The sequence below is a fragment of the Rhineura floridana genome, chromosome 5 (genome assembly GCF_030035675.1).
Source record: "Rhineura floridana isolate rRhiFlo1 chromosome 5, rRhiFlo1.hap2, whole genome shotgun sequence".
In the NCBI taxonomy this organism is placed as follows: Eukaryota; Metazoa; Chordata; class Lepidosauria; order Squamata; family Rhineuridae; genus Rhineura; species Rhineura floridana.
Window position 1 is genome coordinate 173,045,470 of NC_084484.1, and position 275,671 is coordinate 173,321,140.

General features: G+C 43.7%; 2 protein-coding genes and 1 pseudogene across 6 annotated transcripts; 2 read left to right on the plus strand and 1 right to left on the minus strand.

Moving 5' to 3' along the window:
• Positions 1-598: 598 nt before the first annotated feature.
• Positions 599-48,576, plus strand: CTSC (cathepsin C). The gene is made up of 7 exons (XM_061628882.1): positions 599-949; positions 11,383-11,528; positions 24,645-24,811; positions 26,300-26,455; positions 32,524-32,639; positions 39,968-40,099; positions 46,690-48,576. The coding sequence occupies exons 1-7, from the start codon at positions 769-771 to the stop codon at positions 47,190-47,192; spliced, it is 1,401 nt and encodes a 466-aa protein (XP_061484866.1). The 5' UTR covers positions 599-768; the 3' UTR covers positions 47,193-48,576.
• Positions 48,577-73,099: 24,523 nt separating this feature from the next.
• RAB38 (RAB38, member RAS oncogene family) lies at positions 73,100-196,130 on the plus strand. 5 transcript variants are annotated; one of them, XM_061628885.1, is made up of 4 exons: positions 73,100-73,692; positions 109,339-109,619; positions 111,393-111,493; positions 124,816-124,879. In XM_061628885.1, exons 1-3 carry the CDS (start codon positions 73,476-73,478, stop codon positions 111,468-111,470), a joined length of 576 nt encoding a protein of 191 aa, XP_061484869.1. In that variant the 5' UTR covers positions 73,100-73,475; the 3' UTR covers positions 111,471-111,493; positions 124,816-124,879. The 5 variants fall into 5 exon arrangements, with proteins under 5 accessions (XP_061484869.1, XP_061484868.1, XP_061484870.1 ...); XM_061628884.1 differs by lacking the exons at positions 111,393-111,493; positions 124,816-124,879 and adding an exon at positions 129,678-132,951 and having other exon boundaries at positions 73,101-73,692; XM_061628886.1 differs by lacking the exons at positions 111,393-111,493; positions 124,816-124,879 and adding an exon at positions 196,088-196,130 and having other exon boundaries at positions 73,102-73,692.
• A 61,889-nt stretch (positions 196,131-258,019) lies between these two features.
• Positions 258,020-258,138, minus strand: LOC133386296 (5S ribosomal RNA; annotated as a pseudogene).
• Between the last annotated feature and the right edge of the window lie 17,533 nt (positions 258,139-275,671).

Genomic DNA, 275,671 nt, shown 5'->3' on the forward strand with positions numbered 1-275,671 from the left:
TTTAGTGTTGGCAGCCACAGGACTTTGTCAAGATATGAATACTGGCACCTCGTTTTTTACACCACCCCCCAAAAAAAGCACTGACTAGTAATATAAGGTTAGGAAGATTTGCAGAACCAAAATGTATCTTCATTTTCTATTTTTTTTTTAAAAAAAACTTTTCTCAGCTATTTCTTTTTTGGAAACTACCTATCTGCTTATGAAATCCCATATGCTCAACTGCAGAAAAGCGTGTTTCACACTGCGCAATTGTTTTTGACACTGCACAGAACGTGCCTCGCTGCACGTTAGAACTAACCTTGCCCCCACCTAGCAGATTTCACCCACCTAGAAATAAACTTTGCCCCTTCTGTGCTCCGCACCAAAACTTTTTTTTTTCCTGGTGCCCTTTGCTGGCCATAACTCAGCGGAAAAAACAACTACTTTGCCCGCAGAAGGCCTCAGGTTCAACCCCTGGAGTCTCCAGGTCGGGCTGGAGAGCCGCTGCCAGTCAGTGCGGACAATACTAGACAGGTTACCATCAGCCAGGTTCACAGGTTCAGCGGCTCCGAGCGGGAGAGGAAGACGCCTCTGGCCTCTTTCGCACGTGACACGCGGGGGGCGGGGTCTACGAGGGCCCCGCTGTTCCGGGTACAGATTTAAGCCCGGCGGGGAAGAAGATCGCTGCTCTTTTCTCGCCCCCCCCGCCTCCTCCTCCTCCTCCTCCTCCTCCTCCTCCTCCTCCTCCGTGCCAGCGATTTCGGGGCGCTCGTTCTGCGCGCACCGCCCATGGAGCGTTTGGCCTGCCGCCTGCCCCCAGTCCTGCTGTTCCTCCTCTTCCTCCAACTCCGGCCGAGCTTGGCTGACACTCCAGCCAACTGCACCTTTGAAGATCTGGAGGGCACCTGGGTCTTCCAGGTGGGCAGGGGCCAAGGGACCCCGAACCGGCACATTAACTGCTCGCAAGTGGGTAAGTCCTCGGCAACTTTTCTCTTTCTCGGCTAGCCACCGGTAGCGACTCGTCTTTCTCTTCCCCTGACTTTCCTTTCCCACCCTCCCTTCCGCCCTGCCGTTTCTTCTCGCCTTCTAACGGAAAACGAAACCCCAGCAAATAAAACTGTCCAGTTTGAAAAGCGAGGGCAAAAGCAGCCCGGACCTCTACAGCGCGATCTTAGGTTGGGCTTGTTGGCTTCGGAAGTAAATCTTGCTGTATTCAGGAGGAGGAGGAGGGTTGACTTCCCTAGTGTGTTGAGGGTTAGGGTCGTCCGCAGCTCGTTGGAAAGCCCCTGCCCTTCCAAAACCCCTTGGGGCGAAAGGGCACTTTGCCTTCCCTTTAGTCTGCATTGCGCGATGGAAGGAAGGGGCCTTGATTGCACCGCGAGGAACAGGGCAGTCAGTAAAATGGACACAACCCAGCAAAGGACACCAAGCTTCAAAAGCCTCCATGAGGGGACACGTGATTAACTCCCCACCACCACCAAATCATTGGGACTTTACAAGTTTCTAACTTGGTGGCTGGATCCAGCCTTTTCCTCGCCCACTTAAAGTCAGAAAGGTTGATTGTCTTTACAGGGCGAAGTCCATCTCAAGCACACATTTTTCCCCCAACTCTGTGCTTCTGGGAAGCTTATAAAAATGGAAATGGACCGCCTTCAAGTCGACTCCAACTTACTGGGACCCTATGAATAGTTTTCATGGCAAACGGTATTCAGAGGTGGTTTTACCATTGCTTTCCTCTGAGGCTGAGAGGCAGTGACTGGCCCAAGGTCACCCAGTGAGCTTCACGGCTGTGTGGGGATTCGAACCCTGGTCTCCCAGATCATAGTCCAGCACCTTAACCACTACACCACAAGTGGGGTATAAACCTGATGGCTCTCTCTGTATCTGGGATTCAGGGATACACTGCTTCTCTGTGTGAAGGGGCTATCTTGGCCTCATGGCCAACAAGCCAGGATTTCTCCCTCTTTTTATTGCAGCGTAATCAGAGGAAGGGTGGGATATACAGTTCTAGAAAGTTTTTTTTGATGTTCAGCTGAAATCTAAGAAATAAAAAATAAATAAGTTGTGACTGAAGAATCTGCAGCTGGTTGTCTTTGCATATTCTAGCTGTAGGAGGGGCCTAACTTTGGGTACCCACCACACATTTAAAGCACATTTTTCCTTCCAAAGACTGCTGGGAACTGTAGTTTGCCCCTCTAGTTTGCTACAGTTCCCAGCACCCTTAACAAGCTACAGTACCCACGAGAAATGTGCTTTACGTGCATGGTGTGTACGTTACCTAGCTTCACTGCAGGGTCCTAGTCCTTTGCACGCTCTGCACATGACTTGAGGGGAATGCTAAGCCATTGCTTGTGGACATGTGTCTGTGCTGTGATGGCCCACTTTGGAATCCTGTGCGCATGAAAAACTGCCCAGGCTGTCAGTGAGTCACATCTTCTAACACAGAAACAAAACAGGCTTTGCATATTTGTAGGCCCTCTTGGGCGAGAGGTTGTAGATGGGCCCACTTAGCCCTGTTTTTGCTCCAGATGTGGGGAGAGACAAGGCAAAGCTCTTTGGGAAATTAAAAAGTGTTTTCCTTACTGCTGGGCAACCCCAGCCAGCTTCGGAAAGTTCACCATTAGGGGGAGGGGCTTCCAGGGTGCAGTCTGTTACTTCCAGATAATGCTTCTTGTTGGATATCTTTCAGAAATGTTTTTGAGAACTGCGCCAAAATGTCCCGCAGATGTGTGTACAAAGAGGTCACAGCCTATGTGCAGCTACTGGCAGGTTGTGCCTCCACAGGCTGCTGGACTAGATGGGCCATTGGCCTGATCCAGCAGGTTGTTATGTTCTTATGGTAGATGAGGTTTGAGCCCTTCAACTGTTTCGGGATTCAGATACCCATGCCCTCTCACTCCTTAGCATTGGCTGCAAGTGGAAGCCCTGCTCCTAGTGCTGGGAAAAATAACACTTTTCATATGCTCAGAGGAAGTGACACGTATTGGATGCTCAGAGGTTCTGGTACAGTTCATGTATTCAGCGCTGATTAAACTCTGAAAATGTAAGAAGTGGTGCGAGGAATAAAGATGGCAACACGCATGGGGACTCTACTGCCTGTCCTGAGGATGCAAGTCTCCCAGTCTGACTATATCTGGACTAGTGTTGGAGTAAAGCAGTCCAATGCTAGAGTTAATCACTCTTCTCAGGACCTCTGTCTGTGGCCGGCAGAGAATAAGAACATAAGAAGAGCCTGCTGGATCAGACCAGTGGCCCATCTAGTCCAGCATCCTGTTCTCACAGTGGCCAACCAGGTGCCTGGGGGAAGCCCACAAGCAGGAACCGAGGGCAAGAATACTCTTCCCTCCTGAGGCTTCCGGCAACTGGTTTTCAGAAGCATGCTGCCTCTGACTAGGGTGGCAGAGCACAGCCATCACGGCTAGTAGCCATTGATAGCCCTGTCCTCCATGAATTTGTCTAATCTTCTTTTAAAGCCATCCAAGCTGGTGGCCATTACTGCATCTTGTGGGAGCAAATTCCATAGTTTTAACTATGCGCTGAGTAAAGAAGTACTTCCTTTTGCCTGTCCTGAATCTTCCAACATTCAGCTTCTTTGAATGTCCATGAGTTCTAGTATTATGAGAGAGGGAGAACTTTTCTCTATCCACTTTCTCAATGCCATGCATAATTTTATACACTTCTATCATGTCTCCTCTGACCTGCCTTTTCTCTAAACTAAAAAGCCCCAAATGCTGCAACCTTTCCTCGTGAGGGAGTCGCTCCATCCCCTTGATCATTCTGGTTGCCCTCTTCTGAACCTTTTCCAACTCTATAATATCCTTTTTGAGATGAGGCGACCAGAACTGTACACAGTATTCCAAATGTGGCCGCACCATAGATTTATACAACGGCATTATGATATCGGCTGTTTTATTTTCAATACCTTTCCTAATTATTGCTAGCATGGAATTTGCCTTTTTCACAGCTGCCGCACACTGGGTTGACATTTTCATCGTGCTGTCCACTACAACCCCGAGGTCTCTCTCCTGGTGGGTCACCACCAGTTCAGACCCCATGAGCGTATATGTGAAATTCAGATTTTTTGCTCCAATATGCACAATTTTACACTTGTTTATATTGAATTGCATTTCCATTTTTCCGCCCATTCACTCAGTTTGGAGAGGTCTTTTTGGAGCTCTTCGCAATCCCTTTTTGTTTTAACAACTCTGAACAATTTAGTGTCGTCAGCAAACTTGACCACTTCACTGCTCACTCCTAATTCTAGGTCATTAATGAACAAGTCATTAATGAACAAGTTGCCATGCCAGGATAAAAATTTCCCAACAAACTTTCTGTCTGTTCATGGGCAGGTCTTTAAGGCACAGGAGCTCTGCTGTTAAAAAAAGTTGGCAACCCCGGTCAGCTTAGGTGCAGGCTGATTAAATCAGGCCCTATAAGAAATTGGGAGGACGGTAGGCTTGTAATGTGGCTTAGCAAGCTAAACAAAACCTTGGAGGTTGTTGGTTACCACCATCCCTGCCTCAAATATATGTGCTCTTGTTTGCATAGGGTGGCTTTCTGTTTGAGCTGGATTGCTGTGACCTACTCTTCCAATTTGGAGCAAATTTGGTTCAGTTGGGAGCATTTGTCTTAATAACATCAGCACTAATTAAAGAACATTGTTCACCCCCTTAGGATGTTGTTGGCTGCTTAAGTCTGAAACAAGGAGGAGGAAGTAGGTACAAAACGCATGCTGAATTGCCAAAAGGGGAATGGTGGTTTGGATAGGGGAACTTCCTTTTAAACATCAGCTGTTCCCTGCATTACTCACGGTCGGTCATAAGACCAGGAGATTTATATCAGAAAGAGACGATGATATTTCCCCTCCTGTGACCCACACGTGATGGTAGTCAACCAGCAATACTTTTTTTAAAAAATTGTCATTTTGTGTCTGGTAACTTTAAGTAGCAGAAATTGAAATATTTCTTGTGCATGAATTGTACATTTTAACTTAGTTATCTATTAAAATACTTGTCTAGCGAGACATGTAGAAGTGACAAGTATTTTAATCTGTTTTCAGTTCATTTTAATTAATTCTGGAATTTTTTGAAATACCTGTTTTTAACTTTTATTGATAATTTTAATGCTTTATTTTGTGTGTGGGGGTTGTAAACCATTTTAAGGTTTTATTACAGTCAAGTGGTATATGTTATGTGCCTTCAAGTTGATTTCGACTTATGGCGACCATATGAATCAGCAACCTCCAACTACCCTGTTCAGATCTTGCAAGTTCAGGTCTGTTGCTTCCTTTATGGAATCAATCCATCTCTTGTTTGGCCTTCCTCTTTTTCTACTCCCTTCTGTTTTTCCCAGCATTATTGTCTTTTCTAGTGAGTCATGTCTTCTCATTATGTGTCCCAATATGATAACCTCAGTTTCATCATTTTAGCTTCTAGTTCTGGTTTAATTTGTTCCAACACCCCCCTTTTTTTTTTTCGGTCCATGGTTGATTTTTCTCTTATCCGCGTTTTTCACTGTCCAACTTTCACATCCATACACAGAGATCGGGAATACCATGATCCTGACTTTGGTGTTCAGTGATACATCTTTGCATTTGAGGACCTTTCCTAGTTCTCTCATAGCTGCCCTCCCCAGTCCTAGCCTTCTTCTAATTTCTTAACTCTGTCTCCATTTTGGTTAATGACTGTGCCAACGTATTGATAATCCTTGACAAGTTCAATGTCTTCATTGTCAACTTTAAAGTTACATAAATCTTCTGTTGTCATTACTTTAGTCTTCTTGACGTTCAGCTATTTCCTCTTTAACTGTCATCAGCATTTGTTTCAAATCATTACTGGTTTCTGCTAGTAGTATGGTATCATCTGCATATCTTAAATTATTCATATTTCTCCCTCTAGTTTTCATACCTCCTTCATTCTGGTCCAATCCCCCTTTCCGTATGATATGTTCTGCATATAGATTAGCAAATAGGGTGATAAAATACGTCCCTGTCTTGCACCCTTTCTGATGGGGGAACCAGTTGGTTTCTCCATATTCTGTCCTTACAGTAGCCTCTTATGCAGAGTATAGTTGCACATCAGGACAGTCAGATGCTGTGGCACCCCCATTTCTTTTAAAGCATTCCATAGTTTTTTGTGATCTACACAATCAAAGACTTTGCTGTAATCTGTAAAGTACAGGGTGATTTCCTTCTGAAATCCGTTGGTCCATTCCATTATCCAACGTATGTTTGCGATATGATCTCTGGTACCTCTTCTCTTTCTAAATCCAGCTTGGACATCTGGCATTTCTCGCTCCATATATGGTAAGAGTGGTATATATGGTATATAAATACCAAGTGGTATATAAATTTTGTTAATTAAATAAACCACAGCTTAATTTTTTAAAAAAATATCAAAGCAGTTTACAACCATACACACAATGACACATAAAGATTAAAATCATAAATTTGCCAGCTAACAATTACAGAAAATATTTTCTTAATTGTCTGTTTCACCAAGTTGATACAGAGAACACCTGTTGAGTCTCCATTTGACGAGCATGAAACTGGTTAATTTGGTGAAGAGAATGTGCCCTGAGAATCCCTTTTAAAAATTATAATAGTTGGGTCCCCCCCTCCATTTTTATGTAATAGAATAAATATCTTATATTTATTTATACCCCATGTTTCTTCCACCCTGGAACCCAACACAGCATACGTGTGGTTCCCCAGTGGACTCGCATCAAGGCAATGCCCAGGCCCAGGCCTAGGCCTCCTTACCTTCTGCAAAGTAACTGCATACTTTCAGGTCATACCCTGGAGTCCTATGCATGCATTCAGTGTCATAAAGGTGAGCATTTCAGACAAGAACCAGGGACACTCGGATACTCAGTCCAGACACAAATTTTCAGCCTAACTCACATACCTGGTAGAGTGGTTGCGAAGATGAAATGACGGTGGAGAGAGATCTGTATATGCTGTTCTGAACTATTTGGAGGAAGAGCCGGCTAAAAATAAAATAGAAATAAAGGTTCTTGTATTTCAGGTCTAGCTGTCTTCATGATAGTGGCGAGGACCATAGCTCAGTGTTAGAGCACCTGTTTTACATGCAGACGGTCCCAGGTTCTGTTGGCCAGTAGTGCAATCTATGTGACTCACAGACAGAGGTTTTTTCGGAAGAGAATGAAACCTGCAATAAACGGGTTAAACAGAGCAAGAGGGGTTGCCAGGTTCCTCAAGGCCAGCAGATGGTTGGCAAGGGCAACGGCTCTGATAAGAGCAGCTCTCGCAAAAGCTCTAGTGTGGGGGAAAGTTGGTATGGAAGGAGGACTGCGTTTGTTAACTTTAGTGTCAGTAAAAGACTCTTACAAAGTATTTTGCCTGGCCTGTATTATTCCGGTTCAGACCTGCTCCAGTGCCTCTGCACTGTGCGGTATCAACACGCGCTGCAACACGGGTTATGGGCCCAGCATACCGAACAAAGCAAGCGGTTCTGGTGCTGTTCTGATCCGGTGCTGAAGAGAGAGAAAGCAGGAAAATAGAGGCAAGTAAAAGAGTGAACAACATGGCAATAAACCTGACGACCAGGATGGCGATGGAAGGATTGAGTGCCGTTAATTATGCCAGTTGGAAGTGGAGAATGAAAGCAGTTCTGGTCAAAGAAGATTTGTATGACGTGATAGAAAACCCCCCTCCGGCCGCTCCATCAGCAGCATGGACGAAGAAAGACGAGAAAGAGAAAGCATTTATTATTCTAGGGCTGTCTGATACTCAGCTGCTACACGTAAGGAATGAGCCGACAGCATACCAGATGTGGGAGACGCTAAAGGCTGCCCATGTGCAACAAACAGCAGGGAGCCGGCTGTGTTTAGTGAGGAAACTTTATCAGATGCGTTTTACAGATGAAGTGACTATGAGTGAGCGTCTTGCTGAATTTCGTAGATTGTTTGCTGAGCTTCAAGATAGAGGAGTGAATCACAGTGACATTCAAATGATTTATATCATTTTATCTTCATTGGATCAAAAATGGGACAATTTGGTAACAAGTATGGAAACGTTACCTGATGGGACTTTAACTTTGGACTTTGTGGAACAAAAGCTGCAACAAGAATGGAACAGAAGACAAGAGAGTAAAAGGACTGAGTCTAAAGAGGCTGAAGCTGCACAACAGAATTATTCAAGGAACAGGCAAGAGACTAAAACTTGTTATTTTTATGGGTCCCGGGGACATATACAGAGACATTGTTTAAGTAAGAAGAGGAGAAACAGAGACTATGGATGGCAGAAACCAAGCGTAAACTTTATTGCTGAGAAGGACACTAAAACACTTAGCACTAAATGGCTTTTGGACAGCGGGGCATCTAATTGCCTGATTACTGATGCAAGTTTGTTTTACACTTCAAAGCCTGTGCAAGAGAAGATTTATCTGGCTGACGGATCAACTCGGGACGCAATTGCAAGAGGCACGATAAGGTTAAGTAATTTGAGAACGATATTGACAGATGTATTATTAGTTACTGATTTAAAATGTAACATTCTTTCAGTGAGAAAATTAACTCAGATTGGTTGTAAAATAACTTTTGAAGGGAATAGATGCATTGTGCAGAAAGGCAAAGTAACTTGTATGCAGGGGAAATTACAAGACTCAATGTTCATAGTTCAGAGTGAGCATGCTGAACCTACATGTGCCTGGTTAGGAGTGAATAAAAACATACACGAAAATTGCATCCATGAGTGGCACAGAAGATTAGGGCACGCAAACTTTGAGAAGATTAAAAACACCCCAAAGCATAGTAAAGACTTAAAGCTAACAAATTGTGAGCATGTGGATGAGTGTGATGCATGCTATAAAACGAAAATGACAGTGGCACCAATTAATCAGAGCGTTGAAAGTACTACCACGGAACCTTATAAGCTTATACATGTTGATTTGGCAGGACCTTCCCAGAGTTCAAAAGGAGGGGCAAGATTCTACTTAGTGATTGTTGATGATTTTTCTAGATTTACACATGTATATTTATTGAAAAAGAAAAGTGAAGCGGAGGACAAATTACGTGCGTTTATACAAAGAACAGAGACACAATATGGGGTTGTTATTAAAAATATAAAATCAGACCAGGGGGGCGAATTTACAAGTAATACATTGAAAGCATATCTTGAAAAGAAGGGAATAATCCAAAGTCTCACTGCTCCCTTCAGCCCATTTTCCAACGGAACTGCAGAGAGGAGGAACAGGTCTCTGCAGGATTCAATGAGAGCTATGCTAGAGGATGCAGACTTGAATAAAACATATTGGGGTGAATGTATTTTGTATACTGTATACATACAAAACCGTCTTGTACACAGAATGATTGGAATGTCTCCCTATGAAAAGTTGACAGGGAGAAAACCCGGGCTAAAACACATTGAGCGTTTCGGAGCAAAATGCTGGGTGCATGTTTCTAAGCAGAAAAGACATGGAAAAATGGCCCCAAGAGCTCAGGCAGGTCATGTTTTGGGATTTCAAAATGCGTTTTATAGAATTTGGTTACCTGAGAAACAACAAGTAGTATTAAGCAGAAGCATTAAAGTAGTAGACCAGCCTTGGAAAGACAGTCAAACAATTGTGCTTGATGACGCAAGCAGACAAAGTGCAGTAGATATTCCTTTTGGTCATCAAATACCCTTAAGAACTGCGTTAACTGATATGATGAAGGGTGGCAAACGTAATGTTAAAAGACTCAGAAGCGAGGACATAGCGATGCAGGATACAGAAGTGCCAGGGACTAGTGCAGGCTCAAGTGCAGGTACAGGAACAATTAAAGATGAGAGTGATGAAGCAATGGAAATTGATAATGTCAGACGTTCTGAAAGATCAACGAAAGGAAAACCACCACATAGATTCACATTTAATGTAACACAACACAAGGAAGATGAGACAGATGAATATCCTTTAGAGTGGGAAAAAGAAGGGCCAATAGACAAAGAAACTATGGATCTAATGTGGAAATACTGTATTGAAGAATGAAATATAAATGAGTGTTATCAAATAAAAGTGAACAAAATGCTGTATAACTTGTATGAATAAAGAAACAAAACTGAAATGGAAATAGAGACTGTAATGAGAAACAAAATGATGTGTATATATATGTGTGTATTGAAATTGTAATGTATAACTGAAAATAAGATAAATGTAGTTTTGTGATCTGTGAGTCCCAGGTGGGGGCTGTTGGCCAGTAGTGCAATCTATGTGACTCACAGACAGAGGTTTTTTCGGAGGAGAATGAAACCTGCAATAAACGGGTTAAACAGAGCAAGAGGGGTTGCCAGGTTCCTCAAGGCCAGCGGATGGTTGGCAAGGGCAACGGCTCTGATAAGAGCAGCTCTCGCAAAAACTCTAGTGTGGGGGAAAGTTGGTATGGAAGGAGGACTGCGTTTGTTAACTTTAGTGTCAGTAAAAGACTCTTACAAAGTATTTTGCCTGGCCTGTATTATTCCGGTTCGGACCTGCTCCAGTGCCTCTGCACCGTGCGGTATCAACACGCACTGCAACAGGTTCAACCTCTGGCATCTCCATGTACAGATAGGAGCGAATCCTGTCTGAAACCCTGGAGAGCTGCTGCCAGTCATTGTAGACAATACTGAGCTAGATGTACCAGTGGTTTGACTCTGTACAGTAATACCTCAGTTGAGGAATCCTCCAGGAACCAAGCTCATTTTAAAGAAGGCTTTTTAAAAAGTGAAACTGACCAGCTTTGCTTTGCTATGGATAAACTTTCAAGCCTGTCCTTTTGCTCTAAGGTGAAACTGAGCAGCCTACCTCTTTGCTTTGCTATCAATAAACTGAGAAGCCTATGGCTTTGCTTTAAGGTGAAATTGACCAACATGTGTCTGCTTTGCTATCAATAAACTGATAAGCTTGTGCCTTTGCTTTGCTAGGATGAAACTGACAAGCCTGTGTGTTTGCTTTGCGTTAAAGAGGTCTCTTGCTTTTCTCCAGGGCTGCGGAGGGAAGGATCCAATACAGAGGAGGAGGAGGGGAGTGGGTAGGTGCTGGGTAGGCACCCTTTAAGTCCCCTGTTGAAGCTGCTCCCATCATGTTTGAGCAGGTGTAGGAACCTATCCCTATACTTTCCATGTTATTCCTATCTGTGGTAACAAAGTTTCTGTGAAAAAAGTAATATCTAGGAACACATCTACTTTGTTAACTGTGATTTTGCTGTATAAGGCAGGTTCCTATATTGACTTCTGTGCTGGGCACAGAGAAAAGGCATCACTACTCCATCCCTCTGCTTGCTAGCCTGTATGCAGTTCCCAGCCACCTATGGCTACCAGGCCAGTGCTGCAATGCAAGGCTGTGTTATTCCTGCAGTTGTGCATTGGCCAGTTTGCCCCAGCAGCCTGACTTTCATCTGGAGAAAATCCTCTCTGTTGCTTCTCTTCAGGTGCTGTGGAGAAAGAAATCATTGTTCACCTTCAGAAGCTCGATATTGCTCAGGACGATCAAGGGAACTATGGCTTCTTCACGATAATTTACAACCAAGGCTTTGAGGTTGTGCTGAACAACTACAAGTGGTTTGCTTTTTTTAAGGTAATGCAGCACCTCTCTCTCTGTGTCCCCCTCCCCAATCCTTTGCACCATTTTCCTCCAGAGTATGTTGGAATTAAAATGGAGCTTCCAAACTTGGAAATTCTTGCTGAACACCTCTGGCAAACTAATTTGTGCTTGTGCCCACCCTGAATGAGTGTAATAAATGATGTATAGCTGTATGGTGTATTTGAAGAATCATCAGAGGAACAATTAATGTTTTGTCATTTTAAATATTTATTGATTGATATTAAAAGATTTAAAGCAGACTTAATTTTATGTGCAATACATCAATAATTGATGATTCATCTTCCAATGGGCTGGAAATTGAGTCCCTATGTGGTGGTTCCCTAAGTGAATGGATTTCCTAGAATTGTATGTTAATGGACTGTGTTCCTGGGAGATATAACAATAGCCAAGCTGAAGGTAGCAGATGACACAGGCAGATGCCTCAAGCGGTAGCAGTCGTTTGGCAAAATGCACAGTAGATGTGCCTCTCTCAGGAGAGGTGTTGCACTTTCTCAAATGGAGAATGTGGCTGGGGATAGGTTTCTCTCCTTGTTTCATAATACTAGAACTTTGGAGTATCCGGTGAATGTTGGTAGCTTCCGGACAGACAGAAGAAAGTACTACTTCATAAAATCTGCAGATTTTGCTCTCGCGGGGGGCAGTGGTGACCACCCACTTGGATGGCTTTAAAAGAGGATTAGAAAAATGCATGGAGGAGAAGGCTGTCAATGGCTACTAGCCAAGATGGCTATGCCTTGCCTCCGCTGTCAGAGGCAGTATGCTGCTGAAGACCAATTGATGGAAATTATTATTTATTTATTTATTACATTTATACCCCACCTTTCTTTTCATGTTAGAAACCCAAGGCGGCTTACATATGGTTCCCAGGCAGTCTCCCATCCAGGCACCGACCAGACCTGACCCTGCTTACCTTCAGCAGGGTGCTGGCCTCATGTGCCTTCAGACCATTGCAGAGTGGGAGAGTGCTGTTGTACTCAGATCCTGCTTGCATCTGATTGGTCACTGCGAGAACAGGATGCTGCACCAGATGGGCCTTTGGCTTAACCCAGCAGGGCTCTTACGTTCTTAGATGCCAGTTGCCTGCCACCTGTCAACCTGTAGCTACTGACAAGTCAATTTTCAGAAATGTTCAGCTTTGGCTACTTATGTGTTAATCAGTTTGCCATGGTGGTGACAAGATCAAGTAAGCTTGGGTGTGCGTGCACAGAGTGGGAGATTTATTTGCTCTGTAGCAAGGCCAAGATGAAAACACCCGTAGAGAGAGCCTCCATGTATAAGCTTGACAAGGCACTTCAATATGGGGCCCTTCACTGTGGTTAGGATTTTAAAATCATTGCATCATTATCAGTTGCTAAATCCATCTGAAGCTGCATATAATCTAATCTGATACTTCCCATGGTATATAAAGTAGGAGCTGGATGGTGGTGTAGTGGTAAATTCTGAAGTGCAGAAATCCTTGAAGACAACCTGCATAGCCCCAATCTTGGTAGCCAGACTGCTTTTAAGGCTATACATCAAAAATGAAAGTAGACCCAATACAGACATTAGGGCTTTAATACGAAGCCAGCTATTTCTTGTCTCTCTCCCTTGTTTAACATTCAGTCTGATGAAGAGTTTTTGTGGACGTTTTGGTTGATTGTAATAAATGAATTTTGGAATAAAGAAAAAAGGGGCAGTTCAACCTTTGCGTAGCCTACCTCTTCCTTACCTTGTATGAATGAATGGAACTTTATTTTTTAAAGCCGTAAACCTTCATGATATAAATACACAGAGCAATATTTTTTACATATTCAACAGACAAATACATAAAAGAAAAGAGATTCCCAATGTAAATCACACATTACACTTTATAATCAGACATAAATATGTGAAAATACAACAGAACAGAAAAAAGTTCAACCCACCCTTCCAGGTTTTCTGGAATCTGGCATGTATTTTCTAAGCTGCCAGAGCAACTTTTGCTACTTGGAAAGCAATGAATACATCTCTGCCTGCAAGCAAAGTCCTGTCACATCTAAAATAGGTCTGTTTGACAGAGACTGGAGGATACAAGTGAGAACCTTGTGTCATGTTGCCCTTATTAGGAGCACCCTCAACTGGTAATGGGAGACATCATCAACCTTGTCAGACTCTCAAATACAGAGTCTTTGGTGAGTTAGAATGTTGTTAAAACTCTCATGCAAAAAACACTGGAGACATAAAACTGCAAATGCTTTTCTTAGCTTATTTGGTGGGTTTCTCTTTGAGGAACCCCCCCCCACTTATTTATTACATCTGGAGAAGATTGGCAAATAGATCTCTGGAAGATGACATTGTTGTTTCTACGTGGCAATGTTTCTTCCCTGCCCCGCTACGTCACTGGATCAGGATAGAGCTCAGATGTTGAACACATACTTGGATTCTGAAACCAGCATCTCTTTCGCCAAGGTTTATATTAGGGCTTCCAATGCTGCTGAACTGCAGCTCCCATCATTCTGGCCACTGGCCATGCTTGCTGGGGCTGATGGAGTCCAACAACATCTGGAGGGCCAATGGTTCTTTACACCAGCTGGCTGCAGCCCTGCAACTATGTTTACTTGTAAAGCCCTTTAAACCTCTGCTTGTTCCTTGCCGTGCCCAGGAGAAGCTTAAAATAGCTCTCTCAGTGAGCGATCCTTGGAGCAAAGGCCTTGTGCCTGCTGCAGAAGCATTTGGATGGGTCTGGAAATGGACTTTGTCAAGAGCCCTTGATAAGTGGTTGCACAAGTGAAGGTCAAACTGGTTGAAAACATAGCCTTGACTCTTCTGGCCAAAGGTTGCAATTGCCTCGTGATGTCGCAGGACAATGGGCATTATTTATTAACTCCTGTTTATTAACTCCTGTTCGATTACCTCAGCAGAATGGACAGACATACTCAGTAGATAAGTCCCCTGATTTTCTGGTCCTGCTTTTTAATGCCAGGTCGGTAAATGATAAGACTGCGATCATCCAGGATCTTATCCTGGATGAACATGCCGACCTGGCATGTATCACTGAGACCTGGCTGGACGAACTTGGTGGAGTTAATCTCACCAGTCTTTGTCCACCCGGGTTCTCTGTCCAACAACAGGCTAGACATGGCAGTCGGGGAGGTGGAGTTGCAATAATATACCGTGAAACTATCTCCCTAACTAGGCTCCCTCTCCAGCAAAACGCTGGGTTCGAATGTCTTTGTCTAAAGCTTGGTAGTCGTGATAACATAATGATTTTATTAGTATACCGTTCTCCTTATTGTCCATCGATTTCCCTACCTGAGCTCTCCAGTCTAATTTTGGGGTTGATGTTGGAGTCTCCCAGACTGTTAGTACTGGGTGACTTCAACATCCATGCCGAATCTTCTCTTTACGGAGCAGCTCAGGATTTTATGACCACTATGACAACCTTGGGGTTGCTTCAACTAATCTCCGACCCTACACATATTGCGGGACATACTCTGGACCTTGTCTTTTATGCTGGATTAGATGAAAATGATTTGGGAGTGGAGGGCTTATCAATTGTCCCGTTGTCTTGAACGGATCACCATTTGATTAAATTTAAACTATCAGCAATACATGCCTCTTCTGGAGAAAAAAGACCCATCAAAATGATTTGCCCTAAGAGAGTAATGGACCCTATCACTTTCTTGTCAGCACTCGAAGAATTTCCTGATCCCCGAGTAAATGACCCAGTCGAAGTCCTAGTCTATTTGTGGAACAATGCAATGACTAAAGCAGTGGACTCTATTGCCCCCCTATGCCCTCTTGTGCGTCTTCGGGCTAGATCAGCCCCATGGTTCTCTAGTGAGCTGTTAACTATGAAGCGCACATATAGGGGTTTAGAGCGCCGCTGGCGGAAGACTCGGAGCTTATCTGACCAACTCTGTGTTAAAAGATTTTCAAAGACTTATGCGGCATCTAGGCGTGTGGCACAAAGAACTTTTTTTTTTGGTTGCCATCTCTTTAGCTGACAACCAACCAAAAGAACTGTATCGGGTGGTCAAAGGCTTGCTCAGTCCTGACCATTATGAGGCCAACGCTGACCACTCACTCACTCACTGCCAGGAATTTGCTTCTTACTTTGATAACAAGGTTGCTCAAATTCGCTCCGACTTGGATGCCAACATTGTTGCAATTTCTAAGGATGTACCCTCGGACTCTGTTTGTCTTATTGAACTGGATTCTTTTCGGCTTGTTCAGCCTGATGACATTGATAAGCTTCTCGGTGGGATGAGACCTACTACCTGTTCTCTCGACCCTTGTCCCTCCTGGATCATAAAACAGTCCAGAAGAGGACTGGCAAATTGGGCCTGCGGGGTGATTAACACCTCTCTCCAACAAGGCCATCTTCCCGGATGTTTAAAAGAGGCCATTGTAAGATCTCTATTGAAAAAACCCTCCTTGAACCTTTCCTGTTTAGATAGCTTTCGCCCAGTTTCCAATTTGCCATTTTTAAGTAAAATCATTGAACGAGTAGTTGCCACTCAACTCCAGCGTTTTCTGGAGGAAAGAGACTATTATGATCCTTTCCAGTCTGGTTTCAGGCCTGGTCATGGGACTGAAACGGCTTTGGTTGCTTTAGTGGATGACCTTCGTAGAGAATTAGACAGGGGGAGTGTGTCCCTCTTGGTCCTTCTGGATCTCTCAGCGGCCTTTGACACCATTGATCATAGTATTCTCTTGAACCGCCTCTCCGGGATGGGATTCCGAGGTACTGTTTTGTAGTGGCTCCGCTCCTTCCTGGAAGGTAGAACACAGAGAGTTTCACTCGGCGACTTCTGTTCGGACCTTTGGCTGCTATTGTGCGGAGTCCCACAGGGTTCGGTGCTATCTCCGATGTTATTTAACATCTATATGAAGCCGCTGGGAGAGGTCATCCAGAGGTTTGGAGTCTGTTACCATCAATATGCTGATGATACTCAGCTTTATTTCTCCTTTCCTCCAGATGCTAAAGAAGCTGCCCAGCCCCTAAACCAGTGCCTGACTGCAGTGATGAACTGGATGAGGCTGAATAAGCTGAAACTAAATCCAGACAAAACAGAAGTGCTTCTAGTTAGTCGAAAGACTGATCTGGAAATAGGGAACTTACCAGTGTTGGATGGGGTTACACTCCCCCTGAAGACCCAGGTTCGCAGTTTGGGTGTACTTCTGGATTCGGCCTTGACCCTGGAAGCCCAGGTTTTGGCGGTATCCAGAAGTGCTTTTGCCCACCTAAAACTGGTCCGCCAACTGCGCCCGTTTCTGGAGATTTCTGACCTAACGAAAGTGACGCATGCCTTGGTTACATCCCGGTTAGATTATTGCAACGCGCTTTATACAGGACTTTATACAGGACAGCCCGGCAGCTTAAATTGGTTCAAAGAGCAGCTGCCAGAATGCTAACAGGAGCTGGCTTACGAGCCCATACAACCCCACTCTTACAACAGCTACACTGGCTACCAATTTGCTGTCGAGCTCACTTCAAGGTACTAGTTTTAACGTTTAAAGCCTTACACGGCTTGGGTCCTCTCTATCTGTCGAAGCGTATTTCCTTTTATGAACCCTCTCGGTTCCTGAGATCCTCTATGGACCCTGGTCTTAGGATCCCTCCATTCTCTCAAATCCACCAGATGGGTACTAGAAACAGCTTTTTCGGTGGTTGCCCCTACACTTTGGAATGCCCTACCGATGGAGGCACATTTCTCCCCCTCTCTTGCAGTTTTTCACCGTCGGGTTAAAATGTTTTTATTTCGTCAAGCTTTTAATTGTAATGTATAGATTGTTTTAGAAATTTTAGTATGTTGTCGCACTAATTATATAACTATGTTTTTATTATGTTATTTTAATGTGTATATATAACTGTAGTTTTTGTTCACCGCTCTGAATTCTTTTGAAATAGAGTGGGATATAAATATATTAAATAAATAAATAAATAAATTTATACAGATTTGAGGCTGGTTAGGACTTGCTTTGTGAGGTCCTTTTAGATACACCCAGTGGATCATGTTATTAATCCCCCGTTGTTGAGTGGACCACATTAGGTGGGGGTTTGCATACTTGAAGGTTTCTTTGTACCAAAAGAAAGAAATCCTGTGCTTAGTGAGCTGTCATGTTGGGGAGTTGTTAGCACAGCCTTCCTTCAACCTGGTGCCTTCCAGATGTTGGAATGTGACTCCTATCAGCCCCAGCCAGTCTGGCCAATGGACAGGGACGACGGGGCTTGGTGCCTTCCAGATGCTGCTGGTCTACAGCTTGGAGAAGGCCGTCTTGGAACATGCATCCAAAACTGCCTTTATGCTGCCCCATGCTGCTGGTTCATTCAGTTCAGACTTCCCTGCTTTGACTGGCAGCAGCTCTTCAGGGTTTCAGACAGGGGGCTGGGATTGTACCTGGACCCTTTTGATTGCAAAGCAGGTGCTCCTTGCCTGAGGGACACCCTGGCATCTCTAAATGGTTTTTGGGAGGAGAAGAGCTCTAGTCCAACCTTCTTCCTGTGTGCAGGAAACCTTTTTTTTTTTTTGTACAGAGAAGCAGTCACTTGCGTGACCCTCACCTGAAGTCTGAAACGGTACAGTTCAGCAGTAGGTTTTTCCCAGGTAACTTGTGAGCAATAGGTCCTAGTCTCCGAGGAGTATGGCCCAGCCGGATCGCAGGCCTCCCGCATGTTTGCAAAATGCTGGGCTTGCGCTCATGCCTCCTAGCCTTTCAGCAATTCAGGCAGAAGCTTATTCAGCTTCTGCTCTGGCAATTGCACTGGCAGCCGTTGAGCTTCCCGATACAGCTCAAGGTGGCCAAGCCCGCCCCCTCCCCATAAACCCCTATTCTGTTTGGGGCCTTTCAAATTTGAAAGCGTGCCTTTCCCTTTTAACCCTGCCCCATTTCCTCCCCACCACTGCCTGTTGGGATCCACTAAAAGAGACAAAAAGCATAGAATCGACCCCGGGATCATTCAACCAAGGGTGGGGAAATCTCAGGCTTGGGGGCCCCAAAGCAGCCCTACAGCCCTTGTTGTCTGACCCTCCAGAGCTCTCTCTAGGCCATGTCCTCAGTGGCACCCTCCCCTGGCTGGAACATGTCCTTGAGCTGTGATCATGCTTGCCTGAATAGAGAGAGGGGTGTGTAGAAACCTCGAATTTTACGTTTCTGGAATGTAACCTGCTGTATAAAAATAACATCTGTTGCTCTGCCCCCTTTTGCCTCCAGTCCCATCTAACAATGGTATGCTGACCCTGCAAGGTTGCTCACAGGGCAATGCAGCCCTCAAACTGAAAAAAAAAAATCCCCCAGCCCTGTGTTAAAACAATATATCTAAGATGTCAGTTTCCCTCCTGTGTATATCGCACCCAGCAGTGTTGTAGGATTCTATAAAGCATTTTAATTTACCACAAGCGCTTAGGCTATCGGTTTTGATGCTTTCTGTTTCACCTCTGCTCCTCCTCCTCCTCTAAAAAAATAAAATATATGCGGCACATAAGAGATTAAGATGACCAGTATTCTGAAGCATGATAGATTAGAATCTTCTTGTGGGGGGCTATTTCTAAGTTTGTGTGGAATGCAAGCAAACATCTGTGAAAAGCTAAAGCTCAATCGCCGAGCAAACTGGGAACTGTCTTGTATGGCCAATTGGAAACTCCATCTCTATCTTGCTTTGGGTGCTGACAGTTGTTTGCAGAGACCTACTGCTAAAACGAGTTGGCTGGAAGATATGACTAAGCAGTTAGCCCTTATTTTCCTTCCAGTGAGATAAGATTTTGCAATATCTAGGCCTACTCATGTAGACGCTTTCACATTTTGCTCTAAAGGGGCCATGGAGGTAAGTCCTGATTCATGTGTTAACATGAGAAAAGCCTACGGGGTCAGGCCAATGGCCCATCTGGCCCAGCATCCTGTTCTCACAGAGGCCAGCCAGATGCCTGTGGGAAGCCTGCAAGCAACACCACCCTTCCTGCTTGAGATTTCTAGCAGCTGGTCCTTAGAGACATACTCCCTCCAACAATGGAGGTAGAACATAGCCATTGTAGCTAGTAGCCTTATTCTCCATGAATTTGTCTAATCTTCTTTTAAAGCCATCCAAGTTGGTGGCCATCACTGCCTCTTGTGGGAGTAAGTTCCACAGTTTTACTACGTGCTGTGTGAAGAAGTGTTTTCTTTTGTCTGTCCTGAATCTTCCAGCATTCAGCTTCTTTGAATGTTCACAAGTTCTAGTGTTAAAGACAGGGCGGGGGAAAAATGGTAGTGGCCTTGGCACAGCTCCATCCAGGGTGAAAAGAAGTAGGCGGGTGCCCTTCCTTTCTATCCAAAGGAATGATGGGGTGTGGTTACTGCACTAGGCAGCCTGGACATACAATGCCCTAACTCAGGCAGGAGGAACTTCTAGGCCATGGGCCTAATTAGACCCACCAGGGATTGTAAGTTGGCTGGCCAGGCAGATTTCCCCAAGTCATGCCCACCTGTTCCGCACCTGCCATCATATGTGACATCCTGTGGCGGGGTGGAGGGAGAATAAAGACATGGCTGCAAAGGAACAACTGGGGACCTTAAAGTACACTCTTGATTGTTTCTTGGCTAGTAAGGCTAGATTAGCATTTGGTGCCAAATGCAACCCCCCCCCCCTTGAGATTCGTTCCACTTGGGACCATCTGTGTGATGCTGATCCCTGGCAAAAGTGAAATGTGACGTCAGCGTTGATTTGGCGCAAACTCCTGGTGGGATTGGCAGCACACGAAAGTTCCCCGCGTGCAGCCGATACCAGAGATATTTGAAAGTGGAGCTGACTGCCTCTTTCAGTAGGGATCTTCCTTTGCAACCGGCCTTGGGTTCAAGCTGGGCTGCAAAAGAAGAAATTAAAGAATCAGGAGCACACCAAGATCCTGCTCCTGATTCTTTCCTTGGAAGGTGGGGCACTTGACATCATGGTGATGCTGGATGCTTGACAGGTGGGTGGCCTCGCTCACCTGTCAAAGAGGCCCGAGGAGATGGCCTGCGGTTCTCTATCCCTGCCCTGACTTCCTTAGGTGTGTCCTCAAAAACATTAGAATACTAGAATGACTCTTCCAGGTCTGGTCCATCTTGCTCACCTTCTGTCACCTACTTACCCTGAAAAAGAAAGTTCATGAGAAGGACCCCTTAATACCGATCATTCCCATCAGCTTTCGTGGGCCCTCACTCTCCTCTCTCACCAGTCAGCTGCTAGACCTCAGCCTCAAGAGCTTTGTTATGATTGCTTGTCTGGGGGCCGGGCGAGCTAGGCCTGGAGAAAATGGCCACCAGATGAATGTGGGTATGCCCTCATCTCTCCTCTGTGGGGAGAAAGGGCAGAGTTTCAACCCATCACCTTAACCATAGTTTAAGCAATGTATGAAAACCATAGTTTAGGTAACTTCAGATGAGCAGCAATGAGCATTGGCATCCTATGATGTCCCTCATAGGAACATAGGAAGCTATCTTATACTGATTTGGCCATTATTCCATCTGGCTCTTCCATCTGGAGTGGCAGAAGCACTCCAGAATTTCAGATTGGTAGTGTTTCCCAGTCCTATTTAGAGATTAAACTGGGAGCCTCTAGCATTCAAAGAATGTATTCTACCACTGAGCTATGGTCTTTCCTTTTCCCTCCTTCTTTCACCAGAGGAACAGAGTAGAAAAGTCTGTGTTCGCTTGACAGCATGCAGCAGTTTTGCATTTACATCAAAACATTGGGGGATCTTCCTATCCAAATGGTTAGTTTAAACCATCCAGAATCAAACTGTGATGTCAGATCTTAACTTTGGTTAGAACAAACCACAGTTCCTTGAGTTCAGATGTAACACAACTGTGGATTGTTCTAAATCAAATCAATAAACTTCTTTGTTGTTGTGTTGTCTGTGTCCTTTTTATGCTATCTCAGGGATGTATAATCTGTGGACCTCCAGATGTTGTTGGACTCCAGTTCCCACCATCCCCAGCCAGCATGGTCAACGGTTAGGCACAATGGAGGCTGCAGTCCAGCAACATCTGGAAAGTCACAGGTAACCCAACTCTGTGCTATTCAAAAAGGGCACTGGAGACTAAACAACAAATGTACTGTGGTTTCACAATGTCTATAAAATGTAGCCACATGCAATTAACATGCGCTCAGGTGGCTTCTGTTTTGCTGTTCAGAGAAAATTCATCTGCCCAGATTTATATTTTTCTGTCTCCCCCCACCCCAATAATTCCTACATTTTTATTTTTGCCGGCAGCCTTAGCGCTTTGCCTAGTTGACATGAGGGTCATGTTCCTTTTATGCTTTGTTAAAAAGGGTGAAATTTAGTTCCTAGACATGGTGCCAGCGGTGACTGCAGCTCTGAACTGTGACGATTCCAAGCTCCTTTGCCCTGAAGCTCAGCTGAGCTTCCTGCAGTTGATCTTGATGAGCTTGGAATGGCATCCCGAACTTCATACTGCTAAAGCAATAACATAAAACACAACAGCTTCTCTCTCCTTTTGCTGTAGGCCCTTTTACTTGCCTGCTGGTCCCAGGTGTGATGAAATGATGAGCTTGGCGTTTTAAGCTTCCTTGTCTTTCTGATAACCTAGAGCATGAAAACTTCATTCAGTGGCTACTTCTTAAAAATAGCCAGGAAGAGCACCTGGGGTGTGTGTGTGTGCTTAGCTGTGACTGTTGGAAAGGGTGTAGGAGAATAGGCGACTTGCTTCTCAGTCTTGTGGATCTAGGCCAGCCTTTCCCAACTAGTGGGCCACCAGGTGTTGTTGGACCACAACTCCCATCAGCCTCAGCCAGCATTGCCAATGGTCAGGAAAGATGGGAATTGTGGTCCAACAACATCTGGTGGCCCACTGATCTAGGCCTTCCATATGTAATCCCCTAGTCAGATGGTTGACGTTCGACCTGTCCTAGATGGGGTTACACTCCCCCTAAAGGAACAGGTACGTAGTTTGGGGGTCTTATTAGATCCGCTCCTGTCACTTGAGGCTCAGGTAGCCTCGGTGGCACGGAATGCATTCTACCAGCTCCGGCTGGTAGCCCAACTACGACCCTATCTGAGCAGGGAGCATCTTGCCTCAGTTATCCATGCTATGGTAACCTCTAGATTGGACTACTGTAATGCACTCTACGTGGGGCTACCTATGAAGACGGTTCGGAAACTTCAGCTAGTGCAAAATGCTGCAGCCAGAGTTCTCACTGGGACAAAGAAATTTGACCATATAACACCTGTCCTGGCGCAGCTGCACTGGCTACCGATATGTTTCTGGGCCAGATTCAAAGTGTTGGTTCTTACCTATAAAGCCCTAAACGGCATCGGACCGCAATACCTGATGGAGCGCCTCTCTCGCTATGTACCTACCCGTTCACTACGCTCGACGTCGAAGGCTTCTCCGGGTCCCAACCCATAAAGAGGCCCGGAGATCAACAACTAGATCTAGGGCCTTCTCGGTGGTGGCCCCCGAACTATGGAATGCCCTCCCAGACGAGATACGCCTGGCGCCTTCTCTGTTATCTTTTCGGCGCCAGGAAAAAACTTACCTTTTCGCCCAGGCTTTTTAAATTTTGTAAATTTTTAAATATTTTAATTTAACATTCTAAACTTAATATGATCTTAATTTAAATCTCAATGGCAATTTTATTAATGTTTTATAATTGTACTATATATATATATTTTTTTCCACACTTGCTCATATTTTAATTGTGATTTTATTTGTTGTACACCGCCCTGAGAGCTTTCTGCTATAGGGCGGTCTAGAAATGTAATTAAATAAATAAATAAAATAAAAAATAAATAAATAGTCCAGGGGCTGGCAACCTTTTTGGGCCAGTGGGCATATTTGTAAATGAGAGAAACTGTCGTGGGCAACACATACATCCCCCAACCTGTTTATCATCTACAGTAGAACACTTCTTCCAAACCTAATTTCAGCAGAAGGTTGGACTAAGGCAAGGATTTATTTTATTTTTACACTTGCATCTTACCTTTCCTCCAAGGAGCTCCAGGTGGTGTATGTGATTCTTCGCCTCTCTGATTTATCCTCACAACAGCCCTGCTGGGTAGGTTCGGCTGAGAGGCAGAAACTGCCCCAAGGTCACCTAGTGAGCTTCATGGCTGAGAGATTTGAACCCGGGTCTCCCAGATCTTAGTCCAACAGTCATGGGAACATAGGAAGCTGCCTGATGCCAAGTCAGACCCTTGGTCCGACTAGCTCAGTCTTGCATACACTGACTGGCAGCAGCTTCCCAGGGTTTCAGGAAGGAAGCATTCCCAGCCCTATGTGGAGGTCCCGGAGATTGAATCCGGGGCCTTCTGCATGCTCTACCGTTGAGCTATGGCCCTTCCCTAATTCTAAGCACTACATCACACTGGGTTTTTAAAGTTATGCAAAAGTTGCTTATCTGAAGGGTTTTTTTCACTAGCCTGTTGGGGGCAGAGAAGGGATATTTCCACGCTGTGAGTGCTTTTGCCTGGTTCAGAATTTGGCACCATCTGGAGCCCAGGTTTCCCCATTCCTGCTTTATATGAGTGGGGCCTGAGATAAATGCAGCCAGTAATATGCACTGCTGCTTCAGTAGTGTAGTATTAAATAGATGCCTGGGCATCTTTCTGCATACGTAGCAAGCTTCCTTACCCAGAGTCGGACCATTGTTCCATCTGGCTTAGTGCTGTCTGTGCCAGGCGAAGCCAATTTGGTGCCTTCCAGATGTTGCTGAACTACAACTCCCATTAGCTCCAGTCCACACAGCCCGAAGGTCAGGGATGATGGGAGCTGTAGTCCAGTGAAATGGGAAGGGTGTCATGTTGGCTACCTCTGGTATTTGCAGAGTGGCAGCAACTCTCCAGGGTTTTGGATAAGGGTCTTTCCCAGCCTTTCCTAAAAATTGATCCTAGGACCTTTTGCATGGGCTCAACCACCCGTGTTCTTTGCAGTGTGGGGTTTTTATTTGGTAAAAAAAATGAGGTGCTGTTAATCATACCTTGGTAAAAGTGCTGGGAGTGACAGCACAAAATGGTTGCCATGTGCAGCAAAAAACAGAAAGAAAGGTGCCAGTCCTCTGAGTCCCATCGGGAAAAATAAAAAAGCATGGGTTCTATGTAAAACCTGACTAAAGTTCCTGTTGTTGTTTTTTTAAAAAATCCCTTTCAGTATAAAAAAGATGGCCGCAATGTGACCAGTTACTGCCACGAGACCTTACCAGGATGGGTCCATGATGTACTGGGGAAGAACTGGGCATGTTTCACTGGACGCAAGGTCTCCCCTTCCACCTCCAGAGTTCGTGTAAATCAGCTTCCTCTTTTGAAAACCTCTGGAAGGTGAGTAAACACAAATGCCATTTTGTGTGGTGGTGATTTTCATTTATTACCTGACCTTCACCCTAAAAGTCCCAGGGTGGGTCACAACAATTTAAAATACAACATTAAAAACAGTTTAAAACGAATTACTGTTCTGCTTATGGAGAGTACCTCAGTGGTCTGAGCAATGTGTGTGTATTTACCTAAGTAGCAGGCTTTTACCCTGCATTTAGATCACTGAGACCTAAGACTTAGTAAAATAAGAAAAGCTATTTTATTTGTAGAAATACATAGTAGATAGGAAAAGCATACCTAATTCTAACTAACTAAGTTGGAGGCGCAACGCCCAGACTTTGGTATTGCCCTCATGGCTCAGGAGAGAGAGCAAAGGCAAAGATGTCTCCTCTCTCCTCTGATGATTGAAGAAGAAGACAAAGGAAAGAGGGGCAGGTCAGCTTCCCTGAGCATATCAGTTTACAACGGAAGGAAGCTAGGTAGAGAAGAGCACAGGTAAAAGTAGGCAAGCCTAGCCAGCTGGAGGACCCAAACTCTATCTTCCTTCTGGAATGCAAGCAAACGAACCCAAACAGGAGTTGCTCTTGCCCCACTTTCAACAATTACAATCACAAGAATAGGGTGAGTCCTAAAATATGCATCTCAAGTGTCAAAGGCCCGGGTCAAGAGGTGCATCTTGAGCATACGACAGACACTATTCAATGAAGGTGTCAGATGCACCTCCATGGGGAGGGAGTTCCATGACTTAGGGGCCGCCATAGAGAATGTCTTCTCCCAAGTTCCCCCCCCCAAGCTTCTGAGGGTGGTGGAACTACCAGGAGCACCCCCTTCGCTGATCTTAACACCCGAAAGCCTCTTTCAGATATTTGGGGCCTAAGTCATTTAGGGTTTTAAACGCTAGTATGAGCACCTTAAATTAAGCCTGGAAAATGAACTGGCAGCCAACTCAGCTGTTTTAAAACAGGAGTTACATGAGTCCAAAATGGACTTAGAGCTCTTTGATTAAGCGGTTTATAAATCTTCTAAATAAATTAAATAAATGTACAGAGCAGTATTCAACGAACTTGTCCCTTGAGCGCAAGGATTACCTCTATGGGACTCTCCCCTCTCCTTTCCCTGTGCATTCCCCATGCCTTCCTCAAATCTGCTCCAGAGGGTTGGGGGAACCCCTAGAACAGATTTAGGGGGGAAGAGGGGACAACCAAGTCCTGTTGTGCTGGCAGTAATCCTTGCACTTACAGGACTTAGCGCTACATTGGATGCCATTGCTGTTCTCCCTGCCTCTATCAACATGTAGACTGGAAACTCTGTGGGGCAGGGATTTCAGCTCTAAATGTCAGTCTCTAAAGCACTACCTACGATTGTTGATGGCCAAGTTGTGGTGGTGGTGTCAGGGCAAGTTGGATTGTTGTCATAATAAATGACTTAGGCAAAGCAACTTGTAGCCTTTGCAAGGCTTTCCTACTGCATGTGCCCTTTGTATCTCAACTGCAGATTCCTGCAGAAGCCTTACGTGACCAACTTCGACTTTGTAAAAGCAATCAACGCCGTTCAGAAATCGTGGATTGCAACAACCTACAAGGAATATGAAGAGCTCACCCTAGAAGATCTAGCTCGGAGAGCAGGCGGCTTAAATCCCAGGATTCCAAGGTAAATTGCTGTTGACACGTTGGCCTAGTCTTCACCAAGGGAACTACAGTATAAACCTGTGGCTGTCTTGTGCTGCTTCAAACTTCTCGTCATGTTGAACATCCTCTGTTCAAAGGTGTGTTGATGGCCACAGGCTTAGGTCCCGTCTCCTCTATACATTCAGAGCACTGTTCTACCACTTTAAGCAGTCATCACTTCCCCTCAAAACTGTAGTTTAAGGGAGAAGGAGTTAGGAGATTCCCTATTCCCCTCACAGAGCTACAATTTCCAGAATTCCCTGGGAAGAGGAGTTGATTGTGTAGATATGAAATGAAAATGGACTGCCTTCAAGTTGATCCCGAATTATGGTGACCCTATGAATAGGGATTTCATGGCAAGCGGTATTCAGAGGGGGTTTACCATTGCCTCCCTCTGAGGCTAGTCCTCTCCAGCTGGCTAGGGCCTGCTCAGCTTGCCACAGCTGCACAAGCCAGCCCCTTCCTTGTCCGCATCTGCCAGCTGGGGGCAACTGGGCTCCTTGGGACTATGCAGCTTGCCCACGGCTGCACAGGTGGTAGGGCACGTAACCCCTGAGCCACTCGCTGTGGGGGTGATCTTTAGCTGGCCCATGACACCCAGGAGACACAAGTGGGGATCTGAACTCACAGACTTTGGACTCCCAGCCAGGCTCGGTTCCCATAACTGTGGTCTGTGGACCACCAGTGCTCCAGGAGCATGTTAGTTTTTAATTGTCTTTTTAGTGTTTCTTTTGTTTCTCATATTCTATTTTACTGTATTACAATTTGCATTCCGCAGAGTTCAAATAGCAACACAATAATTTAAAAGAAGCAGTTAAGGATCGCACAGCGGGGTGAATTACAATTGCTACAACAGGCAGAAAAATCAGTAAGTGGCCCGCCGTCAGCAATTTTGAAGTGGTCCACGGGGGAAATGAAATGTTGGGGACCACTGCCACAGCTCCCTCTGGTTTTGCACCTCTCTCTTGGTTTCCTGGTGCTGCTGCCTCTATATCGTAACCTGTGTCAGGGCTAGCCACCTTGGACGCTCCACTCCCACTAGCCAGCACATGCAAGGGTCAGGGATGATGGGAATTGAAGTCCAGCAACATCTGGAGGTGGCACATGGTCTGTCCCTCATCTCTGCCACAGCTTTAGCACTGGGGTGCTTATGTCAGCAAGTAAATTGCACGTTGCATCATAGACTTGGAGCACTGATTGAAGAACTGCAACTTCCTTGGGGAAACAGCAGTGCACAGCAAGGCTTGTCAACCACAAAATGTATCTGCTGTTGGATGGTGTATTTTAGCCTGAGGTGTGGAGGGATGGGGTAGCAGTAAGCAGGCAAACCTCAGTCAGCACTAACTCATTAAACGTTGTTATGGGGGGGTGTTTGTTATCCTCCCTGTAGCAGCCGCTTCATGGTGTGTTGGGGTTCTTCAGCCACCGCAACTGGTTCATTAAATATAATTTGGGTCCTTCGCTGTCCGCAGTTGAATTGCATCCACCGCCAAAGGGAATTTTAGGGTGAAGTGTAGAGAGGTCCAGAATCGACATGCTATTAAGCGCTCGAACATAATGCAAAAAAGCAGCATGTGGGCCCGGCATCATGATAACTACAGGGTGTTTTCCCTGGTTCTGCTCTCTGGCCTTGGAGATGGATGTGTTTGAGAGAACTGTTGCACGCAAGTAGCAATATCCCTCTGTGTGAGTTTGCTGTGACTTTTATTTTTTTGCATGCCATGATAAGATATTTCTATGCCCAGGATCTGAATGCCTGCTGCAGAAGGTTTTCTCCTGGCTTTCCAACAGCATTCAGTGACTGATTCAATATGACTGTGTTGAAAGCAGGTGTCACGGAGCCAGTGCTGCTCTGCCTAGCCTGCTGCCCTCGCCAAGACCTCCTCCGGGTGCCTACTCCGAGGGAAGCTCGGAGGATGGCAACAACGGAGAGGGCCTTCTCAGTGGTAGCCCCCAAATTATGAAATGATTATTTTCACGAGGTGCGCCTGGTGCCAACGCTGTTACCTTTCGGCGCCAGGTCAAGATTTTCCTCTTTTCCCAGGCATTTTTTAACAACATTTGAATAGCGTGTGTGTTAACTTGCCTACCTGGACAGGGATAACCTGGTTTCAGTTGTCCATGCTCTGGTAACCTCCAAGTTAGATTACTCCAATGCAGTCTACGTGGGGCTGCCTTTGAAGATGGTTCGGAAACTGCAGCTTGTGCAAAATGCAGCGGCCAGATGGGTAACACGGACCAGACGGTTCGAACATATAAAACTGATTCTGGCCCGCTTGCATTGGCTGCCTGTATGTTTCCGAGCTCAATTCAAGGTGCTGGTTTTAACCTATAAAGCCTTACATGGCTTGGGACCACAATACCTGATGGAACGCCTCTCCCGACACAAACCCACCCGTACACTACACTCAACATTCAAGGCCCTCCTCCGGGTGCCTCCTCCGCGGGAAGCTGCTCTGCCTAGCCTGCTGCCCTCGCCAAGACCTCCTCCGGGTGCCTACGAGGGAAGCTTGGAGGATGGCAACAAGGGAGAGGGCCTTCTCAGTGGTGGCCCCCAAATTATGGAATGTTTTTATTGACGAGGTGTGCCTGGCGCCATCACGGTTATCTTGTCGGCGCTAGGTCAAGACTTTCCTCTTCTCCCAGGCATTTTTAACAGCATTTGAATAGCATGTGTTTTAACTTGCCTATTGGTTTTTATGGGTTTTAATTTGGTATGGTTTAAATTTGTATACTTGTTTTTAATCGTGGTAAAGCGCCTAGAGAGCTTTGGCTATGAAACGGTATATAAATGCAATAAATAAATAAATAAATAAATAGACTCTGAGCAAGCTGATGATCAGATTTGTTATCTGCCAACTTTGCAAAAACATCTTTATTCCATACTGAAGAGAAAATGCTGCATAATTAATTAACTCTGGAACAGCTTACCTGAGGAGATACGCCTGGCGCCTGCGGTACTTTCTGTTAGGCGCCAGGTTAAGACCTGGCTATACTCCCAGGCATTTTAATGTTTTTACGTTTAATTTTGTTAGTTAACTTGCTGCTATGTGTTATTGATTTTATTATATTATTGTATTTTAATCCAGTTTTGTACACCGCCCAGAGAGCTACTAGCTATGGGTGGTCTAGAGATGAAACAAAATAAATAAATAAATAAATAAATAAATAAATGCTTTCATACCATTCTAGATAGTTTTCACACCATGAGAACCCCCCTGGCTGGATCAGACCATAAGGCTACCTAGCCCCAAATCCTGTTTTCCATAGTGACCAACCGGATGACTCTGAGAAGTCACTAAGGCCACATTCACACTGTACATTTGTTCCACTATTATTCCACTTTAAACAGTCATGGTTTCCCCCAAAGAATCCTGGGAAGTGTAGTTTTTGAAGGGTGCTGAGAGTTGCTAGGAGACCCCTATTCCCCTCACACAGCTACAATTCCCCAAGTAGTTTAACAGTCAGTCCTTATTCCCAGAGAACTCTGGGAATTGCCGGCCTGTAAGGGGACTATGGCTTTCCTAACAACTCTCAGTATTCTTCACAAACTACACTTCCCACCATTTTTTGAGGGAAACCATGACTGTTTAAAATGGAATAATAATGGAATAAATGTACAGTGTGAATGTGGCCTCTGCAGGGCATGAAGGCATCAGCCCTTTTCTGCTGCTGTTTCCTGATGGCTGGGAATTGGTGTGCTGCCTTTGAATCGGAATATTTCTTCACACAGCACATAGGATCATAAGCTGCCTTGTGCTGAGTCAGAGCACTGGTCCATCTAGCTCACTATTGTCTGCACTGACTGGCAGCAATGGCTCTTCAGGTTTTCAGACAGGATTATTGCCCGGCCTTACTTAGAGATGCCGTCGAGGATTGAACCTGGGACCTTCTCTGTGCAAAGCAGAGGCTCTGCCACTGAGCTGTGGCCCCTCCCCATAGTTAAACTATGGCATTTGCTCTCGCAAGATGTAGTGATGGCCACCAACTTGGATGAAACTATCACCAGCTACTAACCTTCACCAGCTGCCGCCCTGGGCTCCTGCGGAGAGGAAGGGCAGGATATAAATAGTGTTCCGGCTCAGGACTTCATGGCCTCAATGATCATCATGCAGCTGTCTCAAGTTGTCACTGGCCCGACGCATAGGGCAGGGCACACCCTCGACTTGGTTTTTGCTCCAGATGGAAGAAGGGGTGGTCTGGAGATGGAGGGGGTGGATGTTACCCCATTGTCATGGTCAGACCACTTCCTGGTGAAGTTTAGACTTACAGCTCCGAACCTCCCCTGCAGGGGTGGTGGAGAGATTAAGATGGTCCGCCCCTGGAGACTAATGGAATCCACAGGATTCCTGAATGCCCTGGGGGAGTTCCCAGTAGATGGAGCAGGTGACCCTGTTGAAGCCCTTGTCACGCTGTGGAACAGCGAGGCGCATAGGCTCTTGACATGGTTGCCCCTGAGTACCCTCTCTGGCATTGTGGAGCCCAGTTTGCACCTTGGTACACCAGTGAGCTAAGGGCAATGAAACCGGCTGGATGACGTCTAGAGAGCAAGTTGCGAAAGACGTGCTGTGAAGCTGATTGGGCATGAGTAAAACATCATAACCATGCCTACTGTGTGGCGGTGAGGGTGGCGAAGAAAGCCCACTTCTCTGCCTCCATTTCATCCTCAAGTAGCCAGTGGAGCTTTTCCACGTTGTCAGGGGTCTGTTGACATCAACTCCAGGAAATGGAGTTTTAGACCCTTCAGAGGCCCACTGAGAATTGTTTGCAAGGCACTTGGAGAGTAAGGTTGCCCACCTCCGCAGCAATCTTGATGCCCCATCCACATCTACTGTAGTCCCCGATGAGGTGTCCAGTGCAATGTTGGGAACGGTTTCAGGTGATGCGGCCTCATGACGTAGACAAGGTGATTGCGTTGATGCAGCCAGCAACGTGTCCTCTTGACCCTTGCCCTTCTTGGCTTATTAAAGCTTGCCAAGGGGGTTTGACCGAGTGGATCCAGGGTGTGGTCAATGCATCATTGTGGGAGGGAGTGGTTCCAGGCGCCGTGAAGGAGGCAGTGACCCGACCAATCCTGAAAAAGCCCACCCTGGACCCATTGGTCTGCAACAATTACCGACTGGTCGCAAATACCCCTTTTTTAGGGAAGGTGATTAAGAGGGTTGTGGCACAGCAATTGCAAGTACTCTTGGATGAACCAGATTATCTTGACCCATTCCAGCCTAAGTTCAGGCCTGGTTATGGGACTGAATTGGCCTTGGTCGCCCTGATGGATGACTTTTATCGGGAGAAGGACAGGGGGAGTGCAACCCTGATATTCTTACTTGATTTCTCAGCGGCTTTTGATACCATTGACCATGGTATCCTTCTGGGCTGACTTGATGAGATGGGTATTGGAGGCACTGTTTTATAGTGGTTCTGATCCTATCTCCAAGGTCATTTTCAGAGAATAGCATTGTTCTTTGGATCATATGCTTAATAACAGCTTATTCTCATTATTCTTTTTATTATTAGGAGAGCCCTGTTGCCCTCGCTGAACTACAATTCGCAAGGTTCCCTGAAAAGAGGGATTGATAAACCACTTTGGGGATTGTAGCTCTGTGAAGGGAATGTGGTCTCCTCGCAACTCCTAGCACCCTTCTCAAAATACACGTCCCAGGATTCTTTGGGGGAAGCCATGACTGTTTAAAGTGGTATGATACTGGTTTAAATGTAAGGCGCAGATGTGACTATGATCAGAGTTCAGGGATGCATTTGAGCTGTGAATCAAATCCAGTGGCTGTGGCCTGGGGAGACTTTGAGGGCCGTACAAAGAGGCCTGGGGGATCTGTATTCAGCCGCTGGGCCTCAGGTTCTCTACCCCTGCCAGAAAGGTAGTCTGTGCTCCTTGTTATGTTTAAAATTGGTGAAAATATACATAAGGAAGACATGGAGGAAGGCTGTATGAAGATTGCAGCTTTCAGTTTGTGTTCGAACTGTATCTTTTGTCTGATGGCGGAAATTCCAGTGTCAAGCCACGTGGGTCGTTTTTGTTTTGTCTTGTCCTTGTAGGCCAAACCCTGCCCCTCTGACTGCAGAAGTAATCAAAGAAGTTTCCAGTCTGCCTAAATCTTGGGACTGGAGGAACGTGAATGGAGTTAATTATGTCAGCTCAGTTCGAAACCAAGGTAGGATATGCTCTTCCCACACCCATGTTGTTGAAATGATCTACACAGCATAGCAACTCTATAAAAAAAGTACACAGTTTTGGGGTCCTCTTTTTGGGATGCGCATGTATATATTAAACGTGGATCTGGGCTCTTTCTGGGAAGAAGGGTGGGATATAAATTTAATAAATGATAAATAAAATAAATCTGCAGCTCTCTGGCTTGGATGAGCATTTGCTTTGCACACAGAAGGTCCCAGGTTCAATCCCTGATATAGCTAAGTAGGGCTGGGGCTGTACCTTGTCTGATAACCCTAGGGAGCTGCTGCCAGTGTAGACAATATTGAGCCCACTAGATGAATAGGCTGAGTCTGTATCAGGCTGCTTCCTATGTTCCTATATATGTGAAAGCACCTTAGACAGATCCTGTAAAGTTCGGACTAAAACCTGGAGTGGATTCACTGCCCCTTTGACACTGGAGTGACCAGTCTCCACTGATCAGGGTGGGGCTTAAAAGTACAGCCCCACTGCCAACTAAACACCACAGCTGTGCCCTACACATCAGTAATGCATGAACAAGGTTCTGGTCCATGGGTTGATCTGGAAAATGCGTAAGAGGAGGGATGGAAGCGTTCAGTCTCCCTCCATTTTCTAGCAGGCCAGTCAGACATAATGAGGTAAAGGAACTTGGAGGTTTTCAACAGATGGCACCACTTCCCCCCCCCTAATCTACTAAATTTATTATAGTTTGGTCTGTGACCTTGAAATCAATGGAGAACTTCTCCAGCAACGGAAAAAAGATCAGATCCTCGATGGGTTGCGGCCTAGGAATCTGAGTGGGGAAGGCTTGTAGTTCAGTGACAGAGCGCCTGCTTTGCACACAAAAGGTCCCAAGTCCAGTCCTTAGCATCTCCAGGTAGGGCTGGGAATGTCTCCAGTCCAAAAACCTGGGGAACTACTGTCAGTCAGTGTAGACCAGCCTTTCCCAACCAGTGTGCCTCCAGATGTTGTTGGACCACAACTCCCATCTTTCCTGACCATTGGCAATGCTGGCTGAGGCTGATGGGAGTTGTGGTCCAACAATATCTGGAGGCACACTGTTTGGGAAAGGCTGGTGTAGACAGTACTGAGCTAGATAGGTGGACCAACGGCGTGACTTGGTGAAAGGCAGGAGTCGGACCTAGTATAACACTCTAATCCGGAACTGGTGGTCTCCAGATGTTGCTGGACTCAAACTTCCATAGCTCCCATCAGCCCCAGCAAGCATGATCAATGGTGAGGGATGATGGGAGTTGTGGTCCAACAACATCTAGAGAGCACCATGTTGGCTACCTCTGGAGTGGAGAGTCTCTGTGGCAGGGCAGCGAGTGGCTGCTAGGGATGGAGGAGCAATTCAATTCAGTTTGCATTTAAAGGTGAACGTGCCTAATGCACATTTTCCAAAAGAATACAAGGACTGAAATATGGATTTTGAAATTCACTCTTCTCTGAATTTTGCAACACAGTTCTCCAGCCCAAGTAGTGTGTGCAAAAATGCATATACTAGGGTAAAGTGTCCATAGAAATGCATACGTTGGTGAAAATAACATACAAAAAGGGAACTTGCCTTGCAAAAATTGTGCATATTAGGCAAAATTGCATCCAAGTATGTGTATATTAGGAGAAATTCAGACTAATGTGCTGGTGAATTTTCATGAGGGCTTTAATTGCAAGCTGGTGTGGAAATGAGGGGGAGCTGAATTTAAGATTGGAGAAATGAGCAGCTGAAATGAATAGATCCATCTATCCCAGTGGCTGCGGACACAAGGACTTAACCAGGCAATTGGGCTAGTCTGTCTAAGAATCCTATAAACATTACAGCCCCTATGTAGAGCTGTCACTGTTTCTGAAGGCCTCTGTGCTGAGGCTGGAAGGTTGGAGCCTGATGTTGTGCTTTCTGCCATGGTGTCTCTCTTGGGATATGTATCTGCCCAGTCTGATACGTTGTCATTTTCTGGATGCTTATTAGTAGTGGAACAGAAACTCAGTAACAGATTATTTCACTAATTGTTTCTGATGGCACAGTATCATGCTGCTTTTAGCCAGTGATGCGTTGAACTGTTTTATGCCACCTTCAAGTTTTAATTGTGCCACCTTCAAGTCTTATTATTGATCAAAGGTATAGTTCTATTTTTTTTTACCAATTATAATTAAACGAGCAGATTGGTTAGGCTTAAATCCCGCCCCGCCCTGGTCAGTGTCGTTTCCAACAGTTTTGGCTGTTAGAATATCCGAAAGTCCTATCCAAAAGACCTCCCTCCCTGTCATTTTTAACAGTATTGGCTGATGTTCTTGAAGAAGTCCTAAGATCGCAATGGTTATGAAAATGATAAGAAAAACATTCAGTGGTGTCTGGATGCCTTGGACGTCTTATGGCATCAGGTGATTGGCAGGTGAAAAGGCAACCGGGATGGGCCAAGAGGGACTTTTGAAGCACTGGAGACCAGCTTGGGGACCCTGTCATCTGATGTCATTGTCATGCCAGGTGGCTGACAGGGGAGATCATAGCTCAGTGGGATGCAGAAGGTCCCAGGTTCAATCCCTGGCATCTCTAGGTAGGGCTGGGAAAGACCCGTATCTGGCTGAAACCTTGGAGAGCCACTGCTAGTCAATGTAGACAATACTGAACTTAGATGGTCTGGCTTGAGTATAAAGCAGCTTTCTATCTTCTGTGTTCACCTGTCAGATTTGGCCTGTAGGGGAGATAGGTTCTCCACCCATGATTTTCAATATCCCATTTTTTCAGACTATTAGTTATCTCCCAAAGTGGTTCACATCATTTTAAAGAGAGAGAGAGAGAGAGAGGGAGAGAGAGGGAGAGAGAGAGAGAGAGAGAGAGAGACCCTGCCTTCAGGCTTACAAACTAAAAAGACAAGCCACCCAAGGGAATGGGGACAGAGGAGGAAGATCACTTCCTCAAGGCCCAGTCAAAGCAATGAGCTGTTAAGAGGGCCTGGTTGATCTTCCTTTGCTGGTGTTCTTACTTGAATAGCAATTGGTGGCTCTTGTTCCTTTGGCCGATGGATGGGGCCTGGCTGTCTTTCCCTCTTGCTGGCTTCTCTACTCCCTGGGCAACAGGCAGCTGTAGCTGAGAGCTCTTCCGGGCAAGCTCTTCTCTCTACAGCTGCTCTGGCTGATGGATGAGGCCAGACTGGTCTTCCCCCTTGCTTGGAGGTTCTTCCTGGGAGTCAGAGGGGTGCAGCCTTCCACTGGGCACATGATCCCCTGACAGGTGACAGAGGCCAGTGTGGGCTTCACTTGCAGCTCTGCAATCCCTGGCGTGAATAGAGCTTTCACCAGAACAAGGCAGTTCTTAGGATCGGTTTGCTCTGTTGAGACAGAGACCTTATTTGGGAACTCCTTTTCCCATAATTCATACAGGGTTGGAGAATCTGCTGGACAATAAAGCTGGTTGAAAAGAGCAGAGACTTCCTAAACCATCCACTTCAAAAAGTTCTTTCTGCCTTTTAATCAGTCTTTATGGTTTTAGTAGTTGTTGGTTTTGGCCGTGGAGTGAGCAGGCTCTAATGCAATTTAAACCGGGTTGCAATTTAATTTGTGAGGAACATTGAAAGCTGCTGCTTTTAGAAATTAACTTAGATTGCCACTGATAACTCTTCTTGTTGTTGTTTTTTACACGTAAATGCCAATATTGCCTAGTTAGTAAATGAATCTACCACCATACTGAATACCTAATTAATTTTGTTGATAGGAGGAAAAAGGTATCATTGTAGGATTGCATCGCTTGCCTCCAGTGCAGCGCTAAGTAACTCGTTCTGTTAGTGCAAGGATTTATACTTGCCCAACAGAAATTCCCCTCTTTCCTCCCCCCAGATTTTCTGGGTTTCCCCCAGATTTCTCACAGATTTGGTGAGGAGGGTGTGGGATGCACACAGGGACAAGAGAAGGGGGAAAGTTCCATTGCACATGCTTAAATCCTTGCACTAATGGAAAGGGCGCATGGGATACCGCTCTATGGCTGCATTCAGACAGCAGTTTATTCTGTTTTCCCAACGTTTCCTTCCCTGATAATTTCCATATTTTATTTGATCTTTCACACAACATAAAAGCAACTTCTGGAAATCTAGCAGAATATCGTGGAAGTTTAGAGCTCATTTCTGTGTTAATTGCTTCCAGAAAAAAAACTTGCAACCCCATTAACCCAGAAAATTGTGGGAGTGAAGTGATGAAATGTGGGGTGGTGTACCAGCATACAGTCCTTTCCCACTGTTTCATGGGGGAATCTTGGGGGAACAGAAACACACATGTGCAGAAAGGGTGGGGGAGTAGCATCATGTCCAATGATGTTCATTGTTGTGTCACACCACACCCATTGGTGTGAAATGTATTGCAACATGGAGGTTTATCGGTCAAAAAGCCACAGTTCCATAACTGGTACTTCAAAGTGAAAAGAATGTTAGAAATTGGGACGGAAGCACAACCATTATAATCAGTAACACTAACACAATAAACGCCATGTCTGAATGCAGCCTATATCTCTGCAAAAAGAATTGTTGCAATTTGACCAACTCTACTATTCTGTAATTCTATGTCCTGAAGACTCAACTTTTTTGGGGTACTTGCCTATAGTCGTGCTTACAAAAAAAATCCCACAAAAACACCTCTAAATGAGAAAAAAAGCAGTTCAGGTGTACTTGAAACAGAGCCAACCCCCCTCCTAACTTTTCACCTTGGGGTGGGGGAGCGGAGGGAAGCAACTGCTCTATAGTTATACTGCGAAAGCAGGAATGTTAGAATAAAAACTAAGTGGATGAATGCTTTTCTGTAATAAAACTTTCTTCTTGGCCACCCACATCCGCTTTGACACCCCAAGAGGTGGCTTTGCTTCTTAATGCCTCTCCCAAGATCCATAATGCTCTTTTCTTTCATATCTGTGGGCAAAGTACTCTGAATACATCTCAAGTGAGAAAGAGGTAGAATTAAGCGGCCTCCAGCCAGCAGGCTGCCTGCCGCCTTGTTCCACTGCAATGCTATGTACTCTTATCATAAAATCCTCCTTAAATTCCAAGAAACTCTGATGCCCAGTGAGGAGGAACTGTGTGTGTGCGTGCTCCCCCCCCCCTTGTTGCTAAGCAGTTGGAGGATGAAGGGTTTTATGCACCTCTGAAAAGTTGTGTTATAGTGCAAGCTCCTTAGGAGTTTGTTGGGGTTGGGGAAGAGGGGAAAAAAAGTTCCTGTAGAGTAAATGATGTTTACTCTGTAGAGTTGATGTAAGCATTAAAATTAAACCTTTCCAGAATTAGCCATCATGCACACTGACTGGCAAGGCATCTACACAGCCACCAGCATGAAGCTACATATAAATCTGTTGTATCCTAAATCAGACTGCTGGTCCATCTAGATTGGTTGGATTATCTAGGTCAGAGATGGAGAATCTCAGGCCGAGGAGGAAATGTGACCCTTGAAGCCTGTGTATCAGGCCCTCAGGGCTATCTCTTCCACTCCCCAGGCCATGCCCCTTTTCACACCCTCTGTGAGTGTTTTTGTCGGGCTGGAATGCGCCCTTGGGCTCTCGTGCTTGTCTGGATAGAGAGTTGTGCGCGCTTTGCAACTTTGTTGTTGTTGTGTGCCTTCAAGTCGATTTTGACTTATGAATCGGCGACCTCCAATAGCATCCGTTATAAACCACCCTGTTCAGATCTTGCAAGTTCAGGTCCGTGGCTTCCTTTATGGAATCAATCCATCTCTTGTTTGGCCTTCCTCTTTATTTATTTATTTATTACATTTATACCCCGCCTTTCTTTCACCATGGAACCCAAGGCGGCATACGTGTTCCCAGGCGGTCTCCCATCCAGGCACTGACCAAACCCAAACCTGCTTAGCTTCAGCAAGGTGGTGGTCTCGTGTGCCTTCAGACCATAGCCTGGGGCTTTCTGCTGTAGTTTGTTAAAGTAACATTTATTATTATTATTTATTACATTTGTATACCGCTCCGTAGCCAAAGCTCTCTGGATGGTTTACAACAATGTTGTAAAACATTAGAAACAAATATACAAATTTAAAAACACTTAAAAAAAACAATAATTCATAAACACATGCTAAAATGCCTGGGAGAAGAGGGAAGTCTTGACCTGGCACCAGAAAGATAACAGTGATGGTGCCAGGCGGACCTCATCAGGGAGATCATTCCATAGTTTACATTCATTTCTTTGCCTTCTTGCTTCCCTGGGTGGGAGGATAAAGAGAGGTGTCTGTAGAAACAGGCCTAATGTACAACGGTAACATTTGCATTTGTTGCTCTACCCAGTTTTGCTTCTGGCCCAGCACCCGGCCACTGGTATGTGCCCCTTCCGGAAGATTGTCCAGAAGGGGACGTGGCCCTCTGGCTGAAAAAAGTTCCCCAATCCCTGATTTAGGTTCATTGGACCATCTAGGCTAGGATGGTCTCCTGACTGGCAGTATTTCTCCCCGGGCAGCCCTGCTGAAGTGGAGATTCTGTGGATTCAACTAGGGATGTCACCACCCGCTTCATCTCCTGGATGCGTGAAGGATTAATGGAAAGCATTCAGTCCATCATCAGCTGAACTAAGGGATATAGTTGGGATCCTGGGGCTATTAGGATGTGGGGACCAGCGTGCTTTTCTTTGTAAGGTGAAATGGCAAGGCAGCAGCTTAAATTGAAAATGATCAGATAGGGTGTACGAGATTGCACAGGCTTGGCTTGGCTTTCCACCTAAGGCTGCCGTCCCATCATATTAGGACTCTTGTGTCCCCAGCTCTTGAAAATTGAGAAACGCTATTCCTCTGCCACCTTTTAAATTCTGGGGGGGGGGTGAAATTTGGAAGGACTTTTCACTCTTGCCCCTCAACAGGTTTAGTACGTGTTGGAAATGCCTGATTGTAGAGGCACTTGCTCACTGTGTGCCTGCATGACCCACTGCTTTGGATGAGCCTCCCAACTGGTGCTGACTTGTGCAGAGATGCAACGGCCAGACTCCTTCAAGGATGGGTAGGCATTCTGTGCCTCCATGAGCCACTATTAGTCGACAGCAAAATTGCCTGTTTCCAGCACAGAAGTGGATTGGAAGTTGGTGAGCCTGGAGCAGCTAATCATGCAGAGGTGTGTTGGGCAGCCTCCTCTTGCGGGAGTAATAGGGTATTTTGAGCTAGCAGAAAGGCCTCGAATGATTTATTTCCTTCATTTTTCATGGGATGAGATCCTGTACCAGTTTTCTCCATTTGTGCAATTGTGTACTGGCCCACAGCTGGGGGTGGGGGGTGGGGGTGTTGCTGGTCTAGGATACGCCCAGTGGGTTGGCTGGTTTTAACGGGCTCTCTTGCTTTCCTCAGCATCCTGTGGCAGTTGCTATGCCTTTGCTTCAATGGGCATGCTGGAAGCCAGGATTCGTATCCTCACCAACAATTCACAGACTCCAACGCTGAGCCCACAGCAGGTTGTTTCCTGCAGCGAGTACTCTCAAGGTAAGCAACGGGGCAAAATTAAAAAAAAAAAAACAAGAGCCAAAGGCCCAACAAGATGCGCTCTCCCCATTTGTGCCAAGTCACAGTCAAAGGGCTCTTTATCCTCCCCTCCCCAGTCTTAACCTTCTATCCACAGTGACAAAGGTTCTGCTGGAATTCTCCCCTTTATGTATCTCAGTGGCTCAGGGGAGGGGTTGCATCAGTGATAGTGCATCTACTTTGCATGCAGAAGGTCCCCAGCATCTCCAGGTAGGGCTGGAAGAGAACGGCTGTTCAGAATTGACCATCAAAGTTTAGAAACATTGACTTTGATTTTAGCTTATTAAGCCCAGATAGGTTAGAGCCTTTTGGTTGCCCATGCAGCCGCCTCACTTCAGCAAGCAAAGTCTTCCATTAGCCGTAGTTTCCTGTTCATCTGAGGCAGGGGACTATGGTTTCCAGCTTCAGCACAAGCCAGCGAAGTAAGCCATGATTTATTTTGGGAAGGGCTGGAGCTCAGTGGTAGAGCATCCACGTTGCATCCAAAAGGTTCCAGGTTCAGCCCCCAGCATCTGCAGGCAGGGCTGGGAAAGAGTCCTGCCTAGAAAGGCACTGCCAGTCAGTGTAGACGATACTGAGGTAGATAGACCTATGGTCTGGTTCAGAAGAGGGCAGCTTCCTATGTCCATCTCCATTTTGTCTGGGTCTCATCTTGTCTTTATTTATTTAGATTCTTTACCTGCCCTTCAACATTGTGCATGTGTGTGTGCGTGTGCGTGCGTGTGTGCCTTCAAGTCAATTACGACTTATGGCAACCCTCTGAATCAACAACCTCCAGTAGCATCTGTTGTAAACCATCCTGTTCAGATCTTGTAAGTTCAGGTCTGTGGCTTCCTTTGTGGAATCAATTCATCTCTTGTTTGGTCTTCCTCTTTTTCTACTCCTTTCTGTTTTCCCCAGCATTATGGTCTTTTCTAGTGAATCCTGGCTTCCCATTATGTGTCCAAAGTATGATAACCTCAGTTTCATCATTCTAGCTTCTAGTGACAGTTCTAGTTTAATTTGTTCTAACACCCAGTTATTGGTCTTTTTCGTGGTCCATGGTATCTACAAAATCTCCAATACCACATTTCAAAAGAGTTGATTTTTCTCTTGTCCACTTTTTCACTGTCCAACTTTCTCATCCATACACAGAGATCGGGAATACCATGGTCTGAATGATCCTGACTTTAGTGTTCAGTGATACATCTTTGCATTTGAGGACCTTCTCTCATAGCTGCCCTCCCCAGTCCTAGCCTTTTTCTGATTTCTTGACTATTGTCTCCATTTGGGTTAATGACTGTGCCAAGGTATTGATAATCCTTGACAAGTTCAGTGTCCTCATTATCAACTTTGAAGTTACATAAATTTTCTGTTGTCATTAATCTTCTTTACGTTCAGCTGTAGTTCTGCTTCTGTGCTTTCCTCTTTAACCTTTATGAGCATTCATTTCAGATCATTACTGGTTTCTGCTAGTAGTATCGTATTGTCTGCATATCATAAATTATTGATATTTCTCCCTCCAATTTTCACACCATCTTGGTCCAATCCCATTTTCTGTATGATATGTTCTGCGTATAGATTAAACAAATAGGGTGATAAAATACACCCCTGTCTCACACCCTTTCCGATTGGGAACCAATCGGTTTCTCCATATTCTGTCCTTACAGCAGCCTCTTGTCCAGAGTATAGTTTGCACATCAGGACAATCAGATGCTGTGGCACCCCCATTTCTTTTAAAGCATCTCATAGTTTTTCATGAACTACACAATCAAAGGCTGTAATCTATCAAGTGCAGGGTGATTTCCTTCTGAAATTCCTTGGTCCATTCCCTTATCCAGCGTATGTTTGCGATATGATCTCTGGTGCCTCTTCCCTTTCTAAATCCAGCTTGGACATCTGGCATTTCTCACTCCAGATATGGTCAGAGCCTTTGTTGTAGAATCTTGAGCATTACTTTACTTGCATGGGGTATTAAGGCAATAGTTCGATACACAGTCTGCTTTGCTTTTTAATATGTTTTTAAACCTTTTTTAAAGATGTCTTCAAAGCTTTTTTAAAAATGTTTTTAAAGTTGTTTTGTTTTAATGTGTTTTAAAGTCTGTTTTTATGATGTTTTAAAGTGTTTTTAGTGCTTTTGTTTGCTGCCCTGGGCTCCTGCTGGGAGGAAGGGCAGGATTTAAATCAAAATAATAAATAAATTACTGAATTCCCTGGGATCCCCTTTCTTTGGAATTGGAATGTATATTGAATGCTTCCAGCCTGTGGGCCATTGTTTTATTTTCCATATTTGTTGACCAATATTTGGACAGATTCAGTCTCAGTAAGTCATAGCAACTCAATTGGTATACCATCTATTCCTGGTGATTTGTTTTTAAGCGCAGCTTTCATCTCACATTCTAAGGTGAGTTACAGCAATCAAATGCACAGTTATACAGCAAATAAAGCAGTTACAACCATGAAACAAGAAAAGTGTAAAAACAATTAAAGACAGTTTCAGATATAAAAGAACAATTAAAATAATTTGCGTACAGGTACAGTCTGGAATAAAGATCTCCACTTAAAAGGCTGGCTGAAAGGGGAAGATCTTGCATAAAATGCAAAGCGCTATTGCACTCTTTGTTGCCTTTCACACTGGGAAAGAAAGGGTTAAAGAACCCTTTTGCTGCATCTCAGCATGCAGAAAAGTGACCGAGGTGCATAACTTGTCATCCTTGGGTGCTGGATTTGGCCCCAAGGACCACCAGCTGTTGATCCCTACAGTAAAACCTCAGAGATGCAAATTAGCAGGCCATCCCACTGTTTTCTTCACAGGGCAGCCTTTCCCGTCCAGGTGCTTTCCAGATGGTTTTGGACTCCAACTCCCATCAGGCCTAGGCAGCACACACTACACTGGAGCTGATGGGAGTTTTAGTTGAAATCATCCAGAAGGCACCAGGTTGAGAGAGACTGGCACAGAGCATCTTAGGTAAAGTGCCTCTAAAGGTGCTTTAGAGCAGTACGACAATGGAACCAATGACGTAGGGAAGCGGTGGGCTCTCCAACACTGGAGGCTTTCAAGAGGCAGCTGGACAGGTACTTCAAATTTGGATTCCTACATTAAGTAGGGGGTTGGCCACTCTGGCCTTCTAGGCACCTTCCAGCTCTACTGTTCTATGATTCCTGCTTGCCAGAAGAGTAGATCAGAAACATCCAGAGGTGGCATTTTCCTGCTATAACCCAAAAGATGGTTAAGTGCAGCTATTTTATGATCAAATGGAAGCGTTAAGTACGTCTTTCTGCAATAAAAGTGCAAACCTCTCTAGCTATTGTCTGATTGTGGGAAGGATGAGTCTTCCTTATTTTTCTTTTTGTCATGCATTTGGATGATTAGAACATTAGGAAGCATTGCAAAAGGCTCTGTCATTCAAGGATGTCGCTGGCAGGTCTTTCTGCTAGGGGTATGAATAGGGGTATAAAATTTTTATGAAAGTTTTTGGTGGTATGGAAGAAGTGGGTGTCATAATAGGAATTGGGAGGTGGGGTGAGTAACAGGCAGAGCATCTAGAGCCCAGAAGGGCAAAGGGGGCAAAACGTCAGTTTCCAAGGTACTTTAGAGATCTACTGTGCCAAAAACAATTTGTTTAAGATTGGCAACATTGCTTGATATAGCTATGATCTTTTGCCCTCTGTCTTAAGGATGTTTATTTATTCATGAAACATTATTAGCTATTCTTGCACTCACAAGCAATCAGAGAGGTTAATCTGGATTTGAATTTGCACCCCAAGGACCACAGACTCAAGAATGTAATTGAAATTCACTAACAGGCAAAGAACCCTTGTGGTTTAAGAACGTACCTATAGCCAACAGGTATTTCTATCAAACCTTTAAAAAGCAGGGAAATTGGACAGCTATAGTGAATGCACCAAGGGAGCAGGAGACCCGACCTCCTGTCTGAGATATTGTACTGCCATACAAATTTGTCAAAACACAAACACAATTTGGGTTGATCTCTCACAGTCCTTGCTGTGTAGCTTGGAAGAATTTGGTAACGTACCTCTGAGCATATGGTGAAGGGTGGCCACACCTGCCATCTCCAAAGATGGAGAATTGCATTTTTGTATTGTTTGTAGGAGAGCCAGTGTGGTGTAGTGGTTAAGGTGTTGGACTATGACCTGGGAGACCAGGGTTCAAATCCCCACATAGCCATGAAGCTCACTGGGTGACCTTGGGCCAGTCACTGCCTCTCAGCCTCATGAAAACCCTATTCATAGTGTCGCCATAAGTTGGAAACAACTTGAAGATAGTACATTTACATTTTTGTTTGCTTCTTTCCTGTGTTACTATTGTTTCTGCAGAGATCTAACCTAGAAAATTATATTTCTTTCATTATTCAAACTGGACACAGATTTCGACGATGAATGATGAAAAGGAAAACATTGTGAACAGTATATTGTTTTTCAGGGTTTCCCCCACCTTTTTATTATACAGCTGGCACATGTAGTTTCTCACCCAAATTTAAACCAAAGCTGTCACATCCACACCAGATCTTTTTTCACTTTAGACAACCATGTTATTGGCACCTGTTGACACCTATTCCCCTCACAGAGGGGACTGACTGTTAGACCACTCTGGCCACTGGACCTCTGTCAGGGGAATAGGAGTCTCCTAACAACTCTCAGCACCCTTCACAAACTACACTTTCCAGGATTCTTTGGGGGAAGCCATGACTGTCTAAAGTGAAATAAAGGTCTGGTGTGGGTGTGGCCCCGATTAGCCAAGCCAAACAGCTGTGAGTCTGGCTTTTAGAACACTGACAGATGGTTTTGAGTATGCCCGACATTATAATAAACATCAATGTTAAATTTCTTAAATTAATTAAAACTCAGCCAGGCATTTTTTTTAACTTTTAAACTGCAGAAGATGAAGGTCAGAGTATGGGGCAAAGTCAGTAATAGGATTACAGGTACTCTGTGAACATGGCTGATTTTTAATTAATTTCAATAAATTATGAAACCATTGATAGAAAACAGTCCAACAGGGATCTGGATTTTTTTCTCTTGTTTTACACTTTTAAATCTCGATTCTCTCTGACAGTTGTGTTTATCGCCTTGAACACTTAAGGGGTTGTTAAGCAAGTGTTTCTGAGTTCAGGACTATGAGTTTTGTAAGGTTTTGTTTTGAAATGATCTTGCAGGAAGCATCAGAATGGCATGGGGGGTATTTTCAATTTAACATTGCGGAATGTGAAAAATCCATGCTGGCTATAGTATACAGCCACTCTCGTGGCTGTATAATGACTTGGCAAACTGGTTTACTCAATTCCCATACAGGAACCATAAAGTAACTATGTAAACTGCATAAATAAACACTCTAAAAGAAATGATAGAATATAATTGATGAACTACCAACAAGAGCAACTTGAATTATATTCTTAAACTTGCATCTCCCTACTAAAATTCCCTCCAGCCTGTCTTTTTAATTGTACACCAACATGATATTTTTTTAATGAGCTGGTGGCTTGTTTTATTTATTTATTAAAATATTTATAAAGCATCTTGGACCATGCTGCATTTCCTAGCCATTTAAAACAGCCTGACATTTTAGAATAAAGTTCATATCTGCCCATCCAATGCAGTGGGTCAACGGATCGTTTCCTCTACAGCGGAGCTAAGAGCAAGAGACCAATGAGAAGTGAAAGGAGATGAACTATAATAGAAGGGCTGCTTTGTACACCCAGGGTGTGCATCTCTAAATGAGCACATGGTATATTTTGTATATGTGGAAGAACTGGCTTTAGTTGTTTCAGTATATGAACACTAGGAATGCTGGAGAATTCCATCGGAAACAGAAACAGGAATGGAAACCCACACAATTCACATGCCCGTCTCATGTCAGGAACGAAAATCATGCAAGCACTTATGAGCAGTATTTGCTGTTGTTTTTTAGTCTGTAAATGTTACATAAATTATGTCATTTTCTGCACTGTTTTGATGTTTCCCTTCTGGTGAAATGCATTGAAATTAATTATGTAATTAACATAAGTTTTGACCATAGCAGGTAGTGACACGAAGAACGTAGGCTTTAGGAGAACTGGAACCGTAGCAGAATGGAAACAGCGCAGATTGCAACAAACCCAGGACTAGGCAGATATTGCTGCCTCCTTACATCCCTAAGAATGCTTAGGTGTATATGCAGTACCATTCATATGCACATAGTTGCCTCGTAGAAGTGAAGAACACAAGCCAGGCAACGGGAACGACAATTGCACGGCACCTTAGAGTTACATGGCCAACATAGAAAGGTTTCTATTCCGAGTAAATTGCAATGGTGGGAGCCACACAAGCTGAGATGAGGACAGAGTGTGGAAAATGTGGGTAAATGCATGTACCCAAGGCTTGATTGGTGATGCCCTGCCATTCTAGGATTTGTATGATGACATCTCTCCATTGCCACAACCTCTTCGGAGGCAAAAAAAGGCAAGATAAAAATAATGAATAAGTACCCATCATAGTAAGAAGAAAACCCCCAGAGACTTCAAGTTACATGGTTAACCTTCTGTTTTCTTGTTTCTGTTTTGTGTTTTTTTCAGGTTGTGATGGAGGATTCCCTTACCTCATTGCTGGAAAATATGTTCAGGATTTTGGTGTGGTTGAGGAGGCCTGCTTCCCTTATACAGCCACCGATTCCCCTTGCACTTTCAAGCACAACTGTTACCACTACTACACCTCTGACTACCGCTATGTCGGGGGGTTCTATGGCGGATGCAATGAAGCTCTGATGAAACTTGAACTTGTTAAACGTGGGCCAATGGCTGTTGCTTTTGAGGTATATGGTGACTTCCTGCATTACGGAGGGGGGATCTACCACCACACAGGGCTGATGGATCGTTTCAATCCTTTTGAACTGACCAACCATGCTGTCTTACTTGTGGGTTATGGCACCGATCCGGGTACTGGCGAGCAGTTCTGGATAGTGAAGAACAGCTGGGGAACCTCCTGGGGAGAGGATGGTTATTTCAGGATCCGTAGAGGCGCTGACGAATGTGCAATAGAGAGCATAGCCATGGCTTCCACACCTATCCCCAAAATGTAGCTGCAATATAACTTCAACAGGGTCAATCCTAAAAATGCCACAGATTATGGTGGACTTTCCTGCAGTTGCTTTTGAAGCTTTAAAAGAATGAACTTTAATGAAGAAATTTAATGGGCTACTGCTGGGACGAAGGGCGGGATATAAATAAAATAATTATAATAATGAAAGCATTCAGCCATTGTAGTGTCTGGCATGGAGTAGTGAATGAAGACAGCCTCCCCCAGCCTGGTGCCCTCCAGATGTTTTGTACTACAGCTCCCATCATCACTATCATTGGCCGTGCTGTCTGGGGCTGATGGGAGTTCTAGTCCAAAACATCCGGAGGGCACCAAGTTAGGGGACATGGGATTAAGACCAGGTAGAGTTCAAATAGCTAGTCGACCAGGAAGTTTGTAAGGTAGATCTTTCCCAACCACTATCCCTCAACTTTGGATATCATGCTAAATCAGACTTAATTACGGCTTTGTGTGATTGGCTGGCTAGAAAGAATTGGGAACCATGTTTTGGAGGAGGTTTGCAAAGCTATGGTCTTGCATGGTATCCGAGATGGCAGTGGTGGTGGAGAAAACAGCAGTTATAACTGCTCTACCTTTGGCAGTCAATATATCATGAAGGAGAAGTTTTGAACATAAGGAAAATGGAATTCAGACATGCAGAATGATATGCCAGTCCATTTGGAAGGTCAAACCATGGTTTGAACTGAGCTTAACTTTTAGCCCTGGGATGGGGAGCCTCCAAATGTTGTAAGATGGCCATCAGCCCCAGCCAGTATGCCCAATGGTCAGAGAAAGGAGCCTAGCACCTGGAGGGCCACAGGAGTCCCATCCTTTTTAGCCTAACCTAACAGGGTTGTTTTGGATAAAAGGGATAATCCCATCGTAGAACAACAGTGAAATACCAGGGGGGAAAGCAAGTTTGTTGTTTACAATCTAGCTGCAAATTGTCCAAGTTACAATGTATGATAACTATGGATATTCAACATACTATTTCCCATCATTTTCTCCTCTAAATTGGACAATCTTTCTGTACTTGCCTTTTGCCTGTAATATTTGTTACTGCTATAATTTCATTTTTTTTAAAATTACTGTGCCTTACAGGGAAAATGAAGAAATGTGTAAGTAGAAGATAATGTGATTACTGCAATATGATTGTACTGTGATTTTCTTCTTCTTTTTTTTAAAAAAAGGGGGGGATCTCTCCATCCTTTTTGGTGCAGCAAAGAAGGAAAACCTGATATGTGACCTCTCCTGAATGTCAGTGTTCATCTGACATTCATTTTTAATGATGGCCTTTTATTCTGCAAGTGCCTTGCTTCATTTTTATGGTTCTCAATTTTGTATGCGATTCTGAAATAAAGAAAAGTGCCTCTTTTTTTCTGTGGGAACTCTGTAGCCCAAGCTGTCTTGCTGCTTCTCTCAAAACTGAATGGGATGTTGGAGAGACCTGCATCTTCCATCAGACTTGTTGCTTTTGGTGGGATCCGCTGCATCTCTGTGGCTGTAAGAACTGCCTTGCTAGATCAGAGCAAAGGTCCATCCAGTTCAGCTCTCTGCCTCCTAATGAAGGCCAGGCCAATGACCCTGGGGAAACTTGCAAGTAAAGTGATAGAAATTGTCATTCATTAGGGTTTTTCCCCCAGCATCTGACAATCAGTGGTATTTTGCCTCTGACCAGTGATGTTGGTGAAGTGTGAAAATAATGGGCTTCCGATATACAATTTCATTGCTTTAGGAGGCAGAAGCCTTACATTTACACCTGAATGATCACCAGCTGGCCAGGCGACTGCTCAGAGCTTGATTACCTTAACCTCAGGTAGGGGAAACCTTTGGCCCTCTAGATTTTGCTGAACTACAGCTCCCATTAGCTTCGGCAAGAATGGCCAATGGGCGGGGATGATGGGAGTTGTAGTTCAGCAACATCTGGATGGCCAAAAGTTCCCCTACACCTGCTTCAACCCAACCGTCCTCATCCTAGTGCCCTCCAGATGTTTTGGAGCATGCCTCCCATCAGACCCAGCCACTGCGCAGGGATGCAGCTCTGGCATGAGGGGAGTTGTAGCCCAAAACATATGGAGGGCACTAAGTTAGGGAAGGCTGCTTTTAACCCTTTATGCCAGTGGTTCCCAATATTTTTTTTCCCCCATGGACCACTTGAAACTTGCTGAGGGTCTTGGCTGACCGCTTAATGATTTTTCTGCCTGTTCTAGCAATTGTCATGCTCTGTGCTAGATGCTGTATGATTTTTAATTGTATTTCTGTTACTAATTTATTTTATTTATTACATTTATATCCCACCCTTCCTCTCAGTAGGAGTCCAGGGCCTCTGATACAGAATTTCTTATATATGTTTCTTACATATTGTATTTTATTGCATTGTATTCCATCAGATTCAGATTGTAATACAATAAAATACAATCTAAGAAATGCAACAATTAAAATACAGTTAAAAATCAATAGGAATATTTAATGTCATGGATGTGTCACCTCCCATCTCCAACCACAGATCCATAGATGCTTGATGGATCACAGCGGGGACAACCCCTGCTTTACGCCATTTTGAGGGAAGCTGCTCATCCTTTCTCTTAGCTCTATTTTAATTTTAAAAAATAGTGTTCCCATCGCAATTCAAATCCTGCCACCAATCAAGGAATGCCTGCTTCTTCTGGGAATCCGCTTCATCACCCAACATTAGGTTCTGTTTCCACTTGCTGAGAGAGACTGGGGGAGAAGAGGTGGAGAAGAGCGAGCCACAACTGGTGCCTGCTCTTGAGCAGCGGCTGTCTGCTTTTTAGGGTGGGAGACCGTCCATGCCGCCTCTTTCACACTCCATCAGCTAATAGCACCAGGGCCTTGGGAACTGCCACAGACAGGAGTGTCATGAAAACATGCAGCTGCTGTCCCATGACAGGCATGTCACCATATCAGAGTTCCAAAATGACATTGGGTCTATGCTTGGACCAAAATGTTACAAGCCAGTTCAGAACCTTTGGGTGTTAAGGGAGGAAGATCATAAACGGGTCCAAGTACACTTTCTGATCACAGTGGCTCATAAGGACCATAAGAAGAGTCCTGCTAGACCTGACCAAAGGCCAGTCTGGTCCAGGATTCTGTTTCCCCACAGTGGCCAACCATATGCCTATGGGTGGCCTGAAGTGGGACAGTCAAGTAATAGCCCTCTCTTCACTTAATGATCCCCAGCAACTGAGATACAGACAGTGGAGGTTAGAATATAGCCATCATGGCTAGTAGCCCTTGATAACCTTACCCTCCATAGGTTTGTTTAGTCCCTTTTTAAAGCCATCCACGTTGGTGGCCATCACCATATCTTGCAGTGAATTCCATAGTTTTAACTAAGTGCTGTAAAGAAGTACTTTATTGTGTGTGTCCTGAAGCTTCCAACGTTCACCTTCAGTTCCAGTACTAGGAGGGAGAAAAGCTGCCCAAGCCACTTTCTCCACATTGTACATAATTTTATGCATCTCCATCATGTCTCCTTAATTCCACTTTTTTCTTTTTGCCTTAAAATGCCCCAACCATCACCAGCAAAAGAGAGAGAAGCAATAAATACAGCAGACTTTGTCATAAAATGCCTTCTGTAGCATGTTTTCAAACACTGGTTTAAGAAAAGGGAAGTGGGGTACGTGTCAGATTTTCTTGTGGAAATAATTCTGCCACTTTGGTGGCACCACCACCAAGTCCCTGTCCCTGGGGCCCTCTACTCAGAGTCTTAGTTAATGAGAGCAGGGCCTCTGATTTATTGTTTTGATTTATTACATTTATACCATGCCTTTCTTTTTTCATGAAACCCCAGGCAGCTTACATATGGTTCCCAGGTGGTCTCCCATCCAGGCACTGACCAGAGCAGACCTGACCCTGCTTAGCTTCACCATAGCCTGGTGCTGATCTTACCGACAAAGACAGTCCTTAAAAGAACCTGAGGCCAGGCTGTAGCTTAGTTGTAGAGCACATGCACACAGAAGATTGCAGGTTCAATCCCCCTCATCCCCAGATAAATCCTGGAACAACCCTTGTCTGAAATCCTGGAGAGCTGCTGCCTAACATTGTATGATGGACCAATGGTCTGATTTGGTGTAAGGCAGCTTCCTTTGTTCCTAATATAGGGTGTGTGCTGGTTAAGTTTCAAGTTGTCTCCTACCCTTTCCAGGAAGCTTTTGACATGGGTAGCCAACATGGTGCCCTCCAGATAGCCAATGGTTGGGGATTATGGAAGCTGTAGTCCAAGAACATCTGGAAGACACCACGTGGCTGCCCCTCCTTTGATGCGTCCAAGGTTAGGCATGGCTATTGGCCGGAGTAGCTGAGATGTGCTGCTACAAATGTAATATTTGTGTGTACCTGAGATTGTGGGAGTAGAAAAAGAGGAAGGCCACAAATCTATAAAGGAAGCCACAGACCTGAACTTACAAGATCTGAACAGGGTGGTTCATGACAGATGCGATTGGAGGTCGCTGATTCATAGAGTCGCCATAAGTCGTAATCGACTTGAAGGCACATAACAACAACGAGGTTGTGGGAGATTCCCAAGCTCATTGAGAGTTTCAGAATTCAAGTCACACTTGGAAAATACATCCAGAGTTGTGAACTACAGGATCTTCCTTTGCAGTTACATCAATTCCTGCTATGATGGTTTGAATTGGATAATTAGAACAGAGCAAACCAGCCATAACTATAAACAATAGTTTCATTAGCAACTCTGAGAAGCAAAGGTGGTTTTTGCTTAAAAAATCCCTTTTTGGCTGTGCACTGCTGAGTGAACAACTACATGGGGTTAGGGGTGGAGGGGGATAAAATACCTGATTTCCAAGGGTAGGGTGGGATCTATCTCTGCAGCCACCACAAGCTCTCCCGCACTGGTGGCTGCTGACTCCATGTCAGTGTGGCAGTGGAATCAGCTCTGGGTTTTACTCTGAACTTCCGAAGAGCTCCTTGAAACTATCAGGAAGGGTTTTTTTAGCCTGCAATCCAATACATATTTACTCAGAAGTAACCTCCATTGGCTAAAATGATGAAACTGAGGTTATCATACTTTGGACACATAATGAGAAGGCATGCTTCACTAGAAAAGACAATAATGCTGGGAAAAACAGGAGAAGAAAAAGAGGAAGGCCAAACGGATTGATTCCATAATGAAGCCACGGACCTGAACGTACAAGATCTTGAACAGGGTGGCTTATAACAGATGCTATTGGAAGTTGCTGATTCATAGGGTCGCCATAAGTCGTAATCGACTTAAATGCACGTAACAAGAACAAAAGCTCCATTGGGTTCAAAGGGGCTTACTCCCAGGTAAGTGTGTACTGGATTGCAGCCTTCATGTTTTAACCCAAATCTGCTTCCCTACAATTTCCACCTGGAAAGTCTCTTCCATCTTCGCATAACTGCCCTCCAGATATTTGAACTAGACTGTTGTCATGTCTCCCCTAGACTGTAATTGTAATGATGCTTTGATGTCTATTCCCGTTCTGATGCTGCTGCTCCCATGGGTGGGGTTTTCTGACTAGTTTGGGTACATCTATGGTGAAAATAAAGTTGCTGGGAATCACAAGCGGGGAGTGCTGTTGCACAGTCCTATTTTCAGGCTTCGCAGAGGCATCTGGTTGGCCACTGTGCGAACAGGATGCTGGACTAGATGGGCCATAGGCCTGATCCAGTAGAGTTCCTCTTATGTTCTTACATAGTCATAAAGAAATACTACGATTATTTATTTATTATTTGATTTATATTCTGCCCTTCCTCCCAGCAGGAGCCCAGGGCAGCAAACAAAAAAGCACCACAAGCTCTTTAAAACAGCACAAAAACAGACTTTAAAATCCAATTAAAACAAAACATCTTTAAAAACATTTTTTTTTAAAAAGCTTTCAAGACATCTTTTAAAAAAAAAAAAGGTTAAAAACATATTAAAAAAAAGTTTAAAAACATATTAAAAAAGCAGTTCCAACACAGACACAGACTGGGATGAGGACTCAACTTACAAGGCTTGTTGAAAGAGGAAGGTCTTCAATAGGCGCCAAAAAGATAACAGACTACTATTACTACTACTACTAATTATTATTATTGTTGTTGCTGTTGTTGGTAGTAGTAGTAGTAATCGGTTTGTTACATTATTTATGGTTTATTACATTTATCAGTCGCTTTATACGAAAGAAAAAGTCTCAAAGTGCCTTGACAAGATAAAATACAACTCATAAAAGCAACATACAGTTTAGTAGTAGCAGAAGCAGCAGTAGTAAAAGTGGCATACAAATAAATAAATAAAATAGGTAAAAATGCCCTGGATTTTCACTTGCACTTGCCCAAACAATACCAAAGCACAGCTATCCTTGAAAATTCACACTTCTCTGAATTCTGTGATGCAGGTCACCAACCAAATAATATATGCAAAATAAATAAATAAATGTGTGTATATTAGGGGGAAGCGTGTATCAAAATACGTATCTTAAGTGAAAATCGTATATAAAATGATTTATATTAAGGAGAATTGTTTGCAAATATGTGTATTATTCAGGCAAAACTTCGTACAAAAATGTATATATTAGGAGAAATTTGCACTAAAATGCTTCTGAATTTTCATGAGGACTTTTTTTTCAACCAATGGCAAACTGATGCAGAAATCTGGTGAACTGATCTTAAGACTGGGAAAATGAGAAGCAGAAAGAAAGAGAAATGGACAGAATTACCCATCATTTACTTCTAAGTTCCGCTGTGCTCACGGCACTTCGAAGAAAGCATGCGTTGAATTGCACTGTTGGGTAGGTAGCTCTAGTTGCTATGGTTTCTGCAAGATTACTATAGGTGGGAGCAATAGTGTGTGTGTGTGTGTGTGTATGCATGCTCGATATTGGGGATTTCTTAATTTCCTGGCTTCTTTTAGAGGGCTAGGCAAATTGCCTTTCAGACTACAATGAAAACCTCACCTTGAATTGTTGACGAACCAGCAATTCCTTTAAGAACAATCATCTCCTGTGTGCCTGATAAACTTTGTGATCCAAAGACCAAAATGACCCTTTTGTTTGGAAAAGGGGACTTTAGCATGAGAATATTCTGCCAATTCTCCATTCTTAATCACTTCAGTGGGGTCAATTACTTTGATCCACTGATGAAATTAAGCATCTCACACACACACACTCAGTTATTCCCTTCCATAATAGTATCTTTTCAAGACTGCGGCTTAACTCTTTGCTTAACTGTCTGTACAGTTTTAAATGCAAATTTCCTGCAAAGGATTCGGCATGATGCTCATTGCTACAAATAGTAAATTATGCATAACAGTGCCACCTAGTGAAGCATGGCCTGTCAAGCAAGTTCGGAGAAGACATCTCACATCACAAAGGTGGATGATTCTAAGCACGGTGCTGTGATACTGTGATTCTATAATCCTGATCACAGCTAGTTACCCACTAAGAGTCACTACTAGCTGTAAAATTCCAAAGTCCATACTGGGCAATATCAGACCAACCGAAATACTATATCCCAAAATTGTGTGCAAGCTTTTGAGCTCTCCAGAACTCTTTGCCAGGCTAGATTAGGTATGGAGAACCTTTTTCAGCATGAGGGCCACATTCTCTTCTGGGCAACCTTCTGAGGGCCACATGCCCAGTGAGGACAGAGCCAGAGGCAATAGCGGGTGGAACGATAATTACAGTCTAGAATCTTAGAAGGGTGTGTGGCTGTAACCAGTAGTGCAGTGGCAAATTCAGAAGTGCAGGGTCCCTTCAGGATAGTTGTCAGAGCCATACCCCTCCCTCTTTTTTTTTTACTGCTGGGTCAAGAATGAGATTCTTATTAATGTCTTCTGCCACAACCACAGATGTCCCTAGCAGCCAATAAACACAAAAGATTAGAGAATTATCTACTGAAAAGAGTCTTCTCAGTGGCTGACTCACCTCCTTTCACTCTGATTTGCACCAATCAGCAGGAAAGAATAAGCAAGCATGTTAGAGGACTCTTCTCAGTGGCTAACGCACTCCCTTTCCATGCTGATTGGCTCATAGGGTGCTGGACACATAGGGACCCTGCTGGGATGTTGCTCCGAAAAAAGAAAGGGGACTAAGACCTCCTGAGACCCTGGATGACTACACCACTGGCTGTGACTGCTATGAACTCCTGCCTGTATTCAGGTTCTTGTATTATAAGACTTACTTCTGAGTGGACATGGATAGGATTACACTGCTAAAACATGATACCTCTATAGCATGTGTACTTCTCACACTGTTTAGATTGCAAATAAAGGGAAAAAACCCCACTGAAACGGGTTAATATACTAATTTTAGCACTCCCATAGAGCTAGGTACTTAATTGTATTATCTATTCATGTGTGCATGCTTCCTAGAGGTAGTCACCTGAAAAAAAGTTAATTGCAAATTTGAAACTCCCCAGTTAGGCTGGCATCGTATCCATTTATTATGTTTGTAATTCATTTTATGAAGCAGTGCCTTTTTAGAATTGGAACATTTCTTGCAGAGAAACATAGGATGGAATTCAATGCTAGTCCTACACAAAGTAAACCCATTGAAGTTAACAGACATGACTAACTTAGCTTCATTAATTTCAATGGGTCTACTCAAAGTAGGACTTAGTTGAATATAACCTATAGTACTGGACAACATTATGAAAACAAATATATCCCATGGAACAAAATCCACCCCACATCACTGGTTTTGAGCAAAGTGTACTTTACTAAGTTCAGGCATCACAGTAAACTATGGTTTGTTCAACTTGTGAAGAGAGGAGATAAACTGGTACACAAGAAGGAGATACAAACCCAAAGCACACTCACAACAGTGAAACTATGGTTTGGCCATTATGTCTGATCTGTGCCTCTCTCTCTACTCTCTGCCAAAATTCAATCAGCAAAACCTAATTCTAACTCCCTCTCCCTGTGCCTTCCCCAAATTCTGATGGATACTATATTCCCAAGATTAAAGCCATCAGTGAACATTATTTTGATCACTCATTAAGTGTGACAGACAACCTGTTTTCTGACAGCAAAAATAGTGTGTGTGTGGGGGGGGGAGGTGGCAACATCTGGCAAGCTCCAGTACACACCTGAATGGGTTGTATTTGGTTTGATGAGTCGGTCACAAATTGTGCAGGCCTATTCTGCAAGTAACTTGTGCATTTGGGGCCTGGGGAAGTATGACCTTCCCACTGCACTGATGTGGGAATGGAGCCTGGCCAGACTGAGGCATGGCACATAGAGAATGGCACAGCGGTGACTTGCTAGGGTTGGAGATGATGATTACGGATTCCTTTGGGCATTATTTCCTGCACCATCCCCTGCACATCCCCACACTCAACAGAGACAGCACTGAATTGAGACATTTTATTTTATTTCACTTTAGTAGTTTCTATGCATCACTTTGACATAGTATTCCCAGGATAGCTCTCAGTAAAAATAAAAATGCAAGATAAAAACTGCCGCACAGAATCAATAATAAAATCTGATTAGCAGTTAAGAGCACCATGAAATAGAGCAGTAACAATAGTTGAATATTTCTAAAAGGCCTGGAAAACGGTACAGAAGAAGTCTTCATCTCATGCCAAAAACACACCAGAAAAAGCAGGCAAGCATCCCATTATCAGGTGACATCACTGAAGAGTCATGCCAGATGTTCTTACGTAGATATATTCTCAGTAGAGGGAATTCCGTACTGACAAAGATCACAATGCCATTTACTTTTTAGCCCTTTTTTCCAGCCTGAGGGCCACATTCCCTTCTGGCCAACCTTCCAAGTGCCCGCATGCCAGAAGTGGGCAGGGCCAGAGGCAGAAGTGGGCAGAGCAACAAATATAAATGTTATTTATTTCTGCACATTAGTCTAGTTTATTTGCTTACCAGAGTTCAAGGACACATGCCAGCCAAGCGAAAACACTCAAGGAGGGTGTGAAGCAGGTCCAGTAAGGGGTGTGGTCTGGGAAGAGTACCAAGGGCCAGAAAGAGAGCCTGGAGGGCCACTTTTGGCCCACAGGCCTGAGGTTTCCCTGCCCTCTTTTAATTCCTCCTATAAGAGAAAGGCCAGGATGTCTTCTCGATTGTCCCAGAGTGCAGGACACAGAATAATAGGCTCAACCTACAGGAAGCCAGAATTCAGCTGAACATCAGGAAAATCTTCTTAACTGTTAGCATGGTACGACAATGGAACCAATGAGCTTGGGTGGTGGTGGGCTCCAGGGGCATCACTACCGGGGTGCGGAGGGTGCTGACCGCACCCGGGTGACACCCTGAGGGGGGTGACACCAAGAGCCGCCCCGCCCTGCGCCGTTGGCCGGCAAAGGAGCCGAGAAGCACTCCGGGTCGGCGCAGCCAACTCCTCCTTGGAGGCGGGCGGGCGAGACTGAAAGCTGGCGACCGCTCGCTGGTGGTGAAGCCAGGACGGGCCTTTCACTGCCAGCCTGCAGTGCATGTGTGTGCGCATGCGCAAGACCAACTACCCCCATCCATGCACCTGGGAGGGCACGCGCCAGAGGTCCGCACCCCCCCGCACTCCGCTAGTGATGCCGCTGGTGGGCTCTCTAGCACTGGAGGCATGGATGCTTTAATTTGGATTCCTGCATTGAGCAGGGGGTTGGACTCGATGGCCTTATAAGACTCTTCCAACTCTACTATTCTATAACTCTTCACCACGTGCTGAACATTTTGTGGACTGATTTGCCTTCCGAATGAGTGATGGCTAGGGAGGCCTGCCGAACAAAACACGGGATTATTAATTTATTTATTTATTACATTTGCTAATTGCTTTATAGAAAAAGAAAATCTCAGACCAGCTTAACAACAAAATGAAATACCCACAGATAGGATCAATTGAAAGGCAAGTTTAAAACGATGTGCAATACAGAATCCCTAAAAATAAGGGCTGCGCACTGGCTATGGCCCATCTGGGTGTTGATCGCATTGTGTCGAGACAGCCCCAGATCACTGCGAGTTGGGTCAGGCAACCCAGAGTCATCTGGGGCTGTCAAGAGACAGGGCCCCAGGCAGGAAGAAGAGGCAGGAAGAACTTAGCTAAGTCTGCGGCATCCATGGCCACCAGCTGCTTCTGGTAAGAGCCCAACACTGTCTTCCTCTCCATCTTGTCTGATGCCTCACCTCTGAAGAACCAGCCCACAGGATTGACACAACTCTTGTGTGGAGGCATCAATCCTGCAGGGTACAGGGTACGCCTTCCCAAGTGCATCTTCCTCATAGAGAACTGGATCATGATGATCCCCGCAGAACTGAACCCCCCTGCTCTTGGTTAGGGAGGAAGGAAACACAACCTCTCATTCCCCCAAGCCTCTCCCAGTCATGTGTTTAATTAGAGTTTTAATTTTAATTAAACATTAGCTCTGCTGCCCAAACTTATTGGAGATGGGATCTGGAGGGTGGTCCCCAGGTTGGCCTGATTCAGGAGCCCAGATTGGGGCCATGGGGCTGATCAGGGTGGCTGTGCACATCCCTACTAAAAATGCTCACCCAAAGATATAATAAGAAGGACCAGACCTTCCCCGCTCTTCTAAAAGATGAACCTAATGTAATGGTACCTTAGCGAACCAAAAGCCTGGGTAAACAAAAATATCTTAGCCTGGAACCTAAAAACTGACAATGATGGTGCCAGGCTTGTTTCCCTGGGGAGAGCATTCCACAAACAGGGAGCCACTACTAAAAAAGCCCATTCTCTCGTAGTGAGAACAGTACTGTAGAGGCAAATTCAGAAGTGCAGGGTCCCTCCATGATAGCCACAGCCACACACCCTTTCCACTTTCCCTCATCTCCCTTGCTCTCCGTGTCATCTCCACATCCACACTAAAACAAACGTCCCTAACAGCCAATCAGCATGAAATGGGAGGCTGTGTGTTCACTACTGAGAAGAGTCTTCTCAGTGGCTCACTCACCTCCTTTCACTCTGACTTCAATCAGCACAAAAGGACAAGGACTCTTCTCAGTGGCTAAATGCTCCCTTTCATGACGATTGGCTCTTACATAGGGCCCTGGCTGGAACCCTGCTCCTCAAAAAGTAAGGACTATGACCTTCGGCGACCCTGGATAACTACACTCCTGAGTGAAAGGATAGCTCTTTCACTAGAGTAGCAATCTTAGACTGGCAGGATTCCTCACTGCGGTAGACATGCATTTTTCTGAGCACGCTTGCGTCATTTACCATAATCTAGCAGCAAGGATGTCTTACACAAGTATCTGTGTTGGTGCAGTTTTGCAATTTAATTTTCCTTTACTGAGGCATAACAAAGCCTCCGATGGCTTCCGATACCTGCCACAGACATGTAGAACTCAGACCTCATGAGTCTATATGAATATGTTTCTGTTGCACAGTTTCTTTCGGCTAAGTCTTCTAAATACAGCTGCTGATGTTATGAATTTTGCAGATAGTTACAATTTCTTGCTCCATTCTTCGGGGCACATGCTCTGGGCATGAGATTTAGATGCGCATGTTTAAATTTCATGTTCAAATTTCAAGCAGAATAGTAATGGCAAGAAGGGGCATCCAGTTGTGGAGAGAAAACAATTACAATAAATTGACTAGAAGGCTAAATAAAAAAATGTTAGAACTCAGCAGTGGGAGGATAAAATATAAATAATACAGCACTTTCTTTCCCACAACATTTTTATCCCTTTGACATGAGCCTTGGGGAAAAGCCTGATTAAGGATTTGCAAAATGCCTGGTTTTGTAGGCATCAAATAAAGAGAATGATTTGATTATTTAAAAACACCCAGGAATGGAGACCTTTTTCAGTCTGAGGGCCGCATTCCCATCTGGGCAGCCTTCCAGGGGCTGTAGACCAGTGACAGACAGTACCAGAGGCAAAAGTGGGCACAGCAATGAACACAAATTTGACCTTTGAACAATTAGTAGGCTAGTTTCTATTCACACCTCATGGACCCCTCTCTATCCTCTATCTAGGCAAGAAAGAGACATGATCAGAGTTCAAGGAAACATTTCAGCCAGGCAAAACCACTCAAGGGAGGGGTGTGTGCAAAGCAGGGTCAGAAGTTAGAAGAGTTAGAGGTGTTAGAAGAGTGATTTCAGTTATTAATGATTTGGGTGAAGAGGTGCAGGGAATGCTTATCAGATCAACAGATTATACAAAATTGGGAGGGGCTGCTAATACCTTAGAAGACAAAAACAAAATTCAAAGGGATCTTGATCAGCTGGAGCACTGGGTTGAAAACAAGAGAATGAAATTTAACAGGGATAAGCGCAAAGTTCTACACCTATGAAAAAGAAACCAAGTGCACAGTTATAAGATGGGGGATACTTGGCTCAGCAATACGACATGCAAAAAGGATCTTGGAATTGTTGTTGATCACAAGCTGAATATGAGCCAACAGTGAGATGTGGCTGCAAAAAAAGCAAATGCTATTTTAGGCTGCATTAACAGAAGTATAGTTTCCAAATTGCATGAAGTATTGGTTCCCCTGTATTCGGCACTGGTTAGGCCTCATCTTGAGTGTTACGTCCAGTTCTGGACACTGCACTTTAAGAAGGATGCAGATAAACTGGAACAGGTTCAGAGGAGGGCAACAAGGATGATCAGGGGACTGGAAACAAAGCCCTATGAGGAGAGACTGAAAGAACTGGGCATTTTTAGCCTTCAGAAGAGAAGACTGAGTGGAGATATGATAGCACTCTTCAAGTACTTGAAAAGTTGTCACACAGAAGGGGGCCAGGATCTCTTCTCGATCGTTCCAGGGTGCAGGACTCGGAATAATGGACTCAAGTTACAGGAAGCCAGATTTCAACTGAACATCAGGAAAACTTCCTAATTTAGAGCAGTATAACAATGGATCCAATTAACTAGGGAGGTGGTGGGCTCTCCAGCGCTGGAGACATTCAAGAGGCAGCTGGACAGCCACCTGTCAGGTATGCTTTAAGTTGGATTCCTACATTGAGCAGGAGGTTGGACTTGATGGCCTTATTCCAAATCTCCGCTTCTATGGATTTATGAATAAAGCAAGTGGAATCTAGAGAGAAAAGAAACTGATCATACTTTACTGAGGAAAGAACAGTGTATAACTTGAGGAGAAAGGAACAGAGAGGTTTTTTATTTATTCATTTATTTGACTTATATCCTGCCCTTCCCCCCAGTAGGAGCCCAGGGCGGCAAACAAAAGCACTAAAAACACTCTAAAACATCAGTCCCATAACCAGGCCTGAACCCAGACTGGAATGGGTCAAGATAATCTGATAAGAGTACTTGTAATTGCTGCGCCACAACCCTCTCAATCACCTTCCCTAAAATGGAGGTATTTGCGACCGGGCGGTAGTTGTCACAAACCAGTGTTTATCACCTGTCAAAGAAGAGTAAGAATCCTCATTTGTATTCAACTTCTTCCCCACTCTCTACCTTCCACTCTCATGCAAGCAAATGCAATGAGACTCTAATTTCAAAATACATCCTGCAGAAGGATATATATGCTGCTTGTTCCATTATGCAAGGATATGTGTGACCTGAAAGCCTTCATCTCTGCATGTATAAAGCTCTCCTTTTCTTTCTTGGCCTTTCCCTTGCCAGAAGCAATAATGTTTTTTTTCAAATGGCTCCTCAAAGTGATAATCTCTAATGGACTCTGCAGGCTACTATGGATATCATGATAAACCACAGTTTATAATGATAGGAATAACCAGTAGTGAGCTTTGGGCTTGTGCATTCCTCCTTCCCCTTCTCCAGCATGACTGGAAACGATGGAACCCTGAACCACATTTTATCTGAACTATGGTTTGTTGAAAAAAGCCCATGGTTTGATGCTGGCTGACTTCAAACAAACTAATCACAGTTTGTTGGGCTGAGATGAAACAAGAAACAGTGGTTGTTGGAAAAACAGACAGAAAAGTCTTCCAATCTCCTCCTGATGGGCTTGCTGGAGGAGGAAAGGGAGGAATGTGCAAGCCTGTGGTGTACTCCCATCACAATGTCCCATAAAGATAATAGGCAACAAACTCATCACAAATCTGCCCTTTTGTGAAAAAGAACCAAAACGAGGCTGGAGCCAAAGAGTTAACAAAATCCACCTTTTCAGTGAACCCTACTTAATACCCCCCCAAAGTCTTCCAATTTCACATCTGCTCCTTTGTACAGTAGGCTAGTTTCTACATGCACTCACATACTCTCTGTGCAGAAAATCAGGAGGCATTAAGAGTTCAAGGGCACATTCCAGCCAAGCAAAAACACCCACGGCAAGTGTGTAGCAAAGCCAGTGAGGGGCATGACTGAGGAGGGGGCATGGCTTGGGGAGAGTCCCAAAGGCCAGATAGTGAGGCCTGGAGGGCCATAAAATTGAGGCAACCTTCTGTGGAATCGTTCTCCTAGTTCCTTCCAGTAGGTCTACCCCAGAAGTAGTACATTTAAGAGGGCTTTCGGAATTGCACTTCAGCCAGAAGTCATGAGTACAGCCTTCTAAAATTCCACAAATCCACTAAAGCATGAGTAATGTTGAGCAAATGAGGTGAATGAATGGATTCCTGGCCTCAAACCCTCACTTACACATTCTGATAAGGACTTATCAGGCTGGCCAAGCTCTAAAACAAAAAGGTAATTATCTTCCAAAGGTCATGATTCAATGTTCTTTGTACATCAACAAAATGTTACTGAAAAGATTGAAAAGGGTCTTCTTTCCTCCTCTTCTTTTTTTTAGTGCAAGGTTGTCTCAATATTAACACCACAGATCTTTTATGCTGAATTATTTATAAAAATGACCGCATGTCTGAAGAGTGTTGCTTTTTATGACTTCCTTTTAAAAGCCATCTCTGAATTTCTTGTTGAGCAAACATTATGTGATCTTACTCCAAATGAGCAGGATAGTGATTTGGGCTAGAACTGGGCAGCGATGGAGGAAGAATTTGACATCCTCAGTACTGGAAGTGCAACAGGGATCATTCAGTTTGTAACTTAAGGGTTAATTCTGATATCAGTAAGTCAGTCAACCAGCCTTTACCTGCCTGCCTTCTTACAGCCAGCCCAGGGGGCAGCTCTGGCTGTCAGCTTCCTCCTTCTTAATCTCAGTGCTTCGGGGAAGAAGATGGAGACAAACTACAAATTAGCTGGCTCTGCTTGACATTGACTCTGGCTCCACCTGCTGTTGGCCTCCCTGCCTTCCACCCTACCAGTCCCAATAGCCATCACTGGAAGGGAAGGTCATTTGGAGCTGGAAAATGACCAGAGGAGAAGAGTTCTGCTAGCTGCTGTTCTTCTGCACAGACACAGTCTGCCCATAGTGGCTTTGGTTATTTAAAAAAGTGCAGAGGAAAGAATCACAGCACTCTACATACTGTGTCGTTGGAGGGTTTTTCTGGTACTCGCCATTCTTTCTTCTGTAGCATCACATTGCAGGGAAGATCAGTAATGATGGGGAAATCTTTCAAGAAGCTAGCATGCCACCAATGATATTATCTATGCAGGTACTATTGGTAAGCTTTTGAGGCCCCCCAGGTTGAAAATGACAACTTGCAAGGAAGAGAGTTCTATAAATGAATGGAACAAACAGATACAATTGTAGAGCGTCCATCAAGAACATCTCCCTGCATGCTGTTGCTGTATGAACTCGGCCCATGGACCGTGCAACCAAGAAGCCACACAGGTTTGAGTTTAAAATTCACGACAGTACAAAGGAGAGGGGGTAGTTTGTGAGGTGCTAAGACTGAAGATTACTTTTTGTTGTTAAACACCTTGCTGCAGATTTTGCCTTCCGGCGATAGCAAGTGAGCTAGAACAAGAACTAACAGAGTCAAGGATTTGTTGGCCAGATGCTGCCAGGTCTTTGCAGCCAGCTGTTTTCTTCCCCTTCTCCCCTTTCTGTCTCTTTCTTCCTTTGTTCATCTTCTGCCCTTGGAGAGAGGGAGAGACAACTGCAGGAATAGACTCAGTCTGAAGAACACGGCATGAGACGATTTGGGTCATTGCAGAGCCTGTAACCAGTCGCCTGCTTCCACAGGAAACTGTTGAATTGGTTCACACGCTCTGTCAATACAATGCTCTTGGCCTCATTTGTCCTTTGCTGCCATCTCATTAGGCCAGTGTCAGTCCTCTGAAGTGCCTGCAGGAGTGAAACACACTGGATTCTTGCAGAGCATTATATAATATCTAGCACAAGCAAACTGTTGTCCTGAAGATGCCTGATCCTGGGATGTGCAGCATGTTCCATGAATGATGCAAGGTACTTGCAACAGCGGTGAAATGTGCAGACTTGTAACTCCTCTGAGATCAGTGATGTCAACACAATCTACAGGCCTAGCTGCCTATCTGTCCAGCCACACACACCCTTCCTCAAATATGCCTAAGGCAGGGGTGGGGAGCATTTTTTAGCCCAGGGGCTGCATGGCTGCCTGGGTAACATTCTAAGGGCCACATGCCAGTGGTGGATGGGGCCAGAAACAAAGCAGATAGAGGAACAAGCGTATGTTTGTTTTTACACGCATTCACCCATTTCTCTTTCCTTCATCGGCTGTCGGAAGCAGCATGTCTCTGATTGCTAGTTGCTGGAAACGGCAGGAGAGTGTTTTTGCTCCCAGGTCTTTCTTGTGGGCTTCCTACAAGCATCTGGTTGGCCACTGTGAAACAAGAAGCTGGCCCAGATGAGCCATTGGCCTGATCCAGCAGGGCAAAGAAGGGTCAGAGAGGGGGTGTGGTATGAGGGAAGCGGCCACATTTGGCTCCCCAGCCTGAGTTTCCCCAAAAGAACATGTGAAGCAGGCAGCACAGCCAGAGAAATAACCACTCAAATCCGGCTTCTATGTTTGTGGACTCCATGTGCAGCACCCACCTCATCCATCAGTTACTACTTATATGGGTGGGTGGTGGTGTTTTGGCTTCATACAGATCCACCATGCCTAGAGAATGAGATCACAATTAGTACATAGGATTGATAAGTTAAGAACACAAAGGTGAAGCCAGAGGGAACATTGCACCTCTCACTTCCTGACACACACTACGAGCCCTGGACATTTTGCATGCTGATTTGCCTTCAAAATGAGTGGTTGCCAGGCCCGGCCTCCAAGAGGTCTTCCGTATCCTTAAAAGTTGTGCAGGGGGAAGGGGGAATTCCACCTTGTGGTTTTTCCCATTACAGGGTTGCAAGTACACCTGCACTTGGCTGACTTTCTCTTCTCCTAAAGTTACAGGATCAGTCTCAGGCCCTGAACCTGGCAACCCTATACTGAAATCAGAAATACAATAAACAATTAATTATTATGTGCTTAGGTGAGATGATGTTTGTGCTGTGCTTAAAAATAGTACACATACATTCCAGTTCTTGGAAGGCTGGGCCTGGCAACCAAGAGGTCTTCTGTAACTTTAAAAGTTGTGCAGGGGGAAGGGAGAATTCCACCTTGTGGTTTTTCCCATTACAGGGTTGCAAGAACACCTGCACTTGGCTGACTTTCTCTTCTCCTAAAGATACAGGATCAGTCTCAGGCCATGGACCTGGCAACCCTACTAGGGAGGCATCCTGAACAAGATATAGGATATCACTACAGAGGAGCAGCCTTAGCGGGAGTCTAATACTGCTGAGATTCCTCAGTGCTGTGGTTAGGAATGGAAGGATCCATCAACTTTGGTTGTCTTAGTTTCTCATTTTTTAAAATCTTAAAATTCATTTCTGCAGCATTTTTTTTAAAAAAAATCCTCATGAAAATTCTTCAGTACTTTAGCACAAATCTCACCTAATAAACACATTTTTGTATGCAGCTTTGAGTAACGTGCACATTTTTGAAAGCAATTTATCCCAATATAATGCTTTTTTGTATGTTACTTTCACTAATATACCCATTTTTATGCACACCTTACCCTAATACATGGTGCTTCTTTAAAAAAGCATTGGTGGGTTGAAGAACTGCATTGCAAAATTCTGGTAAGTGTGCATTTTGAAGTATGGCTGTGTTGTGGTTCTCATATTGTTTCGGAAAGTGCAAATTGGATGGATTTGGCTTCAAATGTGAACTGAATCAAATTTTTGCGCCATCCCTAATAGTAGTAGACATGCATTTTTTTCTGAGCATGCTTTTGCCATAATCTAGCAGCCCCAAGGATATCTTATACATGTCAGTCTTAGTGCAATTTTGCAATCTGATTTAGGGGAAAGCACAGCCTCCCACGGCTTCAGACACCTGCCACAAACACGCGGATGTCGGTGAAGTCGTCCAAGTGCAGCTGCTGATGTTGCAAATTTTGTCAATAATCAGCTATTATTCCTTTCCCCAGAGCACACTAACCTTGGGATTTAAATGCTCCATTTTTTAATTTCAAACCAAATGGTAATCACGAGAAAAGGCATCCAGTTGTGGAGAGAAAACAATTATAGCACATTGGCTAGAAGGCTAAATCAAAAATGTTAAAACTCTACAGTGGGATGATTAAAAAGAAGCAATATGGTGCTTTCTTTCCTAGAAAGTGTTTATTTCATTGCTCTAGCATGTGTCTACGAACCTTGGGGTGGGGGGAGGCTGATTGATGATTTGGAAATATTATAGCCTGTTCTTGGAGGCATCAGAAGAGGAAACTGATTTGATTCTTCTGCATGACAATAAAACACCCACACAAATGCTCTGATTCAGCTATTGTTTCTGAATACAGCAGCCCTTATGGGGGCTTGGTTTCAGTTTCTGCCTTTCTATGGTCTCCAGCAGAGATCTTGACCTACCACCTGATTCTTCAAACTGAAGTGCAATCCCAGTACAGCTTACTGTAGGAGTGGGGAACCTTTTCAGGCTCCAGGACCTAAATTCCCTTCTAGGTAACCTTTTGAGCAGTGGCAGCTGGTGGCCCCATGTCAGTGGGGCAGTGGAATCCACTCCAGGTTTTAGTCCAAACTTTCAAGGAGCTGTCCAAGGTGCTTCAGAAAGTTTGGACTAAAACCTGGAGTGGATTCCACTGCCCCACTGACATGGAGCCACCAGCCGCTGCTGCTTTTATTTTATTTTTTATTTTTTATTTTTTATTTTATTCGATTTCTATACCGCCCACAGCCAAAAGGCTCTCAGGGCAGTGCACAACAGGGAATAAAATACAATTGAATCACAAGAAACAGAAAAAGCATACATATTAAGCAAATTAAACAAGCTGGTATACATTAAAAGCTAAAAATAGATTAAAATAATAGATTAAAATGATAGATTAAAATGCCTGGGAGAATAAAAAGGTTTTAACCTGGTGCCGAAAGGATAAAAGTGTAGGCGCCAGGCGCACCTCATCGATGAGATGCGCAAGCCAGTGGTGAATGGAACCAGAAGCAGTAGAGCAACAAATCTTAATTTTAATTTTGTACAGTAAGCTTATCTCTACATGTCCCTATCTATCCAGACAAACAAGAAGCATTATCAGAGTTCAAGGACGCATTCACACTCAAGGAGGGTACAAACAGTAGTGTAGTGGCAAATTGAGAAGTGCAGGGTCCCTTCATGATAATCACAGCAACGCCCCCCTTTTTGCTGCTGGGTTGAGAATGAAATCCTTGTTAATGCCTTCTCCCCAAACAACAGACGTCCCTACGAGCCAATAAGCATGAAAGACAAGAGTGTTAGCTACTGAAAAGAGTCTTCTCATTGGCTGACTCAGCTCCTTTCACTATGATTGGCTCCAATCAATAGAAAGACAAGGAAGCATGTTAGAAGACTCTTCTCAGTGACTAACACAATCCACTTTCATGCTGATTGGCTCATAGGATGCTGGAGACATAGGGACCCTGCTGGGACCCGGCCCCCAAAAAGGTAAGGGGTCTAAGACCCCCCCGAGACCCTGGACGACTACACCCCTGGGTACAAAGCAGGGCTGGTGAGGAATCTGACTAGGGTGAGGGTGTGTGGCCTAGAGAGAGCTCTGAGAGTCATACAGAGAGAGACCTGGAGGGCCCCATTTGGGCCCCGGGCCTGAGATTCCACATCCTGCACCGTAGGAACTGCTCAGTTGCCTGAGTAGTGGTGTCTGACTGAAGCTAAGGATGAGAGACCCATGCAGTGAGCCACAAGGGCTACACGATTATTCTGTGGGCAATGAGGTGTTCCTGGACTGATTCAGTAAAAGGCAGCTTCCTAATGAGCACGATGGTGCTGTTCCGAATGTGCTTCCTATGCTCTCCCCAGCCAAGTAGACAGTCAGCATAATGGAGGGTGGGAGGGTTAGAACACTTTCCCGTGCGGAAAATTCTGCAGTCTCTGCATAAGGCAGAACCCGACCTGTGTGCACCCCCCCCCACAGGGTGCATGCACACCACCCCTTTAAAGCACATGGCTTCCCCCAGAGAATCCTGGGAATCACAGAGCTACCACTCCCAGCACCCTTAGCAAACAACAGTTCCCCAGACTGTCTGGGAGGGGGAGTCATGCACTTTAAAGGGATGGTGCGTACGCAGCCACAGTCTTCAAATCCATTGAAAAGATTGAAGGAGAGTTCACATTCATCTACAAGGGTTACAACAGAAGCCTAAGACTACCTTGAACTAAGGAGGGTGGCCACATCAATCCATGTGAGAGCACATGACGGGGGGGAAACCACTATGTGCAAAGTTCATTTATTGTATAACAAAATAAGTCCTGGCACTTTTTCAAAACCTGCTGGGTATTTTTTTCTTCTCGAGAAAGTGAGCTATAAAGCAGGATGGCATTAAACTGCTCTAGTCCAACATAACTCTCTTTCCAATCCAAGCTGATAAAAAAATAACACCAACTTCTGTTTGACTTTGCTTTGTGCTCTGGGTTTTCCTTTTTTTAACAAATATTATTTACTTAAAGAATTCCTTCCTTCAGTGAAATGATTAATAAAAAATATAACTCGTGTGACGGCCACATATGTCTTCCCACCGCTAACTCCTGAAGTCGGCTAATTGCCTCTTTGGATAGTACAGATCCGTTGTATATTTGTTTATGCAAATTTCTTGTCTCTCGGCCACTCAGTAAAGTGGGTATTGAGTGAGTCAAGAACCATTACTCTGTACAGGCAGGCATGTTTGATGAATCAACAGTCCTTTCACTTCAGGGAGTGTTTTGATCGAAATAAAGTGTAGGACTAGATAAAGCCTAGCCCAAACGGACTGATTAAATCTGTCTTGCTGCAGAGAGATCATCAGAGGAAAACAAAACTACTCCTGCAAAACATTGCATTTCTTGATGCAAGCATGTGTTACTGAGCCTCCAAAGGATGACAGATGAATGACACACAGTGTAACAACTCGTGATCTAGTGAGTCAAATGCAGCCCCATAGCAATGTACCGCAGCATAAGGATGCAAGAAAAGCCCTGCTGGACCAGGCCAAAGGCCTATTTAGTCCAGCAGTCTGTTCTCACAGTAGTCAGCCATGTGCCTAAGAGAAGCCCACAAACAGGACCTGAGCTCAACAGCGCTCTTTCTACTTGTGATTCTCAGCAACTGGTATTCAGAGGCATACCGTCTACGACGGTGGAGGTAGTACACAGCCTTTGTGGCTGGTAGCAGCCAATAGCCTTGATCTCCATAACTTTGTCTAATCCTCTTTTAAAGCCCTCCAAGTTGGTGGCCATCACTGCCTCTTGTGGGAGCGAATTCCAGTTTAGGCATCCGCCGTGTGAAGGACTTTCTTGCCTATCCTGAATCTTCCAACATTCAGCTTCATTGCAAGGCCCTGAGTTCTAGAATGACTGAAAATGGAAATGGACTGCCTTCAAGTCAATCCCGACTTACTGCGACCTTATGAATAGGGTTTTCATGGTAAGCAGTATTCAGAGGGGGTTTACCATTGCCTTCCTCTGAGGGTGAGAGGCAGTGACTGGCCCAAGGTCACCCAGTGAGCTTCATGGCTGTGTGGGGATCCGAACCCTGGTCTCCCAGGTCGTAGTCCAGCACCTTAACCACTAGACCACACTGGCTCTCCTAGAATTATTAGGGCTCTAGTATTATGAACCCTCAAGATGGCTGCCAACACCCCTGTTTTCGCTCCACCAGGTTCTCATCACAAACCAAAGACACATCGGTCCCCTGGCAGACCACCACCATTCTCAGCTGCCGCACTTATACAGTTTGTTCAGCACACCAAGTTGTCCAGAGCTTTCAAAGAAAATCAGTTAAGAAATTCAAGAATGCTACACCGAGAGAGACTGAGAAGAATCAATCACACTGGGGATGTTCGTGCAACCCCACTCGCATGTCCAAACAATGCACAAGGGAGGGAGGGAGATTGCACCACTAACCGCACCCCTTGCACACTCATACATGCCCATTGCAAGAGATGATGCCTCTGTGGGTGTGTACACCACCTTCATGCTGATGCTGAATGCGTAGCTGTCGAAGGATTGCTGTGCAGGGGGCAAAGGCCAGAAGATGTCTGCTTGTCTCTTCTACAAGCCTAAGTGCAGTGCATAAAGGGGGCTTGAGTGAACCCCCCTCTTTACTCAAATATGGGCAGAATCAAAAGTAAGCCCTATTAACCTCCATGGGACTTACTCCTAGGCAGGTGAGCGTAGGATTACGGCCTAAAATATTCTTTCCTAGAAAACAACGAACATAGGAAGCTGCCTTACACTGAATCAGACCATTGATCCATCTAGCTCCATGTTGTCTACACTAACTGGCAGCAACTCTTCAGGCTTTCAGGCAGGGAGTCTCTCCCAGCCCTACCTGGAGGTGTCCAAGATTGAACATGGGACCTTCTGCATGCAAAGCAGACGCTCTACCACTGAACTACGGCCTTTCCCCAAGCACTAGTACTGTATCTTGCAGCATTGTTATTGTTGTTGTTGTTACCACTACAACTACTACCAATTGTTGACACTATTCAATAATAAAGAAAATGTCTATGTGCTGCCAAAAGAGAGAGATCTTCTATAGCATTCCAAATATGCAAAATCTAAACAGTAAAACCGATTTGTTCTACGCTACGCAATATCAGATTCAATCATTATCCATTAAAAAGCCAGTTCATGATATTTATTGCTACTGGAGACTAAGTTTCACTTTATGCTACAAATTTTAGTTTAGATCTTTGATAAGCAGTTTCACTTAATACAATTAACTCCCACCATTTATAGAACCATTTCAGGTTCAAAGGGTTTGATTGTATTTTCTGGGGGGGGAGGGGGGAGTAGCCAAAAACCCCAAAAGCTTTGCTAAGAGGTTTGATGCCAGTGCTTGCCATTTTTTAAGGAACAAAATATGTTGTACAGAAATGGATCCAATATGAAAAAATGGAAATGGACTGCCTTCAAGTCAGTCCTGCAGTACACAGCCTTTGTGGCTGGTAACGATCGATAGCCCTGACCTCCATGACTTTGTCTAGTCCTCTTTTAAGGCCCTCCAAGTTGGTGGCCATCACTGCCTCTTGTGGGAGCGAATTCCAGTTTAGGCATGCGCCACGTGAAGGATTTTCTTGCCTATCCTGAATCTTCCAACATTCAGCTTCATTGCAAGGCCCTGAGTTCTAGAATGACTGAAAATGGAAATGGACTGCCTTCGAGTTGATTCCGAGTTATGGCAACCCTACAAATAGGGCTTTCATGGTAAGCGGTACTCAGAGGAGGTTTACCATTGCCTCCTCTGAGGCTGAGAGGCAGTGACTGGCCCAAAGTCACTCAGTGAGCTTCATGGCTGTGTGGGGATTCAAACCCTGGTCTCCCAGGTCGTAGTCCAACACTCTAACCACTACAGCACAATATAGCATCAGCTAAATTGCTATGTTCTCAGCTGTGTACAATAAAACAGAGCATGGAATGAATACCAGGCCAGTGGCTTCTTAAGCAGGGGAGGGGAAATGGCCTCTCTGTCTGGCCCTAGGAACTCTCCCCATGCCACACCCCTCACCTGCCCTGCTTCCCACCCCTTTTGCTTTTGGCCTGGCTGGACTGTGGCCTTGAACTCTGCTAGTGCTGGCCTTGAACATGGAGGTTCAATTTCGTTACCACAGCTAATACCCACGGATTGTTGTTGTTGTTATGTGCCTTCAAGTCGATTTTGACTCATGGTGACTGTATGAATCAGTGACCTCCAACAGCATCTGTTGTAAACCATTGTTGTAAACCGCTCAGAGAGCTTCGGCTATGAGGCGGTATATAAATGTAATAAATAAATAAATAAGTTATAAACCACCTGTTCAGATCTCACAAGTTCAGGTCTGTGGCTTCCTTTATGGAACCAATCCATCTCTTGTTTGGCCTTCCTCTTTTTCTACTCCCTTCTGTTTTCCCCAGCATTATTGTATTTTCTAGTGAATCAGGTCTTCTCATTATGTGTCCAAAGTATGATAACCTCAGTTTCATCGTTTTAGCTTCTCATGATAGTTTTGGTTTAATTTGTTCTAACACCCAATTATTTGTCTTTTTCACAGTCCATGATATGCGCAAAACTCTCCTCACGGAGAGAACTATATATTCTAATCATTATTATGTGGCGGTAAAAATGACGTATCCAACCTTATTAGGCATTATGCAAAAATTACAGTAAAAGGGAAAAACCTCAGATCCTCAGGATGTTTAAACTTGGGAGTAAACCTATCAAACCTAATGGGCTTACTCTAAATGTAAATGGCCTGGCTGCTCGAGGACTGTAAGAAAATTTAGCGGACTGTGTACACTCAGAAGTAAGCCTCCCTGAGCTCAGGGACTGTTACTCCCAGGCAGGCCTATAAAGGTTGCTGCCTTATAAGTGCATATTTAGAAAATCAACACAAAGGGAATCTATTGATATTGCGCTGGGAGGCTTACAGTGGTGTGTGCGCGTAAAAATAAACATGTGGGCTGCAGCTCGGTGCAGGGCGCCTGCTTTGCATGCAGAGGTCCAGTTCCTGTAGGGCTCCGAGAGACCCCTGCAGGAAAACCTTGGCGAGCCCCTGCCAGTCAGTGCAGACAGTATTGAGCTAGCCCACTGCTCTGACTTCAGTTTAAGGTAGCTTTCCACGTCCTCCCTGATCCGCTCCCATCATACCATTCGCTGCAAACTTTGCAAACTGCAAAAAACAAACTTCTGGCCGGTGGACGGAAGCTCCCGCCTGGCTCCCTCCGAAGCAAGACGGGCGCATCGATTTGCAAGTCGGACGGGCGAACGGGTAGGGGATGAGCTATCCCTTCCCTTTCCCAGTTGAAGGCTTGCCTGGCCCTCAAGAGGCCGTTGCCCTCTTTCCTAGCGTTGCTGCTGCTGCCGCACTGGCTGGAGAGAGCTGTTTCCTTCCTCCGTCCCTCCCTCTTCCTGCACAGTCCCTCGGCCCTCCCTCCTGGGCCGCTCTTCTGCGTCTCCGCGTCCCCCTCGGAGCCTGCGACCAGATCTCGGGGAGGCCAGTCTGCCAAGTGGGCAGCTCCGCGGCGGCGGGAGGAAAAGACCATGCAGAAGAAGCCGCCGCCGACCGGCCACACGGAGCGCCTCTACAAGCTCCTGGTGATCGGGGACTTGGGCGTGGGTAAGACCAGCATCATCAAGCGCTACGTCCACCAGAACTTCTCGCCGCACTACCGGGCCACCATCGGCGTGGATTTCGCCCTCAAGGTGCTCAGCTGGGACCCGGAGACGGTGGTGCGGCTGCAGCTTTGGGATATTGCGGGTGAGTGGGGTGGGGAGATGGAGGGGGTCTGGGTCTCCCCTAGGGATGGAAAAATCCGCCAGTTTCGGTTTTCTTGGTGTCTCATTCTGTCCAATCGTGAATTCCGTTCACATTTCTGCAGCAATTTGCGAATTGTTTTAAAAATGAAAATTCTGCAGCATTGTAGTGCAGATTTCTCCCGATAAAACACATTTGTGTATGCAGTTTTGACTAATGGATACATTTTTGCAAGCAATTTCTCCTAATATAATGCATTTTTGGTATGTTATTTTCATGGATGTATTCATTTGTATGCACGCTTTCCCCTAATGCATGCCTTTTTGTAAACACTGGTTGGAGAATTGCATTGTAAGATTAGGATTATTTATTTATTTATTACATTTGTAGTCCACCTTTTCTCCAAGGAGCACAAGGTGGCGTACATGAAGGATGGCTGTGTTTCGGTTCTCATATTGTCTTGGAAACTGTGGATTTGATAGATTCATCTTTACAATTGAATGTCTCGTTCATCCCTAGTTCTCCCCACTGATCAGGGCGGGGTGGGACTAAAAGTAGTTCCTTGCCTTTTTGGGGGGGGGGAATGCAGGCATTAATTTTAAAAATAATACTAGTCGTACTTAGTATTAGTTCTAAACCCTGGGTTGAATCCAGTTGATCCATTGAGATCTACGCATATGGCTTAAGTCCACTGATTATAATGGGTCTACTCAAAGTATGACTAAGGCTGTATACACACCATACCATTAAATTACATTCAAAGCAAATCCTGCTTCCACCCACCCCCCAAAAAAGAATCCTGGGAATTGTAGTTTCAGGGTGCTGGGAATTGTAGCTCTGTGAGGGGGTAAACTGCAGTTCCTAGATTTCTTTGGGAGAAAAAAATGTGCTTTGAATGTGTTTGCATGTATGGTGTGTATGCAGGATTCAACCCACTGGGCACAATCTAGCCAAAGACACACTGTGTTTACTCTGCAATCCCATTGAAGCCAGTGGCTCTTCCTCCGAAGTAATTTGCATCATAGGATTTGTAGGGCTTAAACATTTTAAAATGCTGCTCAGGAGTTGTGTTCTAAACTGTGGGCATGATCCAGCATTATTTAGTCAGTCAGTAGGGTTTACCCTTCATAAGAACATAAGAACATAAGAAGAGCCTGCTGGATCAGGCCAGTGGCCCATCTAGTCCAGCATCCTGTTCTCACAGTGGCCAACCAGGTGCCTGGGGGAAGCCCGCAAGCAGGACCCGAGTGCAAGAACACTCTCCCCTCCTGAGGCTTCCGGCAACTGGTTTTCAGAAGCATGCTGCCTCTGACTAGGGTGGCAGAGCACAGCCATCATGGCTAGTAGCCATTGATAGCCCTGTCCTCCATGAATTTGTCTAATCTTCTTTTAAAGCCATCCAAGCTGGTGGCCATTACTGCATCTTGTGGGAGCAAATTCCATAGTTTAACTATGCGCTGAGTAAAGAAGTACTTCCTTTTGTCTGTCCTGAATCTTCCAACATTCAGCTTCTTTGAATGTCCACGAGTTCTAGTATTATGAGAGAGGGAGAAGAACTTTTCTCTATCCACTTTCTCAATGCCATGCATAATTTTATACACTTCTATCATGTCTCCTCTGACCCGCCTTTTCTCTAAACTAAAAAGCCCCAAATGCTGCAACCTTTCCTCGTAAGGGAGTCGCTCCATCCCCTTGATCATTCTGGTTGCCCTCTTCTGAACCTTTTCCAACTCTAGAATATCCTTTTTGAGATGAGGCGACCAGAACTGTACACAGTATTCCAAATGCGGCCGCACCATAGATTTATACAACGGCATTATGATATCGGCTGTTTTATTTTCAATACCTTTCCTAATTATCGCTAGCATGGAATTTGCCTTTTTCACAGCTGCCGCACACTGGGTCGACATTTTCATCGTGCTGTCCACTACAACCCCGAGGTCTCTCTCCTGGTCGGTCACCGCCAGTTCAGACCCCATGAGCGTATATGTGAAATTCAGATTTTTTGCTCCAATATGCATAATTTTACACTTGTTTATATTGAATTGCATTTGCCATTTTTCCGCCCATTCACTCAGTTTGGAGAGGTCTTTTTGGAGCTCTTCGCAATCCCTTTTTGTTTTAACAACCCTGAACAATTTAGTGTCGTCAGCAAACTTGGCCACTTCACTGCTCACTCCTAATTCTAGGTCATTAATGAACAAGTTGAAAAGTACAGGTCCCAATACCGATCCTTGAGGGACTCCACTTTCTACAGCCCTCCATTGGGAGAACTGTCCGTTTATTCCTACTCTCCGCTTTCTGCTTCTTAACCAATTCCTTATCCACAAGAGGACCTCTCCTCTTATTCCATGACTGCTAAGCTTCCTCAGAAGCCTTTGGTGAGGTACCTTGTCAAACGCTTTTTGAAAGTCTAAGTACACTATGTCCACTGGATCACCTCTATCTATATGCTTGTTGACACTCTCAAAGAATTCTAATAGGTTACTGAGACAGGACTTTCCCTTGCAGAAGCCATGCTGGCTCTGCTTCAGCAAGGCTTGTTCTTCTATGTGCTTAGTTAATCTAGCTTTAATAATACTTTCTACCAGTTTTCCAGGGACAGAAGTTAAGCTAACTGGCCTGTCATTTCCGGGATCCCCTCTGGATCCCTTTTTGAAGATTGGCGTTACATTTGCCACTTTCCAGTCCTCAGGCACGGAGGAGGACCCGAGGGACAAGTTACATATTTTAGTTAGCAGATCAGCAATTTCACCTTTGAGTTCTTTGAGGACTCTCGGGTGGATGCCATCCGGGCCCGGTGATTTGTCAGTTTTTATATTGTCCATTAAGCTTAGAACTTCCTCTCTCGTTACCACTATTTGTCTTAGTTCCTCAGAATCCCTTCCTGCAAATGTTAGTTCAGGTTCAGGGATCTGCCCTATATCTTCCACTGTGAAGACAGATGCAAAGAATTTATTTAGCTTCTCTGCAATCTCCTTATCGTTCTTTAGTACACCTTTGACTCCCTTATCATCCAAGGGTCCAATTGTCTCCCTAGATGGTCTCCTGCTTTGAATGTATTTATAGAATTTTTTGTTGTTGGTTTTTATGTTCTTAGCAATGTGCTCCTCAAATTCTTTTTTAGTATCCCTTATTGTCTTCTTGCATTTCTTTTGCCAGAGTTTGTGTTCTTTTTTATTTTCTTCATTCGGACAAGACTTCCATTTTCTGAAGGAAGACTTTTTGCCTCTAAGAGCTTCCTTGACTTTGCTCGTTAACCATGCTGGCATCTTCTTGGCCCTGGCGGTACCTTTTCTGATCTGCGGTATGCACTCCAGTTGAGCTTCTAATATAGTGTTTTTAAACAACTTCCAAGCATTTTCGAGTGATGTGACCCTCTGGACTTTGTTTTTCAGCTTTCTTTTTACCAATCCCCTCATTTTTGTGAAGTTTCCTCTTTTGAAGTCAAATGTGACCGTGTTGGATTTTCTTGGCAATTGGCCAGTTACATGTATGTTTAATTTAATAGCACTGTGGTCACTGCTCCCAATCGGTTCAACAACACTTACATCTCGCACCAGGTCCCGGTCCCCACTGAGGATTAAGTCCAGGGTTGCCGTCCCTCTGGTCGGTTCCATGACCAACTGGTCTAGGGAATAGTCATTTAGAATATCTAGAAACTTTGCTTCTTTGTCATGACTGGAACACATATGCAGCCAGTCTATGTCCGGGTAGTTGAAGTCACCCATTACTACCACATTTCCTAGTTTGGATGCTTCCTCAATTTCATATCTCATCTCAAGGTCTCCCTGAGCATTTTGATCAGGGGGACGATAGATCGTTCCCAGTATTAAGTCCCTTCTGGGGCACGGTATCACCACCCACAACGATTCTGTGGAGGAGTCTGCCTCTTTTGGGGTTTCGAGCTTGCTGGATTCAATGCCTTCTTTCACGTATAGAGCGACTCCGCCACCAATACGTCCTTCCCTGTCCTTCCGATATAGTTTATATCCAGGAATAACCGTATCCCACTGGTTTTCTCCATTCCACCAGGTCTCTGTTATGCTCACTGTATCAATGCTCTTCACTAAGACCAAACACTCCAGTTCTCCCATCTTGGTTTGGAGGCTCCTAGCATTAGCGTATAGGCACTTGTAAGCAGTGTCTCTCTTCAAGTGTCTTTGGCACTTGTGGTTAGGCCTGTGGTAATTTTGCTCTTCTGAATTTATATCCTGTGCCCCTGCTCTCACAATGCCTACTTCTAGGCCTACCCCTTTTAAAATTTCATCATTTCTTTGGTTTTTATCCCAGGGGGGAGGTTTAGTCCGAACCGGACCTTTCTCAGCTCCTGTCGGGTTTCCCCCCTCAGTCAGTTTAAAAGCTGCTCTGCTACCTTTTTAATTTTAAGTGCCAGCAGTCTGGTTCCATTCTGGTTCAAGTGGAGCCCGTCCCTTTTGTACAGGCCCGGCTTGTCCCAGAATGTTCCCCAGTGCCTAACAAATCCGAACCCTTCCACCCGACACCATAGTCTCATCCACGCATTGAGACTGCGAAGCTGGGCCTGTCTGGCTGGTCCTGCGCGTGGAACTGGTAGCATTTCAGAGAAAGCCACCTTGGAGGTCCTGGCTTTCAGCATCCTACCTAGCAACCTAAATTTTGCTTCCAGGACCTCACGGCTGCATTTCCCCATGTCGTTGGTGCCAACGTGCACCACAACCACTGACTCCTTCCCAGCACTGTCTACCAAACTATCTAAACGACGGGTGATATCCGCAACCTTCGCACCAGGCAGGCAAAACACCTTGCGGTCTACACGCCCATCACACACCCCACTGTCTATGTTCCTAATGATCGAATCACCCACTACAAGGATCCCTCCACCCCCTGGAGATATATCCTCGGCACGAGAGGATAGCAGCTCATCCCCCAAGGAATGGGTCCCTTCTAAGGGATCGTTTCCCTCTTCCTCAGCTGGATGCTCTCCTTCCCCGAGACCATCGTTCTCCATGATAGCAGGAGAGCTATCATCGTTGGAGTGGGACACAGCTATAACGTCCCTGAAGGCCTCCTCCACACACATCTCTGCCTCTCTCAGCTTTTCCAGGTCCGCCACCTTGGCCTCAAGGAAATGAAGTCGTTCCCGGAGAGCCAGGAGCTCATTGCACCGAGAGCATACCCACGACTTCTGTCCAACAGGCAGATAGTCGTACATGCTGCAGGCGGTGCAAAACACTGGAAAGCCCCCACACCCCTGCTGGCTTCTTACCTGCATAGTTTTGTTTAAGGTTTATTACGTCAATGGGTTGGAGACTGCGGTTTAGTTGAGGTCAGGGAACAGACGGGCAGAGTGGGGGGCCCTGGCCTCCTCACCCTGCTGCCGAACTCGCTCTGCTGCTTAACTCGCCTTGACGCTTTGTCAAGTTAGCATGCAACAGTATTGCAGTCGATGCTAGGTTCTAAATTTTATAGCTCAATCCTGTGCATGTTTACTCAAAAGTCCCATTGAATTCATCCAAGTTTACTCTGAAAAAAAGTCTTAAGCATTTGCAAATCCCACTCCAAAGCTGGTTTCTGAATTCAATACTTGATCCAGACAGTTATAACACTGACCTAGGGATTTTTACTTGGGAGGCCCATTGAGTTCAGTGGAAGTTACATCCAGGGAAATAGACATAGGATTGCAGCCTTGGGCATTTTCATTTTCATTGCATTCAGTGGGAGAGTTTAAAAGCTGAGCTTATATATGTATGCTTGATTGTTAAGTCCAGTACACATAGCCCTGCTATCTTAAACAATTTCATGTTCAGCACACTGAAATCAGTGGGATATAAAAGGATCAGCTCTGGCTGGATCCTTTATTTATTTATTTATTTTAATACAACAGAGGACAGAATCTAGCCATAATTAAGCTCTTTTTAAGCCCCACCAGTTTGCACTGGGATTTAAAAGTGCTGTAACTGTGGGTGAAACCTGCCCACTGTTTAAAAAGCTCTCTTAAACTCTACTTTGAATAACTTTTCAAGAGTTATGTCACCATGAAGAAGAAAAAAATATTATATATATTTTTTTAAAAAAAGTTTAAAATACCCCCTCACAGCATCCAGTTTATGAGAAGCATTTTAAATCTCCATTAATTTAAATGGGAATTTAATATTATACATGTCTACTCCAGGGTAAGGCCAACTAAGTAGGACTTACTCCCAGTTAAGTGTATATAGGATTGCAACCTTAACTATATGTATCATCTCTTCATTTGAAATTAAAAGTGTTAATTTTTGTTGGATCTTGCCTTTAGAATGTAAGTTCCTTGGTGCCAAGATCTACCTGTCTTTTGTACTTTAGGTGCATTCATATGTCAGAGCAAACAATAGTTAATAGCTTATTGTGAATGCAGAGATCCCTCCCACTTTGCTCCTCCCCTAGTGCAAGTGGGAGCAACAAACCACAGTCAGGAGGATTATGGATTGTTTGGCACCAAACAAACCACAGTCTGTTTCAGACAGCCTGTTTATTGAGCATTCATCCTGACTTGTTTGCAAGGAGGTTAGATGACATTGGCTATTTATTGAGCATTCACTCTGCTTTGTTAGCAGGGAGGTTAAACAATATTATGTCAAAGCAAGCATTATCTCACACTTTCCAGTGCATTTCCCCATACTTTCCTTATCGTTAAAAGTCTGAACTTTTTGTGGAAGCAGGTCTGTTGTATAAGACCTCCAAATCATCTTTAATTGTGCAACCTGAGTTTGCCAGTATGTGACCGAATCCCATCAGAAAATAGTGACACTCTGGAAGTGCCCTATGATTGGTAAGCCAAGAACAAACCTCAGCTTCACATGATTCATGGGTTAGTTGTGGTTTGTTGCTTGTGCTACTATGGTTTACTGTGACATGCAAACACACCCTCTGTCAAGCATGATGTACGTTCTGTAAGAAACCATGATAGCAAGGAAACTTTAAAAGAAATTTGAACTGAGAATGTACTTCAAAATTGGTTTTCAAAAGGTTTTTTTAAATAGGAAAAAAGAAAAAAAATAAGATAGCAGTATGATTGTTCACTATTCTAAAAATGCAGCCATTTGAAAATTAACATGAATTCACAACACCAACTTCTTTAAAAAAAATTCCTACACGGAAAGTATTTTCAAATGGGGAATGACATGTAGTGTTCATAATACGTTATTAACATGCCCGTCTGTACTTGCTACATTTCCATATGGCAAAACCCACATGTGTGCATTGGTGTCATGTGGTCATCTGCACACAGGCTGGGATTGATTTTCTGTATAGGAGGAGGAAAATCTAGAGAAGCGGTTCCCAAACTTTTTCTACCACGGACTACTTGAAAATTGCTGATGGTCTTGGCGGACCACTTAATAGTGTTTCTGTCCATTGAAGCAATCAGAATGCACTCTGCTAGATGTCATCTGATTTTTAATTGCATCTTTATAGCTTCTTTTATTTCTTAGCTTGTATTTTATTGTATTACAATATGCATTCCACAGAATTCAAATGGTAATACAATAAAATAAAAGAAGCAAAACAAATAGAATTGAAAATTAGTATGAATTGCCGTGGAGCTCCTGAATGAAGCTCGTGGACTGCAGGTCGTCCACAGACCACAGTCTGGGAACCCCCTGATCTAGAATAAATCTTCCTGGGAAAGCAGAGGTTTGGAGAGATGCTGGGGAGAAAAATAAATGTAGGGATAGAACAGTGCTTGTTTCTGCCCCTCACCCCAATTAAAAGCTGAAGGTGGGCTAAAAAACAAGATAAAAACCTGGAACAGTTGGGGGAGATTTGAAGGCCACTGAAATACTTCATTTTGCTCTTCTCTCCTCTCCCCCACCTCTGGCATAGATATGGAGATATTATTTTGCAAAATATTAAAATTCTTCATATGTTCACTTTCCTTTTTCTTCTGCATTGCACATTTTTTTGAGGGGGGATCTCATTTGCATATCATCCATCTTTTCTGTTGTATCTGAAAGGAAGAAGAAGGCCTGTCAAATAGCTAGCATCAGTGGTTATTTGTTTTATTTTTAAACAAACAAGCAAACCTTGCAGTAGAAGGGAAGTGGTTACAGTAATACAGCAATTAACAAAGTAGTTGCATTTCTGGACATTGCTTCTGTAACAGAAACTTTGGTACCAGAGGTAGGAATAACATGGAAAGAATAGGGATAGGTTCCTACACCCACTCATAGATGGTGGGGGCAGCTTCAACAGGGGCTTTAAAGGGTGCCTACGCAGCACCCACCCCTCCCCTCTTCTCTCCCTTCTCCTCTCCCCTCCTTCTGCTCCTCTAGATCATATTGGATCCTTTCCTCCCCAGCACTGGGAGAAAGCAAGAGATCTCTTTAATGCAAAGCAAAGACACAGGTTGGTCAATTACACCTTACCAAAGGCTGCTCAGTTTCACCTTAAAGCAGAGGCACAGGCTTGACAGTTTATCCATAGCAAAGCAAAGCTAGTCAGTTTCACCTTAAAAATACCTTCCTTAAAAGGAGCTTAGTTCCTGGAAGATTCATTAACTGAGGTATTACTGTATTATTAACAACAGATATCTTATCTGATTGGGGTTTGCTACTGTTGTGCAAAATTCTGGACATTATGCTCAGTGAACATAAGAAGAGCCCTGCTGTATCAGACCAAATGCCCGTTTAGCCTAGCATCCAATTCTCACAGTGGCCAAGCTGATGACTATGGGAAGCCTGCAAGCAGGACCTGAGTGCCACAGCACTTTCCCCACCTGCAGTTCCCACTGCAGAGCTTGGAAAAGTTACTTTTTTGAACTACAGCTCCCATCAGCCCCAGCCAGCATGGCCACTGGCTGGGGCTGATGGGAGTTGTAGTTCAAAAAAGTAACTTTTCCAAGCTCTGGTTCCCAGTAACTGGTGCTCAGAGGCATACTGCCTCCAGCAGTAGAGGAAAAACATAGCCATTGCGGCTTGTAGCCACTGATAGCCTTATCTGCCAGGAATTTGTCTAATTCTTTTGAAACCATCTTTTGGTGGCCATCAGTCCCACTTGTAGCAGCAAATTTCATAGTTTAACTCTGAGCTGTGTGGAGGTCCTTTCTTTTGTCTTTCCTGTCCCCCCCAAACACTGTTACACCTAGCAGAAGGCTCTGCTTCACCTGCTGTAAGCTGTATTTATTTATACTTGCTTCATTGATTTTATAAAAGCCGGTAGCCATTGATATGCTTCTGTGAAGGGTCGCTGTAGTTATAGCAGGCTCTCAGAGAAGGCCAGTTCAGACAAAGGGTTGGATCCAGACCTGCTGTTCTGTTGTGAAAGTGACATGGACCCAACAAAGGCTTCCAGTGGAGGAAGAGGGTAAACCCATTGGGGTGATTTCTACCTCCCAGGCTGTTCCAAAGGGGACTGCAGGGGAAATCAGTGATTATCAGCAACTGTAATTTGGCTGTACAGTAGGGCCCCGCTAATACGGTGGGTTAGGGACCAGGCCCCCGCCGTAAAGCGGAAATTGCCGTAAAGTGGAACCCATAGACTATAATGGGCCGCACGGCATGAAAATGATGCGGAAATGTTGCAAAACGCTGTAAAAGCACAAAATCGGCTTTAAAACCGGGAATTTCCCCAAATTGAAAGCTGCCGCATGAGTGGAACACCGGTAAGCGGGGCCCTACTGTAGTCCTAAACTGCAGTTCTAAACTGGTGAGCAAGTCCCATTGGATACAGTGGTACTTTTTTGGGAGCAGGATCCCTATGTACAAGCCATGAAATGGAAGTGTGTTACCCACTGAGATGAGTCTTCTCACTTGGCTATCAACATGATTCGTTGTCCTTTCGTGCTGATTGGAGCCAATCGGAGTAACAGGAGGTGAGTCAGTCACTGAGAAGACTCTTCTTGATAGCTAGCACATGCCTTCTTCCTGTTCATGCTGATGGGCTCCTAAGGTAAGTGAGATTCATATCAAAGTACCTTCGACTCCTAAATCCTAGACCACTTGGCTTCATTTCAGAATTCTTAAAATCAAAACATTTCTGGCAACATAGAGAGAGATTGAGCAGGAGGAAGCCTATGCCCACAGCAGTTTCATTATGGTTCTGTAATTCTGTAATTGCAGAAAAGATGGTGAATCCTGGAGGTATGGCTGTGAGGGGGTGTGGCGTGACTGTTGTGAAGGACCCTGCACTTTGAATTTGCCACTACACTACAGTTTATAGGCTAATAGTGAACATGTTGCTGGGATTTCTGAAATCGTGCCTGTCTGCCTACCCATTAAAATACATAGTGCCTAAGCATGTACAAAGTGTAGCCTCTCTGTGTGATCAGGCACCTTACAGAAACATGGTCCTCCACATTTGCGTTTCATAGTCCTCATGTTGGTTCAACTGCATTCCTAGTAGGGATGGGGAAGAAATTTGATTCAGTGCATATTTAAAGCCAAATTTATCAAATTTGCACTTTCTGAAACAATATGAGAACTGAAACACAGCCAGCCTTCAAAATTTATACTTACCCAAATTTTGCGATGCGGTTCTCCAACCAAGTAGTGTTTAGAAAAATGCATACGTTAGGGGAAAGTGCACAAAATAAATATATTTGTGAAAATAACATACAAAATTGTATGCTATTAGGATAAATTGCTTTCAGAAATGTGTACATTAACCAAAACTGCATAGAAAAATGTATTAGGAGAAATGTGCACCAAATTACTGAGGAATTTTCATGAGGCCTTTTAAAAAAAAAACCCTAATTGCTGCAGAAATATGGAGAAGAGAATTTAAGATTAGACAAATGAGAAAAGGAAAGAACTGAAATTGAGACATCATTTCATCTGTAACCACGAGCAACCAAACAAAAGCAGAGTTAAGAAGAAAAGTGTAAAAAAAAGTACAAACATTTTTATTGCGGTAAAATAACTTATCAAGTTCTGTAAATAAATTCTTCAATTATAAATGTATAATAGATCAAATAATTGCAATTCAGTGCAGCAGACGTGAAAACTAAGTGTCTTTGGTTCTTTTGGATATAAATATAAGAGCCAAAAGCTATTGGTGCTTAGTAGTTTGTAGGGTTTGTTTGTGTAGGTATGCTTACTTTTGTTCCAGAAATGCTGACTTGTTCACTGTTTTTATTTTTTACAAAATTGTTATGCTTAGTTTCTTGTTTTTATATTAGGCCACTGAGGAAAGAGATCTCTGGGTCAAAACACGTGTTGTCATCTGTTGCAGCTCTGTGGCCTATTACAGAGATTACTGAAATCTTTATTTATCCTATAGTTGTTTATGTAGAGTTTTTTGAAATACAATTTTTCTCCTTTTTTAACACCTGTTTTTCCTTCACTGTTTTTGGTCGGGGCTTACTCAAGGATTCTTTTTGCCTGCCAGCTGCACCCTTCACCATTTCTTTGGCACCGTGTCAGTGGCTGTTTTTTATGAGTTACAAAAGAAAAATAAAGACGTCGAGGCACACCTTAACTGCCTCTATGAAGAAAAAAAACTTCCAGTATTCCTCAGACTAGAATTTTGAGAAATTGTTTTTCATACCAACAGCTTTAATTTCTAAGCTCTACTGTTACTGATCCCCCCCTCCCCTTGAATTACATAAAATGAGACCAGGGAAATAAAATTCCTAACCTTTTATTTGAACTAAGGGCTTTTAGATGCCTGTGCTGTGTGTGCTTAGTGCAGCTGATATTACTACCAATTATGCAATGAGTGCCTTTTTATTTCATTAGTGCACCATCGAGCGCACACCCGGCTTGCTAAACTGCTGCTGTGCCTCTAGAATCCTGTACGAGTGTCTTTGACATTCTTCTTACATTACATTACACAACAAGGCAGCCACTACACTGGGACTGCTTCTAGGTTAACAAGTGAAATCTCAGGTCACATGGTGTAGATATCACGACACAGTGAGACACGGTGAGACCAGAGTTCAATTTCGGAGCCCCCCTCGTAATTCTGGTCTCCGCTTTTATTTTACCTCCGCCTGGAGGCGTGGATTATTTTCTCTCCATAAACAGCCTATGACCTTTAACTATTGTATAACATCACGTACATACATAGTACAACAGCATTATCTACGTGGCAATATGCAGGCAGTTATTTAACCACTACAGATGTCAGTATCGTTTACAGCCATAAAGTTAACCACATCCTGTTTTTCCACTGGTCAGATCGCAATGTCTTGAGAGATAGTGTACTGAGAACAGCAGCGTGGTTTGCCAACGTATGCTGTTCATTCAGTCCACCCCACATCTCCCCCTTTTTTATTTTTTAGCAAAAAGTAATTACTACGTAATGGTCGCGGAGCAACAGGTGTACACGTCTGGAAAAGGTATTGTAAAAAACAGCATAAGCCTATACTTAAAATGAGTAAAAGAATAGCATATCTAAGAATCTGACTTAGCCATCCAGTGGGCAGCCAACTCCAAAGCCACTGCCACCAAGTTGTAGGGGCGTCCTGCAAAATGTTATTAGCTAGATCCTTCAAGTTTTTTACCTGTGTTCTGATTTCAAAACTGTTGTCAGTTAAATTAAAACAGCACATATTCTTTATAGTTTCGCACCCCAACTGATGTTGTAATAGCAGGTAATCTATAGCTGCACGATTATCCAAGATAGCTTGTCTTAATATACCCTGCTCTTCATTTAACAAAGCAATGGCTCGAGAGGTGGCATTTATCATCTTAACATAATTACAGGCTAATTTATGTAATTGATTGCTGTTACTTACTGCCAATGCAGGAAGTCCAACAAGGGAGATGGCTAGTGATACACTTTCTGCTTTATTAAGCAATTCCACCTTGTCATTACAATCAGCCGGCATGGCAACAGCTTCTCTTTTCCTACGTTGGGCTAGCAACTCCCTTTTATGAAGGAAAATGGGAACCAGTCGACTCAGGCAACAGATGGTATCAGAAATATTAGCGGGAACATAATTAAAAGTGGTTTCTCCACATGTCCAAAACCATCCACCTGGTAAAGGAATGTGTCCGTACATACTGGATATGTTAATGTGCTGTGTACAATTCCATGTGGGTCTCCCAACCTTTAGACATCCCTTCTGCACCTTATGTCGACTACAATTAACCATCCGAGCACACGTATTATTAATGGAATTTGCAACATGTGATGTAAATAATTGAAAAGCATTAACAGGCAGCTGGAAGGTTGGAGTTCCCCAATTCGAAACAGTATGATATTTAATCTCTGAAGTATTCATGAACCGCCCAAGTCCTGTAATGTTCCCAATATCCCCAGGTGCTTTGCATACGGGTATTAAACATGTTCCCAACATACCCATTTCCTGTACATGTTCAGTCATGCAAAAGTCACTCACATTTGTCATTCTTGCTAACTGAACCCAGATATTGTGTTGAAACCGCATCCCCAACTCCTGCCCCAACCTGTCAGCCCCGGCGCTTCCTAAAATCCAACAAATGCAAAGTACAAAAATAGAATTTGTATTTAAAGACGCAATTAAAGCAAGAATGGTATTCTCAGTTGTCTTGTCCACCCCGGCTTGTTCCATTGCTTTTTCTGCTTGTGTTGCTAAGTTCTTTATTTGGCCCCAAGTCACGGGAGGTTGCGGAACATTCCGACCACGCTTCCTGGAAGACATCCCAGTATCCTGAAGTTGCAGAGAAAAATTAGGGATGGGATTCTTAAGATTATCGTGCCAGGACATCGTCTTTCCAGGGCCGGATACACCTAGCAGGTACCCACACAGGACCGTCAGGCGTAGACACAGCCGCGTAACCTCGACCCCACGTTATAAGCGGAACTGGGCCTTTCCACTCTGGATTTGGTAGTTGCCGAAACTGCACCCGCGGGGCAGGTAGAGACTCCGACTGCTGAAAATGCCGCTGCGCTCGAGTAGAAAAGGAAAAATGAGTATTGGGAGATTGAGACAAATTTAAATGATTAATGGTAAACAACACTTGTGCCAGCCACTCCTCTTTGGTGGCCAATCCCAGTGGTACTCCTCCTTTTTGTTTTTGTTTAAGCAAATGCTCTTTAAGGGTACGATTGGTACGTTCGACGACAGCTTGGCCTGTAGAATTATAAGGAATACCAAACAAATGTGTAATGGACCACTTAGTGCAAAACTGTGCAAATTGCTGTGAAACATATGCAGGGCCATTATCAGTTTTTATCGTCTGAGGTTGGCCCATGATGGCAATAGAACGAATGACATGATTAATAACATTCTTAGTTTTTTCCCCTTTCTGAGGAGTTACCCATATGTATCCGGAATATGTATCTACTGTAACATGCAAATACTTCCATGGGGAGAAAGTAGGAAAATGTGTAACATCCATTTGCCACAACTGGTTAACTATGAGACCTCGTGGGTTCACTCCTGGTTCTGGGGATAGAGTTAACTGTGTGCATTGGGGACATTGTTGAATAATGGCAGAGGCTTCCTGGGCAGTAAGATGGAATTGCTTCTGGAGTGCTTTAGCATTTTGATGATGAAGGGCATGACTTTCTATGGGTGTGCAAAGGAGGGCACGAAGAGCCTGATCAGCATATTGATTACCTTCTGTTAACAATCCTGGGAAAGGTTGATGACTGCGAATATGAAATATAGCAAATCGACAAGACCGAGTATGTATGAGTTTTTGAAGTGTAAGCATAAGAGCAAGTAGATTAGTGTCCAGCATGGGAGAGACATAACTACCGGGTAATGCAAGTACAACATTCTTAACATAAAGACTATCGGTAATAATGTTAACCTCCTGATCTGCAAAAGTCAACAGCGCCATACTAACAGCGGCCAACTCAGATCTCTGAGCGGAAGTTTGGGGTAAGGTGAAAATTGTCTTCCAAACCCCCTGCTCGTGCCATGCAACAACCCCTCTAGTTGGACTGCCATCAGTATAGACCGTGACCGCAGGTAAGGGTTGTAAACTGATTACAGATTGAAACTGGATAGGAATTTTTTGTGTAATTTGAAGCCGTGGATCTGATGAGGAACGACATGAAATTGTGCCCAAATAAGAGACTAAAGCCCATTGAAGGTCATCAGAAAGTGCAACAGCATTTTCCCATGTGTAAAGTTTAAGAGGCAACGAAATTTCAACCGGATCGATACCTAATAATTGCCTTGATCGTAATCGTGCTTTTTGGATTATTTCTGCTGCTTGCATTGGCAAAGTTGTGATAGATGACTTTGGTGTATGGGCTAAGTAAAGCCACTCTATTATATGTGTAGCATTGGAGCCTGACTCCTGAGTGAGTGCAGCAAAAAGTTGGCTTCCATCAAATAAAACAAATAAAATCAGTGGTTTATTCAATATTTGTCGATCCACCCAAATAGCTTTTAACGTTGTAGAAACTAATTCTAGGGATTGCCTTGCCTGTTTCGTTAAAGTAATAATATCTGCAGGTTGACGTCCTTGTTTTAAACATTCAAATAAAGGCCCCATGTCTTGAGTGGTAAGTTTACAATATGGTCGAATCCAATTAATAGAACCCAAGAATTGTTGTAGTTCTACATAAGTTGGCTTCATTGACAAAGTAAGACAGGGCAATACAGGAGTGGAGTAGGCTTGCATTAATTTATGTCCTAAATACAGAAATGGTTCTTTGAGTTGTACCTTTTCAGGGGCAATCTGCAACCCTGACTGTGACAAATGATCAGTAAGGTGTTGTTGCCACATAGATGGGAGGGTTCTCCCAGCCACCAAGATGTCATCCATATAATGGTAGACCAATAATGTAGGGTATTGAGCCCGAAAGGGTCGCAGGGCCATGTCTACAAACTGTTGACATAGGGTTGGACTATTTAACATGCCCTGAGGTAGCACTTTCCATTGATATCGTTGCGCAGGGCCAGAGTTATTATATACGGGAACAGTAAACGCAAATTTCGGTGCGTCTTGCGCTTGTAACGGTATTGTGAAAAAGCAATCTTTCAGGTCTATAATAGCTAAGGAATAGTCATATGGAATTAAATTTGGATTAGGCGTCCCACATTGTAGCGGACCCATGGGCACAATTAATTTATTTATTTCTCGTAAATCATGTAAGAACCTCCACTTTCCAGATTTCTTTTTAATCACAAACACTGGGGTGTTATAAGGGCTATTACTTTCTGCTATATGATCAGCTTCCAGTTGCTCCTTTACCAGTTGGTGCAGAGCTTCTAATTTTTCTTTGGGTAAGGGCCATTGTTCTACCCAAATGGGTATGTCTGTCTTCCATTGTAAAGGAAGAGCTGCCTTTTGTTGGCTAATCATTAATAACAATGGTGGTCTGGAATTGCTCCAGTAAATCCCTTCCCCACAGATTTACTGAAATGTCCAAAATACAAGGGCGAATGTGGGCTATACGATCACCATCAAGAGCAACAACTTGTATCCAATCCTTACTCCGTTTTGAATCCTGAGCTCCGCCCACTCCCCACACAGAAGGGGCCACTTCTACTGGCCAAGAGGATGGCCAGTTATGTTCAGCAATTACTGTGACATCTGCCCCAGAATCTATAATACCTTCAAAAATAACATTGTTTAAACAATACTTACGAACCGGTTTCTCCCTGGTCACTTCTGCCAGTACTGCAGCTACCTGTGGATGGAAAGGATTACCTGAAATACTCACACTCGGCGATTTCGTCCTTGTAGATCCGAATCCACCAGTACGTTTTTGGGAGGAAGTGTTCGATGTGAAAAGACGATATGGCAATAACAATAGTTGCGCAAAAGAATCTCCCTTCTTCAACTGAAGGGGAAGGTGACTCCAATACTGAATATAAATAATTCCCTGATAATCAGAATCAATAACACCAGGTACCACCATTATATTATTCTTGGAAGCAGAGGATCGCGGTAGTACAAGGCCTACGGTGCCTTCTGGTAAAGGGCCAGTGAGTGTGGTAGGCATTAAAAGAACTGCTCCAGGCAAAGGAACATCTTTTGACTCTGCATGTATTAAATCAATTCCAGCGCTTCCTTGAGTAGCAGGGGTGGGTACACTTCCTTGAGATTCGGGGCTGGAAGCCTGCCCCAAGTTCAGTTTCCCTCAATAGGACGGGAAGACACATTGGTATTGGTAGTGGGAGCTGAACGACACTGATTAGCCCAATGATAACCCTTTTTACATTTCGGACAGATTTTCTTTGGCCGGTTTGTAACAGTGCCCCCACCTTTAAATGCTCCTCCGCCAGGAGCCCGACATTCCCTTCTGAAATGACCAGGCTTTTGACAATTAAAACAATTGCCTGTAGGTTTGTTACCCTGTCTTAATGCCCCAGCTAACAATGTCATGGCATGAACATGTGTACCTACCTCTGCACAAGCTTGAATCATGTCTCCCAATTCATATTGCGGTCTATGAATAATGTTTTTCAAAATCTTTTTACAGTCTGTGTTAGAATTCTCGTAAGCTAATTTTAACAATAATTCCCCTTGTGCCTGAGGGTTATCAACCTGCCGTGTCAGAGCCTCTTTCAAACGGTCAACAAACTGAAAATAGGGCTCTGTTGCTTGCTGCCGTACATTCGTAAAAGAACGTAAGGGTTCTTTCCCAGCAGGCACCTTTTTAAATGCTTTCTGTATACACTCAGCAGTTCGATGAAATGCGGCTTCAGGCAATACCCCTTGTTGTGCTATGGTAGCAAAATTACCTGACCCATAAATTTGCTCGGGAATGATATTAGCATCCCCAGCTGCTATAGCAGCATGTCTAAATTCTTGGTCCCAAACTACATATTGCGAAGGAGTCAAAATCATCCTAAAGAGATCCTTCCAATCTTGAGGGATCATGTTATATCCAGTAGCTACTCCTTCCAACATCCCTTGTACATAATTAGCCGTAATCCCATATTCTCTTACTGCCTTATTTATTTCTCTAATAACAGAAAACGGAAGAGCTGTCCAAGTTGCTATGCGATTATTAGCATTATTAGGATCTGGCTGATATGTAACGGGAAAAGCTGAAATTGTACCCTCCCAGTCTCCCATTTCTTCCATAGATAATAATCCTGAGGCTGCAGCCTGAGCTATGGCTGCTTTAACCTTCCCAGTAACCTGTTCTTGTTGGACTGGAGGGCTATATGGAGGAGCATTTACAAATTTCTCAATATCCTTTTCAGGTGTAGGTAAAGAAAGTTGGGGATAAAGAGGAGTTTTCTGGTCAGAATTGGCAAACAGCGATGTCTCTTTTATCCCTAAATGACTAATGGCCTCAGCACACTTTTGCCATAATAAGAGATGGTGAATAGGTGCTCTTGGTTCTTCATGTAATTTTCTCCCTATCTTTATCCAATCTGACTGACGTAGTGATCCTTGCTCTGGATACCATGGACATTGACATTGAATTGTTTTTAACAATGATTCAATGTGAGAACGACTTATAAAAGCTGAGGTATCCTGTTTTAAAATTTTTTGTAGCTCTTGTGCATGAACCTTCTGCTGAGCTGACAATTCCCCCCCCATACTCACGAATGGGAGCTGTACGCTGAGGTGCACCGTTGGCTGATCCTGCCAGTGGGTACGAGGGTGTTTGTTCTGAATCACGTCGGGGTCACCAGATGTAGATATCACGACACAGTGAGACACGGTGAGACCAGAGTTCAATTTCGGAGCCCCCCTCGTAATTCTGGTCTCCGCTTTTATTTTACCTCCGCCTGGAGGCGTGGATTATTTTCTCTCCATAAACAGCCTATGACCTTTAACTATTGTATAACATCACGTACATACATAGTACAACAGCATTATCTACGTGGCAATATGCAGGCAGTTATTTAACCACTACAGATGTCAGTATCGTTTACAGCCATAAAGTTAACCACATCCTGTTTTTCCACTGGTCAGATCGCAATGTCTTGAGAGATAGTGTACTGAGAACAGCAGCGTGGTTTGCCAACGTATGCTGTTCATTCAGTCCACCCCACAACATGGGAGGAGTTCCCATAATTGCTCGTCCTGCTTTCGTCGCTGCCCCTCCTACAGAAACTCATGCATTGCTAGAGTGGAGAGGAGACAGGATGTAGGCCCTGCAGTAGAGGCTAGTACTCACTGGGACTGGCAGGGCGGAAAGCAGGGAGACCAACATAGGGGGAGCGAGAGCCAATGACAGACAGAGCCAACTAATTCTGGTTCTCTCTCCATCCTCCTCCTTGCTCTAGAAGGACAATACTGAAACTGAGGAGGAAGCAGCTGACATCCAGTGACACCCTCCCCCCAGACTAGTTGTAAGTAAGGAGAAAGGCTGGTGGGGGCTCACTGAGGGCAGACTGAGCTTGGGGGGGGCATTTGCACATATGCGCCAGCCTCCTGTGGGCTCCTTTCCACCATCTGAGACTTCCGCCATCATAGCTGGGCAGAAAGAAAGAGCCCCACGACAACATCAACTCCCATGCTGCTAATGTAACATCTCCAAGTGTAAAAGTGCAGGACAGTAGCTCTACTTGTGCTTGGCTATGGTGTATGCAGATCATAACATTGTAATAAGTGTGACTATTAATAAATACTGTTGGGAGGAATTTGAGCCAAGACTAGTGACCTGAATGCATTGGACTAGTAGCATGATTAGAGCCTTTTTTCTTTTAATGTGGAGAATGTCTCTGGAGGAGATAGGAAGCAGCCTTATACTGAGTGACACCATTGGTCCGTCTAGCTCAGTATTGTCTATGCTGACTGGCAGAGGGTTTCAGGCAGGAATCTCTCCCAGCCCTATCTGGAGATGCTGGGGGCTGGAACTGGGACCTTCTGCATGCAAAGCATGTGCTCTGCCCTTGAGCTATGGACCTTTCCCCATGATTTTACAAACCTTCCAACTTGTGCAAGGAAGACTTGTATATCAAATCATGTGCTTTAATATCATATGATGTAGCTTTCAGGCACACCGCTGAAGACTTGAAAGTAATTACAAAAAAAAAAACCCACCCACAAATGCTCTGGATTTTAATGAGCTGCGCCTCTGAATTATGCCACAGGATGAAGACAATTGCTGTACTGTATTTGCAAGACTCTTCCTTAAACCAGGGCTGGGCAATGTTTTTGGCCACATGCAGTGGTGTGGGTGTGTGTGCATTGCATATTTGCATACAGATGTACATGCCTGTCCCTTCTCTCTCTATCTCACTCACACAAAGACACATAGTCTTCCCCTCACTCAGTCTTGCACACAGACCTACAGCCTTCTACACGATCAAACATGCTTGTACAAACACACTCTGACATCCATTCACCCATCCCTCTCTCTTAGCGCATTAATATCCCATTGCACCTCCCCAGATGGCAGACCTCACTACATCTTCTGGTAGTGAATTCCATAGTTTAAGTAGTAAGTAAGTAAGTTTAATGTTGTAACCGCAGGTATACAGCAAATCAAAACATACACAAGTACATTAATACATCATACATCCAGTAGAATTTAAAAGCATTAAAACATCATATACATCCAAAAACTAGTAAAACAAAAGTGTGAATTCAAAATATCAAATAGCAGTTACAACGCTAATAAAAATGGTCCAGATTCTAGGGCAAGTCCTAAAAATACAATCCAGCCAGACATCTGGTAGGATTTGCAGCTGCAGCTTTTTCTGATTTTAAAAGACAAAAGAGTAAAAATGGCCACTTGGTAGCTAACATAAAGCAAATGTGTCTGCCACCATATAAGTGATGCATTCCACTTCTGAGCCGGAGAAGTTGGCAATAATCAGACTCAGCATGCAGCCTCTTCTTGCTTCATAAAAAGGGTCGTGTATGACATAATGTTTAATGTCCTCCACTTGACCCTGGACACAAGGACAACAGCGCTGCTCCATAGGGACATTACAGAATCTACGCTCAAGATATGCGGAGGGCATAGTTTGAAATTGTAAACTGGTAAATGCCTTCCTTAGTGGTGCACTGGTGAGAACTAATAACCGTGTGACAAAGTCAGGGGCGATGGAAGTGGTACCCCAGCAACATCTGGAGGGCACCATGTTAGCTGTACCTGATTTTTTGCCAGGAGAGGCTAGCATGTGGCTCTCCAAATGTTGAACCATCTACCATTGCCTATGCAGGCTGGGGCTCATGGGAGTTTGTCACTCAGCAACATCTCAAGGGCCCACAGATTAGCCACTCCTGTCTTAGACAAATGTCCTAAGCAGCTCTCAGGTTCCGTGGAAGTTACCATGGGTTTCTCAATGAGAAGATCACTAAGGGTGAGCTAGCTTCATTAGAGGTAATGGGTGGTATGCCATGCTAGCCCTGCTCAGAGTAGACCCATTGAAGTTAATGACATGACTGACTTGGGTTCATTACTTTCAATGGGTATACTTTTGAGTGGGAACTTAATTTAGTGCAACCCAGTTGTATCGCTATACTCTGCTCTGGCCAAACCTAACCTGGAGCACTATGGCAAGTTCTAGGTACTGCAGTTTGTTATCAGGAAACTAACATGATCAGAAGAAGGTGGCCAAGATGGTGATGGGCCTGGAGATTATGTCCTATAAAAGAAAGTTGAAGGATTAGGGTGTGTTTAGCCTGGAGAAGACACAATTAAGAGGCAATATGATGAGAAAATGGAAATGGACTGCCTTCAAGTCAATTCCAACTTACGGCGACCCTATGAATAGGGTTTTCATGGTAAGCGGTATTCAGAGGTGGTTTACCATTGTCTTCCTCTGAGGCTGAGAGGCAGTGACTGGCCCAAAGTCACCCAGTGAGCTTCATTGCTGTGTGGGGATTAGAACCCTGGTCTCCCAGGTCATAGTCCAACACCGTAACCACTACACCACACTGGCTGCCAGGCAATATGATAGCCATCTTCAAATATTTGAAAGGCTGACACATAGGTGATGGAGAAAAATTGTTTTCTGTCACTCCCCAAAATAAGACCCAATCAGTGTGTTCGAATTACAAGAAGAAGGGTTTAGATTAAACATTATGAAGAACTTCTGGATGCTATGAGCTGTTCGACCATGGAAGAGACTGCCTTGGCTGAATGGCCACCCATGAGGGACTTGATTTTTGCTATTTGGTCTATAAGGAGCTACCCTTGTGCCTGGTCTAGAGGCTCCAGCTGGTGCAAAACACTGTGACTAGACTGTTGATGGGGACAGACTAATGCCAGCACATAACTCCAGTGCTAAAAAGCTTGCACTGGTTGTCTATATGTTACAGGGCCAGGTTCAAGGTTCTTGTTTTAATTTACAAGGCCCTTAACAACTTGGGTCCAGGATTCCTTATATACCTGCTTGATCACAGAGGTCTTCTGGGGCATCACTGTTAGTGGTCCTGCATAGCTTGTATCCAGTAGGAGCCATGTGTTCAGTAGTGCAGGCCCAGTTTTATGAAACTCCTTTTCAGTTGAGGTCAGACAGGCCCTATCCCTGTTAAACTTTCAACACTTACTGAAGACTTAAAAATTCCAGCAGGCTTTTTAATTGAAGTCTGATTTTATAGTTTTAACTCCTTTAATTTTATTGTATCGAGTCTTCCGTACATCGCTTGTAATTAAGCAGTGTATAAATTGTGTAAATAAATAAATAAAGCTGTAGCAGTCGCTGCCACTATCAGCAGTGTTGTACTAAACAACATTCAAAGCCAGCTCTATGATTCTATGAAGTGCAGCTTGGCCATCGCTGCCGATCTTTCAATACCACGTGGAGCCATAAGGGAGTGCTGGGCGGTGTCCTAGGATCCACTGCAGTGATGGATAGAGGTGACACTGCGGCCCAACAAATCTGGCCGATACACTGCATGAATGGAAATGCCTCAAAATCCTGTTAGAATATGCCCAGAATCCTCTGTAGCAGCACATAGGGGTTCTATGGGTTGTTGTTGTTGTTATTATTATTTATACCCCACCCTTTTTCCAAAACTGAAATTCAGGGCGGCTTACAACTAAAAACGGGTACATATAATTTGGACATATAAAAATCTACATTTAAAATAGAATTAAACTCATTACAGCATTAAAACAATTAAAACAAACATCACCTAAAAATACCTAAAACCAATTTAAGAATAATGTAATCAAACAGTAAAACAATACGGGATACCTCTAGAAGTCCTGTCTTAAACAACTTCGACTCCAAAAGCCTGCTGGAATAAATCTGTCAACGAAAGGACAGTAAAGAGGGGGCCATTCTTGCCTCCCTCGGAAGGGAGTTCCAAACCCTAGGGGCAGCCGCCGAAAAGGCACTATCTCGCGTCCCCACCAATCACACTTTTGACAAGCAGGCACTCTTCATCAGACAAGATGATGTCTATAGGGTTTCCTAAAGCTAGACCAGAGCTTGGAAAAGTTACTTTTTTGAACTACAACTCCCATCAACCCAACCCAGTGGCCATGCTGGCTGGGGCTGATGGGAGTTGTAGTTCAAAAAAAGTAACTTGTCCAAGCTCTGAGCCAGGCAATTTGGAACCTAAGAGATTGCAGCAGGCTGTATGAGAGGAGGCAGGGCCAGGAGATTACAACAGGTGAAGAACCTGCGGCCCTCCAGTTGCTGCAGGGCTACAACTCCATCATCATCACTGGCAATGGCATGGCTGGCTGGGGCTGATAGGAACTGGAGTCCAACAACCTCTGGGGGGCCACAGAGTTCCCATCCCTGAGTTAAAACCAGTGGGTTGGATGCCGACTAAGTTAGTTAAACTTGGGGCCCATTGACAGCAGTGGGATGAGTTAGTCGTGCCTAAGTGAATTCCCGTGATTTTGATGGGCACTCTATTTAAGTAACTTTGTCTGGATCCAACTCTGTGTCTTGAAGAGTGCCTGAAAAAACCTTTTTTGCTTTTCTTCATGTGTTAGTTCCTCTGATCCTCTTGTCTTATCTACTTCTTGGAGCTTCCTCCAATTTGTCAACATGCTTCTGTCACTGGCTGCTTTCACACATGGGGCTAATAGCGCTAGTTTAACGGATTAAAAAGATAGTGCTTCGTTCCGGATTTCAAAATTCCCTTTCATGCTGCAGGACCTCTTGCGATAAGGAACAGTACTTTTTCAGCCGATATAGCGGCATTTCGCGCAACTGTCTTTCACACGCTGCAATGAACAGAGCCTCGTTTTCAACCCTTTCCCATTATACACATGCGCACTGCAGGTCAAGTATCTCGTCCCGTCGCCATGAAACCCCTCTCCCTTTACCTTCTGCCATATAGTTGAAATGCTGCTATCTGCTATTAGTGTGACAGGGCCGCGCGACAGAAGGGCGGGAACACACTGCATGCTGGGATGGCTGTTGGTAAGGGCAGGAATGCATTGCATGCTGGGAAGCTTGTCATGTGAGCAGCGGCAGCTAGCGCAAAAATCCCGCGATCTTCCGTTTTCCCAGCCTTGCTATCGGAATTTTTCTGGTATCATTTATTGCGGAAATTAGCGCTAAACTTCCACTATAATTCCACCAGAATTCCAGAGCTACCCGTTATGTCATGTGAAAGCTCAAATTTTATGCGCAAATTAACAGGAAATAAATCGTCAGAATAACGGAATAAAGTGCAGTATGAAAGCACCCACTGTGTGATTAAAAAATACCTGGTCTCAGCTGAGACATAAACTTTGCTTAGCTTCATACAGCCAAACCATGATGAAGGAAACTAAACTCTGGTTTCATGCAGGGATGGAAGCTTGCAGCCCTCTAGATGATGTTGGACTCCAACTCCCATCAGCCCCAGTCAGGGATGGAAGCTTGCAGCCCTCTAGATGATGTTGGACTCTAACTCCCATCAGCCCCAGTCACCATTGTCAGGGATGTTGGGAGTTGTGTCCCACCAACGTCTGGAGGGCCACAGCTTCCCTACCCCTCAGTGATGATGATGATTTATTTCCCATCCTTCAGCAATAGATCCCAGGGTAGGTTACAAGATCTAAAATATAATAAGTGTGATGACTAAATTGACCAACCACAGTTTGAGATTGGCTGGCAAACTAAAATCAAAAACCAAACCATGGTTTGCTTTGTGCCATGATGTCTGTATTGACAGGACATGGTTATGGCTGTTGCTCCACCTTCAGAAGCTATGGCAGCTAAAGCCTCAAAACACTGAGGAAAAAGGGAAAAGGAAGCAGGCAAGCAACAATAAACCGTGGTTGTGTGCTCATGCACTTCCTTCTATCCCTTTTTCTCCTTCTCTCACATATTATTTAATCAGTCGCTTCCATTCTTGCAGAAACCAGGATTTGAACCACAGGTTGATTGTGGTTTGGAGAGGTTTCGCAAACCACAGCATACTGGTTCTGATGTAATGGCAAACTGTGATTTCCAAAAAAATTGCCATAATTAATTTAAAAAGAACTCGGGGAACAAGCAGGGAGAGACATGGGAGATGAGTATACACATATTATTTATTTATTTATTATTTATTAAATTTATATCCCGCCTTTCCTCCCAGTAGGAGCTCAGGGAGGCAAACAAAAGCACTAAAAACACTTTAAACCATAATAAAAACAGACTTTAAAATATATTAAAACAAATACATCCTTAAGAACACATTAAAACAAAATATCTTTAAAAACATTTTTAGAAAAGCTTTAAAACTATTTTTTAAAAAAGGTTTAAAAAATCTTAAAAAGCAATTCCAGTACACAAGTCTTGTTTGTGTAGCACTTAACTTTGAATTCACATTACAGGTAAGCTATGTTTGAAAGCTGAAAACCATGGTTTGCTTTCTAAAGTACGGTTAGCATAGTCCATGATTTGCTGTGATATCTGACACAACTGTGGAGGAGGGGGATGCAAAGGCATGTGAGCCTGACAAGCTCAGGCTTGTTCACATAATGCGAAACCATGGTTTAGCATTCTGTGGAACCAGTCCAGTGATTTAAGTTTTTGGCTGCAGATTAATTTTGTAGGTCTGTAAGCTTTAATCAGTCCACGCATTAAACAAACCTTTAGCTGATTAATCAGTCAGTTGAATCATTTTTTAGATAGCACGCTTCATTTTTTGGTCATTGCTTGGGGTTGGGAGTTGAAGCCAATTTGATTCTGCTGTAACAGAGGATGGAAGGGAGAATATCAAAGAAGTCCTTTCCATCTAAGGGATGGCTTTTGTTAATTAAATCGCCAAGTATCTTAATCTTTCATTAATATCTCAAAAGGCATCTGTATCAAGATTTTAGCACTGCAGAAACGAATTTGCATTGAATTGGTTCAGTAGTTGATTAATTGGTTAAAAGACCACAGGGAAGAGCTTTTCAGCTGCAATCACAGGAGGTGGGAGTGGGGGTAGAATTTAAGTCATCCCACTAACTCAGATCAAGCGAAAAACCAAAGTATTAGCATGCATGGTCTAGATATTAGTGCGCATTTTGATGGCGAGTATTTTTCCCCCTTCCATTGTCTGCCTAAGCATTCTAATCTCTGTGCCTCACATTGAAAACAGCCGCTGTAATGAACGGATGGGCTCATTTTCCATGCCTGCCAGTTTCCCCTTCAGAATCGGAGGCCTTTGGGAACCCGGAGATACCCTTCAAGTGCTTTAAAATCTGTAAAGGAAATATGAGTATTATGCATCAGAGTGGAGTACGTTGGAGCACACCTTTTGTGGAGCGCAAGCATGGTTTGCGTGCAAAAGTGAGATAGTCACGGCACTTTCTTGGTTGCATTCCCTTGGCAGAAATTGCATTAGTAAAATAGGGAGGGATTTTCTTTCTTTCCTCTCACTAGTGGGAATGTGTTAGGGTTTGCAAACAATGCTGTCAGCACCCAAGGCTGCACTCTGACACATAGAGCACCATCTACTGGGGAGTTCCCCTCTGCAGATTATTTATTTAGCTTTATTTATTTAGGCACTTCTGTGTTTTTCAGAGCAAAAAAAAATGCCTTCAGAAAGCAGCTCACAGTATTAAACTGTTATAAAATACAATTTAAAAACAGTAAAGATGTAATATTGCCAAGAATACCGTAGGATGATAGTCATGCCCAGAGTAGAACCATTGCTTTCAGTGGGTCTCCTCTGAGCACGACTTAGGCCACATCTGCGCTATAATAATCTGCATTATTGTTATTATTATTTAAAACATTTCTATGCTGCTTGATCATTTGGATTTCTATTATGCCACTTTAAACAGTCATGGCTTCCCCAAAAGAATCCTAGGAACTGTAGCTTGTAAAGGGTGGTGTCGTGAGGAGAGCCCTGTTCCCCTCACAGAGCTACAATTCCCAGAGTGATTTAACAATTCCTCTTTTTAGGGAACTCTGGGAATTGTAGTTCTCTGAGGAGAATAGGGGTCTTCTAACCACTCTCAGCACCCATTACACACTACATTTCCCAGGATTCTTTGGGGGAAGCCATGGCTGCTAAAGCGGCATGATCATGCTTTAAATGTAAAGTGCAGATATGTTGGTAGTTGAATATTCCCCAGTAACAGGCACTGGAAACGCATCTCCAGATCTCCCTGACATGTATACAAGAAATGTACAAGAGCACAGTTAGGGGCTTACTCAAGAGGGCTTCCCTTGATTAAGGAGATGGGAGGGCAGGCCCATGTTGACTCTCCACGACAGATAGTAAAATCTCTTGAGATTGGCCTAACTCTTTGTAAGGGTCCAAGCTAGCTGTGATAGTGGAAGGCCTATGAGAAGAACCAGGTCAGTTCATTGATCAATCCATTGTGGACAGGGGGGATACAAAGATATTTAGGATTGTATTCAATGTAATGCCAAGTCTGTTCTGTAAGTGCAGGGATTTCTCCTTGCTCAGCTTGACGTTCTCCCCTTCTCCTCCCGTAAATTTGTTCTGGGGTTCCCCCAATCCCCCAGAGCAGATTGAGGGACAGCGCAGGGCACGTGTGGCAGGAGGCAAGGGGGAAAGTCCTGTTGTGCTTGCAGTAATCCTTGTGCAGTGAACCTTCACATGGTCTTTATTTCAAACATTCGAGGGGGGCGAGGACTAGGGATGGGATCTGTTGGCCAGTGCCAGTTCAAAAGCATTCTGTTGACCTAATAGGCTGGTATCAATTCGAGTATGTTCTTTGTCCACAAGCCACTGCTTTTGTGTTCTGCTTTTTTCCCCCTCGGAAAAGAATATTGATATTAATATTGATATTTTGAAAGGAAATATCAACATTTTGAAAGGGATTGTCCATAAATTAAAGGAAGTATTGATAAACTGAAGATACAGATAAAAATATCAATATTTTAGATGCATCTCTGAAAATAGCAGTGGGAAAAATCACTACATAAAAATCCAATCTGCAATGATAGTGAATAAGCAAATGAATGGAAAATTCAGTACCAGCTCAGTAACACTTCCAGGAACATCCATGTGGCATCATGTGGAAGCCTGTCTGCAACAGCACCACGCTGCTAGTCCCATGGAATGTCCTGCAGAGTTCGCTTGTAAAAGAGATGGGGGGAAAGTCCTCTTTTAGAGGATATCATAAAAAAAAGTGGAGTGGGGTTCAGCACAACTCTTGCATACAGAGTCTTTGCCCTCTTCCTTTTTTCTCTCCACTGTTATGTACCAGAACTTCAGAACTCGGTGTGGGTGTCTGAGTGTGACTGGCAAACCTCTGAATTCTTAAGGGCTTGGGCCGAAAGGTCTTCATTTCCCTGCAGGGCTTGCAAAACTCACTGTGATAAATTTTGAGAAACTCTCTAGGCTACTCTGCTGAAAACTAACTTTTGCAAACTAGGCACACTAGAGAATCAAGATGTTTGAATAACACATGATGTAGCCTCTCATCTGATTAGTCTGTTGCGACAGATCATAAGGCATCAAAACAGGAAACTGTCCCTAAGGGCTGTTTTTTCTTAATGACCTTCAGTTCCCCCCCAAAAAGGTCATGCTTCAGTTTAGCTTCATCAATGGATAGCAGTGTTATATTAGATAGAAAGGATCAAAGACAGAAGTTCATTTTTGCAGTTTGCAGGCCATGTGAATGAATTTTTACCCTCTTTTATTTTTTTCAGAAAGATAACGTTAGCCTATTAAACAATATCTCAGTGTTACAAACCTGTGATATTGTCCTGGGAGAGGAGAGAAGTGGTCTGAAGTTGGGAGTGATTCTTGCCACTCCTGTGTCATGGTCAGACCACTACCTGGTAAATATGGACTTCTCGTTGCCATGCCCCCTCCGCAGGGGTGAAGGACCTATTAAAATGGTCCGCCCCAGACGCCTGATGGATCCGGATGGATTCCTGACTGCGCTTGGGGAATTGGAACCTGCTGAAGGTCGCCCGGTCGAAACCCTGGTGAAGGAGTGGAACGTGGGGATCACCAGGGCATTAGACCGGGTGGCTCCGAAACGTCCTCTCCCCCTGAATAGAACTCAGCTAGCACCATGGTATACACCACGGTTGCGTAGTCTGAGACAGGAGGTGAGACGACTAGAGCGCCGGTGGCGGAAATCCCGCTCCGAAGATGTCCGGACACAGGTTAGAGCAGCAGTAGCTGCCTACCAAGTGGCAATAAAGGTAGGAAAGAAGGCTTTCTTTGCTGCCTCTATTGCATCTGCGGAGTGCTGTCCCAGGAGACTGTTCCAGGTGGTCCGAAGCCTGGTCGGTCCAGTTGCTCAGGAACCCTTGGAACAGTCAAAGGCCTCCTGTGACTTATTAGCAAAACACTTCGCTGATAAAATCGAACACTTACGGAGCTCGATCCCGTGCGCCATGGACACAGTGGATGAACCAGAGTTGGCCAGTTGCATGCCGGTAACTTGGGATCGGTTTTGGCTTCTCCCTTCTGAGGAAGTGGACAAGGTGCTTTCATCTGTGAAGCCAACCACTTATCTTACTGATCCTTGCCCTTCGTGGCTCCTTGTGAGCTGCAGAGAGAAATTGGGCGAGGGGATCAAAGCGGTGGTAAACGCATCCTTGAAAGAGGGTGTGATGCCATCAGCCTTCAAGGAGGCAATTGTAAAGCCCATCTTAAAGAAGCCCTCCTTGGATCCCCAAGTATTCGATAACTTCCACCCAATTTCGAATCTGCCATTTCTGGGCAAGGTCATTGAGCGAGTGGTGGCCAACCAGTTGTCAGCACACTTGGATGAAACGGATTATTTGGATCCATACCAATCGGGTTTCAGGACTGGTCACGGAACTGAAACAGCCTTGGTCGCTCTGGTAGATGATTTGAGGAGGGCATTAGATAGGGGAGAATCCACCTTTCTTGTCCTCCTCGATCTCTCAGCGGCTTTTGATACTGTCGACCACAGTATCCTTCTGCTTCGCCTGGAGGGATTGGGAATTGGAGGCACTGTATTACAGTGGTTCCATTCCTTTCTCTCCGATAGGTACCAACAGGTAGCGTTGGGGGAGGAGGTATCAGACCCTTGGCCTCTCAATTGTGGTGTGCCACAGGGCTCTATCCTCTCTCCCATGCTATTTAACATCTATATGAAACCGCTGGGGGCAATCATCAGGAGATTTGGGCTGCAGTGTCATCAATATGCGGATGACACTCAGCTCTATCTCTCGTTTAAATCTTCACCAGAGTTGGCTGTGGAGACCTTGTCCAAGTGCCTGGAATCCGTGAGTGGATGGATGGGAAGGAACAAGCTGAAGTTGAACCCTGATAAGACCGAGGTACTACTTGTGGGGGACAAGAGAAGGTTGGGCGACATTGACCTGAAGTTCAACGGGGTGAGTCTACCCCTAAAGGACCAGGTCCGCAGCCTTGGGGTTGTGCTTGATTCCAGGCTGTCCATGGAGGCTCAGATTTCGGCAGTGAGCCGGGCAGCCTGGTACCAACTACACCTCATACGAAGGCTGCAACCCTACCTTCCTGTTCACCAGCTCCCACTAGTGGTACACGCCCTGGTCACCTCTCGTTTGGACTACTGTAATGCGCTCTACGTGGGGATACCCTTGAAAACTGTCCGGAAATTACAACTGATACAAAATGCAGCGGCTTGACTACTTACGAATAGTCGCCGCCGAGATCACATCACACCAGTGTTGTTCGATCTACACTGGCTACCAGTTGTTTTCCGAGCCCAATTCAAGGTGTTGGTATTGACCTTTAAATCCCTACACGGTTCCGGCCCAGTTTATCTCACGGAGCGCCTTCAACGCCACCAATTATGCCGCCCGACAAGATCGGCCACACAGGGCCTTCTCTCAATCCCGCCAACAAAAACAGCCAGATTGGCGGGTACAAGAGAGAGGGCATTCTCAGTGGCGGCCCCCACTCTTTGGAACTCCCTCCCACAAGATCTCCGGCACGCCTCTTCTCTAAATGTGTTTCGGAAAGCCTTAAAGACCTGGCTCTTTCAGCAGGCCTTCGGGGTATCCGGGGAGGGTTAATTGTTATAACTGTAATGCCTCCTGCCCAGTTTTAATATTGTTGCTGCAGATGTGTTGTTTTTATATTGTATTACTGTATTTTATCAATTGTATTTTAACAATTTTGTAAGTCGCCTAGAGTGCCCATTGGCCAGATAGGCGACGAAGAAATTAAATTTATTATTATTATTATTTATTATCTATGGAATGAATGGGGCACCTCATCCTGTTTGCGTTTGGCTATTGTGCATTCAGAAAAAATTAAGAGAGTGGGGGAATTGGGGGTTGTCAGAGTGAGAAGTGGACTCTTAAAGAAATATAGCTGTTGCCTTTCAAACCCATTTTTCTCTAAAGAGCTCCGACTGGTGTGTTGCGTAGCTTCAGAGATGGAGCTAAAGCAGGGGCATTGAGTTGTGTTCCAGGAGGAAACCTTGGGGTTCTTCAGATGCTTATCAGGGATTTCTCAAAAAGAATATCCATAATGAGCTTCTGGAAAAAAATGTTTCCTTTCCCACCTTTCCCCCACCCTGTGTTCTCCAGACTATACCTCCCATCATACATTGGCCATGCTGGCTGGGGCTGATGGGAGTTGTAGTCCAAAACATCAATATCATTATTACTTAAATTTCTATTTTGCCCTTCCTCCCAGAAGGAGCCCAAGGCAGCAAACAAAACACAAAAAACATCTCAAAACATCTCAAAAGAAAGCATCTTAAAAAACATATTTTATTTTTAAAAAATCTTTATCAACATCTTAAAAAGCAATTCCAACACAGGTGCAGACTATGATAAGGTCTCTACTTAAAAGGTATGTGGAAAGAGGAAGGTCTTCAGTAGGCGCCGAAAAGATAACAGAGATGGTGCCTGTCTAATATTGAAGGGGAGGGAATTCCAAAGGGTAGTTGCCACTACACTAAAACATCTGAAGGCGACCAGGTTGGGAAGGTCTGACATAGCCAGGGGGAACTCATCATGCACTGTAGAACAGGGGTTCCCAAACTGTGGTCTGCAGACCACAAGCTTCATTCAGGTGGTCTACGGCATATCTGTGAAGAACACAACTTAAATTCTATAGAATTCAATGGAATGTAATTGCAACACAATGAAATACAATAGAAGAGATAAAAGTCGGGCCTGCCAACCAAGATGTCTTCTGTATCTTTAAAAGTTGTGCAGGGGGAAGGGAGAATTCCACCTGTGGTTTTTCCCATTACAGTGTTGCAAGAACACCTGCACTTGGCTGACTTCCTCTTCTCCTAAAGATACAGGATCAGTTTCAGGCCAGGAGCCTGGCAACCCTACTTTGGAGGCAGGCTGCTTGTTGGGGATACCAGTTGAGAACCAGTAGTTTTGTTTGGAAGTGCCCTCAGTGAGAGGGAGTAAAGATACTAGTTTATTGAAGTCTTAAGCAAGTTGTGTAAAAAAGGTAAAGGTGTCCCCACACTTGTAGTGCAAGTCGTTTCTGACTCTTAGGGTGACGCCTTGTGACGTTTACAAGGCAGACCGTATATATGGGGTGGAATTGCCAGTTCCGTCCCCGGCCTTTCTTTGCCCCCCAGCATATGCCGGGTACTCATTTTACCGACCACGGATGGATGGAAGGCTGAGTGGACCTCGACCCCTTTTACCGGAGATTCGACTACCTCCTTCCGTTGGAATCGAACTTCGGCTGCGTTACCACCGCTTACCACTCTGCGCCACGGAGGATCCTATAAGCAAGTTGTGTAGGCCATTCTTTTGGTAAGGTTCACCTGAAAAGTAACATAACAATGTCTAAAATAAATAAGCAAAGGCTGCAGAATCTTCTGCAGAGGGGAAGGCTATCCACAGCAGAGGTGCATTATGTACATGGAAATTCCAGGTAGTTTTCCATCCAGGCGTTGATGACACCCAGACCTGCTTAGCTTCAGCCACACGGCTACACGAGTACTTTCAGACCACGCCTTTGGACTGTGTAGGAAGCTACATATATTTAAAGCATATGAATCTTGCTCTTCAGCCAACAGTGGTTTCCAGAGCAGCTTACAACACTTATAAGCATCTTACAAAGACAATCCCTCCCTGCTCTCAAGCTTACTATCTAAAAGAAAGGAGTTTAGAAAGGTTTGTTTAACCCTGGTTAATTTATTGTCACAAACTGTTGGTTCCATGTGCAGCTCCTCTGTGTGATGATCCACTGAACTGCAGGTGGTGGCTTCTTCATGAAGTATCTTCAGGCCCTAGGTTGACCTCTCCCCACCCAGGCTGACCACTGCATCTTCCTATAGAGGAAGGAGTATAAAAGGGTTTCATGATCAAGTTGAGACACGTTTGAACAACAAGGTCTTCCTGAGTTCTGGCGTGTTCCTGTATTCATTGTCCTTTGGTCCAAACTTCTGCATTGCTCCTCAACCCTGGTTTATCTCGATGTTCACTTTTGTGTTGACTTAAGATTGCATACCGTGCTTCGGATGAGCCGAGGATGAGCCATTGCTTTCTGGGTACAAAAGGATCTGCTATCAGTGGACACTGTTGTAAATGCAACACACTATAAAATACACAGTTCAGCCTCATCCCAGTAACTGTATCATACCACACACCCAATCCAATTTCAGGTCTTGTTATTTACATCTGTTTCTGTCTTTAAAAGTATTGATTATTTTTTCTCTGTGTATTAATGCATCTAGTAGTGTTTCACCAAGCTACTCTGTTGATGGGTTTGCTTTTTCTTTTATATTTTTAAGGGGGGAAATCAACCAATAAAATTGATTTTAAGATGAGGTTTGCCAAGTAATAGCTTTTCCAACAATCTGTTGTAGAATGAATATCTGTTCACAGCATGATCAGCCTGGGTGATCTAACCTGCTCTATTTTATTCAAAAAATATTGTCTGAGATCCTCCACATTTTATCCAGCATGACAACATTTATCATTTTTTTCCCCAAGATGAGGCAAGTGTGTCTATTGGGTAAGACCATCCATATTTTTGTTAGGTGTCTTCGCGCCCATCTCCCATCACATCTCCCATATTCGTTCACCCATATTTCATGACTAAATCGTGCCAGTGGAGTGATCAAAATTCCATCTGCAGGACTCCGTCTCTGTTAGGACAGTGGGTTTGATCCAAAGAAATGTGGGGAATTCGCACTGTTCTGCAAACTGTTGTACAAGTGGTAGTGGAAAACTGGTGACAAAGAATTATGCAGCTGCATGTCAGTCCAGGGGATACTGGAGCACAAACACTTCTCTATTGACAAGCATTTTGCTTTACATTAAGGCAAGGATGGAGAACTTGTGGCTCTCCAGATGTTGCAAAGCTACAGTTAGGTATGGAAACACCTGCCAGTTTTGGTTCTTTCCATTTCTCATTTTTCCAATCTTCCACAAGTTGCTGAAGTAATTTGCTATTTTTTTAGGGGGGGAAATCCACGTGAAAATTCTTCCGCATTTTAGTGTGAATTTCTCCAAATGAACACATGTTTGTCTGCAGTTTTGACTAATGTACAGATATTTGCAAGCAATTTCTCTTAATATAATGCATTTTTGCATGTTATTTTCACAACTGCATTGCAAAATTCAGGTAAGTGCAAATCTCAAAGGATGGCCATGTTTCAGTTCTCGTATTGTTTTGGAAAGTGCATATTTGATAAATTTGGCTATAAATGCAATTGGAATCAAATCTCTCCCCCATCCCTAACTACAGTTTAGCTGTTTAATAGAATGTATATGCCACCTGATTGTAAATAGAACCTGTAAACAGTTTACGGAAAAATAAAACATTAAAATTGTCAATAAAAGATGAAGTTAAAAACATTTTTTTTTACAAAAAAGTCAAGATATAATTAAAATCAGCAGGTAAGCTAAAAACAGATTAAAGCACATGCCAACTTCCGCGTGTCTGGAGAAGTTTGCCTAACAACAATATTTTTTTATTTATTTAATTTTTATCCCGCCCTTCCTCCCAAAGCAGCCGAGGGCGACAAACAATTTAACAAGAAAATGAAAAGCCTTCTAAAACACCATTTAAAAAATTAGCAGATGCAATGCCAAAAGGAATAGAGCAAAGGCAACCTGCCTGGTGTCAAGAGGCAGGGAATTCCAAACTGTACATGCCACACTAGAAGATCCATTTCTTATAAGTACAAAACAAATATTATGTGGCACCTGTTAACAGTGCCAGTATCACAAATGGAAGTGGTTAAGTGCTTATCATCCTTGACTATTGGCTATCCTGTGTCATTTAATCCAACCCCTCAGCTCAGAGCAGGATTCTTGCAAAGACAGCTTTCCCAATGGATGACTGTCCAGCCTCTGCTTAAATATATCCAGTGAAGGAAAGCTCAGCAACTTCCAAATTCATCAGACTAGATAAATCTTTGGTCAGATTCATCAATGTAATACTTACATTTTAAGACAGACCAATTGTCGACATTCAGTCTGAACTCATGAAACGATGTAGTTGAAAGATTGCTCAATACTGATCTGCTGCAGGGTGTGTTTTATATGTGTTTATTTAAAAAGGTGTGTTTTTATCGTTATAGGTCAGGAAAGGTTTGGGAACATGACGCGGGTCTATTACCGAGAAGCTATGGGAGCATTTATTGTCTTCGATGTGACAAGGCCGGCAACTTTTGAAGCGGTAACCAAATGGAAAGAGGATTTGGACACTAAGCTGACCCTCCCCAATGGCAAACCTGTGCCAGCCATTCTCTTGGCAAACAAATGTGATCAGGGCAAAGAGGTGCTGGTGAACAATGGGGTCAAGATGGAGCAGTTCTGCAAGGAGAATGGCTTTGTGGGATGGTTTGAAACATCAGCAAAGGTAACTGTCCTCTTGGGATGTTTAAGGACAGGGGTCTACGTATGTGGCTGAATGTGGTAACCAAGCATTAGCTTCCACTAACCAGCAGTGAAGTCCAGTCCCAGGGCTAGCCATACCATTGGGCAGGTGGATGCAACTGCCCACCTGTCAAAGTAGCTGTCAGGTGATAGGGGAGTTCCCCAATCCTGTTGTACATAGAGGTCAGGTGTATGGCTCATGGGGCTCAACAGGCAACTGATTCCATACCCTGAGCTAAAGTTTTGCAACTGGTTGTGCCTTCCCCAACTGCTATTTTGGAGTTGGCTCCAGCTGGTGGACCTGACGGTTCTAGTAAAAAGGAAAGTAGATGCCCCAAGCCTGAATTCTGCCCATACCTGCTTTTGACCGTACTTTGTATGTATGCAATGCTATATTACCTTAAGATCATTAGAAGATGCTGGATCAGACAAAAGGCCCACGTAGTCTAACCAACCAGATGCCTATGGGAAGCAGTGGCACTCTTCCCACTTGTGTTCCCCAGCAACTGGCATTCCCAGACACGCTGGCTCTAATACTGGAGGTAGTGCATGGCTGTTATGACTAGTAGCCATTGATACAGGCGGGCCCCGCTTATACGGCAGGTTCCGTTCTGGACCCCCGCCATAAAGCGGAAATCGCTGTAAAGCGGAACCCCATTGAGTATAATGGGGCGCGTCGCATGAAAATGACACGAAAATGCCGCAAAATCGGCTTTAAAATGGGGAATGAAAGCCGCTGCATTAGCAGAATGCCGGGAAGCGAAGCGCCGGGAAGCGGGGCCCTACTGTATCCTCCATGAATTTGCTGAACCCCTTTTTAAAGGCATCCAAGTTGGTGATCATCACTACATCCTTTTTTGACCTGTTAGGAATGTACTTATTTTCCCTTTCCACCCCATGAATTACCATTCCTTATGATAAAATGGCTTTGCAGCCAGTATTTCATTGTTGCACTAAGGATGTAAGGAGCCATCATTTCCCATCTCACCTTGCATTCATTGCATGCAGCACTATTTCCATTCTCCTGCAGTTCAACGTCCACCAAAACCTATTATTCATCTTGCTGTCTGTTGTGGCAAAATTATGCAACTTGTGTAATGAATTGTGTAAATTATGCAGTCATTACGTTATTCCACCCCATTAATTTGCATGCAAAGGAAACACAATTATGTATCATTTGCTGATTGAAAGCAACAACAGTAGTGAATACCGATCATGTTTGCTGAATTGATTTTCATTCTGGACATGGGATGAAAGAGCGAACATTGGCAATTTCTGCTCCTGTTTCCATTTCCATTGGAATTCTGCAATAAAAGAAGGGTTGAGCATCCGCTTTGCATGCAGAAGGTCCCAAGTTCAATCCTCAGCATCTCCAGGAATGGCTAGGAATGACCCTACCCTGATACCCTGGAGAGCTGCTGCCAGTCAGTGTAGACAATATTGAGCCACATTGACCAATGGTCTGATGCAGTACAATGCAGTTTCCCATGTTCTGGATAAATAACCACGAAAGCAAAGAGCACAGCTGCTTTCAGCAATGGCTTTCCATATTTGGAAAGATCAGGCTGCTAAGAACTGAACATATATTACAAATGGAGCCAACTTAGAGAGAGAGAGAGAGAGAGAGAGAGAGAGAGAGAGAGAAAGAGAGAGAGAGAGTGTGGAGAAGTGCCTCCAGACTTGGCGAGAGTGAGTTTGCAAATTAACTACAACTATTTTCTTTAAATTATGTTTTAAAAATCCTAATTATATCTAGCTCTCAAATAACTGTCTCCGGTGTGCTTTTGCCAATGGCAAAGTGAAACCCTCCCACGAAGGAGTTCAGAAAAATTAAACTTTCCTGCATTTTACGGAGAAGTAAGTTGCTTTTTTCATAATTTAGATTTTCACAACCTAGCCTACAACTGGCCTACTAAAACTAACAGGCAGTGGGTTCAAGACAGACCAAGGGCTTTGTCACAGAATGGATACATTTCATTTAATGGAATTCTTTGCCATGGGGTCTGGCGGCAATGCCTTTAAGACTAAATGCCCTTTGTTTGTAGAACATATACATATAACTTGTAGGATTCATTTGCCCAAAAAATAAAAATGTGTTGGTTACTGCTTACTTTATGGCTTTTTAAAAAGGTTGCTGCTGGCTTTGATGGCTTCCAAAAAATCTTGTTGGAAGGCAAGTTTATCAAGGGCTAGGAGCCAGGGCTACTAAGAATTGAACATCAAAGTTCAGAGGCATTGACTTCATTAGTTTCATTGTATCTTGGCTTATTAAGGCTTGTTAAGTCTAGATATGTTTGAGCCTTTTGGTTGCACATGCAGTTCCATCACTTCTGCAAGCAAACAAAGCAGGAAGTCTTCCATTAGCCTAGTTTCTTGTTTCATCTGAGCCAGGAAACTATGGTTTCCAGCTTCAGAACAAGCCAACATATTAAGCCATGGTTGAATACAGGAAGAGCTGGAGCTCAGGGGTAGAGCATGCACTTTGCATGCAGAAGGTCCCAGGTTTAGTCACCAGCATTTCCAGGAAGATCCATGGAATGATCCCTGCCTGAAAACCTAGAGAGCTGCTGTCAGTGAATGTTTACCAAACTGAACTAGAAGGACCAATAGACTGATTCGGTATAAGGCTGTTTCCTCTGTTTTACCGTATATTCTTATGAAGTTGGCTTAATAGTCATGCTTGGTTCCAAAACCATTAACCATGGTTTCCTAGTTTGGCAAAATGGGTAACTCTAGTTAATGGAAGACTTCCTGGTTTGATTTCCAGCTCTCACAAAAAGAGGAGTGCAGGTGCTGCATGCACTTCCAAAAGGCTCATTCATTTTTCAGGTTATTAAGCACTGGTATGATTGTCAGAACTGGCCCAGTGGGTTGGATCCAAAGCCCACCCCCTTCAGATCTGTCAGAGGATGGCTGTGACCATCAGTGGCAGCTGGTGGCTCCATGTCAGTGGGGCAGTGGAATCCGCTCCGGGTTTTAGTCTGAACTTTCAAGTAGCTGTCCAAGGCCCTGAAACCTTTTTTTTTCTTTTTGTTGTTTTATCTGTTGATTGATTTTTTGTATCGCACTTTTGTACTTACTATAGTTTTATTATATTTCCTTTTATATTATTCTGCTCACCTCTTTGTGGGCCTTGTCCAAAAAGGGGTACAGAAATAAACCGATGATAATGGAGAGCCACTTCCAATCGACATAGGCAATACTGAGCTAGGTGGACCATGGTCTGACTCAGTATAGGGCAGCCTCTTCTTATATTCCTACTTGGGGTCATAGGCTGTATATATTTACATGCCATACAGGGGTTAAACAGGGACTGTTTCAGTGAGTTTCCTAACCTGTCCAATTCCTAGAGGCAGGGATGGATAGAAACCATTCTTTTTAAAAGAGAACAAGGAATGTCAGCAAGATAAAATATCTACTTAAAACGTAACATAGATACAGATTAAGTTCACAGTTAATGTATGGAACGTAGGAGGCTGCTGGCAGTAGCTCTCCAGGGTCCCCTACCTGGCGATGCTGGGGATTGAAACTGGGACCTTCTGTATGCAAAACAGATACTCTACCACGAGCTACGGCCCTTCCCCCAATGTTGTATTAGGGATGCATTATTATTATTATTATTATTATTATTATTTATACCCCGCCTTTTGGCCAAAGGCCCTCAAGGCAGCTTACAAAGAAAAATGAACACAAGTTAAAAAGTACATCAATGAAAACAATACAATTTACAAAAATTAAACTACATAACAAATCACATTATTAAGAAAAAAAACAAAATGTCCAGGAAATTGTCAATTTGCCAAGCACATCAAGACTCAGCTGTACAAACCCCTCTCCAAGCCAACCAGAACCTCTACCAGTGAACAGATTTGTTCTCACTTTTAAATATTTATTCTGCCACTGCTGCATTTCAGAAAAAGTTTCTTTTATGCGGGAGAGAGAAAGCGGGTGGCATAAAAGTGCTGCATTTGGGGAGGATGATGGAGCCAAATGCATCTGTCTGAAATGGACCCCACTGACCATGAAAGGATGAAACGTACTTTCTTCTTAGCCTGAAAGAGGCTTGACCCACTGTTTGTGTTCTAAGCAAGTGCTCCCAAAACACTCACAGACACTAAAAAGTGCCGGCTGCCATTACCTTCCTTCTCCTGTTCCACCACCACCAACCTTACATTGAGAAGGGGAGGCAGAGATGCAGACCCTCGGACCATCCATTTTCCATGTCTGGAAAGAAACTGGGGTTACACATCTCAGCACCCCCCCACACACAGGAAAAATAGCATCTAAAAAGTCATTCTCCAAGTGAGGATAGAGTTGTGAGTCTCTGTTTGTTTGTTTTTCACCTGTTAAACTGAGACCGAAACAGACTGGATTAAGTGACTTCCATGACAGCCTGTGTGGTATAGTGGTTAGAGCAAGGATGGGGAGCCTGTGGCCTTCCAGAAGCTGCTGGGCTACAACTCCCATCATTCCTGACCATTGGCCATGCTGGCTGGGGCTGATGGGAGTTGGAGTCCAAGGATACCTGGAGGTACTTCCAATTCGGTGGCCATCTTTGGCCCACCAGGGGTCCCAAATTGTCCTACCAGGCCATTTCTGGTAAACCATGCCTACCTGTCCTGATGTCAGATGTGGGGCAGGTACCGATGTAGCTGTAAAGGAGCAATTGGCAGCTTAAAGTGAGCACCTGGTTGATCCTTTGCTGCAGCAAGGCGCCCTCCCACCGCCCATCAGCTGATCAGTGATGGTAGTGTGCCTTGCTCTATGATCAGAAACGGCTTTGCATTGGAACACCTGCAGAAACAAAGGAGGATGGATGGACTCCATTTTAGCAGGGATTCAGTGCAAACCCCTTTGTGATCCTGGAGGAAGCCTCTTCTACATGCTTGTTTCCATTTAGCTCTTTTGATGTTTTCTAAAATAGCTGTTATAAGATAGCGATACCAATCTTGTAGTGATAGCTAATAAGATGGGACAGGAAGCCTGGGTTTCCTTTGCTCTTCTGCTTCACTTCCTTTGAGTCTTGTGAAAGCTACTTCATCCAATCTCTCCTTGCCTCTGTTCAGCATGTGAGAGAAAAAAACCCGAAATTAATATTTCAGGTAAGTTAATGCAGGGTGGGAAGGAGGGTAGATTGCTCACTGGGTAGGCTGGAGTCAGTCATTAAGGGCCCCTCCAGAGTGGTGGTGTTTTGCTGGTGTTTTCTGCAACATGTCATTGATGCATTAATAGTACATTCATGGTGGATTTATACTGGACTGTCCACACTTCATTCTGCTTTATTGTCCTGCAATGCTTCCCCAATGCATAATTGCCATCTGGAGGGGCACTCTTGTGCTACCGCACAACAAAAGCAGGACAAAAAAACACTGCAGAACATTTGTGGTATGAAAAGTTACAGGATTTCAGCAGGAAGTTACGGGACACAGAGAGTGGAAATGCGACAGTGGATTATATTCAACTGTCCTGCTCAGGGTAGATCCGTTGAAATGAATGAAACTAAGTTAATCATGTCTCTTAACCTCAATGGGTCTCTCTGAGCAGGAGTAGCACTGAATACCACCCAGAATGTCCACCCCAAAACTTTTGCAGGCCCAAACAGTATTGAAAACAGCATCGCATATAACCACCCCAATATCATCATGAGCACAAATGATAACAAATGCACAATTAAAAAAACACCTGGAGGTGCCCCATCTCTCAACCTAATCTCTCTCACACAGAGAGAGACTTACTGCGATAATAAAATGGGGACAATGTACACTTCCATAAGTTCCTTTTGAAGTTAGGGTAGGATAAAAATGTAATCAATAATTATCAAGAGATGCAAGATAAGATATAAACAGCAAAGTATCTGTGTTGGTGGTTTTCCAGCTTTATTTTCAGGGAACCTTTTGCATATCAACTATTATGCCTTTCAGAGGTGTGTGCAAAGTGCTGGCTAGCCTTGTCGTTGACATGCACCAGATGAGCGGGCCCTGCAAGGACGAATCTGCAGTGATGGACAAGGTGCCTTTAGGGATGCTTCATGACATCCTTAATTTGCCCCAGTGGGCAAGAGGGTTATCACCAGAGGCTGAAAGTTTGTAAAATATTTCAAATATTTTAGCAAAAAAAAAGTGAATGCACTTCAGTGGATGAAAGCTGTCATCCACAACTAATACCAAAATCAAAAGCACATTACACTTAAATGGCTCTTGGGGAAGGAAAACTATAAGAAATAAGGTGTGCAATGGAAAATTTAGGATATAATCTTTACATGGGGAAATTAAGTGTGAAATATGCTGTGTTAAAATATCAGGAAAAGTCGCCATTACGTGCAAGGATTACAGGAGGCAAGACTAAAATTAACTACAACGTAGCCCGGGTTAGCCAATGTGGTGCCCTCCAGATTTTTGGACTTCAGTTTTCATCACCCCCAGCTGGCATGGCCAGTGGACAGGGTTGATGGGAGTTGTAGTCCAAAACAGCACCAGATTGGCTATCCCTGACCTAACCAGTACTTAACCCTACAACAGCCACCTAAACTCTACCAGCCCTCTAATTTAAGCTTGCCGCATTGCAGTTTGGCCTAAAGAGAGGGAGGGAGGGAAAGAAATATTTCTTCACATTTCTACAGCACTTTACTGTTTGTTTGTTTGTTTGTTTGAAAAAACATATTTATGAAAATTCATCTGCATTTTAGTGTGAATATTTCCTAATATACACATTTTGGCAAAGCAATTTCTCCTGATGTAGTGCATTTTTGTGTGTTCTTTTCTCTCATACACACATTTTTATGCACAATTTCCCCTAACATATGCACTTCTGTAAACATTATTTGTTTGGCTGACTGCATTGCAACATTCATGTAAGTGCGAATTTCAAGGGATGGCTGTATTTTCAGTTCTCATACTGTTTTGGAAAGTGTGAATTTGATGGATTTGGCTTGCAATGCGAACTGAATTGAATTTCTTGCCCCTCCCTAATGCAGGTGTTGGCATAATTTCATGTGGGTAGGAGGAAAAGAAGAGAAAAGAGGGGGTTGACCCGCTTCAGGCCTGCCCATCATCAGCATACATCCCCTGACAGATAACTCCAGAGAGAGTTCTGCCCTCGACAGAAAGAAAAGGTTCCCCATCAGTAGCTAGACCTGCAAAGACTAGGAATGCAACTGTAAACAGAGGCCTTAAAAAGGCTTTTTGATTGGGTGCTGGCCTTGTGAACTGGCCTTAAAGAAAACCCTCCCCAAGAGATGGAGGAAAGTCTTGACAAAGTATTTTTTCCTTCCCCCCGTTGAACAGAATGCTGGAATTTGAGGCAGTCTCCGTTAGAATCCTGAACCTGGAGGGTTGAATGCCACTTCAAAAGCATTCTATTGACCTAACAGGCTGGCATCACTTCTAATTCGTCTTTGTCGACAAGCCACTGCTTATACCAATCTGGTTTTTTTTCCCTCAGAAAAAAATACTGCTTTTAATATTGATATTTTTAAAGAAAAGATTAATATTTTGGAAGGAAGTATCAATGAAAGAAAATGTTGATAAATTAAAGGAAATATTGATAAACTGAGGGAAATATCAGTATTAATACCAATATTTTAGACATGAAGTTTTCAATAAAAAATTGTTTCCAAAAATTGCCACAGAAAATTGCTATGTACAAATCTGATCTGCAATGATAGCAAATTAATGGAAAATTCGGTACTAAGTCCAAATTGGACAGAATTCCAGCACATTCCTAGTAGGTCCTAGGGAAGCCTTCTGTGGCTAGAAGGGGTGGTAGTAGCAGCATTCCATAAATGGGAGAGTAGTATCAAGCGGCCCCTCCCCCACTTGCCACCAAACACACTTACGCCTCTGATGGTGATCTCAGTGTATGGGTAGATTGCTGTGGAGGTAGACGTTCCAGGTACTCTGGCCCCAAGCTATGAAGGCTGCTGTTCCACCTCATCGCAGCTCAAAGTGCGTAGGGGAGGCTGTCTGCAGAGTCACGTTCAGGCAAGGCAAAGTCTGTCAGAGCCTGGGCAGAGCACTATAGAATACCCTAAATGGGGCATTCTCACCCATCCAAAAGGGATCTGCTGCCTCACCCAAAATACAGAAAACTGGCTAGACCAGCCTTTCCCAACTAGTGGGCCACCAGATGTTGTTGGACCGCAATTCCCATCTTTCCTGACCATTGGCAATGGTGGCTGAGGCTGATGGGAGTTGTGGTCCAACAACATCTGGTGGCCCACTAGTTGGGAAAGGCTGGGCTAGACTGCTCTTGCTGTTAGCCTTGTCTCTTCTGAGCAGTCAGCTGCGCTCCTAAATTGGCCGTTACCCAATTCTGTAGCCATTGGCTCATGCAGCAATGGGGACTGCCCTAGGGGTGCATCCTTAGGAGTCCATCAAAGCAACGACTTCCACCCTGGAAGTTCTGCAAGCAGAGGCAATGACTTGAGGGAGAGTTGAGTATAGGAACATAGGAAGCGACCTCATACCAAGTCAGACCATTGGTCTGTCTAGCTCAGTATTGCCTGCACTGGCCACCAGTGGCACTCCAGGGTTTCAGAGAGGGAGTCTTTCCTGGCCCTGCCTGGAAGTGCCAAGGATTGAACCTGGGACCTTCTGCATGCAAAGCAGATGCTCTATCACTGGGCGATGCCCCCCTTCCCCAAGAACTGTCAGCGAAGGCCTTTTAAAAGGCAGAACCGAAACTTTGAACTGTACCCAGAAACAGAGCAGGAGCCAGTGAAGCTGTTTAAGGTTTGGGAAGAGATGCTTCCAGTGCTCTCTCCCAGTCTAGCAGCTTGGTTCTGGACTAAGTGTAGCCTCTAGACAGTCTTCAAGGGCAGACCCACGTGCAACACAATTCAGTATTCTAACCTGGGAGGCATCTGAGGATGGATAACTGGCAAGTCTGTCTGTTCAGAAGGGAGAGCTGAAGCGGATGAAAGGCGCTCTGTGCCACAGAGGTCACTCGGGCCTCTAATGATAGAGCTGAACGAATGAGCATCCTGAAAATGCAAACCTTGCCTTTCAGGGCACTGCCACTCCATCCAGGCCATGTTGTTGGCAGTAAAGGTATGTTCCATTATAGCCTGGTTTTCTGGGATAATTGGGATCCCTGCACTTGGTTCCCTGGGTTTCAAAGAGTTTCCAAAGATGCAAAATTCCACCTCGCCACAAACTAAAATTGCTTGTCTGTGTAACACTGAAAGCAGTTTTACATCCCCAGGCCATAAGAGAATCATCAATCCTAAGAGATTTACACAGCCAATCATAAAATACTTCATTTGAAAGTCGGAAAAGGCCCATAAAAACTAATAAAGGCACATCATGTCAGCAAAGAAAGCAAGCCAGTTAGATGTAACGGGATTTATTTCAGATATTAGAACTGAAAGCTCTAAACATTAGTGTTGTGCCTTTGCTTTACAGCAGAATAAAAGATGCAAAAACGATACTAGTAATGAATTCTAAACTGCATCCTGAGATTGCTTGGAAGTGAATTCAGGAAAGTGTCTTATTTTCTCTTGAGCAGAGGTTCCTAAACCGGTAGCCCGTGGACCTCCAGTGGTCCACAAACTTCATTCAGGTGGTCTGTGACATGTCTACATTAAATATTCGTGTTAATTTTTAATTGTATTTGTATTGCTTCTTTTATTTCTTATATTTTGATTGTATTACAGTTTAATTCTGTGGACTGCAAAATGTAATACAACAGAATACAGGATAAGAAGGAAAAGAAGCAATAAAGGTGCAATTAAAAATTGTACGACGTCTAGCAGAGTTCATTAGAATTGCTACAACAGGCAGAAAAATCATTAAGTGGTCCACCAAGACCATCAGCAATTTTTAAGTGTTCCCTGGGGGCGGAGTTTGGGAACTGATGCTCTTGAGGTTAAAAGTTATGATGCTCGATAAAGATCAACCCAGAAGTTGTTGCCATTGTGCTAAGTGTCCCAGCAATAGAACAAAATTTCCCAAACTGTGTGCTGCGGTACCCAAATGTGCCATGGGCTGCGATGTGGGATAGAAAATGTCACATGGAAAATATTCTAGTGCAGATCTTTCCGTGTTTCTAAAAATACATTGTTTCATGGGCATAATCAATGGATATGATACCAGTCAAATTTCATAGTTTTCATATAACTATCCTTGGGGACGAGTGAATCTGTCTATTTCTGGGTCATTTTACTTTCACGTGTTTTTACCTATAATTCTAATCCTTTCTATTTCTATATTAATCTGCAGGGTTTTTTTTAAAAAAATAGAAATCTCAAAATGCTGTCTTTATGCTATTTTAAGATATTTAAATTTTTACTTTTTCTTGTTTTTGTATTGTAACGATTAATAACTTTAAAATGCATACGAAGAAAATACGTATTTCAATGTGTATTTTCTCTCAGAATAGGTGTAGGGTGTATCCCTGAGTTCTCGGGGAGGGCATTCCAGGGGCCAGATTTCTCTCTTGTTAGCCAGAGGAATTTGCAGGTCTGTTCAGAATGTGGCATGATAGTTAAGAACTTTGAGGGTGCAAATCACTGGTGCCTGCTCTCCATCTGTCACCAGACTTGAAGGTGTTAAATTCCATAGTGAAGTGCAAGTGGTTAAGCATCAGTACTTGGCTGGCCCATTAAGTATATGCATCTCTGAATGCAGCTATGCACTCTTGAGTATATGCACATTTAGGATTAATTACCCTAGAATAAGTATCATCTCCTGCTTAAGAACATAAGAACATAAGAAGAGCCTGCTGGATCAGGCCAGTGGCCCATCTAGTCCAGCATCCTGTTCTCACAGTGGCCAACCAGGTGCTTGGGGGAAGCCCGCAAGCAGGACCCGAGTGAAAGAACACTCTCCCCTCCTGAGGCTTCCGGCAACTGGTTTTCAGAAGCATGCTGCCTCTGACTAGGGTGGCAGAGCACAGCCATCATGGGTAGTAGCCATTGATAGCCCTGTCCTCCATGAATTTGTCTAATCTTCTTTTAAAGCCATCCAAGCTGGTGGCCATTACTGCATCTTGTGGGAGCAAATTCCATAGTTTAACTATGCGCTGAGTAAAGAAGTACTTCCTTTTGTCTGTCCTGAATCTTCCAACATTCAGCTTCTTTGAATGTCCACGAGTTCTAGTATTATGAGAGAGGGAGAAAAACTTTTCTCTATCCACTTTCTCAATGCCATGCATAATTTTATACACTTCTATCATGTCTCCTCTGACCCGCCTTTTCTCTAAACTAAAAAGCCCCAAATGCTGCAACCTTTCCTCGTAAGGAAGTCGCTCCATCCCCTTGATCATTCTGGTTGCCCTCTTCTGAACCTTTTCCAACTCTATAATATCCTTTTTGAGATGAGGCGACCAGAACTGTACACAGTATTCCAAATGCGGCCGCACCATAGATTTACACAACGGCATTATGATATCGGCTGTTTTATTTTCAATACCTTTCCTAATTATTGCTAGCATGGAATTTGCCTTTTTCACAGCTGCCGCACACTGGGTCGACATTTTCATCGTGCTGTCCACTACAACCCCGAGGTCTCTCTCCTGGTCGGTCACCACCAGTTCAGACCCCATGAGCGTATATGTGAAATTAAGATTTTTTGCTCCAATATGCATAATTTTACACTTGTTTATATTGAATTGCATTTGCCATTTTTCCGCCCATTCACTCAGTTTGGAGAGGTCTTTTTGGAGCTCTTCGCAATCCCTTTTTGTTTTAACAACCCTGAACAATTTAGTGTCATCAGCAAACTTGGCCACTTCACTGCTCACTCCTAATTCTAGGTCAGTGCTTCTGTGCACTGACAAGCATTAACTTGGATTGGGCCCATTTGGAAACCTAAGAAACATTTGCGGGCACTAAAAAATACCCATTTCACAGAGGAAAAAAATGGTGATACTGAGAAGCACCCCCACCCACAACAGGCAAAAGACTTGCATACAGCACACACAAAAAAGAACAGGCCATCCTCACCACCAGACAATCCCCCAAAGCAAAAACAAAAAAAATTTTTTTTAAAAAATTAATACACTGGGAGGGCCCTTGATGAATCCCATTGAGGTGTCTAAGGGCATTGTGGTGCCCATGGGTACAACCTTGAGGACCCCAGAACTAGCACCTCCACCCTATGCTTTTAACATAATAGGGGTTGCAGGCCTTGCATTGTGGAATATCCACAGTGCAGGCTTCATTTTGTTTCCCAGGGAACTGCAGTTCTAACGGGAGAGAGATAAGGTCCTTTTCAAAGAGCATTCTCAGTACTTCACCAGAATGCATGGGGGGAAGCCATGATAGTGAAATGATAAACATTTGTAGCATAGATACATTAACTCTGACTCTTTGTCAAGATGTGGCAGAACTCTATGCAATTCAAGAGCTGGCTTCCAACATTTACGGTGCAGTCCTATCTGTACCTGGGGTCCTTTAGGAGGAAGGGTGGGTTGTTAATAATAATAATAATAAAAATAAAATAAAAATCTATCCTAGCCTGGGAACAAACTGAAGGGTAGATATACATCCCTAAAATAAATAATCAAACATCTGGTCAGAATTATGTCCCCTTTTATTCATTTATTCACACACAAAAAATACAAATGCCACTTAATATACTTTTGGGGACTTCAAAGCGAACCATGGGGCTTTCAAATGCAGAGACTGAAGGTGTGCTGCGATTGGCCCATCATCTGATGAGCGGATGGGAGCGCCCCTTCAACTAGCGACATCACCTTGTAGGCAGATGGGAATGTTTGGAGAAAGTGGCCTCACGGGCCAAATTTGACCCCTTGATTGGCTCAGAGGTTCCCCACCCAAGTCCTATACCATTCCTGGTGATGCATTTTCCAGGAGCGCTGGTCAGTTCTGATAGCAGAACTCTGTTCAAGGTTGTTAGATCCAATCCAATGTTTCTTTGTTGTCATTACTAATAAGACACCAGTTAGTACCACTGCCAAGCCTTTAATATACGCATGTAATGCAGTGTGGTGTAGTGGTTAAGGTGTTGGACTATGACCTGGGAGACCAGGGTTCAAATCCCCACATAGCCATGAAGCTCACTAGGTGACCTTGGGCCAGTCAATGCCTCTCAGCCTCAAGAAAACCCTATTCATAGGGTCGCCATAAGTTGGAATCGACTTGAAGGCAGTACATTTACATTTACAACATATTTATATCTTGCTTGTCAGCATAAACTCTCAGAAGGGCAGATGGACAATATTTATTTATTTATTTAAAATATCTCTATCCCGCCCTTCTACCCTATAATAAGACACTCAGGGCGGCTTACAAAAATAAAATCAAACACGTACATAATAAAATTGTAAACAGTAAAATACATACGATACATCAGATGTATAATAAAGTTTAACAAATAGGCCAATAAAAGTCAAAACAACTGAAAACAACCACCAAAAGCATCAGTTCCACCATAAAATCCACAAAACTCAATGAAGTACTAAGGCAAAATGAAAATGTCTTTAAGGGCCGCTTAATGTCACCCATGACCAAGGATAGACGAGAATTTCGATTCAAGTTTGCATTTCAAGCCAAAGTTATCGAATTCACACTTTCCAAAACAATATAAGAACCAGAACACAGCCAATCCTTCAAAATTTGCACTTACTCAAAATTTGTGATGCAGTTCTCCAACTAAACAACGTTTACAAAAATGCATGTTAGGGGAAAGTGTGCATTAAAATGAATATTTGAGTGAAAATAACATGCAAGAATGCATTATGTGTACAAATGTGTACATTAGTCAAAATTCCATACAAAAATGCTATATATTTTATATTTTAATATAAATATAATGTAATATAAATATTATATATTTTAAAATATAATATATTTTAAAATCCTCGTGAATATTCTTCAGCAGTTTAGTGTGAATTTCTCGTTTTTGTACGGCATAGGAGAAAGTCACACTAAAACGTTGAAGAATATTCATGAGGATTTTTTTAAAAATTGCCAATTGCTGCAGAAATATGGAGAAATGAATTTAAGATTGGGAACATGAGAAACTGAGAGAACCAAAATGGGCGGATCTTTCCATCCCTACCCATAACGGGAACTTGCACAGTACCAACCATCGTCTGCTGACTCTTTCTGGTGGACCTGAGAACAGGGCCTCTGAGGCCAATCTAAGGCCCAGGAAGCTTTATATGTGTGTAGGTGACCCTTTCAACAACCTAGTCCCAAACAGTTCAAGCTTTAACTGTCAAAACCAGCACTTTCAATTGAGTCCATAAAGAGGCAACCAATGCTGCTGGCACAGAATTGGTAATAGTATCCATACATTTAAAGCACATTTATACCGCTTTAAGAGTTACGGCTTCCCCTTAGAATCCAGGAAACTGTAGTTTACCCCCTCACGGAGCTATAGTTCCCAGCACCAAAAAGAATCCTGGGAACTGTAGATTTAATGAGCTACAGTCCCCAGGATTTTTTGGGGGAACCCATATGCTTTATATGTATGGTGTGGATGTAACCCTCAAGTTGGCAGGGACATCAAAGATCATCTACTCCAACCCCCCTGCAGATGCAAGAACATCACTAATAGATGACCATCCAGCATCTGCTTCAAAACCTCTAATGAAGGGGAGTCCATCACATTCCAAGGCAATTTGTCCCATTGTTCAACAGCTTGTACCATCAGAAAGTTCTTCCTAATGTTGAATCAAAAACCCCTGTCATGTAATTTGAACCCATTTGTTCAGGTCCTGCCCCTGGAGCAGCAGAAGACAATGTTTTGCCACCTATTCTGTGCGGCAGCCCTTCAGATATTTGGAGACAGCTATGGTATTGCCTCTTAATCATCTCTTCTCCAGGCTAAACTTACCCAACTCCTTCAGGCTTCTCTCATAGGACTTGATCCCCAGGCTGCCACCATCTTTGATCTGACAACGTCACACACCTTGACTGAAAGATCTTCTATCTCTAGCAAGATCAGAGAATCTATGAACACAAGAAGCTGCCTTATACAGAGTCAAACTATCTAGTTCACTGCTGTCTACACTGACTAGCAGTGGCTCTCCACTGTTTCAGGCTGGGTTCTTTCCAAGTACTATTTGGGGTTGCTGGGGATTCAACCTGAGTCCTTCTGCATGCAAAGCAGATGCTCTACCATTGAGCTACAGCACTTCTCCAAGAGCTGCAGTTGGTGTTTGGATGGCTGTTAACTTGTCCTGCTTCTTTTTTTCCCCCTTCTCGCCTGCAGGAAAACATAAACATTAATGAAGCTTCCAGGTGTTTGGTGAAACACATCATTGCTAGTGAGAGCGATCCAATGCAGCCTGTTGAACCAGATGTCATTAAACCACACTTGAATTCCTCTAAGCTGGTCAGCTGTTCGGCTTGTTTTAAATCCTAAACTATTCCCAAGCTGTTTGTGGACACGAACTGAACAAATAAATCATGAAAGAAAACCATCTCCACTGCATGGAGCCCAACATTTGCTGCTCCTGAACACAAGCAAAGACCAGGAAATTTGCATCCTTCCAAAACATGCTGGGGAGGCGGGAATCCAAAGCTATTATTTTACACTTGGATTGGTTGCATAGAACAGTCTTCCACAAATATTTGTTCGATCATTCATTCTCTGGCCTACTTCATCAGCATCATTCAGCCACAGTGCTCTCTTTAGGAAGGCTGAGACATCTGATCATAACATTTATTGCTTTTTGTGGATCCCTGATTGAGAGAGACTTTCACATTTGCTTTCTGAGGATGTCCTGAGGATACATCACAGTTACAAGTGTATCCACAGGAAGCAAATTAGAGGAAAGAAGAGTCTTGCATATTCATGGCTATTTGGGAGGAAATGTGGTGGACTTATATGCAATGTTTTTGGTAGGGTGCTTGGTGGGGGGAAGGGGTGCAGCGCTGCCGTACAGTGACATGAGCTCTGAATTCCAGCAGTTTTACCCACTGCTTAGATAACTCACTTAGGAGTTACTGGTATTCAGAGGCATGCTGTCCCAGAATCTAGAGGTACCATCATGACTAGTGGCAGCTGATAGCCTTGTCTGCCATGAATCCCCTTTAAAGCCATCTTAAGTTGGCAGCCATCCCCATATCTTGTGGTGATGAATCTCATAGTTTTTACAGTGCAGTGTGTAAAGTAGTACTTCATTTTGTTTGTCCTAAATCTCCCACCGTTCAGCTTCATTGAATCACAGCAGGAGAAAAACAGCAACAGTTAAAACTATGGAATTTGCTCCTCAAAGAGTCAGTGATGGTGGCCAACTTGGATGGCTTTAAAAGATGTTTAGACAGATTCATGGATAAGGCTATCAGTGGCTACTAGCCGTGTTGGCTGTGTTCTACTTCCACTCTCCGAGGCCCTATGCTTCTGAATACTAGTTGCTCAAAACTGCAGGAGGGGGAAAGCACTGTTGCACTCAGGTCTGCTTGTGGGCTTCCCAAAGGCATCCAGTTGACCAATGAGAACAGGATGCTGGACTAGATGGGCCATTGGCCTGATCCAGCAAGTTCTTCTTACGTTCTTCTATTTCTCCATATCATGCACCTGCGTAATGTTCCCCGGTCCCATACTTGACTTCCTTCTGTTGTTGTTATGTGCCTTCAAGTCGATTATGACGTACGGCGACGCTATGAATCAGCGACCTCCAAGAGCATCTGTCACAAACCACCCTGTTCAGATCTTGTACGTTCAGGTCTGTGGCTTCCTTTATGGAATCAATCCATCTCTTGTTTGGCCTTCCTCTGTTTCTACTTCCTTCTGTTTTTCCAAGCATTATTATATTTTCTAATGAATCATGTCTTCTCATGATGTGCCCAAAGTATGATAACCTCAGTTTCATCATTTTAGCTTCTAGTGATAGTTCTGGTTTAATTTGTTCTAACACCCAATTATTTGTCTTTTTCACAGTCCATGGTATGTGCAAAGCTCTCCTCCAACACCACATTTCAAATGTTGATTTTCTCTTACCTGCTTTTTTTCTCTGTCCAACTTTCACATCCATACATAGAAATAGGGAATACCATGGTCTGAATGATCCTGACTTTGGTGTTCAGTGATACATCTTTGCATTTGAGGACCTTTTCTAGTTCTCTCATAGCTGCCCTCCCCAGTCCTAGCCTTCTTCTGATTTCTTCACTATTGCCTCCATTTGGGTTAATGACTGTGCCGAAGTATTGATAATCCTTGACAAGTTCAATGTCCTCATTGTCAACTTTAAAGTTACATAACTCTTTTGTTGTCATTACTTTAGTCTTCTTGACATTCAGCTGTAGTTCTGCTTTTGTGCTTTCCTCTTTAACTTTCATCAGCATTCATTTCAAATCATTACTGGTTTCTGCTAAGGGTATGGTATTGTCTGCATATCTTAAATTATTGATATTTCTCCCTCCAATTTTCACACCTCCTTCATTTTGGTCCAATCCCGCTTTTCGTATGATAAGTTCTGCATATAGATTAAACAAATAGGGTGATAAAATACACCCGTCTCACACCCTTTCTGATTGGGAACCAATCAATTTCTCCATATTCTGTCCTTACAGAAGCCTCTTGTCCAGAGTATAGCTTGTGCATCAGGACAATCAGATGCTGTGGCACCCCCATTTCTTTTAAAGCATTCCATAGTTTTCCATGATCTACACAATCAAAGGCTTTGCTGTAATCTATAAAGCACAGGGTGATTTCCTTCTGAAATTCCTTGGTCCATTCTATTCAGCAAATGTTTGCGATATATCTGGTGCCTCTTCCCTTTCTAAATCCAGCTTGGACGTCTGGCACTTCTCACTCAATATATGGTCAGAGCCTTTGTTGCAGAATCTTGACCATTACTTTACTTGCATGGGATATTGAGGCAATAGTTCGATGATTACTGCATTCCCTGGGATCCCCTTTCTTTGGAATTGGGATGTATATTGAACGCTTCCAGTCTTTTGGCCATTGTTAATTTTCCATATTTCTTGACAAATTTTGGACAGATTCCATCTCAGTAACTTATAGCAACTCTATTGGTATGCCGTCTGTTCGTAGTGATTTGTTTCTTCCAAGTATTTTAAGAGCAGCTTTCACCTCACATTCTAAAATTTCTGGTTCTTCATCATATGGTTCCTCCGTGAATGAATCTCTCATCGTTGCATCTCTTTTATAGAGTTCTTCAGTGTATTGCTTCCATCTTCCTTTTATTTTATCTCGGTCAGTCAGTGTGTTCCCCTGTTGATTATTCAACATCCCTACTCCTGGTTTAAATTTCCCTTTCATTTCTCTAATCTTTTGGAACAGGGCTCTTGTTCTTCCCTTTTTGTTGTCCTCTTCTATTTCTATACAATAACTATTTTATTTTTTTATTACATTTATACCCCACCTTTCTTTTCATGAAACCCAAGGTGGCTTACATATGGTTCCCAAGTGGTCTCCCATCCAGGCACTTACCAGATCTGACCCTGCTAGCAGGGAGCTGGCCTTATATGCCTTCAGAGATAGCCTGTGACTGGTTATTGTAATAGTTCTCTTTGTCCCTACATACTAGTCGTTGTCTTGTTGCATTTAGGGTTCTAACGGTGTTTCTGTCTCCTTTTGCTTTTGTTTTCCTTCTCTTTTTAATCATATTAAGAGTTTCTTCAGTCATCCATTGAGGTCTTTCTCTCTTTTTAACGAGAGGTATTGTCTTTTTGCATTCTTCCATGATAATGTCTCTGACTTCACTCCATAGTTCTTCTGGTTCTCTGTCAACTAAGTTTAAAGCCCCAAATCTGTTCCCTATTTGATCTTTATATTCTTCTGGGATGTTATTTAAATTATATTTCGGCATTATGATTGCTTTGTTCTTCTTTAGCTTTACTCTGGTTTTAGATATTACCAGTTCATGATCTGTACCACAGTCTACTCCTAGTCTTGTTTTCACAGAAAGTATGGAACTTCTCCATCTTCTGCTACCAGTTATATAATCAATTTGGTTCTTAAATTGACCATTTGGTGATGTCCGTGTGTACAGTCATCTTTTTGGTTGCTCAAAAAATGTGTTTGCAAGAAATAAATTATTGGCTTCACAGAATTCAATAAGTCTTTCTCCTGCTTCATTTCTATCTCATAAGCCCCATTTCCCCACAATTCCTAGTTCTTCTCTGTTCCCTACTTTTGCATTCCAGTCCCCATGATTATCAGAACATCTTGTTTTGGTGTGTGATCAATTTCTTTCTGTACTTCTGTGTAAAATCTCATTGCCGTCCTCTGAGTCTGGATGCATCTTAGTCTGGTGTCTCAGCGTTGACCATTCCATCTTGGGTGCCTCTTGGTCTAGACTCCTGATGGCATTGTTCTCAGCTTCTTAAACCCCCTCACCACATTAAGGTGTGCATCTTAGAGGGGGGATTTCCTTCTAAACTAAGTAAATCAAACATTTTAACTTTTGCTATGTACACATCATACATTTACAGCACATTTATCTCTCAAAGAATCCTAGGAACTGTAGCTTGTTAAGAGTGCTGGAAACTAGCTCCATGCAGAGTAAACAACACATCCCAGGATTCTTTGAGGGGGAGATGTGCTTTAAATCTATGGTGTGTACATAGCCCGTGTCACATCCAACAACAACAATCTTTATTGCTTAGTCAACCGACCATTGCAAAACATTAAAACAACCAACTAAATACAAAGCAATTAAAACATACAACATATGCTTAAAATAGACTGTACAGGAGGGCAGTTTCAAACAGTACAATAGGTTAAGAACAATGCACAATTCTGTGAGGTCTGATTTCCATGCCCAAGTTCAAAAATTTGGCCACTTGGACGGTAATTAATTTGTCAGTACCCTCAAGGAGGGCTGGCAAAAGAATGTCCGAGGAACTGCCAGGGAAAGCTTGCAGAATGGGGTATAAAAGACCTTTCCTAGCCTCATCATAAAATGTACACTTAAACAGAACATGCGATACCGTCTCCACTTCAGGTTTGTCACGAGGACAATATCTACTGTTCCTCAGGATTTTATCAAATCTGCCCTCTTAACAGTTTAGAGGGTAGGGTGTCAAAGCGGGCCAAAGAAAAGGCCCTTCTGTACTTAGGAACAGATAGCCAACTTAAGTAGTGCATTCCTTCTTTACTAGGGAGACCTATTAAACCCAGTGAGCCGGGGAGCAGGGTCCCGAGGCAGCTGCGAGAAGCTCTTGATTGTCAATATCGACTAACCGCTGTTTCACCATCGCCACTTCTCAATATTTAAATAACGAAGAAGCCCTTTCAAATGGAACTGCAGACCGAGAGCGCCCCCTGAAACCATCTCTGATAAATAAAAAATGGCACCTCCAGTTAATGGACAAGGATCTGGCTTTTCTTAATTATCCTAAACCATATGGTTGGCAGTCACAACGCGACCGCAAACTACATCTGCTGAAGCTTTTGCCATTATCACTCACATCCGCGTTAGAATTAGATTCCATCTGGAAGATTGAATATCTTCATTATAATTATAAATCGGCCCGAGCATTCGTAACCTTTGCTTCAGCAGCTATAGCTGCAACAGTCTATTCAGCCAAAGAGGCGCTTCTAAGATCAGGTATTGAGGTAAGAAGATATGTTAAGGATAATTCCCCTGCCGCGTACTTGGGAACCCAACAGGGGAAGAGTCTCACTTCCCCAACCTGGAGGCAAATGGAGCCTTTGACCAAGGAATTAGCTAAACTGACCAGTGCCCCATCACCCTTATTGACTTACAACCCTGGGTCAGGAACTGTGGGCCCGACGAGTCTCAAGGGTTTATATGGTGTGGGGGGGCTCCCTGAGAGAAAGGATGACCCTGTGCTTGGGAACCTTGTCCCTGAAGAATGCCTGCTCATCAAAAGTTTCAGTGCGTTACCCAAACTGGATCAGCACGAGATCTTGCTGCAACTTTCTTTCTTGAAAGATACCCTCCTAAACATAACTAATCGTGACATCGAGCTGAAACCGAACGATCCCTGTTCACCCGTTTCTGACGTTAAGAAAGGAATAAGTACCAGTGTCACTGAAAACCGCTCAGTACAGGTACTCCAGAGCTATGTCAATGATCTCAATCAGTTAACACAATGTAACATATCTCGGGAATTCCCTTCAATATGCAAGTGACATCACTCTAATTTGTCGGGAAATCCAGTTTTAAACCCGGAAATAGTTGTATTGCAACCCCCTAAATTGACTCAAAATAACATCTCTTCGTGGTCTGATGGTTTGGAGTCTTCCCCAAAGTCTTCGGTATATAATAACTATGAGGGTCCACAAGAAAAATCTTCCCTTGCCGAACATATAAAATCAAATGTAAAACCCTCTGACTGGTTGACCTTACAATTTCTGGAACCACATGAGTGTGGTCTACCAGACTGTAATAACAGCTCACTTACATCTACTGCTCCAATCTCTCTCCCCCGAGTACCACACGCTAATTGCTGTGTTCTGGAGGATACACATGGCAGTATGGACATAATCGAAGAGACAGACTGACTACAACTGGCGAATGGTCCCACATCCTTAAAATTCCTCTCTTGGAACATCGCTGGGTGGAAATCTAACAGCAGTGATCGCAAATTCTTGTCCTACTTAAATAAGTTAGACATCATTTTGTTTCAAGAGACATGGTGTAAAGACCATATCTTTGTCAATGGCTTTGTGACCCACTGTATCCCTGCACTTCCAAATAAGAGTAAGGGCAGAGCCAGACAGAGCCTGTGCATCCTGGTTTCTTCATCCCTGGATGCTAAGATAACCGAGATCCCGGACAGTGACTCTACTCTGATGGCCCTGACTTTAGAATTGAGATCTATACACCTAACCCTACTCTTAATTTATGTTTACTTTCCTCCAACGACTAACAGAGAGGATACCATGTCTAACTGGCTCAAAATAGAATGTCTTTTTGCCCGTGTCACATCAAGATTCCTTTGTGTGTGTTATTTCAATCAGTTCGCATATACATTCATGCATATTGGTAATCTGTCAAGGGGGGGAGTCTTGGGGTTGAATCCAGACTTAAGTATGTGTAGACTTTAAGTCTGAGCATAGCAAAGTCTGGATCCAACACATGAACTGAAACCAGTGGCGAACTGTATGTCAGTAATCTGAACAAGGACAGTTTTTTTAAAAAGCAGATCACTTGCCCACTCAAACAAGATCACGTCATTTGGCTCCCCCAAAATCGGGGAAGAAATTTTGCCTAACTTGTGTTGAGCCTTTCACGGCTGCTGAAGAGATTCATAGTATAACACCTTGTGCTTGCTCACAAGTGCATGCAGTTTATTTCACAACAGTGTGAAACGCTATAGCTTCTACACAACTGTTTAACCAATGTGAGTTCTACTATCTGTTTGCTTATATGAAGCTTGAACCTAGATTGACTAGCCCAGCATTAGCGAATCTATAGCCCTCCAGCTATTGCTGGATTATATCCCCCATCATCCCTCACCATTGGCTGTGCTGGCTGGGGCTGATGGGACTTGGAGTCCAATAACAATTAGAACAGGAGTGAGGAAACTGGCCCCCCAAATGTTGCTGAACTACAACTAGCATCAGCCAACATGGCCGATTTTGAGAGATGGTGAAAATTGTAGTTCAGCAACCTCTGGAGGGCCACAGATTAACCACCTCTGATCTAGAGGGCCACAGGTTCCTCCTCCATGAACTAGAAGGCCTACAAAGCAACCTCCAACCTTATATTACTAGGATTCCATCTTTGTTTTCTTGGAATTTCAAACCCACTGATCTTAACATAATTCACTTCCAAGTGCCTAGGATTGCTGCTGAGTACGATTCAACTGATTTTTCAGCTCAGGAAAGAGCATTCCTCAGTGTAGGTACTTCAGGATTCTCATGAAACCTCTGACACAGGCTTCAGCTGTGAGGCTGTAATTCTGTCCCTTTTACCTGAGAGTAAGCCTCACTGACTCAAAGAGCACTTCTGAATAGACACATATAAAAGATTGTGCTGTGAATTAGTCACAGATATCGCGAATATAGGATTTGTTCATTCATAGCCATTGAATAGTAATCCCTGTTGAGTTCAATGGGAATTATTCCCAAAGGTGTGTGTAGCAGGAATGGGAGAACTGTAGCCCCTCCAGATGTTGCTGGACTCCACCTCCCATGATCCCTGACTACTGGCTCTGCTGGGAGGGGCTGTTGAGAGTTCGAGTCTACCAACATCTGATTGCAGCCTTCATATTTGTTAACCAGGGATAATACTTGCCTACCTCAACAGGGCACGCACACAAGTCCAGGGTTTACTAAATTGTACTACAGCTTTTAAGAACAAGAATGAAACATCAGCTGAATTCAGCTGAAGGACTATACTAGCATTACCATGTGACAAAAAGTCACCTTGGATAGCCTCTAACTGTGGTTCTTGAAATGAAACAGTCCTGCATTTTACATATGGAAACCTTTGTTCCAAGGACCCAAAGCAATAAAACATTTTTACCCTGTTTGTGGTATTCCTTGTTTGCAAAGTATATCCCTAGGGGAAATGTGTATAGCTGCCAGAGAGGGGCTGTTGCCCTTCAGATGTTGTTTGACTAAAACTCCCACTATTCCTGACCATTGACTATGCTGGCTAGGGCCGATGGGAAGTGGAGTCCAAGAACATCTGGAAGGGCCACACATTATTTTATGTTCAGTCTGCCTTCTCATAACCTCCAGTGTTTTGTTGATTAAAGGGAGGTGGTGTATCATTCAGAAAAGTCTCCTTTTCTCATACTAAGGACCCTCCACTCAGAAATGGACCTAGGGAGGGAACTCTGTCCTGAAGAACTTGAGCGATATGCACTAACAACATTTGAACAAGGTGTCTCACACATCCCCCCCCCCAAAAAGGAACAGTGACTTACCAGGGACTGATACCAGAAAATTGGGACTGTCCTTGATAAATATGGATAGCTGCAGTGTAGGATCTTCCCCTCCTGTCCCGAGGCCATTTGCATTCCTACTCGCTTGCTGTTACAAAATCTCCCACAATTCAGACAAGAAAAGGCTGGTGAAGAGAGTTGCTTTATGCAGCAGAGTTCATTGGAAATATAAAAAAATATGAGAGTGGTGTTTCTCTTAAACAAAATAAAGTCATTTTGTTAAGAAGGCACACGTGGATAGGAAAGCCTAATCATTTACACTAGCTGAATTCAAAATGGTAGGGAGAGAGAGAATTGTGGGAAGGAGGAGGAGGAGGAACTGGAAGTGATGATAGCCCTGAGGATATCAGTCTAACCAATCAGAGGCATGCTTGAATTTGAGGAAGGTAACGAGAGAATTCAAGCAGGGGCTCTTTCAACTGACTAACTATATCTATTGCCCCTAATGGTCAATGGATTCAGAGCACACCGCGAGACAATGCATTGATTGAAGTGAAACTTCCTGCAGCACCTGGAACCCTGGAGAATCACTGCCAGTCCAATACTGAGCTAGTGGCCTGATCTGGAATGAAGCAGCTTCCTATGAACAGGCCTAGTCTGTTCTTGTGCCTTTAACAATGTGATTTGATATATGCAGAAATTAGCCATGTGATGCTTTTTGTCAAATGGAACTAAACGTTATCACCTGCCTTTTCTTGCAGATCCCACACTTAAAAGAAAAGTAGCAGAGGCCAACCCACAAGCTAGCAATCCTGCTTAGAGACCTCAATGGGGCCCACCTCTCGCCCCTGGTAAAATTGCCTTAATATTTGATATGTTCCTACGAACATCCTAGAAGCGGGGAGGGGGTGAACGTTTTTGGCTCCACGAGCCAGATCCTTGTCAGGTTCAGCCTTGCCAGCCAAATTTGACAGGTGGGCAGGGCTGTCCACCTGTCAGTTGCATGACATCATTATGATGTTGCATGATTGGCAGGTGAGTTGTCCCGCCCGCCCCTCAAAATCCCTTGGGAGGCTGCCAAGTACCTGCCAGCATGTTACAGAAAGGACTCTGCATTTTAAAATGAAGCTTCCTTCTCTCCCTTCCTGTAGGGTTACCATCATGTTGTCGCTTCAATACAGGAATACCCTGCATTAACATACGCAATGGGACCGGAGCGTGTATGTAAAGTGAAAATGTACTTAAAGTGAAGCACCACTTTTTTTTCACTTATCGATGCATGTACTGCACTGCAATCATATATGGGCATAACTGATGTAAATAACGCATTTATAACTAAAATAAACATAAAATAAAATAAACCCTTTATGAAAAAGGGGTAAACTTACCTTTAAAGTCAGCTGGCAGATGCGAAATGGATGAATGAAAATTTACATGTATTGTAGGAAGGATGAAGGAGAGGGCATATCTTCTACTTCATAAGTCGAGTCATCAAGGGCTAGACGCTTTCTTGCTGGCAACTTGGATGGACTACCTGAAGTAGGAGTAGGGCTTGGGGCTGATGTCGATGCTAGAGATGGATCAGTGGACGTTGATGGTCTGGGAGATTGACTGGGTGCTGCTGCTGGCCTTTTGAGAAAGTAGGTGTCTATGGAGGTTTGAACGGTAGCTCTTTTCCCTGTAGATTTCTTTGTAACAGGCATAAACCCCCAAAATGTTTGCATTGACTTTGGAACTTCTTTCAAAGTCCTTGTCATGCTTTTCAAAAAGAGCCATGGCACTATCAAGATGACGGAAAGCTTCCAAGAAAACTTTTGAAGTTAGGCCTTCAGGCTGTTCCATGGTCTCATCCTCATCTGGCACATTTTCCTCTTCTCTCTCCTCTTCAAGTTCCAGAAGATCTTCATTGCTGACGGGTTCAGTATGGGACACCATAAGTTCAGCAACATCTTCTGGTTCCACTTCCAACTCTAACTGCCTTGCCATTTCTACAATATTTTCAGTAACATTAGCTACAGGATCTTCAAAGGCTTCGACATCATCAACAAACTGTGGGCATAATTTTTTGCAGGCCCCTTTCATTGTTGTTTCCTTGATGCCATTCCAAGCATCTCCTATAGTTTTGATGCAATCCAAGATGTTGTAGCTTTTCCAGAGTTTCTTTAGGACTTCTTGCCCTGTCCCCTCTTCATTTTCTATTGCTGCAATACACTTGCTGAAGGTTCTTTTCAAGTAGTTCAACTTGAAGGTGACTATGACATTGATCCATGGGCTGCAGGAGTGAGGTGGTATTCGGTGGTAGGAATTCCGCTCAAATGTTAGGGTTCAGTTCATCTAACGTTAGAGGGTGGCCAGGAGCATTATCTACAAGGAGCAAAATGTTAAAAGGGATATTGTTGTCCCTGCAATAGGCTTTCACCTCTGGTACAAAGCAGGTGTCAAACCAATCTTCAAAAACGGCTGCAGTCACCCATGCTTTTCTATTAGACTTCCAATGCACTGGAAGTCTAGTTTTAACGTAGTTCTTTAAAGCTCTAGGGTTTTCCCAATGATAAATTAGCATAGGCTTTAGCTTTAAGGTACCAGAGGCATTGCCACCGAACAGAAGGGTTATTCTTTCTTTAGCTGGCTTGTAGCCTGGCATTGTTTTCTCCTCTCTTGCGATGAAGGTTCTTGCAGGCATCTTTTTCCAGCCCAGTCTCATCCACATTAAAAATTTGTTCTTTGGAGTAGCCTCCCTCTTCAATAATTTTGGCAAGGTCGCGTGGATAGCTTTCTGCAGCCTCAGTATCTGCAGCGGCTGCCCCTCCTTGCACTTTGATGTTATGTAGGTTAGACCTCTTCTTGAACCTATCAAACCATCCACGGCTTGCAACAAATTCGGCATCCTTCGCTGCCTCACCTTTCTTAGCCTTCAGGTCATTGAATAGGCTTAAGGCCTTACTTTGAATCATTGCCTGGCTTACAGGAACCTGGCGTGCAGTCTGATTGTCTATCCAAACTATTAAGAGTCTCTCCATGTCTGCAACAAGGCTATCCCTTTTTCTAATTTTTGTTGTGTTCACTGGTGTAGCACTCTTCACTTCTGCAAGAATTTTTTCTTTGCTCTTCATGACCGTGCTAACTGTCGTTCGAGTGAAGCCTAGCCTTCGGCCTATCTCAGCTTGAGAAACACCTCCTTCAGACAGTTTAATCATTTTAAGCTTCATATCTAAGGTGATAGATTTACGACTTTTCTTTGTATCTGCCATTATGTACTGTACGTAATACTGTACAGTACTGTACTACAGCACCTGTACTGTACTGAAGGCAAGGGAAATGCACACGAGAATGCACACACACACCCCACACACACACAAGCCAGCAGTGGCAAAAGCCAGAACTAATGATAGGCAGAGAGAGAAAAGTATTCAATTAAAGCAGGAAATGAAGACGGGACAACGGAGAGGTATAAAATGGGAAAATGGAGAGGTATAAAATGAAATCAGGGGGATCTAAAGATTTTTTTATTTTTTTATCACTATCAATTAAAGCAGGAAAGGAAGATGGGACAATGGGGGACAATGGAGAGGTATAAAATGAAATCAGGGGGATTTAAAGTACTGTAAAGAGCATGATGTGCCCCCCACACACATACACACACTGCTGCCGCCGACCTAGGACGGGGCAGGCAGAGCTCCGATCGCAGTACAGTACAGTACTGTACTGTAGTTAAGAATTTAAACAATTTAAAGAATATTTACTGCAAACGAGGATGAAGCAGACTAGACGAGAAAGGACAGTTGCTCAGAGTCGCTCTAAACGCTGCGGGAGATGATGCTTTGCAACGCACATGGCACGCAAGTTTGGGCGTTCCGTCAGTGTCCGTTATTGCAAAGCATGCATATGTTAAGTGGGGTATGGTGGAGTTGGAGAATGTCTGTTATAGCAAGTGTCTGTTAAACGAGTGTCTGTTATTCGGGGTATTCCTGTAAGTGAAAAGTAAGAGTATGCTGTTGCACCATCTCAAAAAGAGTACATGTACTCTTAAAAGAGTATGGTTGGTAACCCTACCTTCCTGCAACAACTGCAGTGGGAGAACAAAGAGGGAAGCGAGAATCTAGAGGGGGAAACAATGTCAGAGGTGCAAAGCCCACCCCACACTACCTCTTTCAAGTGGTGACATTGGGGTGTGAAAGGGGGAGCACAGGAAATGGCTCTGGAGTCCTCCTTGTGCTTCTTTCGACTCCCAATCTCAGACAGGTACAAAGGAGAATCTAGACTAGGGATTTATTTATTTATTTATTATTTTATTTATTTATACCCGCCCTTCCTTCCAGCAGGAGCCCAGGGCGGCAAACAGAAACACTAAAAACACTCTAAAACATCATAAAATACATTAAAACAAAACAATGTTAAAAACTTTAAAAAAACTTTAAAAACATCTTTTTTAAAAAAAGGGTTAAAGGTATTAAAAGACATATTAAAAGCAATTCTAAAACAGACGCAGACTGGGATAGGTCTCAACTTAAAAGGCTTGTTGGAAGAGGAAAGTCTTCAACAGGTGCCGAAAAGATAACAGAGATGGTGCCTGTCTAATATTTAAGGGGAGGGAATTCCAAAGGGTCGGTGCCACTATAGTAAAGGTCCATTTCCTATATTGTACAGAACGAACCTCCTGATAAGATGGTATCTGCAGGAGGCCCTCACCTGCAGAGCGCAGTGATCGACTGAGTATATAAGGGGTAAGACGGTCTTTCAGGTATCCAGGTCCCAAGCTGTATAGGGCTTTGTACACAAAAATAGAACCTTGAATTTGGCCCGGTAGCAAATGGGCAGCCGGTGCAGTTCTTTCAGCAGCGGGGTGACATGTTGACGATACCCTGCCCTAGTGAGCCGTCTCGCCGCTGCATTTTGCATTAGCTGCAGCTTCCGGGCCAACCTCAAGTGGATGGAAAGATCTGTCCATTTTAGTTCTTTCGGTTTCTCATTTTTCCAATCTTAAATTCAGTTCTCCACATTTCTGCAGCAATTTCTTATTTTTTAAAAAAAATGTTCATGAAAATTCTCCAGAATTTTACTGCAAATTTCTCCCGATAAACACATTTTTGTAGGCAGTTTTGACTAAAGTGCCTATTTTTGCAAGCCATTTCTCATCATATAATGCATTTTTGTATGTTATTTTCACGCATGTATTCATTTTTATGCACATTTCCCCCTAACGTACACATTTTTTATAAACATTGGATGGAGAACTGCATTGCAAAATTCAGATCATTGCACATTTCAAAGGATGGTTGTGTTTTGGTACTCATATTGTTTCAGAAAGTGCAAATTTGATAGATTTGGTTTGAAATGTGAACTGAATGGAATTCCTCAACCATCCCTAATCTAGACCAATTGATGGTTGTCCAATTTGTACTCTAAATGGCAGAGTAATGGGGAAGCGGGAGGTCTCGTTTGAACAGAGGTAAAAATAATTGGCGATTATTCCTTCTGGAAGGAGACCAAATCTAGACCCCACCCCTCCAGTCTTCATGGTGAGGATGCCCTTTGCCAGCAGGCTTCCTTATTTGCCCTCGGCACAGGCCAAAGGCATGGCTTTGGACTGCTTCTGGTAACATTTTTTAATAAATTCAATCTGAAGCAATATTATATAGACACACACAAAAATGTCTTTTTAAGAACAGGATCAAAGCATAACCACATTAAAAAATTACAATTTACAATTAACATGTCAATATGTTTTCATAATTCTTTAATTATATGCACACTAAGCAATATTTTGAATATTTTACTATTTCTGTTTCAAAACAAGATTGGGCTTTCAGGAGGCAAGAGCCCCTCTGACAAAACTGTATAAACAGAGATCATCTTTCTCTTAATTTATTGTTTTCAACTCCAGTTATTTTGGCTCTTAAATAATATGTTAATTTGACCATAAGGGCAAAATCCCAGAGCTTATTAAGCCAATCTTTGCCATAAGGTAGCTTCTGTAATTTGATATGGCCTCAGGGATTGGAAACACTAGCTGACCTCAGCTAGACAAGGGAAGTTCTGCATCTGTGCAGCAATACTGGCACAGACAGGTCAAGCATTCAGAGAAGGCCTTTTGGAACAATATCTCCTCCCTAACATACAGGAGCTTCCTGACTGCAGTGTAGATTTTAAATAGCCATGCACTTCTACTGCACTCTCTGTACAAGGCTGGAGAGTCATGGCTTAAACACAGCCCCCTGATTTTATGTACACAGAGTGGAAGAGATGCATATGACAGTTTCTTCAGCTGTGGTGGTGCGCATCTGCTCTTTGCCACCAGTGAGGAAAGGCTGAGGATGTGGGGGAGAGTCCAGTTTTTCTAGCAGAGACACTTTGCAAGACCTAGCATAGCCAACATACTTTGATGGTGTCATTCATCAATTTTATTCATTTATTTATTTAACAGAATTTGTATACCCTTGATCATTTAAAAAAGAAACTCCAAGCAGTGTATAAAAAAGCGTTAAAATATCAATAAAAACAGTTCAACTTAAGTAATTAAAAATATTTTTAAACAATTAGAACAGCAACAGATGGAAAAGATTAAAACACATCAACATCTATGGCTAGAGACACATTGACTGTTGTGCCAGTTCCAGTGTCTCCACGTCTCTTCTGAAAATGGGGCATACGACGCTAGTCAAACGCCTTTTTACTGTAAAACCTGGTCGGATTCATTCTAGTGTTGTTTTTAAATCGGCTTCAGGCAGATTTGGCAACTGATTGGTAGATCAGCCTGTTTGCCTTCCAGGTGTGGCCAGTGAAAACGCTTTGCTGTAGGCTTAGGCAGAGACAGTGATTGGCCCAGCACTTTGCTGTGCCCAGTCCTGAAAGGACTGAAGTCAGCAGTGGGGAAGGAAGGTGTGTCCAGCAGAGGGTAGAGTTGCTTCAAAATGCAACCAGAAAACCATTCTCACTGCCTTTGAAGCAACTAGTGTGCACACTACACAGGTGATGTGTCTAGGTAGGCTTGCTTAAACAAAAAAAGTTTTAAGCAGACGCAGAAAGGAATGCAGCAAAGGGACCTGCCTGATGTCAATTGGCAAGGAGTTCCAAAGGATTGCTGCAAACAACCATAATTTAAATCCCCATTGAAGACATGGAAAAACTGAAGCATTCTGAGATGTTTTGTCTTCGACCATGATGGATTGCAGTATTGCTTGGTTGCTGTTTTCCCCTTGCTTTCCCCACTTTGACAACCTAGTCAGTTTTCATAGAGCTTAAGTGAACCCTAATTGAAGCGAGTGCAATAAAGCAAATGCACAAAAGGCACCTGGGTACTTAGTTAGCAGTCTTTGCATGCTGAGAACATTTGGAGATCCCTGAATGAATGCTCTGTAATTCAAAATTAAGGTTTTCACAGCACGATCATGAACTTTCCAAATGAAGATTGAATTGCTGCTGTGAAATCTGGATGTAAAAAACAAAATGCTTCTCCACTGTCATTCCTTTGTACTCTTGTGTCGTGTCCTAGGTATCTATATACTAAGATGAGTTTGAGCCTTTCCATGCTCATGTTTATGCAGGTAAAACTGCACCACCAACACACAAGAGCAAGCGACTGACAGACTCAGTTTAAACATGGAAGAGCATGTTCCAGATGCTAGGAATGGGGGGGGGGAGTTAGATTCTGTTCACATTTAAAGGCAAACCTACCTAATTTACACTTTCTGGAACACTAAGTGAACTGTCAGTTATAAAACCTTATTGCATGTAGCCAAAGACCATTACAGGTGTACTGAAACACAGTCACTTCTCCCAATGTTGCAATGCAGTTCTCCAGCCAAGTGATACTTACAAAAATGGACATACTAAGGTAAAGTATGCATTGGTGAAAATTACATACAAGAATGAATATCGGGGGAAATGTTTATTCAGCAAACTTTCATATAAAAATGTGTATTTTAGGAGAAATTTGCGCTAAGCTGCTGATGAATTTAAATGAGGACTTTAAAAAATATGGCAAACTGATGAGGAATGTGGAAAAAATGAATGAGATTGGGGAGAAAAAATGAGAAACTGAAGACAGATTCACCCATCTCGTGGACCGGCAGACTTGGCAATTTCCTGACTGTAGATCACTGGACCTTGCAGCTTCTTATATTTAGCACTCCATAGTCAAAGAATCTGATTTTGAAAAATGATTGTATTGGCTGGCTATTTATATAAGTTATTTATTTATTTATTTATTAAATTTATATCCCGCCCTTGCTCCCAGAAGGAGCCCAGGGCGGCAAACAAAAACACTAAAACACTCCAAAAAATCTTAAAGACAGACTGTAAAATATATTAAAACAAGACATCTTTAAAACCATGTTAAAACAAAACATATTTTCAAATATCTTTGTTAAAGAAAAAACAGCTTTAAAAACAGCTTTAAAAAAAAACAACTTAAAATATCTCTACTTAAAAGGCTTGTTGAAAGAGGAAGGTCTTCAGTAGGTACTGAAAAGATAACAGAGATGGTGCCTGCATAATTTTTAAGTGGAAAGAATTCCAAAGTGTAGGTTCCACAACACTAAAGGTCTGCTTTCTATGTTGTGCGGCACGAACCTCTGGATAAGATGGTATCTGCAGGAGGCCCTCACCTGCACAGTATAGTGATCAAGTGGGTATATAAAGGCTAAGACTATCTTGCCGGTATCTTGGTCCTAAGCTGTATAGGGCTTTGTAAACCAGAACCTTGAACTGGGCCCAGTAGCTAATGGGCAGCCAGTGCAATTCCTTCAGCAACGGGGTGACATGTTGGCAATGCCCTGCCCCAGTGAACAGTTGTGCCGCAGCATTTTGCACCAGCTGCAGCTTCTGGACCAACCTCAAGGGCAGCCCCACATAGAGCACATTACAGTAATCCAGCCTGGAGGTTACTAGTGAATGGACAATAGTAGTCAGGCTATCCTGGTCCAGAAACGGCCACAGTTGTGTTACCAGCCAAAGCTAGTAAAAGGCATTCCTAGCCACTGAGGTCACCTGGGCCTCTAGTGACAAAGATGGATCCAGGAGCACCCCCAGACTACGGACCTGCGCTTTCAGAGGGAGTACGACCCCATCCAAAGCAGGCAACTGACCAATTATCTGAACTCGGCAACCACCGACCCACAGCACCTCCATCTTGTGAGGATTCAGACTCAGTTCATTAGCCCTCATCCAGCCCATCACTGAGTCCAGGCACTGCTTCAAGGCTTGCATGGCCTCCACTGATTCAGATGTTACAGAGAAATAGAGCTGGGTATCAGTGTACTGCTGACACCTCACTCCTGATGACCACTCCCAAGGGTTTCATATAGATGTTAAACAGCATTGGGGTTAAGATGGTACCCTGCGGCACCCCACAGCTCAACTGCCAGAGGGCCAAAACACAATCACCCAATGCTATTCTCTGAAATGACCCTGGAGGTGTTATCGGAATCACTGTAAAACAGTGATTGGTATCAAAAGCTGCTGAGAGATCAAGGAAGAGTAACAGGCTAGCACTCCCTCTCTCCTTCTCTTGATAAAGGTCATCCATCAGGGCGACCAAGACCGATTCAGTCCCATAACCAGGCCTGAACCTAGACTGGAATGAGTCAAGATAATCTGGTAAAGTACTTGCAATTGCTGCACCACAACCCTCTCGATTACGTTCCCTAAAAGGGGGGTATTTGCGACTGAGTGGTAGTTATCACAAACCAGTGGGTCCACGGTGGACTTTTTCAGGGGTGGTAGGATCACCACCTCTTTCAGGGCAGCTGGGACCATTCCCTCCCACAAAGTCGTGTTGACCACACACTGGATCCACTCAGTCATACCCCCTTGGCAAGCTTTAATAAGCCAAGGAGGACAAGGGTTGAGAGGACATGTTGCCGGTCGCATTGTCACAAGCACCTTGTCCATGTCATCAGGCTGCATCAACTGAAACTAGTTGCAGCAGATGTTGCACTGGACACCTCACTGGAGACTACAGTATATGTGGATGGGGCATCAAGATTGCTGTGGTGGAAAGGAGCTTTACCCTCGAAGTGCCCTGCAAACAATTCACAGTGGGCCTCCGAAGAGTCTCAAACTCCATTTCCTGGACTTGATGTCAACAGACCCCTGACAATACGAAAAAGCTCTACTGGACAGCTACTTCAGGATTCAAAGGAGACAGAAAAATTGAGCTTCTTCGATGCCTTCACTGCTGCACAGTAGACAGTTACAATGTTTTACTCGTGCCCGATCAGCCTCACAGCATGTCACTTGTACATATGGAGCTGTATGTTTTAGAGCAGTATTCTTCAACTTTGAGTCCCTGGATGTTGTTGGACTACAAATCCCTTGATTGATTGATTCATTGATTGATTGATTATTTGATTTACATTTATTTATTTATTTATTTTATTTATATCCCGCCCTTCCTCCCAGCAGGAGCCCAGGGCGGCAAACAGAAACACTAAAAACACTAAAACATCATAAAAAGACCTTAAAATACATTAAAACAAAACCATGTTAAAAACATTTTTAAAAAAAGCTTTAAAAACATATTTTTTTTAAAAAAGGATTTAAAACATATTATTAAAGAAAACATATTAAAAGCAATTCTAACACAGACACAGACTGGGATAGGTCTCAACTTATATGCCGCCCTTCCTCCAGCAGGAGCTCAGGGTGGCAAACAAACGCACTAAAAACAGTTTAAAACATCATAAAAACAGACTTTAAAATACATTAAAACAAAACATCTTTAAAAACATTTTTAAAAAAGCTTTCAAGACATCTTTTTTTAAAAAAGGTTAAAAACATATTGTTAAAAAAAGGTTTAAAAACATATTAAAAAGCAATTCCAACACAGACGCAGACTGGGATAAGGTCTCAACTTAAAGGGCTTGTTGAAAGAGGAAGGTCTTCAATAGGCATCATAAAGATAACAGAGATGGCACCTGTCTAATATTTAAGGGTAGGGAGTTCCACAAGGTAGGTGCTGCCACACTAAAGGTCCATTTCCTATGTTATGCAGAATGGACCTCCTGATAAGATGGTATCTGCAGGAGGCCCTCACCCGCAGAATGCAGTGATTGACTGGGTATATAAGGGATAAGATGGTCTTTCAGGTGTTCTGGTCCCAAGCTGTCTAGGGCTTTGTACACCAGAACTTGAACCTTGAACTTGGCCCGGTAGCAAATGGGCAGCCCGTAGAATTCTTTCAGCAGTGGGGTGACATGTTGGCAATACCCTGTCCCAGTGAGCAGTCTCGCCGCTGCATTTTGCACCAGCTGCAGCTTCCGGACCAGCCTCAAGGGCAGCCTCACATAGAGCCCATTACAGTAATGCAGCCTGGAGGTTACCAGTGCTTGCACAACCGTGGTCAGGCTAAAATGGTCCCTTGTCCAGTGGCTAAACTGGCTGGGGATGATGGGAATTGTAGTCCAAGAATATCTGGGGACCTAACGGTGAAGAATAGTGTTTTAGAGCCCTTCAGTCTTTGTTCTTTTAGAGTCGTAGGTTGCAATGTCAACTCAGGAGCAAGTCTCACTGAATTCAAGGAGACTACTCCCAAGTAAATGGGGCTGGACTGGAAACTTTACCACACTTACCTGGGAGCAAGCCGTATTGAACATTAGTACTTCTGGGTAAACATGGTTAGGATTGCACTGTCAGAATCCTCATTGTAAACCATTTTGAGATACTTATATAAAGTAAGCAGTCTATACTATAAGTCAACAAAATAAATAAATCAACCTTGGGAAGAGCCAGTCCTACCATTAGACAAACTCACACATACACCTCAGGCAGTTGTTTTGGGGACTTATGAAAAGGCAGAAAGTATTTCTGGAACAGGTTCAGAGGAGGGCAACAAGGATGATCAGGGGAATGGAAACACAGCCCTATGAGGAGACACTGAAAGAACTGGCCATGTTTAGACTTGAGAAGAGAAGACTGAGGGGAGATATGATAGCACTCTTCAAGTAAGAACATAAGAAGAGCCTGCTGGATCAGGCCAGTGGCCCATCTAGTCCAGCATCCTGTTCTCACAGTGGCCAACCAGGTGCCTGGGGGAAGCCCACAAGCAGGACCTGAGTGCAAGAACACTCTCCCCTCCTGAGGCTTCCGGCAACTGGTTTTCAGAAGCATGCTGCCTCTGACTAGGGTGGCACAGCACAGCCATCATGGCTAGTAGCCATTGATAGCCCTGTCCTCCATGAATTTGTCTAATCTTCTTTTAAAGCCATCCAAGCTGGTGGCCATTACTGCGTCTTGTGGAAGGAAATTCCATAGTTTGACTATGCGCTGAGTAAAGAAGTACCTCCTTTTGTCTGTCCTGAATCTTCCAACATTCAGCTTCTTTGAATGTCCACGAGTTCTAGTATTATGAGAGAGGGAGAAGAACTTTTCTCTATCCACTTTCTCAATGCCATGCATAATTTTATACACTTCTATCATGTCTCCTCTGACCCGCCTTTTCTCTAAACTAAAAAGCCCCAAATGCTGCAAGCTTTCCTCATAAGGGAGTCACTCCATCCCCTTGCCCTCTTCTGAACCTTTTCCAACTCTATAATATCCTTTTTGAGATGAGGCGACCAGAACTGTACACATTATTTGAAATGCGGCCGCACCATAGATTTATACAAAGGCATTATGATATTGGCTGTTTTATTTTCAATACCTTTCCTAATTATCCCTAGCATGGAATTTGCCTTTTTCACAGCTGCCGCACACTGGGTCGACATTTTCATCGTGCTGTCCACTACAACCCCGAGGTCTCTCTCCTGGTCGGTCACCGCCAGTTCAGACCCCATGAGCATATATGTGAAATTAAGATTGTTTGCTCCAATATGCACAATTTTACACTTGTTTATATTGAATTGCATTTGCCATTTTTCCGCCCATTCACTCAGTTTGGAGAGGTCTTTTTGGAGCTCTTCGCAATCCCTTTTTGTTTTAACAACCCTGAACAATTTAGTATTGTCAGCAAACTTGGCCACTTCACTGCTCACTCCTAATTCTAGGTCATTAATGAACAAGTTGAAAAGTACAGGTCCCAGTACCGATCCTTGAGGGACTCCACTTTCTACAGCCCTCCATTGGGAGAACTGTCTGTTTATTCCTACTCTCTGCTTTCTGCTTCTTAACCAATTCCTTATCCACAAGAGGACCTCTCCTCTTAGTCCATGACTGCTAAGCTTCCTCAGAAGTCTTTGATGAAGTACCTTGTCAAACGCTTTTTGAAAGTTTAAGTACACTATGTCCACTGGATCACCTCTATCTATATGCTTGTTGACACTCTCAGAGAATTCTAATAGGTTACTGAGACAGGACTTTCCCTTGCAGAAGCCATGCTGGCTCTGCTTCAGCAAGGCTTGTTCTTCTATGTGCTTAGTTAATCTAGCTTTAATAATACTTTCTACCAGTTTTCCAGGGACAGAAATTAAGCTAACTGGCCTGTCATTTCCGGGATCCTCCCTGGATCCCTTTTTGAAGATTGGCGTTACATTTGCCACTTTCCAGTCCTCAGGCATGGAGGAGGACCCGAGGGACAAGTTACATATTTTAGTTAGCAGATCAGCAATTTCACCTTTGAGTTCTTTGAGAACTCTCGGGTGGATGCCATCCGGGCCCGGTGATTCGTCAGTTTTTATATTGTCCATTAAGCTTAGAACTTCCTCTCTTGTTACCACTATTTGTCTCAGTTCCTCAGAATCCCTTCCTGCAAATGTTAGTTCAGGTTCAGGGATCTGCCCTATATCTTCCACCGTGAAGACAGATGCAAAGAATTCATTTAGCTTCTCTGCAATCTCCTTATCGTTCTTTAGTACACCTTTGACTCCCTTATCATCCAAGGGTCCAATCGCCTCCCTAGATGGTCTCCTGCTTTGAATGTATTTATAGAATTTTTTGTTGTTGGTTTTTATGTTCTTAGCAATGTGCTCCTCAAATTCTTTTTTAGCATCGCTTATTGTCTTCTTGCATTTCTTTTGCCAGAGTTTGTGTTCTTTTTTATTTTCTTCATTCGGACAAGACTTCCATTTTTTGAAGGAAGACTTTTTGCCTCTAAGAGCTTCCTTGACTTTGCTCGTTAACCATGCTGGCATCTTCTTGGCCCTGGCGGTACCTTTTCTGATCTGCGGTATGCACTCCAGCTGAGCTTCTAATATAGTGTTTTTAAACAACTTCCAAGCATTTTCGAGTGATGTGACCCTCTGGACTTTGTTTTTCAGCTTTCTTTTTACCAATCCCCTCATTTTTGTGAAGTTTCCCCTTTTGAAGTCGAATGTGACTGTGTTGGATTTTCTTGGCAATTGGCCATTTACATGTATGTTTAATTTAATAGCGCTATGGTCACTGCTCCCAATCGGTTCAACAACATTTACATCTCGCACCAGGTCCCGGTCCCCACTGAGAATTAAGTTGCCGTCCCTCTGGTCAGTTCCGTGACCAACTGGTCTAGGGAATAGTCATTTAGAATATCTAGAAATTTTGCTTCTTTGTCATGACTGGAACACATATGTGGCCACTCTATGTCCGGGTAGTTGAAGTCACCCATTACTACCACATTTCCTAGTTTGGATGCTTCCTCAATTTCATATCTCATCTCCAGGTCTCCCTGAGCATTTTGATCAGGGGGACGATAGATCGTTCCCAGTATTAAATCCCTCCTGGGGCATGGTATCACCACCCACAACGATTCTGTGGAGGAGTCTGCCTCTTTTGGGGTTTCGAGCTTGCTGGATTCAATGCCTTCTTTCACATATAGAGCGACACTGCCACCAATACGTCCTTCCCTGTCCTTCTGATATAGTTTATATCCAGGGATAACCATATCCCACTGGTTTTCTCCATTCCACCAGGTCTCCGTTATGCTCACTATATCAATGCTCTCCTCTAAGACCAATCACTCCAGTTCTCCCATCTTGGTTTGGAGGCTCCTAGCATTAGTGTACAGGCACTTGTAAGCAGTGTCTCTCTTCAAGTGTCTTTGGCACTTTTGGTTTGGCCTGTGGTAATTTTGCCCTTCTGAATTGATATCCTGTGCCCCTGCTCTCACAATGCCTACTTCTAGGCCTACCCCTTTTAAAATTTCATCATTTCCTTGGTCTTTATCCCAGGGGGGAGGTTTATTCCGAACAGGACCTTCCTCAGCTCCTGTCGGGTTTCCCCCCTCAGTCAGTTTAAAAGCTGCTCTGCCACCTTTTTAATTTTAAGTGTCAGCAGTCTGGTTCCATTCTGGTTCAAGTGGAGCCTGTCCCTTTTGTACAGGCCCAGCTTGTTCCAAAATGTTCCCCAGTGCCTAACAAATCCAAACCCTTCCACCTGACACCATCGTCTCATCCACGCATTGAGACTGCAATGCTGGGCCTGTCTGGCTGATCCTGCGCGTGGAACCGGTAGCATTTCAGAGAAAGCCACCTTGAAGGTCCTGGCTTTCAGCATCCTACCTAGCAACCTACATTTTGCTTCCAGGACCTCACGGCTGCATTTCCCCATGTCATTGGTGCCAACGTGCACCACGACCACTGACTCCTCCCCAGCACTGTCTACCAAACTATCTAAACAATGGGCAATATCCGCAACCTTCGCACCAGGCAGGCAAATCACCTTGCGGTCTGCACGCCCATCACACACCCCACTGTCTATGTTCCTAATGATTGAATCACCACCTACAAGGATCCCTCCACCCCCCGGAGATATATCCTTGGCACAAGAGGATAGCTGCTCATCCCCCAAGGAATGGGTCCCTTCTAAGGGATCGTTTCCCTCTTCCTCAGCTGGATGCTCTCCTTCCCCGAGACCATCGTTTTCCATGATAGCAGGAGAGCTATCATCCTTGGAGTGGGACACAGCTATAACGTCCCTGAAGGCCTCCTCCACACACCTCTCTGCCTCTCTCAGCTTTTCCAGGTCAGCCACCTTGGCCTCAAGGAAATGAAGTCGTTCCCGGAGAGCCAGGAGCTCATTGCACCAAGAGCACACAAGTACATGAACGGTTGTCACACAGAGGAGGGCCAGGATTTCTTCTCGACCAGTCCAGACTGCAAAATGGGCTCAAATTACAGGAAGACAGATCTCAGCTGAGCCTCTAACGGTTAGAGTGGTACGAGAATGGAACCAATGACCTAGGGAGGTGGTGGGCTCTCCAATACTGTAGATACAGCTGGACAGCCCCCTGTTGTGTATGCTTTAAGTTGGATTCCTGCACTGAGCAGGGGGTTAGACTCTATGGCCTTATAGGCCCTTTCAGCTCTGTAATTTTATGATTCTAATCACTACTATCGAGACCCTTGTGTGATTTTCTGACTCAGGTGCAAAAGTAACTTGACTAGCCTTGGGTACTCTGTACCTCGACTTGGAGTGGAATGGAGGGGAAGATGCCATTTGTTGCTCAGTCTCTGGCAGCAAAATAACTTGGGCCAACCCTAATCCTGAGGCGCGAGGACAAACCCTTTGCAAGTGGAGGGTGAGGGGAAAACCTAAGGGGGTGTACATGGATTGCAATTCCACCCAAGTGCAACCAATTTGCACTGTAATTGCCTGTTCTACAGGGCCAGCCCCAGACATGCTGGGCCCCTTGGGCACAAGCCTGCCCTGCGCCCCAGCACTCCCCTTCCGTGATTCACGGCAGGATTGCTGCCGTGGATCACATGGCGAGAGCTTCGGAGCTGCTGCTACTCCCTTGCTTCAACCTACCTTTCTTGGCTGTTGTGTGGTTGTGCGCGCAGGGCTGTCCTTAACCAAGATGGCAGCCGAGGTTTCCCTAAGGGGCTGAAGCCTCTGCCACCATCTTGGCTCATGGCAGGGATGAGCGTGTGCAGCTCTCGCCATGTGATCTGCAGCAGCAATCCTGCCGCAAATCGGGGAAGGGGAGCAGAGGGGCCCCTCAGGGGCCCCTGTAGCCCCAGGGGCCCACAGTCAGGGGCCCACCTGGCTGCTCTTTGGAGCCGGCCCTGCTGTTCTACTTTAATGACATGTCAGCAATTGCTACGCCATTCTTGCTGTAGTTGAACTGTCAAAAGATTTCCACTTAGCTACAACCAATATTTTTCTTGGTAGTGACAGATTGCCAATTAATTGAGTTTGAAATCTATCCACACATTCGTTTTGTTTATCCTAAGAGCTAAGAGAATTACCTTGGATTGCAAAGGGAACTCCCATTAAGTCATACACATTACATGCTAACACCATTTATCTAAAATTTCTTGATTTGAAAAGTCTTTGTTATCTTGTCTGACAGCAAGTACTACTAGTATAATGATTTATAAAATATTTTAAATTATTTTATCCAATATCTCTCACTTACAGAGTGGCCAGCATTACTGGGAAGACATATTCCCATTGATAATAACATATGTTAATGTTTTATATCTCCTACCAGGCTTGAAGGAAAGAGAAGGGCTTGGTCCCCCACCCCCACAGATAAACACCAGTTGATGAATAAAATTAGAAGATGCAAAGCAAGAAAAAACTGTTGCAAAATGTGTCTCAAATGTAAAAGAAGTTAGAAGACATGATCACACAGCAGAGTTTCATAAAAGCAGAGTCCTCTTAAGGAAAACAATTACAATCAGGGTAGAATGTGTATGTCACAGAGGCGGGCTGCCAGCCAGAGTCTTATGGAGTGGTTTTTTTAAATTTTTTAGCAGGGGACTGTGCAGCACTAAGAAAATGAAAGAGTGGGCTTTGACAGAGGATGAACAGGAAGCTGATTTCACAAAATGATGTCAATTTAAACGTGGAAGAAAGGTTGCACCGGAGAATCATAAGGGAAATGGAGAGATTGTCAGAGCACTTGCCAAGTGCTGCGTAAAGACATATAACTGTACAACAGCAGAAGCAAATTACTGCAGATAAGTGGTATTTATGAGATGACAAACTGGTAGCATTTTCCAAATTCCATTCAAGTAATGGACTTTTCAACGATCACATCCTGAAACCCATGAATGAATTTTCAAGGGCAAACAAACAGCACTGATATAGATATAGATATTGCACTGCAGCAAGCACACTGTTAGCAGGAAGGGTGGGAGTTGCACTTTCTGTTTACAGTAGGGCCCCGCTTTGTGGCACTCTGCTTTACAGCATTCCACCGATACAGCGGTTGTCAATTGCAGAAAGGCCCTGCTCCTGCAGTGCTTGTTCCGGTTTTACGGCATTTTTATCAGTGTTAATCAATGCGTTCCACTTTACAGCAAATTTCGCCTTACAGCAGCGGTCCGGAACGGAACCTGCCATATGAGCTGGGCCCTACTGTATTCACCCAGCCCTCCCTCTCTAAACTGGTCTTCCAGCGGGCAGCTGATGTTGAGATTTCTCACACACGCAAACTCTAAGCAGGATCTCCCACCGCCACCACCATCAGCATTTAGTGCAGGCAGCCAAGTAAAAAACCTTGTCTGCTTCTGATAAGCACTGTGAGACATTCTTTTGGTGAAGGGCATCTTATCAACCATCTCCCATTTCTAGCTGGCTTGGGAAGGTGAGGGAAGACTGCTTGCTTTGACCTGCTGATCTTCCACAGCCAAATGCTAAACAGAAAGAGCAGGGTGAGCTAACGGGCCCCTCAGCTCATCTTCATGGTGAGCTGGCAACGAAGCCTCACACCAAACTAATGATGGTGCTGGGCTTCAGGTTCCTCAGGTTAGCAGACAGAGGGCATTTGTGCATCCACCATTGGTCTCTAAAACCAAGGTCTTCACTCCAGGGGGTGCAAGCAAAACAACACTCTAGCTGATCACTTGAGAGCTGTCCCATTTTACTGTCTTTAAGATTCTACCACTTATATTTATTCTTCCATTTATATCCCACCTTTCCTCTAAAGAGCACATGGTGGAGTACATGGTTCTTCCCACTCCTCATTTTATCCTCACAACCCCTCCATCAGGTCGGTTAAGCTAAGAGAGAGTGACTGGCACAAGGTCACCCAATGTGCTTTATAGCTGAATGGGGACTGAACTCTCATATTCCAAGGAAAAGGTCCTCAAATGCAAAGATGTATCATGGAACACCAAAGTCAGGATCATTCAGACCATGGTATTCCTGATCTCTATATATGGGTGTGAAAGTTGGGCAGTGAAAAAAGCGGATAAGAGAAAAATCAACATTTGAAATGTGGTGTTGGAGGAGAGCTCTGCGCATACCATGGACTGCAAAAAAGACAAATAATTGGGTGTTAGAACAAATTAAACCAGAACTATCATTAGAAACTAAAATGATGAAACTGAGGTTATCATACTTTGGACACATAATGAGAAGACATGATTCACTAGAAAAGACAATAATGCTGGGGAAAACAGAAGGGAGTAGAACAAGAGGAAGGCTAAACAAGAGATGGATTGATTCCATAAAGGAAGCCACAGACTTGAACTTGCAAGGTCTGAACAGGGTGGTTCACGACAGATGCTATTGGAGGTCGCTGATTCATAGGGTCGCCATAAGTTGTAATCAACTTGAAGGCACATAACAACAAGTCCAACACTCTGAGTATTACATTGCACTCACACCTCCTCATCTCTATCTGCTGCATGTGCAGCCAGGCCTCAGTAATCACATTTGGAGCACAACATGAAAGAATATTTCTAAATGCAGTGCATTAAATATTTACAAAACTATTTACCTTGGTAAGAGAGGAAAGGAGGGAGATTGACAGGATAACCGTGAGGAATTCGTTTTTATCCTTAAAGGGTATATTGACTGCATTCTCTTCACAAATCTTTTGTGAAGTTAGGCAGTTGGGCAGTTTATAACAGTCTTGTGGGATGTATTGATCCGTGTCCCACAGTCAGATTAATTTCTCTCTGCAAATCCCATGCAGAATACACTGTCATGGATTCTGATATCGTCATCTGCCAGATATTTGACATTAGAGATTTCAAAGTTGGATATTAATGTTTGATTGCCAATGTTTGATATTCAGTATTTGGCCCTGTGTTTTATTCATGTGTGGGTGTGGGTGTGTGCAGTGCTAAGAGCAGTGAACAAAATAAATAATAACAAGAGTGCAACAGCATCTATTCAAATAACAGTCAATAAACCAATCTAGTAAAAAAAAAGTAATAGTGGCAGAAAATACAATGGACCGTGAAAAAGACAAATAATTGGGTGTTAGAACAAATTAAACCAGAACTATCACTAGAAGCTAAAATGATGAAACTGAGATTATCATACTTTCGACAAATAATGAGAAGACATGATTCATTAGAAATGATAATAATGCTGGGAAGAACAGAAGAGAGTAGAAAAAGAGGAAGGCCAAACAAGAGATGGATTGATTCCATAAAGGAAGCCACAGACCTGAATTTACAAGATCTGAACGGGGCCTTTCACGACAGATGTTGTTTGGGGTCGCTGATTCATAGGGTCGCCATAAGTCGAAATCGACTTGAAGGCACATAACAACAAACAACAAAGAAATAGCTGATAAAATAAGTAATTCTATTGAATTTGAGAGGCCTGCATCATGAAGGATTCTTACTATTCATTCATCAGTCCAAATGAAAAGACTGAGCAAGGTACACATCTGTACAATATATGGTGTAGGTCAGATTTATTGTTTACAAGATCTAAAAACACCAAAGGAGCTCAGGAACATCTAGCTACCAAAACGTACCCGCTGAAGAAGACCTTTACAGGTTGAAATGCATTTGGGAAAGATCTAGAACAAGATTTGAATGCAAGGAATGTATTAAGGATATTTTATTGCCATATATGATGGTTTTTAATAATGCTTTATGATTGCTAGCTATTATATAATAAAATTACATTTAATTTTATTAGATGTTCTAATAGATACATTACCGAGCCCATTTTTCAGAAATAGTATTAAGCCAATGAAAATGGGAGAAAAATGAAGTATTAAAAGCCCATTTTAAAAAAAACATCTTAACCAACCATCTAAAAATGGGAAGAGAAGGAGCCTGTAGGATCTTACATAGCAAGATAGGAAGCTGTGGTATACTGGGTCAGACCACTGGTCCATCTAGCTCAGTATTGTCCACACTGACTGGCAGCAACTCTGCAGCATTTCAGATAGGGGACATGGAGATGCCAGGGATCAAACTTTTGCATGCAAAGCAGATGCTTTATCAGTGAGTCATAGATTTTCACCAGAGAGGGCATTCCATAATGAAGGTGCCACAACTGAGAAGGCCTTGACCTTGGTACTGACCAAGTTTACTTCCAATGGGGATGAGCCAGACCAAAGCCTCCAGAGATTATCATAAGGCTTGGGCAGGTGCATAGGGATAAAGGTGATCCATAAGGTAACCAGGTCCCATGCTAATTAAGGGCTTTGATGTGCAGGGTCAGCATTTTAAATTGCACTTGGAAATGATCAGGCAACTAGTACAGTTGATATAGAATTGGCATAATGCCCTCAGATCATTCAGCACCAACCAGCAAAGTCTTTAAAGGAAGGAACACAGAAAGTGCTGCAGTATTTCAGCTTGGATCCAACAAAGCTATGTGTGCCTAAAGCTAGATCTGATATGACTAGGTATGGAAGCAGGTAGTGAACCAGCCAGGACTGGTAAAAAGTGTTCCCAGCTATTACTATTCACTTGGGCATCCAGGGACAATTATGGGTTGAGGAGAACCCTCAAACTGTATACTTGATCTTTCATTGGGTTTATCTCCTGCCAGAGCATATCCCTATTGTGACAACTTTTTTTCATCAATGGCCTTGAGTCTGGATAAATTTAAAGCACCCAATTTTTGGTGAATGTAGTCACAATGAGTGAGTTACTTTTATGGCTTCTAATAGATGCTGGGTAGTGTCACAGTTAATGAACTATGGCACCAAAGCTGAATGAGCTCATGAAACCAAATGTTGACTTTTGTAATCTCAGGCATGACTTATCAACCAATTAATCAGGAAAGCTGCGAAATGGTTGACAACAATCCTGGGGAAAAAGACATATTTTTATTTTTTGTGTGTTTGTATGTCACAGCTTACATCTTCAGAACAAAATTTGAGATTGTGATCCAAATTAGGAACTGGAGAATTCAGCTCTACTCCTCCACCACCATCCCACATGCCATTTTTGTTTCAGTTCCATCTGCAGTTAATAAAAGGGATTTAAAAAACAAAACCCTAGTCTTCATGAAATTCCTTTTCCTTCCCTTGAAATTCTGTGATCAGGAACCTTCAGAAGCACCCTGGAATTTTAGTTCATGTGAAACTGGATGGAAATGAGTTTAGGAGGGGTATTAGCTCAGTGCTATATGGAAAGGAAATGGACTGCCTTCAAGTCGATCCCGACTTATGGCGACCCTATGAATAGGGTTTTCATGGTAAGCAGCATTCAGAGGGGTTTTTACCATTGCCTCCCTGTGAGGCTGAGAGGCAGTGACTGGTCCAAGGTCACCCAATGAGCTTCATGGCTGTGTGGGGATTCGAACCCTGGTCTCACAGATCGTAGTCCAACAACTTAACCACTACACCACACTGGCTCTCTCAGTGCTATATAGCCGATACTATATTATGTATACTGAGTGATGCCCAATATTAAGCAAATAGGTTTTCCCTTCTCCTCCACTTCCTGTAAATCCCTGTGATCTTGAAATCTGCTCCAAAGTCTCCCTCAACCCACCAAAGCAGATTTGGTGAGAGTGCAGAGGCAGAGGCTTCACAGGGAAGAGCAGATGGGCATGTCTCATATATTAAAGTGGTCTACTTTAAATGCAGTGCCGACCGGAACAGGTTCAGAGGAGGGTGTTTGAGAGCCTTTGACTCTTTGTTCTTTTAGAGTCATAGGTTGCAATGTCAACTCAGGAGCAAGTCTCACTGAATACAAGGGGACTACTCCCAAGTAAGTGGGGTTAGGCTGGAAACCTTACCACGCTTACCTGGAAGCAAGCCGTATTGAACATTAGTACTTCCGGGTACACATGGTTAGGATTGCATGGTTAGACTCCTTATTGTAAACCATTTTGAGATACTTATATATAGTAAGCCGTCTATAAGTCAACAAAATAAATAAATCAGCCTTGGCCAGAACCAGTCCTCCCATTAGACAAAGTCAAACATACACCTCAGGCAACTGTTTTGGGGACTCATGGAAAGGCAGAAAGTTGTTCTTTAATTCTGGAACAGGTTCAGAGGAGAGCAACAACGATTATCATGGGACTGGAAAAACTCTATGAAAAGAGACTGAAAGAACTGGGCATGTTTAGCCTTGAAAAGAGAAGACTAGGGGAAATATGATAGCACTCTTCAAGTACTTGAAAGGTTGTCACACAGAGGAGGGCCAGGATCTCTTCTCAATCACCCCAGAGTGCAAGACATGGAATACTTACTTACTTATTTAAATTTCTATCTTGCCCTTCCAGAAGGAGCACAGAGCATTAGTTACAGGAAGCCAGTTTTTGGCCGGCAATCAGGAAAAACTTCCTGTTAAGAGTAGTACAACAATTGAACCAATCATCTAGGGAGGTGGTGGGCTCTCCCACACTGGTGTCATTCAAGAGGCAGCTGGACAGCCACCTGTCATGTATACTTTAAGTAGGATTCCTGCATTGAGCAGGGGGTTGGACACGATGGACTTATAGCCCCTTCCAACTCTACTGTTCTATGATTCTATTTTCACCCAAATGGATGCACTATGCCAAAGGTAGACAATATGGTAGCCTGCCACTATTGCCAGAATACAAATCCCATCAGCCCCATTTAGCATGGCCAATGGTCAAGGATGAGGGGCTCTGTAGTTAGAGATGGACCCATCTATCAATTCAGATGTGAGCTGCAGTCCAGCAACATATGGAGGGTCATAGGTTCCACACCCCTGCATTATAGTGTGAGAAGAGGGAGTTCATGGGTCCAATGCTAATTCTCTCCTGTTGTCATTGTTGTTGTTGATGATGACTGCATTTATATCCTACCCTTCCTCCCATAGGGGGGCAAACATAAAGAAAACAGTTTAAAACATTCCAAAACTGTCCAACCTGTCCAGGATGGGGTTGCACTCCGCTTGAAGGAGCAGGTTCATAGCTTGGGGGTTCTCCTAGAACCATCTCTGTCACTTGAGGCGCAGGTAGCCTTGGTGGCACGGAGTGCCTTCTACCAACTTCGGTTGGTGGCCCAGCTGCACCCCTATCTGGACAGGGATAACCTGGCTTCAGTTGTCCATGCTCTGGTAACCTCCAAGTTAGATTACTGCAATGCACTCTACGTGGGGCTGCCTTTGAAGACGGTTCGGAAACTGCAGCTTGTGCAAAATACAGCAGCCAGATTGGTAACAGGGACCAGACGGTACGAACATATAAAACCGATTCTGGCCCGCTTGCATTGGCTGCCTGTATGTTTCCGAGCTCGATTCAAGGTGCTGGCTTTGACCTATAAAGCCTTACACGTCTTGGGACCACAATACCTGATGGAATGCCTCTCCTGATATGAACCAACCCATACAGTACGCTCAACATCTAAAGCCCTCCTCCTGGTGCCTACTGTGAGGGAAGCTGGGAGTGGCAACAAGGGAGAGGGCCTTCTCAGTGGTGGCCCCCAAATTATGGAATGGTTTTTATGACGAGGTGCGCCTGGCGCCATCACTGTTATCTTTTCGGCGCCTGGACAAGACTTTCTTTTCTCCCAGACATTTTAGCATGTGTTTTTAAATTGTTTTAAATGTTTAAATTGTTTTTCAAAGATGTTTTAAATTTGTATATGTGTTTTTAGTGTTTTTAGGTACTGTAAACTGCCCAGAGAGCTTTGGCTATAGGGCGGTATACAAATACAATAAATAAATAAATAAAACAGAATTGCAATTTAAAATGTTCTAAAACACAGTTAAAATACTTTAAAACACAGCTTAAAAACATGTTCTCATCAGGGATCTGCAGGTTGTCAGAAACAGTCTTCTTCAGTCACCAAACACCTGGGTAAGCAAGAATGTTTTCAAATTCCTCCTGTAAGTTAGTAGTGATGGAGACAGACACACCCCACTGGGGAGGGCATTCCATAAATGGGGAGACACCACTGAGAAGGCTCTGGTTATATCAGAACTGAACAAATATCTCCCTTGGACACTTAAAAAATCAGATGAAATTGGACATGCAATATTTTCAAAACACCATTCAACATTTTAAGACAAATACCAGCTCAATCCCCACATCTGTATTCAGAGAGGGACTGAATTCATGGGGGGTATCCTGTTATATAGAGGACAGAGATACCAGTGGCTATGAGCCATGATGGCTTTATCACAGTATCAGAAGCAGCATGCCTCTGAATACCAGTCACTGGGGAACAATAGTGGGATAGGGCTACTACCCTTGAGTCCTTCCCAGAGGCATCTGGTTGACCACTGTGAGAAGAGAATATTGGGATAGGTGGGACTTTGGAAATACCTGGAGTGAGACCTCTGGAAGATTGTCCTTTGCTAGTTACTTTCAGTTTTTGGAAAAACCTATTTCACAGAAAGCAGACAGATAATGAAGGAGAAAAAGCCGCCCGTCACGCTTTGAGGGAAGAAACCTTGGGAAAGTAATTAGTGCAGCAAATGCTCTAATGAGTAGACTTGTAAAAGGATTCCCTCTAGGTTTCTTGCCATGATGGTGCTGTGGAATTAAAGCCATTATGTCTCAAATGCAACTTGTTAAACCACTTAACACTATCAGCAGTTTTTGTGTGTACACACAAAACACTGCCAAGACACTCTTGCAAGCATCACTCTCACCTTATTCACTGAAGAATCCATTAATTTTTACAACAGCTGAGACAGTAGGATTGCTCAAGTGTAGAAATATATGTATTGCTGTGCAGAATCACTTAATCCTTTCTGGTTTTCACAACCATGACCTATTTTACTAGTTGAAAAATGCATGTGGTGACCACTTTCAATTTGGTTCTTGAGATAGTATCTTTTTAAAAGGTTTCCTCTCACAATGGCTAGGGATGGAAAGATCAGCCCATCTCAGTTCTCTCAGTTTCTCTTTTGTCAATCTTAAATTCATTTCTCCATATTTCCATAGCAATTTGTAATTTTTTTTAATCCTCATGAAAATTCTTCAGCCTTTTTAGTGTGAATTTCAAGCAAGCAAATTATCCTACTATAATGCATTTTGTATGTTATTTTCATGAATATATTCAGTTTTATGCACGTTTTCCCCTAATATATACATTTTTGTAAATTTATATATTACTCTCATTGATAAGGGCTGATACATTGGCTTGGAGAACTGCATTGTAAAATTCAGAAAAGTGCAAATTTTGAAGGATGGCTGTTTCAGGTCTCATGTTGTTCTGGAATGTGTGAATTGGATAGATTTGCCATCCTGGGCTCCTACTGGGAGGAAGGGCAGGATAGAAATCTAATAAATAAATAAATTGGCTTTAAATGAGAACTGAATCAAATTTCTCCCCCATCCCTAGCGGAGGCCCATTTTGATGAAACAATGTTCCAGTGAGTTTGTGCATATACTGAGTACTTGTCAGCCGTGCAGTTAAAAAAATCCATGCACACAGAAAAATGTTCATATCATTATTTATATACTGCTTTTCCTTTCGAGAAGAAATACCAAGGCAATTCACGAACAAGTAGAAGCTAAGAGCAAAATAACAAGCACAAAACCAGCAATAAAAATATAGCTACATGAAATTAAAATATGTAATAAAAATTTCATCAATACATCAACATATTCATAATTAAAATGTATCATAAGCAAGCCCATTAAAACAGCATAACAGTTAAAACAGCTATGCATAATGCATAATGGATGCATAATGTTGGAAAAATCATTGTTACTATTTTTAGAAATATACCAACAGGAGAAAATGAGATTATGGCATTTTGAACCGCCAATGTATCAGCCCTTATCAATGAGAGTAATATATAAATTGTATGCCTAATAAGTCAGAAGGCCGCTGAAGAAGACTCTTTGTCGAAATGTGTTTGGCTGCACTTTGTTTTTGCATCTCATCTTGCATTAGCATTGATTTATTACAGCTGCAGAATTTTATGGCTGTTATATTCTGTTTCTTGTATTTTACCTTATATGGGCATTGATTCAATACCACACGCAGAATTCTAGCAGTGATTTTATGTTGGTTTAACTATATATGTGCATTGAATGTTTATATTTTATTGGGTGTTTCATATGTGCACCTTGACTCCTCTTTGAGCATTGTGGTTTTCTATTAAGATAGATTTCAACTTTCTAGTCCTTGTTGTTTTGGAAAGGGCCGCTGGCCTTCTTGAACATTTTTGTGAGGTCACAATACCAAAACTCATTGTATTTGTTTCCTTTAAGGAAACAGATTGAGAAGGCACTTATTGTGCCAGGCAGTGTGATTTTGAGGATCATTTTTCTTAGCGCTGCTTTTTCTCCTCTGCTGCTGCTGTTATTATATTTGTATACTCATCCATTCACACTTTGTTAATTATGCAGGGATTGTACTGTCACATCATTAGCCGATTTGGGGGCTGATATGAAGGATAACACTGTAAAACAATAAATAAATAAGTAAGATTGCTTGCTTGAACCCCATAATTTAGCTCTTTTCAGGAACTCATTCAATGTCCAGCATTTCCAATGAAAAAAAAAACCAGGTAGCAGGTAATGGATGATTTTAGATAAGAGATTTAGATAAATTCATGGAGGATAAGGCTATCAATGGCTACTATCCACAATGGCTATATTCCAGCTCCACTCCAGCTGGGGAAACTGGAAGAGGTGAGAGTGTTGTTGTGCTCAGTCTCTGCTGGCAGTCTTTCCATAGGTATCTGGCTGGCCAACATCAGAACAGGATGCTGGACAGGCATGATCCAGCAGGCTTTTCTTGTGTTCGTAATGGGAAAAACGTCTGCCTGATTCAGCACTAGAGAAGACAGTACTGGGTGATATGGCCAAATATTCTGATTAAGTATAAGGCAGCTTTCTCTGCTTCTGAGGTAGGAGGCTCCATTCCAAAATATATACATTGACTCCAACATTTAAAGGGAGCTCACACAGGTACCATTGTGTACTCAGGAGGTCCCTAAAGATGTTCTCTCTCTCTCTCTCTTTCTCACACACACACACACACACACACACAACGGATGGGAGAGAAATTCACTTTGGTCCACATTCTGACCTTCCTGAAACAATATGCCAAGTAAAACACAGTTATACTTCATCATTCATACTTCTCCAAATTTTGCAAATTTTGGTTTCTCCAACCCAAAAATGTGTACGGAGGGGGAAAGTGTGCATCGAAATGCATATACTAATGAAAATCACAAAAAAAAGCACTGTATCAGGGGAAATTGCTTGCAAATATATATATATTAAGCAACATCTCATACAAAAATGTGTATATTAGGGGAAGTGAATAATAAAATGCTGGTGAATTTTTGCAACTTGATGTGAAAATGCGATTACCTGAATTTATGACTGAAAAAATGGGAAACCAAAAGAAAACTAAAGTGACCGTTTCATTATTCCTTCCATATACACATTATAGATTAATGCTGAAAAGGACTTCTGTGCAATCTCAAGCTGCCATTTAAAGCTAGTAAGAAGGTAACATTTTATTTTTAAGGAGAGACAAATTGCAGTGACTGCCCACATCATCTTGCAATGACTGTTGGCACATAAAACCAACAATCTTATTATCTTGATCTTCAGGTTTGCAACAATTTTGCTCAGGGCTTTCTGCAGTATATCTTTTCTTATTATCTTTCTGTGTAGTAGTTTGTGTCTTTGTAGCATTTGTTTCCAAACAAATAGGTTGTGATCGCACTTGAATTTGCCCTGGAATTCAAGGTTTCTTCAACCCCTGTTCTTAGAAGTCTTGCTTAACTGCTGGCATGCAATGATGACATATTCTAGAGCAGCCTTCCCTAACATGGTGCCCTCCAGACGTTTTGGACTACAATTCCCACCGGCCCCAGCCAGACATTCAGTGACAGCATGCTTCTGAATACCAGTTGCTGGAAACTGCAGGAGGGGAGAGTGCTCTTGTGCGTAAGTCCTGCTTCCCATAAGCATGTGGTTGGCCGCTGTGAGAACAGGATGTTGGATTAGATGGGCCATTGGCTTGATCCAATAGGTTCGTCTTATGTTCTCATGTTCTTATGCTAATGGTAGTCCAAAACATATGGAGGGCACCAGATTGGGGAAAGCTTTTCTAGAAGGTTTTAAATGGCATTGCTCCATCTCAGAAGAAGTATCACAGTAGCTCCAGTGTGTCTCCTTCTTTGGCCACATTCACACCATGCAACTCTCAGCATCCTTAACAAACTACACTTCCCAGGATTCTTTGGGGGAAGTCATGACTGTTTAAAGTAGAACAATAGCACTTTAAATGGTGTGAATGCAGCCTTTGTCTGTCTGCCTTAAGGTTGCTGAGTTTTTTGGGGAGGGCGGGATTAATAACAGATAAACAGATGAAACCAAACCATGGTTTGAGGATCCCTTGAATTGAGGATTCTCTACTGCTTCCTGTTGCATTTATCCTGCCATGCTCAGGGGCGTCACTACTGGGGTGCGGAGGGTGCGGACCGCACCCGGGTGACACCCTGAGGGGGGTGACACCCAGAGCCGCCCCGCCCCATGCCGTTGGCCGGCAAAGGACACTCCTGCTCGTGACGCCGCTGGTCATGCTTGTAGCTAAATGAGAAAAGCATTTAGATTTTGGCACCGAAACAGCCTGGGTTGCCCTGATTGATGACATCTGTTGAGAGAGAGACATGTGGAGTGCAGCACTATTGGTTCTCCATGTCTTGTCGGTGGCTTTTGACACCAGTGTCTACGGTGTTCCTCTGGATCTGCTCAAGGAGGTGGGAGCTACAGGTACTGTATTGCAGTGGTTCCACTCCTAACTGCAGGGACACTACCAGAAAGGAGTACTGTGAGATGGTTGCTCGGCTCCATGGCTTTTGTGCTGTGGGGTCCCACAAGGATCTATTCTGCTGCTGAATATCTGTATGAAACCATTGGTAGCTGCCATGCAGGGATTTGGGGCACAGTGTCAGCATTATAATCAGGGGCCAATAAACTGAAGTTGAATCCTGGCAAGATGGAAGTGCTATGGGTAGGTGCTTCCCATATGCAGGAATTAAGTAAACAACCTGTTCTAGGAGAAATTGCATTTCCCCAAAAGGAACACGTTTGCAATCTGGTAGTACTCCTGGATTCCTGCTTGTCGCTGGAGTCTCAAGTGGTTACTATGGCAAGGAGTGCTTATGCCCAGCTTAAGCTGGTTTGCCAGCTACAACTGTTCCTAGATCAGGATAGACTGGCCTAATTATTTCTTGTCTGGACTACTATAATATGCTGTGTGTGTGGCTGCCCTTGCAGCTAGTGTAGACTGTAGCTGCTAGGCTGGTAAGTGGGCAGCCCGATGAGGCCATGTGTCACCAGTCCTGAAAGTGCTTACTGGCTGACAATGAGCTACTGGTCCAAATTCAAGGTGCTGGTACTAGCATATAAAGCCCTAAATGGCTTGGGACCCAAGTACTTAAAGAGTGAGTTCCCCAATATGAACCATCTTAGACCCTATGATTGACAGGTGAGGACTTGTTGGTGATGCTGTCACTGGCACTGACATATGACAGGGCCTTTTCTGTGGTGGGTCCCCATTTGTGGAACTCTAGTGAGGTGTTTCTGCCTCCCTCATTATTGACTTCTGGGAGGAATTTAAAAACATTTCAGTTTACCCAAGCACTTGATGGCTGAAAGATACTGTTCCTGACAACCCTGAGGATCACTGATGGAGGTAATATTTTAAATTGTTTTTAGAATGTTTAAAAAATGCTTTATCATTGATGTGTCTACCACCATGGCCTCCTTCAGGAAGAAAGGCGGGATGTAAATTGATAAATAATGATGATGATGACAGTTCTTGTCCCCATTTGTAGTTCATGGTAATATTCTATGGTTTTTTTTGAAAAAGTATTACATTAAATTGGAAAAATGTTTACTAAATAAATTAATATTTATCTTTGGTGTCAGAAGCTTGAGCGGAACTGAATATCTGAAGGTGATGAACATGTGGTTCTAATTTGACAAAGGATTTCCCAGAGGGCTAATATGCTAGAACAAATCAGATGAGCTGCATTGATTAATGCAGCTGTTTTGTCAATACAGCTCAACCATTTGTCAATTAAATCACTATAACTGGGCCAACCCACCCCATTACCGGATGCACAGAGAGCGAAGACAGTAATGGAGGAGAGGGGGAAGCAGTGACCTAGTAGGATGGGACAATAGGAGTGCCTGCCCCACAGTGCCCCAGACAGGTGTGCAAAATGTTATGTTATAATTCATTTCTCTTCTGCCTTTCATCCACCAAGGCCTCCAAGGTGGCTGGCGTAGGATTAATACAAATACAAAAATCCAAATATAGTAAAATACACCTTAGAATAAATTTGAAACAACAGTAGATAAAGAACTGCATCCTAAAGGATCATCTCACTTTTTATATACTGTACCCAAATGATCCCTGTGCTCTGCATGCGACGACATCCTGTGGATACCATTGTATCAGGAGGTCTGTTCCACACAAGACAGGACCTTTAGGGTGGCGGCACCAACCCTTTGAAATTTGTTTCCCTTAAATATCAGGTGTGGTCTGTTATCTTCTAGGTGCCTGTTGAGGACTTTCCTTTTCCAACAAGCCTTTTAAGTAGAGATCTTCCTCCGTCTGCATCACTGGAATTGGTTTTAAGATGTTTGTATTGTGTTGTTGCTTGTTATTTGCCCCCCAGAACTCCTTTGGGAGGAATAGCAGGATATACATTTAATAAACAGAATTAGAATAAAGCAAAACACCCAAATACCAATAGACCCCAGAAGTAACCTCACCCCAATGTTGCCCAAAGGCCAGACCCCACCCCCGCCATAAAGGTCCCGGTGACATGCTCACTCTTGATAGTTCAAACTGTCTCCTACAGCAATGTCTTCATATATTCGAATAAAGTTAGATTCCCCCTCTCCACAGCAAGAAATCATTGAGCAGAGACGGGGCTAGTTGGCCCGACAAGGGCCCTGTCAACTCTATGGTTCCACTGCTTTTGTTGAGAAAAACAATTGTGTAATTGTTGTTGTTGGAACATTTGAGATGTCTTCATTTATTTACTCTGTTGAATTCTAAGTCCTTGCATTGATACTATGTCTTGCATGAAAAGTAATTTGGAGTAGTATGCACGTAAGTCACACTCCACATAAACCCATTGAAATCCAGTTAGTCATGATTAACTTAAGTGCATTGATCTCAATGGGTGTAGTCTGAGTATCATGTAATCCAGTACCATCCAGTGCAATTTATTTTTTAAAAAACCACAACAAATTCTCCCTGATCATTGGGAGCACCTTTTGGATCCGTCAAAAGAGTTTTAGGTTGAATTCCTATGAACATTTAACTGAGAGACAACCAGTGGGATTTATGTCCTATAGTACAATAGTTCCAAAACTTTTTTTCCCATGGTCCTCCTCCAAATTGCTCAGGGTCTTAGCAGACCACATAATGATTTTTCTGCCTTGTGTAGCAATTGGAATGCACTGTTCTAGCGGCTATATTTTTTATTCTATTTTAACAGACACAATGCAAACTACTTGAATAAGGCTCACAGACCCCTGTTCGAGAATCCCTGTCCTAGTAAACACACATAATATTTCACTGTTAACTGATTGATCTAATCCATTAATAGACTAAACACTGCAGCCATAATAATTAGATGTGTCTACAAGATGGCAGATGATCAAGAAGCTGCATTCCTTATAGACGCTTACCTGGGAGAAAGTCCCATTGACCTCAGTGAAGCTTCTTTCTGCGTAGACATACATAGAATTGTGCTGTTAGTGAGGGCAAACTCATTGTGGTAGAGCTCAAAAGTTCCAGTTTGAAATTTGTTACAGGTTTGAGTAGACATAATTTTTTTAAAAAAAAAAAACCTCAAACCAAAATACATTTCCCATTTTTAAAAAATTGCATTTGGTATGATGCATGGCTGCTTTTTCATGTCTAAACATTATACATAAAAACATTTTTAAAAATAGCATTCATTTTGCCCCTAATTACAAAAGATTCAAAGACTGGAAGAATCATTACAAAGAGTCTTCATTGCCCTTTATTCACCCCATTTTGTCCTAGCAAACACTGCCCTGCATCAATTGCCCACCTGAGCTCCTGCAGGGAGGAGGGGCGGGATATAAATCTAATAAATAAATAAATAAAATCAATGGCCATTCAGTTAGCTCCGAGTTCAATTCTACTGGAAGCATATCTTGCCTGAGGCTAACCTGAAGAACTCTGCAGAAAGCTCCAACAAATTATGATTTGGATCCTTAGCAGAAATCTGCCACTAAAAATAGGTGTCGCCTGTTCAGCAGACACCTACCACTAGCTACAGCTGGAAAACAACCCAATAATAATACTAATAAAAAAGTCTGCATGATGCCCACGGCTCAAAAGAAAAGCAGCAAATGTGAGGCGGTAACAAACAGAATGTCAAGCACCCCGGAACTTCAGGGGGTACTTAGTGCTTCTTGCAGATTGGCTCAAACACAGCAGGGTTCTCTATTTTGCAGAGACGTCAGGGATTTGAGCATCATTGTGGCTTGGGTTTCTCTGGCTGCCGGCTTCCAGCTTTGGAACGGATGCACTAGCATGCAGACAAATGAACAGAGACTTGAAGAGGCCATAGCTTGGTGGTAGCGCATCTGCTTTGCGTGCTGAAGGTCCCAGGTTCAATCCCTGGCATCTCAGGTGAGGCTGGTGGAGAACCTTCACTGAAATCCTGGAGAGCTGCAGCCAGTTGGTGTAGAGAGTACTGAGCTAGATGAACCAATGGTCTGACTCATATGTTCGTATGTTCCAGTGTGAGTTCCAGGCTTTTTTGGAGGGGCAAAATGCCCACAGTGGGCCCCTGACTTCTCCCTGCAATTGCTCACTTGCTCTTCATCTGCTTCTGGTCCCAAACCCCACTGCTGTCCAAAGAAACAGGGCAGAGGCAGCTGTTCCTTTCTGCCCATTCCATCGAGGCTTTCCTTGCAGGCCAGTGACAGAGCTAGCGAGCAGCAATAGGGTGAGGTAGCTTTGCTGGCCAACAGTGGGAACTCTGCTGAGGTGTGGGCTTCAGTAGGTGCTGGGCAATGCCAAACCATTGATGTGGTCCCAGGCTATGGTCTGAAGGCACATGAGACCGGCACTCTGCTGAAGCTAAGCAGGGTCAGGTCTGGTCGGTGCCTGGATGGGAGACCGCATGGGAACCATATGTACGCCGCCTTAGGATTCAATCATGAAAAGAAAGGTGGGCTATAAATGTAATAAATAAATAAAGTGCCTGATGTGCATTTAAACTGGGTTTATTATTCCATGCAGTGCTATGTACACAATCAGAGCTTGGAAAAGTTCCTTTTTTGAACTACAACTCCCATCAGCCCCAGCCAGCACGGCCACTGGATTGGGCTGATGGGAGTTGTAGTTCAAAAAAGTAACTTTTCCAAGCTCTGTGGCACCAGACATTTAAAGCACATGGTTTCCTCCAAAGAATCGTGTGAACTGTCGTTTACCCCTCACAGAGCTACAGTTCTCAGCACACTTAACTACAGTTCCCGGGATTCTTTGGGAGAAGCAATGTGTTTTAAATGTGTGGTGTGTGTACGCAGCCTTGATTGCTATTGTGAATATTCTATGGTTGCATCCACACCACACATTTAAAGCATATTAAGAGCATATGGCTTCCCCAAAGAATCCTGGGAACTGTAGTTTAAGTTCTACAATTCCCAGCACACTTAACAAACTACAGTTCCCAGGATTTGTTTGGGGGAAGTCATGTGCTTTAAATGTATGGTGCTTACACAGCCACAGAGTTCTTCCTAGAAGGTGTGCAAGCCATGAAGTCTGACTCTTTGTACATGTTTACTTTGAGGTAAGTCCCACTGTACTAAGTGTGCCTTGCTCATAGATAAGTGTGCATAATTTGCAGCCTTAAATGTATATCGCTATTGCTTGGGACTGGGAAATCTCTCAGCATGTCTGTCCCTCAGAATACTCTTCTTGAGTGAGTGAGTGAGTATTTAGCGCTCTTCTGTGCCTTAATTACAGCCAAAAAGCAGATCTCTGGTGATGCATTTTGGCAATAGCCATGTGTCTAATGAAGCCCCAGGCATCCTGGGGGATTTCAAAGGCAAGCCTGTCACACTTGCCGCAATGGCTTATCTCTGTCCATCGCATGTACTTCTGCTTGATGTGCATTTATCTTCTTCGCTAATGAGCTCCAATTGTGACCAGGCTGTATGGCCTCTGTCCTACAGGCAATACTAGATAAACAATTGCTCTGTCCTTATACTCTATTGTTGTCTGTTGCTGGAACTCGAGACATACAGGAAACTGTTCAAGTGAGTCACAGATACTGCATCCTTTCTTAGAACATGGATGAAGGCATTCCTCAAAATAGCTTTAGCAGAGGCACCACGTCGTCAAAAGACTGCCTTCCCCAAAGAGAAGCTAAAACAGACATTGTTCCTATAATTGACAGGGCCGGCTTCAGCTTTGACCGGGGGGGGGGGAGAATGTGGGCCCTGATGGGCTTATCTGGTTGTGGTTGTGATGTTCCAAGCAATGCTAGCAACTGGGTCTAGCTACGCTTTTAATTCTTCACAATGCCACAGAACAATGTTAGTCTAAGGGCCCTGTGGGAAATTCAGAGGGTGGCTAGATTCAGCTACATGGTACTGCTTGAGGGGCTGGACCAAAAATAAATAAATCAGGGGTCCAAGATATGCATAAACAGTGGGCCCTGCAAGAGAAAGCCATCACTGAAATAATATCTCAGGCTAATAACATTCCTTTGTCAAATCCAAGACTGTCAAATCGAAGGCAAATCCACAGGCACAGCCCTAATCTGCTAGCAAACCATGTAGCGATATGCTTTGCTTGGCTTCGGTGACTGACATCTCCAACTTAAAATAATTAATTATAGGGCTGGGACAGGATCTTTGCCTGAGTCTGTGGAGAGCATCTGCCAGTAAATGCTGAGCTAAGTGGACCAATGGTCTCACTTGGTGAATAACTGCAAACTCACGGAGATCATATTCATATCCCCATTCTGCCCTTTCAGTTGATGCTATGAAATGAGACTGAATGATGAAAAAAGCAGGAGTTATGAACCTGTGGCCTTCCAGATGTTTCTGGACTACAACTCCCATCATCCCTGACCATTGGCCATTCTAGTTGGGGTTGATGGAACTTAAGAACACAGGAAGAGCCTGCTGGATCAGGCTAATGGCCCATGTACTCCAGCATTGTGTTCTCACAGTCAGTAGTATAGTCCAAATTAAGAAGTGCAGGGTCCTTCATGATAGTCACAGCCACCACCCCTCCTTTTTTTGCTCCTGGATTGAGAATGAGATCCTTCTTAATGCCTTCTCCCATAACAACAGACGTCCCTAGAGCCAATTAGCATGAAAAGGGAGAATGTTAGCTACTGAAAAGAGTCTTCTCAGTGGTTGAAATTTTAGATATAATACAGAATATTACAGGTCAAATGTTATCCAGAAAACCTAAAACAATTCTTTTGTGCTTATTTCGTGAAGAAATTATTAATGTAGATTTTCAATTAGTAGCTACTTTGCTCACAGTGGCAAAAATATGTATCATGCAAAAATGGAAGAATAACAAACCCCCAACATTGATGGATTGGTTGAAAAAAAACTTGGGAGACAGTATTAATGATAAAAATGACTTATAATAATGCGATGAATTATAACCATCAAAATAAATTTGTAGAGAAATGGGGTTTATTTATAGAATTCTGGAATGATAAAGTGATAGATGAAATAGCTCCATTTAATTTATTTACCTCAATATAGGAAACTGTTGTATTATATTATTACGCTTAAATATGAGGGGGTAAGAAGTTAACCTTAATAATTACCTATTATTACTTTTGTTCATTTCATATTTTGTTTTTGCTGTTGTTGTTGCTTTATTTTGTAATGCTTCTATGTAATCGAATTGGAATATTTTGTACTTTTACTTTATCTTGAATAAAAAAATTTAAATTTTTTTTTTTTTTAAAAGCTTTCAGGACATCTTAAAAAAAATTAGAAAGTAGATTTAGACCCTTCAGTGAGGATACACATTTTGAAATTCTGTATACTGTCTCCAGTGCCTCCGTAAAAGTAGGCAGTGATGGGGCCAGGCGAACTTCTTTGCGGAGGTCATTCCGCACAGCAGTGAGATGCAGAGAAGGGTCACAACCACAGAAGAAAGCAGTAATGGGGTTGCCTTTAAAGGTGGTTTGGAAACTTTAACTGGTGTAAAATGTTGCGCTGTGTGTAGTTGTGTTGCTTAATTTTGTTTAAAAGCGGCACCACAGCAGCAGAGAGTAACAGCAGATGTTGAAATGCGAGTGTGCCAGCGTGTGCGTGCGTTTGCCTAAGAAAGCAGGCTTTTACCCTGCAACAGCATCACTGAGACTGGAGACTTAGTAAAATAAGAAAAGCTACTTTATTTAGAGAAATACGTAGTAGATAGAAAAGGCATACCTAGTTCTAACTAACTAGCTAAGTTGGAGGCATAACTCCCAGGTGTAGGAGTCAGCCCCATGCTCGGAGAGAGAGAGAGAAAGGGAGTCTCCTCTTTCATGGACAGACGGAGGACAAAGAAAAGGAAAGGGCAGAAGGAGGAGGGGCAGGTAAGCTTCCCTAAAGGCGTCACAGAAGGAAGTCTGTCAGAGCATCACAGGTAAAAGGTAAAGAAGCCTATCCATCTGGAGGACCCTAGCTCTATCTTCCTTCTGGAGCACAAACAAAACAGGAGTTGCTCTTGCCCCACTTCCAACATAAAATACATCTACCCAGAAGACGGGGGGACGGGACACAGGCAACCCATCAACTTCTGCAAGGCCACAGAGTTCCCTACCACTACAGTAAAGAATATCAGCAGCCCACAAGTTCTGTGAATCATAACCATGAGCCCTCTTGAACATCCCTTAACAGCTGCCTCCCGTTAGCCAGGCAGTGAGTACAGCCCCCTGCACATTGTTATGAACTTGCTTCATCCGTTTGCTTTGGCTAAGCAGAGAGAGAGCCCACAGCCGCATGGGGTGCAAATTACGACAGCTGTGTCAGCTGTAAGGAGGAAAATGCTGTCAAAGGTCCTCCCTCCATTTGCTAACTTCCAGCTTCAATAATCATCACCCCATCATAAGTGGTTCATGGAAGCTCTCTGGCAAAAAAAAAAAAAAAAAAAGGAGGGGGTGCCTAAGCTGTACAGCTCATCAAGGTGGCGTGGTCGCGGAGCATATGGCTTTGTAGAGCAAAGCATTAGCTGAACACAAAGAGAATCTCATCTTTGATATATTTAAACTGGAGTGCAAAGCAATGCTGAAGCCACCCTGCTCTCCTGCCTCACCCACACACATGCATACGCCGTGCAAATCCTCTCCACAATCTGCTGCTGACTTTTGTAGAGCAAATAAATTATTTATTTGCGCTCTTACACAGATCTCGCTTTTTTGTAGGGAAGGGGGAGGAATTCAATTTTGTTTGCATTCTAATGAGAAAGTACCTCATTTGTGCTTCTGGAACCAATATGCAAACCATAACAGCTATCTTTTGAAATGTAGCCTTCTCTGAATTTTGCGATGCCATTCTCCAAACCCCCAATGAAGTATACAAAAGCTACAGATTAGAGGGAAATGTGCATAAAGGCGCTTACAGGTGTGGCTTTTCTTGTAACAAGCTACATTTGTTAAATGCCCTCTCTTTGAAGCTGTGGAAGGCATGGGATCTTTCTGCATATGCTCCGCTTGTACTGATATATATTGAATAGTCTATGAAACACCTGTGACAGAGCCCAGATGTCCTGGATAGAACAGATGTTTGCCCACCTCATATTTAGTCATTTAATAGAGAACTGAAGTCTCCAAAGAGGGCCAGGGGAAAGTATTGTGTCACTAGAGCATGATGAAGGAAATTTTGTTAACAGTAGTTCTATTTCCAAGGATTTGTTTTGAGAGACTGTCCTTATTTTGGAGCCTGTGTTAGAAAGCGATCAGGTTTTTCTGGTCTTGTAAACATGCTTGAGTTCCTGTTGAGATGATAATGATTTAGTAACCAAGTAACCCCAACATCCTTGCGCAGGCTGGGGGGAGAGCAAGAAGGATTTAAAGATATGCGCGTAGAGGATGAGAAACATATATATATGTCAAGTGCTCTGGTTGCCCGCTTTAATACTATGATTGGGATTAAGGCCCCATCTGTGCTATACATTTAAAGCAGTATCAAGACCCAGTGTGGTGTAGTGGTTAAGGTGCTGGACTACAACCTGGGAGACCAGAGTTCGAATCCCCACACAGCCATGAAGCTCACTGGGTGATCTTAGGCCAGTCACTGCCTCTCAGCCTCAGAGGAAGGCAATGGTTAACCCCCTCTGAATACCGCTTACCATGAAAACCCTATTCATAGGGTCGCCATAAGTCGAGATCGACTTGAAGGCAGTCCATCTCCACTTTCATGCCACAGCTTCTTCCAAAGAATCTTGGGAACAGTAGTTTGTTAGTTGTTGTGTTGTGTGTTGTTAGGAGACTCCCTATTCCCGTCAGAGAGCTACAATTCCCAGAGTTCTCTGGGAAGAGGGATTGGTTGTTAAACCACTCTTGAAAAAGCATGGTCTTCTGAAAAAGCATGGTCTCCTTTGTTAACTGCCTGGTCTCTAAACCTAAGAAGAGCCATGCTGGATCAGGCCAAAGACCCATCTAGTCCAGCATCCTGTTTTCACAGTGGCCAACTAGATGCCTAAGGGAAGCCTGCATGAAGGACATAAGTGCAAGAGCACTCTCCCCTCCTGCGGCTACCGGCAACTGGTTTTCAGAGCACAGCCATCATGGCCAGTAGCTATTGATAGCCTTATCCTCCATGAATCTGTCCAATCTTTTAACGCCATCCAAGTTGATGGCCATGACTACACATTGTGGGGGCAAATTATTTATTTATTTATTAGATTTATATCCCACCCTTCCTCCCAGTAGGAGCCCAGGGCGGCAAACAGAAGCACTTAAACACATTAAAATATCATAAAAACAAACTTTAGAATATATTAAAACAAAACATTCTTAAAACATACTAAAATAAAATATCTTAAACATCTTTAAAAAAAAAAACTTTAAAAACCTATTAAAAAGTAATTCCAACACAGATGCAGACTGGGATTAGGTCTCTACTTAAAAGGCTTGTTGAAAGATGCCATAGTTTGAGTTAGATGTACATCAATGATTGCTATAATACAGAAAGATGGAGTTTTGGAGCTGCATGTATCAGTGGGCTCCATTCCTATGAAAGCTTATGCCCCAATGAATTCATTAGTTTCCCTACATGCACACATGCACATACAGACACATAAACACACAAACAACATTTCTTCCATGTATTCAGAAGCATTCAGGGGCCACAGGACTGTTAGTTGATTTTGCTGCTGGAAGAGGCTGACGTGGATCTTCTTGGAACCTTTCAGTAAGCTTCCCTGCAGAGCTTAGGCTCACAGAACCTGGTTACATATCTCAGCCTAGCTTTCTGCTCCAAAAACAAATGACTATGTTTCTTGAGGATGCCAATTTTTTTTCTTGTAGCAGAGCTTGTCTTGAATGGCTCTGTGACAAGGAGAAATTCAGCAAGCAATGCTTTTCCTGTCCTAGAGATAAGCAAGAATCTAACTGTCCCTTTTTACCAGGGACAGTTCTTGTATTCTGTTCCCTTTCCTTCTTAAATTGATGTCCCTGTTTTTGCCTTTTAGAGTAGAACTATAGGCTAGAGAGGTACACTGGAGTCATCTAATCCATCCAATCCACCGCTCAGTATAGGATCTGCAGAGTATGATGCAAATCATCATTATTTATTGCATCTGTGTTCGAATTGCTTTTTAAGATGTTTTTTTTAAAAAAAATTAAAGATGTTTTTAGGATGTTTTGTTTTCATGTTTTTAAAGGAATGTATGTGCTTTGGTGCGATGTGCAATAGGGGTAGGGCCAGTAGAGATGCAGCAACATCACAAGTAGGGCCACCTTACATCACAAGTAGGGTTCCACTCCCACCTCCATGCGCTTAGTGCAGAAGGAGCCAGTGTGGTGCCCTCCAGAGGTCGTTGGACTACAGCTCCTAGCATCCCTGACTATTGGCCATGTTTCCTTGGGATGGTAGGAGTTGTGGTTCAACAGCTTCTGGCGGGCACCATGCTGGCTACCACTGGTTTAGTATATGCATGGAGGAGAAGATCTGAATGAGGCAATTGCTGTACATTTTCCTAGTAACTCTTTAATCAAAGAGCCATGATTCTCTTGCCTGTAAGGCTTCAGCACCTTGGACAGGTCCTTGGAATTTTGCACTAAAACCCAGAGTGAATTCCACTGCCCCACTGACATGGAGGCACCAGCCACCACTGCTTTTAGGTCAGTGGTCCTTAGAAGACTTGGGGAGAATGCTCATGGTGGCAACACAAATCTGCATCTGCTAATTTATACATAGAGATGCAAATTTATACCAACTTTTAGAAGCGTTTTTAAAAGTGGAGAAGGGAGAGGAGATCTGGGACCCAGGGCAAAAGACCAGAGGCTTGGAGCTCCCCATAGCAACACCCCTGCAGTGGAGGGCTGAGGTTATTGCATCAGCAGCAAAAGCAGAAGCCCTTTTTTCAAAGTGCTCCTTGGCATGAGAATGTGGGTATTTTGAGCATTGGGCTGTTTTTATATGTGAAATATTGGTGGGGAGCGCAAATGAGTTGTGCAGAAGGTTTTAGCTCCTGGGTGTCTCCTTGTGCAGCTTTACCCGAAATCGAGTGATCCCTGGGAAACCTTATGTATTCAGAGCATGTGCTCAACCACTGTGCTGTGGGTTTTCCCCTGGACCAGGCTGTGTCTCCTGGCCTAACCAATGAGTATGAGCCTGTCAACTCAAGCTCACTGCCACCCAGACCATTTTCACCCCCTCCTCTGTGTGTGTGTGTGTGCCTGTGCCATTTCTCAGCCCTATTTGTCATTAAAGAAATATGAAGAACAATGAAAGGTCATGCTCCTGTCAGATTAAAGGAATATGGATTGCATGCAGTGCCACTTGAGTGGGCCTGATCAACGTTTGCTGCTCCCTGTTGTCAAGGATAGAGGATCAGGCTGTGATGTGCTGAGCTCCTGACACTTGCAGGTACCACCATGAGCCCATGTGCTGGGTACCTGTCATGTCCAATTACCATCAGATCCAGTCACTGAGTCTACTCCAAAGCCAGCAGACCTTGGCAAAAGGCAGGGAGCTGCATTCTTAGGTGGGGAAAAAATATGTATCCATGGTTTCTGTCTGAAGCTTGGACAAAAAGATATCACACTATACTATTAGTTTACTTTCCAGGGTCAATTCAAAGGGCTGGTTCTGACCTATAAAGCCTCATGTGGCTCAGGACCTCAATAATTCAAGGACCGCCTATCCCCACATGAACCACCTCAGACCCTGTAGACCTCACCAGAAGCCCATCTCCGTGTGCTTCTCCCAAAGGAGGCGCAGACGGTGGCCACATGTGAATGGGCCTTTTCAGTGGTGGCCCCCCAAGTGTGGAATGCTCTCCCCAGGGAATCCACCTGGTGCCATCATTGTTAGTTTTTAGTTGCCAAGCTAAGCTTCTGTTGTGGTGCTTTTGGGGTGGGACAGGACTTGTCCTTGTTACTGTGTTGTTGGAAGAGCATCTTAGGAATTTTGTGTTGCACATGGCTTTAAATTTCCTGGTTTAAAATTGATCGTATCTTGTGAAATCACTTCAAGACTTTCTTGTATTCAGTGACTAACCAAGAGTAGGTTTAAAAACAACACAGTGTAATGGGATTGTGCCCATATAGGCCTAAAAAGTACTTATTATTGCTGGTATTGTTATGTAGTTTCCTTATTTCCTAATGTGTATGTTGCAAAAGAGCAAAAACTTTCTTTTTTAAAAAGGGTTCCTCTACTCCTGTATATAACAGCAAGTTTAGTGACAGAGAGCTGGAAGATAAGGTGTCTGGGATGGCAGCCAACACTTCATTATGTTTATCAATATCTGAGAGAGTTACCAGAACATTTTTGGGTGAGTCTAAGCAGTCAGAACCACCGAAGAGGCACACCTGGTTAAGCTGGTGACAAATGGGTTAGCTAGTCACATCTGCTGTCTCTCACAGATGGCACAGAGAGGCAGTGCAGAGAGAAGGCAGGTGATAAAGCCATGGGGAATTGCCCCCTCTCTGATAAGAAAGTGTATAAAAATCCAAGCCTCACTCGACTCGGCACCCATCTCCAGCTGCAGTGGGTCAAAGAATGCAGGACTGATATGCCATCTATGTCATCTGATGGGTGAGATGTATTTTCATGTACATTGTAACTTTGACTCTGTAACAAGGCTTTGGGTGTAACTCAGTCCTTTCATTGTAACCTAATTAAGCAAGATGCACCTTCAAAGTCTTACCTTTTGATGTTAAATGAGCATATACAGCAACATTTTTCCTGCTGATTTGTATTATTTTCTGTTTCTGCTATGATGGCTAAACCCATTTAGAATGCAGTTTAATAGTTGTAGTGTGCAAGATATGAATAAATAGCGTATATTAGAAGAATATTTTGCTGTCTGAAGACTGACTCCCAAATAGAAAATTTCTGGTACCTTTCAAGACCCAAGAACCTTTGAGTGGGGTCTCTAACTATATCCGCCTACTTTTTGACAACTGCTGTTGGAAACCTGTGAGCTTAGGTGAAGTAATATTCAACATATGAAAGCTCTGGGTAGATACATATAAAGGGAGAAAGCAAGAACCATTGGCCCTAGGTGTCCAGAGGAAAGAGGGCCAGCCTTGCTTGTATCAACAGAATGAGCCACCTAGGAAGAGACCTTTTCATCTAGCTGGAAAAGCCTGATGTAGGCAGAGATCTTTTTCAGCATCTGCTACCTGAGATAATGATGTTGTTGATGATTATGTTGTTGATGATTATGTTGTTGATGATGATGACAATGATTTGTCTTATATGTAGTGGTGGCTGGTGCCTATTGGGACTGGTAGGGCAGAAGGCTGAAAGGTGGAGGCAGAGCTACTGACAGGCAGAGCCAACTAATTCTAGTTTTGTCTCCCTCCACCTCCCTCCTGAGTTCTACAAAAGCAACACAGACTCAGGAGGGAGGGCCTGATAGCCAGTGCCACCATCTGGATTGGTTGTAAGTAGGAAGGCAGGCATATGGAGGGGTTGGCTCAGGGCAGACAAAGGTTGGTGGGACAGTGCCCCATTCGCTGGAAGAAACCTAGCTCTACTGCCCATTTGCAAAGCAGGTGAAGCTAGGGGCCCTCCAAACAAGCTGTCCAAATAGCCATCAGGAGGTATCAGGTATGGGCCATGGCTCCCATTTTACAATTGTTTCACTCTGCTTTGTGTCATCACATGAACTGTCGAGTGATTAAGGAGGCTGCTTTGTTTCTAACATTCTCCAGGGCCCATTGCAACAATGCTGCAGTTTGAATTACCTTAAATTGTCAGCTTGCTGGAGATCGTAAGGGGGACAGCAGGGGTGGGAGTGGGAAACACTGTCACATTTTTGCAAGAATATATGATAGTTCTCTTAGGTGAAAAGCATGTGCAGCCTCTGAAGGATAAGATTCAAGAAAGCAGCAGAAGTAAAACGCAGCAATGCCTTTATGCTCAAGCTTGTACAAACCTGCCTGGTTCTGATAACGCAGTATATCTCTTGGAGGTGGGGAGTTACATGTTGATTTTTTAAGGCACCCAAACATTGTTTCTCCAAATGAAAGTGATAAGGGACTGTTTCAAGGAAAAACTTTGATACAGCTATAAAATACATGCAAGAGTAAGAGAGACGCCAGCATGTTAAAGATCTCTATACTCTCCAAGCGGGAAGAGAGGGTGACAGAAATCTACTGGTTGCTTGCTTTTTTTTTATCATTAATTTTATTCAAATTTTCAAACACAAAACAAAACAAAAAAGAAACAAATTAAACAATAAAATAAAATGTTGACTTCCGATTTGTCGCAGATCAGTTATAGGTCTATAATATATAACAAACCTGTCTCTTAATATATTACAAAATCACTTTCCTCCAGTAGTTATCTTAATTAATCATCAAATCTCATTAACATCACTTTATTCTTTCCGCAAAAAGTCAAAGAGAGGTTTCCACTCCTTGAGAAATATATCCATCAATTTTTCTCCAAATAAACATGTCAATTAATCCATCTCATCAAGTCTGCTAGGTCCAGTAATTTCAATAGCCATTTTTCCATTATCAGTGTTAATTCCATCTTCCAACTTCCATCCTTGCACCCATAATAATCTTGCTGTCATAGTCATATAGTAAGAGTCTGATGGGAATTTCCTTCATCACAAATATTTCCTTGCCATCAATTCTGAATGTGTTGCTGAAATATTGTTGTAAAGTCATATCTCTGTTCCTCTTTTTTATGAAATGCACTAGCACATCTCTTGAGAGTTTTTCCATTGTCACATATCTGGAATTAATTCTACAAATTTTCTCTATTTCAAGTTCCATCAAATCATTCCAGTCCAGAAATTCCATCGAAACATTGATAGCTTTATCTCTGATATCTTCATCAATTTCTCCAGGGACAATGCCGAATTCCAAACAGTAATCTTTATCTCCAGGGTCCACAAACTCCAAATATTTTTCCAGTTCCACACTTGATATATCTGTTCCAATCTCCACGACTTGCATCCTCCCTTTAATTTTTCTTTCATCTTCTATTGCTTGTCCAGTTATATCTTTGATCTCATCTACCTCCTCTCTCATAGAATCCCCTATTTCTTTCAGCTCCTGCTTCATTTTGCCAAATTCAATTTTCATCTCTTGTCTACCCTGTCTCAGCTCCCATTAAGCCATCTCAATCTCATCCATTATTTTCTGAAACATATTTAAAGAGAGGACCCCTTCCTGTACATCCAGGGTCTCAGCCACTTTCTTGATTGTCATTCTTAAGACCGAGAAAAAAAAAAACTTCCCGGAAGGATTGCTCCGCCTGTGGCTGCCTCTGAGATGAGCTCTGTCTCAGAGGAAGCTTTTTTCAGTTTAAAATCAGTCAAAAGGGAACTTTGACTGGTATAAATGTTCTCCCAGGCAAGGGTGAACCGAAGAGATTATCCACAGAAACTTTGTTGGGCTGTCGGTGGCTGGAATTGATCAGGAATTCCCTGGGAAAAGAAGGCATACCTAGCAGCCGAGGATGGAGTTAGGACTTCCAGCAAGCTGGACTGGAAAAAAGCGAGACGTTTTTCTTTTAAACGATCTACAACAGGCGAGCTTTCTTCTTATTATTTGGCTTAAATTACTACAGCAAAAGAGATTTGTTTAAGAATCAGCAATCAAGATACCTGGGTGAGTTACACTTCTCTCTTTTATACAAGGAATTAAGGAGGAGGAAAGAAAATTTTAAAAAAACTTATCTTATTTTTTTATGGCAAAAAGCCGGCCTGAATTTGGAAACTATAAAGATTAAAACGGATGAGGGGCAACTTACCCGAAGAGAAAATCTGATTTAGATGATTATTTGATTGATATATGTCTGGGACTATTTTTTCTTGGACTACTTTCTTTAGACGAATCTGCTGTTTGTGTATGTTACTAATTGTTCGGTGCTGTGAACCAAATTTGTTTTGCATTCTTGGACGTGCGGGAGATAAGAACTGTGCTGGCCAGATGATGTCAACAGGCATGGAATATTAACTCTTTTGTTGTTGGAAAAAAGCCTTTATGTTTGGGAACAGTGGTTAATATCAGAAATTAAAGGCTTCTTTTGGAATATTAACTCCTTTGTTGCTGGAAAAAGAAATAAATTGCTCTTTGCTTGGGAATAGTGGCTATATTGGAAATTGAAGGGTTTTTTTTTAATCTACTGGTTGCTTGCTAGGGCTGATGGTAGTTGTCATTCAGCCACATCTGGATGGCCAAAGGTTCCTCATTCCTGCATTGATGATGATGATGGACTGCCTTCAAGTCGATTCCGACTTATGGTGACCCTATGAATGGGGTTTTCATAGTAAGCGGTATTCAGAGGAGGTTTACCATCGCCTTCCTCTGAGGGTGAGAGGCAGTGACTGGCCCAAGGTCACCCAGTGAGCTTCATGGCTATGTGGGGATTCAAACCCTGGTCTCCCAAGTCCTAGTCCAACACCTTAACCACTATGCCACACTGGCTTTCCACTCCTGCGTTAGATTATCCCAAATTCTAGTACTAAGAGAAAAAAGAGGGAGGATTTATATCTCTCAGGCTAGCCATGATGGCTGTGTAGTGCTTCCTCCACAGTTGGAGACAGTATGCCTTTGAACACCAGTGAGGAGAGTGATGTTGCGCTCAGGTCCTGACTGTGAGCTTCTCATAGTCATCTGGATTGGCCACAGTGACAAGAGGATGCTGAACTACCTGGGCCTTTGACCTGAGCAGCAGGATTCTTCTTAAATTCTTGGCCATTGCCCATAATCCCTGCCTTCTTCAACTCTACACACTGTGCACTGTGACCTAGAGCCACCCAAAGTTAAATCTATGTTCTTGGTAAATGCAGTTGTGTAAGCCAGAGAAATTATGAACAGCATAAGAGCAGAATACTGGGTTTGGGCTAAGGAGTGTTGGGCATCACCATCTCTTTGTCCTAACCTGCCTGACAGGACTATTGGGACAATATAAAATTAAGAAAACTAGCTGAGCTACTTAGAGGATGATTGGGATAGAAATGTGACAAATATAACTAGTAAGAGCAAGAATTAGCATGACATAATGGCTAAGCAACTTAGCTATGAACAAAAAACCTCTGATGGTGTCATGACCTCACCTGAAGCTCTTATTCAGGCAATTTGCAATCTGCAAAGTGGAATAATAGTGGAAGAAATGTATGGTGTGAATGTGGCGTGAGATGATGCACGCCTCTCAAAAAGGGCAACATAAATGTTTAAAAAAAGGCAATTGCATTTGTACATTACTGGACTTTGTGCTGACTGGGGAAGTCTAGTGCTGGTGTCCAGGGCGGCATTAGGAATGCAGGAACATAGAAGGCTGTCTTGTACTTCCTAAGTGCAATATAGAAAGAAAATGCATTGACCAAGGAGTGAGAATTTTGCAGATGGGAGGCTGCTTTTGAATGTTCTTTCTGCATAACAGTAATGGATCAGTGTGGATGATATGGAGGGTTTGGCAGCAAAATCCACAAAAGGCTGGCAAAACACTGAACTAATGCCGCAACAGGAAAACAATTAGCCCAATATCAACTGAGGCAGAAGGTTCCAGCATGTCCAAACGCCACCTGCAAGTTAAAAAGCATCTCTTGGATGAGTCTGAAGGAGTTTGGCATGCTTTAGATAACCCAGGCAGGTGTCACGTTGACCTTAGCAGCCTGGAAGCTGGATAAAGCTCAAGATTTCATCTGGCCTATGATTGCTTTCAGAACCATCTTCCAGTTCCAAAACCAAGCAGATAAATAAAAATAGGCCCCGACAGTCAGAGTGTACTACATTGCCTGTGACAGACAGCTATGGGAAATCTCTGGGAGCTATGTTTTTAATGCCAGGAAGAGCTTGGTATCTTGTTTTATGGTTTTTCCCAAGAGCAGCCTACCTCAATACACAGGCTTTATTTAAAAGATGTGTCTTTTATTTTATTTTTTGCACCGTTTATAGTGCAAAATTTCACAGAGCAGTTTATGTTATGATTAGAGATGGAAAGATCTGTCTGTTTCAGTTTTCTCAGTTTCTTGTTTTTCCAATCTTAAATTCAGTTCTCCACATTTCTGCAGCAGTCTGCATTTTTTTTAAAAAAAATCCTCATGAAAATTCTTCAGCATTTTAGTGCAATTTTCACCTGATACATTTTTGTATGCAGTTTTAACTAATGTACACATTTTTCCAAGCAATGTTCCCTAATTTTTGCATGGTAATTTCACTCATATATTCATCTTTATGCACACTTTTCCCTATGCATTTTTGTCAACATTGTTCGGTTGGTGAAGTTCATCGCAAAATTCAATTAATTGTGAATTTTGAAACAATGCTGTGTTTCAGGTCTCATATTGTTTTGGAAAGTATGAATTTGATAGATTTGGCTTGAAATGCAAACTGAATCAAAATTCTCACCCATCCCTAATTATAATCAAGGGTTTGAAGCAGGTTTTTCGTTTACTAAGAAGATGAGTAAGGAGGGAAATGACATATATGTGTGTGTGTGTGTGTGTGTGTGTACGGTGTGAAGAAAGTAGATGGAGACATTTTTCTTCCTCTTCTCATAATACTAGAACCCGGGTTCATCTCATGAAGCTGTAGGATAGCAGATTCAGAAGGTACATCATCACACAGTGCATAGTTAAACTATGGAATTTGCTACCAGAAGATGTGGCGATGGCCACTAACTTGGATGGCTTTAAAGGGGGATTTGACAAAATTCATGAAGGATCAAACTATCAATGGCTACTAGTAGAGATAGGAGACAAATCTGAAGAGTTCACATTTTAAAGCTAACCTCCCTAATTTGCCCTTTCCAAAAGTATCTGCCAAATGAACCACAGCCACCGCTGAAAATTTATACATCTCTGAATTTTGCCATGCAGTGCTCCAGCCATGTAATGTGTACAAAAGATGCATGTGTTAGGGTAAAGTCTGCATAAAAAAGGCATACCTTAGTGAAAATAGCATAACATACAAGAATGCACTCTATTCGGGGAGATTGCTTTGCAAAAAAAAAAAGGCAAAATTGCATGCAAAACTGTGTATGCTAGAAGAAATGCATACCAAAATGCTGACAAATTCTCATGAGGACCTTTAAAAGCAAAGAATAAAAATGAAAACGGATGTGGGAATGTGTAGAACCAAATTTAAGATCAGAAAAATGAGAAACAGAGAGGAAGCAAAACTGGCAGACTTGCTCATTCCTAGCTACTAGTTATGATGGCTATATTACCTCCATTACCAAGAGCAGCATGCTTCTGACTACCAGAGGAAGAGAAGCTTATTGTGCCGATGTCCTGCTTGTGGGTTTCCCAGAGGCATCTGGTTAGCCAATGTGGGGAAAAGGATCCTAGCTACTAGTCCCTAGGATACAGCATAAAACCTGAGGAGCTGAGAATTAAAAACTGGACAAATGCAAAAGGCCTGGGAAAATAAAAAATGTCTTAGTGCAACCAAGTGGGCCTCAGGCAATCCTCTCTGGCTGGGATGCCAACAGGGAAAAGGCCCTCTCTCCATGCACCTTAGAGAACAACCCTCTGTTTGAAAAGCTGGCAGAGGACAGCCTTCTATTTGAGGAGCTGTCCGATCCAATTCTGGTTTGAAGATCATGGACTACAGGAAGGAAGTTGCCCATCAACAGGTGCTAGATATATGCTAAACCCCACCATGCAATTTTACAAAAGTTTTTGCTCACAGCAAAAGAGGGGTTGTTTTTTCTGCCTCTTTTGCAGAGAACAGAAGAACTTCCATGAGCATTCAGGGGTGAGTGGAAGAGCTGTCTTCTTGCCATATTAAATTCACAAGGTGGACAAGTGGTGTTTTAAATCCATACCCGCCTCAAAAAATCCCCCCTCTTTTGGTTGAACACTGAGGTGTGGGGCTTTTCTCCCCAAAGCTTATCAGACAGCAGCACTTCCTACACTGATCATGCGACCATGTGATGTCATTGGGAGTACTGCGGACTGGTAAACCTTTGAGTCAAGAGTCTTGCCCCACTGCAAAGTGCAAGTGGGCCTTTTCTAAAAAGTTAAAAGAAGAGCTTGGAAAAGTTACTTTTTTGAACTACAACTCCCATCAGCCCAATCCAGTGGCCATGCTGGCTGGGGCTGATGGGAGTTGTAGTTTTAAAAAGTAACTTTTCCAAGCTCTGGACTTAAAAGCTACTTTCACACTTAACAGTGGCACAGTCACCTCCAGGCTATCAAGGCAAGGCAAGGAGTCAAGTGCACACCAGTTGGTGCAATTGAAGTGGATTAAAGCATTTTGTGCCTCTGATGCAATAAATCTACTTTTTATAAACAGGCACACTTTTTTGTGGTTAAGAAAGTGATGGGAGAAATGTGCTGATAATAAATAAAATGAATAAATAGTGCAGGACAAACAAAACCACCGTCCAGAATATGTAAAAGTTACAGGATTTCAGTAGGAAGTTATGGGATATGCACTAATTAGATAATTGGATACACAGCAGCCTACCCACCTAGGGATGGGGGAGAAATTTGATTTGATCACATTTAAAGCCAAACTTATCAAATTTGCGCTTTCTGCAACAACGAGAACCAAAACACAGCCATCCTATGAAATTCACGCTCCTCTGAATTTTGTAATGCAGTTCTCTAACCAAACAATGTTTACATGCATATATAAAATGCATATATTAGAGGGACATGTGCATTAAAATGAAGATCTTGGTGAAAATAGCATCCAAAAATGCACTGTTAGAAGAAATTGCTTTCCAAAAACGTATACATTAGTCAAAAGTGCCTACAGAAATGTGTTTAGGAGAAATTTGCACTAAATTGCTGAAGAATATTCAGGAGGATTTTTTATTTTAAAAATCACAAGCTGCTGCAAAAAGGTGGAGATCTGAATTTCTGTTTGGAAAAATGATTTGTTTCACTCATAAACACTTCTGGAAAAGCAGAATATTAATATTTCTGGAGGAATCTGGCAGAAGCAGATTCCATAAGCATCCCTATTACATCCAGTATTATTCTGTTCTTCAGGTAGCTTAGTTAAAACTATATGGTGCTTTTTATTGGAGGTTTTTGCTCCAATAAAGGAGCAACTGCTACTGACCATTAAACTGAAGTCCAGCCTGCTCTTGGACATAACAGGAGTGTCATATGCAGAAATCAGCAGGTAATGCATTTCACAGCACACAGAGATAAACATTATCCTATATGTACTAATGGCAAAGTGCCAGTCTTTCCTTATATAGACCAAACCATACCATCCAAGTATTAGAAGGAACCCCAAAGCTTGCAGAAGCATTTTTCTCCCAAAAAGAAAAGCAGCTCTAAGGGGGAGGTGAATCCGAAAGAGTAGAATGAAGACTGAGCTTGCACAGTGAACAAAAAACACTGTAGTGTAGTATGATCTGACTTTTTAAGAGGCAGACACAGATTAGGAAACAGTAAACTTAGGGGGCTGCATATGGAATGTAGATTCCTGGAAAGGGGCACAGCTAGCTAGCTGGAACATATTTCACACTGCAACATTTTGTTACAGGCATGCTTTATCTGCTAGATTCTGCAGATCGAACTGCAGTCAGAAGCCTAACTACAGGGGAATGTTCAGAACTTGGCAACTGGCTCATTTGCAGGAAGCCTGCATCTCTGTGTCAGCCTGCCCATACCTTAGGTTCCACTTCTGGAGCCCTATTGAAGAGCCTACCTGTCAAGGAGGTGAGAATGGTATGCACACAGATGAAGGCATTTTCAGTGGTGGCTCCACACCTTTGAACTGCAGTACTACAGGATATCAGGCCCCATCCCTTGCGTGTTTGAAAAAGGCCCTAAAGCAGGGGTTCCCAAACTATGGTCCCTGGACCACCAGTGGTCCGCGAGCTTCATTCAGGTGGTCCACGGCATGGCCATATTAAATATTCATATTGATTTTTAATTGGCTTTTTATTGCATATTATTATTGCATATAATATGCAATGAAAAGTCGATATATATATATATATATATGGTATTATAAGTTGAATTTCATGGAATGCAAACTGAAATACAATATAAGAAATAAAAGAGGCAATGCAAATACAGTTAAAAATCATACAGCATACAGCACAGTGCATTTGAATTGCTACAACCAGCAGAAAAATCATTAAGTGGTCCCCAAAGACCACTGGCAATTTTCAACTGATCTGTAGAGGGAAAAGTCTGGGATCCACTGCCCTAAAGGGTTATTGCTTTCTATAATGCAGATGTGGCCCTGGACCCCTGTTATGCTTAGTTTATGCAAGCCACAGTATTTTATAAAATGGGAGGGGGGGAACGAAAGTATGTGAGGAATCTGAAAAAGGAAAACAGTTGTGAGCAAAACCACCAAGGACTGGCTGTGAGAGTGTAGAACAAAGAGAGGGATCTGGCAGCCACCTCATTTTAAAGCAGCTTCACTTAATTACTTTGAGACGCAGCTATTAAGGTCATCCCTAGTATACCTCCCAATGACAGTCAAGAATAATTCTCTTCTCGCCTTCTAGTTTCAAATCACTCCCCAGAACAGCAGCAATTCTAACAAATCCTTGCTGTTAGGGAAGGTTGCAAATTTAAACTCCTTTCCATGTAGAATTGTTCTGCCTTATGTCTCCAAGGAAACGGGGAGTTTATGTAGAATGAGATTATACTGGGTTTTTTCCTTCTCTTTCGCCTTCCTCCTGGTTGGTCCCCAACATTTTTCTTCAGAAGTGTCAAACCTGTAATAAGCCTCAGGGGTTATGGATGAGGGTGGTGGTCTGCAGTAGTGGAGTGCAGGGTCTCTTCATGATAGTCACAGCCATGCCCCTCATTCTTTCTTTGCTGCGGAGTTGAGAATGAGATCCTTGTCAATGTCTTCTCCCTAGGAGCCAATAAGCACAAAAGAGGAGTGTTAGCTACTGAAAAGAGTCTTATCATTGACTGACTCACCTCCTTTCACTCCAATTGGCTCCAATCAGCAAGAAAGGACAAGGAAGCATATTAGAAGACTCTTCTCAGTGGCTAACACACTCTCCTTTCATATTGATTGGCTCATAGGATTATGAGAGACCCTGAAGACATAGAGGTCCTGCTGGGACCCTGCTCCCAAAAAAGTAAAGGATCTAGGACCCCCTGAGAGCCTGGACAACTACACCACTGGTGGTCTGAGGAGACCTGAGTTCAAATCCAGTTTCAACATAAAGCCAACCGGCAACCTTAAGCCTGCCTCTCTCCGCCTAATTAACTTACCACTAGGGAGGGAAGGTTCTGTCAATTTCGTCCCTCTCCATTTCTCTTTTTTCCAGTCTTAAATTCAATACTCCACATTCTGCAGCAATTTGCGATATTTAAAAAAAAATCCCCATGAACATTCTTTAGCATTTTAGTGCAAATTTCTCCTGATAATGATTATTAGGCAGGCGCCATCTCTGCTATCTTTTCTGCGCCTTTTGAAGACTTTCCTCTTTCAACAAGCCTTTTAGGTTGAGACCTATCCCAGTCTGCGTCTGTCTAGAATTGCTTAATATGTTTTTTTAATAATGTTTTTAACCCTTTTTAAGGTTGTTGGGTTTTTTTTTTTAAAAAAAGTTTTTAATGCTGTTTTGTTTTAATGTATTTTAAGATCTGTTTTTATGATGTTTTAAAGTGTTTTTAGTGCTCTGTTTGCCGCCCTGGGGCTCCTGCTGGGAGGAAGGGAGGGTACAAATTAAATAATAAATAAATAATAAAACACATTTTTTTGTAAGCAGTTTCTCCTGATGCAATGTATGTTTGGATGTTACCTGCACTAAGACATTCATTTTTATGCACACCTTCCCCCAAGATATGCATTTTTGTAAACCTTGTTTAGTTGAAGAACTGCATTGCCAGATTTGGATAAGTGAGAATTTTGAAAGATGGCTGTGTTTCTGTTCTCCTATTGTTTTGGAAAATGCAGATTTGATAGATTCAGTTTTAAATGGCTACTAAGAATTGTGCTAGGCTAGTAACTTGTGTAAATGCATTTGCAAGACTGTGTTCACTCCCTTTTTGTTTGTTTGTTTGCTTGTTTGTTTGAACCACTTTCACAGGGCCAACACCAGGCTTGACTAGGCCCTTGGACACCAGCCTGCCCCGGGCCCACGGCTCCCACCCGCACCTACCTCTCCTATATACATCCATAGATATATACATCCATATACATACACATACAATATATAATTCACTAGAAAAGACAATAATGCTGGGGGAAAACAGAAGGAAGTAGAAAAAGAGGGAGGCCAAACAAGAGATGGATTGATTCCATAAAGGAAGCCACAGACCGGAACTTACAAGATCTGAACAGGGTGGTTCATGACAGATGCTCTTGGAGGTTGCTGATTCATAGGGACGCCATAAGTCATGATCGACTTGAAGGCGCATAACAACAATAATACAACATATATATTGCTTTAATGGCTAGTGGCCTCCAAATTCGTGAAATAAATAATTTGCTTGTCATTTTCAATCAAGATTGGTTCCCATAAATCTGGATTGAATTCTACCCACAAAATGGCACTTACATGCAACTCCTCTCCCTCAGTCTGGTATGGCTGGAAAGCAACATAATCTAGGCCAGGGTTAATCAATGTGTTGCCCTTCAGATGTTTATGACTACAACTCCCATCATCCTGCTGACTGGGAGGGTGGGAGTCCTAGCGTACAATGTCTGCAGGCTACCATGTTGACTACCCCTGATATAGGCTGTCTCTGTGGGCTCTGTTTTGCAGGTTTGAGTGTGGTAATAGTATAGGCCTTGAATTGTGATATTGTTGTGAATGTCCTCTGCCAAAGAGATTAATGTTCCCTGTAATCATTTGGCTCAAAAAATAATGGGCTTAAGTTTTACTGAGGGAGGCTGTTCCTCTTCAAAAGTGATGAAGTGGAACTTCTCAATAATGGTCAGCAGTGAGAAAGAGAAGGCGTGGGGGGGGAACCAGTGGACCACAGGACAGGAAGTCTGGAAATGATTGAAACAAGAAGGGATTTATGGTGCCCCGAGCAGAGGCAATCTCCAAGCCAAGGATAAGACTTTTACTAGCAACCCAGTGTGTTTCTTTCCTATCTGATTTCCTGGAGGACAGCTTGAGATATCCATACAGCCCCATAAGTCTCAGTTAAAGGAGCAAATGCCATCCCTCCCTTTCAGAACTTCGATGTACTGTATAATTTATAAGCAGTTCAGGAAGGCTAATGTGAAAATCAGCTCAATGTATTCAGAATACGGGCTGGAGCCTTTCAAAGACCAGCATCGTCTGGCATGAAGGCCGAGACGGGCTTTTAAAATTGTTTTGAGCTGATGCAAAGTTTTGACTAATAGAATATGAGGCAGGCAGGCAGAAATAATATGCTGCTGAGTCAGAACAATGGTTCATCTACTACCCCAAGACAGTCTAGCCCAGAGTTTCCCAAACTTCTGAAGGGAGGCACACTCCCTTTCCCAGTTTTACAATTCAATTCTGATTTAAAAGGGATGCACACTTTAACATTGGTGAGGGGGTTTGAGAGTGTCGAAGAAGCTGAGAGCAATGCCGTCAGGAGTCTAGACCAAGAGGCTAAACTCCTAGCAGGGGCACCCAAGGCGGAATGGTCAAAGTGGAGACACCAGACTAAGATGCATCCAAACTCAGAGGAAGGCAATGGTAAACCACCTCTGAATACCTCTTACCACGAAAACCCTATGAACAGAGTATCCAAAATGCAACACGAGAGAGTACTGGAAGATGAGACTCCCAGGTCAGAAGGCACTCACCGAGCTACTGGGGAAGAACAAAGGACAAGTACGAGTAGCGCTGTGACTAATGACACAGCTGGGTCAAAGCTGAAAGGAAGCCCAGAGGCTGATGAGCACAGATGCGAAAGGAGAGTCCAGAGTTGTACGACACACACAATAGGAACATGGAATGTGAGAAGCCACAGACCTGAACTTACAAGATCTGAACAGGGTGGTTCATGACAGATGCTCTTGGAGGTCACTGATTCATAGGGTCGCCATAAGTCGTAGTCAACTTGGAGGCACATAACAACAACAAATGTTTACAACGATAAAGGGTTATTTGTAGAATGTGTAAGTATTAGTCACCCACAATGGGGCTTGCTTGTGACTCATGCATAGATACAATGGCCACTCTCCGCTGAGGGTGAGTAAAGTCTCTCTATAACAGATGCCACAGAATGATTCTGTTGTGACAAGGGAGGGACATGGCATAGGGCTGGTCAAAATGCTCTCCCCTATTTCAAAACTCCATCCACCATGAAATGGACATGGGGGTGTCCCCAACCCAGGATGGGTGATTTTCACAGTTCAGAAAAACTTACCAGAGCTCTTCAAAAAGTCCACACTACTGTAAGATTCCCCAGAATGTCCTGCTCTGAAGGTCCATTTTGAAGGAAGGAAAAGGAGGCACCATTGGCATCTGTCACCTCCCCCCAAAAAATAACCATTGGATTAGGGCATTTTGAGAAATTTAAAATGGCTCACACCAACCCAGTGGAGCTTTGAAGAACTCCAGGAAATCTACTGCTGAAAATTGTTCCCCCAACCTCTCCAAATTCAAATGAAGGGAGGTGGTTTCACCCATTAATTCAGGTCAGACTTTGAGTCTTTTGAAAGTTCAGCCCAACACTAGTGCCAGAATGATCACTCACCAGTCAGCCTGACTGAGAGGAAGGATTGCAAGAGCAGTGACTCATACAGAGACACAGTGGATAGCCTCCTCTGTGAGTAGGTTCATTGGTCTCAACAAAGGGCCTTTAATTATTCAGTGTACTGTTCTTCACAGCACATGGGCAGTTCTATCCCAGCAAGAACTGGTCTGCGTTGATGGGCAACAGCTCTCTAGGGAATTAGCAGACATTTTTCCTAGCTCTGCTGCCTCATATTCTTTAATTGGAAATGCCAAGGGTTGAACTAGGGACCCAACACATGCAACATGTGTGTCCTGCTGCGGAATGAGGGCTTCACCAGAGCCTAGGTCATGGTTACACATGGTTACATGGGGTCCTACTGGGAGGAAGGGCGGGATATAAATCAAATGATGATGATGATGATGATGATACACAGAAACACAGGAAACCGTCTTCTACTGAGTTAGACCATTGTTCCCCCTAGCTCAGTATTGCCTACTCTGACTGACAGTGGCTCTCCTAGGTTTCAGGCAGGGAGTCTTTCCTAGCCTGCCTGGAGATACCACTGGGATCGAATCTGGGACTTTCTGCATCCAAGGCAGATACTCTCCCACTGGGCTACAATGCTTCCTGGGTTAGCTCAGGATCATCTGAAAGTATAAAAGAAGGGGCTGCCTGTGAACAGGGGCAGTGTGTAGTTTCTCACCACCGGTGGTAGCTGGTGGCTCCATGTCAGCGTGGCAGTGGAATCTGGTCTGAGTTCTAGTCTGAACTTTCAAGGAGCTATCCAAGGAAAGCACCTTGACAGCTCCTTGAAAGTTTGGACTAAAACCCAGAACAGATTCCACTGCCCCAATAGCCACAACTCTACTGGACTCTATTAGGCTGGTCTAGCAAAGAAAAATGGGGGCCAAATGGTATGTATGTTAAATGGGTGGCAGGGCCAGCCCTACCATTAGGTAGAATGGGACAGCTGCCTCAGGTAGCACATGCTGAGGGGTAGGGAGTGGACAGAGCTATGTCCCACATGGTTTGCCCTGCAGCCCCTAAACCATCCTGTTGCCCTCAGGTGCGATGAAGATGCTGCCCTGTTGCCAGTGTCCAAGTAAGATCCAACTGCCAGGCTGGTTGGGTTTTATACACGGAGTGAGGAGAGGTGTCATCTCGTCCTTTACCACAGGAAGCAAAATGTCTTCAGCTGGCCCTGTTGGGTGATCACATTTAACATGTCTAGTCTAAAAAAAAAAAGCTCCTCCTCAAAGCTGATATTTGTACCAGGCAGGAAGCCACTCTTGATATCAATAATGGATCCCCTTTTGCGTTCTCCTCCACAAGCACCACTGAATTGATTGGAGCTACTCCCATTAGAGCCACCAAGTGCCCTAAGGCCCCATCTTCACTTTACATTTTTATCAGTATCCTATCAGTTAGTTTTGATTCTCTCCCTTTCTCATTTTTTCTAATCTTAAATTCAATCCTCATTTCTGCAGGAATTTGTTTTTTTTAAAAGAATTCCTCATAAAAATTCTTCAGCATAGTAGACACAGATGCCAGTCTGGAACAGAAATAGTTGTGTGGTGTCCATATTAGGAATGGAAAGATCTGTCAATTTTGGTTCTCTCAGTTTCTCATTTTTCCAGTCTTAAATTCAATTTTCCACATTTCTGCAGCAATTTGTGGTGTTTTTTTTAAATCCTCATGAAAATTCCTCAGCACTTTAGTGTGAATTTCTCTCAATAGCCACATTTTTATATGCAGAGTTGACTAAGGTACGCATTTTCCCAAGCAATTTCTCCTGATACAGCAATTTCATAATATCTTCATTTTTATTCACACTTTCCCCTAATATATGCAATTTTGTAACCATTGTTTGGTTGAAAAACTGCATTGCAAAATTCAGGTATTTGCGGATTTCAAAGGATGGCTATGATTCGGTTCTCATATTGTTTCTGCAAATGTGAATTTAATAGATTTAGCTTTAAATGCGAACTGAATTGAATCTATCCCCCAGACCTAATCCCCACTTTAAAACAGCCATGGCTTCTTCCAAAGAATCCTGGGAACTATAGTTGTTAAGACTGCTGAGAGTCGTTAGGAGACCCCTGTTCTTCCTCACAAAGCTACAGTCCTCAGTTCCCTGGGGAGATGAGTTGATTGTTAAACCACTCTGGGAATTGTAGCTCTGTGTGGTGCCTGCCAGAATTTTGGACTACAACTCCCTACATCCTTGACCACTGACCATCCCGACAGGGGCTGATGGGCTTGGTAGCTCAAAGCATCTGGAGTGTATACAGTTGAGGAAAGGTGTCCTAGCTTTACTTCTTGTTGGCTGAACTCATGGTGGTGGCAGAGGCAATGACTGGAAAACCAATTAAGGACACATTCTTTCAGAAGTGTTTTATTTTGAAATTAAAGATTACAAGAAAATGATGGTTGGCGAGAGTTGCAAACATCTTGCAGTGATTCAATGTCCTTGATTCCAAATTACTCTTCCTTCCTGCCTTTCTCTGCCTAGTGTGGTTCATTGCCAGCAGAAAAAAAAACCCTTCATGTTATTCCAAGGGCATCCTTATTATCCAAGACTCAAAGGCTTCTTCTCACAATTGATACTGATTATGTTATGTGTACTCACAGCTGGACTTGTATATACTTATTGAACTGGAGCCCTCAATTGCATAACTCCAGCATGTTTGAGATATGGTCTGCTGTCCTGCTCATCCTATTTACTGACAGTGCAAGGCAAGGTATGAAGTGGCTGCATTGGAGTCTGGCATGTCTTTCTTTTTGATGCCTCCATAGCAGGATATGAGAAGGCATTGGTTTCCATTCCACCCTGTATTCTTTGCGTGCAGCACTGTTTCCATTCCACTGCAGTTTACATTCTGCCCCAAACAACATTATCCGTCTCACTGTCCGCTCTGATGAAATCGCAGCATTTCTCCTAATATATACATGTTGCTGCAGACACTTTTGCCTCACACAGACATCTTTGCAGAGCAATGCATTTCTGTATCTTATTTTCATGAATAAATGAATTTTTATGCACACTTTGCCCTGATATATGCAATGATGAGCATGTTACTTGGCTGGAGAACTGCATTGCAAAATTCGGAGGAGTGCAAATGTTGAAGGACGGCCGTGTTTCACTTTGCATATTGTTTCAGAAAGTGCAAATGAGGTAAGTTCACCTCTAAATGTGAACTGAATCCAATTTCTCCCCCACACCTAATTACCTGGTGCATGATGTTCTGCCACCTGAGATAGAGCTGCTGCTGCCCTCTATGATGCTCCTGAACATTGACCTCCTCCTCCTTTTCTTTTTCCCACCTCTGCATCAATGCCTTCCACCCAACAATGCCTTTCTCTAGCAAAGAGCCCTAAGAAACAGAGGGCATTTCCAGAGTCAGGCATCATAGGCAGGGCAGCCCCACAGCAGCAGCCAATACTACACAGAGTTTAAGAATAGTAAACTCTTAGGCATGAGCATCGTTAAACTTTTAAACTTTAAGGAGTATTTGCCATGGCAAAGCAGCAGCGATGCTGGCACGCCCAGAATGTCTCACTCTAAGGCAGCCTTTCCCAACCAGTGTGCCTCCAGATGTGGTTGGACCACAACTCCCATCAGCCTCAGCCAGCATTGCCAATGGTCAGGAAAGATGGGAGTTGTGGTCCAACAACGTCTGGAGGCACACTGGTTGGGAGAGGCTGCTCTAAGGGAAGACTCCTCCTGAGAGCAAGGCATTCTGACATGGAGAGCCCTGCAGGAATGCTGCTAATCTCTGCTGCAATGGCAAAGTGGTGGCAGTGTTCCTTGAGTGCTAAATGGTGGTGGGTGGCCAGGCAAAGATGCATTAATCTGTGGCCCTTTCCATAACACTAGCTGTGGCAAAGATCTTAGTGGGCTGTTTGGCCCTTGTTAACACCGTCATTGTTGGGTTGACGTTGATTAACATCAAGAAGATGAAAGTAATGACAACAGAAGATTTATGTAACTTTAAAGTTGACAATGAGGACATTGAACTTGTCAAGGATTATCAATACCTCGGCACAGTCATTAACCCAAATGGAGACAATAGTCAAGAAATCAGAAGAAGGCTAAGAATGGGGAGGGCAGCTATGAGAGAACTAGAAAAGATCCTCAAATGCAAAGATGTATCACTGAACACTAAAATCAGGATCATTCAGACCATCGTAATCTCTATGTATGGATGTGAAAGTTGGACAGTGAAAAAGCAGATAATCAACTCATTTGAAATGTGGTGTTGGAGGAGGGCTTTGAGCATTCCATAAAAAGACAAATAATTGGGTGCTAGAACAAATTAAACCAGAACTATCAATAGAAGCTAAAATGACAGAACTGAGGTTATCATTCTTTGGACACATAATAAGAAGACCTGATTCACTAGAAAAGACAATAATGCTGGGAAAAACAGAAGGGAGTAGAAAAAGAGGAAGGCCAAACAAGAGATGGATTGATTCCATAAAGGAAGCCACAGACCTGAACTTACAAGGTCTGAACAGGGTGGTTCATGACAGATGCTATTGGAGGTCACTGATTCATATATTTATTTATTATTATTTATTTAATTAGTTTGTATCCCGCCCTTCCTCCCAGCAGGAGCCCAAGGCGGCAAACATAAAAAAAAATCTTAAAATAAATTAAGACAAAACAGTGTTAAAAACATTTTTAAAACTTTTTAAAAAAGGGTTAAAAACATTATTAAAAGCATATTAAGCAATTCTGACACAGACACAGACTGGGATAGCTCTCAACTTAAAAGGCTTGTTGAAAAAGAAAAGTCTTCAAAAGGCGCCAAAAAGATAGCAGAGATGGGGCCTGCCTAATATTCAAAGGGAGGGAATTCCACAGGGTAGGTCCTGCCACACTAAAGGTCCGTTTCCTATATTGTGCAAAACGAACCTCCTGATAAGATGGTATCTGCAGGAGGCCCTCACCTGCAGAGTGCAGTGATCGATCAGGTATGTGAGGGGTAAGACAGTCTTTCAGGTATCCTGGTCCTGAGCTGTATAGGGCTTTGTACACCAAGACTAGAAACTTGAACTTGGCCCAGTAGCAAATGGGCATTCATAGGGTCGCCATAAGTCGTAACCCACTTGAAGGTACATAACAACAACAGCAACACCTTGAGAGCTACACCATAATGAATAAATACCAGATTTTAAAAAGAAAAATAGAAAAGAAGCACCTTATATCTGAGTGTGTGTTGTTGTGTGTTATTACAGTAATATTAGGTTCATTGTGTTATTCTGGTGACTGTTATCTATCACATTGTAATTATGGCTGCCTCATCATTAAAAGGGTGGTGGAAACTGCAGTGATGGCAAAGTGTATATCACCAAGCAATAGAACTAATATGGCATGTGCCCAAGTATGTCTCCTGTGGCTCAAAAAGTTACAGAAAGACTTTAAATGTTAAGGGTATAATCTGTTTTTTCTCTCTCTCTCTCTTGCCAGGCTGGTCCTTAATCCAGATAAAAGAGAATAAATTACACTCAGGGCTCTCCAGTGGCTTGGAAAGGAGGGAGAACAGGTGTGCAGACACGATCTTTGAATAACATTAATTATATTCTGTTTTTCTTCTGATGATAACCCCCATGTATTACGATTCTAAAGTCTGCCTGAACCACCAGGCAGTGTGCGCAGATTGCACTGAAATAAATGAAATAGCTGATCTATGTGTCTAAGAGGGGGTCTCCACAAAGGTCAACAGACCCCGTGCCATCCTTCCCTTCCTCTGCCAACTGCCAGCCTTTGACCCATGTCCACTCCCATATGCAAATCCAGACTTTGTGGCTCCCTCTGGTTACATTTTATACTAATAATGGACTCCAGTGCACAAAAGCTTATACCATGAGAACATTTGTTAGTCTTTAAGACAGGGGTGGGGAGCCCTTTTCAGCTTCAAGGACTCATTCCCTACTTGGCAACCTTCAAAGACTGGGAAGAGCCAGTGGTGGGCGGAGTCAGAGAGAAAAGTGGGTGGGGCAATGTATGTAAATTTGATCGTTGTACAGTTTTCTGCACATACACACTCCTCTCTTTCCTCCATCAAGGCAAGCAAGAAGCATAATCAGAGTTTGAGGACACAGTCACTCCAGGAGCGAATGAAACAGGGTCTGTAAGAGGCACGGCCTGGGGGAGGAGGTGCAGCCTGAAGGGAGTCTTAAGGGCAAGATGGAAAAACTAGGAGGGCTACATTTGACCCCAGGCCTGATTGGGCTGACACAATTAAATGGGAACTTGCCACCAACAAAAGCAGCATACAAATCCTGGCAATGGACAAGTTCTACCTTTATTTATTATTTATTTATTTATTTTATTGCATTTTTAGACCGCCCTATAGCAATAAGCTCCCAGGGCGGTGTACAGCATAATAAAACAGGTTAAAATACAGGTGGATGTAAATACAATACACAATAAAACATAATTAAAGATTTTCAAATTTAAATTCAAATTTTAAAATTTTAAAATGCCTGGGCAAAGAGGTAGGTCTTTACCTGGCGCCGAAAAGATAACAGAGAAGGCGCCAGGCGTATCTCGTCAGGGAGGGCGTTCCATAGTTCGGGGGCCACCACTGAGAGGGCCCTAGCTCTAGTTATCGTTCTCCGTGCCTCCCTATGCATTGGGACACAGAGAAGGGCCTTCGACGTCGAGCGCAGCGACCGGGTAGGTATATAGCGGGAGAGGCGTTCCGCCAGGTATTGCGGTCCGATGCCATTAAGGGCTTTATAGGTAAGAACCAACACTTTGAATCTGGCCCGGAAACATATTGGTAGCCAGTGCAGCTGGGCCAGGACAGGTGTTATATGATCAGATTTTTTAGTCCCAGTAAGAACTCTGGCCGCAGCATTCTGCACCAGCTAAAGTTTCCGAACCGTCTTCAAAGGTAACCCTACGTAGAGTGCATTACAGTAGTCCAATCTAGAGGTTACCAGAGCATGGATAACTGTGGCGAGGTTCTCCCTATCCAGATAGGGTCGTAGTTGGGCTACCAGCCGAAGCTGGTAGAACGCATTCCGTGCCACCGAGGCTACTTGAGCCTCCAGTGACAGGAGCGGATCTAATAAGACCCCCAAACTACGGACTTGCTCCTTTAGGGGGAGTGTAACCCCATCTAGGGCAGGTTGGACATCAACCATCTGGGCAGAGAGCCCCCCCACCAACAGCATCTCAGTCTTGTCAGGATTGAGTCTCAGTTTATTAGCTCTCATCCAGTCCATTATCGCGGCCAGGCAGCGGTTTAGTACATTAACAGCCTCACCTGAAGAAGATGAAAAGGAGAAGTAGAGCTGCGTATCATCAGCATATTGCTGGAAACACAGTCCAAATCTCCTAATGACCTCGCCCAGCGGCTTCATATAGATATTAAAGAGCATGGGGGACAGAACTGAACCCTGCGGGACCCCATATTGGAGTATCCAGGGACTCGAGTAATGCTCCCCAAGCACCAACTTCTGGAGACGATTCTCGAGGTAGGAGCACAGCCACTGCCAAGCAGTGCCTCCAACTCCTAAGTCCGCAAGACGTCCCAGAAGGATACCATGGTCGATGGTATCAAAAGCCGCTGAGAGATCAAGGAGAACCAACAGAGTTACACTCCCTCTGTCTTTCTCCCGACAGAGGTCATCATACAGGGCGACCAAGGCTGTTTCTGTACCAAACCCCGGCTGAAAGCCCGATCGACATGGATCCAGTTCACTTGGTGAGAACCTTTTGTAACAATGCAAGCAGTTTTCTGCTGGACGGTCTATACGCCTGGAGACAATCTCCTGCTCCCTCCACAAAGGTAGCAAAGACAAACTCTGAGTGTACCCATTTCCAAAATCATCACTATGCAGCTGGTCCAGACCTTTCCCTATTTAAACCATGTTATATTATTTTCTAATACCTGCATGCTGGTCACAAGTGTCTATGCCAAGGTGCTAAGATAGACCTCACTGGTGTCCCAGATCAATAGATCACATAATTCCAGGTGTCCCAGATCAATAGATCACATAATTCCAGGTCTGATTGTATATCAAGACACCACCAAGCTGCAGCAGACACACATTAGCCATAATAAATTGGCCAGGCTTTGTAATCTCCAAGCTGACAGACTTAATCATAAAATACATATGAAAAAATGTCCTTACCGGGACAAGCACGTGTTCTTTTAGACTGCAGTGTGGGCCTCATAGATTAGCCTTCTCTAGACAATGAAGTGGCGCTGTGCAACAGAGATCCTCATGTGGAGGCTTGTGTGGATGGAGATCCTCAAGTAGAAAAGGCTCTCTGCTGCATATGTTATCCCTCCAACTTGTGGAAGTCAAGGCGGGCAGGGCAAGCACACTCATCCTCGCTCCCCCTCATCATGTGAGAGATTTAGAAGTCCTGAATGACTGTGGTTTCATGGATCAAGCAGCAAATAAAGAGATCCCGTGCGGCACAGTGATTAGCATGTTGTGCTAGTACTTGAGGGCCCAGAGTTCAAATCCCCGTTCAGCCATGAAGCTCACCGAGTGACTTTGGTACCAGTCACCATCTCTGAGCCTAACCTACCTCACAGGGTTGTTGTGAGGAGAAAATGGGGAGGGAAAGAACCACGTCTGCCACCTTTATTTATTTATGAAAATATTTATATGCTGCCCTCTCACAGAATGTGCACAGCAATATAAAAACATTTTAAAACCATTAAAAGTAGTGCAGAACAATCGTTAAAATGACTGTCTGCACAAGAAAACTTGAAACTGCTGCATAAGCCTATTGCCATAAAAAGTCTTCAAGAAACACCTGAAAGTCAGAAGCGAGGACGCCTGCCGAATCTCTGCCGGAAGGGTGTTCCACAGCATGGGATCAGTGGCGCTAAATGCCCAACTTCTAGCAGAGGCCAGTTGGGTTTCATTAACATGGGAGCTCCTTAGAGCAAAGGTGGAATATCAACGTAACAATAAAAAAGAGACGCATTTATGGAAGGTAAGGCTATAGCACTGGCCACAGCCCTTCCCTCCATGTGGAAGTGAAGTCCATGGTTTAACTATGCAGTGTTTAGCTATGCTCTTTCAGTTTAACTATGCAGTTGCTGAAATACGGCAGGTGATGACTTGTGACGGACACCCCAACTTTCATACACTCCTTGGGGAGACTCGCCTAATAGCAATCCAATCTGGCCTCAGGCACCCGGTGAATACCTTCTTACTCCTGCAGTCGTTTTTTTTTTAAAAAAAGGAAGTTCTGTTTTCATCTGGATACTAGGGTAATAAGGCTCTTGCTTGACTTTTCCCCTTCTGTGAACTTCAGTGGGGGGCTTTGCGGGGTGGAGAGCACCTTAATCGGGCCTCTGCATCTTTCCATTTTTCACCTCTATGGAATGTGGCAGGAGGCTGGCTGTTTTGGAGATTTTGTGTTACTCCCAACAATGAAATATTTAGAAGCTGGGAATTGCAGAGGTGTTAGAAACACCACCGTTTGCAGTTATCGCTAGTTGTATTCAAATATTTACTAGCTCTTCTCCTCTGTTGCAACTTGGAATGCTAATAAAAATGTGGGGAGGAGGGTAAACCAATAAAAGGCGCAGTGGAGAGAGAGAGAGAGAGTTTTCCTGTGAAAGAAAAAGACTGAAAAGAAAAAATGACTCAAGGATGAAGGCTAATTGCTGTTTACCATTCCAGGTCTCGATGAAAAAACTTGAAGTGGCCTTCATTGAAATGAGAGGTGTTATCGATATACCCTCTTATGCAGAGTTATGCCGTTTGTTACAAAATAACTTGGGGCGGAGGAGGGAATTATCTGCATATGAGCCATATTATTCTTCAGAGGCCTTCACCTGAAAGGCTAAAGAACTATCCCGAAAGGCATCAGCTTGACAAGAGGGAGATTCATTTCAGCTCACAAATGAAAGGAGGGGAAAGAAAGCAATTCATATCTTAAATGAGTCTTGGGGGAAGGCCCATAGCTCAGCGGCAGAGCATCTGCTTTGCATGCAGAAGATCCCAGGTTCAACCCCCGGCATCTCCAGGTAGGGCTGGGAGAGAATCCCTGTTTGAAATCCTGGAGAGCTGCCACCAGTCAGTGCGGACAGTAGTGTGCTAGACAGACCAATGATCTGACTCCCATGTTCTTATGTTCCGATGTTGAGAGGATGGGCAATGAGGAATGACTCTGTTGGGGATTGGAAAGGCAGGATATTGAGGGGGAGAGAATCATATTTATGTTGGGGGTGGGAAGCACAGCGGAATCAACATTATCTTATGTTTGCTATATGTTTCAGAATAGCACTGCCCCTGTTGGTTTGCCTTAAAGAATGGATGAGGGACCTGCGGCCCTCCAGATGTTGTTGGATTCCAACATCCATCAGCCCCAGTCACTGCGGCCAGTGGCAGAGCTTGGAAAAGTTACTTTTTTGAACATCAACTCCCATCAGCCCAATCCAGTGGCCATGCTGGCTGGGGCTGTTGGGAGTTGTAGTTCAAAAAAGTAACTTTTCTAAGCTCCGGCCAGTGGCCAGGGATGATGGCAGCTACAGTCCAAGAGCATCCAGAGGGCAACAAGTCCCCCATCCGTGCCTCAAGGCAATGGCAGGACAGAATCTTAGACTTGACCAAGGAATGGTAACAGCTAGATATATTTCAGTGCTGTGCTGTAATGGGAGCTGACTGCCAGAAGGCCACCTCAAGGTCTGCTCCAGCTTGAAACCTCCCCCCCCCCGCCGCCTATCCCTGGTGATCAACCTGTGGGAAGGATTCCAAGAAAGGAAGAGATGCAAGGCAATCTACCCTCAGCTGCCCTGCGGGAAAGATCCTGGCAGCTTTTCAATATGTTACAATTGTTTATTGTCTTTTTAAAAGAGTAATTTAATTGCAAGTTGCCTTGGAAAGATTTATATCCTGAAAGGCAAGATATAATTAATTGTAACAGTGAATGAATAAATAAATTTGCATCTCGGCACAGAGGCCACCCTGGAATGTTCTGAATAGCAAGGAGGAAGGGCATGCCCCCCCTCCCGCAGCTAAGGCTCATGTAATCTGTGGCCCCATCTGCACTATACATATAAAGCACTCGTGCCATTTTCAACAGCCATGGCGTCCCCCAAAGAATCCTCAGTTTGTTAAAGATGCTGAGAGACCTCCGTTTCCCTCACAGAACTACAGTCCCCAGAACAATCAATCCCTCTTCCCAGAGAACTCTGGGGATTGTATCTCTGTGAGGGGGATAAGGGTCTCCAAGTCTTAACAATTCTCAGCACCCTTAATAAACTACAGCTCCCAGGATTCTCTGGGGGAAGCCTTGACTGTTAATGTGGCATAATAGTGCTTTCAATGGAAGATGCAGATGTGGCCTCAGTCTCTTTCTGTCTGTGTCTGTTGGGAAAGGGCCCCAAGAGACATGGCTATTTGTATCAGACAAACTGAGAAAGAGGCAAAGAGTGAAATCTGAGTTCTGGAAAGGCTAAATGGTATCTTTTAGGGTATCTGGGGTACCACTCTCTGAGGGTCTGATGTAGAGCGCTGTATATGCTGCTGGTAGGAATATTAAGCTGCATATCTCACATATGCTTATCTGTATATTTCTAACCCCAAACCAGGCATTTTCCACTGTTGCCCATTCACTATGGAATGTCCTTTCCTCTGCCGTATATGAAGCATTATAATTATGATTGTTTATTGATTACCTACCCTTCACCTGCAGGTCCCAGGGAGGGTTACAACAATTTGAAGCCGAATATTAAAAAGAGTTCCAGCAAATTACATTCACTGGAAATGCATATCTCAGGTATCAAAGACCAAGGTAAAGAGGTGTATCTTCAGTCATCAGCCTTTTTTGCCCAGGCTTTCCCTAACGCATCAGATTAGACCTTGCAATTACTGATTTTCAGCTTTTATCTGCTTTTTAAAATACTGCTTTTATGCAATATCCTTCTTTCTCTGCTGCTGTTTTAGTGTTTTATGTTGTGTTTTTGGATACCACTTAGAGATTTTTAGATATTACATGGTTTGGAAATGCTTTTGAATAATTAAAATCACTGAACTAAAAATTATCATCTCCAGTGGTCTCTTCATCTAGTCTAAAGCAATGCATGAAACCTAAGGCTCTGCAGATATTGCTGAACTTCCATCAGTTCCAGGCAGCACATGGGCAAGGAAGTGATTTTTGCCAGTTTCCACACCCACTGTATCCCCCAGCACTAGGGTTGCCAGGTTCCTAGGCTGAGACTGATCCTGTATCTTTAGGAGAAGAGAAAGTCAGCCAAGTGCAGGTGTTCTTGCAACCCTGTAATGGGAAAAACCACAAGGTGGAATTCTCCCTCCCCTGCCTGCATAACTTTTAAAGATACAGAAGACCTCTTGGAGGCTGGGCCTGGCAACCAAGAGATCATCTGCATCTTTAAATGTTGTGCATGGGGGAGAATTTCACCTTGTGGTTTTTCCCATTACAGGGTTGCAAGAACACCTGCACTTGGCTGACTTTCTCTTCCCCTAAAGATACAGGATCAGTCTCAGGCCAGGAACCTGGCAACCCTACCCAGCACCCTCTAAAAAAATCTGCTCCCTGAGGTACCCTGCAGAATAGGGTGAAAGATCATGGGGGGATGGAGGTGGAAGGCAGAATTGGGAAAACTCGGCTCCTTTTCTCTCCTACTAGCAGATGCCTCCCCTGGATCAAAAGCCCTGCCATAAGCACCAGGGCACCGGTTGGATTCCAGCCACTGTCACCTAAAGGGGTGAAGCTAATGGGATCATGTAAGATATTTCCGGGGTGCACCTGCCACAAGGGACGAGGAAGTTCTTACTTAAAGGCAAATCTATCAAATCCCCACTTCCCAAAACAATATGAGAACCAAAACACAGCCATCCTTTGAAATTTGCAATGCAGTTGTCCAAACAAAGTTCACCGAAATGCATGTATTGGGGGGAAGTGTGGATGAAAATGAATGTATTAGTGAAAAGAGCATACAAAATGCATTATATTAGGAGAAATTGCTTGCAAAAATGTGTACATTAGTCAAAACCACACTAAGTGTTTATTAGGAGGAATTCACAGTAAAATGCTGAAGAATTTTCATGATTAAAAAAAACCCTCATGAATTGCTGCAGAAATGTGGAGAACTGAATTTAAGATTGGAAAAAAATGCGTAACTGAGAGAACCGAAATGGACAGATCCTTCCATCCCCAGAGCTTGGAAGATTACTTTTAAAAAGTAATAAATTACAGTTGCAGTTACATCCCCCCCCCAAAAAAGTAGTAATTACCGTTACAATTACAATTGCTCTGACAGTAACTGATCACTTTACTTTTACTCAAAAGTAATTGCTACAATTATATTTTAGTTACTTTTTATAAAAAAAAACAATTGCCTACAAGGTGCTGGCCTTGGCTGCTGCACATCTGAGTAGCCTAAAACAACATTAAAAATAAGCACACACACAGAGAGGGTAGAAGAATAATATTTTTTATCCAGAAGATTAACAGAATGGCATAACAGAATCTCACATCCCCTCACCCCACCCCAGCAATGATGATACCCCAACACACATATTTTTGTATATATATATATTGCCTCCAGCTCTTTTCTCCTTCCACTCCTGTCAATTTTTAAACAATTGTTTTCTCCACCCCATCTCGCTCTTCACCTCCTCCCTCATCACCTCCTAAGCACCCATAGAGCATGAAGGAAGAACAACGCTGCACAGAAGCCCAATTTGAAGCACATGATTTTTATTCACAAATCAGAGGAGCAGAAGTCATCCCCTGCTCCCCCCCAAGTAATGCACAAAAGTAATGCTAGAAACATTACAATTACTCCTCAAAAGTAATGAAGTTACTACTCATTCTATTACCAGCAAAATGTAATGAAGTTACTCACTCGTTACTCAAAAAAGTAATAAATTACAAGTAATTCGTTACTTGTAACTAGTTACTTCCAAGCTCTGTTCATCCCTACCTGCTATCCCTCACTACCCTTTGGATATATCCCTGCATTCCCTGCATGGCTGAGTGACTAGTTCCCAGAAAGGCTCCATGGAAGCCTCGCATCACCTCTGGTAGCATGAACACTTCACAGTTCAACTGAAGACACACTCTTTGGAGCACTGTTAGCCCACTGGGGAGTCTTGATTTGTTTACTGTCGAAACAAAGGCACAGATCTTTACCATTTACACAGTCAGGCTCTATAAGCAATGAATGTGCAGCCCTTGAAATCCAAAGCAGGTAAAACTGAATTAAAGAGATGAAATGACAATGGATCCCATTATGGTGATGACATAAAAGGCAGCTTTTTCTTCAGAAGATGTTACTGAGGTATTTATTTTCCCATCTAGAGAGGCAGGCTGAATAAAGAAATATTAGCGGATAATGCCACACCTTGCAAAGCAAAGCACTAAACATACAGGTTGGCTACCTGGGGTAGGATGGGGTTGTTCGTACTGCTTTACACCCACACTTAACCACAACTGCATGCACATTTGTGTCCAATTAAACCCACCCATTGATTACTTGATTGAAACCAATTTGATTAATCAACGGGCAGAGCAATCCAAAACCCCTTTTTGCTGGGCTGGAAGGGGTTCAATTGGGTGCAGGTGTCCCTCTGCCCAGTCTTGCCGGATTCCATCAAGCTCCCACCAGTCGCTGCCTATGGAGTGAAGCCAGTGTCACTCTACAAGTGTGAGGCATTCTGAGGGCAGGGTGGAGATTAGCCAAACTGGGATTTGCTGTGCCAAATCCAGGCAGGTAGGCTGCTGTGTGCAGTAGAACTGCAGATGCAGTGATGGTCCAACCTCTCTATAAAGGCCCATTGGGCAAGGGGAGGGCATTAGGTTTACTCCTTCAGACTTCTTTCATTAGGTGATATCTATCTATCATGAGCATATACTACAAATACCTTAAGTCATGGATAAGGAACGTGAGAAGTCATTGTTTTCTGTTTCGCTCTGTATTCATCACATGCAGCACTGTTTGTGTTCACTGCAGTTCATCTTCTGCCAAAAACTACATTATTCATCTTGCTGTCGGCTGTGGTGAAATTGCATAAACTACATAAATTATGTTATTACGTTGCCATTACATTATTCCACCCCATTCATTTCAATGCAAAGGAAATGCAACACAAATGTGGGGGAGGGAAACAATTGTGGCATTCCAGGTCCTGGGCCTACAAGCCTCCCTGCTCCTTCCCGCTTGAAACAGGTGACCCCAAAGATGCCTGCCTCAGCTTTGGCCAGTTTCCTACTGCACCACAAGCCTCAGCAATCCCACCATTGAAAGTGGCCAATGGGTTAAACATGGTTTATATCTGTGAGTTTATCTGTAGTTCTTAGGTTTAGACCCTTGTTTGGTAGCAAAGTAATGACCAAGCACACACTTGGATTTTTTAAATAAGTAAATAAACAAATATTTATTATGTTTACTGAATCAGTCAAAGATGTTATGTACGATATTATTCTAAATCTAACCTGCCTACCCACCCACCCTAAAACCAACCCACAATAAGACCCAAACCCATCTGTCTCATAAATGTAGCCCTGTCTAAATAATAGCTGTCACTTTACCCCTTTTTATGAGAAGACATGATTCATTGGAAAAGATAATAATGCTGGGAAAAACAGAAAGGAGTAGAAAAAGAGGAAGGCCAAACAAGAGATATATTGATTCCATAAAGGAAGCCACAGACCTGAACTTATAAGATCTGAGCAGGGTGGTTCATGACAGATGCTCTTGGAGGTCGCTGATTCATAGGGTCGCCAGAAGTCATAGTCGACTTGGAGGCACATAACAACAACACAAACCTTTCACTCATTCACTCCCCCTCCCTTGCAAACACTCCAGCCAATCACGCTCAACATTATATTAATCCTATGATACCTAAACAAGAGTTCACAGAAATAAACACTGTGATTTCAACACAGCAATCAGTTATGTATCATTTGCAGCCTGAAACCAACAACAGCAGCGAATACCAATTGTATTCATTAAACTGATTTTCGTTCCAGACATGGGACAAATAAGCAAACATCAGCAATTTCCATGCCTGTTTTTGTTTGAATTCTCTGACATCCCTAGTCAGAGGAGAACAGAAGCTAAATCACGATCTACTGGTAGGTATATGAGTAATTTGCAGTAGAACTGCAAGGATGTCTGCATCTGACAATGGCAACAAAAAAATTACTCTTCCCTCCCCCTTAAAGGAGACTTGTGAAATGAAGGAAGGTTGTGATCAACAGGAATAGTTTTGTCTGTGAAAGGACATTGTGAGCTCAGCTCAGTTTTAGTACTCAGGGGAAATCCCTATGATCAACAGCTGCTTAAAAGCACCACGCTTATATATATATATATATATATATATATATATATATATATATATATATATATATAAGACAGTTTTGAAAGCAACAAACAGAACTTCACTCAAGCTTGCTCTGGATCCCTATAAGGATTCCGTTAATCACCTAAAATATATATACGAACGAAATTGTGATTAACCAAACAGAGGTTTTTATTATATTAACAAAATGTTTCAGCTTCTGCCTTCATCAGCTGCCAACATACAAATGCTGTTACCAAGGTGGCAGTTATAGAGCTTTGAGGATGGAATGTTCAGAGGGGCTTCATTGGCAGAAGCTAAGTAGTGGTGGTACTGTCCTCCAGGTTCAGGCCATGTGGTGCCAATGTGTCCAGAGAGTAAATCCAAAAGTTCTCCCTTTTGGTCAATGCTGCTGGATCTGCAGGCATCTCTATTACTGTAATGGAAAAGTCCAACAGGCTGTGACCCTCAACGTTAAAATGCTTTGCAACTGGTTGCTCCACTTTTTTTGTCAAAATTGCCAACTTGTGGTTCCTGAAGCGCGTGCGTAGGTCAGTTGTGGTCTTTCCTACATATCGGATATGACATCCTGGTCTTTTGCACTCGATGACGTAAACTATATTGCAAGACCTGCAGGTGATGTTCTGTTTGATGTAATATGTCCTGCCTGTCCTAGTGCTTGTAAAAGTGGCTGTCTCCCTGAGGTACACAGAGGTGATACAGCGTTTGGAGTGACAAGGATGAGACCCTGGATTGGTAATAGGTGGCTTAAGCACAGCTCTCACCAACAGTCTGCGCAAATTAGGAGGTTGGCGAAATGCGATAACAGGAGGCCTGCTGATGGCTCTGGTAAGATGTTCAGAGTTTATCAGCAATGGGTAGCTCGCCTTGATTGCTCGGTGATAGTTAGGAGATGCTGGATGGAAATCTACCACAAATGGAATCCGTTGCTCTCTGCTCTTTGATACCTCAGTATGATGGAGGAGGTTTTCTCTGGACAGAATGGAGGCTCGGTGGATGTTGCAATTCATAATATGTGGAGAATATCCTCTTCGAAGAAGGTGTTCTTTAAGTTCACTGATCCTTCTCTGGTATTTATCTTCAGTGTTGCAAATAAGTTTGATTCTCAGAGCTAAGCTATACACAATGTTCTTCTTTATATGCCTAGGATGGCAGGATTTCCTGTTTAAATAGGTGTGGGCATCAGTGGGTTTGCTGTAGAGATCAGTGGCTATTTTGTTGTTTTCAATGGTAAGAAGGACATCCAGAAAAGGGATGTGCGGATTGTCATTTGTACTATTAAATGTAAACTTAATAGAGGGATGGATAGAGTTGATGTAATTTTTAAATTGTTCCAAACTCTCTTTACCATTCGTCCAGACCATAAAGATGTCGTCAATGTATCGTCACCATATAAGTGGTTTGTTGATGGCCTTTTTGAGGATCTCCTGTTCCTGTTTACCCATGAAGAGATTTGCATATGATGGAGCCATGCGAGTCCCCATAGCTGTGCCTTGTAGTTGCAGGTAGTGTTCTCCATTGAATGTAAAGTTGTTACAAGTCAGGACTAGTGTTGCTAAAGTTGTGAGAACCTCTGTTGGAGGATTGTTCATATCTCTGGTGTTAAGGAACTCATTTAAAGCCTGAACCCCATCATTATGTGGTATATTGGTGTAAAGAGATGTGACATCTAAAGTAGCTAGTATGGTATTGTTGTGGAATTGATACTGCTTGTTTAAAGACTCAATTTTAAGCAAGAAGTCCTTGGTGTCTTTGATATACGATGGGAGGTTTTGCACCATGTTTTGTAAATTTAAGTCAATGTACAGAGAAATCCTTTCAGTAGCTGTGTTGTTACCTGAGACAATTGGGCGACCAGGATTGTTGGCTTTGTGGATTTTAGGCAGCATGTAAAACCTTCCAGGGGTGGGATTTGGATTAACAAGGAGATCAGCAGTTTCTTCTTTAAGAAGGTTCCTTCTTGTAAAGTTTTGTATAGATGTAATGATACAAGTATTGAGATCTGTGGTGATGTCTTTGTCAAGAAATCTATATGTTGTTTCATCCTTTAGTTGTCTTTGACCTTCTGCTATATAGTCTGTAGTGTTAAGTACCACAACAGCACCACCCTTATCTGCAGGTTTGATGACAATATCCCTTCTCATCTGAAGGTTCCTTAGGGCTATTAGATATATATATCTAAGATTATGCCTTTTGCACCTAGGGCTGGACCCTGGGCAGAGGTCCAGGGCCCCACAATCGGGGGGGGGATCACTCCATGGCAGATAATGGGGGCAGTGGCAACAAGCAGACCCTGGACCACCATCTGGACTGAAAGGGACATGCTAGGGCCCACTGGGGCTGATGCTGGTGGCTGCACATCCCCACTTCCTTATTTATTTTTTAAAAAATTTAAATTCAGGGGGTGGCTAGCCAGGTATGTATATGGTTAGAGATGCTCATTTTATTATATATTTATTATTAAATTTATATCCCATCCTTCCTCCAAAAAGGAGCCCAGGGTGGCAAACAGCAAGTGATAAAACATTAGAAACATCTTAAAAGTAGTTCCAACACAGATGCAGCCTGGGATAAGGTCTCTACTTAAGAGGCTCCAATAGACACTGAAAAGAAAACAGAGATGGCGCCTGTCTAATATTTAAGGGGAGGGAATATCAGTTTTACTTTGAACATAATTAGCCTATTCCACTATGAAATGATGCTTATTTCTAAGTAAACAAAGTTAGCATCTGGGCAGCAGAAGCAAGCTCCATTTTATTCCTTTAGTCGTGATGGTGTTATCCTTTCAAATGTTAAACTGCATCTGCTTAGAACATTAGCTTTTTTTCTTTTTATTAGAGTGGCAAATTTTGCTTCGCCTGCTTCCTCTAACATGCCAGAAATGGAGAAGCAGTTGCACATAGGAAAAGGGAAAGCTGCCTTTTCAGAGGATTAGTTCTGGTGACACTGCTCCAGCTCAGTATTAGCTACACTGACCTGCAGTGGCTCTCCAGGGTTTCAGGCAGGGATCTCTCCACCTGGAAATGCTGGGATTGAACCTGGGATCTTCTGCATGCAGAGCAGATGTTCTACCACTGAGCTATGGCACCTTCCCCAAAGAATGCAAAGAATGGAGTGTTAAAGGGAGAGAAATCTTAAGTGTGTGCTTCACAACTGAAGCTATAAATGTATGTGGCTGTCTAAAGAGTGGCTCAATAAGGCCAATAAGTCCAGGGTCAGTAAAATTAGCCAGCCTGGCTCCCGCTGATGGATGTCACAGTTCTAGTCAAACACACAGGAGATCCTGCAAGCCTGAAGTCTGTGTTCCTTTGCTGTAAGTCAATGGATGGATCTGTCTGTTTCGGTTTCTCTCATGTCTTTTTTTGCACTCTTAAGTTCAGTTTGCCAAATTTCCATATCAATTTGCAATTTTTAAAAAAGTCCACATGAAAATTCATCAGCATTTTACTGCAAATTTTCACACAGTTTTGTACACAACTTTGCCTAATATAATCATTTTTGCAAAGCAGCATTCCCTAATATAATGCATTTTTGTATGTTATCTAAATGAATATGTGCATTTTTATTTATTTATTATTTGATTTATATCCTGCCCTTCCTTCTAGTAGGAGCCCAGGGCAGCAAATAAAACCACTAAAACACTTTAAAACATAATAAAAACAGACTTTAAAATATATTAAAACAAAACATCTTTACAAACATTTTTTTTTAAAAAGAAAAGGTCTAAAACATATTAAAAAGCAATTCCAACACAGACGCAGACTGGGATAAGGTCTCAACTTAAAGGGCTTGTTGAAAGAGAAAGGTCTTCAGTAGGTACCAAAAAGATAACAGAGATGGTGCCTATCTAATATTTAAGGGGAGGGAATTCCAAAGAGTAGGTGCCTCCACACTAAAGATCCATTTCCTATGTTGTGTGGAACAGACCTCATGATAAGATGATATCTGCAGGAGGCCCTCACCTGCAGAGCGCAGTGATTGATTGGGTATATAAGGGATAAGACAGTCTTTCAGGTATCCTGGTCCCAAGCTGTATAGGTCTTTGTGCACCAAGACTAGAACCTTGAACTTAGCCTGGTAGCAAATGGGCAGCCAGTGCAATTCTTTCAGCAGTGGGGTGACATGTTGGTGATACCCTACCCCAGTGAGCAGGCTCACCACCGCATTTTGCAGGAGCAGCAGCTTCTGGACCAACCTCAAGGGTAGCCCCACATAAAGCGCATTACAGTAATTCAGTCTGGAGGTTACCAGCACATGGACAACAGTGGCCAGGCAATCCTGGTCCAGAAATGGCCGCAGCTGTCTTACCAGCCAAAGCTGGTAAAAGGCACTCCAAGCCACTGAGGTCACCTGGGCTTCTAGCGACAAAGATGAATCAAGGAGCACCCCCAGACTATGGACCTGCTCTTTTACAGGGAGTATGACTCCATCCAAAGCAAGTGATTGACCAATTACCCAAACTCGGAAACCACCAACCCACAGCATCTCTGTCTTGCTAGGATTCAGGCTCAGTTTACTGGCCCTCATCCAGCCCACCACCTAGTGCAGGCACCGGTCCAGGTCTTGCATGGCCTCTCCTGATTCAGATGTTACAGGAAAATAGACCTGGGTATTGTCAGCGTACTGCTGATACCTCACCCCAAATCTCCTGAGAATCGCTCCCAAGGGCTTAATATAGATGTTAAACAGCATGGGGGACAAGATGATACCCTGCGACACCCCACAGCACAACTGCCAGGAGGCCAAAAGACAATCATCCAATTCTATTCTCTGAAGACGACCCTGAAGATAGGATCAGAACCACTGTAAAACAGTGCTTCCAATACCCATCTCACCATGGTTAATGGTATCAAAAGCCACCAAGAGATCAAGTAAGAATAACAGGGTCACAATCCCCCTCTCCTTCTCCTGATAAAGGTCATCCATCAGGGCGACGAAGCCAATTCAGTCTCATAACCAGGCCTGAACCCAGACTGGAATGGGTCAAGATAATCTGTTTCATCCAAGAGTATTTGTAATTGGTGCACCACAACCCTCTCAATCACCTTCCCTAAAAAGGGGGTATTTGCAACTGGTCAGTAATTGTCACAAACCAATGGGTCCAGGGTGGACTTTTTCAGGAGCAGTCAGATCACTGCCTCTTACAAGGTGGCTGGAACCACTCCCTCCCACAACGATGCATTGACCATACCCTGGATCCACTCGGTCAAACCCCCTTGGCAAGCTTTAATAAGCCAAGAAGGGCAAGGGTCGAGAGGACACGTTGCTGGCTGCATCATCACAAGCACCTTGTCTACGTCATCAGGCTGCATCAACTGAAACCATTCCCAAGAAGTGGCAGCAGACATTGCACTGGACACCTCACGGAGGACTACAGTAGATGTGGAGGGGGCATCAAGATTGCTATGGAGGCAAGCAACTTTACCCTCAAAATGCCTTGTAAACAATTCACAGTGGGCTTCCGAAGGGTCTAAAACTCCATTTCCTGGAGTTGATGTCAACAGACCCCTGACAATATGGAGAAGCTCCACTGGATGGCTCCGTGGGGATGGAGCCAAAGAAGTGGACCTTCTTTGCTGCCCTCACCGCCACACAGTAGGCATGGTTATGATGTTTTTACTTGTGCCCAATCCGCCTCATAGCACACCTTTCACTACTTGCATTCTAGTTGTTGTCCAGCCTGTTTCATTGCCCTTAGCTCACTGGTGTACCAAGGTGCAAAACGGCTCTGCAATGTTGGAGGTAATGCTCAGGGGCAACCATGTGAAGAGCCTGACGCACCTCACCATTCCACAGCATAACAAGGACTTCAACAAAGTCACCTGCTGTATCTACTGTGAACTCCCCCAGGGCATTCAGGAGTCTAGTGGATTCCATTAGTCTCTGGGGGCAAACCATCTTAATCTGTTCACCATCCCTGCAGGGAAGGAACAGAGCCATAAGTCTAAACTTCACCAGGAAGTGGTCTGACCATGACAATGGGGTGACATCCACCACCCTCCATCTCCAGACCACCCCTTCCTCCATCTGGAGCAAAACCAAGTCGAGGGTGTACCCTGCCCTATGAGTCAGACCGGTGATAACTTGAGACAGCCCCATGGTCATCATGGAGGCCATGAAGTCCTGAGACGGAACACTAGAGGCAGCCTCAGCATAGACATTTTAATCATCCAGAACTATTGTTCCAGGCTCCTCCAATACAAAAACAAGATGGCCTCCACCAACTCAGTCAGAGAAGCTGCTGGGTAGCAGGGTGGACAGTACACCAGCAGCAACCCTAGTTTACTGTCTCCTTGGCTCAACACCAAGTGCAGGCCCTCACAGCCAGTTCCAAGACAGAGTGATTTCAGAGTCGGAAGTTCTGTAGACCACAGCAACTCCTCCCCCCATCCCTGCACAGCCTGTGCTGGTGTTGCACTGAGTATCCAGGTGGGCAAAGCTGGGCCAGATCAACTCCTCTTAGCTCACCCACCCAAGTCTCGGTAATGCACACTAAATCGGTACCTTCATTCACCATCAAATCATGGATGAGTGTGGTCTTATTGTGTACTGATCTGGCGTTAAACAACAACACAACACACACAGGCCAATGGGCACAGCAGATGAGCAACGAGGAACCCATCCATAAGAGGAGTGGGAGCAAGGAACAAGGTGTAGATAGCCTTGCCCTTGTCTTCTGTGGTAGTTCATCACCTCCCTATGGCTATACCTCCCTCTATCCATTATCACTGAAATTGGAGTGGCATCACCCATGTCCCTCCTTACTAAGACTCCTCCTAAACACCTGATATGGACCCCACAAGAGCCCACCAACAAAACCTACCTGAACCAATTATCCCAGTAGGCCTCTGAGAAAATTGGGAACAGTCAGACCCACTCAATATCTTTCACACAAGGCATTTATACACCCCCCATCTCACACCCAGAGAGGGCCAGCCTTCTGTCAGTTATAGACTCTCTGAAGGCAATTGGCAACTTTCTCCTATCATTCAGTTCACTGCCCAGGTTATCACCTTGCACAGGAACTACACATGTGCCATACATCCTCCCCACTACTACTCTCCTCTGGATTGGTTAAAAAAAACAGCAGGGGGGAGCTCCCCCACCCCCAGGAGTCCCTAATGGGCTCCCCAAGGGCAACTGGGCTTTTATGCCCCCGACCCATCCAGGAGCTGATGCAAGAGGCTGCAAGATTAATTGCAGCCTCTCTCTGGAGCCAGGGTCAGGCAGGGGGTCCCAGTCCTTGTAGCACTTACCGGGCACTTTAGCTGTCTCAAGAGACAGCAATCCAGAGGAGTGAGCAAGCAAGCACCCAGATGCTCAGAGACTCACTCCCAGGGGTAGTCTTCTCCTGTTCCCCAGTGCTGCAGCTGTTAAAAAAGTGGAGCATTTTTAATGCACACTTTCCCCTAATGTATGCATTTTTGTACACATTTGGGGGAGTTGAAGAAATTGCATTGCACAATTCAGAGAAGTGCAAAATTTGAAGGGCAGTTGTGTTTCAGTTTGCAAATTATTCCCGGAAGTGCAAATTGGGTAGGTTTGTATTAATATGCAAACCGAATCAAATTTCTCCCCAGTCCCTGGCGATATGCAACCACAAACCCTTTCTTCAGAAGGAAATTGTCTATGTAAAAAAAATAACCTCACGAAGTATTTGAATGTGGAACACAACCATTGTTGTCTGCATTAAAAGAAGCAGAACTCTGCTTTCTTAAAGTGAGTTTTACAGTGGGCGGAGGTGGGTAGGTAGGGGAGTAGGTGTTGGGGATTGCCAATGTGGAAGAAATAGGTTTAATGAGAACAGAGTAACAATGCATATGACAATTTTATTCTTGAATAAATTCCTCATCTCTTCAAACTCAGCGAGAGAAGGGAGGCTGCTGGAAGTGCCTACAGTTTCTCACAAACGTATAATGGCAGCCCACATTATTCCCTGGCCTAGAATTTGCAAAAGGAAAAATGAAAACAAACAAATGAGAAGAGAAGGCTTGTTAGTTCAAATAAACCCCAGTCTCTTTTTGTTTACGCAGCGGAGGCATTCATGAAAAACAGCTTCTCTTTCTCCCTTCCTTGCCATTACTGCACATGGATTCGTTCTTTTTCAGAGCACCTGGCTGCAAATTACCATCGAACAAGGGTAGCCACAAATGTGTTCTTAAAATGCCCCCCCCGCAACGTAGGCTGTGTTTCATTACCCAGCAGTTACCCTTTTGTGCACTGAAAGGCGAAGGGTTAGAAAATCAAACATTGCCCTCTACCGTTATTTCTGACATACAACACCACAGTTTATTAAGACTGCTGAATAATATGTGTTAGTAATCAACAACATGTATTCTTTTTGCAATCGTTGGCCTTTTTATTGTATTTTAATGTTTTTATGGTATGGTGGCTGTTGTTTTAACTTCTTGTAAACTGCTTTGATGTTTTTAACAAAATAGCAGGATACAAAATATATTTAGCGCAGTGGGGAGGAGAGCCTGGCTGGGAGTCCAGAGTCTGTGAGTTCAAATCCCCGCTCGTGTCTCCTGGGTGTCAAGGGCCAGCTAAAGATCACCCCCACAGTGAGTGGCTTAGGGGTCATGTGCCCTGCCACCTGTGCAGCCGTGGGCAGGTTGCATAGTCCCAAGGAGCCCAGTTGCCCCCCAGCTGGTGGTTGCGGACAAGGAAGGGGCTGGCTTGTGCAGCTGTGGCAAGCTGAGCAGGCCCTAGCCAGCTGGGGAGGACTAGCTGCACAGGGAGGCCATGGTAAGCCCCCTCTGAATGCCGCTTACCATGAAAACCCTGTTCATAGGGTAGCCATAAGTCGGGATTGACTTGAAGGCAGTCCATTCCATTTCAGTGTAGTGGTAAATTCAGAAGTGCAGGGTCCCTTCATGATAGTCCCAGTCACACCCCCTCCTCCTCACTTTCCCCCCCTGCTGTGTTGAGAATGAGATACTTGTTAATGCCTTCATGGCAATGTACAATTCATTGTCCCACAACAACAGCTATCCCTAGGAGCCAATAACAATGAAATAAGCATTGAGCGGGGGTTGGACTCAATGGCCTTATAGGCCCCTTCCAACTCTACAGTTCTATGATTCTACAGGTGAGAGTGTTAGCTACTGAAAAGAGTCTTCTCAGTGGCTGGCTTACCGCCTTTCATCTGATCGGCTCCATTAAGCAGGAAAGGAGAAGAAGCATGTTGGAAGACTATTCTTAGTGGTGGAAAAAAATCCCCTTTCATGCTGATTGGCTTGTAGATGCTGGAGACATAGGGATGCTGGGACCTTGCTCTCCCAAAAATAAGGGACCTAAGACTCCCCGAGTCCCCGAATGACTACACCCCTGTTTATAAATAAATAAATATTCAAAGCACTCTTGTTTTAGGGTATCCTTCCCCACCCAGTTGTCCTTCAGATGCTTTGGACTACTGCTCCCATCAGCTGCCCCAGCCAGCATGGCTAATGGTCAGGAATGCTGGGAGATGTCGTTCAAAACATCTGGAAGAAGGCACCAGGTAGGAGAAGGTTGCCCGAAATTGCGATCAATTTTAATATGTATTTCCTGACTGCTAACACATTAAATGCACCATGCAACCTGGAGGGGAAGGATGATTTAGGGTCTCTCTCTCTCTCTCTCTCTCTCTCTCTCTCTCTCACACACACACACACACACACCAGCCTGTCTCTAGCAGAGGGTTGGCCCTCTAGATGCTGTTGGGCTCCAACTAGCCCTTGCCAGCATAGCCAATGGTCAGGCATGATGGGACTTGTAGTCCAGTAACATCTGGAGGGTCATAAGTCCCTCCATCCCGGTTTTAGCAGAAAGGGGGAAGGATGCTAGGATGCAGCTGGTTGTCCTCCAAATAATGACCCTGCTGTATTAAGGTTCAATTAAATATGCCAAATATGTTGTAGTGTAGGACTTGCATGTATTGGAAAACATCTGTATGTGAAAAATGAGCATATCTTTGTTTGCCTGTTCTTCTGTTTTTCCTCTTTTAAAGCAAAAGCTCAGTGAACTTACTCATGATGAATAAACATACTGTATTTAAAATCATGCTATAGTGTACAGCCACACTGACATTTGATCTCCCAGACTTTGCTTTTTTCTATACTTTATCTTCACAGAGGTTTGCTAAACACTGTTATTAATCATTAAGGTCAGCTTTCAAAGAGCTGAGCTTCCTAGATCAAAGCCAACATGTTGCAAGATTGCTCCTCTGCATAATTCAAATAACCATTGCAGAACCTGAGCTCTTAGATGAAAGCTGAGCTGCCTGACAGTTCCCAACCCAAATAATTTTGTGCTACATTTGATGTGGTGATGTCACAGGCACCCACAAACAAAATCATATGGGTTCCGTTCAGTTGTCCATCAGATTATATGAGAATGAGAGCAAATGAGGTTGAGGGCAATGAGGGCAAAGCCACTCAAAGAGTCACTAGAGCAATGGTATAGGATCTGTGTCCCTCCAGATGTCACTGAACTACAACTCCCAACATCTGTAACCATTGGCCATGCTGGCTGGGGCTGATGGGAGTTGGAGTCCAAGAACTTCTGGAGAATCACTCACAGGTTCCGCATCCCTGTACTAGGTAGGTGTTGTGCCAGACTTTAAGGTAGCATTCAATGTTAGCCCTACTTAGAGTAGACCAACTGAAGTTAAATGACATGACTAACTTAGAGTCATTAATTTCAATGGGTCTACTCTTAGTAGAACTTAGATGGCCACAACCCTTCTGCAACATTTGCACAATAGTGTTGTCGAAGGTGTACTGAGCATCCAGACTTGGACAAAATATAGATGAAATGAAAAGGAGCAGTTGAAAACACTGAAAAAATAGGTGTGCTTTTTGACAATAGCAAAGTTGAACGCAGACTAAAAAAGACTGCTTTCAGATTTGCTTTTTCTATGAAAGTTCACTGAGCCAGTTTCCAAATCAAGCTGAAGGGTGTTTGCCAATCACTAAAAATTTGTTAAGTGTGTGATTATTATGGTGGTTTTGAACAGAATACCTAAAATAGTTTCTCAGAGCCACGGCAGTCAGACCAGGATTGGGGAGTCTTGGGTTCAAATCCCCAGTCAGTCACTGAGTGATCTCAGGCCAGTCTCTCTTTCTCTCATCCTAATCTACCTCACAGAGTTGTTGTGAAAGATGAAACAGAGGAGACACCATGTACACTGCCTTCAGCTCCTTAGAGTTCATGTGGGAGATAAATGAAAATAAAGCAAATATTCAGTGCCGTCAGTGTGTGAGAGTATTTACCTATGCAGAGTCCAGTGTACCTAAATCATTAAATCACCTGTGAAGGAGATTGAGCTGTAGGGCTTATTTTATTTTACACCTTCAGGATTGGCATAGTATACTATATCATGCAGAATTTTGTTTAACGTTGTTGTTTCAGTTTAGTTGATTTTGTTATTGATTCATCTCTCGCCCAAAACACACCCAGAGACTTTAACCTTGTCATTTTTTTCAGAGCTAATTCTGTACTCTATGAAGTTTGTGCCATGAGAATAGTGCTGATGCTGCTGCTTTTCTCCAACAGGCTTTGCTTCCACCATTTATCAAAGTCTGATTGAAAGCTTCCCACTCATCCCCTTAAGACGCTGTTATCTCTTTGATTATTGCCTCCTACCATCTAAACAGCAAGGTGGAAACACAGATGATATTCCCTTCTCAGAAGCCTCTTGTGGCAAATTAGGCATCGACGTAGCACAATCAAATTTTTTGAAGGTGTTTTGGATGGATGCCTCAGGTTTTCTTAGTGGGGTTGTTGGCCTTCCAAGAAGAGCTGTGGTTGAAAGTGTGGGGAATAGTAAATCATGCTGTGATGCAAGGGATAAGTTCATGTAAAAAGGAAAGTTGTTAATAATACTTTTCAGGTTGGCCCAAGCATGGCATCAAAACTGATAGGTGGATGCCTTCTGGTGTAAGGGTATGTCTGAATCAAATAAGATTTGAACTAGGAATCTCTAAGGTGGCCACTTCCTCATTGCCAAAAAACAGGAAATGCATCATTTACCAACAAAGCAAACACAGCACTAAGTAAGTTGGTCCATCAGTGCAAGGATTTCTGCTCGTGCAATGGAACTTCTCCCCTTTCCTCTCCCCACACAGCCCCTAAGCCTGTTCTAGGGGTTCCACCCAACCAGTGGCGCAAATTTGGGAAGGGCGTGGGGCACGTACAGTGAGAAGAGAGGGGGAGAAAGTCCCATCATGGCAGCAGTAATTCGTGCACTGAAAGGATGGGTTAACTGAAAACGGCCCTATAATTTAAAGAGAAACACAATACATCTTGCCGTAATGGATTCTTTTAATAATAATAATAATAACAACAACAACAGCAAAGCAAAGGCGATTCAAATACATTTATTGTTTCCCTAAACAATGGTTAGGATTAAACATATTCCAGATTCAGACATAACAAGAAACCACAGTTCATTGAAAATGGAAAGTTAAGGATTTTAATTTTGAAGACCATCACTTTGGAAACAAATTAGCAGCCAATATAGCTGAAATCACAGTGGACTCTATGATCAAGATGCCAACAATCCAGCTGCTGCATTCAGTTTTGAACTATTTTGTATTTTTGAATTTCAGCTTGGTGTTTGTTTTAAAGTGCATGATACAGTGAGAATTTGGCAAGGTCAGTAATCACCCCTTTCTGCAAAGAGGACATAATGCTAATGACTTGCCTGCCCACCTACCTCCCCCCTTGGAAAAGCTGCATGAAAAGATCTGTAAGGAACGCATTTCGTAGGCCTTTTCTTAAGGCAGCTGTATAGCCAGCTGAATTTAAACTCGCTTTCAGAGCTGCTTCCAAAAATAGGTTCCACTGTGGCAGATTTATGTCAGCTTCATCACTATATATTTCTAATTGATTCTATCATGGTGCAACATTTCATCATTAATTTCCCTGCATTGTGTCCCATCACCCATGAAAAATTGAGATTTCTAAGTAAGAAGTGGGTGTTAAGGCAGTAAAACTTGTCATCAGTCATGCACCTCAGGATTTTTTATAACTATCACCATGTAATTGTTCTATTAGCATAGAAGTTACATATTCACTCATTTCATGCATTTGTTAACTATCTTCCCTGTGGCCTGACAGCAGTTGTCCAAGCTGGGAGAAAGGCATTATGGGTATCTGTCTGCTGGTCTGTAATACCCAGTTCTAAGCACTCTATGTCTGTTTCATAGTTCAGCACTGTCACATTAGAGTATGAATACATAGTGTGGAACTATAGGCCTTGTTTTAGCTTAAATAACTAGAGGTACAGAATAGACAGGCACCACCTGCACAATCCATTTAAAGCAGTATCATACCACTTTAAACAGTCATGGTGTTCCCCAAAGAATCCTGGGAACTGTAGTTTGTTACGGGTGTGAGAGTTGCTAGGAGACCCATCTAGGGTTGCCAGGTCAGAAGCATCCCAAACCCTAAGATTTCAAGAACAGGCCCTAGTGATGTCATGGGGGAGCCCCTAGTGATGTGACAGGGTGGGCCCTAGTGATGTCATTAAGCATGATACGTTAAGCATCAACCACAGTAGCTTGGAGCATACAATTCAAACAAAAACATTTCTCTGATTGATTGATTGATTAATTGGGTTTTTTTATATGCCACCTTTCTACAGCATGCTGTGTCCAAAGTGGCTCACAACGAACATTCAAAATATCAAAATACAAAGCGCTGGGGGCACAGAAGGAAGCAAGTTTACAAAAGCCAACATTAAATTCAAATAAGACAAAAATCAACCATTTTTGTTGATGTGCAATAAATCATTCTAGACCCTCCGTGGCACAGAGTGGTAAGCGGCGGAAATGCAACCGAAGCTCTGCTCATGGCCGGAGTTCGATTCCAATGGAAGGTGGAAGTCGAATCTTCGGTAAAAGGGGTCGAGGTCCACTCAGCCTTCCATCCATCCGTGGTCGGTAAAATGAGTACCCGGCATATGCTGGGGGGTAAAGAAAGGCCGGGGAAGGAACTGGCAATCCCACCCCATATATACAGACTGCCTAGTAAACGTTGCGAGAAGTCACCCTAAGAGTCGGAAACGACTCGCACTACAAGTGCAGGGACACCTTTACCTTTTAGAATAAATCATATTACAAACTGGAAGCTAAATTGGATCACCATGGCAGTCAAGCAGCTCAGTCAACACACATGCACCCGCTCCAGATACAAATGCAGATAGCAGAGTCCATCACATTTCAAAGGCCCTGGTGCAGTCTGGAGTCATGGGAATCCTGCCAATTCAGAAGTTCCCAAGAAAGGACCTGCAAGGGGGGGGAGAAGAAGGAACCCAGAGGTTCCTCTTTATATCTTTCTTACTGTGAACATGCATAACTGAGAGCTGATCACTCAGATTTAATTTTATATACATTTGGACTTGGCCTAGCTCTTACTGTCACATTTCGTGATCTTTTCATGGTCTTTTTATCCCACTGTTTTACTAATTTTTTTAAAAAAGTTTTGTTAGTTTTTACAAGTGCCATGGTGCAATTTATGAAAACCAGTTAGCCCTCTGGAAATTAGAAACAAAAGTTATTTTAATTATGACAGGAACTTATTGCAAGTGGCCAGTTGATGCAGGCCAGCATTCGGTAAATTCTGAAGATGTAGACAATGTAGAAAATTAGAATCATAACTAAGTCATACATGGAGATAATTTTGAAGTAGGTGTATGTACTGTGATCTATCCACCGTGAAGATCTTATGCAGATGAATCCAATCAGCAGCAATAACATTTGGGCCACTTTCAGCATGGCTAAGTAAGAGCCCGCGTAGCCTCTATCCAGCAACCCGGAGTCTGGCCCGAAGGCAGAAGACAGTGCAGAGGAGGAGGGCGTTGAGGCGCCCCTGCTGCTGACGTCAGTGCGGATCACCCTCACCCCGTGAAACATCTTGCTCGCACCTTTTCTGGCCCAGGAGGCGGGGCGAGCCCCCCATCTTTTTAGCCCACTTTCGCTTGCGTTCGTCTTCATGTTCGTGATTGGAACTTAAGATAGAAATCTTAGCTAAAAGATGGTGTCTCCAGGTCCAGCTGAAGTGACGGGATCATTCCTTATCACCTGCTTAGGGAGTCTGGGTAGGGAACATTTAATCTAAGTTACTTGCTTCTGGCAAGAAGAGTTTAAGTGCCCTCAGGCCAGGCCAGTCACCAGAAGGCCATTTTAGGAAGAAGGGAGCCTAGCATTGTGGAGATATTGGATGAGAGCACTCAGGAATAAAGATGGAGCCCTGAAGGCTACAATTCTAAACACACTTACTAAGCCCCATAGAACTCAATAGGACTTACTTCTCAGTAGATATGGTTTGGATTGTGTTGTTGGTAACACTTGACTAGGGATCCTCTGCAAAGCTTTCCATCTCCAAGCAGGGTCGGCAACCCCCTGCCTGGAATGCTCTGCCCCTGCCTTTTAATATGGCTGCTCCAAACTTCTTTACAGACTTGACCCTTCACTTCAGAAAGAGGTTTTAGAAATGAGTAAGAGTAAGAAGATTCTCTCCCCTTTTCTGTCTACCCTTTAGGCTGCGATAAACTCACTTTGACAGCCAACCCAATTCCAGTGAGTAATAATTGACAGAAAACACACATGGTTTGGTCTACCTTCACAGGTGAACAACAACAACTGCAGCCACATTTCCAAGTATGCGATTTCTCTTTTACCACTATTGGGCAAGAAACAAGCCATCATGCAACCAACAAGGTGCATAATCATGGAGTTTAAAGGGGTTGAGCTGAGTGCATGAAACCACTATTGTTATTTCTATGGATGTAAGGGAGTGAGGTTAAAGGAAAATAAAATGCAAATAGGATGAAAGGTGCTGAGACTTGTTAGGAGGTCCCTGTTTCTCTCACAGGACTACAATTCTCACAACAACTACAACTCCCTGGGAAGAGGGATTGATCATTAAGCCACTCTGGGAATTGTAGCTCTGTGAGGGGGACAGGAGTCTCCTCTCAGCAGCCTTCATAAGCTACACTTCCCAGAATTCTTGGGGGAAAGCCAAAGTAATATAATGCCACTTTAAATGTAATGTGTGGATGTGGTGAAAGATGGAAAGGGCATCAAGTAGTATGCCCAGAATTAGCTGAGCACATTCTATAGAACACAAACTGTAAAGAAGGACAGGAGGAGGAGGAGGAGGAAGAAGAAGAAGAAGAAGAAGATGAAGCAATGATTTCTTTGGGGCTCAACTTGAAAAACAAGGGGGTTGTAGTGGGGACAAGAGATGGGAATGTGATTTGGGAGGAGTTGGAGCAAGAAAAGGGGATGGAAAGCTCAAAAACAAGACTTGCAGGATGACCCTTTCCTTTTATTTCTGTCAGCATCTAGTATATACAGATTGGGGTTGCCAGGTCAGAAGCATCCCAAAACCTGAGATTTTAGGAGCGGGCCCGAGTGATGTCATGGGGCAGGCCCGAGTGATGTCATGGGGCAGGCCCGAATGATGTCACGGGGCGGGCCCGAGTGATGTCACAGGGCGGGCCCTAGTGATGTCATTAAGCATGTTACATTAAGCATCAACCACAGTTGCTTGGAGAGTACAATTAAAAAAAAATCTGACTGGAAATTAAGCTAGACATCTTAGCTAAAAGATGGAGCCTGGGTAGGGAACATTTAATCTAGCCTACTTGCTTTCGGCAAGAAGGGTTTAAGTGCCTTCAGACCAGGCCAGTCACCAGAAGGCCACAGTAGGAAGAAAGGAGCCTAGTGTTGTGGAGATATTAGATGGGAGCATTCGGGAGTAAAGATGGATGCCCCTGAAGGCTGCAATTCTAAACACACGTACTAAGGGACCAAGCCCCCATAGAACTCAACAGGACTTACTTCTGAGTAGATATAGTTTGGATTGTGCTGTTGGTAAAGCTTCACTAGGGATCCTCTGCAAAGAGATCCATCTCTAAGCAGGGTTGACAACCCCCTGCCTGGAATGCCCTGCCCTTATCTTTTAATGTGGCTGCTCCAAACTTCTTTACAGATTTGACCCTTCACTTCAGAAAGAGGTCTGAGAAATGAGTAAGAGTAAGAAGATTCTCTACCCTTTCTGTCTGCATAGATGCCCTCATCCTTCCCCTGCGCCCAGCAGAAACTCTGGGCCAGGCGGGACACAGTGGCATCTCATAGAGGACACCCTCCCCTTTCATGGGGTGTATGATTTGTCCTGGCCCAGAGCAGATTTTGGGGTGGGTACCCCCAATTACTTATTTTTCCTGTATGTCTTTTTGTGCTTTGATTTTGTATAGATGTCCTCTTCTGTGCCCTGCACCCAGCAGAAGCTCTGGGCCAGGCGGGACGCAGTGGCATCTCATAAAGGACACCCTCCCCTTTCCTGGGGTGTATGATTTGTCCTGGCCCAGAGCAGATTTTGGGGTGGGTACCCCCAGTTACTTATTTTTTCTATGTGTTTTTGTCCATTTTGATTTTGCATTGATGCACCCGTGCATGCCTGGTGCCCAGCAGAAGCTCTGGGCCAGGCAGAACACAGTGGCATCTCTTAGAGGACACCCTCCCCTTTCCTGGGGTATATGTTGTGTCCTGGGCCAGAGCAGAGCTTGAGGTGGGCACCCCCAGTTATTTTTTATGATTTTTTGACATCATTATGTATTTATGATAATATCAGAAGCCTGATGATTTTGATTGCATAAATGTATTGTTATTCTTGACGGGGAGAGTCCCCCGATCACAGTGATATATCATACAGGTTACCCCAACATATAGTTTGGGTTTCAGAGACATGTTAAGTTTGGTTTGAAGTTGCTGTAGTTGTCCTCTTCTTTTTTAGTGTTTTGAACTTTCAAGCAAATAAGGAACTGGGAACTAGGAACCAACTTCAGAGTCATATCAGTTAAATAGATTAAACAGTCGTGCGGGGCGGCTGACATTTTGGTGTATATCTCGGGAACCAGACCACCTAGAAACTTAATTTTTTTTAAATTGAAGCTGAGAGTCTGGAGATTAAGGGGTGCTAGCCAGAGAGCTGGAGGGCCCCCAAAAAAACGGGAGACTCCAGCCAAAAAATGGAGACCTGGTAACTCTAATACAGATATATTACCTCTAAATGGGGAGGTTTTCTTTAACTCTCAAGGCTACTAGCTCTTCATCAAATTATCCTTTACATCATTGGTCTCCAAATGCAAAATTGGACACAGCAGCAAAATTACCACTGTACAAATATTTTGTGTAAAATTAAAAAGTGGGTATCCAAATCTACATTTAGGCCAAAGGTGAGCCCTTGGTCTGAAAGGTTGAAGACCATTGCTCTACATCCAGAAAATCAGTCATGTAAATTGTCTCAGGGTGTGAGATGTATCCAATTAAGTCATACTCAAAGGAGACCAACTGAAATCAATAGGCTTGACTAGCATAAATCCATTGATCTCAATGGATCTACTCTGCATTTGACTTAGTTGGAAAGTGCCCTCTGATGTCTTTTTTTTAAATGTATATTTTTATGATATTTTTCTTTGGTTACTTGAGTAAACTCTCTTCTGAGGGAACTCATTTTCAAAGGGCCCATTTCAATATAAACATTTTTAAAAAGCATGCTGGCTTTGTGCATGAGAGCTTACAGTCAAATTCAGTTCATTGTCCCTTGAAGAATGAGTTGGGAATAAGGAACAGTTTCAATTGAATGCAATTCACTGTCTTGAAAGAGTGTTTACTTGGAAAAGAGAAAAAATGAATAAAATATATTTTTGAGCCTGTCAATAATTGACTAGAGCTCTTAAACATTTCACTTGAGAAACTCAGAACCCCATTATTCTTTGGTGCTTAATGCACTGTTGTTTATAATTCTTCACCCATCATATAAAATAGTCACAAACCAGAAAGCAATACACAGAATCATACCTCTGACTACCTTGGTTGTCTATTTAAATCATTTCTATACTGCTTTATATTTCCAAATAATCAAATCATTTCTATGCCACTTTACATTTCTGAATCATTAAATCATTTCTATATCTCTGTATTTATTTATTTGATTTATATCCCACCCTTTCTCCCAGTAGGAGCCCAGGGCAGCAAACAAAAGCACTAAAAACACTTTAAAACATCATAAAAACAGATTTCAAAATATATTAATACTCAACAACCATTAAAAACATGTGAAAACAAAACATCTTTAAAAACATTTTTAATTCCCCTCCCCCCTTTCTCCCTCTCTCTCTTTTTCTCTCCCCCCTCAGGATGGGGACATGCACCAGCACCTCCAACTCTAGGGCATGCTGCCCAGCCCCAGCACCGCCCCCGAGGAGGAGGAAGAGCCCAAAGGGTGAGTGCCCTTTTCCCTCCCTGGCGGGCAGCCCATTCATTCATTCATACATACATACATACATTCACTTACTCTTCCCGTGGAGGGAGGAGCCATGCCTTGCAACCCAACCAAGCCCCTCCTGCCAAAGGGGGGCATAAAGGGCCTTTGGGTGGGGAGAAGGGGCTCTCCTCCTCCTTGGATGTCACCTTTAGGGAAGTTGGGGGCTTTCCTGGGAAATGGTTTCTCTTGGAGGCGCCTCTCAGGGAGCAGCGCAGGGCAGGTCACTGCTGCCCTCTTCTCTCCCTTCATCTTTCACCTCTGTTTTAACAGGGCTGTAGAGGGAGGTGGTGGCCAGACTGGGCGCAGCAGTCCTCGCATGTCCACGGAGCACCAGTACTTTCTCTGAGTACATGAGCGGTGCAAAAAACAAAGCTGTCCAAAATGTTGCTTATGGAGAGCACACCCACACATATATATGGATGTGTGTGTGTGAGGCCTTTTTAAAAAAAAAATTAAATGTAGCAAAAAGTCCTACATTTAAGTTTGTAAAATATCATACATTGCTCTGCTTTAAAAACAATAACGGCTCTTCAGAAATCTGTAGGCAGCATTATAGGCAGCCTTATGTTGTAAGGCCTATCTGGGGAGGCTTATCTGGCCTATTGGAGACATAACCAAGCTCCAGAAGGGAAAGGAAAGGAAAGGTCAAACATTTTTTAAAATGTACAAGCAAGAATACACACCACTCAGAGACCTTTCAATTGTTTTAAGGTAAGGAAGAGGGAGACACAAATCCTTCTCCCCTCACCAGGGATTATGGAGGATAATGAACCTTTTTTACTTATCCTACAAAAAGACCCTGGATCTATTTGACTGCAATTTGGCAGGCTTAATCTATTATGGAGAAGCTCCCGTTCCTGTACATTTCATCCATAAAGGGGGGAAAGTTATCACCATTTTTGTATTCTTCATTATAGTGAATAGGGAACCCAGAGCTTTGCTTTATACAAAGTAGCTCAGTTTGTTGTATTTATATGGATTTAAACAGACAGAAGAATAGAGAGCAAAACAATTCACAGATACAGATACAAGGCAAATGGTGCACCCATAGTAAAAGTAGTTCAATAACGGATCCAAAGAGGTGGTCAACTCTCCCAGGCTGAACATCATTAAGCAGAGGTTAGACATCCATCTGTTGAGAATGCTTTAGCTTTAGATTTCCTACATCAAGCAGGAGGTTGGACTAGATGGCCTACAAGACTCTCTCCACATTCTAAACCTATGACTCCGTCATTGTAGATGGTTCTGTGTGACCTATTCCTAGAACTGAGGACAGAAAGCATGAATCTCTAGTAGCAGTTGGAGGGGCAGAACTGCACCAGCTAAGTGGACATTCATATGTGTTTGATTGTAAGAAGCATGGAGCTTGTGATAAGAGTTTTCAGGGAGTTTAACTCATTTTAGTTCAGCATGCACTTAGCTGTAGGTGTTCACGGCAAACACACAGGATTACTCCAAGGGCATTAGCTGTTATTAGAGCCAGGAGGATTAAATGGGCAAGCTTAGGGGCAAGTGTGGCACAGTCCCACCAAACTCATTCTGCCCTCTGCCAGCCCCCATTTGCCTGCCTTTCCTACATACTTCCAACCAGTCCATGGTGTGGCCCTGGCTGTCAGCTTCCTCCTCCTTAGTCTCAGTGTTGCCTTTGTAGAACTCAACAGGAAGGAGGGGGGACAAAACTAGAATTAGCTAACTCCACCTGCCATAGGCTCTGGCGCCACCTATTGTTGGTCTCCCTGCCTTCTGCCCTACCAGCCCCAAAGGGCACCAGCCACCACTGATTAGAGCCAAGGGTTCTTCAAGCTCATATGCCAACAACGAGGGCTGCCCTATCTTTTATATGCAGAGAGGACATAAACCATCCTGTTTTGATAACTCATTGGAACATGACTTACGTCTATCAATAAGGCAATTACAAGGCCTGATAGCTACTAGCCGTGTTGGCTATATATGTTACTTTCAAGATCAGAGGCAGCATGCTTCTGAATCCCAGTCACTGGGAAGAAGTGACATGAGACGGCTGTTGCCCTTGCATCCTTCTTGTGGGCTTCCCAGAGGCATCTGGTTGGCCATTGTAAGTAACATTATCATTATTCCTTATTACTGGTATATATTCTTTATTACTGGTATATAAAGCCCTAAACCGCTTGGGACAAATTTAATTGCCCCCATATGCACCCACTTGGACATTTCAATCTGTGGAACAGGTACCATTACAGGTGCCACATAATAATCATTCTGCACGTGTTGGAAATAATTCTTTTAGTGTAGCGGCACCTACTCTTTGGAACTCCCTGCCTATTGACATCAGGCAGGCACCTTTGCTGTATTCTTTCTGGCCTGCTAAAAACTTTTTTGTTTAGACACATAGATATTGATGCCTTTTAGTCTGTTGCTCTTTTAATTCTTTCAGAATTGTTTTTAACTACTTGCTTTTAACAGCTTTATAGATCATTTAATTTTTTTGGTAAACTTAACAGTTTGTTTTACAATCAAGCGGAGTGTGTGTGTGCATATGTTCAATAAACAAAAAGTGATTTGCAGCAATAAATTCATTTGTATAAAGTGCATACACTTTTAAAAGCCAACAATAACACACTGTAAGTAGTCATCCTTTATATATTTACTTATTTATTTACTTCTTTATATCCTGTCCTTTCTCCCAGTAGGAGCCCAGGGCGGCAATATATTATTATTGTATTAATAATAATTAATAAACAAAAATAATACCCTCCCAGGATGCTGGACTAGATAGCACTTTGGTCTGATCCAGCAGAGTTCTTCTCATGTTCTTTATGCCCTTAGACATTGAATAGATCCTCACATCATATTATCCTGTGCATATTCTCCTCCTAGGCGCATATCACATGATAGCTGTTAAAGTGGTTTAAACGATGACTTCCTTTAAACTGTGTCTGAAGAACTGAACCTTCTCAAACATGATCAAGTGTAAAAGCTAGTATCTCACCAATATTTTCTTTGAATCTATGTTTCTTCAGCTTTTCCCTTAAACAATTAGAGGAATGAGCCTTGGACTCATGTCCTCCGTCTCCCTTCTCCTATTCTAGCATGGTTACAAGGAGGAGGTCAGAACCTTTTCCTTCCATTTTCAATTAACTGTGGTTTGTAGTTATGTCTGAACCTGTAACTATGGTTAATCTTAACTATTGTTTAGGGAAACAAGCCATAACAAGATCATAAACTGTGATTGGAAGTTGGCTAGTTTTCCTAAGCAAGGCTAACCACAGTTTGGTTTGTTTGATCTCCTCACAGCCGTACCAAATCATGCCACGTAAAAAGTTAGAAATTGCTAAGAATGAAATAAGGCAACCTTCCAGATGCCCTTCAGATGTTCTGGACTACAACTCCTATCAGTCCCGGGACACCAGGTTAGAAAAGGCTGTTACAAGGTCCCATGCCTGCTCTTTCTGCATGCAGTCAGTCGAAGACAACTTAAGGAATCTGGGGTACACACACAGTCTCTCCAAATTTCCGTTGTAGATGAACCTCAAATCCTGTGCAAAAGGTCCTGTGCAAAAGCTTTGCCTGTCAAACACACAACACCATGATGTAAAGGAAGTGTGCAATTAGTGCTATGGCAACCTCACGGTTTGCTAAGAACATTGGCAAAGGGAGCTGGTTTCTGGACAGAGTCAGACTTCCCTTGGCACTGAATTTATTTTCCTTAGCACATAGTTTGAATGGCCCCGTGGATATGTAACTCCTGTCAGAAGAATTCCTGCGTTTGAGACTAAGGCTTCCAGTTCAGAATTTGAGGACAAATTGTTTTGTGTCTGCACATGTGACTAATCAGACAACAAGACCCAAAGAAAGCTGAGTTGCTATGAAGGCCTTCCATCCTTCTAACTATCGTTGAGTCTTAATCATTAAGGACCTGTGAGCTGGCTGCTTCTCTATGTTTTGTACAGACAATTTTTGCTATTAGAACATTAGATAAACATGACATAATTTTAATTTATGAGATCTGAATTTATTTCTTTTTTGCACTGATGTGGATGGTGCAACCTTTAACACAAGGTTCAGGCTGAGTCTTTTCAGTGTTGAAAATTAGTTCTCTGTAGTTTGCAACTGAACCAAAACACTAAAATGCTTATGAGTCACACTGTATGTTTTGCAAAACAGCAAGAGCCCTATTTAGATCTTCTCCATGTGCATAATGTACACAAGGAGAACAGATGAGCAGGGTCATGTCACTAGTCCCACTCCCATGTTGCATATCCTACTGGCCTCCTCCCATCCTTTGTATATAGACCCCAAAGGCCTGAAAAGGCAATCATGCACATACAGCTCAGCTGTATGTGCATATGTGCTCCATGTGACCACAGACCTTGTGCAAACAGTGTTTCTGATTTTAGGGAGCAATCACTTATGCAAAGGCATAAGCGCCACCTTTCAGACTTGAGCATCAAGAGCAAGGGCCATGGGGCATGTCATTTGGGGGCAAGTCCAGTGACAAGCTCCAGCTCCCCCTTCTCCCCTTTACATTGTATGTGTGGAAAACATCTGTAGAAGGCTAAAACGCAACATACATTTGTTTATTACCTTTCTACAGAAGCAGCTCAATGGGTGGAGCAGAGCCGCTGTGCCGGCTGTCCAGAAGGTGGGTCATGGTTGCTTACCAGGAGGGAGATGGGTGAGGCGGGGTGGGCGCCGCTGTGCAAACCAATCCAGGAGGCAATCCAGTACTCAAACTCAGACTCGGGAGATACGATAGCACTCTTCAAGTACTTGAAAGGTTGCCACACAGAGGAGGGCCAGGATCTCTTCTCGATTGTCCCAGAGTGCAGGACACGGAATAATGGGCTCAAGTTACAGAAAGTCAAATTTTGATGGAACATCAGGAAAAACTTCCTAACTGTTAGAGCCATATGACAATGGAACCAATTACCTACGGAGGTAGTGGACTCTCCAACACTGGAGGCATTCAAGAGGCAGCTGGACAGCCAACTGTCGGGAATGCTTTAATTTGGATTCCTGCATTGAGTTGGGGGTTGGATTTGATGGCCTTATAGGCCCCTTCCAACTCTACTATTCTATGATTCTAACTCCGCACTGAAGCTCTTCCCTTCCCCTCTCCCTCCTGGTAAGCAAGCGTGACCCACCTGCCAGGAATCTCTTTCTGCCAAGTAGACCAAGATGGTGTAGGTTAGGCTGAGAGGAAATGATTGGCCCAAAGTCCCTCAGTGGGCTTCATGGCTGAATCTGGGTCTCCCCAGTCTAGTCTGACACTCTTGCTCCCAGACAATAGTGTTTTTCACTATTCAGTACTGCATTGAAATGAATAGCAAGCCTTCCGTTGCTTTTGGAACTGACATAACATACTTGGGGAGCATTGAAGATCATAACTGCTACATATATATATATATTTAATACCTGCATAGGTATTGTTTGGTTGTTTGTGTGTGAGAGAGGTGGAGTCCAACAGCCTTTCCCTGAAGCAGCTGTGGGATATTGCAGAGTTCTAGCTCAGAGCACTGGCCTTTTGATGCCATACAACTGGACTAGATAGGCCTTGGCCTGATCCAGTGGTGTTCTTCATATGTTCTTCTGTGAGGCTCGGACAATCCTTAATGCCTGTACCAGGATACAAGATGAATCCTGCACCGGCTACAGCAACATGTCTGCAGCTTCAGAGCTGTCCCTGGTCCTGCAGAGCCTGCCTCCTACTCTCAGTCTGTGTTGCCTACCTGCTATTATACATACTACTCCCTGGGCAACCCACCACTTGCCTCTCAGTACTGATATGCCAATTATTCCTCAGGCTTTTTGCCTGGAAAGAAGTTAAAACATAACACAATAACTTCCAGGAAACCACCTTTTGGGAGGGAGGGCAAAGGGGAGAGTAGAGAAGAAGACAAAGACGTATTCAGTAACAGGAGGGAGGATTGCCTCACTGCAGTTTAGCTGAACAAATGATACAGGAAGCATTCCTCATGTATAAGGACATTTTGAATTCACAGCTGGTAATTTGGAGAAATATATATCAGGGCACTGCTCTGCAAGATGTTAACTGGGAAATGTTCGCTTTGCTTTGAAGATTTGTTTGTTACACATCTGATAAATGAAGCGTCTGTCTCAGATCCTCATCCCCTTAAAGGTGAACTGAACTCAAAGAATTATAGCCGTATGCTGATTTATTGTTTTTTAACGTAAGAACACATTCCCAGGAGGAAGAACTATCCCTTTCCATATAAGGGTCATATCCAAGTTTGCTGTCAAGTTTACAGTCACAAAAGTGATCTGAAACAAACAACGAAACATAAAGCTCCTCCAGATAACCTATTTATTGAATGCTAGCAGAAAGTGCTATCCCTGCTGTCTTTTTGGTGCCTACTGAAGACCTTCCTCTTTCAACAAGCCTTTTAAATAGAGACCTTATCCCACCCACACCTTATGTGTCTTTGTTTGAATTGCTATGTAAGATGTTTTTAAAGCTTCTTTTAAAAAAATATCTTTTTAAAGATGTTTTGTTTTCATATATTTTCAAGTCTGTTTTTAAGATGTTTTAGAGTGTTTTTAGTGTTTTTGTTTGCCATCCTGGGCTCCTGCTGGGAGGAGGGTCAGGATATAAATTTAATACATAAATAAATAATAAAGTGCCCAGCGTTGCTCGGAAATTCTAAGAAACGAGCAAAAAATACTGAGATTTTTAAATAAATGGTGTAATTCATTTCTAGGGGTGTGTACACACGGACACGCACAGACACACAAGCTGAGCTGGGGCCCAGATCCCACCCAGGGTCATGATCCAGGGAACACCTGACCTGACTCCAGCCCCAAATCAATTCAGTAGCGACGCTAATGTTTAATTAGAGGTTTGTGGGTGGGTGTTTTTTAAAGCCAATATGGTTGGGAAAGGGGTGAGGGAAAGAGGTGCTGTGTCTCCTCCCATACCACCAACCCTGACCACACTGCAGAGAGCAGGAAGTTTTATTCCTGCTGGCTGCTGATTTGCCAGTGTGTACCCTGTGGAGAACATATTGGCAAAGATGACCCCTGCACCCAGTAGGATTGCACCCTTGGTGGGCTGCTCCTGTGCTGCTGCTGCACGTGCTTGGCTGCTGTGCCAGTCTTCCCTATTTGCCACCCCACGCTCCCACATTGTTGCCCCCAACATGATCTTGCTCGGTGCTGTTCTGGCCCCAACCATCCCCACTGCCAGTACCACCAAAGACATCACCTCCTCCTACTCCATGGCTGCCACTTACCCGGCTCCCACCACTGCTGCTTCCACTGCCACTACATTATGGGAAGCAGCTGACTGAGCTGGGCCCACCTCACTGGCTGCCTCCCCCAAACCAACACCTGCATCAGCTGTTGCTGTTGCTATGGGGGCCATAACTGATGGTGAGAGACTAACCGACTCCTGTCGCTAGCCCAACATGGTGGCAGTGGCTCGTTCTTCTCTCCTAAGGTGAGGTCACCTCTTTCTACCTTGGGACCTCTGAGGTCTTGGCCACCCCCTTTTTCTGAGATCTTCTTCCCCAAAGCATTCTATGGAGGGTAGCATGCAGTTGAAGCAGACCTATTCAGCCAGCAGGATTGAAACCTCCGCTCACCAGGTAGTGAGCAGAGGGTTCAATCCTGCTCAGTTTGACTGTGTGCATATGTTCCCCTGCTGGGAACAGGTACTCACAGCCAGAGTGAAATGCCAGGTTGTTTGAAAGCCCTCTTGCAAACAGTCCCATGCTGCTCTTGGGAGAGGGTGATCGCCTCTGCTTCCCATCCAATGCCCCACCACCTGACTGCCTCAGGTCACTCCAATTGGCCCAGCCCAAGGCAATCTGGGACTGTTTTGAGCTGAGCTGACTTTGGCCCAATCCACTGCACCAGCCCTATTAGTCTTCTGCCAAATTTGGCTAACATCAGTGCAATTTGGAATGGTTTGGTCTTCCAAACCATCTTCCAAACATAGACCAAAACACACTCCTCCATCTTAGGAACCATTATGCCAAATTGGGCAACAATATCTTCAGATGTTTCCCAACCCGTGCAGTCTTGGACAATTCAGTCTACCATTCTGATTCAAAATGCTGTCCGACAGTATCTAAAAGTAGATGACAATCAGCTCCTCCATTTCAGGAACAGAAATTACACTTAAGAGGTTTCCCAATGCATAGAGAACTGACAGGCAGAAGGACAGACAGACAGACAAACAACTCTCAGAAATGTATCTTAGATTCATCTTGATTTGCTTGCACAATGTTTATGCAGAAATTAGATTGCATCCAGTCTTTGTAGAGCGCTTTTTCCAACTTGTTTATGGAAAAGTTATACAACAATGAGCATTCATCCTGATCTGCTTGCAGGGTGCTTACACGTCTTTTTGTTAATCATTTGCTCATTCCACACTTTTTGATGCATTTCCTCACCGCCTTCCTAAGGTCTGTTTCTTTTTTAAAAAGAAAAATGGACTTGTTGCACCAGGGCAGGAGAGCACTTTAATCTGCTTTGATTGTGCAAACCTAAATTTCCTGGTATGCACTTGAATCTCTCCCACAAAATACTGACAGTCTGGAGGTGCCCATAGTTTACTTGCTTGCAGTCAGAGGTTGCACATGGGCTTCTGTCTCCCCCCCCTTCCTCTGGTGCAGTTGTGAGGAGATCAAAAGAACTTTTGTTTCTGCTTACAATTAACAATGGTTTGTCATTATGCCCAAACCTAATTTAGGGAAGGAAGCCAACTTCAAACCACAGTTTACAATTCTGCCTTGTTTCCCTAAACTATAATTAACCACAATTTAAGGTTCAGGCTTAACAACAAACCACAGTTAATTGAAGATAAAAGAGAAAGCTTTCAACCATGCTGGAGGAAGAGATGGGAGGGGAAACACATGAGCCCAAGCTTCATTTACCTAATGCTAAACCATAATTTAGCATAATATCTGATCTAGGTCATTGAGAAAACTGGGCCAGTAGGTGTTTATGGACCCTCATAGCAAGCAGTGATCATGTTAATGCACATAGCCAAGAATCAAGGGAAAGGCTCTGAACTGGGGGAACACCAATGTCTACAGGACTGTTAGAACTATTATATTTAGATTCCATTTTTGAAACTTCAGCCTTCACACAGATTCAGAAATGAGGCTGAAAAGAGTGGACCCAGTCTAGATCCTCCCTATCCAGGTATCAGTCCTTCCCTTCACAAGCTTTAACAAGCATTTGCCTGATTTTTTTTAACCTGCAAGAACCTGCAAACACACACACACACACACACATTTGGAAGTGGTACAGTCTCACAGCCGAATATTCCTGTGGCATGCATTGATGCCTGGGCTGTACCATTTCAGACAGTATAGTGAATTATTGTGAGAGATAATGCATATAAATGTTGAATTTCCTCCATGTAGTATGAAATGGCATTGTGGAGCAAGCAACACATCATGTGGGCTCCTTCTCAGCTCTGTATTCTCCCTCCACTGTTGGAGGCAGCATACCTCTAAATAACAGTTTCTGGGAATCACACGTGGGAAGACTGCTAATGCGCTCAGGTCCCGCTTGCAGGCTTTCTATGGCCATCTGGTTGGCCACTGGGAGAACAGGATGCTGGAGATGAGCCTTTGGCCTGAGCCAGCAAGGCTTTTTGTATGTTCTTATGACTTATCCATAGCTAAGGAAGTTCATCTCCTGTATAAAGGGCTGTAGCTCCGTAGTATAACATCTGCCTTGCATGCAGAAGGTCCTAGGTGAAATCTCCGTCATCTCCAGGTAAGACTGAGAGTGTCCCCAGTCTAAAAATTCTGGAGAGCTGTAGACAATACTGAGCTATTTATTTATTTATTGTATTTCTATACCGCCCCATAGCCGAAGCTCTCTGGGCGGTTTACAGTACCTAGAGCTAGATGGACCAGTGATCTGAGCCACTATAAGGCAGTTTCCTATGTTTTCTTTTTCTTTAGTACAAGGTTCCAATATGCCCCCCCCCAAGCCTCCATAGTTTAATTTTGGGTGCATAGCCTGCTTTCCAATGCATGCTTGAAACGGATGTAATTAAATATCGGGTAGCACTCCACAGACCACAAGTTTGGGGAACAGCCACTTTGAACGCATTAGCAAAATAATAATAATAATAAATAAATTTAATTTCTTCGTCGCCTATCTGGCCAATGGCCACTCTAGGCGACTTACAAAATTATTAAAATACAATTAATAAAATACAGTAATACAATAAAAACAATAGATCTACAACAACAATATTAAAACTGGGTAGGAGGCATTACAATTATATCGATTAACCCTCCCCGGATACCCCGAAGGCCTGCTGAAAGAGCCAGGTCTTTAAGGCTTTCCGAAATACATTTAGGGAAGAGGCATGCCAGAGATCTTGTGGGAGGGAGTTCCAAAGAGTGGGGGCCGCCACTGAGAATGCCCTCTCTCTTGTACCCGCCAATCTGGCTGTTTTTGTTGGCGGGATTGAGAGAAGGCCCTGTGTGGCCGATCTTGTCGGGCGGCATAATTGGTGGCGTTGAAGGCGCTCCGTGAGATAAACTGGGCCGAAACCGTGTAGGGATTTAAAGGTCAATACCAACACCTTGAATTGGGCTCGGAAAACAACTGGTAGCCAGTGTAGGTCGAACAACACTGGTGTGATGTGATCTCGGCGGCAACTATTCATAAATGCCACATTTGCTTACATTATTCCCACAATTATGTCCAATTAAGATTTTGGTTTCAGCTGTTAAATTGGATATAAAAACAGATGTTATTTAAATTGCTAGGATCTAACTTTGAAGTGGTATGTAGAAAAGATTTAATGTACAAGGTATTATTTCAATTACTGTACAGCTGCACATGTTTTACCGGCAGCATCACAGGAGTTTTGGGACGTTCACAAAACTTTGCATTCGGAGTTTGTCAAAATGGGCCCAGGAGATCATGAGTTCAAGAAATGGGAAAGGACAAAAAATGTGTGTGTGTGTGTGTGTGTGTGTGAAATATGTTCACAGTTTTATTTTCAGTACAAAGAAACACAGAAGCTGTAACACTTTGATTGTATATTCCTCTGATTCCTTTTTGTGTTTTTGTGTGTAGAAGATTGAGAGTTCACCCCATTGCCTTTGGAACCTAGGCAGCTAGCTGCCTCATTCCGAGTCAAACCATTGGCCCATCTGGATCAATATTGACTACACCAGGGCTAGGAAACCTCAAGCCTGGGGCCAGTTCTCCCCAGGACACACACCCCTCCCCAGTTACACCCCCTCTCCTTAGGCCACATCTCTCGGTGACTCTGCGTCACACCTTCCTTGAGTGTTTTTGCCTGGCTGGGATGAGTCCTTGAATTCTGAACATGCTTCTTGCTCGCCTACTAGGAGGACAGAGAAGGGTGTCTGTGTGTAGAAACTAACCTGTTGGGTCAAAAAAAGAAAACCAGAAAACCAGGGGTGGAGTAGGATGGAATGGGGTGAATGGAATCTTCAGCACCAGCACTCCACAGTGCGACATTTTCTTGCTGTGCCCCACCGGTCCTAGAATACTGCCAAAGCAGCAACACCACCCTCTTTGTTGGAAAAAAAACCCAGCAGGAAATCTGTTCTCAATTAAGAAATGTGATGAGTGCAAAACGTTTTCTGTTATTCTCAGTCTTGATTGGTTTCTTTCGTGTTTGCTTCTTCAGCCTTAAAAGGCTAATGGCCATCAGCGAAGGGGTGTGTGGGAAACACCAGAAAACAAGAAAGAGAAAGCTTTTTTTTGCTTTTCTTTTCCACTCCTAATTTCTTATTCAAAACACAATAAACAGATTTTGAAACATCTCACCCACAGGTCACGTGCTGTAAATGTGTTTGTGTCTCATATCCATTTGTTCCTATCATCTCACCCTGCCCACCCCCATGGTTTCTCATTGTGCAGTGTACTCCCAACAAAGTGATAAATTAGATTTATATTTTGCATCCTGCGGAACAAGTGGCCTTCTCTGCTAATTATTTGCAACGGAGCAAATAATTGGTAGGAATGTTGGACTCAGCAACCCGTTCCAAGCTGAGCATTTGAGAAACGATGCACGGGAATATGAAAAACAAATGGCACTGCCACATCTTGAGAGTCTCAAAAGCATGGGGTGGAGGGCCTCTTTAGACATTACATGTTTTTGGTCTCCACTGGAGCGTGGAGCACATGCAAAACATTGCCGATAAGCGAAGTCTGCTGCCGTCAAGGGAGGAGCAACACCCAACTGCTTAGACCTACTCTCTTGCCTCAAAGGAATCTGATGAGAGCTGCTGCCTGGCATGCCACCATGGAAGAACATAAGAACCTTACTGGATCAGGCTAAAGGCCCATCTAGTCCAGCATCCTCTTATCACAGTGGCCAATGAGATGCCCACAGGAGGCCCAAAAGCAGGATTTCAGCACATAAGAACATTAGAAGAGCCCTGCCAGATCAAGGCAAAAGTCTTCTAGTTCAGCATCCTGTTCTAACAGCAGCCAATCAGATTCCTACAGGAAGCCAAGAAGCTGGACCTCAGCACACTAGCACTCTTCCTGCTTGTGATTCCCGGCAACTGGTATTCATACAGCGGAGACAGATCATAGACACCATGGCTAGTAGTTGGTAGCCTTGTCCTCCATGACTCTGTCTAATCCTCATTCAAAGCCATCCATGTTGATGACCATCACTACAAAGATGAAAACCTGAATGATCCAATTTCCATATGGACTAAGGATGGGCGAGAATTTTGATTCAGTTCATATTTCAAGCTGAATGTATCAAATCCTCACTTTCTGAAACAATGTGAGAACTGAAATACAGCCATCCCTTGAAATTCCCACTTATTCAAATTTTGTGATGCAGTTCACCCACCAACCTGTGTTTACGAAAGTGTGCGCAAAGATGACTATATGAGTAAAAATAACATGTAAAAGGCATTATATGATGAGAAACGGCTTGCAAAAATGTGTCCATTAGTCACAATTGCCTACAAAAATGTTTTTATTAAGAGAAATTTGCACTAAAATGCTGGAGAATTTTCATGAGGATTTTTTTTAAAAAAACATGTAAATTGCTGGAAATGTGGAGAACTGAATTTAAGGTCAGAAAAATAGGAAACAGGGAGAACCAAAACTGACAAATCTTTCCATCCCAAATATGGACACCATGCAGTTTTTGTTTCTGTCCCTGATTGGCATCTGTTTTGCTCTGATAATCTTTTGTAAACCCCTTGGAGTGTGTCTCAAAACTGTAATGGGAGCTATAAGTGTTCCCAATAGTTAAATAAAAAAGGACTCCAATTCAGTCCCTGGCATCTTCAGGCAGGACTGAGAAAGATCCCCCCCCCATCTGAAACTTTGGAGACCCATTGCCACTCGCTGAATGTAAACAACAATAAGGTGGACGGACCAATGGTCCGACTTATAAGGCAGCTTCCTGTGTTTCTAACTATTGTGAATGAGACAAACAGTTACTCAAATGCATCTGATATGGCTCTATTTGCCAGGTCCAAAACTGATTGAGGCTACCAGTTTGAGAGTACACTGAGGGTGAAGATCGATAGACACTCTAAGTATGGTAGAAGCGGCTTGATGAGTGAAAACACTTCTCAGTCTTGAAATGATCAGATGATTCAGAACTACAGTGTTAAAGTTTTCCAGGCTGTGGCATGATAAGGTAGGCCAACCTCCCCCCACCTGGTGCCCTCCACATGTTTTGGACTGCACTGCTATCAGCTCCGGCTAGCATGGCCAATGGTCAGGGGTGATGGAAGATGAAGGTGAAAACATCTGGAGGGCAGTAGGTTGAAGAAGCCTGAGACACTCAACACTAGTAAGAGATGTTATCAGTTGTTCTATTCCTACCATCACTGCCATGAGGAGAGTGAGGAGCTGTCCAGCTAGACAGAGACCAAGGTGTCAAAAGTAGCAGGGGAGTTGACCAAGTAAGAAATCACTGAGAACTAAGCAAGATACGGTGTTGCATCAGCTACTGCTTGACACCAGCTAAGCAAATTTACAGCTGACCTTGATGCCGTACATCTCCTTGGCGCATTGGCAATGCTCCAGAGCAAGTGTTAGATTTGGCTTCCTCCTTGAGAGTAGGGCTTGGAAATAGGAAGCCTCGTGGTTCCAGATGGGCACAGCACTTTTAGTTCCACTCAAACTCTCTGTTGTCCCTGTTCCTGTAATCCTGGGGAGGGGTGGTAAGTAATTCCAGAGCTGTGGGTAGGGCCAAAAAAGTATGTAGAAATGTAGAAAAACTGCATAGACAACACAGCCTTGCACCAAGTCAGACCACTGGTCCATTTAGCTCAGTACTCTGACTACAAGCGGCTCTCCAGGGTTTCAGGCAGGAGACTTTCCCAGCCCACCCTGGAAATGTTAGGGATTAAACCTAGGACCGTCTGCATGGAAGGCAGATGCTCAGTTGGAGCTATTACATTTACACACACACACACAGTGTTTTCCTTTTAGCGGCTATTATGGTTATTCATTGACATTTGTTGTTATTTTTGCAAGGCAATTCAGAATATGATTTCCATCCTTTACGTATGTGAAAGCCAGAAGAAGAAGAAATAAAACATGGCAGTGGCGACTGGGGTGGAGGTTGTTTGGGAAATGATAGAAGGTAGGAACTAGCAGACACCAGAACATGAACATGGCTCAGCAACATGGAAGGGTCCTGGATTTTGTGCCAACAGGCTTATGCAGCTGTTTAAAATGTCTCTTTTAAATCATCTTCATGGTGGTTTTATAATCCTTTTAAGTATTTTTATGTCGCTGTACACTCTACTGAGGTTTTGCGAGAGCATGATATACAGTGGAGGATGGTCCGTTAGAGTGAGGGGGGCACCCCCCAACAATCTCAGTCTGCCCTCAACCAGCCCCTACCTGCCTGGCTTCTAACTTATAACCAGCCCGGGGGGCAACCCTGACTGTCTGCTGCCTCCTTCCAAATGACAGGGTTGCTCAGCAGAGAGAAGTATGAGGACAAAACTAGAATTAACTGGTTCCGCCTGTCATTGGCTCCGGCTCCACCTACTCTTTGGATTCCCTGACTTCCACCCTGCCAGTCCCAAAGGACACCAGCCATCACTGGTGGCCTAGAAATGCTTTTCACCAGCCACTTGTCTGGAAGCAGAGCTTGGAAAAGTTACTTTTTTGAACTACAACTCCCATCAGCCCCAGCCAGCATGGCCACTGGATTGGGCTGATGGGAGTTGTAGTTCAAAAAAGTAACTTTTCCAAGCTCTGCCTGGAAGAAATGAAGCCAGAGATTCCCAAACTGTGGTCCATGGACCACTGAGGTCCACCAGTTTCATTTAGGTGGTCTGTAGCAGGTCTGTGAAGAGCAGTGGGCACAGCAGCTGTGAACAGCAAGCACAGCAGCTGCTCCATCATTCTGAGAACCTGGCAGTCCACGAGGAAGGTGAGCAGGACAGACCAGAAGTGATGGGGGAATAAGGCACTTGAAAGGAGTGGAGAGGATTAGCAGCAAAGTTAATGGGGGTGCTAGAATTAAGAAGTTTAATCTTGATTCACCAGAATCCTGCAGCATCTAGCACAGTGTGTTACAACTGCAATAACAAGCAGGAAAAGTATTAAATGGTCCACCATTTAATGACCTTCAGCAATGTTCACGTGGTCCATGGGGGAAAAATAGGTTAGGAACCACTGAACTAAGCTAAGTTGCACACCAGGAATAATGAGATACGAAGAATACACTCTCAAGGCGGGGCTGTCAAGGTGAGAGCCTGGTTGGGTTGGGTTGTGGGGAGGAATGGCATTAAGTTGCTTGTAAGCCATAGGCACAGAATAGGTGGTGGGACTCTTTGTGTGAAGGGCAGAGGGGGAGCAAATGGCTGCCCCAGGTGAGGGATGGGGTGGGAACTGTTGCTAAGACCATTTGGATGTTTAGTTGATTGGATGTCCTGCCAATGGACTGGAAGGAAGGAAGGACGGACGGACGGACATGTAAGCTGCAAGTCCAGTGCCTGCTGGTAGCCTTGACACAAGAGAGGCATTCAACTAATGGGTGAGGGGGGATCCGGAAGCCACATGGGCTAGCCCTGCCCACTGCCACTACATCCCCTGCTCAGTGGCAGATAGTGCCCATTGAGAGTGCTGGAGCAGAAGGCATGGAAACCAAATGGGAGGCAGAGGCAGAGCTAATGAAAAGTAGAGCCAACTAATTCCAGTTTTGTCCCCATCCTCCCTGCTTTACACAAGAGACTAAGGAGAGGAAAGCTGACAGGCACTGCCACTCCCTGCATTGGGTGTTGGATAGGAAGGCAGGCTGGTGAGGGCTGGCTGAGGTTGGTGGGGCAGGGCCCCACTTGCCCTAATGGGGCAGCCTCCACTGCCTCTGCTGACGACAGCTGATCTGCAGTGAAAGCACCTTCTCTGCCAGTGGTACAACATCCAAGCCGGCTGCCAGCCTGGCATGTTTTCTACATTTCTTCATTTTGGTCCAATTACTTAGGTTGTCATGTTAAAATATAACAACAACAACATGGACACTAGAATAAGTGCATTGGCCAAGGTGAAGCAGCACTCTGAGAAAGGCGCATGGTGCATGTGTGCATGTGTATATGCCTGTACACACATGCACACATTTTATATAGTCTTACTCTGAATGGCATTCATCAGTCAAATGCTCTCTGTTATAAAGGCTTCCCCCCCATTTTTCCCTTGCTGCTTCAAGACCTATTACATTGTATAAATAACCTTCCAGAGGTTGGCTCACATCATGGCATTACACATCTCATGACAGCCGGCATTTTGGCCCTGGGATTTTACAGTTAACACTCTTGAAATATAGCTCTCAAAAGAGAGTGGGATGTTGAGGATGTGCTGAGGTGGTGCCCCTTCTTTAAAAGCCATTTCGGAGACCATGCATTGCACACAGTAATTGAGGCTTGTAGAACATGCCTTTAAATATTAGACAGGCGCCATGTTATCTTTTCAGCGCCTATTGAAGACTTTCCTCTTTCAACAAGCCTTGTAAGTTGAGACCTTATCCCAGTCTGCGTCTGTGTTGGAATTCCTTTTTAATATGTTTTTAAACATTTGTTTTTTTTTAAAAAAAACAATATGTTTTTAAGCGTTTTTTTTAAAAGATGTCTTGAAAGCTTTTTAAAAAATGTTTTAAAAGATGTTTCATTTTAATGTATTTTAACGTCTGTTTTCATGATATTTTAAAGTGTTTTTAGTGCTTTTGTTTGCCGCCCTGGGCTCCTGCTGGGAGGAAGGGCGGGATATCAATCAAATAATAAATAAATAAATATATGTGTTCTCAGGCTGCACACAGTGGAGGCTGGTCCCTTAGGGCAAATGGAGCACAGTCCCACTAACCTCAGTCTGCCCTCAACCAGCCCCTGCCTTCCTACTTACAACCAGTTCAGGGGTTAGCACAGCCTGCCAGCTGCCTCTTCCTCCCCTTTAGTTTCACTGTTGCCTTTATAGAACTCAGCTGAGAAGAGGATGGAGCCAAAATTAGAGATAGTGGGATCTGCCTATCATTGGCTCTGGTTCCCCCTACTGTACAGACCACCTGTCTTCCACCCTATCAGTCACAACAGACACCAGCTGCTACTGGTTTCACATGTTTGTGTGGCTCTTTGGAAAACTGCAAACCCTGTTTGACAAGAGCAATGGGAGGAAAGGGAAACATTTTGTATGTACATAATGTAATTGCTCCTAGTTTATTCCACTTCCCAAAGTCCTATGAGAAAGGTAGAAGGAACAAGGTACAGTATGTTAAAAAAAATGGAAATGGAGTGCCTTCAAGTCGATCCTGACTTATGGTGACCCTATGAATAGGATTTTCATGATAAGCAGTATTCAGAGGGGGGTTACTATTGCCTCCCTCTGAGGCTGAAAGGCAGTGACTGCCCCAAGGTCACCCAGCGAGCTTCACAGCTGTGTGGGGATTCGAACCCTGGTCTCCCAGGTCATAGTCCACCACCTTAACCACTACACCACACTGGCTCTCACAGTATGTTAAGCCTAGAGAAAAGACTGAGGGGGAACTTGATGACATTGTTCAAATACTTGGAAGGCTGTTATGCACTTCTGTCTCAAGGACTTAATATAATGAGCTTAAGCTGCAACAGGGTAGATTTCAGTTGAACGTTAGAAGAAACCTCTTGGCAACAAGTAGTGGCAGCTGGTGGTGCCGTGTCGATGGGGCAGTGGAATCCACTCCAGGTTTTAGTCTCAACTTTCAAGGAGCTGTCCAAGGTGCTTCAGTGGACTCCACTGCCCTGCTGACATCAAGCCACCAGCCGCCACTGACAGCAAGAGCAGTTTTGACAAGCTGTTTTCAAAACAAGGTTTGGAAACAAGGTTTGAAAAGCAATTCAAAAAGAAACAAGGCTGGGATGGCCCCCTGAAAACAGGTAATGGTGTCTCTCTCTGTGTATGAAAACTATCTGTGCTTCCAGTTTTACTTCAGCAATCAGAAGTATGGGGAGCACTGGTTATCACCATTGGGAAGTGATGCCAGTCTCATTCCACCTTCAGCTCTCCGAAAAGCTGTTGTCTGTCTTCATCCTTCTCAAAACACTTTTCACACAATGGAGAATTTGCAGAGTCTCATATGGACGTCTCCTTGGTCTTCAGAATGCCTTGCCTTGCCTTTGAGAATGGGAGTGGGTTAGTCCTTCATCTAATAATTCACACCAGGATGAAGGAACATTTGTGCTCTGTGAGATGTCCCTAATCAGTGTGGCACTTCAAACCAGTTATTTTATGCAGCACAGGAGAAGAAATGACCTTGAATTATTTCTTGGACTCGTTCTTTTGTGGTGCATCACTGGGTAGCAGTGGATAGAATTTCAATTAGGACAGTGAATAAATGGAATCAGAGGGCTAAAAAAAATCCCCCAGCTAAATACTTATATTGAGGCATGATCTTCTCCTCCTAAACACCCTTTTCAGACTAACCTATGGAATGATTCACAAAATGTGTTGTTTTTTTACACAGTGAAACTGACATGAGTTGATATTTTTCTTCTTCTTTGTGTATTTGCTCATTGCAAACTGGTCTCAAAATAGATTGTGACTCAAGATGTTCAGGTTATTATTCATTGTGCTGAGGGCAGAATCACACAGGCGGCCAAGACCTGGAGCAAGGGCCAGTTCCAGGTTTGAAGAGAACTTGGGCAAAGTGCCTTCTGGTGAGCCACCTCTTATGCCAGTGAGCCATTTGGTGGGCTTACCTGCCTATACGGCAATGACCAATAGCGAAAATGCTCTGATCAGTGCCAGGAGGAGAGATGCCTTTTTCATTTCCGAGCAGTGTCACTCAGGTGGATTGTGGGTAGATAAAATGGCTGGCCCCAGATCCTCCTCCCTTTGAAACTAGGGATGGGGGAGAAATTAGATTCAGTTCACATTTAAAGGTGAACCTACCACTTTCCAAAACAATACACAAACCAAAACACAGCCATCTTTTGAAAATCTTCTGGGTTGTTGTTTTTTAAAAAAAGGAAACTACTGCAACTGGCAGAACAAACTGAGCATGCTCCATTGCCAAGCAGCAGAGGGAGTGGAAATGTTAAATTAAAGGGAATAGTCATTAGGAAACTGTGTGATTGATCCTTCCCCTAGTGTGAATAGAAAACAACGTCTTTGCAGCTGGCATTGAGCCCTTAGTGTGGACAGTGCAAATAGAAAGCAGAGGTAAAAACAGTATCTTTAGTACAAAGTAATGCTCAAATGCAGATAAGCCCGAAGAGCCCGCTCTTTAACCCAATTAACCTCCTATATTTATTGACTAGTTTTGAAACAGGAAGAAAATGTTTTAAAAGAAAGAGGGGGATTCATAACTCCTTCTTCTCTAATTTTCAGGGATTAGCAGGTTGGTCCAAAAATCCCTCAGACCCTGGGAACGTGAAGCAATTATAGAATAATAATGAAAAGCATTGAGGCAAATTAAACACCAACTGAGGAGTGTGAGTGTGGGGAGATCTGACATGAAAGCAATTTCTTAGTGGACTTATAATTCTAACTGTGCTCATTTACTTCCCACTGGAAAGGTAAGCCTGCAATACTCTCCAAAAGAACCATGGCTGCATTGGGTGGAGATAGGCTTCCCATTTGTTAATTTATACACAATGTATTACTTGCATGGAGCCTTGTTTTGTGGTCAAGGGAATGGGCCAATGGGAAGGGTTGATTTCCCTCTGTCTTCATGGAAAGGCTGTTCTTCCCCAGTACCCCATCCTTCCATTCACTAAGCCCTCCAACATGTACAGTGGACTGGCAACTCAGGATCACCATTTGAGTGCTGGTCAGTTGCAGCTCCCTCACAAAGGGAGTACTTATTGGGATAATAACTTGCTGATCTAGCCTAAGGATGGATGGATCAGTCTGTTTCCAGGTTGTGTCAGCTTTGTATGTGTTCATTGCTTGGTATGTGTTCATTCATCCCATTTCTGCGTGAATATGCTTTTAAAAAACACACAACTGCACACACACACACACACACATATGCATTTCTAAATGCAGTTTGTCCTAAAAACCTGCATTTTCAATATATATTGGTAACTTTTTGTTTTTAGTCAAGAATGGTCTTGCGATATTGCAAAATTTGGAGAAGTGCAAAAATTGAAAAGATAATTACGTTCTCATCTGCACATTAGGTTGGGAGGTGTAGATCAGCTCAATCTGCATCAGAATTCGTGGAAATGAAATCCCACAAGCATCCCTAGTGCAGGCACAGTAAAGACATAAAAAGAGCCCTGCTGGATCAGGCTAGTGGCCCATCTAGTCCAGCATCTTGTTCTCACAGCGGCTAACTAGATGCCTGTGGAAAACCTGAAAGCAGGATCTTAGCACAAGAGCACTCTGCCCTCCTGCAGTTTCCACCAGCTGGTATTCATAAGCATGCTGAGGCAGAGCATAGCTAGACTTCTTTTTGAAACAAGAGCATCAGGAGTGAGTGTGTGTGTGTGTGTGTGTGTGTGTGTGCGCGCGTGTGTGTGCATGAGAGAGGGAAAGGGAAAGGGAGAGAGTTCCCCATAAAACTCTTCCATGCACATTTTTTACCACTTTGCTGAAGTTATTTGGGCAATGTCTTGAATGTCTATGACAGATACACCCAAAGAATGTTTAGAGTTGGGTGAATATGGGCAGATGTCTTACGCTCCATCAACCCTGCTCATAAAAGACTTTGAAATGTGGTGGGAAAATAAAGAGCAGTCACTTTGACATTAATTGACATCAATTGGGAGGTCCTTTTAAAAAACAGAACATGGGAGATCAAAAGAAAGCACAAAAAGCCATCACAGGGAATAGCCAAGATGGTTTCCTAAAGATACATACCATGAGTTATGACTTGGAACCTAAGCTCACTGAGCTCAAGATTATGAGTTGAAGCTAGTAGCCAGACCCACTGAACCAAGAAAGTGTGACTAGGATTGTGCCCTAATGCATTCAAAGTTGTCAAGGCTATTGCTAGGGATGGGGAGAAGTAAATAATAGCCTCCTTGAGTTTCATGAGCTACAGACCTGTGACTTGTACTGCATTAGCTGGATGTGCACTTGGAGAGTGTCAGTGCTAGGTCATGAGCAGCCAAGCACACAGGAGTCAGAGCAAATCCCAGGAGGACTGTGACCAGAGCTGGATGGAACTCTGGGAGAGTTAATGGGATTCAGTATGGAGGTGGAAAGAAGAAATCCATCCAGAGTGATGCTGGAACAAAGGCAAGCATGTGAACATAAGAAGAACCTCCGTTCCAATCATTGGTGAACATCAAATTGGGTAGGACAGAGAAACTTGCTGCATGGTGGTCAGAAATCACACAGTAAGAACCATGAGAACATAACAAGAACCCTGCTGACTCAGGGCACCTAGTTTCCCACCCCACAAAGGCAGGCCACCTAGCTCAGGGAAAATACTCCAAATGGCAACAAAGAGCTCATGGCCAGCACTGATTGCAAGATAGTCCCATTCACGAAGCTCGCTGGTGGGCCATTCCGAGTCTTCAAGGGACCAACACTCAACAAGATGTCTTGGATTGTTGCTGCTACAGAACTCAAGGTTGTAGACATTCTCAGGAAAGTGGATCACACTAGTAAACACATGCATCTGCACTTCAGCCATACTGACACACACTCACTCACAAGCAACACCTATTTATACTGCCTCTTGGCAAAAAAACTCCCTACACACTCATACTGTAGATAAGACTACACTTGCCTCCCTGGAGAGTTTTGTGATTGGTTGGGAGGAGCAGGAGGAGGAGCCAGGGAAGGGAGGAGCTTGTTCTGAAGACCTAGTGTACATAGCCCTATATACTGGAACAGGATTGGACTGATAGGCTAGATTCAGAGCTCCCCAACGGGCCACCTGGAGAGGTGACACCAGGACAACAGGTGACCCATTTTTCCTTTGCAGGTACAGGATAGAGCCAAACCTTGCCTGCAAAGGAACTCAGAGTTCCGAATGCCAATTTAAGAGACATCAAGGAACAATTGAGAACATATTTTAAACTCCTGACTATTCCTCTACAGCCCCACATTTATACTTGTCCCACATGTGGGGTGAGTGGGTATAGCTTGAGGGAAATGGCCTTATGGGCCAAAATTAGGACCTCTGCTAGATCTAATTTGGCTTGCAGCATGCTTTCCCCATGTCTGGTGTAGCCAGCCAAATTTGGCTATCACAAAGACATATCAGAGTGAGGGCAATGCTACACATGTTGTAAGTAATTCATTCTCCTCTGTTAAGGAGGGGGAAGGAAAACTGGCAACTCTGCTGCGTGTCCCTTGCTGCCTCCTACATCACTGCATCAACTTTGCACTTAGGTATAGCTCACTTGGCAAGATTTACAAATAGCATTAAATTCTCAAACTGGCTAGAAGACAGTGATTTTTCTCTCTACTTTGTATCGAACTCAAAATGGAGATAGGTAGTTAATGGTACCAGGTAGATTCATATGCTTTTTGGAGCATCTCCCAGGTGAATCTGCCATCCATGTATGAGCAAATCTTGGTCTGCGCTCATTACATCTTATCATTGGAGAAATGAAAGGAAGATTATTATAGCTGACGATGATGAGAAAGCCTGCCATTTGCCATTTTGAGTTATTTGCTGAACAAGCGCACCTAGAGAGTCAAAGTGAAATATAAAAGCAGTAATACAGATGTACTTGAGATTTCGGCACACATCCCCAGAGCTTTTTAGTCCAAACTTAAAACCAGGCTCTCGGGAACCCATGGCCTCATAAGCCCACACAGTTGGGCCCATCTGCTGACCACAATTTACAAGCTGGCCTACTTTGCCCTGGGTTATATCTCCTCACTTGATTGTTTATCCCTTAGTTATGCACATGTTATGAATATGTGAACTAATTAAGGCTGAGCTGAACATTTTTGTGTCAAAACGTTTTGTCCCCTCAAACGTTCCCTAAATCTCCAAAGAGATCCCCAAATCTAGGGGATCACACACCCCTTTATTCCATTTCATCCCTGTCCATTGCCCCTTTTCTCAGCTGCTTTTGATTAAAAAAACCAATGATTGATTAAAATAAAACCAGGTTGTTCTTGATATTGGTGACATGACCCAGCGAATCAGGGGACCTGATGACGTGATGGCACTATATAGGTAATCAGATTTGCCTGTCCAACAACATGACAAAACCAAGATCAGAGGGGGTACAATGCTTCCTGTCTTTGCTGTAGCCACATTCAGGCATTATGCTCATGAATAAGAAGAAAATGTAAGTGAAGAGAATGCAAGTAAATTTCACCTTGTCCTTTCCCTGTCCCTGTCTTTATAGCCCTCCATGGGTTTTCCAGGGTTCTGAATCACATGGGGAGCCTATATGAGCAGAGCAGGTTCCTGTCAGAGAGCAGAGCTCTGATGTTGCTTCAGCAACAGGCAACCTTGGACTGAGCTCTACTGAGGAGGAGCAGTTCTGTCAGAAATGCAAGACTGACTTTCATTGAAAGCTGCTGCTTCTGTTAAAGGGTCAAGTCTGCCTTTCTTTTTTTAATGACAGCTGGGCAGGGGGAGCCTTTGGCTGTACTGGAGCTTCTGTGATGGAATCCTCTGAGTCAGAGATGGTACTTGGCTAGGAGGGGCACTGGCTAGTGCTGGCTGGTGGCTCCATGTCAGTGGGGCAGTGGAATCCACTTTGGATTTTAGTCTGAACTTTCAAGGAGCTGCCCAACGTGCACTCTGCATAGGATATATGCAGAGAAGCCTGCATAAGGTATATTTGTAGTCTCCCAGTCAGAGCTTGGAAGTAACTAGTTACAAGTAACAAATTACTTGTAATTCATTACTTTTTTCAGTAACGAGTGGGTGATTTCTTTACATTTTGATTGTAATAGAACTAGGAGTAATTTTATTACTTTTGTGGAGTAATTGTAACATTTCTAGAATTACTTTTGGGCATTACTTGGGGGGAGCAGGGGAAGTCTTCTACTCCTCTGATTTGTGGACGAAAATCATGTGCCGAGAGAAAGAGAGAGAGAGAGAATGACTACAGTGTTTGCACTTGGCACACAAAGTGGCCTCCACCACCCTCTCTGTCTACTGTGCTACATTTGCAGTATTTTAACTTTTTTGCATCTCAGGGGAAAATGTTTGCTTGAGTGAGTGTCCCTTAGTTGGTGGCAGAGCAGGGTTTGGGAGTTGGTTTAGTGAGAGAGATTATGCTGGCTGGCTGAGTGGGGGGGGTTGCACTTGGTTTGACATGCAAAGATCTCAGTTGTGGCCTCAGCCTCCCTCCCCACCACCCTTACCAGCGGAGAGACCACCATTGCTATCTTATGAATAAAAATAATTATTCTACTACCCCTAAGAACATAAGAACATAAGAAGAGCCTGCTGGATCAGGCCAGTGGCCCATCTAGTCCAGCATCCTGTTCTCACAGTGGCCAACCAGGTGCCTGGGGGAAGCCCGCAAGCAGGACCCGAGTGCAAGAACACTCTCCCCTCCTGAGGCTTCCGGCAACTGGTTTTCAGAAGCATGCTGCCTCTGACTAGGGTGGCACAGCACAGCCATCATGGCTAGTAGCCATTGATAGCCCTGTCCTCCATGAATTTGTCTAATCTTCTTTTAAAGCCATCCAAGCTGGTGGCCATTACTGCATCTTGTGGGAGCAAATTCCATAGTTTAACTATGCGCTGAGTAAAGAAGTACTTCCTTTTGTCTGTCCTGAATCTTCCAACATTCAGCTTCTTTGAATGTCCACGAGTTCTAGTATTATGAGAGAGGGAGAAGATCTTTTCTCTATCCACTTTCTCAATGCCATGCATAATTTTATACACTTCTATCATGTCTCCTCTGACCCACCTTTTCTCTAAACTAAAAAGCCCCAAATGCTGCAACCTTTCCTCGTAAGGGAGTCGCTCCATCCCCTTGATCATTCTGGTTGCCCTCTTCTGAACCTTTTCCAACTCTATAATATCCTTTTTGAGATGAGGCGACCAGAACTGTACACAGTATTCCAAATGCGGCCGCACCATAGATTTATACAACGGCATTATGATATCGGCTGTTTTATTTTCAATACCTTTCCTAATTATCGCTAGTATGGAATTTGCCTTTTTCACAGCTGCCGCACACTGGGTCGACATTTTCATCGTGCTGTCCACTACAACCCCGAGGTCTCTCTCCTGGTCGGTCACCGCCAGTTCAGACCCCATGAGCATATATGTGAAATTAAGATTTTTTGCTCCAATATGCATAATTTTACACTTGTTTATATTGAATTGCATTTGCCATTTTTCCGCCCATTCACTCAGTTTGGAGAGGTCTTTTTGGAGCTCTTCGCAATCCCTTTTTGTTTTAACAACCCTGAACAATTTAGTGTCGTCAGCAAACTTGGCCACTTCACTGCTCACTCCTAATTCTAGGTCATTAATGAACAAGTTGAAAAGTACAGGTCCCAATACCGATCCTTGAGGGACTCCACTTTCTACAGCCCTCCATTGGGAGAACTGTCCGTTTAGTCCTACTCTCTGCTTTCTGCTTCTTAACCAATTCCTTATCCACAAGAGGACCTCTCCTCTTATTCCATGACTGCTAAGCTTCCTCAGAAGCCTTTGGTGAGGTACCTTGTCAAACGCTTTTTGAAAGTCTAAGTACACTATGTCCACTGGATCACCTCTATCTATATGCTTGTTGACACTCTCAAAGAATTCTAATAGGTTACTGAGACAGGACTTTCCCTTGCAGAAGCCATGCTGGCTCTGCTTCAGCAAGGCTTGTTCTTCTATGTGCTTAGTTAATCTAGCTTTAATCATACTTTCTACCAGTTTTCCAGGGACAGAAGTTAAGCTAACTGGCCTGTAATTTCCGGGATCCCCTCTGGATCCCTTTTTGAAGATTGGCGTTACATTTGCCACTTTCCAGTCCTCAGGCACGGAGGAGGACCCAAGGGACAAGTTACATATTTTAGTTAGCAGATCAGCAATTTCACCTTTGAGTTCTTTGAGAACTCTCGGGTGGATGCCATCCAGGCCCGGTGATTTGTCAGTTTTTATATTGTCCATTAAGCTTAGAACTTCCTCTCTCGTTACCACTATTTGTCTCAGTTCCTCAGAATCCCTTCCTGCAAATGTTAGTTCAGGTTCAGGGATCTGCCCTATATCTTCCACTGTGAAGACAGATGCAAAGAATTCATTTAGCTTCTCTGCAATCTCCTTATCGTTCTTTAGTACACCTTTGACTCCCTTATCATCCAAGGGTCCAATTGTCTCCCTAGATGGTCTCCTGCTTTGAATGTATTTATAGAATTTTTTGTTGTTGGTTTTTATGTTCTTAGCAATGTGCTCCTCAAATTCTTTTTTAGCATCCCTTATTGTCTTCTTGCATTTCTTTTGCCAGAGTTTGTGTTCTTTTTTATTTTCTTCATTCGGACAAGACTTCCATTTTCTGAAGGAAGACTTTTTGCCTCTAAGAGCTTCCTTGACTTTGCTCGTTAACCATGCTGGCATCTTCTTGGCCCTGGCGGTACCTTTTCTGATCTGCGGTATGCACTCCAGTTGAGCTTCTAATATAGTGTTTTTAAACAACTTCTAAGCATTTTCGAGTGATGTGACCCTCTGGACTTTGTTTTTCAGCTTTCCTTTTACCAATCCCCTCATTTTTGTGAAGTTTCCCCTTTTGAAGTCGAATGTGACTGTGTTGGATTTTCTTGGCAATTGGCCATTTACATGTATGTTTAATTTAATAGCACTGTGGTCACTGCTCCCAATCGGTTCAACAACACTTACATCTCGCACCAGGTCCCGGTCCCCACTGAGGATTAAGTCCAGGGTTGCCGTCCCTCTGGTCGGTTCCATGACCAACTGATCTAGGGAATAGTCATTTAGAATATCTAGAAAGTTTGCTTCTTTGTCATGACTGGAACACATATGCAGCCAGTCTATGTCCGGGTAGTTGAAGTCACCCATTACTACCACATTTCCTAGTTTGGATGCTTCCTCAATTTCATATCTCATCTCAAGGTCTCCCTGAGCATTTTGATCAGGGGGACGATAGATCGTTCCCAGTATTAAGTCCCTCCTGGGGCATGGTATCACCACCCACAACGATTCTGTGGAGGAGTCTGCCTCTTTTGGGGTTTCAAGCTTGCTGGATACAATGCCTTCTTTCACGTATAGAGCGACTCCGCCACCAATACGTCCTTCCCTGTCCTTCCGATATAGTTTATATCCAGGGATAACCGTATCCCACTGGTTTTCTCCATTCCACCAGGTCTCCGTTATGCTCACTATATCAATGCTCTCCTCTAAGACCAAGCACTCCAGTTCTCCCATCTTGGTTCAGAGGCTCCTAGCATTAGCGTACAAATGTATGTGTTTGTTTGTTTTTAATGTTGTTTTAGGCTACTTAGATGTGCAGCAGCCAAGGCCAGCACCTTGTAGGCTTTTTTTAAAGTAACTGAAATGTAATTGTAGTGATTACTTTGGAGGAAAAGTAAAGTAATCAGCTACTTTCAGAGCAATTGTAATTGTAACGGTAATTACTACTTTTTTGGGCCATGTAACTGTAACTGTAATTTATTACTTTTTAAAAGTAATCTTCCAAGCTCTGGTCCCAGTATGTTATTACCTAAAGAAAACATGTGAATTATGCTAATCTTAGTGTTAGGTTGCATTTATTATTTCTTTATTTGGAATGAATTTAGCCCCCTTTTCCACTTTGACAGCCCCCCCCCAGAAGGCAGCTTCCAACAACAGGTAAAACAATTCCACAATTTGAAAAACACACAAGCAACAACAAGCAAAAGTGCAAAGCAATTTAAAAGGTGGCAGTAAATCAACAGATGACATGTTTGCCACACTAATTTGCCAAAGGCCCGATCAAATAGCAACTGTCTTGCTTTGCTCCTTAAAAGACAAAATCGATGCTGTCAAACAAATTTCACTGAGAAAGGTATTCCATAAGATGGGGTAACTCCACAGAAAACACCTTATTTCTGGGATGCCATTACCTTAGCCTCCAAAGGCGTGAGAGCATCTGGAAGTGATTTATTCACAGTAAGCGATGTTTGTTTACATCTGGTTGGCCTCTGTGAGAACAGGATGCTGGACTAAGTGGGCCATTGGCCTGATCCAGTAGGGCTGTACTTCTTAGGATTCCTCACTTCTTGAATCTTCCCTTTGTTATTACATATTCAGGTGTGAGGGGCATGTGTAATCCCTTGTATTTATTTTAGGGTTTGGAAAGTGGCTCTCAAGCTTCTAGGCTTGATCTCCCAATTACAAACCAGGCTGTTATTTCCAACCTGTGAACAGAAAAGGGAAGTGGTTGCCTAGCAACAGGAGCCATCATGTGAACCCTTTCCAGATGAGTTCTTCTCCCACACAGATTCCTTACCCCCCCCTTTTGAGGCAACTAAGGAAACTGCAAGGCAATCTGGTGGAGAAGCCTTTGAACTGAGGGACAGAATCCAGGGAGAGAAGACGGTAGCATCATTAGTGAGACGACTCCAAGAGACTGGCCCTCTGTCAGAGTAAGTCTCAAAAATCCCCCACACATTCTTCAATGAAAAGTTTGTTCATCTTGACTGTTGCAGAAGTTTGGCCAGGGATTGTTTGAAATGCTTCACAAAGAATGAGGTGTTCTTAAAGACAGCTCTCTCAAATCAAACCTTTCTGGCTATCAAGTGTGTATACTAGCTCTATTTGAAGTGATAAGCATCTCTGTGGACTCTACCCCTTCAGAATCTGGGTGGGGTCTAATATGATAGACTACACCCCCATGCAGCCTCATCCCCTCTCAAAGAGAAAACTAGCAGGTCAGTGAAGGCTAGGCTAAAACCCTTCTCATGGACATACTAGGTTTCTATGTCTAGAGATTTCTTTATTTTTTTTAAAAAAAATGGGCATTTACATCAGATGAAGTCAGAAGTAGTACACTCCAGACACGAGTTTATTACCTCAATAAGAAACTGGATCTAAGACATGATACAGTTTCTATCTTTTCTCATAGGGACATAACAAGCTGCCTTTTCCTCTGGCAGACCATTTTTGACCATCTAGCTCAGTAGTGGCTGGTAGTGGCTGTCCAGGTTTCAGGCAGGGGACATTCTCAGCCCCACCTGGAGATGCCGGGGATTGAACCTGGGACCTTCTTCATGCAAGTATGGCAACCCAAATGTTTAAGGGAATGGAGCAACTCCCCTATGAGGAAAGGCCACAGCATTCATGGCTTTTTCATTTTGACAAAAGGCAAGTAAGAGGAGACATGATAGAAGTGTGTGAAATCATGCATCATATGGAGAACATGGATAAAATGTAAATGTACTGCCTTCAAGTCGATTCCAACTTATGGTGACCCTGTGAATAGGGTTTTCATGAGGCTAAGAGGCAGTGACTGGCCCAAGGCCACCCAGTGAGCTTCATGGCTATGCGGGGATTCGAATCCTGGTCTCCCAGGTCGTAGTCCAACACCTTAACCACTACACCACACTGGTTCTCACAGAAAGTGGACAGAGAAATGTTTTTCTTCTTTTCTCATAACTCTAGAACTTGCAGCAATCCAATGAAACTGAATATTGAAAGATTCAGGACAGATAAAAGGATGTATTTTTTTCACACACTGCGTGCTTATGCTTGCACAAGAGGCACTGATGGCAGCCAGCTTGGATGTTTTAAAAGAGGACTAGACAAATTCATGAAAGATAAGGCTATCAACAGCTACCAACCCTGATGGTTGGAGGCAGCATGTTTCTGAATACCAGTTGCTGGAAACTGCAGAAAGGGAGAGTGCTATAACGCTCAGATCCTGCTTGCGTCCTTCTAGTAGGGATCTAGTTGGCCTCTGTGAGAATAGGATGCTGACCTAGATGGGCCACTGGTCTGATCCAGCAGGCTGTTCTTATGTTCTTATGTCTACCACTGAGCTATGCCCCTTCTGCCAAAGAACATAAGAGCACTACACAATCAGACCAAAAGTCTGTAGTGTTCAGCATACAATGCCAAAGGCACAGCCATGAAATTCTTGCTCTGCCCAAAACCTGAGGTGGCTTTCCCATTTCAAACTTGGCTCAGTTGGTTCATCCACAAAGCATGGGCCAGAGCAGATGTGTGATCCAAGAGGTATGACACCAACTTCAAACATTTGTTTCCAAATAGCAAACTGGTGGCTAGCTAGAATTCTGCTAAAGTAGCTTTGGGAGCTTGGTCTTTAAAACAATCACTTTCCATAGGTGCAACCTCCCAGCTATAATATACAGCTCTCTTGAGAACAGCTTAGCAACAATGAATTATGATGCTTTTATTTTGTCAAATGGTGATCTGATTCTTTTTGCTAAGTCTATTATTTAAATCTGGCACAAAGCAGAGAGAGCAATGAATTATGGGGTATCCCGCCTCTTACAGGGTCTCTGATAGAACACTCTGGTGTATCCAGACTCCAGAATTCAGGATAAAATTGTAGCTGTCTAATTAAACTACTTTTTCTCCCTAGGAGCAGTGAAAACTGTTCATGGCCAGCTACATTTTTCCAAGGAGGTTTTGTGAGATTGTTCTATGACTGCAGGCTGCCCATGTGATAGAGGCTATTCCTTTTCCTTCTGGACATTTTTATTGTTATTAATTTTTATAACAAAATTTCACAAAGAAAGAAAAAGAGAGAAGGTAAAAGAGGGGGGAACCTATCAGCTCACATTAAGAATGCAATAACCATCAGTGCAGCCATCTTAATTTGAAAATGTCAATTGATGTTTGTTGTTGTTATATGCCTTCAAGTCAATTACAACTTATGGCGACCCTATGTATCTTATATATATATATATATATATATATATATAAATTCTTAGGGTTTTCATGGTAAGAGGTATTCAGGGATGGTTTAACATTGCCTTCCTCTAAGCCAGTGGTGTCACTAGGGTTGGTGTCACCCAGTGCGGGGCCTGACAGCCGCACCGACTGGCTGCCAGGACGCCCTGATCAGCGGCTCCAAGCTGGCGGCAGGCCGACAAGGACATTCCCCTGAGCCCCGCCCAGCCCCAGCCCACCGCGGGGAAGGGCTCACCCGCCCACTCGCCCGGAGCCTGCCTTTGGCCCGCCACATCGGGGCACCGAGGGAGCCGGCAGGCAGCCATCTGCCGGGGGCGGAGCCTCCTCCCGACAGATCTCCTCCTCCTCCTGGGACCACTTCCCCTTCACACGTCCCTCGCTTCCTCTCCGGTCTGGGCTCCGGGCGCCTTTGTGCGGGTTTCACGCACTCCTGGGTTCTGCGCCAGCCAGATGGGAGTCCCTGAGGCGGCTCTGGGTGTCACCCCTCTCATGGTGTCACCCGGGTGTGGTCAGCACCTCCCGCACCCACCTAGTGACGCCTCTGCTCTAAGCGTATGACACCCAGTATTCCCAGGTGGTCTCCCATCCAAGTATTAACCAGGCTTGACCCTGCTTAGCTTCCAAGATCAGACGAGATTGGGCGTGTTGAGGATAGTATGGCCATAGGCTTCAATTGATGTAAGCCACCCAAATGTCCAGATAGATATGCACACAAAGTTGGCATTTATAAGAAATGTGTTCAAATGTAACAAGGGCATTGAGGTCCTCAGATCCTTGTGTAATAGATGGTAGGTGTTGCTCAAAATATAAGTCTCTTAGCAACCATAAGGGTTGCAAATCTAGTTTTGTTGTCCTGCCATTAATCCCCATGCTCCCAAAGAGCGAGAGATGACTTCCTCTTTTCTCCCTCTAATACCACTTATGATTGGGACATTACAATCTGATCCAATGAGCTGTTGTGATGGCTGTCTATGAGGAGGTCAGGAAACCTTGACACACATTCTCAAGCAGGAATGGGGAACCTGTGCCCCCCCTGATGTCATTGGACCTCACCAGCCCTTGACTTTGGGTCATGCTAGTTGGGGGTGATGGGAATCGTCTTCAGGGCCACAGATTCTCCAACTCTGTCCTAACATGGTACTTCGCTGGATGGGCCAACAGTCTGGCAGTCTGAGAGATTAATTAATTAATTAATATCCCAGCCTTCCTCCCGAAGGAGTCCAGGGTGGCAAACAAAACACTTTCTTAAAAAAAACTTTAAAAACAAATTCCAATACAGATGCTAACTGGGATAAGGTCTCTATTTAAAAGACTTGCTGAAAGAGAAAGGTCTTCAGCAGGTGCTGCAAAGATAACAGAGATGGCGTCTGTCTAATATTTAAGGGGATGGAATTCCAAAGGGTAGGTAAGATCGTTTATTTTTACTGTATGTATTCCTAACATTTCCCTTTCCACCACAGATGTTGCAGGTATTAGGAGGGCAGAAAGATTCCCTGCCCTTTTTAAAAAATAACACACAATCCTTTCATCTAATTTGTTTTAATAAAGTTGATTTCAGGATCAAGATATTTGCAGTGTGCTAAATGGTATCGTTCCATTTCCAAATAAATACTAAACAATGAAAAGCAATTACATCACAAGGCCCGAAACTCGTAGATTAAACATTATATGCATGTAGGGTGCAGTACAATCATACAGATAATAGAATCATAATTGACTTTGAAAATTAGATTAGAAGGAGTAATGACACCAAACCGCTCTCCTAATGAAAACAGTGAAGAAGTTAGCAAGATCACTTATGCAAGAAAAAACTCGTTAAGAGAGAAGGGCCGTTAAAGCCAAGTTAAAGACAATAAACATTAATGCATTTGTCAAGGAATATGCATTTTTGTGTTTATAGTAATGGTGAAATAGCACAGCAAACAGCAAGCCCCTACCATATGGTGCTTTGGACTCAATGCACATTCAGACATAACTTTTTCATATTTCATAGTAAGATGTGTGTATAAGGAAGTATGGGGGAAATAACCCAAGAAATAAGGCCTTGTAATGGTGGTTTTCAGAGAATAGCCTTGGATGATTGTCTTTCATCCCTCTGGCAGTTGTGCTGTGGGGTACCACAGGGTATCATCTTGTCCCCAATGCTGTTTAACATCTACACGAAGCTCTTGGGAGTGGTCATCAGGAGATTTGGGGCAATACGCTGATGATACCTAGCTCTATTTCTCTGTAACAACTGAAACAGAAGAGGCCGTGCAAGCTCTGGAGCAGTGCCTGGACTCAGTGGTGGGCTGGATGAGGCCAATAAACTGAGTCTGAATCCTAGCAAATAGAGGCACTGTGGGTTGGTGGTTCTTCAGATAATTGGTCAATTGTCTGCTGAGTGGGATCATACTCCCTTTGAAAGAGAAGGTTTATAAGTCTGGAAGTGTTCCTGGATCCATCTTTGTCACTAAAGGCCCAGGTGACCTCAGTGGCTAGGAGTGCCTTTTTATCAGTTTTGGCTGTTAAGACAGCTGCAGCCATTTCTGTACCAGGATAGCCTGACCACTGTTGTCCATGCACTGGTAACCTCCAGGCTGTATTACTGCAATGCTCTCTATGTGGGGCTGCCTTTAAGGTTGGTCTGGAAACTGCAGCTGGTGCAAAACGCAGTGGTGTGACTGCTCACTGGGGCAGGGTATTGCCAACATGTTACCCTGCTGCTGAAAGAATAGGACTGACTGCCCATTAGCTACTGGGCCAAGTTCAAGGTTCTAGTTTTGGTGTACAAAGCCCTACAAAGCTTGGGATCAGGATACCTGAAAGATCATCTTTCCCCTTGTATAACCAGTTGATCACTGTGCTCTGCAAGTGATGGCCTCCTTCAGGTACCATCTTATCAGGAGGTCCACACATCATAGGAAGTGGACTTTTAGTGTTGTGGCACAGACACTTAGGAATTCCCTCCCCTTAACTGCCTATTCACTGGTTTTCTTCCAGCAAAAAATAAATAAATGTAATTGCTAACAAAAATGCTAATGAAAATGCTTATGCTGTAGGCACTTGTTCCACTGAGTTAAGAATGCATCAGCTTAGAGGAAAGCTGATTACGAAGACAATAACGTAAAATTTAGAGCCGATTTAAAAAAAAAAAAGTGCCCATGACAGTGGCAACTCGCCACAAGAAATCAATGCTGGTCCAAAAACAATGCAGATTGTTGGCTTATGTCATACTCTTGTAATAAATATTCTCCCCCACCCCTACTAAAGGCTCTTTCTATGCAGTTGGTACTGTCATGTAGCAAGTTTCCTGACCTCACCCACAACAATGTCCACCAATGACATGGAGTCAAGGACAGGGAAACTACCCATGATAGTTGGTACTATCATTGGTACTACCCGTGATGGCTCCTACTTACATGGTGAGGGATACCCATAAAATAAAATAAAATAATAAAACAAATAAAATAAAACAAAACAAATGACCAGAAGGAATGACCTTTAAGAGAAAGGAATCATGGATATATGAGAATGACTAAGCCAGCAAAAACCATGATGCAGTGAGAGTGTGAGCAAACATACAAGTACAAAAATATCTAGTGCATAGTCATAGGTTTGTAAACACCTCTCTCTGCTATCACAAGGGTTTATTGTGCAACAGACTGCACTAGTAGAAACATGTTGCGCAACAGACTGTGAAATATATTCCAGGGTTGGCTAGTGGCTCCATACCAGTGGGACAGTGGAATTCACTGCTGAAGCATCTTGAACAGCTCCTTTAAAATTTGGACTAAAACCTGGAACAGATTCCACTGCTCCACTGGCATGGAGCCACCAGCCTCTGCTGACCTAGTCTGCAGCAAAGTTACCTGAATTCTCATGTGCAACATAATTCCACTGGAAGCTCTTCCAGGCATGGACTGGTACTTTAATATTCTATATAGCACTGCTCCATCCCACAGGCCTAATTAGGCCCACTAAGCATCGGAGGTTGGCCCACCAGGTGAACCACAGCCAGTTTTCCTGGACCTGACAGCCCCAGTGACCTGATGTCACTTTCAGTGACCTCCTGTCAGATGATTGACAGGTGGATAAATAGTAAAATAATAGTGGTGATATTTGTATGCCACAGCAAGGACTGAGGGTGAGCTTTGGCAAAGCCTGAGCTTAATTGAACCTTATTCAGAGCTGCTGCAACCCTATTTCAGTGCCAATATTTAACTATGGAAACGGGCATAGAGAAGAGAGTGCCTTTGAGCACCTACAGAATGCATTTCTGCCACCTCTAAGCAACTGTCATGTTTGGAATTCAGAAGGGCTTACAAAGCAGAAGGAAGGAAGTGTGGAATACTGCGGTAGCTATAGCTCATTATGAGTCCCAAATGAATCCCAACCGATACACAACTCTACACACATATACATCCACACATCATTATTTTTCATTTAATCATTTTTCATTGGCGATCACTCGTGGCCGAGTAAGATTGTCTTCCAGGGTAAGGTCTTTAACAGTGGGTCCGTAAGTGACTGTGGAGGCCAGTTCCACATCCACACATATACAGTGGGAATTGCAACTCGGATGAATTGTAGTTGATCACAAGCTGAATAAGGGTCAACAGCGTGGTGTGGCTACAAAAAGGGCAAATGCTATTTTAGGTTGCATTAACAGAAGTATAGTTTCTAAATCGTGTGAAGTCCTAGTTCCCCTTTATTTGGCACTGGTTAGGCCTCATCTTGAGTACTGTGCCCATATTTTGGACACTACACTTTAAGAAGGATGCAGACATACTGGAACAGGTTCAGAAGTGGCTAATGAGGATGATCAGGGGACTGGAAACAAAGCCCTATGAGGAGAGACTGAAAGAACTGGGCACGTTTAGCCTTAAGAAGAGAAGAGTAAGGGGAGATGTGATAGCTCTCTTCAAGTACTTGAAAGGTTCTCACACAGAGAAGGGCCAGGATCTCTTCTCAATCATCCCAGAGTGCAGGACACAGAATAACGGGCTCAAGATAGGAAGCCAGATTTTGACTGAACATCAGGAAAAACCTCCTATCTATTAGAGCAGTGTGACAATGGAACCAATGACCTAGGGAGGTGGTGAGCTCTCCAACACTAGAGGCATTCAAGAGGCAGCTGGACAGGCACCTGTTGGGTATGCTTTAAATTGGATTCCTTCATTGACCAGCGGTTGGACTCAATGGCCTTATAGGCCCCTTCATAATCTACTATCCTGTGATTCTATGAGTTGTTTTTATAAAATGATTGACCGCTCTTAAGAACATAAGAACATAAGAAGAGCCTGCTGCATCAGGCCAGTGGCCCATCTAGTCCAGCATCCTGTTCTCACAGTGGCCAACCAGGTGCCTGGGGGAAGCCCGCAAGCAGGACCCGAGTGCAAGAACACTCTCCCCTCCTGAGGCTTCCGGCAACTGGTTTTCAGAAGCATGCTGCCTCTGACTAGGGTGGCACAGCACAGCCATCACGGCTAGTAGCCATTGATAGCCCTGTCCTCCATGAATTTGTCTAATCTTCTTTTAAAGCCATCCAAGCTGGTGGCCATTACCGCATCTTGTGGGAGCAAATTCCATAGTTTAACTATGCGCTGAGTAAAGAAGTACTTCCTTTTGTCTGTCCTGAATCTTCCAACATTCAGCTTCTTTGAATGTCCACGAGTTCCAGTATTATGAGAGAGGGAGAAGAACTTTTCTCTATCCACTTTCTCAATGCCATGCATAATTTTATACACTTCTATCATGTCTCCTCTGACCCACCTTTTCTCTAAACTAAAAAGCCCCAAATGCTGCAACCTTTCCTCGTAAGGGAGTCGCTCCATCCCCTTGATCATTCTGGTTGCCCTCTTCTGAACCTTTTCCAGCTCTATAATATCCTTTTTGAGATGAGGCGACCACAACTGTACACAGTATTCCAAATGTGGCCGCACCATAGATTTATACAACGGCATTATGATATCGGCTGTTTTATTTTCAATACCTTTCCTAATTATCGCTAGCATGGAATTTGCCTTTTTCACAGCTGCCGCACACTGGGTCGACATTTTCATCGTGCTGTCCACTACAACCCCGAGGTCTCTCTCCTGGTCTTGCTCAGAAGTTGTTGAAAAAACCCCTATTGGCTGCTGTGTTTCAGAGTCACATGTCTTCAAATTTCTGTCACCATCACCACTACTACTTCCAGTAGTCAGTGACTAAGGCTGCAATTCAAAATATGTCTACTCAGAAGTAAGCTCTATTGGGTTCAGTGGGATGTACTTCCAGGTAAATGTATATTAGACTGAAGCCTCAAAGTGCTTTACTGTGTTAGGCTGCAGGCACAGGGCCTCTCAAAAACTCCACTGGACAACTGCTAGTACTAAGTCTCTGAGCAGACCAATACCTGATAGACCATCTTAAAAACATGCTTAAATATTCCATACTGAAAAGAAAACATTACCATGTTAACACTTTGTAGAAAAGTTATTATATGATCTGTGATTATCAATTTATATCCCTTTCCAGACTGTGTCAAGGGCAAGTAACTCTGTTGCCACATCCTGTTATTATACTACTACTGGGAGATGGGAATGGGGCTGTTTGGCAATGACTTTGGGAACTAGAAATAATTCTATACAGACATCACGTTGTTCTTATCATTCCTTCCTTTCAAACCTTCCTTTTCCCAATGAAGGGAACAGCAAATAGCTCCTCTTAATAATGCCAGTAATTACAGACTGTACCAAGAATTATGTTGCAGCCAACAAAGCCAATCTGCCTGCCACTGCAGCCTTTGAAGGAAAATAGGCAACAGTCCAAGTCTGATACATAAACCTAACTAGGGATGTCGCTAAATGCCGGGGGGGGGGAGGAATGCAAGGATGGACACTGATGCATCATCAGGCTAAAACGATCCACCATTGATTGCTATAATGGGTACAGAGCGAACAAGCGCTGTCCAAAGATTGATCCACAGGTTGTATCTATGGAAATACCACGTGCAACGTCTCTAAAAGGGTGTATCTACAGCAGAAACATGAGTTGGTTCTATACCAGTTTAACTGTCAAGGCTTCTCCTGTGGAATCCTGGGGAACTGTAGGTAGGTGAAGGCCCTGAGAATTCTGTTTGAGACTCCTAGCTTTCCCCTTCACTGAACTACTGTTCCCAGAATTCAATGAAGAAAGGAAACCAGAGTTTATTCGAAGCTTCTTTCCCTACTGTACAAGCAGCGAGCACACTGCCCATCCCCACACTCGTCGAGAGTCCCATAATACACTATTGGCAGGGCTTTTTTTGTGACAGTACTCACCAACACAGGACCTCTTTTTCAGAGCTTGGAAAAGTTACTTTTTTGAACTACAATTCCCATCAGCCCAATCCACTGGCCATGCTGGCTGGGGCTGATGGGAGTTGTAGTTCAAAAAAGTAACTTTTCCAAGCTCTGCTCTTTTTTGCTGCCCATGCCAGTCATTTTGTGCTGGCACCCACAATAATTTTATTTGGACTTGCCAGGTGAGGGGAACTCGGCCCAGGCAGTTAACGGCTGTGCCTTGTTCCGGTCCTTCCCACACCCACGGGTTGCTTGGTTGCCATATCAGCCAGCTCTCAGATCTCCGGATGCTGCTTTTAAATGCCAGATCGGTATATAATAAGATCTCCCTCATCCACGATTTAATTGTGGATGAGGCAGCCGATCTGGCATGCATAACTGAGACCTGGGTGGGCGAGCAGGGAGGAGTTAGTCTCTCCCAGCTGTGCCCACCGGGATACTTGGTCCAGCATCATGGTAGACCTGAGGGTCAGGGAGGGGGGTCGCTGTGGTCTATAGGAGTTCTATCTCCCTCTCCAGGCATCCTGTCCACGTGACTACTGGTCTGGAGTCCTTACACCTTGTGTTGGGTCAGCGGGACAGATTGGGGATTCTATTGGTGTACCGCCCACCCCGCTGCCCAACAGACTCCCTAACTGAGCTGACAGAGATGGTCTCGGATGTACTGCTGGGATCCCCCAAACTTTGGTGCTGGGGGAATGTCAACATTCACGCCGAGGCCACCTTATCTGGGGCGGTTCAGGACTTCATGGTCTCCATGACAACCATGGGGCTGTCCCAATATGTTGTTGGCCCAACACATGTGGCAGGGCATACTCTAGATTTGGTTTTCGCAACTGGACATGGAGATGGTGATCTGAATGTGGGGAGTTTTACATCAGTCCCTTTGTCATGGACAGATCACCGCTTGCTGAGGTTTAGACTTACAGCGACTTTTCCCCTCTGCAAGGGTGGGGGACCTATTAAGATGGTCCGCCCCCAGAGACTAATGAATCCGGATGATTTTCAAAGGGCTCTGGGGAGTTTTCCGGCTGATAGGGCTGGCGCTCCTGTCGAAACCCTGGTCAAAATGTGGAATACAGAAATGACCCGGGCAGTTGACATGATCGCCCCTGTGCGCCCTCTCCTGTGTAGAGCTCATACAGCTCCATGGTATACTCTGGAGCTGACAGCGATGAAACAATATAGGAGACAGCTTGAGTGCAGATGGAGACGAACTCCTGATGGCTGCAATTATACACTGGTAAGTGCTTATACTAAACTGTATTTAGGAGTTGTGAGGGCAGCAAAAAAACAATATTTTGCTGCCACTATTAAATCATCCATTTGCCGTCCAGCGGAGCTTTTCAGAATTGTTCGAGGGCTATTACACTCTGGCCCTAGGGACACGGTAGAACCATCTGAGGCCTGCTGTAACGAATTTGCTAAGCACTTCCAGAAAAAAATCTTTTGCATCCGCCAGGACTTGGACTCCAATGTTATAGCAGTTGAATCAAAGGAGGTATCCAGAGCACAGCCTTGTCCTGATTGTTTGGATGAGTTTCAGTTGGTGCAGCTCGAGGACGTTGACAAGGTGCTTGGACAGGTGCGCGCAACCACTTCTGTTCTGGACCCTTGCTCCTCATGGCTAATAAAAGCTAGCAGCGATGGAACAGCCGGTTGGGCCAGGGAGGTGATTAATGCCTCACGAGAGGGAGTGGTCCCTGGCTGCCTAAAAGAGGCAGTAGTGAGACCACTTCTGAAAAAATCTTCCCTAGACCCAGAAGATCTTAATAACTGTAGACCGGTGGCAAATGTCCCATTCCTGGGCAAGGTCCTAGAACGAGTGGTTGCTAGCCAGCTCCAGACACTCTTGGATGAGACCAATTATCTGGATCCATTTCAGTCGGGTTTCAGGCCTGGTTTTGGCACGGAGACAGCCTTGGTCGCCCTGTATGATGACCTTTGTCGGGAGAAAGACAGGGGGAGTGTGACTCTGCTGATTCTCCTTGATCTCTCAGCGGCTTTTGATACCATCGACCATGGTATCCTTCTGGGGAGACTCGCTGATCTGGGAGTAGGAGGCACTGCTTGGCGGTGGTTCTGCTCCTACTTGGCGGGTCGTCTCCAGAAGGTAGTGCTTGGGGAACACTGTTCGGCACCCTGGGTTCTCCAGTATGGTGTGCCGCAGGGGTCAGTTCTGTCCCCCATGCTTTTTAACATCTACATGAAGCCGTTGGGTACGGTCATCAGGAGCTTTGGAGTGCATTGCCATCAGTATGCTGATGACACGCAGCTCTATTTCTCCTTTTCATCTTCTTCAGGTGAGGCTGTCAATGTGCTGAACCGTTGCCTGGCTGCAACAATGGACTGGATGAGAGCTAATAAACTGAGGCTTAATCCAGACAAGACTGAGATGCTGCTAGTAGGAGGTTCTTCTGACCGGATGGTGGATGTTCAACCTGTTCTGGATGGGGTCGCACTCCCCCTGAAGGAGCAGGTTCGCAGCCTGGGAGTTTTCCTAGATTCATCCCTGTCACTTGAGGCTCAGGTAGCCTTGGTGGCACGGAATGCTTGCTACCAACTTCGGTTGGTGGCCCAGCTGTGCCCCTATCTGGACAGGGAAAATCTCGCTGCAGTTGTCCATGCTATGGTAACCTCCAAATTAGATTATTGCAATGCGCTCTATGTGGGGCTGCCTTTGAAGACGGTTCAGAAATTGCAGCTCGTGCAAAATGCAGCAGCCAAATTGTTGACAGGGACAAGGCGGTCCGAACATATAACACCGATTCTGGCCCACTTGCATTGGCTGCCTATATGTTTCCGGGCTCGATTCAAAGTGTTGGTTTTAACCTATAAAGCCTTACACGGCCTGGGACCACACTACCTGATGGAACGCCTCTCCCGATATGAACCTACCCGTACACTGCGCTCAACATCGAAGGCCCTCCTCCGGGTGCCTCCTCAGAGGGAGACTCGGAGGATGACAACAAGAAAGAGGGCCTTCTCAGTGGTGGCCCCCGAATTGTGGAACGATCTTCCTGATGAGGCACGCCTGGCGCCAACATTACTATCCTTTCGGCGCCAGGTTAAAACTTTCCTCTTCTCCCAGGCATTTTAGCATCTTAGTATTTTAGTATTTTAATATGTGTTTTGTCTGTTTTAAACTGTTTAAAATTTTGAAATTTGGATGTTGTTTTAAAATTGTTTAAATATGTTTTAATTGTAGATGGAAGTTTTAGTATGTGCACCGCCCAGAGAGCTTCGGCTATGGGGCGGTATAGAAATTTAATAAAATAAATAAATAAAATAAAATCAAGATATGAGCATCGGCACATTATTATTGTTGTTGTTACCAGAAAAAAAGCACTGACTAGAGAGCCAGTGTGGTGTAGTGGTTAAGGTGCTGGACTACGACCTGGGAGACCAGGGCTCGAACCCCCACACAGCCATGAAGCTCACTGGATGACCTTGGGCCAGTCACTGCCTCTCAGCCTCAGAGGAAGGCAATGGCAAACCCCCTCTGAATACCGCTTACCATGAAAACCCTATTCATAGGGTCACCATAAGTCAGGATCGACTTGAAGGCAGTCCATTTTCCAGTAGAATAAAGTTATGAAGATTTGGAAGGAACCAGTATTTATCTTCATTTTTTATTTCTTTTTATCTTTTCTCTTCTAGTATTTCTTTTTTAGAATCTATCTTATTAAATCCCATATGTTAAACTGCATAAAAACATATTTCACACTGACAATGTATCACTTAAAAAAGTAGCAAAAGAGGGTACAGATTTGCATACAATCTGCATATGCCAATTAAAATGTATTGATGCAACTTTAGAGATTATTGTTATTTAAATAGTAATGCAACACATCACCCCATAGTGGGACAGCCTGTGACCAGGTGGCCTGTGTGCCTGTTCTGTCTGCTGTCCAGATGTTGACTCTGGATAGGCAACTTCAAGCCCCTTCCTGCCCTCCCTTCCTATGGCTCTTTATGTTTAAACCAGACTTGGAACTAACAGCCCTTCAAGCAGAGGACTGTCCTCTGTGCAGTAGGACACCTGGCCATCCTAGATTATGATGAAGGCAGTTTAAGGCCATGGTGTAGCTCAGACGTCCCCAACCTGGTGCCCTCCAGACGTTTTGGACCACATCACCCATCATGCCTTTTGGACATGCTGGCTGGAGCTGATGGGAGTTGTAATCCAACCTTGAGGGACATCTCAGCAGAGCATCCTCTGGTGCCCACCCCATCAGTGGGTCCAGGTGGGCTTACCTGGGTGCATTAGCAGTGCTCCAAACTCTACTGGAGAGCTGGATCTAGCTACCTTTCAAATTCCCCACAATGCCCCAGGATAACACTAGGTGGAGGCATTGTGGGAAATTTAAAGGATGGCTAGATACATTGAGGGCTGGTTGCTCCATAGCTGTGGCAGCATTTTAGTCCACATTTTCAAGGAGCTGTCCAAGGTGCTGAACCAGTGTGGATTTCACTGCCCCACTGACATGAAGCCACTGGCTAGCCACTGGCTAGATCCTGACATCTGGTGCAGCTTGGAGTGCCAAAACACAAAGGGAGGCCCCTAATGGGGCCCTAGCAAATGTTCAAGGATGCCAGGTGCTGATGCCAGCCCTGTAAATAGCCTACATAGGACTGGGCATGCCTTTTCACTCACAAAAAGCAAACACGGCACCCTTCTGATCTGGACCAGGTTTTCAGTGCTGAAAGGCGCAGGGTTAACCATTCTCTGATGTGAGGGGCACCTGCAAGAACTGGATGGGACATGCAACTCTTCCTGCTCCTGCCACTCCTCCCTGCAATCGATTGCAAAGGTCACTTTTCACGGCGATACACAAAACACTCAGAGAGAATCAAGAGTTCAAAGTGTAAAAAGAGAGAGAGAGAAAACCAGACTCCTTTTGGACTTCTTTCTGTCAGAGTTCTCATAATCTGTTGAAATTAATTAAAAATCAGCCATGTTCACAGAGTACTTGTAATCCTATTACTGACCTTGCCCCATACTCTGACCTTCATCTTCTGCACTTTAAAAGTTTAAAAAATGCCTAACTGATTTATAATTAATTTAAGAAAATTAACATTAAAGTCAATGATAAGCCTGGGCATGCTCAGTAAGAACCGAGTGTCAGTGTTCTGAAAGCCAGACTCACAGCTGCTTGGCTTGGGTAATCAGGGGGCCATACCCACACCAGACTTTGATTGCACTTGAGACAGTCATGGCTTCCCCCAAAGAATCCTGGGAAGTGTAGTTTGTGTATGGTGTTGAGAGGAGACTCCTATTCCCCTGACAGAGCTTCAGTGGCCAGAGTGGTTTAACAGTCAGCCACTCTGATTGAAGCTCTGTGAGTGGAACAGGGCCTCTCCTAGCAACTCTTAGCACCCTTCATTAACTCCACTTCCCAGAATTCTTTGGAAGAAGCCATGACTGCCTAAAGTGAAATAACAGTCTGGTGTGGATATGGCCAGGGACAGCTTTGGTTTAAACTTGGGGGGGGAGACTACATGTGCCTGCTGTACAATAAAAAGGTGGGGGAAACTGAAAAACAATGATACCATTCACAATGTTTTCCTTTTGGAAAGGAAATGGGCTTTCCCTCTGCCCAATGCCAACCCACCCAATGTCCTCCCCTCCCTCTCCCCTTCCTGCCCTCCTCCTCCCCTCTCTCCCTCTTCCCTCTCCCTGCCCCTCCCCCAGGTCAGTTTCACCTATCCTAAGCATGATTACACAAGAGTAAATCCCACTTGACTCAAAAAGCATGCAAATGATCAAACCTGCCCTCCCTTCCTCCTCCCACCTATCCACTCCCCCTTGCCCCTTCCCTCCCCCTTCCTTTGCCCCTCCCCCTCCCCTCCCCTTTCAATCCCCTCCTTCCCCCTCCTCCTTCCCCTCCCCTCTTCCCTCCTCCCTCCCCATGGTCAATTTTACCTATCTTAAGCATGATTGCATGGGAGTAAATCCCACTGAACTCAATAAGCATGCAAATGATCAAACCTGCCCTCCCCTCCTCGTCCCTCCCATAACCTCCCTTTTGACCCTTCCCCTTCCCCTTCCCTCACCACTCACCCTCCCCTTTCAATCCCTTCCTTCCCCCTCCCCCTCCATCTGCTCCCCTCTCCCTTCTCCCTCTCTCACGGTCAATTTTACCAAACCATGATTGCACGGGGGTAAATCCTAACCATGATTGCACAGGAGTAAATCCCATTGAACTCAATAAGCATGCAAATGATCAGACCTTCCTTTCCCCTCCTTCTTCTCTCCTCTCCCTTCTTCCTCCTCTGCCCACTCCAGCCCTCCCTCCCCCTTCTCCTATCCCCACCGGTCAGTTTTACATAGCCTGAGCATGATTGCACAGGAGTAAATCCAACTGAACTCAATAAGCATGCAAATGATCACACCTGCCCTCCTCCTCCCCTCCCCTCCTGCCTGCTCCCCTTCCTCCTCCTCCTCCCCTCCCCATCCTATGGTCAGTTTCACCTATCCTAAGCATGATTGCAGGGGAGTAAATCCCATTGAACTCAATAAGCATGCAAATGATCAATCCATTCTCAGCAAACTTGCACAGGATCCCATTTCTTACCTCCCGGATTAAAAAGCAGGGAAATTCACTCATAGGCAAAAAAAAAAAAAAAAACCTTGCGGTTTAAGAACATACCTAAAGCCCACAATATTTCTATCAAACTTTAAAAAGCAGGGAAATTGGGCAGCTATAGTGATTGATTCCATAAAGGAAGCCACAGACCTGAACTTACAGGATCTGAACAGAGTGGTTCACGACAGATGCTGTTCGAGATAGCTGATTCATAGGGTCTCCATAAGTCGTAGTCAACTTGAAGGCACATAACAACAACAACATAGTGAATGCACCAGTAACACAGGAAAGTAGTAAAGTAAGAAGAACACCAACAAACATACAAAAATGTAATTTGCCATCTTTAGAGTTGGCAGGTGTTGCCACCACTCACCGTATGCTCAAAGGCACATGTTACCAAATTCCTCCAAGCTACACAGCAAGTGGATTGGACTGTGAAAGACCAACCCAAATTGTGTTTGCATTTTGACAAATTTGTAGGGCAGTACAATATCTCAGACAGGAGGTCAGGTCTCCTGCTCCCCTAGTGCATTCACTATAGCTGCCCGATTTCCCTGCTTTTTAAAGTTTGATAGAAATATCTGTGGGCTATAGGTACATTCTTAAACCGCAAGGGATCTTGCGCCTATTAGTGAATTGTATTTTAAATATTGTACTATGTATGCTTCTACAATTGTAAGTTGAACTGAAAGTTATGTAGTAAGTGAAAAATAAATGAAACCAACCAATCAATAATTAAGTGCCTAGCATTTTTGCTGTTGAAAACATATCTTTTTAAGAGGCTTTTCTCTGAAGGATGACTCAGTCATTTTATATTATATACTATATGGAACTGGTGTGATTTTATGCTTTTAAGATCTATTTGTAAGATTGTTGTGTAAATATTTATTTTTACTATAGTGTTGTTTTTTGATATTTCTGTTGTTACATGGCTTTGGAAACATTTGTTGGGAAGCAATTTATCAACCCTTCAATAAATAAGCCTCCAGTAGAGCAAGCCAACTGAGAGGAAGCCAACAGAAGGGGTGCTGGCGGAGAGGAGCTGGAGGGAAGCTCCACGGCATCCATTTGCCATTTGGGAGCCATTGGGCTGGTGGAATGTCAGCTCAGCCAGGAGTTGCAAGTATGAATGCAAAAGAAAAAGCTGACTTTCACGAATACCCCTACCGGCGAATAAGCGCTCTCAATAGACGTCTATTATAATTATTTTCTTACACCAACCTTTTTCTTGGTGTAACTTTGGCCCAGATCAGGACCTGCAGGAGAGCTCAAAATAGGACTTGGATGTTACATAAGTCGCCCCCAGCCCCTCCTCCTGAATGCCCCTCTTTTGGGCCTTACGCCAGCTTCTGCTGGCACCCCTTCCACCAGGCTGGGCTTCCCCGGCAGACCCCAATGCTGAGCTGGCAGGGTCCTGACTCCACTGCAGCTGAGCCAGGGTGAGAGGCTTTTGTCAGCCGAGCCAGACCCTGCCTGCTCAGCCGGGGGTCAGCCACATCCAATGTCCCTCAGCCTGGCATAAATACAAGTTGGATTGCACCCCAGGTCACCATCTTTGATTTAAAGTGGCAGTCCATAGATCAGTGGAACAAACGTAAGATCAGGCTGCTGGTCAAAGCCTTAAAGAGCTACAAAACTGGCTCCTTTGGGGGATCTCTTTTGAGCATGCATTTGAGCAGCTGGATCAGAGCATTTTTCTCTAAGCTAATATTATTTGAGACAAAATAAACAGAGATCCAAACTGGATTCCATTCCATTCAAGTTTTTTCCTATAGATTTAAATGACATCTCTAACTGGTCTCTTCCCAAGGCCAGCATTGGTCTTCTGATTGTCGTTACGCTGGTGGCCTGCTTTGAAAGCATCCCATTCAACCTGAAAATCCATCAAGCTAGTTTAATGTAGCATGGCGTTTAATTAAACTAGATGATGTAAATGGCAACAAGTTGATTTAACTAATCTAATTTATTTTTTGCAATTTAGCATGCTATGAGTGTTTTCTGATTTAGAGAGTGAGGATGGGGGAATTCATCATCTCTTAACTGCATATTTCTGTGTGTATGATGGATGCATAAATATTATGCGAACCAACTGCAAACATACTTAGAGGAAGTGAACTACCTTGACCCATTTCAATCAGGGTTTAGACCCAGACATGGAACAGAAACAGAGTTAGTAGCCCTGGTGGACGATATGAGAATGGCACTGGACAGAGGGGAATATACCCTACTTGTTATCCTGGATCTCTCGGCGGCCTTTGACACCTTCAACCATGGTATCTTGCTGGATCACCTAGAGAGGTTAGGGACTGGAGGTACCATTCTACGGTGGTTCCACTCCTTCCTATCTGGGAGATACTAGAGAGTGGTGTTGAGGGATGAGGTTTCGGAGCCCTGGTCTCTCACGTGTGGGGTGCCACACGGCTCTATCCTATCCCCGATGTTATTCAATGTTTATATCAGGCCGCTGGGAGATGTCATTAGGAGATTCGGGCTGCAATTCCACCAATACGCAGACGATACCCAGATTTTCATCTCATTTAAATCTTCTCCACCAGCGGCGATAGAAATGCTGTCTAAGTGTCTGGAGTCGGTGAGGGATTGGATGAGCAGGAGTAAGCTCAGACTGAATACTGATAAAACTGAGGTTTTGTTGGTGGGTGACAAAGAGAAATTGGGGATTACTGATTTGATGCTCCTGCCCCTAAGAGATCAAGTCCGGAGTTTGGGGGTCATTCTTGACTCCCAGCTATCTATGGAGGTGCAGGTAGCGGTCATCAGTCAGGCGGCTCTTTATCAACTACATCTCGTCCGAAGGATACGCCCTTCCCTCCCGAGCCACTTGCTTCCCAAAGTAGTACATGCTCTGGTCTTATCCCGGCTGGATTATTGTAATGCCTTATATGTTGGTCTTCCCTGGACTACAGTTCGTAAGCTGCAAATAGTGCAGAATGTGGCGGCTCGCCTGATTAAGGGCAGTCGCTGCCGTGACCATATCACCCCAGTCCTTAAGGAATTGCACTGGCTACCTGTGGTTGTGCGGGCCAACTTTAAGATCCTGCCTTTAACTTATAAGGCTCTTCATGAGGCCGGCCCGCTCTATTTAAAGAGTCGCCTTCAGTCGCTCCAGGGCGCCGGCTTACAAGATCGTCCTTGAATGGCTCACTTCTTATACCTCCAGTAAAAGAGGCGAGGTTGGTGAGGACAAGGTCTAGAGCCTTTTCTATCGTGGCTCCTACACTTTGGAATTTGTTGCCAACTGACCTCCGTCAGGCCCCCTCCCTGTTATGCTTTTGGCAGACCTTGAAGACCTGGCTCTTTACCCAGGTGTGGGAAGGGGATTAGGCTGCCAGATTGCAGTTCTTGGGGGGTTAAATTCAAATTTAGGCTGGCAGATTGCAGATCTTTGGGGGTTTAAATGTTTAAGCTTTTAATTTTTAATTTCTAATTTTTAGGATTCTGATTATGTTTATATGGAATGTACTTGTGTTTGGTTGTAAGTCGCCCAGAGTGGCAGATTAACCTCTGCCAGATGGGCATCTAACAAATCTCATAAATAAATAAATAAATAAATAAATAAATAAATATATTTCAGAAAACTGAGTGCCTAGCACAATTTTTCTGAGCCTGGTAAACATCTCTCTCTCTCTCTCTTTCCTCTAGAGGAGGCCTGGTCCAGACATTTCCTGTTCAGCATGTCCCTCTCTTCTGCAGTCTCACAAGATCTGGCAAGCCCTGGATACCCAATGTAGATTCACTGTTACAGGGAAATACGTACACATTTATTTTAATTATTTATTTATTACATTTATACCCCGCCTTTCTTTTCATGATAGAAACCCAAGGCGGCTTACATATGGTTCCCAGGCGGTCTCCCATCCAGGCACTGACCAGACCTGACCCTGCTTAGCTTCAGCAGGGAGCTGGCCTCATGTGCCTTCAGACCATAGCCTGGGACCATGAGTCCTCAAGTATGATCCACAGTGTAGCCTCCATTTTATCCTTGTGGTAATAGGCTTGCAGTCCAGGCCTAGCTACTCTGAATGCCCAGGCTCTGGTATAAGTGCACTTTGCTTGGCTTTGAGAAGATCTAACTCAAGAAATTGCATATAATGATAGAAAATAATTAACATCTAATTCTTACATGATATCCTGCAGCATGCTTAGAGAGACCAGGCAATGTGGCATCAGTACCACTGGATTCTGGCCAAAGTGAAATTCAGAGTGGATTGGACAGCTTTGCCCTTGCAAATCTGCTGAAGGAACTTCATGTAGGCTTTCTAAACTCCACTAGGGTTCCATTGTGAATT

Coding starts and splice junctions, on each gene's coding strand:
- CTSC (XM_061628882.1), top strand. CDS start 769: ATGGAGCGTTTGGCCTGCCGCCTGCCCCCAGTCCTGCTGTTCCTCCTC. Junction 11,529..24,644: donor AGTGGTTTGCTTTTTTTAAG/GTAATGCAGCAC, acceptor AATCCCTTTCAG/TATAAAAAAGATGGCCGCAA. Junction 24,812..26,299: donor CTTTTGAAAACCTCTGGAAG/GTGAGTAAACAC, acceptor TCTCAACTGCAG/ATTCCTGCAGAAGCCTTACG.
- RAB38 (XM_061628883.1), top strand. CDS start 73,476: ATGCAGAAGAAGCCGCCGCCGACCGGCCACACGGAGCGCCTCTACAAG. Junction 73,693..109,338: donor GCAGCTTTGGGATATTGCGG/GTGAGTGGGGTG, acceptor TTATCGTTATAG/GTCAGGAAAGGTTTGGGAAC. Junction 109,620..124,815: donor GGTTTGAAACATCAGCAAAG/GTAACTGTCCTC, acceptor TCTCGCCTGCAG/GAAAACATAAACATTAATGA.